The sequence below is a fragment of the Mastigoproctus giganteus genome, chromosome 12 (genome assembly GCF_048544385.1).
Source record: "Mastigoproctus giganteus isolate SK-2022 chromosome 12, ASM4854438v1, whole genome shotgun sequence".
In the NCBI taxonomy this organism is placed as follows: domain Eukaryota; kingdom Metazoa; phylum Arthropoda; class Arachnida; order Uropygi; family Thelyphonidae; genus Mastigoproctus; species Mastigoproctus giganteus.
The window spans coordinates 147,649,481-147,937,838 of record NC_143586.1 but is presented as its reverse complement, the minus strand read 5'-3'; the positions used below and the strand labels follow the sequence as shown (position 1 = coordinate 147,937,838).

Below are 288,358 nucleotides of genomic sequence, written 5' to 3'. Positions count from 1 at the left end.
AAAGTCAGAGGACTCACTTTCTACGGCTTCCTATTCTAATATGAAACACAGTACAATATATCGTGAAAATAGTAACATGACAAGATCCTTCAAAATGTTCATATTTTGAGGGGGACAAAAAAAGAAATGCAATTCATCCAGCGGTTCTGCAAATCTTCGATTTCGCTTTGAAAAAAAATCTTTAAAGAGCTTTTATGTCAAAACAAACATCAAACATCAAGTCACTGTCACCTGAAAATTTCTTTCCCTTAAGGGATTCCTCTAGTTGTGGCTGGTTGAAGTATTTTTGGCCAACTACTGCATTAGTGGTAATGCGTCACGACAGGTGGTTTTATAATGTATTATGTCTGACTATAATAGATAACAAAACAAGTGGGTTTCTTTTATTCCCGAACCGATTTAAATGTTGTGCATGCTGAAAAGCCTTATATAGTCCAATGGAGAAATCCTGCTCTCTTAGATAACTACAGACCCCGTGGGACCAGAGAATTTCTGAAATCTCTATTGGAATTTGAACTCAGTCAGTGCAATGTCACTGAACTGCCTCTGTTGATATCCTCCAGAAGTATATCAGCTTATTTAAAAGAAAGGTACTAACGAAACCCATAAAATCTAAATTATAAACTGCACATTTACGACCTTAGTACGAGTCCCTAGTACAACTCTAGTAAAATTTACGACACTCCTAGTTCTTGATGCAAAATGATGTGCAATTGTTCACTGGCCATATACTTCCTTCCTTCCATCCAGTGTCGTGTGTGTGCGCGCGCGCCAAAATAACAATGATTATAAGACATAAGTATACTGGGTCGGTAAACTGCATAAATTACGGAAGTAGGGGAATGTGAAAACTTTCAATAAAAATCCTCCCGTCTTGAGGGGATTCCAACCTAGGCTTTTTCCACCCGATGTGAAAGTACAGCGATCGTGATTAACGTGCTACTCGCACATTAGGCTTCTAGAGTAACGTAAGGCTGTCGCTGAAAGACAGGATAAAATAACGTATAATATACCATACATACTTTTTTTTTTTTTTTTTTTAGCCTTTGGCCTTTTGCTAGCTGAAACATTGTTGGTGCCCAGGTTTATCTCATGGATGGCTGGCATCCTCCGGTCTTGCACTTTTATCAGTGAATGCGGTTTTTTTTTTTTTTTTTAAGAATGGTTCCGAACTCGCTTTGGGCTTTCAGAACGGGACAGTCGGGTTTACCACGGTTCATGCGTAGTTGTGGTCTACCTCCTCCTGGTGTAGAAGGAAACTGGGCAGGCTTTCCAGGTGATCGCCTTGCCGGTGGCAAAATGGCCAGGAACAACACAATACACATCACAAACATACGAATAGCGTGCGCGCACACACACACACGCACACACACTGCATAGGATAAGGGTCGGCAACATTTTTTTAGTAGAGCTGTTGTTGTTATGTTGTTTTTAGGAGCATTAGCAACTAAGGCCATATTGCTCCGGGAATATGCGGTGGTTATTCCCTGACCTTTCCGCATCCTCCATATTTGGTGGTGACGGGCTCGAACCCCGGTCTAATCAAGAAGCGTGTGCTACGCACTGCTGCTCCTTCCCACCTGGCTACGGAGGCACCCTTGAGTGGAGCCATTTTTGATCTAATTTTAAAAAAAACAGAGACTCCGAAGAGCCGCGCTTCAGCTGGGGTAGTTGGGGGGAGTTCTTTAAGAAATGGAATAGAGTGGGAAGGTGTTTTATTAAAAATATATATATTTTGAAATATTATTTATTAATACTGAAAAAACGTAACATTCAATTAGGTACGAATTAATGTGCCTTTTGCTGCTGAACTTCTTGAGCGAGTCTCTCAACATCAGGCGAGTATGCCGTAATTTTGATCTTTAAACATGCTGAGAGACTTGCATTATTCAGACGGTTTCTTGATTTATTTTTAATATAGTTCATGTTCGAAAATATTTGCCTGCATAAATACGTCGAACCAAACACTGAGAGAAGTCTGAACGCAAATATTTTCAAATTTCTATACGTGTCCTGTAAGCTACTCCACATCTCGAACACAATTTAGTCTTGCTTTTTCAACTCACTATCGCCGTCCATTTGTGTAGAATTGCAAGGGCAGCCTTTTGCCTCTCCAAATCCTCAATTTCAGTTTTAAGACATTTTAGTCTTGCACTCCACGTATCCTTGATTTTTAAATCCTCTAACTCCATTTCATATTGTGCTTCATGTGGGCTAAACGTTAAAGTGCCGCAGTAACATGCTCAAAGAGCCGCATGCGGCTCGCAGGCTGCCGACCACCCCTAGCATAGGATATTATAACATGTCTACATACCGTACATACATGTCTACATACCGTACATTTTTTAATCGTTTATTATACTTCTCTCCTATTTCTCTTAATATTATTTTTCTTTTTCACTATTTTATTTTTATTCTTATTTTCCTCTTTTTTTTTTTTTTCCTTCTGATACTGCAATCGCTGATGATTGGTTTCTGCCTTCCTGTAGATGTGGAGTCTTTAGATTAATCCTTATGAACTGATCAGTAAGTGCACAGTAGTGGCTTGTCTTCTCAAAGCATTGACGCATACTAGGAAACAGCCTTCATCGTGAATGCTGCTTTCTGATATCAAAGTGGCCAGAAACAACTCAACAAAATAACACACATACTACACAAACATAACATTACGCTCATTTCTGTTTATTTATAGAGTTCTGATTCATCACAGAGTACTATGACGAAACTGAGCTAGCGTTCAGCAGCAACCCGACCAAAAACACAAGTCCATACCATACTATCGTCCTCCGTGATACTATTTTTATTATTATCTTTATTTTCTCCTAAGAGAAAATAAAGAAATACTATAATAGTTTCACCACGTGTCACTCGGTTGTAGAAGTCCCTGTTCGAAGACTGGAGAAATTTCCAAAGTCATCTTCAATCAAGGTTGTACAAATTTGTATTAAGCAAATCAATGGTGGAGGGAACAGGCTTTTCTCCGTGAGTTATTCCTGGGTTTTAAGCTCGTACTACATGCAAATCGGCGTGAACACAATTCTACAGACACGATAAATATATATGGATTTGGGCAACGCGAGGGGATCGTTAAAATTAATAACATACAGTAGACTTTCGAAATAACGGCATCTTCGTAGATTCACGGTGCCGTTTTTTCGATTTTTCCATCTTTCTGGAAAGAAAAATAAATCTTTCTAGAAAGATTTATTTTTAATGTATTTAATGCAGAAATAATGAGGCCAAACTAGAAATAGATTAAAAATGCCATTTTATTAACTGCACATAAAAAAACATAAGCATGTTGATCCAATGTTATATTCTGCCATTAATACACGTCTGCTTAGGCCGCGTTCTATTTTCTTTATTATATCAAGTTTAGTCTGCGGGTGTAGCACAGTTGTATCGTCACCAACCTTCCCACACCGAGTGGAAAAGGCCCGGGTTCGAATCCCATCGATGACACGAAGATCTTGTATGGACATTTTTCACTCCGTGTTTGAGTTAGTGGATCTCGGGCGTACATAGCAAGGTTTTTTCCCCAGAAACTGGATTTTTTTTTCGTCCAGCAAAATAGGCAAATCGAGCAGAGAACACGCAATTTACAGACAAAATACACATGGGTATATTAATTAACATTCCGGGTGACCCTAATGCAATAGTTTGGATTATACCAAGTTTGTCACTAAGCTTTAATGTCGTTCTTCTTTTCTTCTCTGTATGAGGTTTATTAACTTTTGGAGCCATAGTAAGGGGTTTTTAATTTAAAATAAATATAAAACAGCGGTATAATCCGTGATATCAGTACTGAATCCACTTTGAAAATGGCGAGCGTAAACAAATACAGTAATCACGCGACTTGCCATTTTCATTTTCCGGCACTGCAAGACATCTGCGCTGTATGTATACGCACAATCTAGATGTTCCGCTATTTCGAATGTGACGTCATTTGGGGTGCCGTCATTTCGATAGTCTACTGTATCACCTGAAACAACACACACACATCTGGACGTTTTGGAGTTCTCTATCACCACAGCATGAACTGCAATTCAGGAGCCGACCTGCATAAGATATTACACGTTTCTACATAACACACTGAAAATCCTCTATGGCAGCTTAGTGGGCATGATACATAGCCATCTTCCACTCGTTTGGTGACTGGAAAGTGTAGTTTCCCCATCAGTTATTCAGGTTTTTTTAGCCCCCATAACATTTAAATCAACTCGTGCTCGTGGGCCTTCGAGGAGACAGTAGCCGATTGTGAATACAAGGTGTCGCTATTGACGTAGTTAACAGACTTTCAGCACTTTTTAAAAGTGCAGAAAATATATTTCTCAATAGTACTTTTTATACTTTCTTATTTGACACAATGAAATTTACATTTTAATTTTTGGGGAAATATTTTTGGACTTTGCACCTGACGCAAAAATTCCTTCCTGTGGCAATGATTATAGCATTACAGTTTTCTATTATTCACAAATATTATTTACATGTCTCATGTTCTATAGCAGAGTTTATTATTTTTAAAGGCATGAGATAAATTACACTCAATCCAGAAACCTCGTGTAGCGTTAAGTGACTTTTCGCCCGAAAAAAAAATTTCAACAGAAGCTACGAATATAAAGGTAGTTTCTACTTACAGAAAAAAACAACCAACTTTGTAATATTTTTTTTCTCTCTCTTGTTGTTGTAGGGTTTTAGGAGAATCAACGACTAAGGCTATATTGTTACCTTGTCTGTATATTCTCTTCAAATTTCCGGTGTTCTGAGATCGGTTTGCTGGGAGAAAAACCCGAGTTTCCGGGAGAAAACACCATGCTACCCTCGCCTGAGACTGAATAACTCAGCCACGTTGTGAAAAATACCCATAAAAATTTCTCCCGTCATTGATAGGATTCGAACTCAGGGTTTTCCCACCCAGTGTGAGGAGGACGGCGATCCTAACAACTGTGCTACACACGAGGGCTTTTTCTCTCTTATTCAATTCTACAAATATACTGTTTATTTATTAAAGTGTCTTTTTTGTAGTAAAAAATGCAAATTTATTAAAATACAAAACTGATTGTGACCTTAGGAGTGACAACTAATTTTGTATCAACAGAATCACAGGTCCATATCGCCGGGAAAATGCAAAGCTCCAAAGATACTGATTCCGCTTTAAGCAGCTATTGGAAGGTGCATTTCCTACGAAAACTTTAAAAGTGTATTACTTTATCGGTATAAAATTAATTAATATATTTAGGCTAATGTGCATCGATCTCTAGAAACTACTTTATGACTGGTTGATATGTAAGGGTAGTAGTAGCATATCACTCATCCATACCCTCCAAGAATTTTTCTAGTTATTATCATTATTATCAGTTTATTTATCTAACACCCCTGTACAGACATTATTTAGGAGGGTGGCTAATACAGACATCCTACAACAAATTAGACGGCAACCCTGAAAATCAGAAAATACATAAGAATAAATACATCAACAGTAAATTGACACAAAAATCGTTCATTACAGATGATTAAGAGTACATAGGCACAAATTCCACAGAAATGTATACTTCATTAAATTTGTAGTGTAGTATCATCATCATCATCATCATCATCATCAGCCATTTTCAATCCACTGCAGGATGAAGGCCTCTCCAGCAACTTTCCAGTTGCTTCTGTTTTGAGCACTGGACATCCATTTACTACCCACAAACTCATGAATTTCATCTATCCATCTCCGCCTTTGTCTTCCAGGTTTTCTTCTAGCTCCTCTTGGATACCATTCTGTTATTTTCTTAGTCCATCTGTCATCATGTCTTCGAGCTATGTGTCCTGCCCAAGACCATTTTAGTTCTTTAGTTTTGATAAGAATGTCCTTTACTTGAGTTTGTTGCCTAATCCATGTGTTTCTCTTCTTATCTAACAGTCTTATTCCCAATATGATTCGTTCCATTCTTCGCTGTGTGGTTCTCAGCTTCTCTTCCATTCTTTTGGTGAGTGCCCAAGTTTCACTTCCATAAGTCATGGTGGGGAGTATACATTGGTCCATTATTTTACGTTTCAGCCAAACTGGGATATTGCTCTTCAGTATGTGACTATATTTCCTGAATGCTATCCATCCAAAATTTATTCTTCTCTTGACTTCCAGCCATTTATCATTATTACAGCTAATAACTTGTCCCAGATAAGTATATGACTCCACCTTTTCAATTACTGCTCCTTCAATCATTATTTCCCTTTCTGTGGCATACTTGTTCACCATTACTTTTGTTTTAGCCATATTCACCTTTAGTCCAAAATCCTTACTAGCTGTGCATAACTGATTAAGATTTTCCTCTAATTCTTTGGGATCATGGCTTATGACCACAATGTCATCTGCAAATCGCAAATGGTTTAGGTACTCTCCGTTCACATTGACTCCTTTCTGCGACCAGTCTAATCTTCTGAAAGCTTCCTCAAGGGCAGCAGTAAACAGCTTCGGAGATATTGTGTCTCCTTTTCGAACTCCTTTCTCAATTTTAAATTTCCTACTGTCTTTGTCTAGTCTAATAAAGGAGGTAGCACTCTCGTATATTTTCTTCAAAATCATAATATATGGGGTATCAATGCCTTGTCTTTCCAGTGCCCGAAACATTGCCTTATGCTGTATGGAGTCAAATGCCTTTTCATAATCCACAAATGCCAGGCATAATGGTGTTTTATATTCATTTGCTTTCTCAATTAGCTGTGATATTACATGAAGGTGATCCATAGTTGAGAATCCTGTCCTAAAGCCAGCTTGCTCTTTCGGTTGATTCTCATCCAGTATTCTTTCTAATCTGTTAGTAATGACCCTTGTGAACAACTTGTAGATGTGGGATAACAAGCTAATTGGTCTATAATTTCCAATTTCTGATTTATCTCCTTTCTTATGCAGCAAAACTATGATTGCATTATTCCACTGCTTAGGCGTCACACCTTTTCTAATGCACTTTGTGAAGAGCCTTGCCAGTTTTTGTGTTATGTCTCTTCCTCCCAATTTTAACAACTCTATAGTAACTTCATCTTCCCCCGGCGCTTTCTGATTCTTCATTTTCTTCAATGCATGTTCTACCTCATCAGGAAGAATATTGGGTATGTCGTATGTGTTGCTACTTTGCAATCCATCTTCCCCACTGCTGGCATCATTCCCCTGCTCCTTGTATAATTCTCTATAGTAGTCTTCTGCAATTTCAATTATGCCTTCTCTGCTGTTTATAAGTACACCATCGCTATTCTTCAGTTTCAGTATCATTTGTCTTTCTGTATTACTGCTCATGGCTGCTGATTTAAATCCTTTGTTTTCTCTTAATGCTTGTTCTACTTTTCTTGTGTTAAATCTTCTTATGTCCTCTCTGAGTCTCTTTCTAATGGCTTTGCATAACTCAGTATACGCAATTTTCTCCCTGTCAGTGTTTTTCTTGCTTTTCATTTGTCGTCTTCGGTTCATCATGACAAGTGTTTCTTGACTAATTTTTTCTTCTTTGGATTTCTTTTTCCCTATAGGTTTCTTGGGCTTTATCACTTTCAAAAAGTTGTAATATTCCTCGTCGATATCTTGGTCCTCAGCAGTCTGCAGAAGCTCAAACTTGTTCTTAAGTTCCAGTACATACTGCTTTTTCTCCTCTTCTGTTATCTCAAAGACCTTTGTATTATTTACTCGAGTCAGTTTTTTCCTTTCCTTTCCTACATCTATATCAAGTGTACATCTTACCATTCTGTGATCACTTCCAACATTTACCTTATTCAGGACGGTGACATCATTCACAATATATCTTCTATTAGTGAGGATGAAGTCGATTTCATTAGTAGTTAATCCATTTGGACTCTTCCACGTCCACTTTCTGTTCACCCTTTTCTTGAAAAAAGTGTTCATTATTGACAGTCCTTGAGATTCTGCAAATTCCACAAGTCTTTCACCTCTTTCATTTCTTTCACCAATTCCAAAATTTCCTATAGTTCCCCTTTCTGTGCTGTTTTGTCTTTTTCCAACCTTAGCATTGAAGTCTCCCATAATAATAGTGTAGTGGGTTTTCTGCTCATCTAGAAGACTCTCAATTTCAGTGTACATTTCTTCAACCTCTTCATCATCATGGCTCGATGTTGGTGCATAAATCATTATAATCTTTAGCTTGTACCTCTTAGAAATCTTGAGTATTAGTCTTGACACTCTTGGTGATGTACTTTTGAATTCCAAAATGTTGTTTTTAAAATCTTTATGGACCAGAAACCCAATTCCACCTTCACTCCTTTCACTGTTTCCATTGGTGTACAGCAGATTTCCACTTGATAAACTTATAAGTGATTCATTTCTTCTTCTTGTTTCAGCCAAACCGATGATATTCCAATTCACATTTTCTAATTCCTTTTCCAGCTCTAATATCCTGTCTTCACCGATGAGTGTTCTTACGTTATAACAGGCCAAGTTCAGTTTCCGTGCATGGCAGCCTGCTCGTACCCAGAGATTCTTAGCACCCTCTGCTTCCACTCTAATCCTCTCGCTGCCGTAAGAGGGAGAGTGAAAGCTGCTGGGGACTGAGGGCCATTTGTTTTGTCGTGCTTTCATATTGCTGGAGGGGTTGGTCTTTTCCTCTTCATGCTGACCAGGCATCTTGAAGGGAACCACTCTACACGTTCGTTGCCACCTCAGTGACGTATACAAGTCTGCTACTATCAGCTTCCTGTAGGTTTTGTGATGGCAGTACCTGTTCGGGTCGATTTTGAAGCCCTAAAGAGCTTCAGAGCTTGTGTGACGTAGAGCGCTTCGGAGACTATGAGGATAGTAAAGCCGGGTCCCAGGGCGTGGCCTGACCACAAGATTATCAATTTGTGGGGCATCTAAACTCCCAGTCAGAAGTTGTTCAAGAGTGCTGATGTTACGCATGGTGACCATCTGTATCCATGGAGCTACGTTTAAGTTTGTATACAGTATGGATTTTGAAACTGTAAAGGGTTTCCCGGCAATCCTTATTCAACCACCGGAGCACTCAGTATTCCACGCTGAGAAACTTCCTAATATATGTATTTGGGGCAGAAGACCAAATAATTGAGGCGTAGAGGGAAACAGGAAAAATAAATCTTTGGATGTTCTGGTGTTCTGAAAGTGCCTTTTAAAGGTAAGGCCTTCATCCCACGTCAATCCAAGGTCAGTGTAGGTGCAGACTTTCTTAATCTGGGCTCCATTTATAGATAACTCAATTCTATATGTTTTTTTTCTTATTATTTGTTATTGTCAGTTGTGCTGACTTGTCAGAGTTTAGCCATAAACCTATTTTACCTAAGTATAAATGCAGATCATGAAGCTGAGCGTTGGTGTGGGAATTGACGTTGGACACAAGGGCGAGTTCGTCCTTGTGTCCGAGTTAGTTCTTCCTTCAATTTATTCAAACCATCTGCTTCCACCACAACAACAAATGGAAGCCTGTTCCAACAATCCTCGAGTACTGCGTGCAGGTCTGGAGGCCTCATTTTAGGAAGGATGTAGATTTGCTTGAGCGTGTACAGAGAAGGGCAACAAGATTGGTGAGGGGAATGAAGGGATCCTCTTACCAGGAGAGGCTTAAGTTCTGAAAATTGCAGCAGCTGGAGACTAGGCACCTGCGAGGTGATCTGACTGAGGTGTATAACGCCATGAATGGGGTGAGCACGCTGAATTCTGATGGAATTCTTCCACTTGTTCAGATTACGAACCTAAGGGGGCATAAATTGAAATCGAAGGACAGATGTAGAATAGATGTGCAAAAATTTGCCTTTAGCCAGCAGGTGGTTAATTGTTGGAACAAACTCCATTTGTCGTTGTGGAAGTTGACAGGTTAAATAAATTTAAGGAGGAACTGGACAAACATTTAGAGGGGATTGTTTTGTAATTTTTTTTTTTTTTTTTTGGCTGATGCTGTATAAGCTCATACACTTGCTTTCTTGCATCACATGCCACTACTACTAATCCGCTGGCTGAAGGCAAACTTCAGCTCCGCACATCTTTCTTGCAACCATCTTTCTTCAACTTGGATTTATGACCCCTCGTGTGTGTGGTCTCAAAAAGAGGAAGAATTCCATTAACATTTAGCTTAATCAATCCATTCAAGGCCTAAACGCCTCAATCAGATCTCGCCATAGGTGCCTAGTCTCCAGACGCTGCAATTTGCAGAACTGAAGCCTTTCTAGGTAAGAGTACCCTTTTGTTCCCTTCAGAAATCTGGTTGTCCCTCTCTGCATCTGTTCCAGCACATCAACATCCTTCCTAAAGTGAGGCCTCCATACATGTATATACTACTTAAAATGTGGCCTAACCATGGCCTTGTACAAAGAGACAATCACCTCCCTATTCTGCTAGCAAAGTTCTTCTGCATCATTGACAAAACCCCATTGAGCTGTCCTAGCTGCCTGTCTGCACTGCTCAGAAAACTTAATATCTGATTTCGCAATTACCCACAGGTCTTTTTCCATTACCCTGAGTGTAGTACCACACATATTCAAAATTTTTCGTCTGCTCAGTTTGTATTCTCGTACCCAAGTCCATTACATCACTTAAACAAAATGTTTAAGTGGCGTTCATGATATACCCTATAAGCCAGTTATCCGGTATTTATAAGGGTGCCGGTTGCATGAATTTGCCAGTCAGATGCTAATTAACCAACGTTACTCTTATAAACGCCTATATTGCACGATGAAATGCCGTAATGTGAAGATAAACTTCTTAATCACCCCCCCCTCAATGCATAGGCCATACTTTATTTCCTCTAGCTTAATTTTAAAATACTTCTTTTCACACTACTTATCACTGAAGAACTCCCAAACAAACCCGGGATCAGACATATATTTTGATTACAATACAGTATTGTGATAATGGACGTGGAATTAAAGTTTAAAAGGATTATAGGGACATAGCAGGATAAAAGATGGAACATGGCTGTCGTTGGGGTTAATGACACAAGGGCTGAAGGGCCAAACTGTGTCTAAATAACGGTTAAGAAGAAAGGGGCAAATGGAACATGGAGATAATAATATCAACAAGGAAGGATATGGCATGGAGGCCATATTTAGGGACAGAATACATCACTGGAAAGGGACTGATCAGATGGATAATATAAGTATAAATGGCAAATGGATAAGTTTAAGAGACAATATAAAGAAAACAGCTGAAATGAAAATAGGATACAGGCACCCATAGTTTCCCAGGGAATAAGACCTGGGAAACTATGGGTGCCAGACGATATAATAAAATAAATGGAGAAATACCTCCATTTATGCACCTTCCAAGGTTTTTGCAGTACTTTGATCCAAGCCCGAGGCGGGATTCGAACCCGCGACCTCTGGGTTGCTAGGCAGGTACTTTACCCACCCGGCTAGCCCGGTCGAAACATTAACAATAAGCTTAGAGGAGTAACAGATACATGCGGAAGGATTCTAATGCACTCCAAAACCCCATCCCATCGGTGGTATGGGTTTTGTAATGAATTAGAAAATATGATGTGTGAAAGAGTAAGGAATGTGAGCATGAAGAAGAAGAGAAGAAGGCCAGAAGGAATGAGAAGGTACTAATGAAACCAAAGGTGATAATGGGGATATGGGTGGAATATAATGAATATGTATGGTTCAGACGAGCGGAAGGAAAAATTATTTCGCTAATGCAGAAATAGCGGATCTGGACAGGCTGCGCCAATCATTTGGAGCAAGAGGTAATCGCAGGAAATGAAGGAAAATAAGGTAGGTACAAATTTTGTATTAATGGAATTCCAGTGGAGCTTATATGGTTGCTAAGGGAAGTGAGCTTAAGGAAATCACCAGAATTATGTACGGTAACGTATGAACAACGGGAAATATTTTAGGACTACAGTAATGATACTAGACCGGGGTTCGAGCCCGTGACCATCAAATACCGAGGATGCGGAAAGGTCAGGAAATGACCACCGCATATCCCCGGAGTAATATGGCCTTAGTTGCTAATGCTTCTAAAAACCAAAATAACAACAACAACAACACTAATGATACCAATAAAAAAGAAAGGCCATGCAGTGGTATGTAAAGATTTTAGAACTACAGTTTGGCAAAGAAACGCTAAGAATGTGAAATAGAAGGACAAAAAGAAATAAGACAGAAGAATGATTTGTAGATTATATTGGGGATAAACAGTAATAGGATAAAACAAGGTGACAATGGAAGTATCGAGATGGGATGAGGTGTGAGACTGCGCTGTTGTCTATCCCCGACTTTAATATATATATATAGAAGAAATGATGAGCGCTCGAGAGTAGCGCAGTTGGAAATATCGCCGTCCTCTTCACACAGTGTGGAAAAGACCCGTTTCCAAATCCTGTCATTAACGTGAGGAATTTTTATGGGCCTTTTTCACAAAGTAGCTCAGTTCAGTAGGTTTCAGGCGAGGGTACCATCGTTTGCCTGTTTGCTGAACAAAAACTGTTTACGTCCAGCAAACAAGTAAATCAACCACAGAACACACGCTATTTACAGACAATATAATACGGCCTAAGTCGCTGATGCGCCTAACTCTATAACAAACAAACAGAAATAATTAATAAATCGGTCAACTACTGAGTGCCGGGCACTCAGGATGAAGGGTCCGTAGTATCTAAAATAGACAACTTTATGGTAACTGAAAAAATGTTTCTAGTACACCCCAACTTGGCCTAAAACTGAGGAACTAATGAAAACGTCTATTTGAGTCTTTCTAGTTGTTGTGAAATGACAACGGTGAGAGAAGCGACTCCGACTTCTTCCTGGAGCAGCGATTAAAGTCTTTGGGGAGAAGCGACTGGCAGGTGAGGGCCGTGCAAGACTCCGCGCAGGCGTCTCCCCACCACCGCCGCCTCAACGCTGGCTCTCTGAGTACCTCCTTGCCGGAACAACTCCAGCTTTGAAAATTGTTAAAAAATACTTCTCGTTGCAAATTTCATGAATGACCTTTATAGAATTATTAACTAACTATTTAGCAACCTTTTGTTAATTTTAACACAAAAAGCAAATGATAGATTTCAATCGGAATAGTTTTCCCTTGATAAGTATCGAATAACGCATAGTTAATGTGATTTTTAAATTTTTAGCTCTATTAGCGACGGAAATAGAGGGGTGATTACTCACATTTTACTGTCTGGCGCCGCCATTTTTAATTTTAAAATAATTTAAAATTATATTTTAAACCTACTCGTTGAGCTCTTTCCAATGGCGTATAATAAGCTATAGGTTGTCGACAACATTTTGCCCCCCCCCACATTTTACCCCACCCCCAATTTCTCAGACACATTTTTGTGAACAACGATCAATATGGCGTTACGTTGGCCCACATGATGTACAAATCCATGCAAAATTTCAAGTCAATAGGGTGAGTGGGACGTTAAGGGACGGACAGACAGACAACCGAGTGACATCATAAGGGTCCTGCGCGTTAGACTACGAATCCTAAAAAAGGCAATTGGTAGAGGAAATAGATTAATGTGGGAGAAAATTTATTGAGAATGTTATATTTGCAGGCGATCAGGCACTGATAGCAGATTCTAAGGAGGAACTGAAGAAATTTGTTAACAGAATTATAGAAAGTCGTCGTGACAGATTTATGACGAAAAAATATACAGAGGGGGAAAAAAGTTATGAGAGTGGGAAAAGAAAGGTGCAGGTTAAATATTGAAACAGAAGGAGAGAAAACAGTGTTAATAAGTGAGCAAGCATAGGTATTTGGGAAGCCTAATAGCAGCAGAGAAATAAGAATAGCAATGGGCAAAAGAGATTAGGAACTGGTTTCAGAAAAAGATTAGTACGATGTCAGGTATGGAGTGTAGTACTTTATGGAGCAGAGTCATAAACTGAGAATGAAAGATAGTAAAAGACAAACGTTGTGGCTTTGTGATGTGAGTATGGAGGGAGGATGGAAAAGATAAGATAGGTCGATAAAATGAGAAATTAAGAGGTTTTGAGAAGGTAGGCGAGAAGAGAAGTTTGACTGAAATCAGAAGGAGAAAACTGGATTATACATGTATTGCGAGGTGAGAGAATGGTAAAGGATGTGACGGAAGAAAAAGTTGAGGGAAGAGGACCAGAAGGGAAATTGAGAAAAATTGTAATTGATGAATTCAGAGGGGATGATGCTGGATATGGGGAAATGAAGAGGAGCGTTGAGGGCAGAAAGATACCGAGAAGTTGTTTGAGTGTATGCCTGGACCTGTTCTTGGTAGAGAACTGATGACGATCATTGAAAACTTATTAGTGATTGTGCTTTAATATCATAAAGTGTTGAAAGGCCAAGACCATAAGTACGCTTTTTGGCCTTCTTTTGTCTTCTACAAAAATTCATTTCTGTTTGATGGTTTACGCAACCCGTCTACGTTTTTCACCGTCTTTCTGATCTGTTTTAGATACTATAACAGATGGATGGGCTACGATATAACGATATAAATACACTTGCGCAAAGTGATACTTCAATGGCTTCGACTGGGCGTAAAAGAACAAACCTCAATACCTCAGGTGATCAGTTTTTATTTAAAGTAAATACAGTTTTCCAATTTATTAAAAAAAATTGGAGTTAATTTTTAATATAAATTGGTACATTCTTTTTAATGTTTTTATTTAATACAAATAATCTTCTTATTGTTATTCCTAGTCTTCTTTTTCCATTAAGTATGCTGCTTGTTGGGTCTGGACTCCTCATATATTACCACCTATCGTTGTGATGAGGCTCGTGCACCCAATGACCCTGAGAGCTATGCTAGCAGGAGCTTAAGCTCCTAATAGGGTCACCCAAACCAGACACGTCGAAGGATAGGGGAGAGATGAAGTGTAGTCCACCATCGAAGAGAAGGACTAGCAACCCACATTTTAGATGTAAAATTAAAATGCTCAAAGAAAATTAAAGTATAGAAAGGATGTAAATAATGTTTTTATTTAATGTATTTTTGTAACGTTTAATTATTTAATTCACAGATTCATTTCCTACTCGGTAGGCAGCTCATGCAATTGTATTTTTTTGTTTGTTTTTTTTTTTTTTGTTTTTTTGTTTCATATATGATTTTTAAAATGTGCCCAATTCATGAGCTTTTCGGATAGCTGGATATAAAATTCTATTATACACTAGAATTTGTTTAGCTTCCGCTAGTGGACTGATATCTAGTTGCATGTATACATTTTGTGATGTGCATAATGTGATGTTTATAAAGTGTTTCAGTATCGAATACAAAGAATCCTCGAATTCCATGCTGATATTTAACCAGAACATCACCTTCTTTCCTTAAAAGGTGCCATGCCTGTTTCTCCAAATCTGTGATGATTACTGATGAAGCTACAAACTGACTTAATGGCCTTTGGCTACCGTTGGGCCGTAAAACCTCCAACAACAACTGACTTAACAAATTGCACTCAAGCTATACTACACTAAAATATAAAATATTCCAGCCAAAGTTCTAAACTTGAGAAACGATCTTTCCGCTCAGGAACTGGATTGACTTCGGCTCACGTTCACATCTTTACTCGCCAGCACTGGAAACATGAATTCAAAGATGTCATCTGGATTCGCAATGAGACATGAGCTAATCAGTGGTGTCCACTATCTCAATGTCATGATCAGCTTTAAAGTATCGCTCGAAACAAAATCAAAATCCATCACAGACCCAACCTACCGAGGCATACCAAAATGCACCTTTGCAGCCCCTTAAATACCATGAATGCTGTTTATATAACTGAGACTTGAAGCTTGTTACCTTCCCCATCCCCAGAAGATCCAACTCTAGTCGACCACTCATTATACACCTTCGGCACTCTCCCATACTAGAACAGCAGCGCTATACACTTGCGATACCCAAGAGGGACAAATTTCTGGTAGAAAAACTCATGTTAGCCAGTCGCTTTCCGGTAACTACTTAAAACTCACCATGGTATAAAAAAAGCAAATACGTTTTTTCCTGTTCTAAACAGATATTCTCACTTTCGGGCAGAAATGGGGGGGGGGGTGAATTCAGGCCTTTCCCACACAGTACGGAATAACATTAGTAGAAGTCACTGTGCTAGAAGCGAAGGCGGATGAGGTTGTTGACTGTTTAAAATAAGGCTGAGAAAACTAAAGAGTCACTACGTCGTGTATATAAACTGCATATCATTTATATTCAGATTTTTATTTATTTATTTTGTTTTGGGCTACACAAATAGGTTATGGCTTTGAAAGAAAAGGAAGCCGTGTCAATTGTGCAAACGGCCTGGGTTCGAACCCTGTCGCTAATAGTAACTGGCGAATACTTCCCTCAGGAAGTGGAGAATTTTGTGTTTTTTTTCTAATTATTGTAATTCTCGGAAACTCGAATTTTTCATCCAAAGAGATAGCAAATCTTACGAATTTATAAACGCAAAAACCATTAGAAAAAGAAAAGGTAAAAGGAATAGTTAATATATAAGGTAGAAAATAGTTAATATATAAGGTAAAAAATAGTTAATATTATATAAATTAAAAATAACTAGATAAAAAAGAAATTTTTAACAAAGTTAAGACAAAGTAAAATGTCCAAAAAGAAACGACTTATTTGTGGGGGAGTGGGGATTAAAAAAGAGTCTGAAATAGTTTCTGGTACGTTTCTTACATTAATTTTTAATCATGGAGCTATATAAAATATAATAAGATTATTATATTAATAATAATAAGGCGCGATGGTCAAGTGGTTAGGACATTGGACTACCAGCCTGATGGATCAGAGCTCGACTCCCGCTTTAGTGGAAGCGAACGCGCCTCCATTGCACTAGGAGACCGTCATAATAATAATAAAACCCATCACGGAAGTCGCTTTAGCGAACGTATCCCTCCTCCCCTCCCAAAAGTCGAAGTGACGGCTGGAGTTGGTAACGGCGCCATCTGATGCCACTCAAAAGAACTAACAATACCACAGGAGAATCTTTGTAAATTAATAGGTTAATTTACACAGAGCTTTTTTTTTTCTGGCTCCCTGGTTTGGGCAACCTGGGAGCGGGATTGCTAATGCCTACCGGTATTGCACTGTCTCCGGTGGGTGCGGGATTTTGTACGTTTCAGCACTAAAGGTGATAGTGGACCCAAACCAGCACATTAGGCTGACACACGAGCGCCAACACTTTTTCGGCCCGCTCTGCAGAGGTTCTGCACCAACACAGATGAACAAGGTGGAGATGGGCAAACGCCTAGGAACTACCAGCGATACCACATACACACACCACTGGACGTAAGCCGAAGCTAAACAGTTCCACCATCCATAATAATGTCGACGAGAAATAATAATGGGTGTGGCACAGCATGAAATCAATCACCTTCAGGCCTTAGGCAGAGGGGTCGGTCTCAAAAAGTCGGAGACAGTCTCCGACGAAGACAGTGGAGCAAGGGGCTCTGCTCCCCCCCCCCCCATATGGCTACCACAAGGGAAGGGCAACTGCGCTAATGATCACCCAGCAAGGAAGAAAACGCCAACGCGTGAAGTGGAGCATCGAACGATTCGCGGATATACAGGTCACCAAACAGCGAATAGCTAACCAGAGAAGGACCATCGTCACGAAGAACCTAATAGCTGATGTAAAATCTTCCAAAAAAAATAAAACAGGACGTGAAGGAACTACAAACAACAAAGAATATGGACAACGTGGAACCAGAGAAGGAAGAACAAGAAGAACAAGAAGAAATACAACCTAGAGCAGCTGAAGTGGAAAAAGACGAGGTCATGATATCAAGAATATAAGACGAGTGAAAGAAGGCCCTAACAGAATTCGAAGAAATAGATCCCACAAAGACCCACGTGATACGGAAGGGGCCCAACAGAATCCTGTGAAGAGTAACAGACCACCTCAATCGACAAATAATACATTACTTCGACAACCATGGTGCAACACTGGACGCTATCGACAGCCGTATACTATGCTGTCATAGCTTCCATTAATCCTATGGCTGCGATGGCAGCACAGTATACAGAAAGAAAACACAGCAGAAGAGAGAAGAATTAAGAGTCAAGATGGGCCAACTGACTCAGTACTAACAGGGTAATACGATTAAGAAACTGACTGGAAAAGAGAAGAGCATCCTCAGGAGAGGGAACCTCAGCAAACACGAGACCAAAACTCAGAGAACAGGAGAATACTTCGACAAGCTGAAGTAGAACCTCCTCGCACTCAGCTAGAGACTACGCCGATACAAAGAGAGCACAGAGGAAAATAAACAACCGAATCTACGATAAAAACAAAAGAGCCTTTTACGCTATCGACATAGCCGTATACTGTGCTGCTATAGCAGCCATAGAATTAATGGAAGAGAAGCGAGAGACCAGCTGAAAAGAAACGAAAAAAAAAAAAACAAGGAACCACCAGCTTGGGAAAGTAACTCCCGATTGGAGAAGATGGGACAGACGGAAACGGATCACCCGAGCAGAAGACGATAGAGGAGTTCTGCGGCACATATGGAACACTGAAGTGACATAACAGCCAAGCCTCCTCGATAGAACTAGAATTCAGAAAACCAAGGACGTACAGGAGGTGAGAGAATGAGGGATTCGAGAGGAAGATTACTTCCAGAACAACACAGCAATCTACCAAGCAATAAGGAAGATAAACAAGAGGCAATTGATCAGGCGAACCCCAGGAATAGATAACGTCCACAACTATTATATACTTGCACACACTAAGCACGTAGCAGAGCAGTTCGCCAGATTGATTAGGCACCCAGAGACAGTCTCAGAGTTTCTTACTAAAAGAATCACATATCTGAAGGCTAAAGATCAAGATACAAGAAACCCGGCGAAATACAAGTAGATCACCCGTCTCGAACGATGTGCAAGATCCTAACCAGCTGCATAACCAAGATATCAGACCACTTGGAGAGCCAGAACATCATGGCGGAACAGCAGAAAGGATGCAAGCGGATGAGCAAAGGATGCAAGGAGCAATTAACTATTAATACCGCAATTACAGAGCAGTCCTGCCAAAAGCGCTGCTACCTGTACACGGTTACTACATCTATTACTGCAAGGTCTTGGACTCCGTGCCTACTAACTGGCTAACAGAGACGCCTGAAGACCAACAAAGTCAATCTGACAGTGACAAGTTTCCAAGAAGTAACCATGGCAAAATGGAGTACCACCATCAAGTTCGAGAATATCACAAACCAAACCGATCCCCATCAGGAGAAGAATCTTTAAGGTAGCTGCCCTGAGGCCCATGTGGTTTTGTGTAGCACCAACCCGCAATCCACCATGCTCAACAACAACAAGTATGGATATAACCTCAAAAAAGGAAGGAAAAACCTGTACACCCTATTCCCACCGGATACATGGATGACATCAAGCTCTACGCGGCAACCGAGAAGCAACCCCAGCAACTACTCCGGATCATCGAACAATTCAGCAACGATATCAGGATTGAATTTGGTCTCGATAAATGCAAGACTCGCGGTTTTCATGAGGGGAAATTAGTCAGCCGGAACTACCAGTTGCAGACTGGTAAAGAGATCGATGCCATGACAGGGGAGAGCCCTACAAATACCTGGGGATGATGCAGGCTTAGCAATTAGTGCACAAGGAGATCAAGGCCTGCCTGGTCAGAAAATACCATCAGAGAGTCAGAAGCCTACTCAAAGCAAAGCTGGACGGAAGGAACAGCTTCCGTTCTGCAGTTCCAGTGCTATCATACTCCTTGGGGATCACAGCTTAAACTAACACAGAGTTGGAGGATATCATGAGAAAGACAAGGGCAATTATGACTAAGAGCCGCCAACACCACCCGATGTCAGCCGTAGAGGGACTAAAAATAGCTCGGAAAGAGGGAGGAAAGAGCCTGATAGAGCTCATCGAGCAACAGAAGACAGCGATAGCTAACCTGAATGATTACTTCCAGAACAGCACAGCAATCTACCAAGGCATAAGGAAGATAAACAAGAAACATACTCTATTAAGCGAGGAGTTCCCTCCCGCCCAGACGGAATACGTGAAGCTAGAAAGATGGGCAAAGAAGATACTCCATGGTAGACACTACAATGACCTCATCAAGACCACACAGATAAAATGGGTTTCAATGCACGGCTCACGAACGGGAGGTTGCTCTTCCCTCAAGATTGAAGGATTCATGCTCGTCATCGAAGACCAGGTAATCAACACCAGAAACTATAGAAAATACATTGCCAAGGAGCCTTCAGTGTCAGGTGACAATGCCACCTGGCCTCATCAACGATCGATCACATCGCCGCAGATGCAAGGTGATCACCCACACGGAGTACACTCGCGGACATGACCATATTGACAGGAAAATACATCAGAAGCTAGCGAGGAAATACCAGTTGATCAAAGAAAGTGTACCGTATTACAAGTACGAATCCCAGGCCGTAGTAGAGACCCCAACCCCACAAATTGTACTGGAACCGCGCCATAATAACGACAAGACAATCCCGCACAACAGGCTGGACATAACCCTTGTCGTCAAGAGGGAAATGGACTACTTATCTGATTGACATAGTCCTAGTCCAACACTGGCCAATGTCCTAGTCCAACACTGGCAACCTCCACAAAATCAATAGAAAAAAATTAGGAAGTACACGGACCTAAGACAGGGGATCGAAGAGATGTGGCATATGCAAGAGGTGACGACCATCCTAAACATCGTGTGAACCACCGGTATGGTGCCAAAGACCCTACATAAGAGCCTAGCAGCAATAAGCCTCCCAGAAAACACCTACAAGGAACTCCAGAAAGTTGTAATCCTGAACACCTGTTGGATAGTCAGAGTTCCTTGACCGACAGTAATAATAGTACCTGGATACAACCAACCACTCTATGCACTTGGTACCAGAACCCGTTACGGGTAGAAAAATCCTATAGAAGGGGGAAAAAAAAATATATTTTTTTTTATAAAAATAATTATAAATAATAAACTTAATAAATAGGAATAATATAAATAAATAAAATAATCTAACCCATGCACGCGCTAAGCCAAAGGACAAGCCGCACACAGTATGTAAAGAACAATGTGATTATAACAAAGATACTGGCGCCTCCGTAGCCAGGTGGGAAGGAAAAAATCCTATAGAAGGGGGAAAAATATATTTTTTTTATAAAAATAATTATAAATAATAAACTTAATAAATAGGAATAATATAAATAAATAAAATAATCTAACCCATGCACGCGCTAAGCCAAAGGACAAGCCGCACACAGTATGTAAAGAACAATGTGATTATAACAAAGATATGGAAAGAAACATTAGCTGAATTAAACATTATATTTTTCAAAGAAAGCATACAATAACTGAGAATTTTTCATTTCTTTAATACAAATACAGCCTGCACAGAAATGCGGAGTGATACTATTTCTTAAAATGCTTACTGATAGCATCGATATTAGATCCAGCAATAATTATCTTTTTTTCTCTATTTTACAGAAACATAGCAACCAATAAAATTAGAGAAATTCAAGATTTTGCATTCCAGTACCAAAGTAATCTGATTATTCTGTGAGTATCTCTTTGTACTTATTTGATTTAATACCCTTATTTCTTTATAATCAAGTTTTGAAAAGTAATTGATTCCAAAGCTTTCATTTTACATTGGAAAATTTTTTTTTTAAATTTTTCTCATAATAAAATATATCACCCCTATGTTAATATATTTTCTAGATGCTAAATACAAACTTGACCTTAAAATTTCCTGTCACGTCTAGTTTTTCAGAAAATGGACAATCCTGTTTTATTACTTTATTAACAAATCATTTAACACTCCTTAATAAAACGTGAATTTTTATGAGCTTAAAATTTTTTGAGTCCAGATTTCTGCTTGCATGTTGTCCTCTGGCTTCCCTCATAAATGTACAGCAATAATCGGCAATTAAGATCGGACTCTGCCTTCATACTGTTTTTGTATGCAAGAAATGTCCTAGTGAAATATTTCCCCGTGTTCATCGCTGATTGACATCACTGAAGTTCAATAGGGGAAGATAAAGATGAGAATGTAGAAAATGAAATTCTAAACTCATACTGCAACCAAGTCCTTCATATAATTTCAGGGGGTTGATTTCCTAAAAGTTTTTGCACAGTGAGTTTTTTAGCGTACATTGCGAGGTAGTGTCAAAAGAACTGTCTTTCATTAACGTAGATTGTCAGCCAATGAATATTCAATTTTCATGGTATCATGGATCGTGAAATATTTCATGGATCGTGAAATATTTGTTTCAGCCATTGAAATTTACGTACTTTGCCAGAGCTTTTAGGAACTTCTCATTAAGCTTAATTTGATATGGGGGACAATAAAATCTTTTCCCTATCAACTCGTGGTGGATGATGAACACTCTTCTCTCCTTGGAATATACGTTGTTCAAATGAAAGTTATACAGTGTTTCAAAAGTGATAATCAATAATTTAAAGGTGAACTATACAGACTACAGTATGCAAAAAAAGCCGAGTAAACATGGGTCCTTAAGTGAATCGTTTTCGAGATATTGCACATTGCTAGTTGGGATCCACCACTGACAAGGTGAACTGTACGGAGCTGGGATCCAACACTGACTTGTTTGTTTAGGTTATGTTCATTCTCTCCCTTTCCCCTTTATCAATGCTCTGAGACGTAGCAGTTATACTAGTACTTGTCAAAGGATAGTCAATATGGAAAGAGGTTACAGCAACGAAGAGTATGCGGACATGCACTTCATGTATGGTAAAGCCAACGGCAGTGCACTCAAGGCTGCACGTTTGTACCAAGAAGCATTTCCACGCCAAAGCATTTTCCCAACAGGCGCACATTCATCAGGATACATCAACGCCTTATAGAACATGGGCGCTTCGCACATGGAGTATGAGCAGGTAGACCCAGAAGCATAACATCTGATGTTGAGGAAAGGGTGTTATAAAGAATATTATTATTTTTTTTTATTATTAAAATTAAAGGCGGGACCCAGAACATAAGTTCAAATCCGCCTAACAACTCTCAACTGAGTATCTTACATCTTTCATTAAATAAATAAAATACATGTATTGTAAAAATATAAAATATATAAATTAATTAAAAAAAGGAAAAAAAAAAACAATGCATAAAATTTACACTAGCAACTCATTCATATCTTAAACAATTGTGGCTATCAAGAACTCTAACATCAAAAACAGACTTTTAAACTCTAAGTATTGTGCAGGTCTTCTTGGTGAAACGAATCTTATTGTCCAATTTTATCTTCAGGCGATTGATTTGGGACAGAACCGGGTTCGCCCGCAGAATAAGCCTCTTCCTTCGAGCAAAAACTTCTTTTGCAAAGGCCTGGAGTGCTGCGAGATTACTTGCTGTTTGAATTAGCTGTTCCAGTACAGTTGAGGAGAATCATTGGGCGTTATTCCTCAACTTTTCTCTGGATTCATTATACGTGTATATTGCATAGTCTAAAAGTATATGGGACCCGTTCTCCTTTGCTCCACAGAAACAAAGGTCTGACTCTGAAAGTCTAAACTGAAACAATTTCTCATTGAGGGCCCCATGTCCTGTGACTAGATAGGAGGTTTCCATTGTGAGAGTAAACCATTTCGTAACAGATTTCGCCACTGCAAAGGTAACATCCGGTATGAAGTTTTTCGTGACTAGTCCCTTGCTGGTTGTGTCCCATCCCGTCTGCCATATATAGCAGCGCAGCTTCTCTCTTTTCACGTCCGTGTCTAAGTTAAGGTGGATGCCTAGGATTGCTGCAGGCATCCTCGTCCATATTCTGTAGCATAGTCCCCTATAAACTACAAAGAGGTCCAGTGGAAGAACACCTGCAATGACTTGTGTTGCCGCTGTGGAGACTGTTCTGTAGATCCTATGGGTGGCCAGGAGAAGTCCCCGTTGGACAGAGTTCGGCTTCTCTTTAATTTTACACTTAATTGTCCGGTGAAACCACGCCCCTGCAGCGAACGTGACTATGGGGAGGAACACTGCCCTGTAGTAAAGGAGTATTGTGCGCTTGGAGAGCCCCCAGTCACTCCTGGAGATCCTGACTATTGAGGCTGAGAAGTTTCTTACTTTTATGTTGAGTTCTGAAGGTGTTGGAGGAAAGTAAGTCTATGGTTAGTGATGACCCCTAGGACTCGGGTTTGGGTCACAAGAGGTAACTGCGTGCCTTGGATTTTAACCTGGGGAGGCCTCGGAAGGTCGAGTTTGGCTTCAAGGATCATCATATTGGTTTTTGTTGGGTTGATTCGGAGCTTACTGGTTTGAGTCCAGTCCGCAAGAACGCAGTTTCCAGTGGTCTCAAGGGTTCGCCGAGAGCGGCCCGAGAAGATGATGGTGAGATCATCTGCGAAGGCAATGATCTTGGTACTGTCGAAGCTGCATCATCATATTGGTTTTTGTTGGGTTGATTCGGAGCTTACTGGTTTGAGTCCAGTCCGCAAGAACGCAGTTTCCAGTGGTCTCAAGGGTTCGCCGAGAGCGGCCCGAGAAGATGATGGTGAGATCATCTGCGAAGGCAATGATCTTGGTACTGTCGAAGCTGCGGCGAAGCCAGTCCTGAAAAACCAGGTTCCAGATTAAGGGGCCCAATACAGAGCCCTGTGGACATCCTCTGTAAATTGGTCGTGTTAATTGCCTATGTCTTGCTTGTACTGTAATGGTTCTATCGGTGAAACAATTCCTGATTAACCAGTAGAGTTGTGGTGGGCAATCAGCAGAGCGCAGCCTCTCAAGAGCGCTCTCCCACCATACCCGGTCAAAGAACCCCTCAAAGTCAATAAAGACGGCCAGTTCGTACTTCGCTTTGGAGGTTTCCAGATGGAGTATTATTTCTGGGAGTGCATCCTCACAGGAGCGACCTTGTGTGAATCCATATTGCGAAAGAGAGGCAAGTCCTTTGTCTTGAAATAAAGAATAGAACAAAATCCAGAAATTTCGACTAGGAGGGGTGGTCTGCAAGAGCGTGTACTGAGTCATAGCAACGTGTGGCGAATTGTACATCACGAATTACTGTACCCCTACCATATACAGCGTGTACAAGGTCTCAACAATACAGACTACTCTCCCAGAGTGCTCCCATAGTCAGTAGCGGATTTTAACGGAAAATGTGCATTATCTCCAAAACGGTTCATTTGCGGCCCGATGTTCACTGGGACTATTTTGCTTATTTTAGTTTGTACTTTTTTACCTTTAAATTATTGACCATCATTTTTGAAACACCCTGTAGACAGTATAATGATTATAACTAATGATTATAACTCTCTGCTATCAAGTTCATGAGGAACAGCAAAATTCTGTGAAAACAAATTCGGAAAAAAAAAATAAATAAACGTGTAACCATTTTGAGACCACAACAAATTTTCCATTTATGCCTTTTGTAATAAATTTTTTGAGGAAGAATTCCATATACAGTATTCACAGGTTCCATAAAAAAGAGAGAATGTCCAATTGACATGGAAGAATAGGCATTTCCATTATGAACCAGCATAATCTTTAAGGTGCCAATGGCATCTGTGAACTGGGCGGATTGCCGAGGGATAGCGAATATATTTTAATTATGGAATACTTTTAAAGCAAAAATCACAGAAGCCATGAACGCATACATACCTTTAACATATCTTTCAATACATATATACATTTAACCTCAGTGGCTCTATACAACCCCTCGCGCGCTCTCTCAAAACTACAGGATATATGCCATCAACTCCGGGAGCCTTACTTGCCTTTTTGCAAAAGTTTTTTTTAATAAACAATCATCTGTAATTACGACATCGCTAATTTCATATGGCTCAGCCTCACTCGCGTAGCCTATTCTCAGCATGCAGGGTCTTTCGTCAGTAAAGATAGATACAAAGTACCTGTTCAGTTCATCCGCAACATCAGCTGAGTTGTCTAAGGCTTTCCCACACCAAATGTACAAGGGTCCAATCAGATTCGCTTTTTTCTTCTTTATATTCAGATACATGAAAAATACCATGTCTCCATTTTTTGCTCTCTTAGCCAATGCTTTTTCATACGCAGCCTTGGCCTCACTGACCTTATTTGTGGTACTATTATATGTAGATATGTATGATATCTTATGTAGGACGGCACCTGAACGTCAATTCAACTCCACCTTGGTACACTGTGATGAATACAGAACTCTGTAAAAGGCCAGAGGTGTGTGTAGTGTTATGTTTGTGCAGTATGTGTGATGTGGTACTATTACAGATCAAATTGTACCTGTTGTAGGCTTCACTACTTTTCATCGCTCTGTAACTGTCCCATGCTGTCTTTTTCTGCTCTATTTGACCAGCCAGTTTCGCAGTCACCCATTTCGGCATCCTCCTTCTGCAATATTTTGTTAAACGGGTAGAAGGCCTTATGTCAAAATTTGCTGATGACGTAACAATTGGCAGAGTCGTTAACGATCAGCGCCAAGCAGCGCTCCTTCAGGATGACTTGAACAGACTTCAAACGTTGATCTGAGAAGTGGCAGTATTGTTTTAATGCTGCTAAATGAAAGGTTGGGGAATAGCACAAATAAATTGTACACTTGGGGTTGAATTAAAAAACAATGAATGAGGACAGGGATCTGAGAGTTACAATACGGGCAGATACGAAGTTTTCTGAACAGTGTAAACAGGCAGCCAGGAAACCTATGGTGTCCTATCGATGCTTTATCGAATGCTATCCTGTAGAAATAGGAAGATCATAATCTCACTGTATATAAGGTAATTGTAAGGCCGAATTTAGAATACTGTGTTCAAGTATGGTGACCTTATCTGAAAAAATACATCGAACTTCTTGAAAGGGTCCAAAGACGGGCAACTAGGATGGTGAGATGGGAAGAAGGACGACCGTGCGTGGAAAGACTCCGATTATGTGGGCTACAGGGCTTGACAACCAGGCACCTCAGTGCTAGTACGTCAAAAGCCTGTGGCTTCCTTGCACTATAGGGAGATTACTATTACTAAACCAGTGTTATCTACCATTATTAATAACTTCTAATAATTTAAGGCCAAATGATTTTGCCACTCTTCAAGAAAACAAAATTTTTAAATTAAACTGTAATTTATTTCCCATAAATATAGCTTTTAATATAAAATAATGATTTTTTTAAATCATAACACTGGCATGACAGAAATATTTTGAGGACGTTTTCATAAACAGAGAGAAAAAGTGAATTAAAAGACATACTTTACCAAAAATATTGTGTTTAACATACGTGTTACTTGTTGATACAGTATAATTTATACGGTCTAATACTATTTAATTTCATGTAATTTAATTTTAAAATTACTATAGTAGTTTCATAAAAAATAAATATGGCATCAGTGTTTTTTTTTTTAAACCCTTGTCCTCTGATAGAGAAAAAAATAAATTTCCATGTTACTGGTAATTAAATTTTTTTTATACCTTAGGAAATTTTATGATTTGTGCTATTCCAACGTCATCGTTAAATTTTTTACATTTCGGCACAAATATGATTCTGTAGCTTGTAGAAGCGTCCACTAGATGAATGAAATTGTTTTATGTAAATAATAAGCAGATGCTAACACGTATTACTTTTTCAGGGTGCTACATCAAAATGAGATTAAACACATCGGTCTACGAGCGTTCGAAGGACTTCACTCGCTGAAAGTGTTGTAAGTATAATCTTTACATTTTAGTTGTGTGTGTTCAATAGCTAGTACACCGAGATCATTCAAATCTGGTTTTCCCTAAATAATTATTTCGTTTGTAGTTGTATTTATTTATTTTTTTAATTTACCAAATGACTTTTAAAAGCTAAAATAGTTATAATGTAAAAAGGCTTAGTGATCACTAAATTATGACCACTCCATCAGTAATGGATTATGCGCATAGCAACGCGTTGTACGAGCTCAACGACAGGTCGCTCGCTGTGCGACAGTTGATATCGTAATACAGTATGGGAAATGCAAGAATAATATCCCAAATGACGATGCGCAGAACACTCGAACATAGGGTTCTAGAGCAGATGATCTAAAAGACACCCTCTCCTCACCGCTGATCATCGTCGATGGCGAATATTGTAGTGTCAACAGCACGCTGCTTGGACACGGACTACTGGAAAGGAGTGTACTTGTCGGACGGGTCCAAATACCTGGTGCAACACGCCGATGGACGCCTTGGTGTGTGGGGCAATCAACACGAGTCCATGAACCCACCGTGCATGGTGCCCACTATCCAGGAAAGTGGCGGTGGTTGCTTAATATGGGGCATGTTTTGCTGGCAAGAACTAGGACCCCTAGTGCATATGGACCAACGTAACGATGGGTCCATGAAGTCGTGTTGATTGCGCCACACAACAAGGCACCCGTTGGAGTGTTCCAAGTATTTGGACTCATCCGACCAGCACACTCGTTTCCAGTCCTCCAGTGTCCAAGTCTACCAGCAGCTCAGAATTAAGACCTATTTTTTCGCACACTGCATAATTTTTCTTATATTTTCCTAAAAGTCTACTCCTTTCATTTCCCCCTTTTCTTGATGTAGCACTCCTAGTATAGTATAATTTGAGGCATCACATGTAAAATAAAATGGTTTTCTTAGATTTGGGTCATCCAGCAGCGGTCTCTGAGTAAATACTTCCTTAAGTATACAAATTCTGTTCTGCTATAATTAATAGTACCAGTTACTTTCTTACTTCTCTCATGGTTAGTGTTGGCTTTAATTTCTCAACCGTTTCTTTTTTTGTTGTTGTTAAACTTAATTCCTGGAGCTGAGATAGTGACCCAAGTAATCAATTTCTGGAATCAGAAATTTGAATTTTGATGCCTTTAATAACAAATGGCCTTCTGATAACCTTTGAAAAACACTTTCAAGTAATCTTTAGGCCTCTCCAGAGAGTGGAAGAGTAGATAAGAATGCCATCAATTAAGCAAATAACTTAATTAGATCAAGCAGGTTTGCTCATTTTTTTTTCATGAGACAGTGAAAAGAAGTAGCTGAATTTGTTTAATGGAAACCTGGCTGAACCACAATAGATATACTGACACCCTTTGCCTCCCTTTGAACTATGCTGCACAATCGAATGGACGGGCCATTCGCCGCGGATATGAAGTAGCATTCATCTATAAAAATTCATTTTCTCGATATAGGACCAACTTAAGTAGTTCTGAAAAATTTTAAGCTATTTCTGTAATTCTTGATCTTGATGAAATTATAATAGAGGCCTGCACCATCTACCTACCTCCAGAACACACCCTAGAGGTTAGAACGTAACTAGGAGCCTGGATTACTACTACGTCCCTACAACGTCCCTACTATTCTCGTAAGGGATTTCAAAATACCCCTGCCACGTTACGTTATTCAATGGCTAGGACTTCTTTTGAAAACATGCTATATATGCTCGACCTTCATTTCCCTTTTAACCCCCCAACACGGGGAGATCAACAACTCGACCTTATTTTCCACCACATCCATCAAGCAGAACTCATCATGCCAACCTTCTCCTTCAAATCAGAATGTCAACCACTGCACTGTGAATTTTATGCCCACCCTAACCTCTCTAGTCCCTCGGTTAAAGGATGTGGTCTTCTGAATACGATAAGAGTGTTTTAATCATGTTCATAAACTAGGAAATAATACCCCAACGCCTCACTACGTGTGAATGGAACTGTCTCTTAGAAAAGTAAGGGTCTGAAGCAGCTTCCATCCTGGCTGAAGTAGTTCAAATAGCTTGTATCGGTGCGACTAAGGAGTTTCGGATCACACAGCAGTCTAATTGGTGGTTTAACAAAAACATCAAGGAAGTGTTTGTAAGAAAACAAAAGTCTTACAGAAATGGCAGAAAACCAGAACCCTTGAAGACTACATTGCTTACAAAAAAAAGAACCGGCTTGGTTCTTAAAGCACAAACACCACGAGTACAACTTCCCTATTTCTAAAACACTTAAACAGTCCAAAAGAATCAACAGCAACTAAAATATCAACTTCACCAAGGTCGAAACCTTATTTAAGGAATGGGCAAACAGTACCTTCGGAATCTCTACAGATCCTAAATCAACGTTTAACCTTTCCGCAGCAGACAATACCGGTTGGCTAGTAAACTACATGACTCCGTCCGTATCCAATCTTGACATTAGACCTCTCCTAACAGAAATCATCATAACCAAAGAAAATGTAATTCAGACATTAAATAGTGTCCCAAATAAATCCACTTCTGGCACTGATATGTTCCCTCTCTTCACCATTAAAGTATGTAGTCGATTTATCATTGAGGTCTCGCTTCACATATTTAGAGAATCAATTCCACACTGGAGTTATCCCTAAAATATGGAAACATTATATCGAAAAACCCATGCCTAAAGTCAAACATCCAAAAGACAAGAAAGGCTTTTCGTCCCATCTCTAAAAGCTGCAATTTATTAAAACTGTTCGAGAAGATACTGCTGCCAATTATTGTCATTGCTTCCCGAAAAGACCTCCATATTTACACACTGTGATTCCAAAGAGCATGACTGTGACAAATTTAATGGACACCCTATTCAGACAACTCTGAACACTAAAGGACTGATTGGTGTAATCTTTTTAGACATTAAAGCTGTTTTCGACAATATCTAAATCAATTCCTTGACAACATTTGAAAGGTATTTTGGAATACAGGGGCTTATTAAAAATCCTCGTTTCCGTTCTCAAACAAAGGCACATGAGGGCTGAACACAGGACCTTCCAATCGAACCACATCATCTACAGAGGAATCCCCAAGGTGGCGTCCTTTCTGCCCTATATTTGCTGCAGCTTTCGATCCCCTTTCTCTCTGCGCATCCTTATTTCAGCACTTACGCAGACGATATAAAAAAACTCTTCACCTCATCTACACAGTGACAAATCTGACGCTATCAATGCCCATGCCACTGCCGTAATAGAAAACTTGACCTTTATCTCAGGTCTATCCATAAACCTAACCAAATCAGATCAAATAACTTTCATCAACTTGAAGACGAACAACCCAGACATATAAATCAATGGTCCAGGAGGTCTCGCATCACATTGATCTAGGGCTTAAGTGGGATGAAGGCCTGGCCGTCCAACAGCACTTGGCCAAAAACTCCGTCAGCAATGGGGACGAAAAGCCTGTAAATTACTGGAATAAGCAACCACAAACTTGCCACTTCGTATATAAATAAATAAATAAATAAATATTCATTTATTGCAAATACAGCAAGCCCATTACAGCACATGGCTAGGGGCAGATAAGAATACAAAGGAATGATATAAAGTATATGTACATAGCAAGTTTTATATAGATATTAACAATGGTTAGAAATTTTAGTTATGAATTTAAAAATTGCAGAACAGGGCATTTAGCTTTCAGCTGCCATTACTGGTTGGGTTATTTTTCTTCATTTCATCGGAGATCTGACTCCTGTAGGCTGCAGAGTTGATTAACCTGTTGCAATCAATGTTGTGATGATTTATGAGGTGAAGAAATGCATTGGGGAACATTCTGTCCATTTGTTTGAGCCTGGAGAGGCTGGATTTGAATCGCTGGTTTCTTGTATTTTCCCTGTTGGGGGCAGCTATTATATTGCCTAAATTTGGTGAATCGCATGCAGAGGTGATTATCTTTGCAAGAAGCATGACTCCAGACTCGTTGATCATCTGTTGCAGAGGCTTTGTTTTTAGGTTTTTATAAAGCTGTTGCCTCGATATTGTATGGGGAAAGCGAAGCTTCCTATTGAGCCATCTAAGAACCCAATATTCCAGGGCAAGGAATTTCTTGACGGTTACTTGGGGAGCACCAGACCAGATTTCGGAAGCATAGGACAGAATGGGAAAGATGCATCTTTGAACATGCTTAATGACTGTTTTTCTGTCTTGAATCGCTGCTGTTTCTTGTTTGATTAACCATTTTGCTTTTTGAATTTTTTGAGCAACATATAAATAGTGGGCATTAAAGGAGAGATTTTTATCAAAAACAACTCCAAGGTCTTTGTGAGCGTAAACATTTGGGATTGGGACATCTGCAATTTTTATTTCTATGTGGTTGGGTTGTTTCTGAAGGGAATAAGTAATTTGAGCAGATTTGCTTGCATTTATATTCAGATTGAGATCTTTCAGGTACTTGATGATTTCACAAATCTGTGAGTTCGCATCATTGATAACTTTGCGAATATCATCACTGGCTTTGGAGGTTATAAATAATTTTAAATCATCGGCATATGCCAGTAGATTTGGATTTTCTTGTAGAAGTGGTTGAAGAGATGCTGAAAATATTGTACTGGAGAGAACGGCTCCTTGGGGAATGCCTGTTGAGGTTGTGACGAGAATATCGTCAGTATTAGTGGGGAAGAGGAGAAGTCTGCGATTTAGGCTGTATTGAAGATAGGAAATAATCATTGCGTCAACGAGAAAGTGATTTTTTAGTATTTGAAAAGCTTTTTCGAGATCTATGTTGTCGAAAGCACCTTTGATGTCAAAATAAAATACGTCGCATTGTGCCTTGTCTTGAAATGCAGTTTGGATGCGTACAATGGTGGCGCCTCCGTAGCCAGGTGGGCAGGAGCAGCAGTGCGTAGCACACGCTTCTTGATTAGACCGGGGTTCGAGCCCGTGACCACCAAATACGGAGGATGCGGAAAGGTCAGGGAATGACCACCGCATATCCCCGGAGCAATATGGCCTTAGTTGCTAATGCTCCTAAAATCCAAATAACAAAAAACAACAAAACAGCGTACAATGGTGTCAGCTAGGCTTGTTGTTGTGGAGCGCCCTCTGGGACCAAAATGCATATTGACAGGTGCTTTGGCGAAGATTGCATGTTGAAGATATGGGAGCATGATTTTTTCAATAATTTTAGTGATTATTGACGAAACAGCAATTGGTCGATGGCCGGAATGGTTATTTCTGCAAGCTTTTTTAGGAATCAGCGTAATCCTGAAAGTTTTCCACTGTCTTGGAAGGAATGGCTGGCAGATGCACCTGGAAATGATATGCACTAACGAATCAATGATGTATACGCTGGACAATCTAATAATAAAACCAGGGATGCCGTCAGGGCCTTCACTACTATCAGGGCGTATTTGGTTAACTGCATGCTGAACTGTATTTTTGTTCACAAGTTGGCTAACTAGCAGGGCTTGATCCGGAGACACATGTTGCACTTTGTCTGCTTGTTCATAGGAATTAAATGCTATAAATCTGTTTTGTATACCTTCAGTGAAAATGTCAGATCTGCTTGTTTTCATATTGCATCTTATCCATTCAACAACTAGATCATGCTGTAAGGTAGCTGTTGTTTTTGTAGAAAGTGCTCTTTTATTGTGCTTTAGCGTGGACATAACATAATTTTTGTATGACTGAATTTTTTTGAGTTGAAACAAAGCTCTGCTCTTTTTATATTTTATGTGTGCTGATGAAGTGCCGTATTTCTTCCACTGCCTGTGGTATTTTTGCTTACTTTTAAAGTATGGTTTCAGGTGGGATTGGAACCAAGGTTTGGAGTGAGAAGATATTCTAACAAGTTTGGATGCCGACTCTGTTTTCAGTTGATTCAGCCATTTTATAAGAAGAAAGGTGGCGTCCTGTATAGGAATATTTTTGAGAGAATCCCATGGGTAGTATTTTAAGAGCTGCAAAAACTTTTCTTTCTGAAGGAATTTAATTGATGATATTCTTTTAGTGATTTCCAGAAGGGGGCGAGGATTCCTGCAGCAAATTGTTGCTTGCAGTTCTATACTTTTGTGGTCAGATTGAAATGTAATGTTCGTACTAAGTTTTTCATGCAGTGGAAAGTTAGAGTATACAAGATCAAGCGCTTGATTACCTCTTGTAACAGGGACATTGATTTTGTTTGCTCCTAGAACTAAAAATGAGTCAGACAGCAGCTTCATTTGTAGATTATATTTGGGCAGGGGAAGGTTAAAGTCGCCCATTATAATGATGTTAGTTTGAGGCTTAAGAACAGTGGTGATCCAGGTTATTACTTCATTAATGATGTCATCAGTAGGTCCAGGCGGAATATAAATATTATAAATTTGAAGCAGAGATTCCTTAACTTGAATTAGTAGGGAAATTCCTTCAAAGTTAAAAGTATTAGAGTTGTATGTGTTCAAAACTTTAAATTTGGATTTTAAAATTATTGCTGCCCCACCACCTCTACGATTAATTCTTGATGTCATGAATGGCGTGTAGCTGAGATTCTTCGGCAGTAGGAAGACATCTTGTAAAGATTCCTGCATCCACGTTTCAACTAAACATATGATGTCATGCGATTCTTCAACCATTAATGAAATAAGCGTAGATAGTTTATTTTTTATGCTTCTTACATTTTGAAGAAAAATGCTGAGATGGATATTTGTGTTAGAAGGATGTTTGCAAACAGATGTATTGGATGGCAAGTTAAATGATGGATTAAGATGAGAATTAGGAATATTATTCTCTAGCTATGCAGAGAATTCAGCAGATTGAGAATTAGTTGGTAACTTTTCACTAGGGTTGTTGACCGATCCTCCAATAGCTCCATAAAATGGCATGATGAGTAGACCATTTGGCCAGATATCAGGATTTAGATATTGTTGTATGTCACAATCCTTTAGCTCAATTCTAAATGATGAATATGTGGGATGTTTCGTTCTTATTTTGAACGCTCTACCTGGAATTTCTAACTCTAATAGTAGTTGGTCCATCTGCTGGGAAGTAGTATTCGGGTCTAGCCTGCTAATAAAAATGTTATTATTTCTAAGCGTCGAACTATTTCTGTTTCTAATTTTAATACAAGACTGCACATTTCTTGTTCCTATTATGCTTGCATTTCTGTTGTTTTTGCGAGGAAACTTAAAACCTGGGGAGTTTGTAAGCAAGCCATTATGGGAAGGCACTTCAGGATATTGCTCAGTGCGATAATTTTGATAGTGCACGTACAAATTGCTTGGTTTTTGTTGATTACTAATAGAGGTGGATATAGGTTGTCTTCCTGTGTCAACACGTTGCGAGGAAACACGATTGTGTTCTCGGACAGAAAGAGAGCTAGAGCTTGATTTTTGGTATCGCGGAGCTGTTTTTTCTGGAACGAATTCTTCAGCATCTGGGCTGAGGGCTGGAACTGCAGAGGTCTGATGAAAAGAAGGGTGAGGCACCGGATGGCTTTCGACCATAGCCTTTAGTTCGAGAAGCAAGTGGTAGAATTTACATTGCTGATCTTCAATACGAAAAAGATGTTGTTTAATATCTTCATTTTCTCTAAATTGTTTCCTCAGCATATGTTCCAGAGAGGCAGATGAGCGATCATTGTTTGGGGCTGTTGAAGGCAGGGGGGACAGAGAGGAAGCGTCATCCGTTTGGGCGGAGGCATCTTTAGTTGACTTCCTTGTATGGTCTGAGGGCTTAGGAGATTGTACTATTTTGACGGGGGAAGACGAGGGATGGTCAACGTTGCTAAGGAGATCAGCATCTGTTGGGGTATCTTGGGAATTCAGCTTATGCTGATTAGGAGACTGTAAGTTTGCATTCCCCTTGTTAGTACTTTTGCATGAAGGGCATCTGAAATTGTTTTTTAAATTACTGGATTTAGAAAAGTTCTTTATTAATGAACATGCATCACAAAAAACCATACTGCAAATTCCCTTGCAGATAACCCAATTCCGTACTGTTTTTTGACAGACATTGCATGAAACCGCTTCTTTGGGTGGCATGTTGAAGAGTTGAGAATGGCTTTAAATATTAGCAAAAAGAATGTAACAAATAAGCAGGTGAGCTGTTATTGACACAGCAGGGGATCGAAGAGAAGAGTATTAAGCCTGAAGAAATAACAAAACAGTTCGGACGTGGGAGTGGCGGACTGCAAAATTGCTAGAGGGCTGCAGGACTTTAAGCAGGAACACTGTCAAGGTCACGAACAGCTTTGTGTCAAGGTAGGAATTTCAGGTCAAAAGTCAATAACGTTGCTGTTTGTAGCTATGCTAAACAAAGGCTCAGATACTAACGTTGCAGACTAAAAGTTTAAGCTTAAATATATAGTACTTATCTTGATGAAGACTTCATAAAAACCATCTGAGTTGCTTGATAGTCATCTATGGAACATGCCAATACATAGATTTTATAAAGATGCCATTTAAAAACTACTTAAAATCACTATAAAGCAGGAGCTGAATCACACACGTCTAACACCTAGGCCACCTGGCGGCACATCTTCCCTCACTAACATCAAAAATATTCATGGATATCGAGTACTGTATTTTAAGGCGATTGAACCATGTAAATTGCCCCTTTCATCATCCCGAGATCTATAATGTATGCATATCTTGTCTGCACCCCTTGGAATCAGCTACTCATCGCAGGAAATATATGCATCCTCTGTCAGATCCTCACCGATCGTCTTGACTCCCCAAATGTCCACAATCATGTTGCGGGCCCCACACAGTCTCGCGTCCTTTGCAATGACGCATAGAATCCCCTAAGAAGCTCATTACAGGATTTAACCATGCTTAGATTTTTTCTAGCTAACACCCTCTGCTGAGGAGAATTAATTTGCTTTAAATTATATATATATATATATCCAATATTTTAAATTAAATAAAATAAAACATAAGCCAGTAGTATGGCAAAAACTGTAGAGCGAAAATTAACATAAAAATAACCCAAATAAACAAACGAACGAAAAGAAAGAATAGACATAAATAGTAGCCCGAAAACCCTTATATAATTTCGAGTTTTAAATCCAATTAACAAAAACTGTACAAATTTTAGGATAATGCCAATTACATATAAATTTAGCGGTACCCCCCGAGAGGTACCAGTTCCGAAAGACGTGAAATATCACCAAAAGAGGGTTAAAGGAACTACCAAACGATATCAAAATAAATTAAATCAAAATAAAATAGACTTCACCATGGCGACGATTTGTGTAGCGATTGAAATGCAGCGATTCCATGACCATTATTGGCCTCGTGGTCCTCTGTCGATATGGAGCATAATGGTCAGTCCATTTTAAAATGGAATGGAAGTCCATTTTATTTTGATTTAATTTATTTTGCTTTTGTTATCGTTTGGTAGTTCCTTTAACCCTCTTTTGGTAATATTTCACGTCTTTCGGAACCGGTACCTCTTGGGGGGGGGGGGTTACCGCTAAATTTATATGTAATTGGCATTATCCTAAAATTTGTACAGTTTTTGTTAATTGGATTTAAAACTCGAAATTATATAAGGGTTTCCGGGCTACTATTTATGTCTATTCTTTCTTTTCGTTCGTTTGTTTATTTGGGTTATTTTTATGTTAATTTTCGCTCTACAGTTTTTGCCATACTACTGGCTTATGTTTTATTTTATTTAATTTAAAATATTGGATGTATTTCAGCTTCATATGGAGGAATTGCATGTCGCTGCCTCTAATGAATGCTTAATTATTTATTTATTCACTTTATTATAATTTAACTTATGTTAATATTTAATATGATTCAATGATAGTATATATATATATATATATATATATAACGATACGTATGTATTTATATGTCTCTACCTTGAGCTTATGTCACTGTATACTGCATATACACTGTGCTGCCACTATATTAGGTACACCTACCTAGTAGCGTGTTGAGCCTCCTTTAGCCTTCAACACATCCTGAATTCGTCCAGGCACAGATTCAACAAAATGCTGAAAACGTTGTGCAGGAATGGAGTACCATGCAGACATGAGTGTGTCACGCAGTTCGTTGAGATTCGACAGAGTTGTAACCCTGCAGCGAACAGCCCTTTCCAGTTCATCCCAAAGATGTTCAATAGGATTGAGATCCGCTGACTGAGTGGGCCACCGCAGCAAAGAAAAGTCATTGTCATGTTCCTGGCACCATTCCATAGTGATTCGGGCTTTGTGCACCAGCGCATATTCCTGCTGGAAGTAACCATCCGACTGAGGATAAACTGTCAACATGAACGGATGCACTCGGTCACAGCAACGACATTTAGGTACGATGTGGCATTCAGACGTGAATCTATGGGTATGAATGGACCCAACGTGTGCCAAGAAAACATTCCCCACACCATAACACTTCCCCCACCACTTGCGCAGTAGTCGTCAGATATGACGGGTCCATGGATTCATGTTGTTTTCGACAAATTCTGAGCCTTCCATCAAAATGATGCACCAGGAACTTCGACTCGTCAGACCAAGCAACTGTTTTCCAAACCTCGATAGTCCAGTGTTGGTGTTGCTGTGCCCAGAGGAGGCGTGCTCTCTCGTTCTTCATTGATAACAAAGGTACACGATGTGGTCGTCGGCTGTTGTAGCCAATTCGCGACAAAGCGCGATTAGGGGTCCTTTGCGATATTTTGTTCTGCGCACCAAGGTTATATTCTGACGTGATGTGTGACATTGTGGCCCGTCTGTTTGCTTGCACAATTCTAGCCATCTCCTCTGACCTCTCTCAACAAGCGATTTTCTTCCAACGGAGTGCCGTTGTTAGGATGTTTTCTGTTCGTTGCATCATTCTCGATACACCCTTGAAACTGTGGTGGGTGAAAAGTTCAGGAGAACTGCCGTTTCAGAGATGGTTTGTGCAGCACGTCTTGCACCTATTACCATGCCACATTCGAAGTCCGTTAGATCACTCCTTTTCCCCATTCTTGCTACGGTGTGTACGCTTAACTGATACTAGAAAGGTTGTTCTGCTGCATTTATATCCATAACTGTGGTCATGTGACTTGTAATGTTGTGGGAGAAACTATTTGTGTGCATAGCAGGGATGTACCTAATAAAGTGGCAGCACAGTGTATATTCTTTATATGCTCGTATTGGCTGTTATTTGTTGTATTATTTAATGTAAAAACTAATGTTTATGTATGCGTATTTTATGTACGATTTGTATGTTTATTGTCTTGTCTATAATGTGCAAATGTATGCAGGCACCTCCCTTAGCTGAAGGCTGTTCAGTAGTGAAGCATACTGCAATAAATTGAGTTAATAATAATAACAAATTCAGCCACGGAGTACAAAAAAAAAAAAAAAAACCATAAACGTTTGCTACTTTATTGACGGGATTCGAACAACCGAGGCCTTTTAAGACCAGGTGTGGGAGGCCGGTGATTATAGCCAGTGCTACCCTGCACAGACAGAATCACGCAGTGACACCCGAATTACAAGAGTGCAGAAGTTCAGGAATCGAAATCAATATCGATTTAATCTATCCACAAGAAACCCGCCTTAACAATAAATTCATAGGTTATGCGTTATCGTTCAGAGTTATTAAAAAAACACATAAGGCTCTTGCTATGAAGCCATTGATGGTTCCCAATAATGATATAGTCACAAGAATCCACACCCTCTGTTTCTCACACGGCGTTTGCGCCTCCATTCAAAGTGACACAGAATCTTTCTATATTGTATCCTTATATTACCTATACAGTGACAGTTATTTGCATTCCAAGTACTTGAGGTACAGCCATTTCATTCAAAGTGCCTCTGCCTCGAGTAATTGAAATGCTAAAGGTGAAAAGGTTGAAGAGTTCATCTTAGTAAGAAATTAATGGTGCTAAACACACATAACCATCATATAACTTTTAGTACCAGAAATAGTGACTCATATACTGATGTCACACTTTGTACGGCCTCCATTACAAACAGGATTACAGAGCAGACCGTCACTGGTCTAAGAGCGATCACAAATGTATATACTTTAACATAAATGAGTAAATGTCCTTAACCGTATATAACATCAATATTTAAAATAAAATGTGCCAAATGGAACATATTTTAAAAACACTTCCACCTAGAGTCACTTTCAATTTATACAAGAAAACATTATCCATGTTTATCTGGTTGCTATGAGACGGAAGCATACCACTAATAAATCATTCCCCGTGTGGTCCCCTGTGTTAACTATCCTAACAGCTCTAAGTTCACTCCGCCAGGTGTGAATTTCAGTTATAGTAGTAGGATTTTTAGGAGCATATGCGGCTAAGGCCGTACTGCTCTGTGTATACTGTTTTTAAATAGCGTGTGTTCTGTGGTCGTTTTTCTGTTTGCTGGACAAAAACCCAAGTTTCCGGGAGGAAAAACCATCTTATTTCTTAAAGGACATCTGCATCCTCGCTCATATCGCGATGTGAAACTGCAAGGTCAAGCCCTTATCTATACCAATTCACATAAATTGCTAGGAGTTTTTCAAACACATTCAGTACATTAGGGAATTTTTTTTTAAATAATGCTAAATTATCAAGAATCAGCAGTCGGGACTGATGCTTGAAATTTCAGCCACTCAGTCTCCTATATTGCAACATATGGGGCCTGCATCTGGTTTAGGAGGGCGAATAAAGTGGATATAAACAAAACACCTTGACGCGATGCAAAGTTGTATCCTATTCTCTATTACCCGAGCACGTCGAACGGTTTCAACTGCTACACTCCAAATTAATAATGGAAAATTTTCCCTATATCTAGAGATCGTTTTTCGTAGGCTAAGCTTTCATATCAGAAAATAAATAAGTAAACCTGCTGGATTTTTTAGAATTGGCCTCAACTGTAATACTGGTGTCAAAAGGAAAGGGGCTATACAAAGCTTACAAGAACTACTGCGGATTTGGCAACTTGGATACCTATATAACACCGAAGGCAAACAATGAGTTTCCGTCCAGAAGTAACCTTTCATCACTAAAAAATTGAAATGGTTCTTCCCAGGATTACATGGCACATATTTCCTAAGTTCTGATTCCCTTCACTATTTGTGTTGAGAATGGCTGGAGGCATGTTCTCCATATCTGTCCCATATTTCAGATCCACAGAATTGAACTCTCTCATCACTTCTGACCTTGTTCGTGACAGTAACCTCATCTGTAACCAAAACAAGTGACATTCTTCAACACCGTCGGATCCTCTGCTGGCGGTTTAGAACATTCTTCCATACCGTGGGATCTACTCTGCTGATTACACTCGTTATATATCTACTGATCATGAAAGATGTCTTTATTTTTTTATTTATTCATTTTTTTTTCAATGCCGAGTACTCTCCAATATGGAATCTTGTCACAGCTCTGTGGCAGATACGATTCCATTATTGATATAGCAGGCGAATTATGGCCCACCTCCTCTAGTCATACAACACCAAACTAAACACAAACCCTAAACAACACTCACGAATGGCTTAGCAGTATTCATGCTTCTTCAGAACGGCACTCGACGATTTTGTGGGAAACCCCTGGTTTCCCACAAACTCGTTCTCTCCCTTCCTCCTTAATAGGATGTAGGGAGGGAACGAGTTTCTCTATTGAGATTAATACGGGGACGAAGCCGCACATCAACATGAAGCGCCCTCTGAGGGATGACGAGAATCATGTGCGCGGTCAAAAATTTCGGCATTAGAATGTGGGTTACAATTAATATGCTGCTCACACCAATAATATTCAGCAACAGCGGAACATGGAAAGTTGGGTAAGCGAAGAGCCCTCCTCTCATGCTCCGAGATACGACTGCAGCATGAGGGGAGGGGGCTGTTTTCCAGGCCCAGCAGAAATGAATCGAGATACAATTCATTCTTCACGGGTTAGAGGTGCTGTTCTTCCAATATCTCAATTCCTTGTCGTAATATATCTCTTTTACCATGAAGTTGCGGACAGATCGTGCTCTCCTGTTCCTGGATATCTTCGTTCGACGTTTGATTTCAGATTGGCGATCTCAATTTATAGAAAAAAAATGTGCACCGAACTAAAATTCGATAATTAACGTTCGGCGCAGGCCCCAATACATCTGCTCAGCACTGCACAAGCCGAAACAACAAACCATAAATATCTATTTATTTATTATTATTATTATTATCATCAGTTTATTTCTCTTAGGAGAACACCCGGTTACAGCCACTGGCTAGGGGGTGGTCATACATACACAACTATGTTACAAAATATAATACAATTATAAAATACATGAAATACATGATATCTGATTTATAAGTACATTTCATCTGGAATATAAAATATTTGAGTTATTAATTTTACTCGCAAAGGCTTTTACTACTTAACTACTGTAATCTGGTAAGAACATAATACCGTGACAATTGAAGCATACCTTCTGCTTAAACACACACAAGTGGGAGTTTCACCATATTTACATAAACACAAATATTTACAGCCAAACAACGTACAGCATATGAAAGAACATGACAACAGGAATGACCGCGATACAATAAAATAAAAATTTGAAAGTTCGATTTTCCAGCAGTCGTCTTCTTCTGTGGGGATTAGAGTGAGGTAGGTAGGACAATCCTGACACCTATTTCTTGATGAGGTCAGGTTTCCTAAAGCCCGGTGTCTCGTGCCTGGCCGAGCAAGATGCTGAAACTGTATCCTTACATCTGTATTTGCAAGTAAGAGTTTCTGAGAACTTACTTTCTGTAAGATTTGCAATTGCAGAGCTTTTCAGGATTGATATTGAGGTTGTTGAATAGCTGGATGGTGTTTACTGGAAAGAATCTTCCGAGGCTATCCAACTGCGTAAATGCCGCTTTGAGTTGCGGTTCCTTATCTGCAACTCGTCATGGTTTTTCACCGGGTATTATTATCCACTCTTGGGCTTTCGGTGCATCCAGTCGTCCCGTTAAAAGCTGAGCGAGGGTCATTATGTTTCTTGTCGTGATTATTTGTCTCCAGGGTGTGACCTCTAAATTGGAGTATAGTATAGCTCTTGAGATGGTAAAAGGCTTAGCTGAAATTCTGTTCAGCCATCTCAAGAACCAGTATTCGAGTCCTAAAAAGGCTTTGATACTGCTTTCGGGAGTTGAAGACCAGATTTGTGCCGCGTATAGGGGAATAGGAGTAACACATCTGTTGATGTATTGCTTCATCAGACCGGGGTCTCTAATACCGGTGAGCTCCTGCCTGGTTGCTCAAAGCGCCACGTATGTTTTGTTACGGATGTATGCGAAGTGCGGGCGGAAGGTCAGGCCTTCGTCCCACTTGAGTCCAAGATCGACGTGTGACTGCGCCTTTTGGACGAGGATGCTGTTCACAAATATTTCCATTTTGTTTGGCTTTATTTTATTTGTGAAAGTCATTTGTGCCGTCTTTTTTTCATTCAGCTGCAGTCCGATACAATCTAGATACTCTTGAAGTTCTTTTATTTTAGTATTAGCCACTTGGTTGTGGTAGTCAGCTGATTTCTGATCTTCTGAGGCAAAAAAAAATTTTATATCATCGGTGTATGTGATGAAGTGCTTCTTGTTCTGGGCTAAGAAGGGTTCGAGGGCTATGGCAAAAATTGTGGCAGACAATACTCCGCCTTGCGGGACACCTTTATCAACCTCATACGTTGCGCACATGTTTTCGTTTGTCACCGTAATTTGTCTGCGCCGAAGAGTGCTCTTTAATAAATGCAGGGCATTTCCTGTAATGAGAAAGTAGTCCCGCAGAATGACTATGAGAGCTGGGATGGATATGTTATCACACGCGGCTGCCACATCTAAAAAGACTACGTCCAACTGCTACTTGCTGTTTAGTGCTTGCTGGATCCTTAGCAGTGTCCCCATGAGGTTGGTGATGGTCGATCTTTGTAGAAGTATTGAGTATTCTGGCCTGTATTCTGAGTATTCTGCTTAAAACAATGCTCGATAATGGTGCGCAGGATTGTTTTTTTCAGATTTTTTTTGCAAAGAGCATCCGACAGCGATTGGTCTGAAGTCTTTTACAGATTTTGGGTTTTTTATTTTGGGGATAGGTTTTACAAAATAGCTTTTCCACAGCTTCGGGAAGTTCTCCTCCATCAAAATTCTCTGGAATATGTGTAGTAGTACATCCAATTGTTGCTTTATTTAGGAGGCTGTTGATTGCACTTTTTAAGTTGTCTCTGCTAATACCGATTTCCTTTAGATGTTCATTGTTAGTTACAATCCGATTACTATTGATAGATTCCTTAAACCTCTTGATTACATCTTGTATCATGTTACTGTTTGCTTCGTTGTCAATTTGTATTTCCTTGAGGGGTGTTCCGAAAGTGGCTTCGATACATTCCTTAAAGGATGTCTCAGTCATTTTATGCACGAAGCTTTTTTTTTGCTGACAATTCTTTTGCCTTTTTTTTAGTTTTGCTTTAGCCATGTCTATGTGTGCCCGTTTCTTCCCCTTCATGAAACGTGCTCTTTCATGTTTGTACTGGGTGTGGTCCTCTGGATGCCCAGTTCTTTTCCATTTCCTGAACAATTTTTGCTTATTTTTGAAGATTACTTTCAACTGTGAGTTGAACCAGGGCTTTGCCCTGTCTGATAATTTTATTTCCTTAGATGCTCCTTCAGCCATATGCATGAGTGATTGTGAGAGCGCTGATAAGGCATCATCAGTGCCCAAAAGGTATAGGGTTTGCCAATTATATGCCATCAGATGTTTCAGAATGACGTCACTTTTAATATATTTTGATGAAAAAATATCTTTGTCCAGACCCTAAACACACTTTACACTTTACTGCGTCGACCGGGCTAGCCGGGTGGGTAAAGTGCCTGCCTGACAACCCAAAGGTCGCGGGTCGATTCCCGCCTCGGGCTTGGATCAAAGTACTGCAAAAAAAACCTTGGGAGGTGCATTATGGCCACAGAAGCCTATGCACCAACAACTACCAAAAAAAAAAAAAAAAAAAAAAAAACACTTTACTGCACAAGCCTTATTTAGTCGAACATGGTCCTGCTGTGATTCCGTTGTCGAGATGAATGCCAAGATCTCCAAGATCAGAAAAGATTTGTCCAGGTGCGGATAAGTGGATAAGCCCCCATTTACCAGATAGAATCAGGTTTTATAAGAATACTGTATCCAATCCAATCCCAATCGCAAGAGTGAATTAACTGCCACTGCTTCTATTCTCCACCATTCGGAAGTTTCTACGCGTCTCCCTAGGGCGTTACAATGCCACCTTATGTCGAGAAATAAATGTCATGCCCCCGCTGCAATGAGCAAATTCCGTTTATCGGCTCACGCATCCGGATTGTGGGGTGTTATACTGCTGAGACAAACTGTAGGCTTTATGATCGTATCTCGGGGCATGAGGCGGATTATTCACAGGCCAGGTTCTCACGTCGCGCTGTAGCTTTCAATTTATAGAAGCCCACGCAAATTTTTTACTGCAGACATATAAATTCCCTATATTTTTTTTTCCTCTTTTTTCTTTTCACTGTGCAGTTTATGTTCTGAGTGAGTGAAGGAGAGACTAAAAACTTGGATGATGTGATTATGAAGACTTGCTAACTTTTATTTATAGAAGCAATATGAAGAACAGTGTGATGCACAAGTGAAGAATTCGTAATTAGTTTTAGTAATGTTATGAGTATATTTACATTTAACACTAGGGATTCTAATATTTCGCTTATCTCTTTCAGAGAAATCCATAATAATAAGCTTCTAAAGCTTCCAGAAGCCATTGCAAGTCTTCCTAGCTTAAGCGAACTGTAAGTATGATCTGCTTCGTCATTCACACAGCAAATTTTTACTGTAGACATATAAATTCCTTTTTTCCACTTGAGGATCTATATTAATCACCAAACCACAGTCCAAAAATTTTAAATCAGGCCTAAAATTTCCTCCCAGTTTCATCGATGCGAAGATATCTTCAGTTAGTACAGCTGAAAATAATTTTGTCCTTTGCGTTTTATATAACCGATGTCCATGCTTTATTTTTTTAAGCCGAGAGCTAAAACTTTTTTTCAATTACAACTAGGGGCTCTGCCCCCTGCTAGCTTTGCTTGCCAACCCCTGCGCACGCTTTCTTACGTAATATGTAGAGGTATGACAGAGTAAGTCAAATCTTTTCTACGTAAAAGACACACCTCTCGAAACGCACTGATCGATATCTAATCTAATACATAAAAGAACATAGAAAGTGTAAGAAAAAACTATAAAAAGTAAAATTGTGTGAATGTTAAGTGAATGAAAGTTATTAATTGCATATTCTATCTTAGCCTCTTCACCGGACAGACTGATGGCTATGCAGGCCCTCAGGGGCCTCATGGTTATCCAAGCTGACAGCATGCCGTAGCTTTTCCTACCTGGCATGATGTGGGATGCTGACACTGGCCATTAGGGTAACCCCCAGGCCAGTATGGGACAGAACTGCAAAAAACACGCTCCACTATAGGAATCTCTTTCCCTATGTTCTTTTATTCCTAACACTTGGGGTGGTTGAGTCTCTTTCCCCAATCCCCTTCCCCCACTCTGTGTGGTCCCTAACCCCTTTTGCCTGGTGGCTCACCACACCACCCAATTTCAACTCCCACCCTCTGGACCAAGATGGGCGTCCTGTACCAGGGTTTCTCTTACTGTCGCCCCTTTTAAATCAGGCGAGTGCCTCCTATAGAACAAGAACTCTTTATTGTATACAAAAGGCACACGCCGTACACAACTCCCTTCACGGCTACAAGCCAGGGGTTCACAGTAATAGCTAATATAATCAAGGATAAGATAGGAGAAAAAAACAATATTATTACTAATTATAAAAATGTAGGATTAAACATTGGAAAAACGAAATTGTAAATTTACATATGAAAATATATACACAACAGCATGTTATCAAGTCAAATTATTCAACAGAGAGCAGTCCTTTTACAGTGCTGGAGTCATCCGAGCCGGCGCAGAAAGTTGGAACAGGTCCTCGGGAGCGATGGACAGGTCCTCGGGAGCAGGTTCTAATGTCCTGTGACCTGATCCTGAGAAGGAAGTCGATGGAGTAAGTTCTGCCTATATTTTTTATCCAATACGAACTTGTAGGGGTCGCCATCCAGGGAGTGTATGTACTGCAGCATTTGCATGGGTAAGAACCGATCGGATAACTTTAACCGGTTTGGGGTGGCCTGAAGGACTGGATTGGCCCGAAGACTTGGTACTGGGATTCTCCATCCACAGTTAGCCCAGAAGTCTGGTTCCGAAATAATACCAACCATTATTTTCACAGAAAAGACGAGTCTTCTCACTCATGGATAATGGCAGGAAGACGTCTGATGTTTTTAGATTTTAGTGTAACTAGAACTGCGTCGAAAGAATCAGACTGGCACGAAACTGAGTGGAGGATAGGAAATACCTGCTCAATGAAAAAAATTACGACTCCTCCTCCCCTCCGGTTTTCTTTAGATGTGCATACCATCTGATATCTTGCAGGCCAAGTAGAAGAAAGTGTTTCTTCACTGGGATCAAGCCATGTTTCTGTGGAGCAAACCATGGTTATCCAAGGAGTTCTTGCTGTCCATTGGACTAGACAGCAAGACCTCCTCAACTTCATTCAATTTGTTCCTTATGGATCGCACATTTTGAAATAGGAGTTGGAATGAAGCTGTTCTCTTGACCTTGATGGGGGGTGTACACTGTCTGATCCGTCTGTGATGTGTCGCTGGTTTTCGATATGTTGAAACCATGACAGGGATCGTAAAATTCGGAGATAGAGATGACGGAAATTTTGAGTACTGTAGTTTTCAATCTTATTATTTTCAATCACCGTTGAGAGCCCCCTTTCTGTATGTATGTTAAGGGCGAAATATGGAATTACCTTTTCGCTAGGGCCATTCCCATGTAGAGCAGTCCGGTTGTCAGTTGGAAATAGAGATACATCGTCTAGTCAGTCTGGACTGTTGTGGACACCTCTCGGGGGTATTTGAGGTTATCGCTTCTTTTCTGCTTCGTGTTTCATAAAATGGCCTGATGATGGTGCCGAGGGGCCATTTGGTAGTACACGTTCCAATCCTTTCAAACTGGCTTCTGTCACAATAGATGCAAAAAGAAGCATAAGATCTGCTACGAGTCGCTGAATCTTTAAATCCAATTGGAGTTCCTCACAGTACATTGGTGACGAGTTTTGTTGACGTGTCCTGAGCCAAACTCGATACAATTAAACTGCTGGGGGGAAGTCGGGGTGATGAACCAACCAGTTTGAAAGGCTGAAGCTTCGAAACTAGTGCGGTGCCCGTCCAAGTATTTTTCTTCCTATTCGAACTGTTTTGACTGGCTGTCTTGCACTTGGTAGCCTGGACATTTTCCGGTTTGGCACACAGCGCCAAGTTGATGCCACCTGATAGCGGTCCGGGTTTGTTTAGGGCTAACTGACGAGTGAATTCCTGGGTACAGTTCAAGAGCATATGATTTGGCATTTTGGTTTCTGGACTGATCACGGCTTACTTGGTTGGGTGGCACATGAACACCGTTTGTTTCCTTGGGCAGGTTTAGCTTGAGCACATTTAAATATAATTTAGCTCTCGCAGAGGGGTGTTCAATGCAATCTCTTGTTTCTCTATTACGCTCATAGACAGTAATGGGCGGCGTGTTCACGACTGCGCCTTTTGGTCGGTTTCCCGCTTCAACGGCAGAGCTAGTCGTCGAGAAGGATACACGTTCAACACAATATTTCCCAACTGAGGAGATAGTGTTAACATCTCTGCTAGCTAGTTTTGAGATCTGAGGAACCCGCAAAAATGATCGTAATGCGGATCTCTCCTTAGCATAACATTGCTCTTCAGATCTATCATCTCGTTTTTCAACAAGCTCATTTCCTTTCTAATTTCCTCGTTCTGTGCATGAAGCTCTTGGTTTATACTGAGTAGAGTAGATAAACATTCATAAATATTTGGAAATTTCTCCTCTAAAATGTGCATATACTCTTCAGCCTGCATAGCAACAGGTAAACAAATTGCGTAACTGCTTCCGCTATTACGCTGTTAAGGCTATTCAGGTTGCTGAGATGTGAGGTATGTGTCTGTTCACTCACTACATCACGGGGATCTGCGTGTACGGAGCAGCTACGACCAGCATTTTAGCAGTAGTCAGGGCAGATACAACAAAAACAACACGATTTGTTTATAATAGCGGTGTCAAGCTGCATTTGTGAACTCACAGCTTTTCCCTTACCATCGTTGGGTTGGCCATTTGTCCGGTCTAGTTCATATTCCAAATGAAGAGTAACTTCCTGATCCAAATTACTTTCTTTATTCTCCAAGTCATTGTTTTGCATATCAGTGAAACGGTGAGGGGTTACGGAATTGCCCTCTTCCAAAGTACAGTATTAAATATATCTACCGATGCATTATCTTCTCTTCGCGGAGTGGTATCATCCTTCCTATTGGCCGTTGATGTGGTTCCTATTTGTTCACTCTTTACACAACATTTTCCCAGAAACCCTTTCCTTTTGCAAAGTGACAATCGAGAGAGGCTTGAATACCCCGAGCATAACAGGCATATTCTGTGCATTGATTTTCTGCAGAAGTATGACAGAGGTCACATGTCCCAGAAGTTACTGCGAGTGTTGTGTTCTTAGTCATTATTGCCGTTAGCAAGCAGTTCCCTGTTTTTGCTGAATTAAAAGATTAAAAGAATTAGAGTCCCTGAGGAAAGGTAGCAGCCGTTTTCGACTCCTAAGGCTAACTAGTCAAATAGCTCTATTCATGCAAGATCAACGCTAACCTTGAAAAAAGGTCAAGCGGTTTTATGGCCAACATCCATAGTTCAATTACTATTAATATAAAAATATTAATAAATAATTACCTGATTAAGGCACAGGTCAAAGAAGAGTATCACTATGTAACTGGTATCCTTAGGAGCATATAGATACTACACATGGAACTGTCTATTATGTCTATCTCCCCATTATCTCCTTTCAATTTTTTTTTTTTTTTTTGGGGGGGGCTCTCCTTGGATGCCTAGGCTACCGCGTGATTCACCCCGCCAGAGCTTTCTTCTTTCCTAATGTGTCCTGGCCCGCTTCCCCGTGCCGGTGACGGAAACTGGGGTTGTTAGTGGCTCTCCACAGCCCCCCCTAGGCTAAGTGGCCAGAGGAACAACACAACCCACACTTCACAAATATAATACTTCAGAAAACACACACCCTGGCCTTACGCAGAGTACTGTATTCTACACAGAGTAAAAACGCGGAGTTAGGGAAGACCCAGTGCCGCCAGACAAAAAACACTATGTCACTGTGATCGACATCTAATCAGGAAATGACCTATGTAATCATTTACCTGTGCATTTGTAGTTCGCGGCATTTTCAAGGTCGAATAAATATCACTATGTAATTATTTACCTGCGTTCACACAGTTCACTTAGGAAAGGGCCTTTTGCTTCGGATTCCCATAATGCATTAGGAATATTGTTGCATCCGAAAGAGCAGGACTAAAACATTTAACTAACCTACAAACTATGGGATTCATTTAACTAAACTACAAACTATACAAATATTTAAAATATTTACAAATTACTAAACTATTTGTACAAATATAGAATATTCATTAATAAACAAAAAACGTTACATTGAAATATCAAATGTTAGACAGCGAAGCACATGCACGAGGTTGGTGAATGTTATGTTCACAGTTGTCAATAATTAATTGCATTTGTAGTTACATAATTGCCTCGCTCTCTTCTCCCATTAACTCGAATAAATATCACTAGGAGGAAAACTTTTTAATGTATAGAGAGAGAGATATGTAATTGTCAGAACATTTAGTTAAAGAAATCTTGTACGCATCAAAAATTGTTGCACGAAGCCTGCACATGTGGTAATACCACTTGCACTGTTAGAGATCATAAAGATTACTGAAACGGAATTTGTTCGTTGTAGGAATTTAATAAATTTGTGTGCCCAAAAGCTGGGATAAAGATATAATTATCATATCTTTATCCCACCTTAATGCAGATTATCTTGTTTTGTTTCATGACTACTTAATTTTATTTATATCATGGTAAAACCGTTTCACTGTTGTGCAGAATGGTCCGGATGTCCAGTGATCCCTATAATGTTTATTTTTATTAGTATTATTATTTTAACCACGTGCATTGCTAATTTTTAGCTTCCGATTTGTGGTTTTGTTCTATTAGGTACAGTCAGTATGCGCTAGCAAAGCATTCGTTTGTAATTCAACATCATACTGTTTGTATAATCATTTAGCAATATTGCGTTATCTTATGTATTTGTATAATTCCTCGAGGCACATCTGTACTAGGAATTTTTCTCTTCAAATAATAATAGAAATTATTATTATTAAATTACTTGTATAACAACTGACGGGCGTTGTACATTTTATGAATATCATTATTAAATCGTTATTTTATTAATATCTTTATTTGTGTAGAATTATTTTTCTTGCAAACCATGCTGTCTCATCACGAGTTTGGGCTCTGGGGAAAGGTTTGTTATGGATGCCTAAGGACTTTTAGAAAAGTATTTTTAAAAATGTGCATAATAAACAAATTTTGATAAAATTAAAGTATGTGAACTATTATATTTGTTATTTCGGATACTTAATATATATTAAATACGTATATAGTAAATACGATATCCGAAACAGCAGGGATTTGATATTTTTATCCTTTCGAAAATGTCAACTTTTTTTTTTTTTTTGTGTAAAAGCATATATTGAAAACTTAAATTTATTCTAACGTTAAGTATCAAAAATAAAGTACAAGACCGAAATTTATTTTTCTTTCAGAGTATAGGTTTATGCGTTAAAGTTCACAATGGCGAGGCGAACAACAAAGAAACACACTGATTCAAACACACTGATTCAAACGATTTCGTGGACGCTATCGATTGTGGTCCACAGAAAACCCATGAACAGTACACCATACAAGAACGTGTTACTATGGGATATGAAAGTATACCGAGCAAACTGAAAGAGTTGAGTTTCCACAACATGAATTCACATGTCATACATTAAGAGCTACAATAAAAAAGTTGTGGGATGTGCCGCCAAAAATATTCCTTTCGCAAAATGGAGATATGATTTGGTCTCTAGAGTTAACAAGATCAGAATTCTTTCTGATAGATTAACTGAAGTAGAGAACATACATTTTCAAGCCAAGAAAATTATGCGATTTCAAAAAATAACGTAATGTCAAAACAGGAAAAACTGATTTCTATGATGGATAATATTATTATCCATCATAGAAATAAAATAAAATAAAATAAAATAACACAGCTACACTTGAGGGGGGAAAAAAATCGGTCGACTAGAGTGCCGGACACTCAGGATGAAGGGTCCTTGGTCACGAATGGTCGTTAGTGTAGTATCTAAAATAGAGCTTTACGGTAACTGAAAAAAGTTTCTAGTACCCCGGCTTGGCCTAAAACTGAGAAACTAATGAAAACGTCTATTTGAGTCTTTCCAGTTGTTGTGAATGACAAGGGTGGGAGAAACTCCGACTTCTTCCTGGAGAAGCGATTAAAGTCTTGGGGGAGAAGCGACTGCCAGATGAAGGCCGTGCAAGACTTCGCGCAGGCGTCTCCCCACCACCGCTGCCTCAACGCTGGCTATGAGTACCTCCATGCCGGAACAACTCCAGCTTTGAAAATTGTTAAAAATATTTCTCGTCGCAAAATTTATGAATGACCTTTATAGAATTATTAACTAACTATTTAGCAACCTTTCTGTTAAGAAAAGGAGTTACTTATTACAAAGAAGCGCGCTATCGAAGTGCAATAAAAAATTGTTTTTTTAATTTTAACACAAAAAGTAAATGATAGATTTCAATCGGAATAGTTTCCCTTGATCAGCATCGAATAACGCATAGCTAATGTGATTTTTAAATTTTAGCTCCATTAGAGACGGAAATAGAGGGGGGGAAGACACGAAATTACTCACAGTTTCCTGTCTGGCGTCGCCATTTTTAATTTTAAAAATATTTTAAATCTACTCATTGAGCTCTTTCCAACGGTGTATAATACGCTATAGGTTGTTGAAAACTTTTGTCCCCCCCACATTTTATCCCCCATTTCTCAGACAAATTTTTGTCAACAACGATCAATATGGCGTTATATTGGCCTACATGATGTACAAACCCATGCAAAATTTCAAGTCAACAGGTTGAATGGTTCCATAGATACAATGCGGTGGCAGACGGACGGACACACAGTCAACCGAGTGACATTACAAGGGTCCTTTGTTAGACAACTGACCCTAAAAAAAGATAAAATAAAGGAAGAAGAGAAAAAAAAAAACATTATCTAATCCACTTCAGACCCAAATCCAGGGGCATTGACCACTCTATATGATCTCCTCCTTCGAGCAAACACTTCTGTAGCAAAGTTGTGAAGAGCAGATAAATGTTCAGGGGTTAGGAGTAATAGGCCTAATTGATTTTCAGATATTGGGATGGTGTTCACTAAACCTTGCCTCAGATCTTTGTACAGAATACAGTCAAAAAGGAGGTGCCTCCAGTTTTCCTTGGCTCCGCAGTAACACAGGTCAGTCGTGCAGAGGCCTAGTTGGTGCAGTTTTTCATTAATAGAGCCATGTCCTGTAACCAGGAAGGAAGTCTCCATGGTGAGGGAAAACCAGAATTAGACAGAATTAGAAGATGTAAACGTGACATCAGGAAGGAATCCTCTGGTAACCATCCCAACCTGGGATGTATTCCAACGGGTCTGTCAGATATTCGCTAACTCATTGTAGCATCTGGCTTTCTCAGCTTTTGGGTCGGCGTCAAGATCAAGCTCGATGTCGAGGAACTTAGTGGGAATGTTGTTTTTAATTGTAAATACTCGTCCTCTGTAGGCGGTATGCAGATTCAGAGGAAGAGTTACAGCTATGACCTGGACGGCTGCTGTAAATACTGTTCTGCAGACTAAGGGTTGCCAGTAGCATTGTACGTTGGAGGGAACTCAATTTGTCTCTCATCTTGACCAAGCCAACTCGGTGAAACCAGGCACCGGCCGCATATGTGACGATCGGCAGGAAGACTGCTTTATAGTAGAGATGAAGGGTCCTCTTGGAAAGGCCCCACCCATTCCTGGAGATACGAATAATGGAGCCAGAGAGCTTCTTGACTTTTGATCTGAGGTGGATGAGGTGTGGCAGGAAGCTCAGTTTGTGGTCAATAACCACTCCGAGAATGGTAGCTTCAGTAACTATGGGTAGCCAGATTCCATAGATTTTAACCTGTTGGGACGCCTAAGGTCTAGCTTGTGCTTGAAGAGCATCATTTTGGTTTTACTTGGGATAATGCGGAGTTTGTTCAAGGCTGCCCTGGAGAACATATAGGACAGGACCAGATTGGCGTTATGTCCAATGGCACTCCTAGATTTTCCAGACACAACGATCGTAAGGTCATCGGCAAAGGCTACAACTTTGGTGTTCTCAAAGGAGTGGGAGAGCCAATTCTGTAGAACGATATTCCACACTACAGGACCCAAAACCGACCCCTGGGGGAATTCCCGAGAGACAGGACTGAAGACATGTTGATACTTGGATTTTAGGATAACATTTCTTTCAGAGAAGTAGCTAAAGAAAAGTTTATATAGTTGATGGGAATAGGAGGCAGACCAGAGGCGCTCCAAGGCGCTGTCCCACCAGGCAGTGTCGAATGCTCCCTCAAAATCAACAAAAATTGCCAATTCAAACTTGCCCTCCGAGTTTTCTATAGGTAACACCAGGTCCAAAAGGGCCTCGTCACAGGAACGTCCTGGTGTGAAACCATATTGATATGGAAAGATTAGATTTTTCGCTTGGAAAAGCGCCGAGACTCTTAGGACCATGAGGCTTTCGAGAATTTTCCCTAGATTTGCCAAGAGTGTAATGGGATGGAAGGAGCGAGGATCTGAAGGTGGCTTATGTGGTTTATCAGACGCAGAAGAGTAGTCTTCCAGGCCTTGGGAGAGGTTTCTACCTTTCTGGAGGCATTTATTGTACAACAGGAGGAGATATATCTCCTCCAGTAGACGGAATATGAAGGTGTACTCTATCAGGTTTAGGCCAGGGCATTTATTGGAGTTTATTTTCTGTAGTACTACGATCATCTCCTCCAGGGTGAATGGATCCGTTGTGCTTTCCGTGGCGTAGCGGCGATTTGCTCTTCTGATTTTTGTATACTCTGGGAGATGCTCAGCAACATCATCTGAAGGAAACAACCTATGAAGAATTAGGTTGGCTGAATCATGCCAGTTGGAGGTTTCCTGGGAATTAGCCTGTACAGTGTTGAAAATTTCAAGGGTGAAGGTTTTATATAGATGACGGTCACGTGCTTCACCATAAGCCTCACCTCCCTTTCTAAAACATCCCACAGTTGCTAAATTGCATTGAGGTCAAGAGAATTTGTAGGCCAATCAAGATGGGTGATATCTTCATTGTGTTCCTCGAACCACTCGCGTACAATGCAGGCACCATAACACGGTGCATATTGTCTTGGAAGATCCCGTTTCTGTCCAGAAAAAAAAGGGTGGGGGAGGCAACATGGCAGGGTGTACATGGTCTCGTAAGAGCTGCCGGTAGATCTCACCAGTGAAATGTCGGTGTCGGTACATACGCACCAGAGGTCCTAGTTCTTGCCAACAAAACATGCCCCATATTAAGCAACCACCGTCACCTGCCTAAATAATGGGCACCATACACGATGGGTCTATGGATTCGTGTTGCTTACGGCACACAAGGAGCATGACATGAAGGGTTGTCATGCTAATTCGACATTAGAGAGAATGCAAATCTCGTGGGATAGAATTTTTCACAGCGTGGTCTATGCTTGTTAGCAGGATAGACTGGTTTTACAAGGATGGGATACACTTGAATAGAAGGGGTGCAAGAATGTTTGCTGATGTTATCGGGGCTATAGGCGGATCGAAAAACTTGGGAGGGGGGAGATACACAAACTAATAAATTAACTAGAGCAGCAGGCAGAGACGAAGTAGAGTCTTGCTCTGATTGTACTGGAACACGCAGAAGCCTGGAAAGTAAGGTGTTTGGGATTTCAGACCCTGCTGTAGGTCATCATGGAACAATATATGGGCTGTGTTAGGGTAACTAAGAGTATAAACAGGTGCATGTATACTTGCATGTACACTAATGCTAGGAGTATTGTAAATAAATTTGATGAATTTAAAGTACTGATTAAGTCATCAAATGTACACATTGGTAGGAATAGCGAAGACATGGTCACTCAGACATAAGCGATGCTGAATTTGAATATGAGGAGTAAAACGTATACAGGAAGGACAGGGAAGGAGGGGTTAGGCTTTTAATTAGGAAGCATATTAAATCTAAGGCAGTGCATCCAGTCGACATGGGTGACCAGCGCATTGTCAGTCTTCAGTATCAGATCGATTTCGCTCGATTATACTGCAGTTGAGGGAGAAGGGCTCATGTGCATTTGTGATATTTGGCTGTTATTTCATAACAGCATTACTATTCTTACTTTGAAAAAATCGCTTATAAAATTTGTTCAGCCCTATAGCGCAACGTGCCGTTGGAGGTTTGACCTTTACCTTTTTCCCCCAGTCACACCTCCTCTGACACAGTTCATCCTTCCCCTGTTCCTCCGCGATTTGAGATTTTTTAGGTTTTAAGGCATTCCATCTATTTATTTAATTTCAGAGATGTTAAGGATTAAGTAAGAATTATCAAAAGTATATACGTTAGTCCAAGGATCCAATTATTCTCTGCTTAGTGGGCGAGTTCTAATCACAACTGTTGCATAGAACTGCAGCCGCAAAGTCCTTACCTACGACGGGGTTAATGAAATGGTATATCCGAAACCTTATGGTTCCAGAGTAGAGGAATTAAATATAATTTCCATCATATTTAATCAATATACTTTTGTATCTTATTTTACAAATTTACATCTTTCAAAACAACTAGAAGGAAAAGTGACAAGAATATCTCAACACTGTTGCGTTTTCATAGTGCCATCTGAATTCTTTCTTACTTGTATTCTTCCTGATTTCAATGCAGTGTAGCAGACAACTATATAGATAGTCCCTACACTTCTTTTGATGGGACCTGTACATGGCATCCTCTCTACATTAGTTATTATATTTCTAATAGAAATCAAGAATTTTATGATATTAATTGCATACACAAATACCTTGGCCATATTCCCTAAAAATTATTATTATTTTTTTATATTTATTTTGAAATAAAATAAATAAATCCTAGAAATAGGTATTGAGTTCCGCGTAAGTACGAACTCATTTAAAAAAATAACATATAACTACGCCCATATTTTATGTAAATTTTTACTTCATTTTCTTTTGTTCTTAAAGCACATGGCCGTGATTACATGCTCACCTTGCACCCCTCCCCACTTTGATGACAGGCTACTGTTTATTTGTATAGTATCAAACTGTCTTAACTGTCTATGAAAATTAAACGTTTGTTTCTTTTCCAGGACTTTTGCTGACAACTCTATTAGTTTTCTACCTGATTCTGCTTTCAAGAATAATAAAGAGTTGGTGGTAATCGAAATGTCGGGAAATCCAATAAATACGGTTGGAAAATATGCTTTCTCAAACCTTGCATACCTCACAAGACTGTAAGTTTAATTACTTAGACTTTCTCTCACCTTAGTCAACGTATTGTCTGTTCATTCCACTTTGTGACAAATTTATATATTAATCTTTGATTCAAGTAAACAACAAAATAAAAAATATGCAAATTAAGAGTAGATATCCCTCTCGAGCCTATCAAAAAAAGAACCACATACAGTCGTCCATTATACCCGTAGCTTCATCCAAAAATCCAAGTGAGAATGCAATAGCAGAGTTTGATTGGCATTCTCATCCCATTTTTCCATAATTTTTAATAAACTTATCAACTAGTCCTGTAAGTTTTGTACTTACAGGACTAGTTGATAAGTTTATTAATCAGTCGTTTCACTACAAGGTGAAACGACTGATTAACTCGTTTTGTCTTCCAGTTCTTGTGAACCCAATATCTGCTTAACTTGTGGCCTAATAAACATGCCACTTTTTACTTCTCATCAAAATTTTGGAAACACAGACAGAACATGCTTAAAGGTGTTAACCATGGAGTTCCAATGCTCTAACAAACTGTTTGAACAGTCCCAGTTTCATGTGGAAGAAATATTTCTTAGATTCGTTTACTGAATTGTGTGCAGGTCTGCAACTCAATTCTGGAAGATTGTTCCCTTCTCCTTTAGTACTCATCTAAAGAAATAAACTATCTCTCCCAGAAGTAGAGAACAGGAACTTATTGAAACCATCTTGAAAACCAAGAAGAATCCCAGCACCTTGAAATCCCCACAAACATCCCACTTTATCTTCTCTAATGCATACTTTGTACTTCGGTAGTCTTTAATACACAGCTTTAAAACTTTTATTTGAACTGTCTAAGAAAAGCCACAACTCTTTCGGTTTGTTACTAATACAAATTTAATTTCTTCACAAAGAAATAAAATCAAAACAGCAGACGGATTCTATAGCAGTACAAAAAAGACTTATCTTTTTCTGTACGTGGAAGTCTTGCAGCTGGGATCTACTAGACTGAACTCTTTTTAAACGAGATATCCGGAGCTCTGCAATGGATTTGGTAAGACCCAAGTTCCTCCCTAAGTCATCCAATTCTTGATGATTAGGGAAATGTGGCACTTTATATGAACAGATTTCTGAGGTGTAATCCCAATTATCCCGTTCACTAGATTCATCACGCAATTCTGAAGACCTCTGGAAAGAGAAGTGGGTGTGAGAAGCTAGTCTTCCTTGTGTGGAACCGGGACAATAGAGGATAATATGATGGAATACTGTATATCTTTTCGATCCACCCACTTTTTAAGCCTTTATATATCCACCATGCAAAAGTATCAGTCCTCTTGATGGTTTGCAGGCTATTTCCATTCAAGGTATAGCAAAAAGCATATACTTTTTACTACCATGGAATTATCCGTATAATGTCGACCTGCAACAACCATAGCAGAAATTAGGTGCTGACAACTTGTCTTGAGCACTCATAGACATTCCAAAATAAGCTCCATATACACTGCAAAACTTGTGTCACAACAGCGTGTGCTTCATCTGAGATGGCCCTGTATGATTTGTGCTGTTGCTTGTTAAGCGCCAAAACAACTATGCCTAGGAGGCGTTAATATATTTTGTCTGTAATTGCGAGTATTCTTCGGTCGGTTATGCTGTGTAGACTAAGACCATAATGCCTCAGTATATGTCTAAATTTTATATTCTATGTTCGAATTGCGTGTACTGCTGGTTTAAAAATCCAAGCTTTCTGAAAAATGCGCCATGAAACTGTTGGCAAAGACCGACTAACTGGGCCACAATGTGAGAACCCTCTAAGAGAGTTCAACACTAAGTTCATAAGTAGGCCATTGTGAAACCTCCGAAATATTTCAAAATTCAATGACTCGTTTGCGGGATGAAAATTCAGGATTTCAGGAAGAAAAAAATCACTTGGAAGGCATTTTCCTGATTTCCGTTCCTCACATGTAGGGCTGGGCTCTGAGAGAACTACTATAAAGACGATGTCTATGCTACCTGCAGTCCCTAATGGCATGAAAAGGCCAACCCAGGTTGAAGAGAAAAAAAGAAAAGAGAAACAGTAGAAGCCATGGAGGTTATACCAGATAGCAAAAGGGAAGAAAGTGGGAGACTTTCCCTGAAATACGTGAAGAGGAAAAGGGGAATGATAAGAGAGAGAGGAAGAGTAAGTTATGGATATAAAGTAGGGGAGGTGAGCAGAAGGCTTCTTCTAAGAAGAGAAATGCTGGTACCATTCATCTATAACGGGCAGCCAGAGGTACAGCAAGGAGTGGGGGGAGACGAAATCCCCTGCCGTAGAGTACTGGGTTCTAAGATGGCCCAAACTTAGTTTCTCTCATACAACATCCAAGCAACAGTTTTATAACAACTTAAACACGAAGCCTCTGCAACAGATCACCGAGTCTGGAGCCACGCTTCTTGCAAAGTTGATTACTTCTGCAATCAATGCACCAACATAATAACAGCAGCTCCCAACAGAGAAAATTCAAGAAACCAGAAACAATTCAACACTAACCTCTTGAAACTCAAGCAAATGTACAGAATGTTTCCGAATGCACCCTTTCATATCATAAATCTTCAAAACATTTGCCTGCCAAAGATTATTATTAGTGCAAGGAAGTCTGAGTTTTATGCTGCACCGTCCGAAAAAATTTTCAAATTTACCCTGAGAGAGAGAGAGAGAGAGAGAGAGAGAGAGAGAGAGAAATTTACCCTGAGAGAGAGAGAGAGAGAGAGAGAGAGAGAGAGAGAGAGAGAACAAAGGAATCACCAAGAAAGAAAGAGAAGAATAATGATATCAGCTCAAGGACCCTGGGTGTGTCAACCCATACTCACCATATGTGAGCCCCTGGAACAACCAAGCTTCTTGGAAAGTAGGCATTGTAATTCCTTCTTCTACATCTTCATCTTCTATTTCACCCTTATTCTGCTTGTGTGTGTGTGTTTTTTTTATCCAGTTATAATTGGCAAAGGAATTTGCCAACTCTCAAGCATACAACAACCAGATTTCCAATTAGGTGAAAAGTATAAACAGCAGCCTGCCTGCAATCAAGAAATTAGCAATTCAATGTATAATGTACGGTAATACAACTATCTCATTTTGCTGAAACATGAACACAAATTATATTCATTTTTATGTATATACTGTATGTATACCGTTTTTTCACTATTTTGAACAAATGCTTTGAAGGGCTTACTGTAATATGCAATAAACGAATAGTTACTTATTTATTGAATGCAGCTCCGATCCAAATAGACAGGAGGCGGTGTTAAGAAAAAATTAAACCGTATTTTAAAATAACAAGAGCTTAAAATGTCGAGAATTATGACAGAAAATATATGCTTTAGTCAAGGCTTATTAACACTCAAGTCGATGTTAAAGCTGAACGACAAAGAATTTGGCAAGAGTTAATCAACTTGTGGCAGAGTAGGTGGGATGGCACAACACTGGGCAGTGTAACGCGTAAGTTTTTTCCTGAAGTTGACTCTCTTACGGATAAAAAATCTGCAGTCTGGTTTAGCCTTGACTTGTTTACCTCTTATTTGATATCAGGACACGGATCATTAAATAAGAAATTGTTTAAATTTCGCTTGTCTCCTACGGAACTCTGCCATTGTGGTGGTGTGGAAGATTGGCAGCACGTGTTGTACTCTTGTCCCTCATACAATGAATTTCAAGTAATTCTGCAGAATGCAATTCCCAACTTTTCATCAGGATTGGAACCTAATTTTATATCAAATGCCACGAGTTATCGCGCTCTTCAGGATTTTGCTAAGGCAACCTTCAATAAAAGGCTCGCAATCCTTTCTGCAATGACTACACATGCGAATGTTTCAAATTCAGCTCAAGACTCTTCACCTTCACTGCAATGACGTACATTTTCTCAACAAGATCTACAATTCTGGACTTGTGCTCTGTGTGTTGTGTTTTTTTTTTTTTGAAACTCTACAAGTGTCCTACAACTCAAATTGACGATGAAAATTCCTGTGCTCCTTTGCTCGGATGGCTGTTAACTGACAGTGACTCCAACGTGACTGTGACTTTGCTACTAACGACTGCAGGACTTACTGGATTTAACCTCAACTGTTTATAAGGTTTGCGCCTGCTTCTGGGCTTGTGTAAAGTTTTGTCGGTTGAATGGTACTGTTATCCTTAATTATTTTCTTTGAACTTTTTTTTTTATGTTAATATGCATAAGATTACTTTCATTGTTTACTTTGACATTTCAAAGTATCATCTGTGTTTACCTCAATCTGCTGAGGTTATCTTTTGTACAATATTTAATCTTTGTATAGTTGTATAAGTTCCTTTTTTTTTTTTTTTTTTTTTTTTACTATTTTTGGCTCGTACTTTGTTGGGCTCTTGGCGTCCCTCTCTTCTGCTGCCGCCGGTTGGTAGCCCCTTGGTCTACCTTCCCGTGGTGGTGGTGGTGTTGGCGCATCTCCGACCTGCTCACTCCGGGTAGCCAAACAGCCAGTTCACTTCTGGCCATTTCTGCAGAATCCTCTAATTTAAAAGTGAAACGAGGCGGAGATGAACTAACGTTCCAGGTGCCGCCCAAGACAAATAAATACATACAAATACCTACAAGACTTAATAAAAACGGCAGTCACCTCAATGATCCGTTATAGTTACATGAATTGTCAAAATGGGAGGGACGACTAATTAAAAAGCTAAAAACAGAAGTTAAGAATCGTCGACTAGAAACTGTAAATTAAAGAATTAAGCCCAGAAGAGGGAAAGGTGCACCGCGTCATCCTCTAGAAAACAATTATAGTACTGTAAGGGTTATGTATATTAAAATGGGGGATAAGGCCAATATTATTATTATTGTCATCAGTTTATTTAACATTCACCCCTGAACAGAAATTATCTAGGAGGGTGGCTCATACATACATCCAACTAAACTTATTAGAATGTAACACAGAATAAAATATCAGAAAATACATAAAATAAATAAATATTGGGGAAAAATTACAGAGATACAGAAATCATACATTCATAGAAAAATTTAAAAATATTATACATAAGTAGAAAAATTAAAATTACAAAATATTATACATACACAGAAAAACGACATACACTGTGCTGCCACTTCATTAGATACACCTACATAGTAGGTAGATGTACCTAATAAAGTGTTGAGCCTCCTTTAGCCTTAAAAACAGCCTAAATTCGTCTAGGCATGGATTGAACAAAATGCTGAAAACGTTGTGCAGGAATGGAGTACCATGCAGACATGATTGTGTCACGCAGTTCCTTGAGATTCGAAGGAGGTGCAGGCCTGCAGCGAACAGCCCTTTCCAACTCATCCCAAAGATGTTCAATAGGATTGATATCCGCGGACAGAGCGGGCGACTGCAGCAAAGAAAAGTCATTGTCATGTTCCTGGAACCATTCCATAGTGATTCGGGCTTTGTGCACCAGCGCATTATCCTGCTGGAAGTAACCATCTGACTAAGGATAAACTGTCAACAAGAACGGATGCACTTGGTCAGCAACGATGTGGCATTCAGACGTGAATCTATGGGTATCAATGGACCCAACGTGTGCCAAGAAAACATTCCCCACACCATAACACTTCTCCCACCACCATCCTGCACAGTAGTCGTCAAAGATGACGGGTCCATGGATTCATGTCGTTTTCGACAAATTCTGAGCCTTCCATCAACATAATGCACCAGGAACTTCGACTCGTCAGAACAAGCAACTGTTTTCCAATTTTGCTGATGTTGCTGTGCCCACAGGAGGCGTGTTTTTCGTGTTCTTCATTGATAACAAAGGTACGCGATGTGGTCATCGGCTTTTGTAGCCCATTCGCGACAAAGTGCGACTAGTGGTCCGTTGCGATATTTTGCTCTGCGCACCAAGGTTGTATTCTGACGTGATGTGTGACATTGTGGCCCGTCTGTTTGCTTGGACAATTCAAGCCATCTCCTCTGACCTCTCTCAACAAGCGATTTTTTTCCACAGGCGTGCCGTTGAGAGGATGTTTTCTGTTCGTTGCACCATTCTCGATACACCCTTGAAACTGTGGTGCGTGAAAAGTTCAGGAGAACTTCCGTTTCAGAGATGTTTTGTGCAGCACGTCTTGCACCTACTACCATGCCACGTTCGAAGTCCGTTATATCACTCCTTTTCCCCATTCTTACTACGATTTGTATGCATAACTGATACTAGAAAGGTTGTTCTGCTGCATTTATATTCACAACTGTGATCATGTGACTTGCAACGTTGTGAGACAAACCATTTGTGTGCACAGCAGAAGTGTACCTAATAAAGTGGCAGCACTGTGTAGTTATTTACACTATGAACTGATTCTGATAGTCAATTCTGTTGAATAAAAAGGAATATCCTCAGTCCTATATACAGTATATATATATATATATATATATATGAGTCTTTTGAAGACACAATAAATCGTTCGTTTCAGATTTTTATTGGTTCAAGAGCGCTTGAAGTCTTTCTCGAATTACATTCTTCATTATATTTGTATTTTCGTATACAGATCCGCTGCAATGAGCTCCCTGCAGTTTCTACAGGCAGTACTTGTCCGGGTCTATTTTGAAGTCTCTAAAGAGCTCCAGCCCACATGGCACCAAGGCAGGAAACAGCCGCCTTAATCCGTCCGTGTTATGGAGAGTGCTACGCAGACAATGAGGGTAGTGGAGGCGGGCTCCAGGACGGGGCCTGGCCACAAGATTTTCAATTTGAGGGGCATCTAAAACTCCCAGTCAGTTGTGCTGGAGTGCAGATGTTACGTAATGTGACCATCTGGATCCACGTAGCTGTGTTCAAGTTTGTATACAGTATGGATTTTGAAATTGTAAAGGGCTTCCCAGCAATCCTATTCAACCACCGGAGCAACCAGTATTTCAGGATGAGAAATTTCCTAATATAAGTATTTGGAACAGAGGACCAAATTGTCGAAACATATAAGGATGCAGGAACGATACATCTTTGGATATATTGGGTCACTACTGCTGGTTTCCAATCCCAGTTATTTCCTGTCTTACAGCCCATATGGCACCAAGAGTTTTTGATCTGGTGTTCTGAAAGTGCCTTTGGAAGGTGAAGCCCTCGTCCCACGTCACTCCTAGGCCGGTGTATGAGCTGACTTTCTTAACCTGTGCTCCATTAATAAATAATCTGATTTGATTTTTTATGTTCTTATTAGTTATTGTCAGTTGTGCTGACTTGTCTGAATTGCCTTAAACCGAATTTACGTAGGTATGTCTCTAGTTCATACAGCTTAGCGTTGGCGTGAAAATTAACGTCGGACACCAGAGATCCTTCGTTAACGACAACAAAATATTTTATATCGTCGGCATAAGAAATAAAATTTTGATTCTGCGCTAGAAAAGGCTCCAGGGCGGCAAGGAACAGCAAAGCTGATAAAACACCTCCCTGTGGGATGCCCCAAATGGGTGTATTCTGCACGAAATTCTTGGTGTTGTACCAATTAGGTGCCTTGGCTTCAAAATGGTCTTGATGATCTAAAATAGTTTGCCCTCAATGAAGAAATAAACTTTCAATATATTTTCAAGTGCAAGTAACGACACATTATCGAAAGCTGCCTTTATGTCAAGGAATAAGATCTCAATTTGGGCTTTTTCATTTAATGCGTACTGCATTCTGAGGAGAGTCTCCAACAAATTAGTAGTATTGGATCGTCTCGGCATTACGGTATGGAGGTGGGGTGGCCTGTGCGCAAAACACTGTTGGGTTAAAGCAGGAAGGATGCCTTTTTCAAAAAGTTTTAAAAGATAACAACTGATAGATATAGGTCGAAAGTCTGAAGAGGCTTTAGGTTTCTTCTTTTTTGGCACCGGCCACACAAAGTAGTGATTCCATCTTTGGGGGAAATCAATCTTTCAGGATGTTTTGGAAAATATGCAACAACATAACAATATAGGCGGCGCTGCATATTTTTAAAATAAAGATAGGGAACCCGTCGGGACCGATCGTAGAATTGTTAGGCAAGGAATTAATAGCATTGATGAGACCTTCTCTAGAAATAGTGACTGTGGATAAAGCATTCCCACAAACGCCTCCTCTCGCCCCTCCTAACCTCTTTGTAGCGTGCATGTCGCTTCTTTTGCAAGAAAATGGCTCTTTTTTTTTCTTATAGTTCGTGAGATCTTCATTAAATCCTGAATTTCTCCATTTCCTGTAAGCCTTTTGCTTGGCCACAAACGCCTGTTTTAAATACTTGTTGAACCACGGTTTAGTTTTATCAGTAACCCTTACCTCTTTTGAGGCACCCAGGTCAGCAATAAATAAAATCTTTCTCAATAGTCGTGAACGACGGACTTTCGTTGTGATCATCTGCAGTTGGCACTACAATAAGATATGGAACAGAGAGTCGCTGTAAATTTTAAGTACCCGAAATGTTTTGCTGAACACGCGGTATTTTAACTCGCGCGAAATTCCAAATAGGGGAAAAGGAAACCAGAAGTTGATGTTTAAGACGGCACCATTCTATCATAAGGGTTTCATATTGAAGGGGCTTATAGCTTGAATTTAATTTAATAATAGCAATTGTCGCGTCAACTGAGGGATTATGGTTATAAATGTGTGCGTGTTGAGAGAGCTCTGTATTTCCTTGTTGTGTTCGAAAGCTGTTAACGTGATAGTATGCGCGTGTATTTGCGATGGTGGATAATCCAAATTTGTTGGTGGTGCTCCCGATGTAACACGCGTTGCAATCAGACTGGCATTTGATTAAATAAACCATATTATTAATATCTTTCGTGTCATATAAGTGGGCTTCTTTGTCAAACTCTTCAACCATTCCCAGCAGGTAATAAATTTTATATCCGTTATGCTGACGATGTTCTAATAATTGGAGACAAAATTACCATTAACAATCTCTTTACCTTTCAATTCATCCCAGATTAAAATACACCTTGGAGGTAGAAACAAATAACACAATTAATTTTCTAAACCTATCCATATATAAGCTAAATAATAGGCTAGGTACGAAAATCTACAGGAAAAAAAAAAAAAACAAACACAGGTAATTTCTACACTTTCATTCGCATCATCCCCCAGTGTAAAAAAAAATCCGTTCTCTATAATCAAGTTTTTAATGCTTTAAAATAATACCATTCACGGGATGATTTGGCCATTGAGCTAAAATATCTTACAGAAAAATTTACACCCAGAAAATAACTCCATAAAGCTAATTCAACAAACTATTTCAGCAGTCAAGGATAAGATTAATAATTCTAACAATTCTGTTATAAGAAAATCTAATCTCGCTAGACGTCTACGTCAAACCTTCATTAATATAGATATTTCCTTAATTTTTTTCCACTTATAATAAATTAGGAACCCCCTTTAGCAAATACAAAGACACCCACGTATATGACACGTAAGATATTGATAATATAGTTTATTTAATCAAATTCCAGTCTGATTGCAACGCGTGTTACATCGGGAGCACCACCAACAAATTTGGATTATCCACCATCGCAAATACACGCGCATACTGTCACGTTAACAGCTTTCGAACACAAGGAAATACGGAGTTCTCTCAACAGGCACGCATTTACAACCATAATCCCACAGTTGACGCGGCAATTACTACTATTAAATTAAATTCAAGCTATAAGCTCCTTCAATATGAAACCCTTATAATAGAATGGTACCGTCTTAACACCAACTTTGAGGTTCTAAACGCCAACTTCCGGTTTCTTTTTCCCCTATTTGGAATCTCGCGCGAGTTAAAATACCCGTGTTCAGCAAAACATTTCGGGTACTTAAGATTTACAGCGACTCTCTGTTCCATATCTTGCTGTAGTGCCAACTGAAGATGATCACAACGACAGTCCGTCGTTCATGACTGTTGGCCTTAACCCCCATTTTAATATACCATAACTCTTACAGTACTACGTATAATTGACAACTAGAGGATGACGTGATGCACCCCTCTCCCTCCTCTGGGCTTACTTCTTTAATTTACAATTTCTAGTCTACGATTCTTCACTAATGTTTTTAGTTTTTTTAATTAGACTTCCCTCCCCTTTACACAATTCATTCCGTTTTTATTAAGTCTTGACTAAAGCATATACTGTATTTTCTGAAATAAATTAAAGTAATTCTATATTATCTCTACGAAAAAGATATGACATCTTTATCCTCGAGCTGCTCTGCAGTGTGTAAAATACACCATGCGCCTAATCGTGAAACTTTCTGATTTTTTACGGCTCTAATTCTCAATTTATAACAAAATACAATAAAAAAAAATACTAGAGGTCACATGATCGTCACTAATAGATATTTTAAATGAGCTAAAATATCTTTTTTTTTTTTTTTTTTTTTGTGTGTATAAAATTAACGCGCGCACCTGATTTACTAAAATTATATTTGCATTACTGCATTTCAAATATTTAAAAAATATATTATGAACACACTCCTTAAATTCACCAAAACACATTCATTCTTTCCAGAACTTTGTCAGAAGCTCGCCAGCTGCACGACTTTCCGGACTTTACTGGGACTACATCTCTTGAACATCTGCGACTAGATCGAGCAAAGTTATCCTCTGTGCCATTTGACCTCTGCCAGACAATACCACACGTCAAGAGTTTGTAAGTAACTAAACTGTAGTTAAAATACGCTCACGTATTCAAATCTATGCATGATTATATATTAAAGAGAAAAATCTGTAATAAGTACGACTTACTGAAACTAAATAATCATGTGCATAATTTCAGCTAGTGTGATTTACTGTTTAATGCTACTAATTAAATAAGTTACTACCCTAAACGTAATTATTTTGTTAAATGTCTTGCTACTTAATTATCTGATAACAGTTTTTTTTTTTTTTTTCAGGAACTTAAAATCAAACCACATTTCTTCGTTACCTTACTTGGAGGGATGCACGGAGCTGAAATTCTTGTAAGTATTTTATATATCAAGTTGTGATAATCAAGTGAAGCGATAACAGGGCTTCGAAACGCACATTCATACATGATATTCTTCCAAAACTTCGTGTTCAGATTGTTCTGGAGTTTTTCAATGACGAATGCGAATCAGAATTTCACTGATAATTATTATTCTGACATAATCATCGAATAAGTTTTGAAGGTTCTTAAAATACAGTGCACGCCGCTTATTGTGATAATGTCATCATTCATGTAATGCCATCACTTTTATGTAGTCCCAATCGGACGTGTACGAATACGTAGAAATACCAGGTTTACTGTAATCAGTGCTTCGGTTTATGTTATCCCTAGTTTGCCTTATCGCGGTTTAAGCATGTGCAGTGAAAGTGATAAGTAACATCCCGGTTTGTTCTTAAACTCCAATGCGTTGCGTGTCCAGTTGCTGCTGCTTCGTACAATTAGTTATGACTGTCGGTTTACAGAAGAGCATTAACACATTCCTAATTCTTGATTTTAATATTTTCTTTTTTTTAATGGCTTGTAAGGATTTCCAGAAACATTATGACAGTTTCATTATTGTCGATAATTTTCTCGAAGAAATAGTGACTGGTGAAATTAAAGTATTTTATACTGCTTTATTTTAATGCTTTCTTTCTGTGCATTCCAACTTTTTATGTACAAATTTCTGCTCTGCATCAGTTAAATTACGCTGAACAACTGCATTCTTGTTTCATCGGTTACTGTTATCATATACGCTGTGTCCCGAAGTGATCCCAAAAAGCGGCGTCCACTATAATCACATTCTGGGAGCTAAAAAAAATTGTTAGTACATCTTAAAATAGATTAATCTACTTCTGAAGAGAATATCTTAAGAATTTCATTAGCTGAAACTGAACTACAATTCTTTAAAGCAGTCGTTAGGCACACAACATATCCTGGGAAGAGTAAGCGAAATCGTAAAAACATACAAAATTGAATACGACGGTGTGCCGTTAAGTTCTTAGCCTATAACAAATAGAAACAAGGTAATCCAAATATATACGTAGTTTATTCACCAGTTTGTGGAGGTGAAAGGCCTTTGTAAACCTCTCAAATAAAAATCGAAAGACTGCTCCTCGAACCAGGCTTCTTTTGCTCGTATGACATCATTTGATGAAAATCTGCTACCTTTTAAATGTTTTTTTGAGATTTAGAAAGAGACAGTCCATGAATTTTCTTTTCCATGAGGGGGCCCAAGCAGGTCTTGAAATCCCCGAAACACCTTGCTTTCCAGGCTGCAGCATGTTCCAATAGAAGCAGAACAAAAATCACTTTTTCCTTAGCCTGCGGCTGTAGTTAATCTATTAGTCTTTGTGTCCCACATACTAAATAAATAAATTTTCTGTTTATACTTCGGGACGACCACACGGTCAGAGGAGTTCACAAGGTAGACAGACTACAAGAAACAGCACCGTATTCAGCAGTCACGGGCTTGAACCCGGGTAACTTCAGGCATGTGTACTTATGCACTGCCCACTCGGCTACGGTGGCCTCTGAATAACACTGCCTCGACAGCATCAGCAAATATTCTTGCGCCTCTACTGTTTAAGTGTATCCTATTCCTGTATAAGCAGTCTCTCTTGCCAAAGAGCAGAGATAACCCTGAAAAAAATTTTACTCCATGAGTCTTGCACAGTCTTTCCAGCGCCGGACTGCTTGAGAAGACTCTCAACATGTATTCCCTCGTATTGTGTCTGGGCAGAATTGTTGACACTCAAATTTAACCCTAACTCGCGACTTTTTTCTCAACGTTGTCCTATAATTGTTAAGTTAGTCCTCAGATCACCTACACTTAATACCATTAGTGCTAACGTGCATAACAGTATCACCTTTCTTGCTCTTAAAAGATGATATCTGCTCTACAACGTTATCGACTTTTGCTCCTGGACAACATACCCTGGTCTTATTCCACCTATCCGTTTTGCACATATTTCAACAAAATCACCGACAATAACTACCTCCTCGGGACCAGCGTATTCTGCCTCGGTGATTGCCGCAATGTTGCCTGATGTACGAGTGTAAGCTTGATGGGTACACATTTCAGTTCCTTCAAGAACATCAGGCGCCTCCATAGCCAGGTGGGAAGGAGCAGCAGTGCGTAGCACACGCTTCTTGATTAGACCAGGGTTCGAGCCCGTCACCACCAAATATGGAGGATGCGGAAAGGCCAGGGAATGACCACCGCATATCCCGGAGCAATATGGCCTTAGTTGCTAATGCTCCTAAAAACCAAATAACAAACAAACAACAAACATTCAAGGACATCCAACCTGTTCTTTAAGCTCTCACAAACGACCATCAGACTGCTGAGTTCGCACCTAATTTCCTCATACTCTTTGCATCAGAGTCGCAAGCACACACACACAAAGACATCTCCCTTTAACTGTATCATGTCCCGTTTTAGTTAATTCCATAAACATTGAACAAGCAGCACGTTTTGTAAGGCGGATATTCATAGGAAAGCTACCCCTTCTTTCCTCCCCAGAGGCACACCACTCCCACTACTTTGAGCCCTTTGCTTTGCTGCTCTAGTCTCAGGCATGATTTCCACTTAAATTCAATTTACTATCAGAATACTACACTAACTAATAAATAATAACACTGAACAGCAAATTTTGGGCCATATCTTGTTACGAGCATGAAAGTCAGTTTATTTTATAGATTTTGGGGTGCAACACAAAAATAGTGATTAAAATGGCAGATTGGCTCTTGTTTTCCAAAAAAAAAAGTATTTTTTTTATATTTATACAAAGTATTTTTTTTATATGGCACTACGAACATACCTGTATTAAACACGGGACCTTTTAACCTTTAGCTTATATTCAGCTTCGGGAGCATCCCTTTTTACCATCCAATAATGCAATTAATAACTTTACTCTATTTACAGGTTATGCAGCAATAATACGTATCAGGCTAGCAAGTTTACGTTATCATATACATAATACGCTATCAGGTTTATGTCGCATGTATTACGCTGTATCGTTAACGTTCATAAAGTTATAAATTAGTTATAGCCTTACTAGATAACAAAGTAAATAAAACTTCAGAAATTCTTTCAGTCTTCGATGGAAATCGAACCCAGACCTCTCCAAACGAGTGGGCGGCAGACGGTGATGTATCGTGCTGACTAGGCCGCCACCGAGAGCAATCTATAGGCTTATTCTGTTGTAAAGCAATAAACAGTGTTTAAAGTTTTATACCGTATTGTTCATTTTTGACTTTTCAGACGGCAATAATAACTAAGAAGCCATTAATGATTACGAAATGCAAAAAAGGAGAGGAAAAGGATACACAAAACTTTTATCATGCATTACGGAACAATCACAAGAATATTATACAACAAACTTTCATAATAAATAATGTGACTTGAATTAGAATATTTCATAAGTAATAATGAACAAGGGGGTGGTCAAAGCTATTGTCATGAAGTGTTACTCGGTGGGAAAGGATGTTCAGAAAATTAAAAATCGCATTATGCGATTACATAATAATCCCTAAATTTACTGTGTCGTCGTCCGCGTTTCTGTATTATGTTACAGAATATAATTCCAACTATAGTTTTGCATTGTGTATGTACTCTGTGACAGTATGTATAATGGTTCGTCACTGCCATTCGTTTGGGGAGGTTTTGGTTGAGTTCGTCATGGAGTGGAGGAATTCTCTGCGCGGTAGCACAGTGGCATCATCATCGTCCTTCACACACCCGATTGGAAAAGGCCGGGGTACGAATCCCATCAATGACGCGAGGAACTTTTTTGGACCTTTTTCACTCCGTGGCTGAGTTAGTCGATCTCAGGCATAGACGGCAAGGTTTTCTTCCCCCCCCCCCGGAGACTCAGGTTTTTCGTACAGCAAAACAGGCAAATTGACCAGAGAACATGTGCAGTTCACGAATATAATAGATTTGGGCAGATGAATGAATATTCCGGGTGGTCCTAGTGTGACATTTATTTTATACATACTGGAGAAATTAAAGGCTTAAAGACTTCTTCCATCGAGGCTACAGTTAGCCGATCTGAAAGAGGGAACACAGTTATTCCTCCCCCACTGAGTTGTTCAGGTTTTTCAGCTTGAAAAGTATTAAAATCAGCAACGAACACGCACTTCTATAGACATAATACACAATGGCGAAAATGCCTAAGTTGCTGATGCACTTAATAACCAACTGACTTAATTGTATTACACATACCAGTGTACTGTACATAACTTACTGAACAGTGTTTTAAAACTCTTACACAGACTTATAAAACAGAATTTTCGTTGGAGAAATTTTTTTATATTTTCAGTTTTGCATAAAATCTTTTAAGTTAAAACATTGGTTTCCCTAGTGCAGTGCACCAAGATACGTGAAGATATTTTGTACAACACGATGAAATACTGTCAGCTCATCAGATATTGGTTATTAAGCAAAAATAATACTACTTCCAAAAAATTACTTAATATTTACAAGAAAATTTAAATATATATATATATATATGCTGTATAATATTATATAATCAAAGCAACTTTTATGTATTTTCCCTAGGGATCTCAGTTATAATTTTATTGAGTCGCTAAGTGGAGCACCATTCCGCCAGCAGAATAAACTGATTGATTTGTTTTTAAGTAACAACTTGATAGAAGTAATCACAGAGGATTCCTTTATTGGTTTACAGAATCTTCAAGTTCTGTAAGTAGGTAGATCACTGAACTTCCTTATTCAGTTTTCTATAATTAACATATAAGGTGAACCATAGTATTTTTCTATTCCGTAAGATCCGAATTTCTCTAGATGAAGTTTACAAACAGACAAATTTTCCATACCATTTACTTGTTGTTCGAACGAATTTACACTTTGCTATTTCTTTATAAACAATGTCGAAGGAAACAAGAACTGCAAATTCTCAATATCATTTATACGACATAAAATAAGTACACTTTTTAGAGGCCTACACATGTTGCCAAGTCCTCTGGTACAGTACACTGGTTTCGCCACTTGTTACTCATTTGGAAATACGTGGGTTCAAATACCGTCGATGGAGAAATTTCTAAAGGTCTCCTCAATCGAAGCTGTAGTTAGCCGTTCTCAGATGGAGGGTTAGAGTTTTCATAATCTGAGTTTTTCCTAGGTTTTCAACCTACATAATATGCAAAATCCACCCATGAAAACAAAACTGCACAATCGTAATACATAGCACAATATGGTCTACAGTAGAGAGAATTTCTTTAGAGGGGTCACAGTCATTATTAGCTATAAGGTGCAAGGAAGCCCGAGGCTTATACTGCACCAGCCAAAAAAAAATTTCTGAATTACCCTGAGAGAGAACAAGAGTCAGAAGTAGAAGGGAATCACCAAGAAAGAGAAGAATGATGATATCCAGCTCAGGCCAATGGGTGTGCCAAGCCCATACTCACCAGATGCGAGCCCCATTCACTAGCTATTCTGCGAAGCATTCACCCCTTTTCATTAACCCACCTTTTCATCGTTCAAGCTATAATTCTACCCCAATTCTATCCCTTTCATCCACCTAAAGTGTGAGTCTAAGAAGCGTACTGCTTATGTAAGCAGTCGGTACCGCGAATTATGTGGGTAAAAGGTATACAGAATAAGGGAGAGAGCGACAGCTAACGAATGACCTCCACAACCGCCCGTAGAATTTCTCTGCTTTTAGTTTTGTTGCTGATGCACCTAAAACACAGGATGCTGCCAAAAGTCTTTTTTATGTACTCATAATTCTCCCATACTTGAGAACTTTCCAAATTTAATATATTTCCAATAAATAGAAGGTATTTAAATTTAAGAAAAAGGATGAAAAAGTCTTCCTGTGTTAGAATAAATCTGTATTTATATCCTAAGGCACGGGTGGCGAACCTTTTTAAGGGTGCGTGCCAAAATTGGCTAAATCTAAAAAAAAAAAAAAAAAAAAAAAAAAAAAAGACTACCCTCGCGTGCCCAGAGAACAAAATTGGCTAAATCTTAAAAAAAAAAAAAAAGACTACCCTCGCGTGCCCAGAGAACAAAATTGGCTAAATCGCGTGCCAAAATCGGCTAAATATTTTAAAAAACTACCCTAGCTTTAACAGAAAATGCATAATGCTTTATTATCCTTCTTAATCAAAGCAAATCTTTCACTCCAAGATTTTTGAAATTCCCTGCTACTCCTCTCTTCTTCATTTGAACTTTTGTTTCTTTGCTGGTGGAACTGACATTCTGAAAAATCTGCAAAGGGCAAATAGCAATTAAAATATTTATGACAATTTACAGAAATTAACGAAGAATAATCTCCAATCTCCGTGCTACATACAAACCGTAATTGACAATGAAGAGTGCTACACTAAATACTGAATGTGGATAATGCTTTGAGTGACCGGGGTTCAAGCCCGTGACTACTGAATACGGTACTGTTTCTTGTAATCTGTCTATCTTGTGAACTCCTCTGACCGTTTGGTAGTCCCGGAGTATAAACAGAAAATTTATTTATTTTATTTATATCTCACATAACTTTACCAATAACTTATGTTCTTAATAAATGTGTGAAAATATGATTTTCTTTCTTAATTTAATTTCACAATTTAGTCAGTACGTCTCACCACTCAGACTTCAAACGAATCACTCCATGAAGTTTGAAAAAAATTTTTGGATCCTCTGAATTCCGCGTGCCCAAAAAATTTGTACGCGTGCCATGGGTTCTTCACCCCTGTCCTAAGGAATATATACAAAAACATTTTTCGTGATATGGTCATCTATCATATCTTCTGTGTCTCGTTGCTGTATTTGTGTTCACTTCCATCCATACTCATTTAAAACTGGCCCAAAAGTTTTATTGTTGCCTTTTATCATAATGAAGTGGTTGGGGATAATTCCATGCTTTTGTATACATTTCTTTGGAAATAAATACAGATTTGTTTTAATGTACAATGCAGTGCCCACCTCTTTTCTTAAATTTAAGATCACTGATTATACAGTACTTGCACAACCTACCACTCAAAGATCATATTAGTAGAAACTTCAGATATACTGTTTACTACCGAAGCAAATCAAAGAAAAAATGCTCTGGTACGAGAGAACCAGATTTGTGAGTAATGAGGAGCCATTTCAATTCCTCAGTTTGAATCGAGCAAGGAATGTTAAACTGGACTTCGAGAGACAGGATCGTTTTAGCCTATTTCCGTTGACTGGAGAAAAACTGAACTGTCTAAACACTTTTAGAGGAACAGGTAGAAGACACGATCAAGGAGGATCTTGGAACTAGCACGAGAAATGTAGCATCAGTACAGGGCCGACGCTAAGCAGTATCCATCACCAAAGGGCGTACGAGAAGAGGGCACACCTATTCTCGTGAATCTTGTGATAGATGAAGGGAAGGGGACTAATTTAGATTTTACCTATAGGCGCCAGATTAGGTAGCGCTGGTACTGCAGCAGTACACCACGGAAATCTCTCTCTCTCTCTCTCTCTCTTTCTCCCCCTCTGGAGTGGGGCCCCCAGAGGAATCTGGCCCACCTTTTGGCACATCAGGTGGGTCAGAATCTCGAACTGAGACAGTGTGAGCACTATTGGGACTGGCCCACCTTCCCGTGGTGTGGACGAGTACCCAGAATTATCTCTCCTGATAATGGATGCTTCTGGGTAGCCAAGTGGTCTGACACAACAACAAAATACACACAAACCTACATTACTCACGACTGGCCTTTTGCAGTAGTATTGTTCTTCACAGACATACGAGGCGGAGAAGAACTGACGTTCTAGGAGCCGCCCTTTACAAAAACACGTCCATGGTACTGCAGCAGTATTAGGTGTTTCATACTCAACTGCCGAAAATTCTTTGTGAACAGAACTGTGCCCATTTTATGTGCAGCGAGTGGAAGGCCCTCTCACAATATGATTTTCATCCAGGAGTCGTGTTTTTTACATGGCTTCTGCAGTAGTAATGAGCCTTCTTTTCTCATTGTCTATTTTTCACAGATGAATCACTAGAGATACTTTATGTATTTTCATTATGAGTATTTTTATTATTTATTTATCCCTACTAATTATAGACATAATGTATGTATTTTTCACAGTCACTGATAGGCACTGTAAAATCCACACGTTATCAGCCAATCTCGGCATTAGCAGCATTAGAACATTTGGGCTAGTATCATTGATGAATACCAAATGATCCACTTTTCCTGACACCTACTATGCTCAATGGCCAAAACTACAGGCTTCCTTGGAAGAAATTCCACTGGAAGCACGCCGTCAAATGTGATTCATCTAAGATGGTGTTCCAGCATATTTTAGCCTCACTGCTCGATAATTTTTCAATAGATCATTGGATTAGTAGGGGTGGATCGCATGTTATTCCTACGGGGATACCTCAAGGCTCGTCTTTGCGATAAACCCAGTTCGTAATAAACAAGTTCTCAGAGAGCAGATTGTGGATAGTTGTTGTTGTTTTAGGGCTTTATTAGGCGCATCTGCAACTATGGCCATAGTGCGCCAGTGGATAGTTGTTAAACAATTCAGAACACTCCAGTAATTTTCGAAAGTGTTCGACAATTTATGAGAAGACGCTCTGAGGTATATATACTGATGATCAAAGAGGCCATTTCGAACACTTGCAGTAAAAGTAACAAGTGTCCTTATCCTCACTCTATAAAAAAGGGGCTATACTCGGAATGGAAGAGTTTCTGAACTAATGTCCATATGAACTTTTTCATCTCTATTCTCGATAGAATACACTCTCAAAGATTGGCGAGACCTTTTAAAAACACCGTGTATATATTGTATTATATACGCTTGTGATATGCATAATCAAATTTAAAGATTATGATAACCATAGTGATGTTTTGCTAGAGTTCGTTAAATCACGCTGTAACTACAGAAATGATGTAATGCGTATAAGGTAAAACAGCATAAATTATGTAAAGTGACTCCTATTCGATAGTCTTAACGTGGCACCACTAAAGTAAGAACCCCTGATTGAAAATATGATAAGTATGCCCACACCCCATCTAACATAAACCGTCTTTCACCTTGAAACAAAACGAAATGGGGGCATTTTGAAACTAACACCAAGAGGCCGGTCTATTACGCGCCGCATAGCTCTTTAACCAACGAACTGTAAACAATGATTAAACAAATTAAAATTGTAATTAAAACTGAAATTACAAATAAGACAAACCAGGATATTAAAAAATTAGTTTACTGTTTCTAAAAGGTAAAAATTAACTAATAAACTACACAAATACACTGTTCGACAAAATTAACAGAACCTCCGTATTTGGTGGTCACGGGCTCGAACCCCGGTCTAATCAAGAAGCGTGTGCTACGCACTGTTGCTTCTGCCCACCTGGCTACAGAGACGCCTCGTACATTATGCAAATTATCCATGCCTATAAAAATATCATTTCATTCCGTTTTTTGTCGGTCATTCAGTCGTTTAGATGATTCTTAGATGATTGCAAGTCGTCATTTAGATGATTCTTTGAGATATCGGGGCCATTTGACGACTTGAAGCCGGGCAGTCGCAGGCGGCACGTTGGCTTATTGCAGCGATTCCCAACTTTTTTTGACTCGCGAGCCCCTTTCGATGTAATATTTTTTATCGCGAGCCCCTTTCGATGTAATATTTTTTATCGCGAACCCTTTTCAACATAATATTTTTAATGCGAGAACTACTAAGACTATATTCTCTGACATCGTATATTTCTGAATTTTTATTATAAAATATTTCCAGTATTACGTTTTTATAAGCGACATTGCATAATAATAAAAATTATTATTAAGTATTATTTATACATTGTAAAGCAGTTATTAATCAGTCCAAACTAGATTTCGAACAGGATAAGAGTAGAAAGCTTGCTTTTAGTCCAAATAGTAGCTGAGCATTCTGTTCTCTTGCCAAAGCTATTGGCCGCAATTTTTGCCCATCCCTGTTCCCACCTCCGACAAAAACAGATGGTTCTGTTTCTTCCAACTCATGTATTGATGATCTTTGTAAATCACCTCAAACTATTCCCAGTACACTCCATTCAATGCCCTCTGTGGGCTTCCGTCAAAAGGATATCAGAAAGATGAATCTGATGCTAAGAAAACTCCAGGTCCTGATGGTCTTTCTTCACTTGTTCTCTAAACCTGCGCTCCTGAGCTTGCTCCTGTTTTGTGTCGTCTTTTTTCACTTTCTTATTACAAAGGTCATTTTATTTCTGCTTGGAAATTTGCTCATATCCAGCTAGTTCCTAAAAAGGGTGACAAATCAATTCCATCCAATTATCGTACCATTGCGATTACTTCTACTCTTTCCAGAGTAATGGAGAAATCAATTAACCGCCACCTCTTAAATTATCTGGAAATCTTTCGTCTGATCAACGATCGCCAGTATGGATTCCGTCAGTGTCGTTCCACTGGTGATATTCTGACTTATGTTACCCATCTATAGACACATTCAATGGAAACGTTCAGTGAAACTCAAGCCATTTCTCTTGACATTTCAAAGGCTTTTGGTGGTGTTTGGCATAAAGGTCTTCTAAATAAGCTTCCATCCTATGATTTGCCAGCTGTTCTTTGTAATGGGTATCCAGTTTTCTCTCTAACCGCTCACTGCAGGTGATAGTAAACGGCTCTCTGTCTTTTAACTTGTCCACTAATGCTGGTGTTCCCAAGGTTCAGTTCTTCCCCCACTCTTTTCCTCTTGTATATTAATGACCTTCTTCCATTGACGGGAAATCCTACCCATAGTTTTGCTGATGATAGCACATTGCATTCCACTTTCAGAAACCTAGCCCTGCTCAATCAGCTTTAACTTCTCGAGTATCCACTGCCAAATCCTTAAATGCTGATCTCGAGGTAATTCTCTAGTGGGGGCAAAGATAACTTAATTTCAATCCTTCTAAAACTCAGTCCTGCGTTATATCTCGCAAAAAGGATTCTTCTGCTCCTATGCTTATCTTCGATGATGCTCCGATTTCCAGGTAAGATCTTGGTGATTACCCTGACTTCTAATCTCTCTTGGCATAAAGCACATTACAAAATTTGTAATATGCTTTATGCCGACAGCAAAACAGAAAACCCAGTTTATTTGATGCAGAGGAAGCAATATTTAATATTGCTTCCTCTGCATCAAATAAACTGGGTTTTCTATTTTGCTGTCGTCGTTACTTTTCTTCCAAACAGTTGTTGACTCTGTAGAAATCGCAAATCCGCTTTACCATCGAATATTGTTCCCACATCTGGGGCGGTGCCCCCAAAATCTCTCTCAGGCTTCTAGATTTCATTCAAAAGAGGGCAGTTAGGCTAATTGATATCTCATCCCTAACAGAGTCTCTCCACTCTCTGTCTCATAGACTTCTTTCTGTTGCATGCCTTTACTATAGACACTTGCATGGCACTGTTCTTCTGAATTAGCTTCTATAATTCCTGTTCTCTCTTTCAAAGCAGTCTGAACACATGCCGCAACCAGTCAACGTCATTTTGCTGTCCAAGTTCAAACTCACAGAACCAACTTTTCTTCTTCCTCATTTATTCATTCAACTTCTGTTTTCTGGAACCACCTTCCTTCATACGTATTTCCTGAAAATTACAATCTACAGACGTTCAAGTTTAATCTCAACAAGTATTTTCTTTCAACTTTTCAACCCATTCACGATACTAAGTACTATAGGTTCCAATAAAAAAAAGAAATAAAAAGTACCTATACATAACAATGATCCTTGAGAATGAAAAAAAATTTAGTATGGAAAACATATTTATTTAACATGATGTACTTTAAGATAGTAAACTAATTCTCAGGAATAATGGGAGATGTGGTTTCTTTCTTTGGAAATTTTAACTTTTTATTTAATTTTATTTTGCTTGTTTATTATTAGTTATATTTAAGCTTTTTTTTTTTTTTTTGTAGTTGTTAGCGCATCGGCTTCTGTGGCCATAATGCACCTCCCAAGGATTTTGCAGTACTTTGATCCAAGCCGAGGCGGGATTCGAACCCGCGACCTTTGGGTTGCAAGGCAGGAACTTTACCCACCCGGCTATATTTAAACAGACGCCATTACAGAATTTTTATTGCGAACCCCCTGGAACACTTTCACGAACCACCGGTTAGGAACCGCTGGCTTAATGGGTCAGGCAGTGACATCGCGGCACTATGGAAACAGTTTCAGGAGACAGGAAGCATTACAAGAATAGCTGGTCAAGTTCGCCGAGGGCTACATCAACCAGAACAGTTCGATATCTGTTTCTAACAGCAACACGGAACCCCATAATGCCCTGTCATCAACTGTCTCTTGAGGTTGCTGCGGCCACAGAGGAAAACATTTCCAACTGGACTGTGTTAAGATTCAATCTGGTTTCCTTGTTAAAGAGATGCAAAACCAGTGCTTTGTATCTCATTAACCCCAAACCACCGCAGAATTCGTCGAAACTAGTGCCATGAACATGTGACTTGGAGTCCTGACAAATGGAGTACAGTTCTCCAATGAGTCCCGTTTTAGCCTCCAAACAGATTTAGACGTGTTTTTATCTGGAGACAACGAGATATACGCCGTAACAGCACATAGGTACCGAGAACAGATCCGAGAACTCTATGTGAGACTTTTTAGTGGTGCGGTTTGCCAGATTTTCTTTTCGTGCAAAACAACTCCACTGCACATAGAGCTCAAGTGGTGCAGGAATATCTTGAAACTGATGATATCCAACGACTATCGTGGCCAGCACGAGCAAGACTTAAATCTGATCGATCGAACATGTGTAGGACGCACTTGGGTGTCGTACTGGCACTCCGACAGCCAACTCCTCGGTCACTTAATGAGCTAATATTTGTGCTGATTACACCCCATACTGATGTCATGTGACCATATTTTCGAGCAGCTTGTATTGACTTCTATAATGTGACCTTTTTTGGTAATTCTTATACAACTCCTATAAATGTCCCTTATATCTGTCCAAAGTTTCTCTCTGTCTCCTCATTTCATCGTTCTTCTATGGCACACCATACCAAATTTTGTCCTGCTTCATCGCAAGCTGTGCGAATTACACCACGCTTTCTACGTGTTCTGTTCATTTTGTCGAGCAGTGTATGAGTGGCAGCCTTTCTACTGCATGGCCATCTTAAGCTGCCCAGAATGAAATAACCTATATCCATAAAAGAATCAACTAACACTTAAGTGAACGTCTTAAGATAATGCTTTAGGAGATTACATATTATACTATATTCCAAATTAACCAGCAATACTCTGCAGGACCAAACCTTTGAATATTCTATATAATATAACAAATTAAAGTATCTATTTTAGGTCCTGGTATTATTATAGGTTCAGTAAATCAAATGCTTCTGTGAAACTTCGAAAAGGAATTTCGAAGAATATCCTGAAGAGGCGCAACCTACTATAACAAATTTAAAATATAAGAAGTTATCTTGTTATGACCAGTAAGGCGGTCCAAAAACGGTTACCGATTTTGTTCTTGCAAAAAAAAAAATGCAAGAAACCGGCTGGAAAAATAAATAAATTTCTATTTATACTCCGGGACGACCACACGGTCAGAGGAATTCACAAGATATAGAGAATGCGAGAAAGAGTACTGCATTTAACAGTCACGGACTTTAACCCCAGTCACTCAAAGCACGTGTACTTTTTCACACTTGTGCGTAACGACTCGGCGACCTGTCCCAAATGGTTATGACTCAAATCCCATCAATGCCGTGAGGAATTTTTATAGGCCTTTTTCACAAAGTGGCTGAGTTATTCAGTCTCAGGGGCGACTGTAGCATGGTTTTTCTCCCGGAAACACGGGTTTTTCTCCAGCAAACAGAAAATCGACCACAGAACACATGCAATTTGCAGACAGTATATATGGAACAATATGTCCTTAGTTGCTCATGCTCCTAAAATCCTACCACTACGACTACTGCTACTTAAAAAAGGGTTGTCAAAAGCAGAAAGCAAAGAAACACTGCAACTGACAAATAATTTGCTCTGAAATGTGTTAAGACATTTAGTCATATACTTGTAAATGAAGACAAGACAAATGAAAAAGAAACTTTGACTGTCTTAAATTTAAATTACGAACCGCAGTGGATGTAAATTTAAGGAATGGTACTAATGTTTCTACTGGGCAAGGGCACTTAGTCATTTACTATAATATGCGCAGGCTGAAGAGAGAAACGCAGCAGCAGGAGCAAGATGGAATACACAGTGAAGAGTGCGTCCAAGCCAGCGTAATGTGTTGTTTCTTCTCTTCGGCCGGAATTCCTCAGCGTATGGAAAAGGTGTACATCAATAACTGTTTGTCAAGCCTTAATTTTTTTTTAATGATTGTTAATTAAGAATGTATAAGAAGTTATAAAATGCATTGCAGAAAAGTGTGCTTGACTAATGCTCGGATAACACTCTCTTTTCAAGAGGTTGAATGAATGAATACATGGTATGCCAAAAAGTATACGAATGAGCAAATAGTTATCATGAAGAAAAATATTTCGAAGGCCGACTCAACACCGGTTTCACAAAAGAAAATACTTTCTTGACAGTGTCACCTGGGCGAATCAGTATACGAGAATCGATGTGGCCAGGGAGCTGGATAGCAATCATGAGTTTGCCCGAATGCACGTACTCCATGACATACTGCAGTAAAGGAAGATCTACAAAAAATAGGTTCCCACGTGTCCAAGCGCGATCATAAACGGCTCAATGCACTATGGTACATATCCAGAAACTGCATTGGGAAATAATTGTGCATTCTCCATTCACCTGGAGATTTTCATATCTCTGGTACAATTAAATTAAAAATGATCTGGCAACCTTCGCTTGACTCAAAAAATGTGGATTCGACCCGGATAAATAAGTGAAGGAAGCTGTTAAGTAATGGTGCCAACAGCAACCAAAGGACTTTTATGAGCAAAGTATAAAGAATCTGATATACATGTGTGATAAGAGCCTAAACTTGGTTAGGAAAAAAAAAAAACTCATTTCCATAATTATCGTAATTCTTAAATAAATTTCCGTTTATACTCTGCAGAGCCGCCGCCAGCCATATATGTTAACAATTTTATCATCATTCTTTTGATTCTAGCCAATAAATCAGCGCAAATTGACAGTGGCCCCTGCAATTTTTTGAAGCAGCTCCATTCATTTCCTTCCTTCCTTCCAGTTTTGTGCCTTTCAGTTGACAAGCACGGTCATTTTGTCCCCTGTTTCTGTACATTTATATACCACTGCCTCTTTTAAAAAGTTTTTTGGTTGATGAAGATCACTAGTACTTGAAAGACTCTGGTAGAAGTTTCTTTTGTTAACTTTATAATATTAGTGTATTTGAAGCGTATCTGTGTGTTTTATTCTTCTATTATATATATATTTGTATAGAGCTTTATTTGTTTAACGGTATTTAAAGAATTTATTTATTTTTAACAAAAATAAGATTAGCATAACTTAGGATTCTCCCCCACTCTCTCTCAATAAATAAAAATGACAGTGTATTGTAGGAATTGTGTAGAAATTCAATGCTAAATGTTTTTTTTTTCTATTTAATACGTCCTTTTATTAATCTTCAGCGACCTGCTGAATAATAAAATTATTGACATCCATCCAGAAGCCTTCACTCCTATTAAAGAGCTCAGAGATCTGTAAGTATCACATAGCATTTAGTTTTATAATTATTCTTCAGTATGAAAAAATACTATAGTCTGGATATCTCGAAAATGCTGTAGCATCTTACAACTCATAGCTGACATTACCAACTCATTAAGCGTGCAATGAGTTCATTATTATGTAAAGACTTAATTTTAAAAATATTTTTATCATGCTTAAAATTATACTCATGTTTTATTCATTTTTTTTTTATATTGTAAAAGAAGTGGCGGTTCTTCTGTGTTAAGACAACCTAAATGCTTGAATACCAAATCATATATTATACCCCACAGCTTAGATTTTTGTTAATTAAAATTGCCTACGAATTTGAGTACTGATTATGAATTTAAATCATTTTAGTAGGTAATGCTTTAAAACCGTAATGTTCAAATTCCTTTTACAACGTTAAACAAAATCTGAAGAAATTCTGCTAGAAGTACACATGAAATAAATATTGATATTTACTAAGATTATATTGATATTTACTAAGATATTTACTGCAATGATGATCTCGTTCTGCGAAGGCAGGGACGATGTATACACGTACGCAGATGACATAAGATCTTAACGACCATCCAACTGTCCTTGTCTAATAGTGCATTGTGTGACCAGATCAACCATACGCTTATCGAGCTATTCGTATACTTGGATAAATTTGGTCTAGCCCTAAATCCGCAGAAGACTGTACTGATGGTGTACTCTCTCCAAAAATCACCAACGCTCGTACATCCAAAAATAAATGGAATGCCTATTCCAATTTTCACAACTCATACAGATCTGGGGATAATATCTGACACCGAACTTACATTCAAGTCGCACATTGATTTACTTGTAAAGAGGATGTACAATGAACATCCAAACAACGCCTTTTGCACGTGAGACAAGCTGCGACAACCGAACGATACATAAGAAAGACACTTCAGAGAACAAGAACAGGCGTTGGATTAAGAAAGGTTTAAGAATAAGAGTGAGAGAGGTATTTTTCTTAAATTGAATTTAACAAAACAATGCAATGGTGCTAAAACGACTAGAATCGTAAGGTATTCAAGAATTTAATGTCCTGGCTCATGAAAACAAAAAGGTTGCGGTAGGGGGTTAATATTTCTTCTCAGTATGAGGAAAAATTCTAATCGGTATGATAAAGAACCACCAATATATATTCACTAAATGCCATTTTATTTAAATTTCAAAGAAAATCCTCAAATAACTGTAAGGAAAGTGACAAATATTCTCCCAAAGGACTGACAAAAACTCAAAGTTTTAGAATGCAAAATTGTCCACAACTTAATTAGCATTTCCCTGTGACCGAGTGGTAGGCTCTTTCCGTTTCCTGAGTGTACCTGTGTTGTTCTTATCGTTTGCATGTGCCTGTTTAAAGTCCTCTTCCTCTGATTCTTATTTTTTTTTTTTTTAAGTAGGAATAAAAATACCAAGGTAATAAAAAATTTGTTAGCGCTTGTTCACTTTTATGATACCAAATTCTGCCAGAGCTTCCGATGAAATAAAACGACAAAAGAAAGCAATAAACCATATATTCAGCTCTTTCACTTCCTCTCTCTGCTATTACTACTTAAGCTTCGCACAAAATGCATTCCACAGCTCTGAAACAAGCATCGATCGTAAGCAACGCCTAGTTTGCAAAATACACATTTTGGACTTCGGGTTTCCCAACTTTCATTTTACATATTTTTCCACTTAGAAATTTTAAACCTCGTCGTTGCATTGTACGTGGTTATTGTCTAAATTGCTTTTAAGGCGAGTTCACAAATACGCTGATACTAATCGTCCTTATGTTCGTCCAACCGCATGTAAAAACTCGACTCCTAGGAATGGAATTTTCACCAAATTTTAAATATGGCTCTTTTAGAAAGATTTGTCGAACCATCCAAAACTACACTGAAATCGGGTAAATAGAGATCCAACGGTATTTTTATACATATCTGGAGAAACCTATATAGAGAGACATCAGTCAAAAGACAAAATTATCTGTTTTAATACAGTTCTTAAGCTCATTTTAACTTATTGTGTTGAAATATAGCTAAAAAACAAAGAATGATCAAAAATCTTCAGAATTAAAGTTAAGAAACTAAACGGGAGTAAGAGATGAAATGGCAACAACATTTCAAAATTATGATCAGAGAAAAAAAAATTCCGAGTTAAGAAATATCTAGCATTCCGAAAACATTACTGTGCATCCGTCATATACTGCCCCTTTCTTTCTCTAATCGGCGCACGGCCACAAGCATAATTCAACTACAATATATGGTAGTTGAATTATATAAACAACATATAGGTATATGAACAACCTAAATGATATGTGTTTAAAAATAATAATAATAAATAATAATAATTGCAGGACTTCTATTCTGATTTTAATGAAATTTGGGAAAGTTGGGCAATTCGTTCCAAAAGAGCCAAATATAAAATTTCATGAAAATCCATACAGTGGAAATCAAATTATTACATTGCGACGAACAAAGAAACAATAATATCCAGATTTTTATTGGTCCCCATTTTAATGCAATTTGGGACATCTTGATAAATCTTTCTAAAAGGCCAAATATGAAATTTTATGAAAATTCATCCACTAAGAATGGAATTATTATGAGCGGGCGGATGGACGGATAATTATGGCGAAGACAAGGAATGCTTAACGATATATGTTAATGCGCCTAAAAAGCTACTTTAAAATAAAACATTTTTTATTATTCAACAATTTCTGTAACATGTTATTTTCATTATAAAATAACCTCAAATAATGGGCACGAAAGAACAATCTGAAATCTTTTCAGACGCGTTAGCATGAATGCCAAAAGCGCCTATTGTCTTCCCAATGTCCTGTCTGTCTGTCGGCATGTAATAATTGGACTCCCAGTGGATGTATTTTCATAGCATATTATATTTCGCTCTTTTAGAAATTCAAAAATCGTTTAGTAATTCCAGATTTCATTAAAATCGGATCATTAGAAACCAGCCATTTATTATTTCTTTGTTCGCCCGCATATAATAATAACTCGAACCCCAGTTTATTGATTTTGATAAAGTTTTATATTGGGATAGCGTGGAACAATTTGAGGAGTATCCCAATTTCATTAAAATTCGGCCAACAGAAGTCCGGAAATTATTATTTCACTGTTTTCATACATTATCATATAGGCTATCCATATACCGTATATTGTATCTGAAGCACTCGAAATTATGATTTTTTCCGTGGGCTGATTGCAGGAATAAATGAGCAACATGGCGGATGCTAAGAAATGTTCTCAATTCGCGCATAAATGTCTTCGTTTTCTGCTAGTTGTTTTTTTTAAATCAGTTTACTAAATACATAAGTGAATTACACTATTTATTTATTTATTAATCACTGCAGAAAAGTTAATAACTCTTATATTTCAATTGTTATTAAAATCCAAGAATAAATAAGTAAACTACATTATGAAAGCTTTGGTAGCGTACTACAATTGTTCAATTAATTAATCACACAGCCTGGAGTACGTGTTACACTTCTTTGACTGTCGATTAGAAAGTATTACAAAACGTGAAATGCATATTAGCATTAGTTGAGGCATATGATGCAAGAAAGCAAGCTTATTGAGCATCAGTCAAAAAAAAAAAAAAAAAAAACCTTCCCATTTCACCAATCAGGTCACTCCAAATGTTTGTCTAGTTTAGACTTAAATTTATTTAAGCTATCAACTTCCACAACAACAGATGGAAGTCTGTTCCAGCAACGAACTACCCGCTGGCTAAAGGCAAACTTCCGCATATATATTCTACAACTGTCATTCCTCAATTTGAATCTATGCCCCCTCAGGTTCTTAATCTCAACAAGTGGAAGTTTCCCATCAGCATTGCGCCTACTCAAACCATTCAAGGCCTTGTACACCTCAATCAGATCACCTCGCAGGTGCCTAGTCTCTAGATGCTGCAACTGAAAGAATTTAAGCCTCTCCTGGTAAAAGAACCCCTTTGTTCCTCTCACCAATCTTGTTGCCCTTCTCTTGTTGCCTCATTTTAGGAAGGACATCCTTCCTAAAATGAGGCCTCCAGACCTGCACGCAATACTCAAGGTGTAGCCTGACCATTGCCTTATACAAAGATATAATCACCTCCTTGTCTCTAGCAGAGATGAAGAGAACTTCATCTCTGCTAGAGACAATTGTGCATTTGGATATGAAGTTCTCAGAGAACTTCATATCCCAAAGCACAATTACCCCAGGTCTTTTTCATTCTCCACCTCCCTGAGTGTAGTACCAAACAGTTGGTACGTTTTTCTTGGGCTACTGCTACCCATATGCAGTACTTTGCATTTGTCAATATTAAACTTCTGTTGCCACTTCTCAGCCCATCTACCTAACTTTTCTAGATCCTGTTGCAGTAACATACTGTCTTTACTATCATTAACAACCCTGCCAACCTTTGCTTCATCTGCAAACTTGGACATTAAGCCTGACATACCTTCATCGATATCATTAATAAATACAGAAAACAATAATAGGCCCAGCACCGAACTCTGGTGACTCCACCAATAACATTAATCCACGTAGAGCAGCGTCCACTTATTACCACTCTCTGCTGTCTCCCACTCAACCATCCCTTTATTCATTGCAGCGACTTTCCCTTAATGCCATACCGCTCCAATTTGTACCAGTGCAACAGTACCAAAAGCTTTCCTGAAATCCAAGTACTGTATATGATAACAAAATTATTTTTTGTATCCAGATCCTTTGTGACCACATCGTAGTATCCAATCAGATTGGTCAGACAAGACTTCTCCTTAGCCGAGTGGTCAAGCGCGCGGGTACATAAGTACACATGTCTTGAGTGACTCTGGTTCAAGCCCATGACTGCTGAATACGGTGCTCTTTCTGGTATTCTCTCTACCTGGTGAACTCCTTTGACCATGTGGTCGTCCCGGAGTATAAACAGAAAATGTATTTATTTATTTGTCTAGGTGATCCTGCATCACTTCTTTAACCAGTGACTCCATTATTTTCCTCGGAACAGAAGTTAAACTAACAGGTCTATATTTATTTTGGTCGCCCTTTGAATTCCCCTTTGTGAATTGGGGATACTTCTGCACATCTCCAGTCCATGGGGACCTCCCCTGAATCTAAGGATGTTCTCATAATTATGGCTAAGGGTTTGCTTACCTCCCTAGCTGCCTCCTTCAATATAACTGGATAGATTCTATCTGCCCCAGGTGCCTTTTTTTTATGTTTAAATTCAACAATTTATCCTCCACTTTGCTCTCTGTTATTACAAAATCATTTAGCTCCCTGTTAGATTTCAGTAAACGTCTGTCCTCCACTTCCTTACAGAATTCCTCATGTGTGAATGTAGATACAAAATACTCATTCAGTTTGTCAGCTATCTGAGCAGAATCATCAACAGTCGAACCACCAACATCACGTGCCGACCGGGCTAGTCGGGTGGGTTAAGTGCCTGCCTGGCAACCCAAAGGTCGCGGGTTCGAATCCCGCTTCGGGCTTGAATCACAGTACTGCAAAAACCTTGGGAGGTGCATTATGGCCACAGAAGCCGATGCGCCAACAAATAACTAAAAACAAAAAAACAACCAACATCAAGTCGATCAATCTGATTCATCCCCTTCCTTCTAGAGTTTACATAAGTAAAGAAGTCTTCATTATTTTTCTTTACCAAGGATTTCTCATAATCAGCCTTCGCTTGCCTAACCTCCTTTGTGACTTGATTACAGACTAGCTTACATCTGCCGTAGGCTTCTGTGTCACCTGCTAATTTATATGTATCCCACGCATTTTTCTTCTCTGCCACGAGCCTCATTAGTTCATCTGACATCCATCTAGGCCTAAATCTTGAACAGTATTTCTTAGTTGGTATGAAAAGCCTAGTAGCTTCCAAGATTAATTCCCTGAAGGCCTGCCATTTAGAATTCACTGTTTTTATCATCATCAGCTGAACCCATTGTATACACTGTATAGAATTCAAAAACTGCCTGCGACCACTGTATTCACCTTTACGAAAACAATAACTTACTTTGCACTTTTCTTAATCACAGAAAAAGTAAAAATTCAATTAATTTAAGAAATAAAAATCGAATGTACACGGTACGTACATTAACGTAGTACGTACATCAACCGATGTTTCTTTTTTGGTCAAATATAAATTTATGCAGTTGTGTCAATGCTATTTACAAAGAGGAAGATCTAAAAGATGTTTAAATAGTATTACACACTACCGTACAGTGACGGATCCAGAAAAAAATGACAGGAGGGGCATTTGTGACAGGAGGACACTATTTTGTGTCTTGTTTATGCACAAACAAGGCACAAAATAATGCACAGAGCAAAAAAAAATATGACACTCAAACATAATGTGACCAGCGGACACAGCTAAAGTCTGAATTAATTGGATGTAAACATTGCGCCGACCAAACTGCGTGACACCTCGAACTAGAATGGCGATCACATCAGCATCAGTGTTGCCACTGTAATCAGTTGAAAATAGATGAGCCATAATGCAAAAATAGATAAAATCCTATGTTAACAATGAAAAAAAAAAATTTTGTAGCTAAAGAGAATTTAAATGATTGACGTATATTCTCCGAAAAGCGACAAGGGGGGGACACGTGCCACGATGTCCCTACCCTGAACCCGCCACTGCTACCCTACAAAACAACTGTACGGTACTTTTGTGTTTCCTTAGGTGAACTCTCTATACCTGCACAGCCAGTTCAGACGTTCGGCTTTGGGCCAATGGCCAACCGAAAATTAAATTTGGCAGTTGTCGAGTGGTTAGTGAAATTCGTCTCTTACCCCCACCTTCTCCTTTCTAAAAATAGCCGGAAAATGAATTGCTGTATTTCGGGGCTTCCTTTGTATAATCGTTTTCAATCCCCTGAAGTAAGTTACTCAAGGGAATTAATAATCGAACGAGCCTGAAATGTAACAAAGCTTATATAACTTAACTTGTTATTAGGCTTTTCCTAATAATGCTTTTTCTTCTTCATTTGCTGTTCTCGATAAACACGACTGTGTGGGTTAACATGTCCATTCATCTTGAAAACTGCCTCATCACACCACAAGATTTTATTATTTATTCATTATTTTATTTCAAGATTTCATCATATCTGGAAAAACTATTTTTTTGCATATCAACTTTTCTATCTGGATCGTTCTCATTCAGTGCGTGATGTAGTTTTCATTAAATAAATGTGCTCTATTTGCAATCACACCATACAAGCACATAAACAAGGTTGTTTATGTGCTTGTATACTCAGTGTAAAGTGTATTTGGGGTCAAATGGCACCAGGGGTTCCCCCCATCTCCACGTAGTTTACCTTGATTTAAAAGTGTATGGATCTTGAGGTATGTGTTGTCCTCTGGCCATTTAGCCGCCAGACCACTGCTGAGGTCCGACGTTGTTCCACTTTCGCCCTGTGGAGGCAGACAAGGTACCCAGTAGTTTGCTTTTACTCTGGCAGGCCCTGTCACCTAATTTCCTGAGATATATCGCGCCCGTTTGTATGTTTAACACATACATATTGTATTTTCCTTATTTGGCGGGGGTGCCTTGAAGATTTAGAGGCCGAGGAGTGGGCGAAATAATTTAGACAAGTTAAAAATTTGGTTTAGGCGCTGGTGTGCAGACAGAAAGAGAGGGTGGAGACTGAAGGCTGAGGGGATAGTTAGGAAGGACTGGGGTCAATAGAGTAGATGACCCCAGCACGTGTCAGTGGGGAATGCCCCACCAGAGGGAAAGAGTGGGATGGCGAGGAGGGGAGAAGATAGGGGACGTCACCCCCCCAGGGAAGGGAGTAAAGTATGCCAGGCAAGAGAGCCGGCATAGATCGCCAAAAGGCTCAGCAGCAGTATGTCTGCTGTTTGGTCAAATTCTTGGGTCGAATTTTAAATCCGTGGTTGTCACTTCCAGGTGTTTGGTCCAGTACGTGGTGTCACACAGCAGCAGTGTGGCTGCTTCTTGGTCAAATCCGTGGGTCAAGTCTGTGGGACAGATCTGTGGTTGTCAGCTTGCATACTAAGACTGCTAATAGTGTCTCTTCAGTTTATGCGTAATTCCTTTCCCGAACCTCGGACAGAATTCCATAGGTGAATTCAGAAGCGTTGCCATTTATTTGGATAATGTAAATGTTAACCAAGTTCTAAAAAAAAAAAAAAAAAGGGGGTGACTTTACTCCTTCCAATGAATCATAATCCTGACACGTGGAAAAGTGCCATTCAATAATATTATATTTACAGTTAATTCTCCACGTAATGTCCTTTACAAACTGCATGAATTAATGTTTGAAGGGTGAAGTTTAAAAAATGAATATAAGACTGATTCAAGACAGACGCAGCTGAGATCGAGATGGAAAATTATTAAAAGACAAAGAAGCTATACTGAATAGACAGATACAATATATGTACACGATTTATATATATAAGAGGTGGAAGTAAGTATGTGTGAGAGTGAGAAAGAATATGGGGTTAATGAGGATAAATTAGGTCTAATGGTAATCAAAAGAGATTAGAGACGCATTTAGGGAAATGAAGACTGGAACCGACGTGCTACGAATGAAAATACTTGAAGCAACATAAATGCAAGGATAATAGAAATAGCAATATGTACACAGATATATGAGAAGTAAAAATGGTCAGAGAATTTTAGGGATTATTTCTATGACATTTTGTTCTTACGGGATTTTATCTCCTTCCCTCCCCCCATGACGGGTACTGGTACCAACTGCTGGTGGTTGGTTGTGTCCGGTTACTAATATTATTATTACTGTTGGTCAACGAACCTACTGACCAGGACCGTGCCGAGCCATTTTAGCACCTGAGGCAAGAATGAAAAATTGGGTCCTCCCCTAAAATATATATTTTTTTAATTTAATTAAAAAATATATGATTTATTTAAAATACATTTCCGGTACACATTTTAATAAAAATAATAGGATGACAAAAAATAAAATAAAAACTGCTTAAAGTGATTTTTATTTTCATAAGCAGTATTTATTATAAATATATAACTGATTTATTTATGCGTTATTAATTTCAAAAATTATTTAATCTTTTTTGGCGCCGCTTTTCAACTTTTAAACTGAGGCAAGAGCCTCGTTCGCCTCACCCTCGGCACGGCTCAGCTACTAACTATCCTACAGGATCGCGATTTACAAATACAGTATTGTATTTTTGTAAATATTTTAAATAATTGTACAGTTTCTAAATATTTTAAATAATTGTACAGTTTCTAAATATTTTAAATAGCTGTATAGTTCGTAAATATTTCAGTCCTACTCTTTCGGATGCAACAATATTCCTCATGCATTATGGAACCTGAAGAAGCTAAAATCTACGCACGACTGTCTTCTTCTACGCACTTCCAAAGACTCTCTCAAAAAAAACTTTTCTTTCTCCTCACTCTGAATTTCAAAATTTCCTACGCTTTTCACTCTGGCCAATCGCTGACCTGTACATCCCTTCCCCTGTAATTCCCATTCTTGTCCTATACTCTTCCGTGGGCGTGTCTTCCATCCTTTATATGAGGACGTCCGGTTTTCCAGCAATTTCTGGAACTTTCTAGAAAGGTAAACGGAAGTTCCGGTCAGCCAAGAAGTCTCCAGATCTTCTTTGTGACCTCACATCCACACCGATCTACGCCCTGTATTTGCCTGGATACACCTGTCGTTAATTGCCCCATGAAAATTTAAAGCGTGTACTTAAATTTCTTGAGTATCTCCATTACTGAGCTCCATCTCTATCTTAATTGTTTTTGTTTCGGCTCATTGTTCTTTAGGGGTGAAATGTTTACTCTGATCTGTGCTCATTAGCTACGGTCTGCTCCATCAGTGTTTCCTATTGAATCGCGTGTTCGAAACGCTTCCCCCCGTTGCTATGTTAATTTTCCTCTTGCTTAAAGGTAATAGGCGAAACGAACACAATTAAACCTGGACTTATCTGAACTATTGTATACAAATTCTGTTATTAGTTTTGACCATATATATTTGAATTGGTTGTCTGTATTAATATTCCTTAATAATTTTTCAATATCAATAACTCTCATTATCAAATAACAGTTGTAAGGACAGGTCCTTACAGAACAAAATGGTAAGCGTAACAACTGACGGAGCACCAAGTTTGACAGGTAAAAATGTTGGAGCGTTAAAGAAAATTCAGGATAAAAATTTGTGAAAATTATCCTGATTATAATTTAATTACAATTCGTTGTATTATACATCTACAAGTATTATGTAAAAATGCGTTAAAAGTTGAACATGTCACATCTTGTATTATTAAACTAGTAAATTTAATACGATCGAGGGGGCCTGAAACACAGAAAATTCGTTAATTTTCTTCAAGATATTGAATCCGAGTACACAGATATTCCTTATCATAGCCAAATTCGATGGCTTAGCTTAGGAAAAGTTCTTCGGCGAGTATGGGATCTTAAAGATGACATCGTTCTATTTTTAAAACTGAAAAATATTATGGACTTTCCCAAATTAACTGATAATAACTGTATTTGTGATTTTGCGTTTACCCTGGACACCGTGTTACAAGGGAAAAATTTATACGCCCATGATATGGTAAAAAGTTTGAATGTATTTTAATTAAAACTCCAGTTAGTCCTTCGACATTTATTGATTAACAAGGTAGGCCACTTTCCAACCATGAAGTTGCTGAAGATTCCAGAAAATAAATTTGAAAAATATTGTGAAATTATTAAGGCTTTGAACGACGACTTTTCACGAAGATTTGGCGACTTCCGAAAAATCGAGACAAGTTTGGCAATAGTGCGCGACCCATTTTCAATAGAAATTGATAGTGCACCGAGTGAATTACAGCTTCAGATTATAGATCTGCAGTGTGATACCAATTTAATGAAATTGCACCATCGTGAGGAAATCTGTAAATTTTACAATACTCTTTAATTCGGACAAATTCGACGAACTTAAAGATTTTGCCCGAAAAATGTTGGTTATATTACGATCAACCTACATATGTGAACAAACATTTTCCATCATGAATCTAAATAAAAATTCTTTACGATCAAGCATCACCGATGAACATTTACAAGCAGTTTTAAGAATCTCAACTACAAAATTAACACCCGAAATTAAAAAATATTAAAAGATGCAAAACAGTTCCATTCATCTCATTAAATTCTTGGTTGTTAGAGAATAATTTTGTTATGTTATATTTCTTCTTCATGATAACAAATAACATATATCTAAAAATAGTATTTTACGTGCGGCCCGCCTTCTTTTTGAATTCCTATTGTGGCCCTTCAGCCCAAAAGTTTGCCCAGGCTTGTATTAGACAATACTCATGCACGAATTGTAATGAAAAACCGTCATGCGAAAAACGTTACGAAAATTTATTCCAGTTTAATTTATCTTCTACTGGACCAAATTTAATGAAATTTTGCACGGAGCTTCATCTTAGCTCTATACTAGAGAAAAACTTTCAAACCTCTGAAAATTGCAGTAGTTTTTCCAAGATAGTGGAAAATATGAACATGTGATCAAGGAAATTTTCTCACATAATAAACGGGATAATGTGGACGCATGTGGGATAGGTGGCTGCATATGTTTAACGTCCCACTTACATTGTGCAACGGTAATCTATTTTACCCTTAATTTGAGCTTTATAATTGCCTAACGCCCAGAGGCGGAAACAAAGTACAGTACACAAAGTTGTCTCTCGTAATCCGCTTGTTATATGGAAATTTTCTTCATTCTACAGAAACTATTAAATGTAATTACCAAAAGAAATTCAAAAAATTCGCTATAAAGAAGTTCGTTAAACACAGGTTCGACTGTAATTAAATCAAAAATGAAGCTATTTTAAAATATATAACTGATCGAATGCGCTCTTAAAATGCTGAACCTTGGGCTGGCGCCCCACTCTCCACACCCTAGTTCCAGCTCTGGTTATCATTTTTATTATAAAGAAAAAAAATCTGATTGAAATGGTTATTCACTGGAACCATCCAACTATTCACAACTTTCTCTGTTAACGTTTAAAAGCAATTTCCTGCTAGAAAATCGGTCTGATTTATCTCTGTCGGTATTCGATATAGAAAATATGTTCTCTATATCGATATCTTCTCACCTCCAAGTATAGAGAATATGTTCTCTATATCGATATCTTCTCACCTCCAAGTGTAGAGAATATGTTCTTTATATCGATATCTTCTCACCTCCAAGTATAGAAAATATGTTAATCAAGCTTTCTCATAAGTCACATCTTTTTGATCTTTTGAGTGAAATTCCAAATATCAAAGCAATAATGGAGAGGTATGTGTAATTAGAACAATCAATGGAAGAGGTTAGTAAGCCAATCTCTTTCATATCCTCTTTTGATTCAATTCAACAGAACATTAGTAAGTTACAAGACAATAGTTTGTTGTCTAAACATTATACTTCTCTTGATGCTTCTTATACAAATCAGAAATACAGACTTGTTGAAATTAATGAACGAACTGAAGTTTTAGAAAAGTTATCAATTTTACTAGAAGTAAAATTGATAACTTTTGAAACAATTGTACAGAATCTGGCTGTCTTATTATAAATTCCTTTGGTTCAAAATGACATTGCTCAAGTATACTCTTATAAAGTTAGAAAAATGCCAAATCAGTCTTAAGTGGTTATAAAATTTCAGAATGCTGTTACAAAATTAAATTCGTTCATGAAGTCTAAGCAAGTTAAATTACTGCACAAGATTTATTTCATAACGGATCTAATAGTGTGATTTTCGTTGAGAGTCCATATTACAAAAATATTTTATGTAATACAAAACAATTTGCTAAACAAAATTATTACAAATATGTATGGTGTAAAGTTGATAGAGTGTATATTAGAAAAGATGAAGAAAATTAAATTTTAGAATTAAAAATTTAAATGATTGTAACAAAATCATCAGGAACTGAATTTTACAAAAATATGATATACTTTCAAATGCGTTTGTTTCTTGTTTTTTCCTTTTTTCTTAAAATTTATCATGGATAAATGTTTTATTTCCTTTTCACAACTGCTAGACAATGATTTAATCAAGTCTAAATTAACTTGCAAAAGTTCATTCTCTATTTTAGTATTAGTAGTGGCAAATAATGCAAGAAAGGAAGCTAAACAGTTTTTTGTCTAGTTCTTTATTATTAGCCATACGGTGCAACCAGCGTCACCTTTTGCTGGTGCATAAGGCTAACTGAGATCTCATTTAAGTTCCTTGAACTTATATGAGATCTCAGTTAGTCTTCTTGAGCTGTCCTGGCAGCCTGTCTGAATTGCTCAGACAACTCTATCTATCATTGCACAATTACATCCAGATCTGTTTCATTTTCCATTACCCTCAGTGTATTATCACACATTTGGTGGATTAATCTCCGATTAATGCTACCATATGCAATACTGTACTTTGCATTTGTCGATGTTAAACCTCAATTGCCATTTCTCCCAACTGCCTAATTTTTCTAGATCTTGTTGCCATAGCATACCGCCATTACAACCCTGTGAACCTTCGTGTCGTCTACAAACTTAGATATTAAGCCTGGTATACATCAATATGATCATTAAATACAGAAAACAGCAATCGGCCCAGAATTAGTATCATGATTTCATTCAGCCCAATGAGGAATCATAACTTTCCATATTATAATGGGGGTTTGTTATTGTTTATTTGTTTGTTTGTTATTTGGAGCATTAGCAACTAAGGCCATATTGCTCCGGGATATGCGGTAGTCATTCCCTGACCTTTCCGCATCCTCCGTATTTGGTGGTAACGGGCTCGAACCCAGGTCTAATCAAGAAGCGTGTGCTACGCACTGTTACTCCTTCCCACCTGGCTACGGAGGCGCCTATAATGGGGGATTTTAACTTTCCAGATAACTGGTATTTGCTATTGGTCACACACACACTAGCAAGACTCGTAGATATCTTGGATGACTATTTAATACAGCAGCATGTTAGATATGCAATGAGAGGACGCAATACTCTTGTAAATATCTTGGATGACTATTTAACACAGCAGCATGTTAGAGACGCAACGAGAGGAAGCAATACTCTTGTAAATATCTTGAATGACTATTTAACACAGCAGCATATTAGAGATGCAACGAGGGAAGCAATGCTCTTGATCTAGTTATGCCTTCTTGGTGATTCTCTTTTCTCTCTCAGGGAAACATGGGAAATTTTATTATTATTTTTTTTTTTTTTTTGGCTGGTGCAGCATAAGCCTCGGGCTTCTTTGAACCATTTAATTATTAATAATAATCATTATTAATTATTATTAGCAGTGATTCTTCGTGCATTAAGAACCAGCATCAGCAAATATTAAATATTTGCTGATGCTATCGAGGCAGTGTTAGGTGGGTCGGAAAACTGCTAGCTTGGGGGAATACAAGGACTAATAGATTAACAATAGCCACTGGCAGAGGTGAAAGTGATTCTTGCACTGCTTCTATTGGAATGAGCAGCAGCCTGGAAAACAAGATGAAGGGTATTTCAGACACCGTTGAATTTGAGGTACTGCTCAAAATCAAAGGCAGATATTGTTGGGATATCAGAGACGTGGTGTCACACAGATATAAGGAATGCAAAACTGGAATTTGGGGAGTACAATGTGTACAAGAAGGATAGACAGGATAGGAAGGGAGGAGGGGTTGTGCTATTAATTAAGAAACACAAAATCCAAGGAAGTGAAGCCAGTCGACATTGCTGGACAATGCAGTGTCGAGTCAGTTTGGTGTGACATAAGCATTTTGGGATATCAAAATTGAGAGTAGGGTGTGCTATAGGCCTAATGACTCTGATGAGTATAATAAGAAACTGTACAGGGAAATAGAGTGGACCAGTAAATCAGAAAGTCTTATAATGGGGGATTTTAATTTCCCAGATTAACTAACTGGAATTAACTTTAATTATGTGGGTTGGTCACTCTCACACTAGAAGGGCTTTTGTAGATTTATTGGATGATTGTTTTCTACATCAGCATGTTCGGGTGGCAACTAGAGGGAGTAATACTCTTGATCTGATTATCAGTAGTGATTCTTCATGCATTAAGAATCTGCAGAGAAAGGAACCACTAGGTGGTAGTGATCACAATGTGCTGAAGTGGGATTTACTCAAAGAGGTAACTACCATCAGGGATAAAGGGAAGGGTTTTTGCTTTCGTAAAGGCGACTACAGTGGTCTGAGACAGTATTTAAATTCTGTACGGGTGGACCAACTCATGATGCCAACAGCAAATTCAAAATGGGAAGCATTCAAATAATTTATCTTGGAAGCTACTAGGCTTTACATACCAACTAAGAAATATTGTTCAAGGTTTAGGCCTAAATGGATGTCAGATGAACTAATGAGACATATCGCAGAGAATAAAAATGCATGGGATACATATAAATTAATGGGTGACATGGAGGCCTATGATAGATATAAGCTGGTCTGTAACCAAGTCACAAAGGAGATTAGGCAGGCAAAGGAAGATTATGAGAAATCTTTGGAAAAGGATGCAAAGAAAAACAACAAAGAGTTCTTTACCTATGTAAACTCTAGAAGGAAAGGGATGAATCAGATTGGTCCACTGGATATTGATGGTTCAACTGTTGATGATCCTGCTCAGGTGGCTAACAAACTAAATGAGTATTTTGCATCTACATTCACCCATGAGGAGTTATTCAGGGAGGGGAATGCCAGAGGTGAGTTAAACTCTGGCAGTGAGCTAGATGATTTCGTAATAACTGAGAGGAAAGTGGAGGAGAAATTGGTCAAGATAAACACAAAAAAGGCATCCGGAGTGGATGGATCTATCTAGTTATATTAAAGGAAACAGCAAAGGAAATAAGCAAACCCTTAGCTATAATTGTGATAGCTTCTTTGGACTCAGGGGATGTACCCATTGACTGGAGTTGTGCAAATGTGACCCCGATTCAGAAAGGAGGATCAAAGGGTGACACAAGTAATTATAGACCTGTTAGTTTAAGTTCTGTTCCAGGAAAATTAATGGAGGCACTGGTTAAAGAAGCACTGCAGGATCATCTAGCCAACACTTCAGTTATAGCTCGGACACAGCATGTTTTGTTAAGGGAAAGTCTTGCCTGACCAATTTGATTGGATATGATGCAGTCACAAAAGAACTGAATGCAGGGAATAACTTTGATATTATATATTTGGATCTTAGAAAGGCTTTTGATACTGTTGCACATGGAAGACTGCTGAACAAATTGGAGCAGAGTGGCATTGGAGGCCAACTGCTGCTATGAATAAAGGGATGGTTGAGTGGGAGAAGACGGAGAGTGGTAATCAATGGACACTGCTCATCGTGGACTAATGTTATTAGTGGAGTCCCTCAGGGTTCAGTGTTGGGTCCATTGTTGTTTTCTGTACTTATAAATGATACTGATGATGGTATATCAAGCTTAATGTCCAAGTTTGCAGACGATACGAAGGTTGGCAGGGTTGTTAAGGACACTAATGACAGTACGCTGCTGCAACAGGATCTAGAAAAGTTGAGCAGATGGGCTGAGAAGTGGCCAATGAAGTTTAACATTGACAAATGGAAAGTACTACATATGGGAAGTAGTAATCCCAGAGTGACGTATCAACTCTGTGGTACTACACTGACAATGGTAGGGAACGAAAAGGACCTGGGGGTAATTGCGCAGGCAGATATGAAGTTTTTTTGAGCGGTGCAGACGGTCTGCAAGAGTTGCTCATAGTGTCTTGTCAATGATATACAGGAATATTTCTAGCAGGGATAAGGAGATGATCATCCCCTTGTATAAGGCAATGGTCAGGCCACACATTGAGTGCTGTATACAGGTCTGGAGGCCTCATTATAAGAAGGATGTAGTGCTGTTGGAACGAGTACAGAGAAGGGCAACAAAGGGTTGCTCTTACGAAGAAAGACTTAAAATTTTCAAATTACAGTGTCTGGAGACTAGGCACCTGTGAGGTGATCTGATTGAAGTGTATTCGAAGTCTTTTGCCGATCTTACCAGGCGAGTTGCCCGTTTTTTGGGCCCTTTCGGGGGGCGGTTGGTCGGGTGGGGTTCGCCGGCCTTAACGGAGAAGGAAAGACATGGCAACTTGGGTGTGCGCTCTGCTGTCAAAAAGTATTGAGGTTTTTAAGGCTCTGAGAGGCTTAAAGTGAAATGAATGAGGACGAAATTTTCACCGTTATAAATAATTCAAGAACTAGAGGCCATAAATTCAATTTACCGGGTTGTTTAGACTGGACTGGAGAAAGTTTTATTTTAGCTAGCGAGTTATAAATTACTAGAATAAGTTACCTACATGGGTGGTAGAGGCTGACAGTTTGGGGAAATTCAAAGGTCAACTGGATTATTACCTAAGGGAGGAGAGTAACACATAGGTTGTCTATTTTCTTTTGTCTTATTAATTAATTATTTTTTATTTCCTTTTCTTCTTCTTATTATTATTATTTTTTTTTTTTTGTCTGGTGCAGCATAAGCCATAGACTTCCTTGCACCATGTGGCCATTGCTAATACTAATACAGCCTTTAATGGTTTGAGCATGCTCAATGCTGATGGGATTCTTCCTCTTGCTCGGAATAATCACCTGAGAGGTGATTATTCCGAGCAAGAGGATTCATAAATTCAAATTGAGGAAACCATGTAGGATTGAGGAAAGGATTCAGATGTAGGATAGATGTGCGGAAGTTTGCCTTTAGCCAACGGGTAGTTGGTTGGTGGAACAGACTTCCATCCTTTGTTGTGGAAATTGATAGCCTAAATAAATTTAAGGCTGAGCTGGACAGGTATTTGGAACGAACGGAGGGGTGAAATGGGAGAGGTTTTTTTTTTTTTTTTTTGGCTGATGCTGCATAAGCTTGCTTTCTTGCATCATATGTGTCTACCAATGCTAATGCTAACCAGGACGTAAATGACTCACTGGGTGACAGCGATCACAGTGTACTAATGTAGAATTTACTTAAAGACATAACTACTGTCAATGGTAACGGGAAAGGTTTTTGTTTCGTAACTACAGTGGTCTCAGACAGTTTTTAAATTCTGTGCAGTGGGACCAAATGATGATGTTACCAACAGCAAATTCTAAATGGGGGGTATTCAGGGTTGTTGTTGTGTTTTAGGAGCATCGGCGACTAAGGCCATGTTGCTGCGTCTATATTGTCTGTAAATTGCGTGTGTTCTGTGGTCAGTTTTGCTGGACGAAAAACCAGCGTTTCCGAGAGGAAAAAACATGCTGCCCTCGCCTGAGACCGACTAACTCAGTCACTTGTGAAACAGGCTCATAAAAATTCCTCCCATCATCGACGGGATTCGAACTCAAGCCTTCTCCGCCCGGTGTGGGGAGGGCAGCGATCCTACCAACTGTGCTACCCACGAGGGCGAGTATTCAGGAAAGTAATCAAAGAAGCTACTAGGCTTTTCATACCAACTAAGAAATGCTGTTCAAGGCTTAGAACTAAATGGTTGTCAGATGAATTACTAACACAAGTGGCAAAGAAAAAATGAGATACATATAAATTATGCATGAGATACATATAAATTATCATGTGATACGGAAGCCGATGGTAAATGTACATTAGTCTGTAATCAAGTTTTTATTATTATTATTATTAGCAATATGGTACAAGGAAGCCTGAGGCTTATGCTGCACCAGCCAAAAAAAAAAAAAAAATTCCCGAGTTACCCCCTGTGTGTGTGTGTGTGTGTGTGTGTGTGTGTGTGTGTGTGTGTGTGTGTGTGTGTGTGAGAGAGAGAGAGAGAGAGGCATCACCAAAAAAGAGAAGAATGATGATATCCAGCTCAGGACCCTGGGTTTGCCAAGCCCATATTCACCAGATGTGAGCCCCTGAGGTTAGAATTACAAAGAGCACAGCTCTTCGTGGAACAATGTCATTATTGTTGTTTTATGAGACGTCTCTGGCAAAGAATGCAAAGAAAAACAGCAAAGACATCTATGCTTATATTAACAGTAGAAGGAAGGGGTTGAATCACATTGGGCCACTTGTCCATGGGTTAACTGCTGATGGCCCTCGTGGGTAGCACAGTTGATACCATCGCCATCCTCCCCACACCGGGTGGAAAAGACCTGGGTTCGAGTCCCGTAAATGACGTGAGGAATTTTCATTGGGTGACAACGTGGCTGAGTTAGTCGGTCTCAGGCGAGGACAGCATGGTTTTTTTTTTCTCTCGGAAATTCAGGTTCGTCCAGCAAACAGAAAATCGACCTCAGAACACACGCAGTTTACAGACAGTATATATGGAGCAATATGGCCTTAGTCGCCGATGCTCCTAAAACACTACTAGGGTTGCCGATAAATTGAATATGTGGTTTACATCGACATTCACACATGAGAAATTCTTTAGGGAAGAGGACATCAGACATTTATCAAACTCTAACGAGGAGCTAAATGATTTTTGATAACTGAAAGGAAATTGAAGGAGAAATTATTATTATTATTATTAGCCATATGGTGCAAGGAAGCCTGAAGCTTATGCTGCAGCAGAAAAAAAAAATTCCCGAGTTACACTGAGAGAGAGAGAGAGTCAAAAGTAGAAAGGAATCATCAAGAAAGAGAAGAATGATGATATCCAGCTCAGGACCCTGGGTGTGCCAAGCCCATACTCACCAGATGTGAGCCCGAAGATGGATGTAAAGAAGGCACCTGAGGTGGATGAAATCTGTCCAATTATATTAATGGAGGAGGCAAAGAAGGCAAGCAAACCCTAGCCATAATTATGAGGGCATCCTTAGATTCATGGGGAGGTCCTTGTGGACTGGAAATGTGCGAATGTATCTCCAATTCATAAAGGGAGATTAAAAGGCAACATGAGCAATTACAGACCTGTTAGCTTGTCTGTTCCAGCAAAATAATGGAATCACCGGTTATAGAAGTATTGCAGGACCATCTGGACAGACATCGGATGATACTACAATCATGGATTTCTTAAGGGGCTGTCTTGTGTAACCAATCTGACAGATTTGTATTATGCAGTGACCAAGGATGCAAAAAATAATTTTCACATCATATACTTGGACTTCAGGAAGACTTTTGATACTGTTGCACATAAAATACTTCTGTATAAACTGGAGAAATGTGGTATTAAGGGCAAGTTACTGCTATGGATAAAGGGATGGTTAAGTGGAAGACAGAGAATGGTTATCAATGAGCACAGCTCTTCGTGGAACAATGTCATTATTGTTGTTTTCAATATTTATCAATGATATTGATGAAGGTGTATCAGGCTTAATGTCTAAGTTTGTGGATGATACAAAGGTTTACAAGGTGACTAACAACAGTCAGAGTGAGCTACTGCAACAAGATCTGGAAAATTGGGTCGATGGGCTGAGTAATGGCAGTTGAAGTTGAACATTGATAAGTGCACATGGGTAGCAGTAACAGCAGAGTAACTTATCAATTGTGTGATACTACACTTAGGACAGTAGAGAATGAAACAGAACCAGGTGTAATTGTACAGTCAGACATGAAATTCTCTGAGCAGTGCAGACATGCTGCCAGGACAGCTTATGCAGTGTCGTCAGTGATATACAGAAACTTTGCTATCAGGGATAAGGAAATAATTATCTCCTTGTATAAAGCCATGCTTAGACACATCTTGAGTGTCTGGAGGCCTCACTTTAGAAAGGGTGTAAATCTGCTGGATCAAATGCAAAGAAGGGCAGCCAGATTAGTGAAGGGAACAAAAGGGTGCACTTACCTAGAATGACTGCAGTTTGGCAAATTGCAGCATCTCGAGACTTGCCACCTGCAAAGAGATCTAACTGAGGTGTTTAAAGCTTTTAATGGACGGAGTAAGCTGAATGTTAATAGCATTCTTCCACTTGCTGAGAATACGCACATGAGGAGGTTATAAATTCAAGGGTAGATGTGCAGAAGTTTGCCTTTATCTGGCAGGTTGATTGTTGGAACAGGCTTCCACTTTTGTTGTGGAAAATGTTCAATAAAATTCAATTCTTGGAGGGTACAGATGGGTGAACTGTGTTTTTTTTTTTTTTTTTTTTTTTTTTGCTATTTAGGCTTGCTTTCTTGCATTTGCCATTTCTACTACCACTGATACTATTGGGATCACTGCCACCTAGTCATTGTTTTATCAGAAAATTCTTAATGCATGTATAATCACTGCTGATAACAGATCAACAGTATTACTAGTTCTTGTTGTTTCTCAAATATGCTGCTGTAGAATACAGTTATCCAATAAATCCACAAAAGTCTTGCTAGTATGTGAGTGACTAACCCACAAGTACCAGTCAACTTCTGGAAACTTAAAATTCCCATTATAAGACATTCTGATTTACTGACCCACTATTTCTCTGTACAATTGTTCATCGTACTCAGAGTTATTAGTCCTGTAACACACTGCTACTCTCATTTTTGCTTTCCCAGGGCTTATGCCACACCAAACTGACCCAACATTGCACTGGCCACCCATGTCAACTGAATGCACTGCGTTCAATTTTGTGCTTTAACCCCGGGGGCTCACATCTAGTGAGTATGGGCTTGGCAAACCCAGGGTCCTGAGCTGGATATCATCATTCTTCTCTTTTTTGGTGATTCCTTTCTACTTCTCTCTCTCTCTCTCTCTCTCAGGGGGTAACTTGGGAATTTTTTTTTTTTTGGCTGGTGCAGCATAAGCCTCAGGCTTCCTTGTACCATATGGCCATTAATAATAATAATAATAATAATAAACTATGAGCATAACCTGCTCTTATTCTGCCTGCCCATTCTGTACACACTTTACCCCTCATATTCTAATTCTGCATTCCTTATATCTGCCCATCACCTTGCTTTCTGGGGTACTGGTGTACATGCAAGTATACATGCATCTGTTTTTACTTTTTTGTTTTCCCTAACACAACCCATGACATTACCTGGTTCATTATTACTTACAGCAGGCCTTGAAATCCCCATCACCTTGCTTTCTGGGGTGCTGCACATTCCAATATAAACAGTGCAAGAATCACTTCCACCTCTGCCTGCAGCTATTGTTAATCTATTAGTCCCTGTATCCCCCAAGCTAGCAATTTTCCAACCCACCTAATGATGCCTCAATAATATCAGCAAATATTCTTGTACTCTTTCTACTGAAGTGTATCCTATCCCTAGACGATCCTAACCCTGTTAGCTAGCACAGACCATCCTAACCCTAAAATATTAGACACTAAATATAAGATCTGTCAAAAAAAAAAAAAAAAACAGGCTTGACTTTTTAAGGTATATTGGTAGTGTTATACACTTCATTTATTGCATTAACTGAAGTTAACAAGAGGATGAGATTGATTTTTTTTAATATATCTGGCTTTAATAAGGAAAAGAAAAGTGGTGCAATAATTATAGTATGTTTTTTTTTTTTTTTACCTATTTCCTATTAGAATTGATATAGATTTTGTGAAAATCTTTCTTAGGCTCTGTGGTTGTGATAGCAGTTTGACATTTATAATATGTGTTACCATACTTCCTAATTTATCTACTATTGGCTTTTTCCATGAACTAGAGAATAAAATTCTTTTTCACATTGAAATTCAGAACATTAACACAAAATACCTTGGTATTAATTGATTTAGGTTATCTTTACCTATCATTGCTTAATTTTATAAATAGAATCTATTTTGTAGGAGATTTTAATTTGAGTTAGTTAAATTTCTCAACTGAGAAATTTAACAATTTAAAATTAGTTTTATACTGAACAAAAAAGGTTAGAACACGTTACTTATGGCATAACAGGCATAACATTCCTTGGACTCAGGGGACGTCCCCATGGACTGAGGGTGTGCAAATGTATCACACAATTCACAAAGGGGGGTTCAAAAGGTGACACAGGTAACTATAGACCTGTTAGTTTACCTTGTGTTCCGGGGAAAATAATGGAATCACTGGTTAAAGAAGCATTGCAGTATCATCTAGACAAGACTGCAGGCAGTAATAGTTAAACATGGGTTTGTTAAAGGGAGGTCTTGTCTGACCAATTTGATTGGATACTATGATGTGGTCACATAGGAACTGAATGCCAAAAATAATTTTAATATCATATATACTTGGATTTCAGGAAAGCTTTTGATACTGTGCTGCACATGGAAGATCTTCTGCTGTACAAATTGGAAAGGTACGGCATTAAGGGTAAATTGCTACAATGGATCAAGGGATGGAGGAGTGAGAGACATCAGAGAATGGTAATCTCTGCTCTTTGTGGATAAATGTTACTAGTGGAGCTCCCCAGGGTTTGGTGTTGGCCCATTGTTCTTTTGTATATTTATGAATGATATTGATGACATTTTCAGATGATACAAAGGTTGGCAGGGTTGTTAACGACACTAAAGACAATATGCTACTCCAACTGGATCTAGATAAGTTGGGCAAATGGGCTGAAAAGTGGCAACTGAAGTTTAACATTGACAAATGCAAAGTACCGCATATGGGTAGCAATAACTGAAGAGAAACGTACCAACTGGGTGTTACTACACTCAGGGAAGTGGAAAGTGAAAATGACCTGGGGGTAATTGTGTAGTCCGATATGAAGTTCACTGAGCAGTGCAGAGGGGCTGCCAGGGCAGACCATGGAGTCTTGTCAATGATATATAGGAATTTTTCTAGCAGGGACAGGAAGGTGATTATCCTATTATACAAGGCAATGGTCAGGCCACACCTAGAGTACTGTGTACAGGTCTGGAGGCCTCATTTTAGGAAGAATGTAGAGTTCCTAGAACAAGTACAAAGAGCAACAAGATTGGTGAGGGGAACAAAGGGGTGCTCTTACCAAGAAAGGCTTAAGTTCTGCAAATTGTATCACCTGGAGAGTAGGCACCTGCGAGGTGATCTGACTGAGGTGTATAAGGCCTTGAATGGGTTGAGCAAGCAAGCTGAATGCTGATAGGACTCTTCCTCTTGCTCAGATTAAGAACCTGAGGGAGCACAGATTCAAATTGAGAAAAGACAGTTGTAGAATAGATGTGTGGAAATGTGCCTTTAGCCAGCAGGCAGTTGACTGGTGGAACAGACTTCCATCTTTTGTTGTGGAAGTTGATAGCCTAAATAAATTTAAGGCTGAGCTGGGCAGGCATTTGGAACAAATGGAGGGGTGAAATGGGAGGGGTTTTTTTTTGGCTGATGCTGCATAAGCTTGCTTTCTTGCATCGTATGCCTCTACTAATGCTAATGCTATCAGGAATCCATAGTTAGGTGTACTGTGCCATGCTTAGATCATAATATCACTAATGTTAAACTAAACTTTATCAACATGTATTAACAAACTCGTTTTAAGATTACAATATCATAATGGCTACTGCAATAAAGAAAACACCTGAAACACCCTTAAATAATAATAAAGTTCATCAGAAAAGAAATGCTGGATTCATTAACCCTATATTATTAACATCCTTGGTTTAAAATACCTTGCAAATTGATTACTTCTATATTGTATTATTTTTTGAATAGAATCTATCAAGCTATTACCACTTTAAAACAATCTCACCCACTCATTACTTCTAAAGCCAAATCATGGATAACTTTGGAAATAAAACAATTAATGAATCAAAGACATATTTTTCAAGCCCTCTAAACTGACTCACTGTGCTAATTATTAGATATTAAGAAATAAGATAAACTCATTAATTGTTAAACCTAAGAACTTATATTATATAAAACTATTTGGTAACAAATCAACACCTCAGAAACAGAAATATAATGAGATTAATAAAATAATTCATAAAAGAGACATTTTTGTTCTTCCTCTTATAAAATTGCTACCTTCCTTGCAGCAAAAAGATATCCTTGCATTAGCAAATAAGTTTCCTCTAAACTTTAATGCCTCGCATTTAAATGAGAAGTTTTGTTTTCAAAAACTAATTAGCAATCTGAATAACTTTAGTACTATAAACTCCTATTCTTTAATATTACCTAACTTGGATGATGATCTTGAAATGTATAAGAAACTTTAAGGATATCATATCAAAATGAACATACAGATTTTTGCAAAATTAATTGTTCCTTTGATTGCCAAGATGCCATTAATTGGGCAATATCATTACACAGAGCTCATGAACTACAGACCTATCCATATTGAATAATATTGAAAATTTATTACTGTCTCAAATATCAGATTATTTCAATAAATAAGTTAATTAATTCTAACATATACTCAAACCAGAAAAACAGGAGTACTCAAACTCTGCTTGTTGAGTCAAACTCTTCTGTGTAATAATAGCATGTAATAATAATTACATGCTATTCTTATTCACTGACAAAGGCTTTTGATCTTGGGAACTACTGTATTATTCAAAAACTTACATTTATATAGAATTAGGGGTAACATATATAATCTTCTAAATTACTATCTTATCAATAGAAAGATCACTGTCAATAAACTTGATAAATTAATTAAAATTTTCAAAATAAAAAAAAAGGTATCCCTCAATGGGACTCATTCAGTCCTATTCTCTAACATTTTTTTGAATGTTCTGATTGTAATGGTCAGACGACTGGATCAGCGCATATCCGAATCAGCACAGCTGGTGGGTGGCTCACGGTCAGCCATGGTTAGTACCTACCGAAAGTGGTCCGAGCAGGGGGAACCAACGAACCACCGGCGAGATGTTGAACGACCACGGCTCATCGATGCTCGAAGGCTCTTCCAGATGGTACCGTGGCAACAGAAGGGCGACTGTGGCGCAATGCGCCAGTAATTGGAATGTTGGTGATGGGAGTAATGTGTCACAACACACAATAAATGAAACCCTGCTGAAAATGGAGCTGCGTAGCAGCAGGCCGTTCCGAGTGCCCATGCTAACCACGGTTCACCAGCAACAGCATTTACAATGGCCATGTGAGAATCGAAACTGGACCTTGAGTGATTGGAAGAAGATTGTCTGGTTCAATGAATCACATTTCCTGTTGCACCATGTGAATGGCCGGATTCGTCTGTGTCGTTTATCTGGGGAAGTGATGACGCCTGGATGCACCGTTGGACGAAAACAAGCTGGTGGCAACAGTGTCATGCTTTGGGTGATTTTTCTGCAGGAATACCCTGGGTCCAGTCATCCATGTGCCGGGCACTCTGATATCTACCACCTACTTAAACATCTATATTTTCATTCCTGTGATCACGACATACGGTCGAAAAGCGTTGTCAGCTTCAGGAAGGAAAATCGTTTTGAATATTTTCGTTAGATTCTTTTAATTGCGTTAATTTGATTTTTAATTGTTTTAAATTGATTTGAATTGTGTTAAATTGATTATTTAATTATTTATATTTTACTCTAATGTACCGGTAAGTTGTTGATTTTTTTGTTTTTTCCGTTTTAATATCTGGAGGGTATGATACGGAAGTGTTCTACGTACTATATTGAGGTAAACTCCTCTTATTATTTTACTAATATTATTATCAACGTAGAACATATTCAGTAGTACAGCTCTGATTCATACTATCTACTTAAACATCATACGTTGATCTTTTCAGTGCTGTTGAACTTGGTGCTGCAGTGGCCAAGTTGAATCCTAAAAGGTGTTTAGGCCTTGACCTTGTAGAAAATGCAGTCATCACCAGATTTCATGAGCTCTACCCTAATATTTTGTTAAATCTTTGTAAGTGCCTCTTGGAAGGCATATGCCCCAATTTCTGCAAGCAGGCACTGCTTAAAATTATTCAAAAACCAGGAAAACCTAATACCGACCGATGAGTGCACCACCCAATCTCTCTGTTAGCCAACCTGGGAAAGGTGTTTGAAAGAATGATTGGTCTCAGAATCCAAACTATCCTAAACTTACAAAACTTTTCATTCAAATCGCAGTATGGCTTCAAGAAAGGATTCTGCGAAAGATGTCATTGCAGCCCTTGTAGAACACTTTACACATTCCACAGCAGTCTATGAGATGGCCATCTTTGTGGATTTTGAGGATGCCTTTGATACCCTTTGGTGGGAGAGTTCCCTCAGGTCCCTTAAACTGGCAAACTGCAATCAATATCTTTACAAACTCACTTATCTTTATATATCTTTAAACTCACTGCCCAACACCTGTCATATTCAAAATTTATAAACAGAGGTTGCCCACAGGGTTCAGTGCTAGGACCACTCCGTACTTGACCAGTAGCTCGCCAGAATCTTTGACAACTTCGTCAATTTCGCCTATGCAGACGACTTGGTTATTTGCATTGCAGGAAGATCCAGGAAAACCCTTGAGGAATGAGCAAAGGTTGTCCTGGATGACCTGGTAAGCTGGACCCTCACAAATAAATTAAAAATATCAAACACAAAAACAAAGCTAATGATCTTCAAAATCAGGTTGGATTACAGCAAACCCCCTAAAGTGCTTATTCACAGGAAGAAAATTCCATATGTGGCACAAACTAAACACCACGGCATAATATTGGACGACAGGCTCAGTTTCAAGCCACACGTGAACAGTTTAGCAAACAAAACCAAAGATCTCCAGTTCGGACCGGGGACTCACCAAAAGAACCCTATCTCTCTACCATAAAGCTGTGTTCTTGTCAATTGCCTCCTATGCGGCTGGGGTCTGGTTCCATAGGGTCACTAACAGTAAAATCCGGGCCAAACTCCTTTCCATGCAAAGAACCATGCTGCTTGCGACACACCGAGTACCAAGAACAACCTCAACTAATGCACTTCAGGTTCTATCAGGGAACCCTTTCCCTGGACCTATATATAGCTTATAGTGGCTTCATCTACAAACACAAAAAAGCCTACCAACCTCACTCCTTGGAATAGACTGCAATCCTGCTACAAATATAAAACAGGAAAAAAATAAACCTATGGAATAAACTCCTCTCCCTTTGGCAGGTTAGATGAGATGAAAGTCCCACTGGAGAGGTCACCAGACTTTTTATCCCGGATATCACCTTTTCCATGAATAAGCCGCATTGTAATTGGTTCTAACCATCCATGAGCACATTCTACATCCTAACAGGGCATAGTGCTCTTAAAGCGAAACTGTTCCAATTCGGACTGGCGACAAATCCTCATTGCTCCTGTGGGGAAGAGGAATCCTGGAACTACATCCTATTGTCCTGCCCCACCTACGAAGAACAACGGGCAACACTTAAAAACAAGGTTCAGAACATCTCAGAAGTCAATCTTAAAGCCTTAATTTAAAATGAGACTAACTTTCAAGTCCTTCAAATCTTCACCAACGACGTCTTCAGCAGAAGAATGCAGATGCTTCACCACACTGGATAATTCAACAAGCTCTTGCTGAGCTGTTCCCTGTGTCACCAACCAGTCATCCTGGACTTGAATTCTTTTGATCTCTTTATGTTCGGCTCCACGTGCCTTGGGACGGGCATCAGGCAGCAGTTGCTCAGGCGTTGGCTGCTCACATTTCAGGCCCCAATTACACAGATTCTGTAGTCAAAGCAGAGATAATTTGGGGTGCGGAGATGGACCCAGGTCCTGGAGCCACTAAAAACTGGCCACATACATAAATGTCATTGAGTGTGCATACATGCATTTCTTTTACTTTTGAGTCTTGAGCGTTTTGTTGTGTTTTTCAATTTTGTAAGAGAAGCTCCATTTTCTGCTGGAGTTTCTTACACAGTTTCGAATGATTGTAAATAGAGAGTGTTTATGTATTTTTGTATTTATGTAAATAAATAAAAAAAAATACCTAAACATCACTGCTGACCAAGTACACCCTTTCATGGCAACGGTCTTCCCCGCTGGCGGTGCAGACTTTCAGCAGAATAATGCGCCATGCTACACCGCCCGAATTGTTCGAGACTGGTTCGTGGAACATGAGGAAGGCTTCCAGGTATTGCCCTGGCCTCCAAATTCCCCAGACGTCAATCCCAACGAGCATCTGTGGTTTGTGTTGGAACAATAACTCCATCCTGCGGCGTCTCACCCACGGACCTTACAGAAGTTAAAGGATCTGCTGGTTACGTGTTGGTACCAGATACCACAAGACACAATTAGAAATCTTGTAGCATCCATGCCTCGCCGGATACGAGCTGTTTTGGCTGCACGTGGAGGACCAACATTATATTAGGTAGGTGGTCATAATGTTTTGGCTCATCGGTGTATATCTCGTGTCTCTAAATAGGCTTTAGAGACATAGTTTTCTTATTTTTAGCTGTAGCAAACGGTCCTACATTTGTTCCGTGCAATTTTGAAATACCCTTTCAGAATCCACGCGAGGAGAGTATTATGGATCTACAGAACCCGGGCGTCGAGACTTTAATATTACATTTTACATTTTTAAGTAATTAAATTCATTTTAATGATCAGCAAAAAATTCCACAAATATAAAACAGTAAAAATGTTTTATTTATTTTTTATTGTATTGTTTTACTATATATTAATAACTGCCTTTTTAACCTTCAAATCTACATGTGGGGACGCATACACACAAGGCGCCTCCGTAGCCAGGTGGGAAGGAGCAGCAGTGCGTAGCACACGCTTCTTGATTAGACCAGGGTTCGAGCCCGTCACCACCAAATACGGAAGATGCGGAAAGGTCAGGGAATGACCACCGCATGTCCCGGAGCAATATGGCCTTAGTTGTTAATGCTCCTTAAAAAAAAAAAATAAATAACAACAACAAGCATACACCCAAAGTAACGGGTTCTCGCCACCTATTTAGCACCGGGACCACCTTTGCTCTTGACTTCCCGGTACGGTGTATATATTCTGTATTATACAAAAAATATTTACACTTCAGAACAACCGAATCAAGAGGGATTTACAAGGATAAAAATACAGATAGAAAATTGTTACACGTTGTAATTTTTTTAAATTTACACTCTTAAAACTTAAATAAAAAAAAAAAAAAAAAAAGTAGGTTGGGATATTAATGATCCTCTCTATATCAATAAAGAAGCTGTTACTAATAACAAACTAGAAATGTGGAAAAAAGCGATCTAATTTTTTAAATCTTATTCCCTCAAGAGTTCTTCTTAGTGCGGGTTTTTTTAATTATTATTATTTTATTTATATATACAGTATATATACAGGGTGTTTCAGTTAAACGTTTCAGAACTTCTAAGAGGGGTAGGGTACATCCTGACAACTCGAAATCATATAGCAATGTGGGGTCGGAAATGCTTTCCTGAAGCGGTGTTGTACACAGAAGCACCATAAAGAAAAGAGACCGTAAGTGAGAAATCGTTTTAATAATACATGAAAAGAAGCAAAAGGTACATGGATTAAAGTAAGTGTTCGAAGTTTCTTCCACGGGCTACAATGCACGCCTCACATCTCCGACGCATGGACATCCGAACATTCTGGAATACTCCAGGCGAATTTCGAATTTCTTCGGCAGCTACTGCGATTCTTGCAACCAGCTCCTCAGCATTGTCAACAGGGGTGTCATAAACTAGCGATTTCATATGACCCCAGAAATAAAAATCAAGACATGATAGGTCGGGTGACCGAGCAGGCCAACGCACGGGACCACCACGTCCGATCCACTGTTGACCAAATGTGACATCCAGGTAGTTACGAACATCTCCGCTATAATGGGCAGGGGCTCCATCGTGTTGGAACCACATTGTCTGTTGCGTCGATGCAGAAATCTGATCATCTCTCAAAGGTTGTGGCAATACTTGCTGCAGAAAGATCAAGTAGATAGGTCCGGTTAGACGACACGGTAACAGGTAAGGTCCGATGAGGTGATCTCCCATAATACCGGCCCATACATTGACCGAAAATCGAATCTGTGCTGCACGACGTCGCACGAAGACTTCTGTGTACAATACCGCTTCAGGAAAGCATTTCCGACCCCACATTGCTATATGATTTCGAGTTGTCAGGATGTACCCTACCCCTCTTAGAAGTTCTGAAACGTTTAACTGAAACACCCTGTATATATATATATATATATATATATATATATATATATATTTTTTTTTTTTTTTTTTTTTTTGGAATTTTACCAGAAACAAATGGCCCAATACAGAAGAAATCACGCTCTCCGAAAAGAAGTTTGACAAGCTTTAATTCTTATAACTTATTTTTAAACAAATCAGTGCACTCCATTTCGGGAAGTAATAATTTATGATCAATAACAAAAAAAAAAAAAAAAAAGTGCAAAATGCAAGACTTATGCGCGAAACATTTCATTTTTGTACCTCCGCCATATTGCCCATTCACTCCTTCAATCAGCGCACATGTCCAATGCTTGTAGTATGGAAAAAAAAAAATAATAAATAATAATAATAATTGCCGTGTTTATTAATTGGTCTGATTTTAATGACATTTGGAATGGCTCGACAAATATTTCTAATAAAAAAAAAAAAAAACTGAATATAAAATCTAATCACTAGACGTAGATTTATTATACAGTACACGCAGACAGATGCTTTACACACATATGCTAACGCACCTGAAAGTGAAATTCCGTGAATTTCACTTTCAGGATGGAAGTTGCAGATAACTAAAAATTGTTCATCTTGAGAATGACAGGGTTTTTCACGGCTTTGCTGCTTATCCATCTGAATACTGGTAATATATATTTATTACCATATAATTTCCGATACCCTTAAATTAATTTATGGGTTTCGGAAATTATAGGTAGGCGACGGAAAAAATTACAGAAAAAAATCATAATAATAAAAATACCGTATTATGCGTAGAAAATGTAATTCCTTTCGTCATTTTTCACATTCTAATCCTGGATGAATGAAAATATGGATCACAAGAATCAAAAGAAAGAACTTAATAACACTGCAGAATACCGTATTTCCCCATGTATAAGACGCACCTTTTTTCGAAAAATTTGGGGTTTAAAAACTGGGTGCGTCTTATACAGTGGTAGTAGATTTTTTTTACTTGCATTTCCCGCTTTTTTCGCGCTTGTTGTCTTTGCGCTCATTGTTTTGCACTTGTTACCGGTATATTGGGTTACCTTTTACCACATTCTGCCCAGAAATGGCTCAGAAAAGATTTTCGTACAGTGCTGAATTCAAGTTAAAAGTGATCCAGTTTGCAAAAGAGAATGGAAATCGTGCTGCTGAACGTAAGTTTGGTCCTCCTCCAACTGAGAAAACAATCCGAGACTGGCTGCGGGAAGAAGAAGCCCTACCGAAAACGCCATGGCAGAAGGCCATGAGAGGCAAGTCAGCAAAATGGCCTGATTTAGAGAGGGAATTGAAGATATAGATTGAGGAGCAAAGGGCAATTGGAATTCCCGTGTCCACAAAGATGGTTCAGCATGAGGCAAGAAGAACTGCTGATGAAAAAGAAGTTACTAATTTCAAAGGAGGACACAATTGGTGCTTCAGGTTCATGAAACGGAATGGACTAAGCATGCGTAGACGCACCAGACTTTCCCAAAAGATGCCTGAAAGCTATGAGCAGAAGGCCCTTGAATTTCATCGTTTTGTCATTCAATGTCGGAAGACATCAGTTTGAGTTGGGACAGATTGCAAATATGGACGAAATCCCCATTCAATTTGATGTCCCAAGTAACAGAACTGTTGATAAGAAGGGGGTGAAAACTGTAACTATGAAGACAAGTGGACATGAAAAGAGCCATTATACAGTTGTTCTAGCTTGTTGTGCGGACGGAACCAAGCTACCTCCTATGCTGATTTTCAAACGCAAAACAATGCCAAAAGAAGACATTTCTCGAGGAGTGATTGTCCACGTTCATGACAAGGGTTGGATGGATCAGGATGGGATGGATCTGGTTTGGAAAGCTTGGAGCAGGAGACCAGGTGGGCTCTTACGCAAACCTGCCCTATTGATGCTTGATCAGTTCAGGGCACACATAACAAAAAATACAAAGAAGATTGCTGCAGAGCAAAAAACAAAACTTACCATCATACCTTGACATCCCAGCACCAACCACTTGATGTCAGCATTAACAAACCCTTCAAAGCTGACATGAGAGACGAATGGAACCAATCGATGAAGTCTTCTGGGGACAATTTGACACCAGCAGGAAGAGAGAAGAAAACCAACGAAAACCAACTATAGGAGAAGTTTGTACCTGGGTGAAAAGATCCTGGGATATCAAGATTGAGATCGTTGTCAAGCCATTTAAGAAGTGTGGCATTTCAAATGCCATAGATGGAACTGAGGACGAGGTAATATATGAAGACAGTGATTCGTCATCAGACAGATGAGGACAAGCTAATGGATGAGAGTTTTGACAGTTATGAATTTTATGATGAATAAAACTTGAGTTCAATAACGTTATGTAATACATTTTTTTTTTTTTTTTTTTCAAATTTCGGGCCCCAAAATTAAGGTGCGTCTTATACATGGGAGCGTCTTATACATAGGGAAATACGGTACATGACCGCCTCAGCACATAGTATTAGAAGTCACAAAATGGCAACATTAATATTGTTTGTCACCGGAGCTGTTTATGACTATTAACTTTATTCTATTATCTTTTCGCAGTGATAAGGAAATTATATTCCTAACGTACACCACTTCATTATCATATCTGTAATACTCCCCGTCATATCAAAAACTATTACCTATATTACAGAATATAATATACGACAGACCTATGTATTTTTTGCTTTGGAAGATATTATTTTGTATTTGTGGGAGAATCCTTCATGAGTTTGAATTTCCATGATATCGGAAAACAAAAAATATTGAACTCAGAGAAAATTAAATTTCTATTATACTACAATTACATAATTTCAGTATTAATCCGAAGAGTATAATTTTTTAAACTGTAGTCTGCACTGAACGGCATTACAGTTGGTTTTTTTTTACAGACTGTTAATTCACATCAACAATTTATGTTGTTGTTGTTGTGGGGTTTTAATGGCGTATAAGCTACTATGGCTATAATGCGCCCCAACAGTTTATAAAACGCTGTGCTTAAAATAAATAAGGAGCATTGCTATTTTTATTTTTTTTATAATAGTGGTGGGAAATATGATTTTTAAAAAATCATATTTCGTGTGAAAAATGTGCGATACGCCGTACTTGTGGATCGACGGATGGCCAGTGGAAATGGTGGAGGGGGGATAGAAACACCACCAATTTGGCTAATCCAATTAGGAGCATCTGTAAATAAATAACTGAGCAATGTATTGACAACAGTTTTAAGGTTTTAAAAAATAAATATTAATAATATAAATATCATACCTCTTCACACCATTTACTGAAGAAATATTGGCATATTATTGTAACCATATTGTAACATTATACATAATTCAAAATCACATTCACGACAGTTGATAATTATCATTTAGGCACATCACTTTATATATAACAATCACTTTCTTATTTATTTCAAAAAGTTTTGTATAATCACCTAAATTTTTACATCAGTTCTGACATTATTGCAAAGTTTTGGTAGTACGCCCAAATCAATCAAATATAGAGCAGAATTCATACTTTACATAGCAGCCAACATATTTAGCTTCACTTCCTTCACCTTATTGTCTAAAATCACCCGATTTTGGTAATACCTATCCCCCCCCCCCTCTTCCTGAACCGTTGCATGTACCCTTGGGCGAATCCAACCTATATTATAGGTAAGGCGTCATAACGATGATAAACACGTATATGACTAAGGTAAATCAAAAAAAAGTTCAAATTTGGCTTCAATTTTTGCTCGAAGTTTTACCCACTTATTATCCAGTATAAGTATAACACGAATAATTACTATACAACACTATCATAAAATGCTTCCATTTACCCTGTTTACTCACATTCCGAAAGGGTATTGAATCTGCCCCAGATTCGCCACTGCACAAATATCGCCAAAGCCTATTGCTGCTGACTGGAATATTCTGCTTAATTCATACACAGTACCAGATTACAACATCAACATTAAAATATCTAAAAGAAAAAGTACTCACTGTATTATTCACACCATACTGCTACACTGTCTCTTCATAACTATCTAGTTTATCTCTTTTTATATTTATTTACCGAATCCACCATAACAAATGTTCTTCACTAGATAATTTCCATTATTTTATGTATACAATTCTGCTTTGATTGGCAACTTTTAAAATTAAATTAGTCTACTAAATTTCTAGACCTCGCTTTATCACACATACAAACTAGAATGCGCAATTTGTAAAACTTCGTCTGCTACTCACGTCATATCTTCTTTTGGCGGTTAGCTCTTGCAAACATAAACATTAAAAAAAAATACAATATAAGTTAATCTTGAATATTTGTCCAAGTAAATTTTCTTGCAAAAAAATAATAAAACTTTTCCATATTAAAAAAATAGCAAATTATTAATCTATTGAAAAAAAATTATCATTCTTTCATACAGCGCCACTATGCCCAATATAAATACAGTACTTGCATGAACAAATATATATATTTGGGTATACGTAGTGTCATACAGTACAGTATTTGGAATAATATAATTTACGAGATGAACATATTTTTAAAAAACTTCAGCCAATAAAAATCAGTATATTCATTCTTATAAAAGTTTTAAAGGAAAAACGTATAAACAACAATAATAAAATATATAGTAATTATAATTATTATAAAATCCTAAACGTTACGAAGTATACACATTACTATCTAATTTAATATCCTTATGGTTTCGTGAGAAAAAAAGATGAATAAAACTGTTTGGATTTCAATTTCAGTACTTTCAACAATACTTTGGCGTGTCTATAGCTTACAGTGACCACATACATCTTCGAAGGCAGATTACGAGAAATCTTTGGCAAGGGATGCTAAGAAAAACAGCAAGTATTTCTTTACTTATATAAACTCTAAAAGGAAGAGGATGAATCGGATTGGTCCACTTGATATCGATGGTTCGCCTATTGATGACCCTGCTCAGATAGCTGACAAACTGAATGAGTATTTTGCATCTACATTCACACATGAGGAGTTATTAAGGATTGAAAATGCCAGAAGGTTATCAAATTGTAGCAGGGTGCTTAATGATTTTGTAATAACTGAGAGCAAAGTGGAGGAGAAATTGTTGAAGTTAAACATAAGAAAGGTACCTGGAGTGAATGGGATCTATCCAGTTATATTAAAGGAGGCAGCAAAGGAAGTAAGCAAACCCTTACCATAATTATGAGAGCATCCTTGAACTCAAGGGAGGTTCCCACGGACTAGAAATGTGTAAATATATCCCCAATTCACAAAGGGGGATCGAAGGGTGACACGAGTAATTACAGACCAGTTAGTTTAACTTCTGTTCCAGGCCTCCGTAGCCGAGTGGTTAAGAGCGGGAATGCAGTAACACACGCTCTTTGAGTAGACCGGGGTTCAAGCCCCTGACTGCTAAATACGGTCGATCTGCCAACCCGCACTGGACCAGCGTGGCAGATTATGGTCCATTTCCCTCAGCAATGAATTGTTGAGGAGGCTTCCATCCTGCAGTGGGTTGATAATGGCTGCACTTTACTTTTTTTTTTTTTTTTCCAGGTAAAATAATAGAGTCACTGGTTAAAGATTCATTCCAGGATCATCTAGACAAGACTGCAGCAATAATTCAGATACAACGTGGGCTTGTTAAATGAAAGTCTTGTCTGACAAATTTGATTGGATATAATGATGTGGTTACAAAGGAACTGGATGCAAAAAATAATTTTGATATCATACACTTGGAGTTCAGGAAAGCTTTTAAAACTGTTGTGCATGGAAGACTATTGTATAGATTGGAGCAGAATGGTATTAAGGGTAAGTTGCTACAATAGATAAAAGGATGGTTAAGTGGGAGAAGACAGAGAATGGTAATCAATGGGCGCTGCTCTTCGTGGACTAATGTTATTAGTGGAGTACCACAGGGTTCGGTGTTGGGTCCACTGTTGTTTGTATATTCATCAATGATATTGATGAAGGTATATCAGGCTTAGTGGCGAAGTTTGGAGATGATACAAAGGTTGGCAGGGTTGTTAATGACAGTAATGGCAGTGTGCTACTCAGTATATAAGGTATAAGGTATAAGGTATGTTAGTGTCTAACGGCTCCTGGGATTTCTCCCATCTCCGCGGGTGTACATTGTATCGGGGCCAGAGATTTGAAGTGTGTGGGGGTCATGTGCTGTGTATTGTGTTGTGCCCTTTGTTCCTCCGGTCTATTAGCCGCCGAGCCCCTAGTGGGACCCGACGTTACCACACCATGCCACGGGGAGGCTGACCGGGTGTACCACTGTAGCTAGAGTACTCTGGCGGGTCCTGCCACCTACTTTCCTGGGATTTCAGTGGCTAGGACCAGATTTAAGAATGAGATGATCGCTGTTTCTTGAGCAACGGTTGTAATTTTAACAGAGCGTAGGGTTGTTCGCTGATAACTTGTTCTAGGGCCAAATAGGTCGGGCAGTAATTTTGATGTTTTTAGATTTAGACCTGTGGGGGCATGAGTGTGTGTGTATATAAAAATATATATACACACACACCCACACACAAATATATATATATATATATATAAACTAAAAAAAAAAAAAAAAAAAAACGTTGTGCAAGAGAAAAGTAAGGGAGGAAGGCAAAAAGACTGGAGGGTAGGAAACAGAAGAAAGGGGCCAATAGAGAAGATGGCCCCTGATGACAGTGTGGCATGCCCAACGCCTCACCAGAGAGAAGAGTGGGGTGGCGGGTGGACGAAAACCACCTCCCCACAAAAAAAAAAAAATAAATAAAAATAAAAAATAATAATAATAAATAAATAAAAAAAAAAAAAATCATTCTGTAAGAGAAAAATAGGGGGGGGGGGAGTAAAGAACGGATGGCAGGAAACAGAAGAAAGCCGGAAAAAAAAAAAAAAAAAAAAAAAAATGAGAGAGAGATATACCCCGCAAGTTCAGGGTAGGTACAGCTAGCACGGCCAGTCAGTTGCAGCCGACAACTTGCTGGAAATCCAGCAGTGTGAGTGCTGCTATGGTGGATGGGTCATGTTCAGTAAGGTCTAGTTCAGGTGCCGTCATTGGGACTCCATTTGGTGAGTCTTTGTCGCATCCAGACTGAAGGCTGGTCCAGTAGTCCATCAGAACGAACAGTGGGGGTGGTCAAAACCGGGAGTCCAAGATTAATGGTCAAGTCCAGGTATCGATGCTAGGCCTCTTCTTGATGAGATGTGTCACGTCTGGTCGAGAAAAGTTTGTCCAGGAATCAATGATGAGGAATTTGTCAAAGTATGTGTGGACCCTGTCTTTGATTGCACTGCTGGTCAAGTCTTGTGCAAGTTGGTCCAAGGCATTAGCATTCATGGCTCAATGATGAATAGCAACAATTGGCAGTCATGGTTGTTATGACCTATTGATTCGGATACTAAGGTGGTGGTAGTGCTTTCTGCCTGGTAAATAAGTCCATTGCAAATTGAGTCAGAGCTCGGTAAGTTTCTTCATTCTGTAGGGTGAGGTGTTCTTGATTTTGGTAGTTGAAGCGTAGTTTTGTTATTAGGATCCTCCTGAAGTCCTCGTAGATTTCACAGCTGTGGGCAAGGTGCTCCCACGTCTGATCCTCTCCACAGTGGCAGCGGGGTGAGTCTGAAATTCTGAAGTCATGTAGTTTTTTCTGGAAGGAGCCATGTCCAGTGAGGAGGTAGGTAGCATAGAGTCCTGGTGAAAACCAGACAGGTGTGAGGGGGTAGAAGGCCCTGACATCAGGGAGGAATCTTTTGGTGACAGCGCCTTTAGTTGATGTCTGCCATCTTTCTTGCCAGGTGTCTGTTAGATGTTCATTAAGTCTCATCTTTTCAGCGTTTCTATTATTTGCTGGGTCAGTGGTGAAACCTGCACAAGTAACTGCTCTTCCTTTGGCTATTTGGTAGAGCAACCCATGACGAACAATCTCCAGGTCCAGAGGAAGAGATCCAGTGAGGACCTGTAGCGCATGGGTGCTGACAGTGCGACAAGCACGCGAGGACAGAAGGAGAAGAGAGCGCTGGATAGTTCCTAGGCGCGATCTGTTTACTACGGTATTGGCCTTCTTGTACCAGACTCCAGAAGCATAGGTGATAACCGGGATGAAAACTGCCTTATAGAAGAGTGACAGCGTTCTCTTCTTTAAGCCCCAGTCCTTCCGGGCAACTCTTGAGACTTGGGCAGCATACTTCCTGATCTTAATCCTGAGTTGGTCTAGATGAGGAGTGAAGGAAAGGTTTTTGTCTAAGATCAAACCTAGATATTTAAGCTCTGTTTTTAGTTTTACTGTAACACCATTGACCTTGATTTGGGGTGGTCTTCTCAAATCAAGGGTGCCTTTTAGTAGGATCGAATTGGTTTTCTCTGGGGAGATCTTTAGGTTGTTATGCTCTGCCCAAGCTTGAAGGGTGGAGATGGCCTGGTTGGCAGTTGCTTCTAGTTGGGTTCTGTTATTGGCAGAAAAGAGCATGACCAGGTCATCTGCATAGGCCTGGGTTTGTACATTGTTGAGTTTGGTGTTCAGGAAATCATCCAGCACCAGATTCCAGAGGAGAGGCCCCAGGACAGATCCCTGAGGGCATCCCCTGAAGACTGGTCTGGAGACACTGCAGTGGGGAGCAGACACGACAACTCGCCGGTCCTGGAGATAGGTCTTGATGCATCTATATAAGTTTTCTGGGACATGCGCTCTTCGGAGTCTGCCCAGGACGCTGGGCCACCAGAGGGAATCGAAGGCACCAGCAAAGTCAAAGGAGATTAGTAGAAAGTATTTGGAGTTGCAGTTGGTAGCAGCTTCAATGATTGTTTCCAGTGCATCAATCGTGGAGCGTCCTTTCCGGAAACCGTACTGCTTAGGTGAGGAGAGACCAGCGTCATTGTAGTGGGCTTCTATTCTATGGGAGATCATCTTTTCGAGAAGTTTGCTGAAGACTGGCAGCAGTGCAATGGGCCGGTAAGATTGTGGCAGATCATGTGGTTTGGTTGCATTCTTCAATATAAGTCTAAGGATTGCAGTCCTCCATTGTGTGGGGAAGAATCCTTGGTGGAGACAGTGGTTTAACAGGTTGAGTATTGTAGTGGGAATAAGTTCAATGGCCTTCTGGACGATTTCTGGATCGAGCATGTCTCTGCCCGGAGCCTTCTTGTTTCTGATTCTAGATGCAGCTAAGTTGAGCTCGGTTGTGGTGAAGGGTTCTTCAATTGCAGTTGTGTGATATGTTTCATTTTCCATGCAGAGCTGTAGCTGTTCCGGTGTGTGTGGGTCAGCAGGCTGCTGAAATGTAGCGTCTAAAATATTATTGATAGTATCTTGCCACGATCTGGTATACAGTCCGTTCGGTAATTTTGTGGTTGATACGACCTCGCCTCTGGGAAGCTTGTTAGTGGTCACTTTGTACACAATCCCCCAGGGATCGGCGTTCCCTTCAGTGCTTACCAGGGCTTCCCATGAGCGCCTTTTGCGCTGTTTTATTGTTGTGGTATACTGGTTCCTGGTCACTCGATATTGCTGCAGTAAAGCCTCTGTTTCTTCTGGAGGCCATGTTCTTCTTGCACGTTGATAGCGTTTTCGTCGGTAAATGACTTCGCGTCTAAGAGCCTGGAGTTCAGGTGACCACCAGGGGACAGCACCAGGTGTGAATCTCTTCTTTTTGATAGCCTTGTTTGCAGCATTACTGACGAGCTGTGTAATTGCACATTGATGCTGGTCTGGGCTGAGGCCGCTAGGATTGAAGCGGCTGGCTGCACTGGTCAATTCCTCCTTAAAAAGGTTCCAGTCAGCCTTATTCAGGGCATATCTTCTTTGTTGAGTTCGGTTGGTTGGTTGTGTGACTAGTGAACGGTGTAGTTGGAAGGTTAGTACCCTGTGGTCAGAGGTGGTCCAGTCCTCACGGACTGTCCAGGAAGCAAGGTGCTGAGCAATGGAGCTTGAGGCTAAGGTGATATCTATTGTAGCTTCCCACAGGGTACTGGAGAAAGTTGGCAGGCAGTTAGGTTTGTTTAGAATGACCAGGTTGCTGTTAGACAAGTAGTCCTCAAGACGTTGGCCATTTCTATTTCCTCTGTGATTTTGAGTTCGGCTGTGCCAGGCTGGGGACCTGCATGCTACTCAGTAGCGTAGCTACCCTTTTTCGGGCTGGGAGGCAAAGAACATGTTCGGGCCCCTACTTAATTAATGAAAATTGCAAAAACAGGAGACCGCCAAACACGCCGTGCCCCTAAAGGGCCCGGAGGCAATTGGTGCCTTCCTAGATGGTAGCTACGCCACTGGTGCTACTGCAACAGGATCTAGAAAATTTGAGAAGATGGGCTGAGAAGTGTCAATTGAAGTTTAGCCAGCGGTTGGTTAATTGATGGAACAAACTTCCATCTGTCGTTGTGGAAGTTGATAGGTTAAACAAATTTAAGGAGGAACTGGACAAACATTTAGAGGGAATGGTTGTGTGAATTTTTTTTTTTTTTTTTTTTTTGGCTGATACTACATAAGCTCTTACGCTTGCTTTCTTGTATCACATGCCACGATTACTATTACTATTTCCCGTTGTCTCGACAAAGATGAAATGGGAGCCCAAATTTTCTTTTTTTTTCTTTCCAGTGTCACCTTATTTAGAAGTTATGTGATGAGGAGGGTGAAATTTTAACAATCGAGCGATTACGTGATAAATTAGATGCATAATACAAAACATGCATAAAGACAATAACAGAAGACAATATATCAAAAAGAAGAGAATGTTACTGAAGTGTTGTGATGTTTTGAACGATCACCAAAACAGTCCATACGATGATGGGCTAATCTAATCCCATCTGTTGGTGAAGGTACGTGCGAATCTGCAACAGACAAATCTTCAGTCACACTGTAACGCTAATTCTCAAACTCTTGTAACTCGACGCGCCCTTGAGTGAAAACTGTAATCATAGCAAACCTAACAAGCAACTTTTATTAATCACATTACTAATCAACCTTCAATAATATCTCATCATTTTCTTATGATATTATATTTATGATTACGAAATATAATATCAGTGTGAAATAATTTTATTAATTAGTATTAATGAAAAAATAAAATCCATCATATTTTGGAGTGGAACAGTTGTTTACAAATAAGAAATAGATGTTTGGAAAGAAATTATTATAAGGCATCGCACATTTAAGCACTCGCTAGTAGCGCAGTACATATAACACTGTTCCCTGACACCTCGTGTAACAGGCCCGGGTCCGAATCCCATCACGACGCGAGGAAATTTTGTGGGCTTTTGTACAAGGTGACTACAACATCTCTCATATAAAAAGAACTTGAACTTTTGCATTATTACAGTGCAAGGTTGACCAAGTTGACAAATAAAATATAATGTTGGCGACAACTAAAATACTGTATAATGTTGTTGACAAATAAAATAAAATACTTTATAATGTTGTTGACAAATAAAATATAATGCTTATTATTTGTTTTGAAAATCTCTACCTAATCATTGACGTAAAGTGGCTAAATTTTATTCGTATCTTACAGAAATCTAGGAAATAACCAGTTCTCAACGCTTCCCAGTAAAGGAATGCAAAACCTTCGTCAACTAAAAACCTTCAATAATCCTAATCTTAAAGAATTTCCTCCACCTCAGACATTCCCTCGAGTTCACACACTGGCTCTTTCTTATGCTTATCACTGCTGTGCTTTTCTACCTCTTGGTCAACATGCATCGCCGCGACCAGCAACCCTTCAAGAGACCATCGTATGGTTAACGAAAGATGACGTCGACATGAGTATTTGGAACACCAATATCACAGACGTGTGGCCAGGATATGGTAAAAATTCTTTTTTTGTCATTGTGGTTCATATAAAAAGAAAACACAGTTTTATAGCTTGACTGTAAAAACTGATGCATGCACCCTCAAAATATTTTTAAATTTCAACTTTTCTTTGAAAAGGAATTTAAAACCTTAATTGCAGTTTCGTATTATTAAAACAGTAAATCCCGATTATTTTATGTTCCATTCATTACAAAGCGTTTATTTGTCCAAATATCCTGGAATTATCTGACTTATGAACTTTGAAGCCAACGTTGGATGTCTTTAAATAAATACTGATAACTTATCATTAACATATTACTGAATTATCCCGACGAGATGACAGAATTCCATAATATAATTCATAAACGTCGCCATATTAATTTATTTGGGTATTGTACAAGATTATGAAATTTCTAGTCAAGCAAGAAAGCGAAAGACTGTTGATTCTTTTGTAAAAAAAAAAAAAAAAAAAAAAACTTAGACGGACTCTTTTCCTCACTGAGTTTTATGGAGTCGTTTTTTGCCATGTTTCTTCAGAAAAAAGAACCCGTACCATTAATTTTTTAATGACACGTTGACCAAAGTTAAGTAGCTACATTCTTCACAGTAGTTAAAATTGCGTATTGCTTGATAATTTGAGGGTTCAATTGCCGACTAGTTATCCTAGTTATCATTAGATTGAATATGTATTTGAGCCGAATGCAGTTAATTTCAAATAATTTTTTTTTAATATCTATATAAATGTTGGAATTTATTACCAAAAAAATTAGTGATGAGGGTTTATAATCGAAAATTTGGTAAGGAAAATACTTCTCTTTTAGACATATATTAAAAACAGAAGTACGCGTTCCGTGATATAAATGTTAAAGAATTTAAAGTAGCCAAGAATAAGGTCAGGACGAGCTGCATTTGATAAAGTAAGATCATTTACTATTTTTATTTCATAAAAACCAAATGAAACAAACGAAATAGGAAGTTGAAAAGCGTGATTCAAAGACCATTAAGTTTAACACCGGGGGCTCACATCTAGTGAGTATGGGCTTGGCACACCCAGGGTTCTGAGCTGGATATCATCATTCTTCTCTTTCTTGGTGATTCCTTTCTACTTCTGATTCTCTCTCTCTCTCTCTCTCTCTCTCTCTCTCACTCAGGGTAACTCGGGAAATTTTTTTTGGCTGGTGCAGCATAAGCCTCTGGCTTCCTTGCACCATATGGCTAATAATAATAATAATAAATAAATAAATGGGTAAATCAGTTTGTTTCTTGTCTATAATCTAACTCGGAGCTGAGATTCTCCTGCGAATTAAGAGGAGAAAATGTATTTTTTTCCAATCGAGGTCCTCTCAGACATAAAGAATTCAATGTTGACTTTTAAAATGATAGAAAAGGCTTTTGCCCAGTTATAGCAAAACATATTCTGCAGCGAAGATCTCTCTTATTTAGCATTATCCTGGTATATCATTATATCCTGTTGGCATGAAAACGACATACATGAACTGTACTATATTGATTAGACCATGAATGGAACTTGTATCATGATGATTAGTGACCATTGAACCTAATTTACATATGAAGAAAATCTAAAGTAATGTTAGCATCGTGATATGCTCCGCCTAAAACGTTCCATGTATCCAACATACGCACTTTCTACGCACACTTACATTTCTGCAGTTAAGTGAGGATCATAACATATACTGCCATTCCAACTATTAACGACGTTTAATGAGTATTATGTACATTTATTCACTTTTTTTTTATGAACCATACCATAATGAGTGTACTTATTTTTAAAAAAATAAGTGGCGTTGGTGGCGTTGAATTAAAAACAGTAGAGGAAGAAAGGGATCTGGGAGTTACGATTCGGGCAGATATGAAGTTCTCTGAGGCGGCAAGGAAAGCACATGGTGTCCTATCGATGATTTATCGAACAATATCCTGCAGAGATAGTGATATCATAATCCCATTGTATAAGGCAATTGTAAAGTAGCATTTGGAATACTGAGTCAAAGTGGGAGGCCCTAATCTGAAAAAACACACTGAGCTTCTTTAAAGGGTTCAAAGATGGGCAACTCGCATGATGAAATCGGCAAAAGAGCGACCGTATGAGTTAAGACTTCAGTTATGTGGGCAAACAGGCACCTTAGAGGGGACCCGATTGAGGTTTATAAGGCTCTGGGAGAGCTTAATAAAATGAATGAAGCCGGAATTTTCACTGTTATATACAATTCGAGAAGGTCATAAATTCAAATTACAGGCGAAGAGATTTAAACTAGATTGTAGGAAGCTTTCTTTCAGCCAGCGAGTTGTTGATTACTAGAATAAGTTGCCTCCGCAGGTATCGAGGCTGACAGTTTGAAGAAAGCCCAAGGTCCATTTGACCTTGGGCTTTGAAGGAAGTGCATAATTTTAATTTTCTTATCTACTTTTTTTCTTTTTTTTTTTTTTTTTTTGTTCGGTGCAGCAAAAGCTTATGGCTCCCTTGCATCCCAACCATATGGCAAATACTTAATAGTTCATCATAGATTTTAATTCGGAAAGAAAAAAATTTCTATCACAAAATATTTTTTTTCTGGTAAGCATAGTGTTTTCATTTAAAAAATTGGCACCTCATTAGCACATAATTAGGATTTCCCATTACGTGAAATAATAAATAAATTTCGTTTATACTGTGAATAATCACACAGCGTCAGAGGAGTTTACGCTAGAGAGCGCAAGATGATAGAGAGTTCAAGCTCGCTGACTGCATTTAGCAGTCAGCGAGCTTGAACTACGGTTAATTCATTATGTCAATAAGGATCTTTACAACACCCTGAAGCAATTAAATTACCTTGTCGATCAGCCAAGAATGTAGGTCTTGTCGATCGGTCAAGAGGTAGGTCGCACCCTCCATGCCTATTTGTGATCAAATTCTCATCATATCAGCTGCAGTATTCACATATGTATATACAGAGTGTCTCAAAAATATTGGTTGTTGCTGTTGTTGTTGTTATTTGGTTTTTAGGAGCATTAGCAACTAAGGCCATATTGCTCCAGGATATGCGGTGGTCATTCCCTGACCTTTCTGCATCTTCCGTGTTTGGTGGTGACGGGCTCGAACCCCGGTCTAATCAAGAAGCGTGGCTACGGTTCCACCACCTGGCTACGGAGGCGTCAAAAATATTGATACAAATGTTTAGGGGAGGTAGGTAACATCTAAAGGAATGTGATTCGCATAGGAACCCATAACCGGAAACGTCACCGTAAGCTGGTACACGGCGCTGTTCATCAGTTCGCGGGAGGGAAATTTTCTGGTTTACTCATTCAAGCAGTAGTCGCCACACGAAGAGCATGCATCGATATACGACCTGTGAGCTGGCAGACATGCACCTAGTGTATGGATTAGCAGAGGGCAATGGACGAGCCGCTCAACGAATTTATGGAGAACGCTTCCCAGACAGACATGTACCGGACCACCGTTTGTTTGCGCGTGTGCATCAAAATTTGTGCGATTATGGGTCATTTAGAGGTAACAGGAGTAGTGCGGGCAGACCACGTTCGACGCGAACTCCCGCCATGGAAGAAAGTGTGTTGAATGCCGTCCAGAATTATCCTACTACCAGCACACGTGCCGTTTCCTCTGCCTTAGGAGTGTCTCGTTGCAGTGTACAGCGTGTCTGGCACGACGATTCCTTACACCCCTTTCATCTCCAAAGGGTTCAGTTACTGCTCCCCCAAGGTTATCCTGCACGTGTGGCTTTTGCGCAGTGGTTTCTCCAAGAAAGTGTTCAAGACTTGAATTTTCCAGCCTATGTTTTGGTCACGGATGAGGCTTATTTCACTCGGGAAGGCTTATTCTATCAGCACAATGCTCATGTGTGGGCTCACGACAACCCACACAGTGTGCGCCCCCATGCGGCACAACATCGCTTCGCAATAAATGTGTGGGCAGGTATGGTCGGTGACTGCTTAGTCGGCCCATACCTGTTACCATCCGGCAGGAACTCCGCTAAATATCGGATCTTTCTTGAACAAGTTCTACCAGAGTTACTTGACGATGTTCCAGCAAATGTGAGACGCAACATTTGGTTTCAACATGACGGGACGCCTGCCCATTATGAAAGGTGTGTTCGTGACCATTTGAACAGGCGTTTTGGGCGTCGATGGATTGGCCGTGGTTGCCTAACCCCCACGCTCACCTGATTTATCGAGCCTTGATTTCTTTCTGTGGGGGCCCTCAAATCTATCGTGTATGAATCGCCTGTGGAAACGGAAATGGATCTCGTGGCGAGACTCGTCTGCGCTGCTGCTACTGTCAAAGAAACTCCAGGTGTGTTCGACCGTGTCCGCCAATCCATGCTGCATCGGTGTCACGCATGGATGGCGTCTCATGGTGGAACCTTCGAGCATCTGTTGTAACATCATGAAATGCACCCATCTCGTACTCCATTGTTAATATTATGTCAAATAAATGTTTGCCACTAATTACTGTCTTGTGTCATTTCTGCTTCTTGTGCCTCTGCTACTACTTTCCCGTGACGTTTCCGGTTATGGGTTCCTATGCGATTCACATTCCTTTAGATGTTACCTACCTCCCCTAAACGTTTGTACCAATATTTTTGATAATACAGATAATATATCTGTATATGATAATATATCGATTATTAATACACCGGCTGGGAACCACCACTGACCACACTTTCCGCCACATTTTATTCCTTGTCTTTTGAGACCTAGTAATAAAATCTGTCCGCAGTCGAGGCGTGAAAACTTCGACGTTGGATGACATTTCATTCAACGAAAGTACCAACACAAACACGTGTCTCTGGGTGCTTGCCGCTAATATGTTTCTGAGTGAATGTCATTCTGCAACTAACGAGTTCATTATCGAATTTTGGCATAACTCTTTTTGAGCGTCAGTAACCCGGTTAGGTTTCCTTTATTATTGTACTTTTACATTTTTGCTTACCTTTCTCTAGGGAAAACTTTCTTCTTTTTTTGCAGAAAATTTCTCTTCAAAATTCGAAGAATTTGCTAGTCAGCTGTGGAAAACTTTTGGACGAGATTACGCTATTCCAGACAACCTAGCACAATATGCAGAAGAATATTTCGAAGACTACAAATCTGTGTACAACAACGAAGAAAATCTACTTTCCCGTTTCCCTCTTCAATGTTTGCCTGCACCAGGTAAGTTTTCATAGCAATAGCAGTAAGCAATGCATCTGAGATGATTCGCAACCCTAATATATCTATTAATTAAATAATTCACAGTTATTTAATTAATAGTTAATCTTGGAGTTACTTGGAGTAACTGCAAGATTCAGTTTATTATGCAGATACAATAAACAATAACATTAAGCACTACGTTTTAGGATGACCACATGATTGATGATCCATCTCCTGCATTCAGAGAATACAGGTGGATCATCAGTTTGGTTATTCCAATCACTTTCGTGAAATATTTTAAACAAAATTTTCACTGAAAACAGCACGAAATTTTTAGGACAGACTAAAGAAATAACCACCGAAACAAAGGTAACTATTTCATTTCATCAATGTGGCACTCAAATTATTCAATCTATGACATCACAACTCTGTCTTCACTGTAGATGATGGATAAGTTTTCGGCAGCATCTAATCAGATATGGGGAAGGGAGCATGAAAGCTTATACAAAGTTGAAATATGATTTGAATAGACACATACGCTACCTTACCAAAAGTATTTGGATACCACTTCCAGTGTAGTGAACAACGCAAGTTAGACCTATACAAAACAGAAATAGGTTGAAAAATTAGCATGCAATAGCTGTAAAGGACAAATCGAAACCGGTCAAAGCGCATTAATTCTCTGGGTATTTTCTCCACATAACAATTGCACTTATGTGGAGGAAAATATCAGATGGGATGGTCCTTCTTCAAAGAGCTCCATTAAAGCAAAGCCCCTTCAAAGAGCACCATCATCTTTGGTAACTGTTTAAGTGATCGTACTGCGCTTAATTGAGTATATCAACTTCTCTCGAAGTATTGCATTTAGTGAGTGCCACGTCATATCGCGAATTTCTGAACACTTTGGGACGTTTTTTAGCAACAAATGAGAGCCACAACAAGACATTCTATTTCAAAGATCCAGATATTATCATTCTTCTCTTTCTTGGTGATTCTCTCTCTCTCTCTCAGGGTAACGCGGGAATCTTTTTTTTTTTTTTTTTTTTTTTTTTTGGTTGGTGCAGCATAAACCTCAGGCTTCCTTGCACCATGTGGCTAATAATAATACTGCCAAAAATAATAATAATACACGCGAGAAGAATAAAATTTCATTCAGTGTCCAAATATATATTAGAGGATTGTGTATAACCTTTATTAAAATGTAATAAAATGATTTCGTGGGCAGCGTTCCTTTTGCTCATTAAAGTAGTTCTCTTTGTCCACCGAATACTGCAAGAAGAAAAATTCATTCTTAAATTTAGCATTGAATAATTCTGAAATTTAAAGTAAATATTAATTCTGAAATTCTTTACAGCTAGATAATGGTACTACCATCACACTGATTATATTAGTTTTGTTTTTGTTTTTTTTTTGTAAAACATTTCCAGTAATAATTTTTTTCTCTTAAACGGTTCTTCTTGCCATATTCTTAGTAAAGATTAATGCAAAAAGAACCATTTCTCTGCAAGATTTCTTCACAAAACAAGCAATCAAATGCATTAACATTAATAGTGTGGAGAAATGAGTTAATAATAATCGCCAACCGTTTTATTAACTGAATTTCTACTAGAGTAACATGTATTAACTTTTAATTACTATTACTAGCAGTTCTCCAACAGTCACTGAAACTTTTGTTTCCTCTTTTTCTTCTTCTGCTTTTATTATTATTGCTATTTTTAATTTTAGTAGACTAATATAAAGATGGTGTAATTGAATTATTTTTAAATAGTTTTCACTGGTTTTAGTCTAATTAATGGACTGAAACTATACTCAAGCGTTTAGGGCATAAGCCTCAAGCTATGAAGGAGTCTAGACTATGTATAAATATAGTGCAAACGCATCAGAAATACATAGCTATATCTGAATAAATCAGAATATTAATAAAACGGCATCGTTTTAAGTTATATCTCATATTGTGAATACCTTCACAACGAGTTGCCATGATATTGCACTACTTCGAATAAGTAACGCTTCACCTAAGGAGAAGACTAATGTTACTTATTCTCAGATGGATACCACCACCCAGACGGCACCGTTTCAGGGCTATTTGGCCCTTCTTCAAGTCTAGACTCCTTCATAGCTTGAGGCTTATGCCCTAAACGCTTGAGTCTAAATACATGATACACCATCAGGCATCTCTCATATTCTGGAGTTATACTTCATAACTGTTTTGCCATCATTACATCACTCGGGTACCTACCCACCCACCCACCGAAGAAGGGCCAAATAGCCCTGAAACGGCACCAGGGGGCGCCTGATGATGTCCGGAGTTTCCAAGAATAGGTAACAACAGCCTTCTCCACTGGGGAAGCGTTGCCTATTCGAGGAGTTTATGAGTTTTTGAGTGGTGTGAGTTGAAGGAGTTATTGTCCCTTTCATTCTTCTACACCGTTTCTTTTCCTCTTCCACTCCTACTATAACTTTCCCTCTACTTTTTGCTTTTCTAAGTCTAATAGGGACAAGTGGATATTCGAGTAGATATTCACATACATACATAAATAGCCCTGAAACGGTGCCGTCTGGGTGGTGGTATCCATCTGAGAATAAGTAACATTAGTCTTCTCCTTAGGTGAAGCGTTACTTATTCGAAGTAGTGCAATATCATGGCAACTCGTTGTGAAGGTATTCACAATATGAGATATAACTTAAAACGATGCCGTTTTATTAATATTCTGATTTATTCAGATATAGCTATGTATTTCTGATGCGTTTGCACTATATTTATACATAGTCTGAAACTATACTTAATTTTTAACTTATATAAAACAATCATCTATTAGACTGAAAATCCAAATTAATGTGACTTGTTCATGTTAATAATTAATGCAAAATTGATTTTACTATTAAAAGTTATTTTTTATTTATTTCTGTTTTTATATAATTAATAAATAGAAATGGTACTCGAAGTTTTTATCTTGTACAAAATTATTTATTAGAAAACAAATTTTAGTACCAATATTGATTCGCTTCGACAAAAACATTGTACAGAAGTTACCAGAATGTTTTGTTTTGTTTTTCCACAAAAGAAAAAAAAAAAATCAAATCCCGATGAACCTGCCTTTGGTGCGAGAGTAAGAGGTTTAATTGTATAAGACAATACGGTACAGTTAGTTGAGGTGAATGGGCGCACTTCTAAAGAGTTTACATATTCTGGAATTTATAATTGTATTCTGACGTCACGTTCGCATTTCTGAATTGTACCAGGACGCCAAATTACATATAAATACAATATCTACACACGTTAAAAACATCGAGCAGTCTCAATGCTGATGGAATTCTTCCTCTTGCTCAGAATACAATCCTGATGGGGAATAAACTCAAATTGTAGAATAGATGTGTGGAAATTTGCTTTAGCCAGCGGGTAGTTGATTGCTGGAACAAACTTCCGTCTCTCGTTGTGGAAGTTGATAGCTTAAATAAATTCAAGGAAGAAGAGGACAAATTTTTGGAGTGAATAGATGGATGAAATGGGAATATATATATATATATATATATATTTTTTTTTTACTAATGCTGTATAAGCTTGCTTTCTTGCATCATTATGCCTCTGCTAATGCTAATATGTGATATTGTTAGACGAAGTTCGTATTTTACTAACAACTTTTGCTGCTGATTGTCCTGTTTTTTTTTTTAATAAGAATATACATGCACACGTATATATACTTTTTTTTTCTGTCTCACAAATTTAAAATAATACTAGTAATAATAATATCAGATCTTTCAATATGTTATAATTTATTTAGGTCCTTTCATGCCATGTGAAGATCTCTTTGGCTGGTGGAGTCTTCGTTGCGGTGTTTGGGTTGTGTTTCTATTAGCAATGCTCGGCAATGGAGTAGTGGTGGTAGTGCTATTATTTGGACGAAGCAAAATGGATGTTCCTCGTTTTCTAGTTTGTAATTTAGCCATTGCAGATTTCTTCATGGGTATCTACCTCGGAATTTTAGCTGTTGTAGATGCTTCTACCCTTGGAGAGTTTAAGGTAAGGAAATTACTAGAAATGCATCTTTTTTTCTTATTATATAAAGTTTTAGTGTTTGGTACAAGATGCTATAAGACAGTGGTTCCCAAAGTGGGCGATACGCTCACAAGTTTCACATAATTGTACCTTGGAACTAGTTAAATCGTTGATTAATTAACCAATTTTCTAATTCATTACAAACATTTTTCTTTTTAAGTAATGGTCTCAGGCATGAAAAAAACAAGTATATTATTTGCTTAATAATATTACAAATAATGAAATTCTGACAATCAACAAAATTTCAATTATAAAAAGATTTAATTATTTGAAGATATTAACCCTAACTACAGAAATTAATGTTTCATCATTATTTCTAAATAGCATTTTAAAAACTTTAAAGTTTAGTTACTGTTTTGTGTTCCTATTTCTTGGCAAAGGTCTTCGCGGATACGAATATAACAACCCCAGCGGCTCAGATCTGGTGAGTATGGGCTTGGCACACCCAGGGTCCTGAGCTGGATATCATCATTCTTATCTTTCTTGGTGATTCCCTTCTACTTCTCTCTCTCTCTCAGGGCAATTCAGAATTTTTTTTTTTCGCTGGTGCAGCATAAGCCTCAGGCTTCCTTGCACCATATAGCTAATAATAATGACTATGGCAGATCAAATTTTGTTATTCACACCGATAATGGGTAAAACTGAGCATGCAATTATTACTATGATAAAAATGAGCATATAGTTTTGTATACTCAAATATTTTAAGTATATTTGCAGAATTTTTCGTCTTCCTTTCTGAAATAATACGAAAGCTCATTAGCCTTACATTTAGAAAGAATTCTTTTGAAGTAAGTTGCAAAAGAAAGTTCAACCGTAAAATGTTAAGATATATCACTCTGCTCGTAAAAGAATAGTTCTATCCAATGTTGGGAGTGATTCCTTTGGTTCATGCTAACTCATATTATATTTATAGCTCAACAACCATCGCTAATAAAGTAAAGTGATGGACTGGACAAACCCTCCGTGAAATATTCTGTCCGCAGAAATTTTTTGAAATTTTACAAAGTGATATTTGCAGCAAACTAACTAGGGTAGCTGCTTAATCCATAAGCGGAATTAAAAATTTACTTCCAGACAGTCACTTATCTTCAATCATATTAACTATAATTCCTTTTTTTTTTTTTTTTTTTTGTAACCCTCCTTCACTCTCATGGGTAGCATAAAATAATTGATATAATCACTATTCTCTCCACACCGGGTGGAAAAGACCTGAGTTTGAATCCCGTCAATAACGCGAGGAATTTTTGTAGGCATTTTTTAACGTGGCTGAGGTAGTCGGTCTCAGGCTAGGGTAGCATGGTTTTACTCCCGGAAACTCGTCCAGAAAATAGAAAATCGACCACTGAACGCACGCAAGTTACAGACATATTATATATAGCGCAATATGGTCTAAGTCGCTGATGCGCTCAAAACCCTACAGCAACAACTCTTTTTCAGTTATTTTTCTGCAAAGGAATATTAAATAATTTTAAAAAAGCTTTTTTTTTTGTTTCAAATACAGTATATTATTATTATTATTAGTAGTAGTAGTAGTATATGGTGCAAGGAAGCCTGAGGCTTATGCTGCACCAACCAAAAAAAAAAATTCCCGAGTTACTCTAAGAGAGACAAAAGTAGAAGAGAATCACCAAGAAAGAAAAGTATTCCATCTTAATTCTAAAATAAAGCATACTTATATTAATTATTCACGATTAATTGAATTTCTCTCCTTAGTAAAGGCGAAGTTTCCGTAAGTTTATAAATTTTTGTTTTTCAACTTAAAAAATATAAAAGTAATGGCCTTGGATATAATGCGAAATCCGACTTTTGTTATCCGCCAGGATCTTTAACTATAACCTATTAAATTTTTAAAAACATTTTTTAATTTGCACAGGCATCTGTAATATAAATCATTAAGTCCTATTTTAATTCTTTTGTTTCCTGTAGGTTTATGCAATTCAATGGCAAACATCTTCTGGTTGTCAGATAGCGGGCTTTCTCGGAGTCCTAAGCAGCGAGCTCTCCGTTTATACCCTGTCTGTCATTACGTTGGAGAGGAATTATGCCATAACCCATGCCATGCACCTAAACAAACGTTTGTCACTGAAACATGCAGGATACATTATGACTTGCGGATGGATTTTTGCTTTAGTAATGGCAACTCTTCCACTTTTCGGAATTAGCGACTATCGGAAATTTGCGATATGCCTTCCATTTGAGACTAAGGGTGTTCTGTCGCTGGGATACGTTGTGTTTTTGATTCTCATCAATGGCGTGGCATTTCTCATCTTGATGGGATGTTACCTGAAGATGTATTGTGCCATTCGGGGATCTCAAGCATGGAATTCTAATGATTCTCGAATTGCTAAAAGAATGGCGCTGCTTGTATTCACAGATTTCATATGCTGGGCTCCTATAGCTTTCTTTTCTCTCACAGCAGTCTTTGGTTTACATCTCATATCTTTGGAGGAAGCTAAAGTTTTTACTATCTTTGTCCTCCCCCTAAACAGTTGTGCAAATCCGTTCCTTTACGCTATCTTCACCAAGCAATTTAAAAAAGATTGTGTTCTCATCTGTAAACGCATTGAAGAATCCAGAGTTACTAGAGGAATTGGTCGTTGTCGTCATAGTTCGAACTTTTCCAATCGTCACACTCCAGCAACTACGAATTCTGCTGCCGAAAAAAAGAGTGGAAGTGAGCATCCCCAGTGTCAGTGTGGTGCCCGAAAAGTAGTATCAGGAACTCGAATAGCACTTCATGAGAGAGGATGGAAAGCATGGGCAATGCGCTACTTGCTCTGTCAAGAAGATGAAGACGAAGAACCTGAGAGTAATGATTACACTTTTGCTATAGCTCAAATCCAGCGTAACATCGAGCGACGTCATAAGCATGCTTCTAGCATTTCCAGTGAGAATTTCTCCTCCCGTTCTGACAGTTGGAGGCAATCTAACATCCCTTTACGTATCTTAGAACATGGTGGAAGACGAAATTCGTGGACAGTTAACCGCAAACCTTCTCAAGACTCTAATATGTCCAGTAGTCGCCAAGATTCTTCAACATCAACATTCCGGATGTCCCGATCAAGTGTTAGTAGCGACAGCTCGAACCCTGCGCGAGTAGCTCTTAATAGACCTCCGGTAGTAGCAACAGGACCCTCGGCAACATTGATTGTTGGAACAAATAGCAATGATCCTTCTTATATTGCCTCGCGATCTACTACAGAGAAGCCAGTAGCCACTGGGGAACTGACTCCTAGGTTGGTGCGATGTATGATGGGTGTGTCAAGAGAGAAACCAAAGTTGTGTCGCCAAGTAGCAATTGATGACACTAATCTTCCTCGTACCACTGTACGGGTTGACAACCGTGCTCTTCCGCGATCGCCGCCCTTCAATGTTTCCCGTAATGAACGAGTGTGTTCTAATTGTGCAAGGAAAGAAGCCAGTCCACCTCTAGTGTTCAAAAACAAGGAGCTGGAAGAAAAGTTCACTTGTTTTTACAACAGACTTGCCGAAACCAGTCACGAAGATAGCAGTGACGTGTCCACATCCAAAGAAGAACAAGTCCTCCTATCAAGTGACCAATCTACTGGTGATCAGAGGCACAGTTTATCAAAGGACAATTTCATCCCCTTCACCGATCACAAAAATGACCAAAGTAAGCCGCATATAGAGATTGAAGCCATCCTTCCGGTAGCTGAATTTTCCCCTTCTGATAACCGCATTAGGGAATATGGCGAAAACGATTTTTCAACTGATAGAGAAAAAGATAAGCTGCAAATGAGTTCCAACAGCATGCCAGGTCATCATCACTTGGCCGTGAGTAATGAGAACATTGATGAACAAAAATCAGTGAGCATGACTAATATCGAAACCGAAATGCAGATTTCTACCAAAAATAAAGCATCTTCGGACAATTCTCTAAAGAGGTTGTCACTAAAGAGCTTGCCAACCATTTTGAAATCGTTTTCTAGTCAAAGTACTCGATGTAGAGGTCACAAGTTAAAAGTCAGAAGTCATAGTCAGCTTAGGCCAAGTCCTGTTCGTCAGCTTCCACTGTCAAAAAGTGAGACAATTATCCATCACCATCATGGATCTCAGGAGTCAGCACTCGACTGGAGGAACGCCCAAGTAATCTTTCGTTACATTAGCGAGGACTCGGATAATGACGATGTCTTCCCTACCAGGGAGGATCAAGTACTCGCGTATCAACCGCAAATACATCGGTTGGTGATATCACCAGAAGTTCATGCGTCGAATACAAATGAAGAGGACCCTCTAATTAATTAAATGCCAATCAGCCTCATTGTACATCTTTGGAGGGACCCATTATTGACGACTGTGATACAGTGTACTATTTACAATTCAATTTCACCTTTCCCTTAGTGCCGAGACCTCGAATCGTGCTTATATATTTGTTTTATAGCTCTGTCTCTGTACAAAGTTAAGACTGTATTGAAGTATGCATACAAAGCAAATTCTGTTAAAATATTATGCATCGATATTTCCATTCCTGCTAGACGGGAACTTTCATTAAAATTAAGTCATTGTGTTTTTTAATTTTTTTTTTTTTATCGCTCACTTCGTAAAATAACATCATCCAGCAACACACTCAATAAAACAGAAGGAACGACAATCTAGCAAATATTTTGATATTTCATTTATGTGATACAGTTATATCCACGATGAGAAAACAAATAACGTAATGTAGATTCAAACTTTGTCTTAAAGAAAAAAAAGACCCCTTCTCCTTGCTAGTTGAAAGGGAGGATGTTGCGTGGTTCATCATCGCAAAGACTATACTGACAAAATAAATACTGTACGTTACGTATTGTACATAACATTGGTGTAAACACACTATAGACAACTCTGAAACAAAAAAACGTTAGTAGTTTGAAGGGCATCATTTTATCTGTATCCCATATTGTGCTCTTCCTTCACGAGTTGCCATGTATTGCACTACCTCGAATAAGTAACGCTTCACTAAAAGAGAAAACTATTGTTACTTATACTCAGTGGGCACCACCACCCAAACGGTACCGTTTCAAGGCTTGTCTGTATATGTGTGGGATAATAACTCTACTATCCGCTTGTCCCTATTACTCAGAAAAGCAAAAAGTAGAGGGAAAGTTATGAGTGGAAGAAGAAAAGAAACGGACTAACTCCTTCAAATCACACCACTCAAAAAGGCAACAGTCTTATAGAAGACTGTTGTTACTTATTCTCGCAAACTCCGTGAATATCAGGCCCCCTGGTGACCGTTTCAAGGCTTGTTTGTAATGTGTGGGATAATAACTACTATCCACATGTCCCTATTAGACTTAGAAAAGCAAGCAGTAGAGGAAATTATAGGAGTGGAAGAAATTGGTGTAAACACACCATAGACAACTCTTAAACAAAAAAAACTATGTTAATAGTTTGAAGGGCATCATTTTATCTGTATCTCATATTGTGCTCTTCTTAAGAGTTGTCTTTGGTGTATGTACACCAATATTATATAGATTATTATACTCTTAAAGTATGCCTTATTGCATTTAATTTTACTTAAATATTATCACGTACACCTTCTGGCATCTCTCATATTGTGAGATTATCTTCACAACTGGATTGTCATGTCTGTAATACCAGGGTAGCTGTCCACCCACCGATGAAAGGCCAACAAGACTTGAAACGGTCACCAGGGGAAGCCTGATATTCACGGAGTTTCCGAGAATAGGCAACAACAGTCTTTTCTACTGGCGATGCGTTGCCTATTCGAGGAATTTATAAGTTTTTTGAGTGATGAGTTGCAGTTACTGTCCCTTTCATTCTTCTAGTTTCTTTCTTCTTCCACTCCTACTATAACTTTCCCTCTACTTTTGCTTTTCTAAGTCTAATAGGGGCAAGTGGATAGTAGTTATTATCCCACACATATATAAACAAGCCTTGAAATGGTGCCCACTGAGAATAAGTAACAATAGTCTTCTCTTTTAGTGAAGCATTACTCATTCGAGGTAGTTTAACACATGGCAACTATTGTGAAGGAAGAGCACAATATGAGATACAGATAAAATGGTGCCCTTCAAACTACCAACGTAGTTTTTTGTTTAAGAGTTGTCTATGGTGTGTTTACATCAAGTTTATATAGATTATTATACTCTTAAAGATATGCCTTTTTGGATTTAATTTTACTTAAATATTGTTCCGTATTGTGAATTCTTAATTCACAATACGGAACAATATTGAAATCCTGCAATATTGTTGCAGGATTTCAATATTGTTTAATTTCAATATCTTTAATTGTTATATTTCAATATCTTTAATTGCAGGATTTTATTGAAATCCTGCAATTAAAGATTTGACCACAATATCTAAACTTACTGCAATTTTGGCTACGTTTTGAGATTCACCTGAAGCTTGTTATCAGACCTGACAGAGTGGGACAGGAAAACAGATGGCACTGAAAATTAGAAACACCATTACCTAATAAATGTGTAGTACATCTCTCAGTGCACCAGCCATGAAAGATGAAGATTGCATTAGGGAATAGGATATCTTAAAAAATAAAATATGCTGGGTGCTATAACCGAACGTTGACATATTAGATAGTATTATTGTGAATATTACGGCATAATAAAATATATATATATATTTTTTTATTGTTAGGAACCTGAATGAAATTTCAGTATTAAATTAAATCTAAAGTTAAATTGCATTAATCATTTAAAACTTTTAAGCAATATTCTGAATTTCTATTCAAGAACGATTTCTGTCTGTGGAGCTTTAATAAAGGGCTGTCAGTTGTCAGCGGTGTTTTATCAGGTACACTCCAGCCTTTTTAATGTTTTAGTAAAGGAAAGGCTTTTATTAGCCTTCTAACTTGAATCTATGACTCCTCCTCCTCCCAATAACAACCTAAAATTTCCTGACTCTGAAAAGAGGGGGAGAGGGAAAAAAAAAATGATACAAGTGAAGAGTCCGACAAACGTACAATCAAATTTATGCCATGTTAAATGCTACCCCGCACACATGCACGAAAAGTCATTCTGCAAAATTTACTGTCCAAGCATCTATTTGCTTCTCTTCTTTAGTTTAACTTTTACATCAATAAATTATTTATATAAATTTAACGTATTTTTGCATTGAATTTCATTTTCTCAAGTACTCTGATGCTACTGTGAATAATTAAAAGAACATTGCACAATATAAAAACAAAATGGTACTTACACTTGAAAAGCTATAACATTACACTAAGAGAAATAAAAGTAACGATAGTTTTAACTTTGAAGCTTTCTCTGTCAGCAGAAGAACCAAACACTAAACTGGAGCTTTCCAAATTTTTTTTTTTTTTTTTAAACGCCAACATACTATGTACGAACTAAAACAATTCAACAACCCCTCCCATTCCTTTTTTTTTTTGTTTTTTTTTTTTTTTTTTGTTATCTTTAAGTAAGCAGCTTCCTTTGTTTAAGACCAAAGACATATCAACAGAAGTAACGGAGGGAGAATGAATGTATGCCGTACATCTTGTACGGTACTAAACTCAAGCTTAACCAAAACCATATGAAATGGTTTCAAAGAGAAGTAAGTGTCCAGAGTATGAAGCATGCAAAGAAATAAATGTAAATTTTTAGTGGAACCAAACTCTGAATCTGTCAATTTAATTATGACATTGAGGTTGATGCAAGATTGAAATAACTTTATATGTTCATATAACTCTGCCTGTACTATCTGTGTATAACAAAATAAGGCTCTAACCTCTTCCAATAGGTATTTTTCAAGCTTTAATGGAACTATTATCATGCCACTGGATTTAATAATAGAATATTTCTCATTCATCCATGGTTCACTTAAATATAAATTTTTCGTATATTCACGTTGGACAATGAAATAGAAACTTCATATGGAGTTTCTTGTTTCTCTTTCATTATCCAACAAAGCGACCTATCATTTTTTCAGAACTTTTTTTTCTCATTGTCCATAAAATTTCTGCACAGCTAGATATTTTTCTCTAAAAATCTTTTTGATAGAGTTGTTTGAAGAAAAGGGAGATCAAATTCAAACTATAGTTAAAATAGCTTTCGTCACATTCTATGTTCAGATAGAAGGCAGATATTTCTATATGAGTACCTGAAGGTACTCATATAGAAATATCTACAAGAACTATGCAGATTGTTGTCAGCATTTCCTTGTAGGATGACAAAAAGGAACTGTAGCACACCATCCCCAATAGAGAAGTAATTCACAAGCAGTAAGCACAGGGATATTCATTGCATTGAAACACTGCTTTTACATCAATGTATAGGCACCACACAAAAAATTGGCCACCTGTATACTTTTCAGTTATTGTGTAACCTGTCTTTCAGCATGAATCACTTCATAAATTTTTGCTGATAGGGATTCATCAATACCCCCTTTCAATAGTTTATGCCAATATTCAGTCATTCTGAAAAGTTGACTCCACAAGGTGCTGTTGTTGTGCTTTCCCTTTTCATTAAGAGTTTCCAAACATCTTCTATAGGATTTAAATCTGATAACTTTGCTGTCCAATTTAGATGCTCATTCCCTTGTGTTAAAACAGCAGAGGCTCACAGTGAACCATGAGAATATAAAAATGAATCACAAAAATATGCCATTTATATTAATTTACATCAACACATCAAGGGCACATATGAATTGATACAAACTAGTATAAATAGCTTTAATTGATTTCTATTAACTATGTATCACACAGGAATGCTAACTGGAATGAATTAATTACTTGTGATATCAGACTGCAGAAATCCTAATGCAGTCTGATATCACACTGGGTTATAATTTCCACCCTACTCAATTTTCATAGGAAGTTTAGTTGCGAGACAAATGGCTCTACCATGTTGAAAACGAAATATTCTGATTGCTGAAATGATGTAATTTAGGAGCTAGACAGGTTTAATAGTACAATAATTCTGCTGTAAGTTACATTTTTGTTTTGACCATTTTCTGACATGTTTTAGAGTTTAAAAACCAATACACAAACATTTTAATAGAACTGAAAATGTTCAATAAGATTCACTTTCACCCTTTGGGGTTCATAAATAAACAAAAATGTCATAATTGGGTACAAGAAAATCTACACGATATCTGTCAAGCTCCTCTCCATTCAGCTAAGTTAACTGTATGGTGTGGTATTTCAATTTTTGATGTGATCAGTGCCTTACCTTTCTGAAAATTAACAAAATAATGTAAGTTACAGCATGACATTATGAATAAAACCAATCCAGCTCCTTGACTGCATCATCTCATTTCAACAATTAGAATATTCAGTTTTAACAAGATGCAGCCACTTCCCATTCAACTAGCTTCTACAAATCTCAGAATCTGGCACAAGCAAGGCATAACTGCACAGGCCAGTAATCCATCAAATGCTGGCCTGTGCAGTGATGGCATGAAACAATTGGAAACAAAAACTCCAAGATCCCACGTTTTGATATCTGACCTTCCACATGACTACATTACTAGTGCATGCAATTTAAAAACTAAATGTGACCATACTTTCTGATGTACTCCCTGTAGTGTTCACTGACAAAGCAAAACTAAGTTACCTATTTTTTTTATACGAATACACAGTGACTACAAAATTAAACTTTAAAGGTGCATATCACATTTTATTGATTGTGCTGACACACACACACATCACATTCCTGTAATATAGTTGCATTTGACATTAAAATCAGTTCATTTAGTTACAAATAAATCAGATAATTTCTTTTATTTTATCACATAACTGATGAGCATTTTTTTCAGCACACAACTCTTAAAAAATAATACTATACTTACATGAAAATATTAAACATCAATACTGCACATGTTTAAAAGTAAACTCTGGAAATTGTCAATTTATTATAGTAATCCCAAACCTTCAAAAGCTACTATTTACAGTGCAGCATGCAGAGAGGAACAAAGAATGCTACATTTACATCTAGACACATGTATTGGCACTTGAATACAAGGTGTGATTTGTGCTGATACATATATGAAGTAGATACCTATTTTATTTTTTTGTTTTTTTGATATTCTTTTAGCAGGATGGCACATGGGTACATCAACCTGAAAGGTAGATCACACTCATCAACATGCGTAATCTACCTTTATTTTCTTAAAGAAAAGATTACACTCCACACAGGTTGAAGTACTCATAATTTGACGAATTTCCAGAAACCTGCTTACATTTGCAAATATAATCAGAAGAGAAAAGTTTCATGTTTTTTTTTATTTTAAGTGCATGTACGTTAATGGTGAAGATGCATGAAGAAAATTGAAACTTAATTACATACAGTATATTATTATACTGTATGTAATTAAGTATTTCCAGGTTGCATTTCATAAAAACAAACAAATTGAGATGCAATCTAGCAAACGTATGTTCATTTTGATGGTTAATGCCATCAATATGAACACAAAGCCACAAATATGATAAAAAGAGTTAAAATCAAATAGAATTGTATTGTTATTTTTTGAAGAAATCAAATTTTCTGCCGAGTAAAGGTCCTTTATTGTATTATCACAGGGTGTTTCAAAAATGGTCAATAATTTAAAGGTGAAAAGTACATTTTTAATTTTTGGTTTCAACACAATAGGATTTTACAGATGTTACAAGATGTTCTTTCCAACACCTTTTCCCCAACATCAGGTGTTACGCTTCTGAACCTACCTACTCTTACTCCATGTGTGAAGTGCCCACGTTCTCTAAGGCGTTGATGTACCCTGATGACTGCCTGTTGGGCTGCCTTCAGTGGGAAAATGCTTTTTAGTACAAACGTGCAGCCTCGAGTGCACTGCTATTGGCTTTACCATACATGAAGAGCATGTCTGCATACTCTTCATTGCTGTAACCTCTTTCCATGTTGACTATCCTTTTACAAGTACTAGTATGCCTGCTACATCTCAGAGCATTGAGAGAGGGTGAAACAGAGAGAATGAGCATAACTTAACCTAAACAAACAAGTCCGTGGTGCATCCCAACTAGAAATGTGTAATATTTCGGAAACGATTCATGTAAGGACCTATGTTTACTAGGCTTTTTTTGCATATTGTAGTCTGTACAGTTCATCTTTAAATTATTGACCATCACTTTTCAAACACCCTGTATATCCACCCCTACTGTAAACAGTGTGAGACAAACATGGACAAATTCTGTTCTGTTTTGGAAATGGCTGATTTAATATAGAAATTGTACATATGCCAGCTCAGACTTTCACATATATAATAAAATCACCATATACAAAAATGTATCAAGAAATGTCAACACGGCAAGAAAGCATCTCATACATGTTTGAGCCAATCTATTTAGACTTGCATCATATACCAGCTCTGATCACGTATCCAGATGTAAGCATAACTTAAGAATGATGTCCCTCAGTTGTGATGTCATAAGTTTTGGTTATTGAAAATATCTTCATAAACAAATACTTTAACTTTGTTAAACTTAATGTAATGCTCGGCTTGCAGTTTATGGTGCAGTATTATTTAAATTATTACAGAATGTTATGCACTTCTTTCAAAAAAACAAACTGTAAGGTATAATTTATGTAATGAATCATATACAAGTATTATAATACAATTTGCACTAAGCAGTCAAACACTGGTGCTTTCTGAAATCATTTTCAGAATTTCAGTATAAAATGACCAACAGTTGCAATATAAAGTTTTTAACAGAACTGATTTTTGAATGGACCTTGCATGCTATTAGAATTTATTACTTGCTGTATGTAAAGATCTACAGCCTGTAGATGTTCAGTTAGCATCTATCTACTGTACCTCAATAAGTCCTTCTGTTTATAAAATGTATGGTTTACTTTAATTTTATTTACCAGAATAAATTTACTCTAACTACATATGCCTGATTAAATTTATTCTAAACTAAATATAGCAGAGAAAAGAATACAGTACGATTCCCTCTCAGAGGTAGAGTAGACGATTACTTTTGTCGGTTGTCATTGTGCAAGTAATGGTTCTTTGACATACATAGAATTTTTTTTAATATCCATTTTGGGAATATGATCATACCAGTGATATATAAATGTTTCACTGTGTGTACACGCACACATGCACACACATACTCGCTTCAAAAGTATAAGCAATTTTCAAAAATTCTAAGGTCCAAAAAGGGGGGGGGATTAAATTTTTCCTGTTTTGGATAGTTGAATTTTAAGATATAGTTATGGAGTTTTGAATGCTAAAAAAAAAAAAAAAAAAAGTTAAAAAAGAATAAACATACATGTACCCAGTATTAATAAACATGTACATGTCTGCACTTTTTGAATTTTGTATAAAAGTACAAAAATAACACTTTAATTTAAAGATGTATTGTGTGCTAGTCAAATGGTAACAGCAATTGAGAAAAGTATCACTAGAAGGAATCAGTTATACCCAGGATAGTCTTAAACAAAACTGTTTAAGAAGTTTAAATGATTACTATAAAAGAGGAGTGTTGCATCCAATGAAGTGTGACTTAAAATTGTACATAATAATTTGAAATTACTGTAAGGTTTTTTGAGGACTATTAAGTTTCAGAATTTAAGTTACACAAAAAGTTATTTCCTCATAATAAATGTTGCAATATACACTTATGGAGAAATCATAAATCCCAATTTAATTTGTAAATAAAAACAAACATTGAAGATAATGGCAGCTGTTATGTACTGTAACATTATTTAGCAATGACAATATATGTTAGTTAAATCTCATTAAAACAGATGTGGTGAAAGAATCTGGCTTAGTGATGAGTACTTTTATACTTTTACATTTCACCTTTACACTTTTCATTTATGGAAAAATACTCTTTTAGAATGAAAATGCATTTTTACACACCATTTAATGCAATTGCTCTGAATAAGACACGGTTAAAGATATCCCCATCACATACAAAAAAGATTTTCCATGTCTGATGTAGGTCTATTATCATTGATTTGACAATACTGCCCGTTAGCTAAAAATTATTGCACTACTAATCTGCTAGTCAGCTAAATATTTCTCTACAATTTAATTTCTTGTCCTACCAGGAAATGTCTAGTATAAATTTGCTAAAATAAATTGATTTCTTCATCCAAACTATGTACTGAATTTTATTCATATAATCTCATTAAAAATGAGTGTCCACATCTTAATAATAAGATATGAACAAGGTACAGTAATTATTTGTTAACAAAATGCATTTTAAATGAAATAACTCTTTCAGATATTTTGTACAGAACATTTTCAATTACAATGCTGTAACATACAGTATCACTAAACCCCTGAGCACTAAATGAATATCACACTGTTCCTTCTTCAAAAAAATAAAGGGAAGAAACATTCATGTCACAGAGATAAACTTTTAAAAAGTGAGTAAAAAAAAAAAAAATACTTCAGCTATAACTAGGAGGACGAGTTAAGTTATAAGAATCATGAACAAGAATACAAGCACTGATAACAATACATATCACTGAAATAATGCCTTGTACAATCTACTTTGGTTTTTATTTACTGTTCATAAAAAACAGCTATTCTAGTGAACTGCATTTGAGAAGGGCTAATTCAGAACGAAGAATTTAAACTGCTTCAGCAAAACCAACACGACTCTGACCATAATCAAATTCTGTATAGAATCGTCCAATAAAAACATCTCCCAAAATCCACAGAGGTCCTGCTGGCTTTGGAACATCTAATCCAAGAAATCCACTTAAACAAACAGTCTGGCCAAGTTGTGTAACCTGAAATTGAAAATCAAAGCTAGATATGTCCTTTATTTAATCAGGTATATACACACCGATGAGCCAAAACATTATGACCACCTACCTAATATGATGTTCCTCCATGTGCAGCCGAAATAGCTCTTACCCGGCAAGGCATGGATGCTATAAGATTTCGAAATGTGTCTTGTGGTATCTGGTACCAACACATAACCAGCAGATGCTTTAACTTCTGTAAGGTCCATGGTTAAGACAACAGATTTGAGTTGCTGTTCCAATGCAAAACCATAGATGCTCGATGGGAATGACATCTGGTGAATTTGGCGAGTAGAGCAATACCTGGAAGTCTTCCTCATGTTTCGCAAACCATTCTCGAACAATCCAGGCGGTGTGGTATGGTGCATTATCCTGCTGAAAGATGGCACAGCTAGAGGGGAAGACCGTTGCCATGAGAGAGTGTACCTGATCAGCAATAATGTTTAGGTAGGTGGTAGACATCAGAGTGCCCAGCACATGGATGACTGGATCCAGGGTATCCCAGCAGAATGCTGCCCAAAAGCCTGACACTGCCACCACCGGCTTGTTTTCGTCCCACAGTGCATCCAGGTGCCATCACTTCCCCAGGTAAATGATGCACACATACCTGGCCATCCACATGGTGCAACAGGAAATTTGATTCGTTGGACCAGACTACCTTTTTTCAATCACTCAAGGTCCAGCTTTGATGCTCGCATGCCCACTGTAGGCACTGTTGCCGGTGAACCATGGTTAGGATGGGCACTCTGAGTGGCTACACAACCCCGTTTTCAGCAGGGTTCGATGTACTGTGTGTTGTGACACATTACTCCCATCACCAGCAATCCAATTACCGGCGAGTTGCGCCACAGTCACCCTTCTGTTGCCATGTACCATCCAGGAGAGCCTTCACTCACCTCGAGCATCAACGAGCCATGGTCATCCAACACCTCACTGGCAGTTCGTGGGTTTTCACTCCTCAGACCACTTTCAGTAGGTACTAACTGCGGCTGACCGTGAGCAACCCACCATTTGTGCCGTTTTGGACATGCTCTAACCCAATTGTCTGGCCATTACAATTTGGCCTTTGTCAAACTTGCTTAAGTCCGCTGCCTTTCCCATCTGAAGAACAAGAGTAACATTGATTAACGGAGTTCACTATCAGGTGGTTTTTTTTTATACAGCGTCCTGACCCACGCACGTGCCGTAGTTCACGTGCAGTTGCTTCGATTTGCATAACGACTTGCTGGTCATAATGTTTTGGCTCATCGGTGTATATTTCTAATACAATTATTGTAATATGTTTTTTGAGGGTAATGAAGGTTTGGTTTTTTTTGGCGCATAGCCACTAAGGCTATAATGCACCTAGTCCGAGAGTAATGAAGTGAAAAAAATTAATCCATTATATATTTATAAATACTTGGCTTGAATGATACTGACTTTTATGTAAAAACAACATCTTTATACTGGAACCTAAGTCATAAGGAGTTGATTACTGATGCAATAAGTACTTAACGTAGTTAAAGTGATTTAACTTAAACCTTAACTCAACCCAACAGTTCCCAAATTGAAGTCACTCAAGGTACCCTTTGAGTTGTTACAAATATGGCTGTTTTGTGATGCCATAACCCTAACAAGTGAGTGTCACTAATTGATATTTTTTAATAATCTTATAGCATCTCTTTAAGAAGTATAAATCCCCTAGTTGAGAATCACTTAATCAAACAACGGCAACTGATTTCTCTGCTGTTTTATCAACTGATGAAAAGTCAAATGTTTCTAGCCTCATTTTAAACGTTTCCGTTTAAATCATATCAATAAGAACATTTAATAATCCCATAATTCCATCTGGCATAAGGAACTATGATAAAAATACCATGATTCTGAAGTTTGTGCAGCAAAGTCATTTTGGACTCTTCTAGACTATCTAATAATTCTTATACATGTACTTTTTAAGGCAAAAACATTTCATTTATCTTTTGTCTTTGAAGTCTTTTTCCCCCCCTTCTTTCTCCAGCTTTCTGTAGAGAATACAAATAACATTTACACTCTTCATTTCCTGATCATACTAGTTACAAGAACCAATTCAAGTATTCCGCTATTTTTATTAATGTTTTCGTCTATCCATTTAATACATATCAATCAGCCAAAAAATCTTGTATTTTTTGCTGTGTGTTGTCTGTTCAAAGCTTTTTTATAAAAGTTCACGGAAACAAAGATTTTATATTGATTTTTTTTCCCTTTCTAGTCAGAAATACTATATGCAGCATTTGGAAATTCAGAAGCAGTATAGTTTGCTACTTGTCTCGATTCATTTATCACCTGAGACTGGAGGAATTCTTAAGGACTTTTTCAACTGAAGTTCTAGTTAGCTGATTTCAGGCAGGAGTAAGGATTAACCTCTCATCCAAAATGTGCTCAAGGGTTTTCCACCTGTGAACACGTGATTCTACAAACATAATATTTAATAAAAATAAAAATGAAATAAAAAATTAAAGTCTATATTGATAAGAAATTTACTTAAAGATATAACTATACTGTCAGGGGTAAAGAGAAGGGATTTTGCTTTTGTGAATGTTACTACAATGGTATTAGTTTTTAAATTCTTTTCACTGGGACAAACTCATGATGCTGCCAATTGCAAATTCTAAATGGGAAGCATTCAGGGAAGTAATCACAGAAGCTACTAGACATTTCATACCAATAAACATTCAAGGATTAGTAGACCTAAACGGATGATAGATGAACTGATGAGAATAGTGGCATAGAAAAAAAAAGTGTGGTATGATTGTAACTTATCAGGGGGACAGAAACCTACAGTAAGTACAAACTAGTCTGCAATAAATTTATTAAATGGGTTAGGCAAGGAAGGCAGATTATGAACGTCTTTGGCTGAGAATACAAAGAAAAGCAGCAAATAATTCTTTGCTTATGTCACTAGAAGTGAAAAGGGTGAACTACACTGGCTGTGGTGACCTATGAGGTAGGTGAATGGTATCATACAGCAAACAAAATCACGATCAGAAGGAAATTAGAGCCCTTGGCAGAGGATGATATTGTTGGCCATAATTAGGGCATGCAGGACCACATCCACCTGTGCCATGTAGTAATATAACAGGAAATCTTCCACCCGAACTGGAAATAATACACAGAGGGTTACTGTATAATCTAATGAAGCAGATGCAGGCTACAATATTGAATTTAGCAATAAATCTGGCAAATAACATAAAAGAAAAGAAACAAATCTGCAAAAACTCCACAGAGTGACATTAGCATTAGTAGAGGCATATGATGCAAGAAAGCAAGCTTATTCAGCATCAGCCAAAAAAAAAAAAAAAAAACACACCACTCCCATTTCACCCCTCCATTCGCTCGAAATACCTGTCCAGTTGAGCCTTAAATTTGTTTAGGCTATCAACTTCAACAACAAGTGATGGAAGTCGGTTCCACCAACCAACCACCCGCTGGCCAAAGGCAAATTTCCGCACATCTATCCGACATCCGTCCTTCCTCAATTTGAATTTATGCCTTCTGAGCTGATTATTCTGAGCAAGATGAAGAATCCCATCGGCATTGAGCATGCTCAAACCATTCAAACCATTATACACCTCTATCAGATCACCTCGCCGGTGCCTAGTCTCCAGACTCTGTAATTTGCAAAACTTAAGCCTTTCTTCGTAAGAGCAACCCTTTGTTCCATTCACTAATCTTGTTGCCCTTCTCTGTACCTGTTCCAGCAGCTCTACATTCTTCTTGAAATGAGGCCTCCAGACCTGTATACAGTACTCAAGATGTGGCCTAACCATTGCCTTATACAAGGGAATAATCACCTCCTTATCCCTGCTAGAAAAATTCCTGTATATCATTGACAAGACACCATGAGCTACTCTTGCAGCTCGTCTGCACTGCTCAGAGAACTTCATATCTGCCTGCACAATTACCCCCAGGTCCTTTTCATTCTCCACCACTGTCAGTGTAGTACCGCAGAGTTGATACGTTGCTCTGGGGTTACTGTTTCCCATATGTAGTACTTTACATTTGTCAATGTTAAACTTCATTTGCCACCTCTCAGCCCATCTGTTCAACCTTTCCAGATCCTGTTGCAGCAGCATAGCGTCAGTGGTGTCCTTAACAACCCTGCCAACCTTTGTATCATCTGCAAACTTGGACATTAAACTTGATATCCCATCATCAATATCATTCATAAACACCGAAAACAACAACGGACCCAACACTGAACCCTGAGGAACTCCACGTTGAGCAGTGTCCATTGATTACCACTCTCTGTCTTCTGCCACTCAACCATCCCCTTATCCATAGCAATTTGCCTCCAATGCCACACTGCTCCAATTTGTGCAGCAGTCTTCCATGTGCAACAGTATCAAAAGCCTTTCTAAGATCCAAATATATAATATCAAAGTTATTCCCTGCATCCAGTTCTTTTGTGACTACATCATAGTATCCAATCAAATTGGTCAGGCAAGACCTGCCCTTAACAAAACCATGCTGCGTCTGAGCTATAACTGAATTCTTGTCTAGATGATCCTGCAGTGCTTCTTTAACCAGTGCCTCCATTAATTTACCTGGAACAGAAGTTAAACTAACAGGTCTATAATTACTTGTGTCAGCCTTTGATCCTACTTTGTGAATTGGGGTTACATTTGCACATCTCCAGTCTATGGGTACCTCCCCTGAGTCCAAAGAAGCTCTCATAATTATGGCTAGGGGTTTGCTTACTTCCTTTGCTGCCTCCTTTAATATAACTGGATAGATCCCATCCACCCCAGGTGCCTTTTTTATGTTTATCCTCAACAATCTCTCCTCCACTTTCCTCTCAGTTATTACAAAATCATCCAGCTCACTGCCAATGTTTACTTTACCTACATCATTCTCCTTCCTGAATTCCTGAGATTAATAACTTAAACTTTAGAAAATTTCCTTAGTTTGCATCTGGGTTGAAATGTTACCTACCTTATCACTGGTCATGGACCATTCAATCAGAAACTCCATTCACAGGGTTTGGCAGATTCCTCACACTGCTCATGTGGAGAAGTGTCTTGGGAACATGTCCTGCACGCTTGCCCTGACTGACTTCCTGAGGAATTTGTTGATATCAAAGGTAGGGCCATTACCAAGAGGAGAAGAATCCTAGCTACTGAGAAATTGGATCATTCCAGGAAATTGTAAGAATCAGGCAAGATTTTAAGACATGTGTAAGGATAGCTGAAGTTATGGGGGGGAATGAAAGTAGAAGAGAAAGTTAAAGAAGCTAGGCATCCTGATTGGCAAGGTAAGGAAGTGGCATGGGTATCCTCCCTATAGTGGGCCCTTCCATTATCAGGAGGGAAGGAGAGGAAAAACAGTACTAGGGCAACGGAGCCTCAGTTGGGGGGGAAGCAATGAGCATCACTATAGACCATGGGAGTGCATTTGAAGCATCCCACAGCAAGAAGCCTGCTGCCTGCAAATATTCCACTCCAGGACACTCTCCTAGTGTCAGCATTTCCTACCCAGGTATAGGATTGGCTCCTTATTTCTTTGAGGGGTTCTCCTGGAGGAATGATGCTATGGTTTTCTTTGCTGCCGATTCTTCTATACTGTATTCATACTGAATTTCCTTGTGGCAATCTTCACTACAAGAAATAACAGCTTAAAACAGGAGCGATGTATGTATACTCAGCATATTCCAGCCATCCAGCAACTACTAATCACCCAGTAGACTGTCTATTCTACAATAGACAATAGATTCTACTGTTGTAGAATCTATTGTCTACAACAGTAGAATTTACTGTTGTAGACAACAGATCTTTGCTGAATGAATGTTCATCACCAAACATGGTGATGAACACTCATTCAGCAAAGTGGATTCCATTAATAGGCCAGACAAACAATATAATCCTACATTACACTACATACCACTCACACTATCTGACTTTTACAGGGTACTGTAAACAAAACAAGAGAACTGATTGCAAAGTTGTGGGAAACCACCAGTGCCACTTGACCCTGAACACTATGTACTATCCTCTTCAAGGGGATGTGATTTTTCCCTTTCTTGCCAGATGCCATTTCATTTTCCCAAATGTTCTGCTTCTTGAGAATAGCAACACACTGTGAAACTATGCTACACAATCACTTTTGTTACTCAGTCTGCAACAAAAAAATTATCACTGCATTTTACGAAGTATATTAAATATACTCTGTATTCAATACCCAATATTTTAGGAAATATTGGGTATCAAGAGTGTCAAAAGATCTCAGAGACCACTTGACATTCTTGATACTGGAGCACTGTCAGTTGTAAGTGTTGCATGCTTATTCTGCCCACAATTTGTAATCAAGTGGGTTCAAACAAGTTTCCAGAGCCCCAACTCAGAACTTCATGAACTGAGAAGTTTGCAAATCGCTGCTGGGCTGTCTTTCAACTGAAGTATTGAAATATTGCAGCTAGAAATACTCAGTTTGCTTAAAGAGTATCATCCAGACACTTCCTTCTCTAGGTCTCTTACACCTTTTCAGAGAAATGCAGCACTGTAGGCATAGGTGATTCCCACCCACCACACACAAAACTGAAGCTGGTTAGTTGGTTGTTCAAGAGTTTTTTGATGCATCAACCTCACAATCATAATATGTTAGTACTTTCGTCAAAAAATCACATCATTGACAAAACAGAGACAAGATGAGCATGACTTTTATATATTCTGAGGAAAGAAGAAATCTGGTTTCAGTTCTACGTTCATATAGGTAGCACAGTGGTTATGGTTATCATCTTCTCACATCATGTGGAAAAGGCTTGGATCTGAATTCTATCAATGACAGGAAGAGTTTTTTTTGCATGCATGTTAGTCTGTATTGGGAGAGGCTGCGAGATTACCACCTTTTTGTCCAGCAAAGTAGACAAACTGACCAGAGAACGTGTGGAATTTACAAACAAAATACACTTAGGTGTATTTTGCTTGTAAATGCCACATGTTCCACAATTCCTTTAACTTGAGAGTATTGCTTCAGTTCTGCAATTGTTTTCCCCACAGCTTACAAACAGCTATGGGCAAACCATTATGAAAATTATGCAAAAAATTTGTTTCTCAAACCATTCTTCAATAATTAAAATTTTTTATTAAAAAAAAAAAAAAGAAAAAAGTGCAGTTATTTGCATGCCAGTGAAGTAGCTGTTTTGCTTAATAGTTTCAAATTTTCCCACAAGAGATGGTCAACACATAGCCCATATTTCTGCAGTAATCCTTCATTCTTAGATCTAATTTAATTAACTGCAATATGTCCCTAATTGAGGTACTCAAACACATTTTAGGACATAACTCATTTATAAATACATTTTACATCCTATTTGGTTGCTATGTGAAGTGCAAAAAGTATCCATAATGTCTCTAGGTAGTTACACAAATCAAATGCACAATCACAGTGACATTCCATATTATGCTATCAAACAGTGAATGAATGAATGTATGTATTTGCTTTTATATTAGTTAATAAAAACATTAAGGGAACACTTCATGTATCAGAAAAATAAGTTCTATTACTTCCAATACTTGAAACGATGCTGAATCCAGAATCACTGTCCCATTATACATGCAAAAACTGACTATAAGATCTCTGGAATGAACAAAAAAAAAAAAAAAAAAAAAAAAAAGGCAAATAACTGTTTTCCCATAAAATACAAAACTTTAATTGAACTTACTTTTAATACATAATCAGATCCTTTGAGAGTATAGTCTCGTCCTCCAAGAGTTAAAGTGATATCAGGCAGTTTAGGGATCAAATTGCAGTCAATCATGTACTATAAATAATATTACAAAAGAATACATTTTTAATAAATCTAGACTCATATCCATTAAATCATTTACTTTTGATAATCTAAAGTCTTTCTAGCATACAATTTGAAACAATACAATAACTGCACAATACAATACAATACTATACAATATTTAGTGCTAAAAGCTATTGTTTAATCTGAGGATTGGGAGGACATTCAGTACAGTACTATGTAAATATATTATCTACACTGCAGACTGGTACATTGTATTTCTGAAAACTATGTAATAATGAAAACTCATGTGGCTAGTAATTGTAAATCTTGCCTGTTTTTGGAGAGAAGGAGGGTGGGGGGAACTATAACTATGGCCAGAGATAAAGTAGAAAGTTTGATTAATTTAATAAATGTAATTTGTTTTCCAACCTATGAAAGTAGTTACCCTGTTTTATAGGAACTGAATTTCAAATAAATTTTCTTTCCAATGACAAAACAGGAGGATACAAGCCTGTTTTTCTTATGTACCAAATCTACAGATTAGTACTTTTTATTATTATTTTTTTTTATTTAGTACAGTTAAACTTGTTTGAAGTGACTATGGATATTATAAGAACCTAGCTATAATGTGACAGTTAAGTCAGTTAAAAAATCTCCATATAAATTCTGTCATTTTACCTTGGTTACAATGTCATTTCAAAATTTCACACTTTCTGCAATGATGTCAAATTCTCCAGTGAACAGATCAGAAATAGTCCACTGGTGTTGCATTTTTGAGTGGTAACTTACTGTATAGAGTCTCAGATATTGTGTATTTAAAGATGGAAGAACCTCTAGGCTCTTCCATCTTTAAATTAAGAACAAATAAAAAGGGTTAAACACAAAGATGAAATTAACAAGGCTTTTCAAACTTCTTTCAGGAAGTAATGTAATAAATTAAAATTCATAATTGTGTCATATTGTCATATGTTTTGATACTGATATTCATTATGTCAGGGCATTTGACTTTCTTAAGACAGGAACCAAAACATAAATACTGAAGGTTGCAGGCCATATGGATTCTCATGGGAAGCAGGCCACAAGAACAGTGGCCTTACCTTTAATTATACATCTTTCGAATTAAATTTAATTTTTGTTAGCAACGTTTCTATTTAAAGTTTAATTTTTTCCATTTAATAATTAAATAGAAAAATCCAACAATTCAATTATTATATAACACCTAACATTCTTATTATTTGGTTATACAATAAGACCTTGGGGATACGTTCCAAGACCTACCATGGATGGCTGAAACCGCAGATATAAGCAAACACCTGCTGATCCCATATATAACGTGATTTTCTTGAACATACATACGTATAATAAAGTTTAATTGATAAATTAAACACACAGTAAGACATTACCATTTACCAGGACACTTCAAGACTCCAACTTTCAAAAAAAAAAAAAAAAAAAAAAAAAAAAAGATCAAAAATCATAAAGTTCAAGTAATAACTAGAATAGGTATAAACAGATGTTTTGCAAGTCGTAAATAAGTTACAAGAACTGGCGTTATAAGTCATCATTGGGAGATTAGTGTACCTATTATCTTGCAACCCCCGCTGTCAAAAAAACACAAAAAAAAAAGACCAACAAATGTTTAGTTTGATTTAGTGCGTTGCATTGACTGTTGCGTTCCGTTACACCGCAAAAGGACAAATTTTGTTTCGTTATTTATGTCAGGGACGTCGGTTTTTTTTTTTTCCCCGTTTAGAAATTGCTAAAATGATGGGCAAATGCAAGAGTTGTGCTTTCAAATTAAACAAAACCTTGAAATTATTCAAAAGTTTGAAAACGGCGCATCCATTAAATTCTTAAAGAACTATTATAGTGTTAATGACCAAACCATACGCACATGTAAAAAATAAAGGGAAGCATCGTGTTGGACACGCGAGTAGTAACGTGGTTAACTGCGAGTAACTGAAAAAGTGGATACGGGGGCACAACTGTAATAATATTATTAAATAGTGAGGAAAATACAAATATCAAAAGAAAGCAAATACAGAAAAATCAAATACTATTAAAAATAAATACTTTCAAAAGTTAGTGGTAAAATTAATTTGTGACACTCCAATTTTAAACTTAACAGGCAGGCAATTCCTGTTATTATGCAGGATTCTGAAAAAAATGGTGTGTAGTAGAAATAATAATAATAAAATTTTTTATTCACAAAATTTTTACACGGATATAATTCCTGTTACAGGCATCCAGAGGAATCTAACAATCTAATTGGAGACATTAATTATATTTATATACAAACTGCTTAGAATATCCATTGAATACATAAATCATAGCGAATATGCACACTATTATATTATATGAATGCACACTGTTATATGAATATAACAGTCATGGACAGGTTCCCCAAAATCTATAAATTACACTACTCTGCATTTTCAAAAATATTCACTGACATTTTCTCAGAAAGGGTGTTTTTCAATCATTTTCTAATTGCTGATTTCAAAAATTACTTCCATTTGTATCCATCACATCAAGTTTCTTTAAAAATCATAAAAGAAAATTTGATTATTTGCAAATTTTTATTAATTTTGGCAGAAAACTTTTGTGCACTGAAATAACAAAATGCTACTTTTACCAGACTTTTATATTTAAATACATGTTTAAAATACTATTAAAAAGGGCAATGTGGTAAAAAGTCCACTAAACCCACACCTCTCATTTTAAAAAATGATCAATGATCAATCAAATTTTCGTTTCTTTGATTTTTCTTACAGATCTTTCTACTACACAGTACCTCTTCGGCATCCAGCAATAGTCAGCCATCATGTTGACATTCTACCTCCCCTGTTACCTCATCTCCATGTCTTTAATGTCCTGGTGAAACCTCTCATGTTGCAGCCCAACTTCTTGAAGTTTTCCAACATATTTTCAAATGTATGTCCAGATCCTTACTGTTCTCTAAGAAGTTCTCAACAACAAACCTGAAGTTAATCCATGCCTGTTTTTCTATTTTATTCATAGTTCCCTCAAAATCTCAGTCCTTCATCAGTTTAGGAATTTCAGGTCCACCAAAAATACCTTGTTTTAGCTTCTCTGGGGTAATCGATGGAATTCAGTATAAAGGTAGTTGAAGTAGGGACCTTCCTGAGGTAAAAAACTTTCACAAACTGTTTCATCAAACCCAGTCTGATATACAAGGTGGAAAAAAAGGACAGTTTTTGGGTCTACCAGTGGTTTATGAACTATGTTCTTTGACCCACACAATAAACTCCCCTCTTTGGCCAGACCTCGGACGTCCCAGTGCTTACACCTTTCTCGACTGTCCCACTCACACAAAAAGCAAGGCATTTTGGTGTAGCCAGATTCCACAATCTCGAAGCTTCAATATAGGTTGGGCAAACTTTACATGGAGACCACTTTTGTCACCAAGTTTCATTCCAAAATAAGCACAATATGCATTTTTCACAAATTCTGTAATATCTTACCTCTGCTTGAGGATTACATAACTTCCACAAATACAACAAAGTAAGTTCAGATTAAACACTTGAAGACATTTTACTCACTTTTCAGTACAAGTTTGACAAGATAACCTCAAAAATAAACTGAGCTTACACTGAAACACTGCTGCATGGAGCTCTCAGGATCACTAAACAAATGAGTGAAGGCAGTGTTGCCAACATGTGAAGATTTAATTTCTGTACAAATTCCCACCATTTACTCCTAACTTTATACATTCAATAATATAACCCATGATATCAACTTAGGTGATTTGTATGTGATAGAAAAAAAAACAAATAACATTCCTGAAATCTGTGTGAAAAACTGAGCTAAAAACAGCTATTAGTTTATAAACATTTAAAACCATGCAGAGTAGTATTATCATTACTTACCCCATTCTCAAACTTATTTTGAACAATACAGTACATAGTACACTGATTGGTAAATAACACATTAACAAGTTATTTCTCAAATAACTTTGTATCGTCCAAGTTTGCAGATGATACGAAGGTTGGCAGGGTTGTCAAGGACACTACTGACACTATGCTGCTGCAACAGGATCTGGAAAGGTTGAGCAGATGGGCTGAGAGGTGGCAAATGAAGTTTAACATTGACAAATGTAAAGTACTACATATGGGAAACAGCAACCCCAGAGCAACGTATCAACTCTGTGGTACTACACTGACAGTGGTAGAGAATGAAAGGGACCTGGGGGTGGTTGTGCAGGCAGATATGAAGTTATCTGAGCAGTGCAGACGGGCTGCAAGAGTAGCTCATGGTGTCAATGATATATAGGAATTTTTCTAGCAGGGATAAGGAGGTGATTATTCCCTTGTATAAGGCAATGGTCAGGCCACACCTAGAGTACTGTATACAGGCCTAGAGACCTCATTTCAAGAAGGATGTAGAGCTGCTGGAACGAGTACAGAGAAGGGCAACAAGATTAGTGAATGGAACAAAGGGGTGCTCTTACGAAGAAAGGCTTAAGTTTTGCGAATTACAGTGTCTGGAGACTAGGCAGCAGCGAGGTGATCTGATAGAGGTGTACAAAGCCTTGAATGGTTTGAGCATGCTCAATGCTGATGGGATTCTTCCTCTTGCTCAGAATAATCACCTGAGAGGGCATAAATTCAAATTGAGGAAAGACAGATGTAGGATAGATGTGCGGAAATTTGCCTTTAGCCAGCGGGTGGTTGGTAGGTGGAACAGACTTCCATCCCTTGTCGTGGAAGTTGATAGCCTAAATAAGTTTAAGGCTCGGCTGGACAGGTATTTCGAATGAACAGAGGGGTGAAGTGGTTATTTTTTATTTATTTATTTTACTTTAATTTTTTTGGCTGATGCTGCATAAGCTTGCTTTCTTGCATCAAATGCCTCTACTAATGCTAATGCTAAATAACTCAAAAGTTATTTCTGATGGCTAATTTTTCTTGAAGGAAAGGGAAGGGGGTTCTTCTTGCACTGGGGCCAGCGTTTTTAAGGAATTTTTTTTATCTTCTAAAATAAATCTGTAACTACATATCAGATCATCTAATTTTCTTTTAAACTGCTTCAATATCGAGATCCTTGTCAGAAACCATATATGCCAAAACTTTAAAACTTCCATTTTTATTTCAATGTTTTAACACTTTCCGTTTTTCTTAACACTATCACCTTTTTTTATTATTTTTTTTTGCATTCATCTTTTACAGCAAGAGTAGTAACATCTTTTACAGTAAGATGTAGTATACATAGGAACTATGTATAAATATTTACACACAAAATATATAACATATCAAAATATGCAATGTGTACTCATGGACAACCATACTCTGTAATGATGCTGGTGACAGTATTAACATGACAATATGTGGGTTTCTACCTATAACTTTGAATTTTTGTGGTAATGGTAGAAAATGTCAAATAAATATGTATAACTTGAAATGTGCATTGTAAAATGATACATTATAGCAAGATGAACAATGTAACACTTAGGGGATGCCTACACGGATACAGTCTGCATGTAGCTTATAGGTTGAAGACTCTTGAGTTAATGTCATCAAGTGTCCACAAATCAGAAATAGTATACAAATGATATACAAGTGGTAATTGTGTCTTCACACTTATTGCTTCTGAAATACAAAGCTTAGTGACTGTTCTGTTATGCTGTAATTCAGATGGCAGTACAAAATTGGTAAGTTTTCCAAGCCAAGATGTTTTAAAGAAGTTAACCAACTTCCCTGTAATTATAAGGCCAATAGAAGTGCTTGGCTTATGGTCACAATTTTTCAGATTTGGTTATCAAAAGTGGACAGAAGAATGGCTTCAGAAAAAAAAGGAACATTTTGATGATTCTAGATCATTGTACATGACATTCTGCCGAGACACTTAAGTTGACATATATATGGCTGTTGTTTTTATCTCCCAATACCACCAGTTTTATGCAGCCACTGAATCAAGGCATTATTTATAACCTCAAGAGAGCATACAGAGCTGCCTAATAAGGTACTTGCTGTGCAACAAAGGAGGAGGGAACAATTTGCAGCCAAATTGGAATGCCTTGGATATAATACATAATCTTGTTATTGCTTGGGACAGTATTGCATCAAGTTTAACAATCAACTGCTTCAGAGAGAATATCACTGAAAAACATGGTCCAGCAGACGAATGTTATAGCAACATTGAGGAATGGGGGAATTGAAGGAGCATATGGATTTTGTCGGCGAATCCGAAGAGTTTGTGAAGGTGGATGATGAAGTTGCTACCAACAACAACACCAACACCAGAAGAGCTGCTGAGCACTAAACAAAAGGATGTTTTTATTACCAGCGACAGTGAAGAAGTGCACGCACATCTAAAACAAATGCCCAAAATGCATTGAGCATAATAGAGAATGTGTTGGCCTGCAGTAACGATAAAGAAAAAACTATTGCATATAGGAGAAAAACTGTGCAAACAACACTGAATTCTTTCTTTAAATTATATTAATTTATTAAAAAGTTAAAGGTTTGTATGTCTTATTTATATTAAGATTGCAATTCTTTTTACTGTGATGCTAAAATATTGTATATATCAAAATATATACTGTACAATATTTTCATTTCCATTAATTGCTTTTCTCTTAGTTTATCTTACAAATAAAATAAAATCTTTAAAAAATGTGTTATTCCTATTACTGTATTGTTAGACAAGGCTTTTGTTTTTATTAAATTTAAATTAATTTATTTTTGATATTATTATTCTTAGATATACAGGGTGATTCAGGAGGAATAGTAAATATTTTGAGAGGTTATAGTATTGATTATTCTGAGTAAAAAAGTTCATATAAACATGTCCAATTCTCAATGGATATGGAGATACAGCTGTTTGAAACTGGTGCACACAGCTTCCTGAATCAGATGTGACCAAGAAACAGTCATAACCTGACCCTGTTTGGTGTTAGAAGTGCTGTTAAGAATGCCGCACATCTTCACACATGTAATTTATTAGTTTTATTATTAGTTTATCAAAATATTCTAAAAGATTTGTAATCACAAATTAGAGTTTCATAAATAAAATAAATTTTTACAAATAACATGGGTAAAGCAACTTCTTTTCCAGTAACTGGTATAAATAATTTTTTCTGTGTCACAGGAATAAGCATATGAAAATATACTAATCTAACACACACAAAATACCTTGCATTCTTAAAATAGCAACAGCTTAAAAACTGGAATAAGCTGTATGAAGTAGTTTAATGTCAAGATAAATCATACAGGGTGAGCACAGTTTATATGCTAAACAAAAGCATGTTCGCAATATTTTTAATTTCTCTGCACTTTGAGTGAGTGTTGCAAATATAGTTTGATCTACACTGCTTGAGAGGAATCCCAAATTGAAATACATCAGCAAGATGGTGTCTGTTAAGTCTGTGGGACCATGAACAAGAAAGTTACCAAGATGCAGATAAGAAGCACTGAAGACTTCAAAATAGCCATTAGGGAGTGTTCACTGGTATTAGCTTTCAACTTGGGGGGGAAAAAAAAAAAAAAAAAAAACAGAAAGAACTTGGACATTGATCAAATAATAATCAAATAATTTGACATTGATCAAATAATAAGCATTTATATTATAAATAATATAAATTTGATTAATATAACATTTAGCTTTGAAAAATGATAATTACTTCACCCATGGCCATTGGAGTTGCCCCAATTTCTTGATTCAGTTTATTCACTTCAGCAGTAGGACCAGCAATTAGTGAAGTGCCTGTATCAGCAATTGCTTCACATCCACCAGCACAATAGACACCTTTTTTACCATTCACAGACATTCTATAAAAAAATAAACATTAAAGTATTTTATATGTGGATTTTAAAGATTTACAGATACCATTTTTTTGTTATTTGTTATTTGGTTTTTAGAAGCATTTAACTTTAGTTGCTTTACGTTGCTTTATTGCATACATAAGGCACACGTTACAAGTCAGGGGTTATGTAATGTTTTGTTGATTAAAGGAAATCTTGAGAAATATATTAAAAAAAAAAAAAAAACCCTAGTGAAGAGCAGCTAGGAGTTTTTGAAAACTGTTTGGCCTCTAAATGCTTAAGCTGAAAGTTAAAACTTTTAGAAAGACTAGTGACAAAAAAAAAATTACTGATAGAAAGGGATAAACAAGAGGATGCTCAATTATGATGTGTGTACAATAACTATTTATCCTCGCCTAGAAATATTTGAGTTGAGAGATCTGATATTATGTATGTATATTCTAATAAGTCTCATAAGTTAATGTATATTTATTTGTTTTTCTAGATCCACTGGTTATTAAACTAGTCAGGAATAGAGTGAGAGGTGATATGATGGCAAAGGTTGAGATCCAATCTGTTACAAAAGTTTTTCATTTGCAAAGCAAATGAAATAAAATAAATCTATAAGGAAATGAAAACATATGTGGAGATGGCTACCCATCACATGAGACTGAAAAATTGGAAAAGCCAGTTCAAGTGTTTGCAAAACACCTGAACACACCCTTTTGGGTGTGCACTTTGTGCACACCCAAAAGAAAGGAAACCTATCTTAGCCACAGATCCTGCCAGTGTGGCTAAAGTGAAACAGCTAGTCCTTGAAGACAGACTTGTAACTATAAATTTTATAGAAATTGAACTGAAAGTTAGACGTGGGTGTTTCTGCCATAATGCACAAGTTCTTGCACATGTCTACGATGGCAACCTGATGGGACATTGACACCTCCTCAAAAAAGAATTCTTCACAATTGGACAATAGTTGGAGTGTTGTAAAGAGAGAGTATTATTGGTATTTTGAGAAATTGTAATGATGGATGAATTCTTGGTTCATCACACTATAACTAGAAACAAAACAGATGAGCAAACAACGGAAACATTCATCTTCACTAACCTCGAGACACGGCAAGGCTCAACTGTCTGCCAACAAGGTCATGTTATTCTTTTGAGTGATCTCTAAAGTTATCATCATTACAGCTTACCTCCCAAAAAGCAACAGCATCACTGGTGAATGCTACAGAAACCTCATGGGAAAGTTAAGAGAAGCTACTGAGTTGAAAGAATGTAGGAAGCTATCCAACAGTGTTCACAGAAACAGTCCATGCATTATGTTATTTTTGAATATTAACAGTGAACATTAATTTGAAAGCTTATGCAAATGGCTTACTGGTGATTGTACATGCTGCATCTTGAGCAAAATTAGAAATGGGCCTAAATCAGTTTTGGTTCAGATTAGTGCTTGGTTTGAGCTTCGTAAGCAAGACATCCCCACCATGTCATCCTTCTGTATGTAAAGTATGCCTACACTCTGTGCCTCTGAGGTAAAATAACAAGTAGAGTATGCCTCCCAATACAAGTCGTCCTTTGCGTACCAAGCGAAGTATCTGAGAGATAAAGTAAAGGTGATTCACTTGATATAAAGTAAAAATACTTTATTTGCATATGTGTCCCAATCATTATTTATGTTTGTGGTGTGTAGTTCAGGAAAACACTAATATTCTGGTCAGACAATATCTTACTTTGTCATAGAGTACATGCAGGACCATCTCAAATGATGCTTGCCATATTCTGATTCATAAGACCCCGACTGATTTAGTGGTACTAAAGAAGAGTCTTGAGTATGCTACTAAAAACAACAGATCTTTTGAGACTCCTGCCCAAGGACAAATACTGATTAGTCAGAAGGCAATATCAAGGATGAAAGCAAATTTATGACAAAGACAGAGAATTTCACAGAGCAGGTGAGACAGTTCAGTAAAGGGCTGGATGACCTATAATAATTCTGGAATAATAATAACTGGGAGAACAGGACAATAGTTAAATAATTTTGGTTTTTATAAGACAGCAACGACAACAGGACCAGGGGCTTGCGAGTTTGATTTGATTTATGCTCTACCCCAGAGGTTTCCTAACTTTCGTGGATCAAGTTGTGCTTGGTTAACACGCTACATTCGTGACTGCCACTGAACATGGCAATCACTCTGTACCGGGTTTTTCCGTTAAGAAGCCCATGGGCTTGTATTTGGTTTTTGCATTTTTAAGGTTCTCATGTCCCTAAATAGAAGCCTATGGGCTTCTTAACGGAAACAGGTTTATTTTGAAATAATATTTATTGATTAATGAAAGGCTATTTTTATTTTAAATAATATTTGATTAATGAAAGGTTATTTTTATTTTAAATATTGCAACAATAGAACAGTATGAAATTAAAAATTATTCTTATTATCTTAAAAAATATATAAATATATAAGACAAATAATAATTGCAAGATGAGAATTATTTATATTAGTAATTTTCATTCAGAACCTGTTGTATCAGAGCAATCTGAGTTAGTAGTGGAAGAATTGTTGTTTTCGTCTTCATCCAATTCCATTAATTCTTCATCACTTCCATCACTAGCAGCCAGATCATCAGATTCAATTTCAAGTCCATGATTGTTTAAGGATAATTTGCAATTTTTGATTTATATTGGTCGCTGGTACTTCTTGTCCATGATGAGTTATTTTACGTGCTCTAATCCGATGTCTCCTAGTCCATCCAAATAAGAACTTGTTGCTTACTTTAAAAGCAGGTGGTATTTTAAGGCCAAATTCTGGTGAGAGAATATAGTTTCGCAATGTGTTATAGGTAACTGATCGGTGGTTATTTCGTTCCTTTTTGAAAAATTCAAATAGTTTTTTCTCAATTTCGGGATAAAACGCCTTCCTTCCTGTGCCCTCAAGACGTTTGTGTTTACATTTTTTAACCAGCTTCAATAATTCTGCTTCTTGTTGCAACCAATGGCGAAGATTTTTCCTGTCAATGCCTGTTTGTTGCGATATCGAATTTTGACTTTCCCCCGCTTTTAAACGTGTCACAAACTATAGTTTTTCCTGGATAGTGTACGATTTTCGTTTACTAGACTTTTTATTTTCCATTTTTAAGGGTTAAATATTCTGACAACGAGTAAAGACGTGCAGTTCACATCTATTGCAATGACATCTCGGGCATGCGCAGAGCGCCGATATACGGTATGTTACGAGAAAGCGCATTATTTATCCCCAATAAAAGCCCATGGGCTTCTATTTGGAAAACAAAATCCTAATATAGGCCTAGATGGGCCTCTTAATGGAAAAACTCGGTAGGTGTATGCTAGAATGGCTTTTACTGAGTGGATTTTTGAGGGTCACAGCAGACCAAGGTGATGGGTTACACAAATTTGAGAACTTGCAGCCTACCTTTACAATGTAGGCTGCAGCAGTCATTCATCCAGTAATCTGGTACCATATGTAAATATTGTGTATGGACATATTTCCTCTGTTTAGATTTCATGTTTTTGACTAAATAGCTACAATTTTCCTGGGCATATTTTGGACTTTTTCTTTTTAATGTTTTTGAAGATAGAGAAGTGTGAGAAGAGCATTATTCACTGCAACAAATTAAAGTGCAACCTAGGGGGATAGTCAGCTTTTTATGAGTATCTGTATGTCTTGTTCTATCACTTTGTTACCTTTATTATTTATTGTCAATCTTATCATTTTCACATTGTATAACTGGAAAATGAAATTTACTGTTTTTTTTGCATTACTGTATTTTATTGGCATATTTATTGTTTGCACATTTTCTATGCAATCTTAGTTTTGCCAACTGTTGATTTTGCCAAACAGCAGTTTTCAGGAATGGACCCCCCCACCCATGGTCGGCAGCAGAATCATAATCTGCCGCCAACCATAATAGATACCATACATTTCTAAAATAACTATGATGGCAATCTGCCTATACGTTATGCAGGAATGTGTCATACTGCCAGTTCAGCAAGTGCATTCCATATTTTATTTATTTAAAATTTGGCTTCCTAGTCTATAATGTTCTGAGAGAAAATAATAAAACGAGTGAAGCTGAAATTGCAGGGTAAGAGTTTTAGACTGAACTGTATGAAGTTTTCCTTTAGCCAGCAAGATATTAATTACTGGACTGAGTTACCTTCATGGATAGTTATGGGTGACAGTTTGGGTCAGCTGGCTCAATACCTAAATGGCAAGTGAAACATGTAAGGAAGCCTTTCATGGCTGTTACAACAAAAGCATACTGCTTTTGTTGTAAAAGCCATGAAACAGTACTAAATCATCACCCAATACATGCCTTTGGTCAATAAACTGACCATGATAACCACTTACATCCAGTGTGGCATCAACTCCATGAAATCGTGGAAAGTATCCTCAGGTATCCTGGACCAGCTGGACAGAAGGATATCCCCGAGTTTAGCAAGAGACCAAGGCAATGGCAAATACTGTGTTCCACTGCATTCCAGAAATATTTGATGGGATTAATGTTGGGGCAATCTGGCAGATGGGATCACATGGAATGCTTGGACATGATCCTCAAACCATTCCTGCACAACACAGGCCTTGTGACATTGTCTTGTTGAAAGTATCCAGGGATCAAACTATCTGCTGTTCTGGACAGTACATGCCAATGCAGTTCACCTCAACTGTAAACCAGTGGTGGTCTCCCCATCCTGCCATGTTGGGTGGTTGTGTGTCTATCTTTGGACCATTCCCACCACACCTTCCCTAAGAACGACTTCACTATGAACCTTCACCTTGAGCAGCTGACAACGCCTGCAGTTGCAAGATGCTGGCTCTGCCTTCCTAGTGACACAAATCATTCCCCATTCAAACTCTGTCAGATCCATCCCTTTCCCCATTCCAGAGGCTTTGCACTGACTTGTACTACCTGTGCCGCACCGGTTGTTACACTAGATGCCTTGGGATTGTTGTTGTTATTTGGTTTTTAGGAGCATTAGCAACTAAGGCCATATTGCTCCGGTGCGGTGATCATTCCTTGACCTTTCCACATACTCCGTATTTGGTGGTGACGGGCTCGAACCCCGGTCTAATCAAGAAGCGTGTGCTACGCACTGCTGCTCCTTCCCACCTGGCTACGGAGGCGCCTATGCCTTGGGATGTTTCCATTCATGGAGACAGGACTGGTCATAATGCTTTGACTCACCGGTATATATTTGAAGTTGAATCTGAAGACTGCATTTACTTGAAGAATGTAATGATAAATATATTTGTGTCAACTCAGGTATGGTATGCAAAAATTAAAATAGTTTTCTTCAGTACAGTTGGTCGTCGACTTACGACCGACTTCCGTTCTGACTGACAGGTCGTAAGTCGATCTGGTCGTATGTCGGCCATATATTTATTAACAGTATTTTTTAACCTTTCTAATCTTTTTATCATCTTTATGATTTATTTTTATAATCTTTTATTTTTCATTTTAAATACAGTAATGTTTTTATCTTTTACTTAGCGATACTGAATATACCTTCGTTTCTACGCCTAGGCTATCTCTCTCTCTCTATGAGGTTAAATTCAAACGTTCTCTACATTTTAATTGGTTTATTATTCATACTGTTTATAAAAAAACAAAACTACAATCTATAATTATATTGTACATAATGTACTGTAAACACAAAAATACAATCTAAAATTAATGTAAAAATTAATACAAATGAAATTTACAAAATCAATTTTCAATCTTTGCTTGTGCTGGGTTGTGCATCATCAGGGCCATGTTCTTGGTTTGAGGTAGGAAATGTTTATTTATAGAGACATTATGCAAAGAAAATCTTTTTTTAAAAACGCTTAAACCACCCAGTACTAGCCTGAAAATCTTCTGTGTAATCGTCTCCGGCGCGTGATTTTAAACTGAAACAAACTTCTAGCCTTTGCTTGCACTGTGTGAAGGCTCATGGGTGTATTTTTTTGTATTAAATCTTCCATCCACATAAACAACAATTTCTCCATTTCATGGATGGGTTCCTGTCGTTGTTTGGTTAAAATTGTAGACTTAATAAGTGCAGAACCTTTCACAGCTTCCCGAATTCTTTCTTTGTCCTTAAGTATCGTCAATACCGTGGAATGTGATAACTTCAAGTCACATGCTATCGTATTCACTTTCTTTCCGCCTTCATACTGCTGGATAATTTTCATTTTACACTCTAAATCAATAGTTTTTCCTTGACTTTTTAGCTGGCATATATGTAGATGAAGTCATTTTCCTTTTACTAAACATTTTATGCGTATTTCAGTAGAATTTTAATTAATACACCACACGCAACAGATACTTGAAAGCGACTGGGTGTATGTGAGAGAGAGTGACCGGGTGTATGTGCCTGGTGCTGTCTTCAGGCCTCCCGTCATCGATTAATTAATTTATTATTATTTTTTTTTTTTGTGGTCGTAAGTGCGGCCGGTCGTAAGTCGCATAGGTCATAAGTCGACGACCAGGTGCATTTTGAAAATAATGGTTTAATTCAGGATGAAACACAATGTATAAGATGTAATCAGAATAGCAAAACAAATCCTTTCTTGCTTACCCATCCATTTTAAATTGCCAATATGCCTTTCTGTCCACTGGAAGGTAAGTGAAATTACCTTTATAATGTGCAGGATCACTACCACCAAATATGATTTCTCCGCCAGGAGTGCTATTTGGATCTCTACAATAACAGAAAACAGCACATATACATTAAATTACAATCTATCAGTTCATTTACAAGAATACCTTAAGTACAACATAATTCATAATTAAAATCACTAATATTTCCATTGTTCGGCAATTTGAAAGACCCATCAAAATAATTAATAATAAAAATGTAAATAAAAAAATAAGAGAATTCTGTACAAAAAGGAATTCAGAGGATAAATGTGGTACATAAAATATGAACAATTGAGCATATTTTCCAATTTTTGCTCTTTTTATTCCCCTCATTTTTTATCCACTGATTAATTGAAACATACAAGGTTTAATCAAAAAAGTATGGTGAATGTTGCAAAAACAAAAAATTAATTTTATTCAATTATAAACATTTACATTGTGACTATTCTTCTATGATATCCTGCAACAAAACACTTGTTCCGTCATGCCTACTACAAAATACTTTTAGACAGTGCATAATGTTTGATTGTATTTCTTGAATCAAGAAATCATTTTTCTTTCATGCCTTGTTTTAATTTCACGAATAACCAAAAGTCACATTATGCCAAATCAAGCAAACATGATGAGTGTGTCACAATGGAAATGTTTTCGTTGGTCAAAAATTTCCAGAGGTAAGTCACATGACAGTGAGCTGTTTAGCTATTTTTTGGGTTAAGGAAGACTGCATCTGTCACTGATTTTAAAAATGTTTGGTAGTAGACAGCATTAACAGTGACAAAATGAATACTGATATCTCAGAGAAAAAATTCTGGTAGCATCATCCCCTTGTCAAAAAATTCAATCAGCATAACTTTCACATGTGATTTTGACTGCAATGCCTTTTTTTTTTTTTTTTTTTTTTAATCTTAGTGATAACATTGTTTTCCATCAGGAGCCTTGAACCTTGGTCTCTGAGTTATATCTATATGGCCAAGATTTGTCACCTGTCATAATTTTTGTAAAAAAAATAAATAATCCACTGCAGCTTGCTTGAACAACCTAGTGGTTTCAATGAGGCCTCAATAATGTCTTTAATCTTTGAGAATGCATGGAACAAACTTTGTGCTCACTAGTATCATGCCCAAACTGAACCAAAGAGACATCTCTTGAGGAATTTCTCAGCCATTAATCTGAATGAATGAATATATGGACTTCACTGATGTTTTGAGGGTTTTGGGAATTTGACAGGTGACCGCTTTTTTTCATCTACAAGCAAAACATTTCCTCATGAAACTTTAAAAATTACCTGAAAACTGTTTTTTTTCATCAGAGCATTCTCTGTAAACTGTTTCCAAGTTTACAAAAAAATTTAATGTTTGTAAGGGGTTCAAAATCTCATCATTTTCAGTGCGTGAGTTGCGAGAAAAAAGGTTCACAAAAAAGGATGCAAACAAAAAACAGCAAAGCCTTTTTTACTTATGTAAACTCTAGAAGGAATGAGATGAATTAGATTGGTCCACTTGATATCAATGGTTCGACTATTGACGATCTACTCAAGTAGCTGACAAACAATGAGTATTTTTCATCTACATTCATACATAAGGAATTCTGTGGGGAAGTGGAGGCCAGAAGTTTATCAAACTCTAACAGGGAGCTAAATGATTTTGTAATGCCCACACTTGTAGGTAGAAGGAATTTGTTTTGTAGAGACGGGACACACTTAAACAAAGGTGGTGCAAATGTTTTTGCCAGTATTATTGAGGATACCTTTAAGGTATCCTCAATAATACTGGCATATATTATCTTTGACCAATATTATCTGATAATATTGGTCAAAGTAACTCTTGCACATACCTTAAGAGTTATTATCTGTTACCCCAACTGGATGTATTATCTAGATGTTCTGTGGGTAGAAACGTTTCACGTGAGCGGGTAGCTAATATCAGGGAAGAGATCATAAAAAACTTCAAGGGTTGTGTTAGGGTTGTTAAATATACAAGAACTGTAAATCTTAATTGTTTATACAGTAACATTAGAAGTGTCGTCAATAAAATGAGTGAATTCGAACTGCTGGTTAAAACAAGTAACGCAGACATAATAGGGCTTACAGAGACATGGTGCCACCCAGAAATTGGGGATGATGAGTTTAAGTACGGCTTGTATAATGTATTTAGGAAGGATAGGGTAGATAGAAGGGGTGGTGGGGTAATGCTTCTTATCAGAAGCAGCCTGAGTGCGACGATAGCTTTCCCAGATTCAGACATTTCACATGCTAGTATAGAGTCTGTATGGTGTGAGATAGTTGGAAACAAAGGTATAATGCGAGTAGGAGTAATCTACAGACCAGGTGATTGTGAAGATTATGACAAAAGCCTCTACATGCAAAAGAAATGGGCAAGTAAGCGTCAATGCCTTATTATGGGTGATTTCAATTTGCCTCTAATTGGAGTAAATGGAAACTCGACATGGGGAACAAAATTTTTAAATCAACTAGATGACTGTTATTTGTATCAACATGTCAAGGGAAAGTACTAGAGAAAAGAATATCCTAGACCTCCTCATCACACATGAATCAGATGACATAACAGGGCTGACAGTAGAGGAACCAGTAGCAGGAAGTGATCACGGAGTTCTACGGTGGATGATGACGAGAGAGGTAGCAGAAGTAAAAGGCAAAGGAATGGGTTTTAATTTCAGAAAAGGAAATTACGATGCCTTAAGGTACTACATGGCCTCTATTAACTGGGTAGATATCGGGCAGAGAATGAATACAATTGAACTGTGGTACGCTTTTAAAACATTAATCACAGATGCCTTGTATGCGTATATACCATTAAAAAAATACTCCACGAGGAGGGCTCCAAGTTGGATGAATAGTGAAGTTGCCACATTACTTGAGCAGAAAAAGGTGGCATGGAAAGGTTACAGAGCAATAAGAAGTACTGAAGCCTATAACAGGTGATGTGTAATAGAGCCACAGAAAAGGTTCGACAGGCAAAGACAGTTTATGAGAAATCACTAGCAAACAGAGCAAAGAGGGAGGATAAAGAATTCTTCACATATATAAATGCCAAGAAGAGCAGGACAAACCAGATCGGACCTTTACGTAAGGGAAAGGGGATAGTATTAAATACACCAGCTGCCGTTGCAGATGAACTCAACAGTTATTTTGCATCGATATTTACAAATGAAAAACCTTTTGTGGCAATGGGAAATTCTGGGAGCGAAGTTAAAAAAATATGTAATTAATGATATTGAAATTTCGCAAGATTATTTAATGAAAAATCTTTCGAGCCTACAGACCAGTAAGGCTCCTGGAGTTGATGGAATATACCCTATAATCTTAGGGGAGGCGGCAAGCGAGTGCATTGAACCATTGAGGCTAATTATGCGAGCATCACTAGACTCTGGGGAGATTCCCTTGGATTAGAAAAGTGCAAATGTATCTCCCATACATAAGGGTGGCTCTAAAAGTGAAGTTGGAAATTATCGACCTGTCAGTCTGACTTCAGTAGTAGGGAAAATCATGGAGGCAATGATCAAGGGTGGAATTCAGGATCATTTGGATCGAATTGAAATTCTCACGGATACTCAGCATGGTTTTGTAAAGGGAAAATCATGTTTAACAAATCTGGTTCGCTATTTTGAAAGGGTCACTCACGAGCTGGATTTAGGGAATAATTTCGACATTGTTTATTTAGATTTCAGCAAAGCTTCTGACTCAGTCCCACATGAGCGGTTGCTTATAAGCTGGAACAGGTTGGAATCACTGGGAAAATCCTTAGATGGATAGAAGGATGGCTTCAGGGCAGGAGGCGGAGGGTTGTGATAAATGGCTATTCCTCAGATTGGGTTGATGTAAGAAGTGGGGTTCCCCAAGGATCAGTGTATTAGGACCACTGTTGTTTTTAATTTTCATAAACGACATTGATGAAGGGATAGAGGGTGTGATGTCTAAATTTGCAGATGTTAAAATTGGTAGAGTAGTTAATGATCACTGTCAAGCTGAGCTTCTTCAGAGAGACCTAGATAGACTTCAGGAATGGTCAGAAAAATGGCAGCTATGCTTTAATCCAACAAAGTGTAAGATATTACACCTGGGAAACAGTAATCCCAAAATAACTTATTCACTTGGTGGAGTTCAACTAAACCCAGTACTGGAGGAAAGGGACTTGGGTGTTACGATACGGTCAGACATGAAATTCTCTGAGCATTGTAAACAGGTTGCAAGGAAAGCCCATGGTGTCCTATCGATGATCTATCGAACTTTTGCAAGTAGAGATAGGGACGTGATAATCCCATTATATAAGGCTTATGTTAGACCACACTTGGAATACTGTATTCAAGTATGGAGACCTCACCTAAAGAAAGACATTGAGCTTCTTGAAAGGGTGCAAAGAAGGGTAACTCGCCTGTTGAGATCGGCAAAAGGGCGTCCTTATGAAGAAAGACTTCGAATATGTGGGTTGCAGAGTTTGGAAACTAGACACCTTAGAGGAGATTTGATTGAGGTGTTTAAGGCTCTGAGAGGCATCAGTAAAATGAATGAGGATGAAATTTTCAAGATTATAAATGATGCTAGAACTAGGGGACATAAATTCAAGTTACGGGGGGAAATGTTTAGATTGGACTGCAGGAAGTTTTATTTTAGCCAGCGAGTTATAAATTACTGGAATGTTGCCTTCATGAGTGGTAGAGGCCGACAGTTTGGGGAAATTCAAAGGTCATCTGGACAGTACTTTCGGGTAAGGGAAGCGCATAGGATGATAGTTAATTTCCTTTTTTTTTTATTAATTATTATTTATTTTTTGTTTTGATCATTGTTTTGTTCGGATTATTTATTTATTTTTTTTGGCTGGTGCAGCATAAGCCATAGGCTTTCTTGCACCATGCGGCCATTACTAATACTAATAACTGAGAGCAAAGTGGAGGAGAAATTGTTGAAGTTAAACGTAAGAAAGGCACCTGGAATGGATGGGATCTATCCAGTTATATTAAAGGAGGCGGCAAAGGAAGTAAGCAAATCCTTAACTATAATTATGAGAACAGCCTTGGATTCAGAGGAGGTCCCTACAGACTAGAGATGTGCAAATGTATCCCCAGTTCACAAAGGGGATCAAAGGGTGACATGAGTAATTACAGACTTGTTAGTTTAACTTCTGTTCCAGGGAAAATCATGGAATCACTGGTTAAAGAAGCATTGCAGGATCATCTCGACAAGACTGCAGTTATAGTTCAGACACAGTATGGGTCTGTTAAGGGGAAGTCTTATCTGACCAATCTGATTGGATACAATGTGGTCACAAAGGAACTGGATGCAAAAAATAATTTTGATATCATATACTTGGATTTCAGGAAAGCTTTTGATACTGTTGCACATGGAAGACTGCTGTACAAACTGGAGAAGTATGGCATTAAGGGCAAGTTGCTGCTTGGATAAAGGGATGTCTGAGTGGGAGAAGACAGTGGTAATCAATGGACTCTGCTCTTTGTGAACTAATGTTATTAGTCCACAAAGAGCAGTTATTAGTGTAGTTCCCCCGGGTTTGGTACTAGACCCATTGTTTTCTATATTTATCAATGATACTGATGAAGGTATATCAGGTTTAATGTCCAAGTTTGCAGATGATATGAAGGTTGCTAAGGACAGTACGCTACTGCAAGAGGATCTAGAAAAGTTGGGCAGATGGACTGAGAGGTGGCATGCAAATTTTAACATTTAAAAATGCAAAGAACTACATATGGGTGCCAGTAACAATGTACCAACTATGTGGTATAACACTCAGAGTACTGGAGAATGAAAAAGACTTGGGGTATTTTGTGCATTCAGATTTTCAGACAAGTTCCCAGAGCAGCTCATGGGATCTTGTTGATGATATACTGAAATTTTGCTAGCAGGGATAAGGAGTTGTTATCCTCTTGTATAAGGCAATGACCAGGCCACACCTTGAGTACTGCATAATGGTCTGGAGGTCTCATTTTAGGAAGGATGTAGAGTTGCTTGAACATGTACAGAGAAGGGCAACAAGATTGGTGAGGGGAACAAAGGGGTCCTCTTACCAAGAAAGGCTTAAGTTCTGCAAATTGAAGCATCTGGATACTAGGCACCTGTCAGGTGTGTAAGGCCTTGAATGGTATGAGCAAGCTCAATGCTCATGGGATTCTTCCTCTTGCTTGGATTACACACCTGAGGGGGCATAAATTCAAGCTGAGGAAAGACAGTTGTATAACAGATGTGCAGAAACTTACCTTTAGTCAGCGAGTGGTTTGGTTGCTGGGACAAACTTCCATCAGTCACTGTCGAAGCTGATAGCTTAAATAAATTACAGGAAGAAATGTATAAACTTTTGGTATCAATGGATGGGTGAAATGGGAAGCTTTTTTTTTTTTTTTTTATGTATTTATTTTGGCTGATTGCTTGCTTTCTTGCATCATATGCCTCTACTAATGCTAAAAAAAAAAAAAAAAATGTTTTTAGTAAGTCCTACTCACTATCTTTTAGATAATACCATCATCCAAGAATTTCAATAAACTTTTTGATTAAGCCTTGAATTTTTTAATGTTCAGAAATATGATTCCTTTTGTTATTTAAATTAAAGTCACTGTTATTAGATACATTTTCGCACCGTTCAAACTGACAGTTAATGACATACAGAATAGTAAATGAAAAAATTAAATTTTTTTTTAACCTGATTCTGAGGTAAAACATTAAAGTTGAATGTTTTATCAGAATCAGGTAAAACATTCAACTGTGTTACTTAAACAACTTAAAACATTCAACTGTATTATTTAAACTAATTTTGTCCTTTGGCTTATTTCTTTTTTGTTTCAAATGGATTTTTTTTAACTGTCTTTCTACTTTACTTATTTTACTGATTATTTCCATGTCTAATCTTTAATCTTCATTAATGACCATTCCTGCTGAGCACAGTTCATAGCCAGCCTGATGAACTGCACGTGATGTGTGAACAGGTGTATTTTCCTGGTGAAACAAAAACACCTTTAGTCAGTTCTCCTGGCTTCTCTGACTTGGTTGAGTCTTATAATTTATTGTTAGTCCCTTTGGAAGACAACTACCATTATTATCCATTTTGAATTCCAGAAGATGGATTCAATGACCTTGCTTGCTGATAGGACTGATCTGGCATTCTTCAGAAGTAGCGAATCAGCATGCTTCCATTGTGGCTCTGGCTGGTAATGATAAAACCATATTTCACAATGGTTACATATCTTGCCAGGAAATATTTAGGATCTCCTTGATAATGAGCAAATAGTTGCTTTAAAGTTTTTAATCAATTGATATTTCTGATTGAGTGTCAAAAGGCAGGGGACACATGCAAAAACCTCTTTTATACCTAATTCATTTGACAATGTTTTTCATCTGTTTATTATTATTATTAGCTATATGGTGCAAGGAAGCCTGAAGCTTATGCTGCACCAGCCAAAAAAAAAAAAAAAAAATCCTGAGTTACCCTGAGAGAGAGAGAGGGAGAGAGAGAGAGAGAGAGAGAGAGAGAGAGAGAGAGAGAGAGAGAGAGAGAGAGAGAGAGAGAGAGATAGAAAGGAATCACCAAGAAAGAGAAGAATGATGATATTTCATTGAGATGCCTGTGGCCTCCACTTTTTTCCTAATCATCCATCACCATATCGTGAACTTTATAGATGTTTTCTGGAGTGGTTGCTGTTCAAGGATATTCACTATGCTGTTCATTTTCAATGCTAGTTCTACCATGCCTAACTTCAACAGAAAATTTTTGATGCTTCATGTGATAAATTCTCTTAATGTATTTACAGTCTTCATTAATCTCAATAAGCACTTTTGTAAAGATATATATCTCTGTCTTTCCAGATTTCTCTTTTGCAATTCTACTAAAGTTTTCTTAAAAGTTTGCCACTTGGCTTAGCTAGTATGAGTCAATTGGTTTCACCTGTTGTAGTTAAAAGGTTTTAGCCTATAATTCATCCAATTTTGTCATCTGAGTAAGATATATATATCTCTGTCTTCCCAGATTTCTCTTTTGCAATTCTACTAAAGTTTTCTTAAAAGTTTGCCACTTGGCTTAGCTAGTATGAGTCAATTGGTTTCACCTGTTGCAGTTAAAAGGTTTTAGCCTATAATTCATCCAATTTTGTTATCTGAGTATATAATTAGTATACAATTACTATCTTCTATATCATTATAAATCGATTTGCATTACTCAAAGATGTACAAATTGAATTCACATAATAATAGCAATTCCAATTCAAGATAACATTCTGTATGCTGATGAATAAAAAAAACAAGAAAAAAAAAAAACAAAGATAGAGAAAAAAATTTCAGCAATGCATTTTTAACAAGATATTACTATTTTTATGCTGGTATACTGAAAGAGGAAATTTCAGTGCATAAGGTAAATAGAATTAGTTTTTCTGCAAGATAAAATAAGTTAATAAAATGAATAAAAACATGCTTAATATTTTCCCCAAAATTTTTACTCAATAAAAGGTTGACTAATACACGGTACATAATGTCCTTGTAAAACAGCTGTTGTTTCTGGCTTCCTCAACTTTAATAAATTCAAATATTTAACTTCTTTTTCCATCAAAAAGGAAATGATCTGATTTTCAAAATGAGAAGGAGCTTTATGGGGAGTTTTTCCCCCCATTTCATTTCATTTCACAAATGGAGAAATAAGTAATCACTGCACATTTTGTAAAAGGTATTGTCTAACCACAGATGTACTTGTGCCATAAGAAACTAAATCAAACAAATAAAATATCAAGAAATAATATTACTTTTTATATCAACATGCTTTAATTCTGCATGCAACACTGTTCATGTACACATGATATACCTGTTTCAGATCATTTTCAGGCCTCACTTCAAAACATTTCAGTACTGATTTTGACACTAGGCACAGCACAATCTTAAATTACTCAAGTATAACCTATCATTTGAACTTCTTACTGAAGAGATTGACCTTTTTGTCTGTTCTTGTGTGAAAAACATAATGCATGCTACAAGCAGGTAGTACTTACTCATAGTATGCATTAATTACCAATAGGTAGTTTCAAATTATATCTTCCTCTAATTTGCTGTTTCATTTTGAGAACACAAAAATCTTAACTGATTGTGGTTAAAATTTTTTGTTCAAGTCTGAGATAAGGACTAAGGAATCATGAATCTGTGACATACACATTGAGCTACCTCACATCTGAGATGAATAATCTCATGTGGAATAACTGTATTCCATTCTAGATGAGGTTTACCACCCATATCCACAATCAGCCATTTAACTAAAATTTTTGGTGCTTAAAGGCTAATATCAGAACTGTGTAACTGCTTTTCATCAATATGACAAAACATAACATAGGTTATGCTTGAACTGACATTTCTACATTACCATCAACAATTATGCATTTGTTAACTACTGTACAAGCAATCCTTGACTTATGTAAGGGTTCCGATCAGGAAATCTGTATCAGAGGCGAGTACCAAGATGATTTTTTACTAAAAATTTAACAGAAATCTGTACATGAATCGAAATTTTAAGTAACTCTGAAACCACCCAAAATCTGTATATAAACATAAATCTGCAATTAAAAAAAAAAAAAAAAAAAACCACTTTATTTATATCTTATAGCATTTGTATATTACAATTACATACTCATAGCATGTGCATTAGAATATTATTTAAAAAACAAAACCTTTAAAGTATGTATACATACAAAACTTATTTCCAGTGTGTGTGTGGGGGGGGGGGATATAGCACTGATATTAGTTGGAGGATGAGGTTGAAGAGAGCTATCATGTTGTTAATATCAGACTGTTTCTGACTTGTCTTCCAGCTCTAAAATAGCTGAATATCAGTAGAAGTACAGTGCTGAACTTGGAATCAAAGAATCTGAAAGTTGAGAAGATTGCTCAATCTTTTTCATGAATTTACCTAGGGAGGTTTGAATGAATGTTTTCTTTTTCTCCTCGTAGATAATTTAAGCATAGTACTAATTTTCTTCAACTATTATGCTTGTCTTCGATGATACTGAGATTAGCATTAGTAGAGGCATTTGATGCAAGAAAGCAAGCTTATGCAGCTTCAGCCAAAAAAACCACTTCCACTTCACCCCTCTGTTCGTTCAAAATACCTGTCCAGCTCAGCCTTAAACTTATTTAGGCTATCAACTTCCACGACAAGGGATGGAAGTCTGTTCCACCAACCAACCACCCTCTGGCTAAAGGCAAATTTCGGCACATCTATCCTACACCTGTCTTTCCTCAATTTGAATTTATGCCCTCTCAGGTGATTAATCTGAGCGAGAGGTAGCATCCCATCAGCATTGAGCATGCTCAAACCATTCAAGGCTTTATACACCTCTATCAGATCACCTCGCTGGTGCCTAGTCTCCAGACACTGTAATTTGCAAAACTTAAGCCTTTCTTCATAAGAGCACCCCTTTGTTCCATTCACTAATCTTGTTGCCCTTCTCTGTACTCATTCCAGCAGCTCTACATCCTTCTTGAAATGAGGCCTCCAGACCTGTATACAGTACTCTAGGTGTGGCCTGACCATTGCCTTATACAAGGGAATAATCACCTCCTTATCCCTGCTAGAAAAATTCCTATATATCATTGACAATACACCATGAGCTACTCTTGCAGCCCATCTGCACTGCTCAGAGAATTTCATATCTGCCTGCACAACCACCCCCAGGTCCCTTTCATTCTCTACCACTGTCAGTGTAGTACCACAGAGTTGATACGTTGCTCTGGGGTTGCTGTTTCCCATGTGTAGTACTTTACATTTGTCAATGTTAAACTTCATTTGCCACCTCTCAGCCCATCTGCTCAACCTTTCCAGATCCTGTTGCAGCAGCATAGTGTCAGTAGTGTCCTTGACAACCCTGCCTACCTTTGTATTGTCTGCAAACTTCAACATTAAGCTTGATATACCATCATCAATATCATTTATAAATACAGAAAACAATAATGGACCCAACACTGAGCTCTGAGGGACTCCACTAATAACATTAGTCCACGACGAGCAGTGTCCATTGATTACCACTCTCTGTCTTCTCCCCCTCAGCCACCCCTTTATCCACAGCAGCAATTTGCCTCCAATGCCACACTGCTCCAATTTATGCAGCAGTCTTCCATTTGCAACAGTATCAAAAGTCTTTCCAAGATCCAAGTATATAATATCAAAGTTATTCCCTGCATCCAGTTCCTTTGTGACTGCATCATAGTATCCAATCAAATTGGTCAGGCAAGACTTCCCCTTAACAAAACCATGCCGTGTCCGAGCTATAACACAGCATGGTCTTGTCTAAATGATCCTGCAGTGCTTCTTTAAACTAGTGCCTCCATTAATTTTCCTGGAACAGAAGTTAAACTCACAGGTCTATAATTACTTGTGTCAGCCTTTGATCCTCCTTTGTGAATTGGGGGTCACATTTGCACATCTCCAGTCTGTGGGTACCTCCCGAGTCCAAGGAAGCTCTCATAATTATGGCTAAGGGTTTGCTTACTTCCTCTGCTGCCTCCTTTAATATAACTGGATAGATCCCATCCACCTCGGGTGCCTTTCTTGTGTTTATCTTCAACAATTTCTCCTCCACTTTACTCTCAGTTATTACAAGATTCTCTAGCTTACTGCTAGAGTTGAATACACCTCTGGCTTTCCCCTCGCTAAATAACTCCTCATGTGTGAATGTCGATGCAAAATATTCATTTAGTTTGCTAGCTACCTGAGCAGGATCATCAACAATTGACCCATTGATATCAAGTGGACCAATCTGATTCATCCCCTTCCTTCTAGAGTTTACATAAGTAAAGAACTCTTTGCTGTTTTTCTTTGCATCCCTTGCCAAAGATTTCTCGTAATCTGCCTTCGCCTGCCTAACCTCCTTGGTAACTTGGTTACAGATCAACTTGTATCTATCATAGGCTTCTGTGTCATGTGTTAATTTGTATGTATCCCATGCATGTTTCTTCTCTGCCATATGCCTCATTAGGTCATCTGACATCCATTTAGGCCTAAACCTTGAACAATATTTCTTAGTTGGTATGTAAAGCCTAGTAGCTTCCAAGATAAGTTCTTTGAATGCTTCCCATTTTGCATTTGCTGTTGGTAACATCATCAGTTGGTCCCACTGTATAGAATTTAAATACTGTCTCAGTCCATCGTAGTCGCCTTTACGAAAGCAATAACCCTTCCCTTCCCTTTACCCCTAATGGTAGTTACCTCTTTGAGTAAATCCCACTTCAGCACACTGTGATCACTGCCACCTAGTGGTTCATTTATCTGCAGATTCTTAATGCATGAAGAATCACTGCTGATAATCAAATCAAGAGTATTCCTCCCTCTAGTTGCCTCCCGAACATGCTGATGTAGAAAACAATCATCCAATAAATCCACAAAAGCCTTGCTAGTGTGTGAGTGACCAGCCCCCAAATTCCAGTCAATATCTGGGAAATTAAAATCTCCCATTATAAGACTCTCTGATTTACTGGCCCACTCTATTTCCCTGTACAGTTTCTTATTATACTCATCAGAGTCATTAGGCCTATAGCACACTCCTACTCTCAATTTTGATCTCCCAATGCTTATGTCACACCAAACTGACTCGACACTGCACTGTCCAGCGATGTCCACTGGCTTCACTTCCTTGGATTTTATGTATTTCTTAACTAATAGCATAACCCCTCCTCCCTTCCTATCCAGTCTATCCTTTCTGTAGACGTTGTACTCCCGAAATTCCAGTTCTGCATTCCTTATATATCTGTGTGACACCACGTCTCTGATATCCCAACAATATCTGCCTTTGATGTTTTGAGCAATACCTCAAATTCATTTACTAAACTCCTAGCATTGGTGTACACGCAACTATACATGCACCTATTTCTATTCTTAGCTACCCTAACACAACCCATGTGTTTACTTGTACCGCAATGACTCCCAGCAGTTTCTGAAATATCCTGCATCTTGTTTTTCAGGCTTCTGCTCATTCCAATAGAAGCAGTGCAAGAATATCTTTCACCTCTGCCAGTGGCTATTGTTAATCTATTCGTCTTTGTCTCCCCCCAAGCTAGCAGTTTTCCTAAACAAGATCACATATCTCTATTGGGGATTACCCTAACTTTTAATCTCTCTCTCTCTCTCTCTCTCTCTCTCTCTCTCTCTCTCTCGGCACAAGCACATCACAAATATTGCTTCCTCTGCATCTAAAAAACTAGGTTGTTTCTTTCGCTCTTGGCATTACATTTCTTCTAAACAGCTACTCAACTCTGTACAAATCGTAAATCCACCCTACCATGGAATATTGTTCCCACATGTGAGGTGGTGCCCCCTTAACCTCTCTCAGGATTCTAGACTCCATTCAAAAGAGGGCAGTTAGGTCGTTAATGACCCATCTCTTACAAAGTCTCTCCACTCTGTCTTATATACAGTTCTGTTTCTATTGCATTCCTTTTTTACAGATACTTCTGTTGGCCTTGTTATTCTGAATTTGCTTCTATAATTCCCCTCTCTCTTCCAAACCAGTTTGAATGCTTGTCACAACCAGTCAGCATCCTTTTATGGTCCAACTTTTTTCATTTATTCCTTCAACTTCTGTTTTCTGGAACAGCCTCCCTTCATATGCATTTCTTGAAAATTACTATATATAGAAATTCAAGTCTAATGTAAACAAGTATCTTCTTTCATCATCTCAACCTTCAATCTACACAAGGTACAAATTACTATAGGTTCTAAATACCTTAAATGCTTGGGGGTTTCATAAAATAATAATCCTTAACTGTAGATTCCACAATTTTTCTATCACAGACTATAGGTCCGTAGCACTGGATCACTATCAGAACCATCCCCTTCCCACAAGGGAGAGATATCAGCACATTTGTGTTCCAATCTTCTAAAGATTGTAACACAAAGAAATTAAATCTGCACCCAGGGATCCCTCCATTATCATGGGTTTGATACTAAATATTATCATGTATCAAAGAATTAAACATGCCTTTTGAAAACTAAAAGTTCTCCAATAAACAGTAATACAGGGTGGGCCAAAAGTAGGTATATAGTACTGATCAGCTCATGGTATTTTTATTTTATTTGACACTTATGGACTTCTGTTTTTTGGGACGAAGCAAAGGAAAGGTTTTTGAGAGGAAGCCCCACACAGTGGACAAATTGAAGGAGCTCATCTCTCAAGCATTTATCGACATTGGTGCTAACCAGAATTTGTGTGTTACTGTGTGTCACAGTGTCGGGGACAGGTTCCAGGAATGTTGCAATGTTGATGGAGGACATTTTGAGCACTTAAGAGACTAAACATGACCCGATCAGTACTGTATACCTACTTTTGGCCCATGTGTACAAACAAATTTTAAAAGAAATCTATAAAAAAATTATGGCATATCTGAGACTTCTTTGCAGAATTCTGGGATTCTGCAGAATACAGCTTGGAAACTGCCACTAGCATGTATCACTGAATCATAATTTTATTACACTGTGGTATTAATTTGAAATCTTTTATTACCAATCACAATACCAAATATATTTCTATTATTACCTGTTCAGATAGAAAGAAAACACTGGTCGATCTACCAACTTTTGATTAATCATGTTTTGAAATACGGGTGTCACATTATCAACTGAAATTGAGCCAAAAGCTAGACCCAAAATACCATCAAATTTTGCTGCCACAAATGTCAACCCAGGTTCTGATACAGCTTCAGCAAATGTCTGGTCTTTCACCTGAGATGAAAAATATAATAAAAATAAAAAAATTATATTTTTATAGTCACTATCTTTGTGTGTAAACAGAAAATTTATTCATTTATTATTATTATTATTCTATCCAGCCATTGCATAACAAGGTAACTATTAAATAAATGATAACACCATATTAAAAACAAACACACATATATATGGAATGTTATTCTATCTCTCAACAAGCTCCAAAAACACACTGGTAAAAACAAATTGAGGATTCCTGCTTTACTGAACAATTTACCATATTGATACTCATTGTGGCTGAAATGACAATATCCATTCATGGATTGACGTGATAATGTAAATTATACTAAGTTCTACAACAAATATAGGTGGGGAATATGAAAATTCAAGCTTGCAACCATTTCATTAAATACTTCGCCATATTATAGACATCTTATTCATGAACATCAGATGCAAAAGACAACACTCCAGTTCAGTATAATTAAATATTTGAAAATGTCATCTCAGACAGATTTGTCTGGGTCTAAGGTTGGTCAGAAGACTGGAAGGACACTAACAATACCACATTACAGCATGGCTTGGTGTGTCACAAAGTTTTATCAGCAGGTAGTGGAACTGTTCCGAGAAAACACAGACTGTTCATGGATATTTATGTTGAGGTCACGGGCCATCAACAATGGCAAGGCAGAATCACTTTCCCTCCACCCACCAACCAAAACTTCCACAACTGATGTTCAAATGTTAACCAGTTACTCGTGTATTTGCAGCAGCTACAAGGGTGCCAACCGAACAACCAAAATCATCTGTATGGATGTAGTCTTTATGTGATAAAAGCTATGTTCTATTGAAGGTCCAATATCATGGGGCCAGAAGAATGTGCACAACCAAATGTCATAATTGAACCAATGAGAAATGGTGCCATGTGCTTTTCAGAGACTAGCCTGGATACATGCAGTAGTAGAATTCTCTGGATCTTATGTGGTATGAAAGAGGAACTCTGAAACATATCTGGCAATTGTTGCCATACAGCACACTAAAGTCACTGTCTGTGCATAAGCCAACAAACACTGTTTCTACAAGTTAACCCATTCCATGCAATTCTGAAACACTGCACAGTACTCTGCTTCTGATGAGTCATGTCTCAGTAAAGCCGTGGTGTTATTGTTCATTCTGAAGCTGCTTTGAAAATGTGACATGCACCTATCTCAAATTTCCCAACATTGTTTGCACATGCTATGATCTCCTAATTGTTTTGACATATGTATATACTCTCGACTTCAATATCAGAATGGGTACTAAAGGAATCGTGTAAAAAAAGGGGAGGTGGAACCATAAATTACAATGTCACTGTCATCAAAATAAATGACATATAAACTCCACAAAATCATTACTGCCCTTTACAGTATACCGAATCAACAGAGGAGAGAACTTTAGCAAGAAATCTGAAAAGTGCTTACAAAAATAAAGACTTACCACTGTATTTCCAACGCCAAGATAATCAGTACTCAAATATCCTGTCATGCTTCCACTTCCATATTTTATTTCAAAAGCAGTGCCATTCTTCTTGTATGTGCTAGATTTTGAGCTGTCGTATTTATTATGTAACACTAGTAAAATAAACAGAAATCTAATTTAGTTATATATAACCTTCTATTAAATAAACTACAATATATCTCAAAAAATAGATAAAAAGAATGAGATACTTTAGAGAAAGAAATTATGAAATAAGATACTTTCACAAACCAGAAAAGACAAATATTACCAGAATATAAACATACAGTAAGAAAGGAACAAAATTATTAATAAGTGAAATTACAGAAATAATATAAAATGCAACTGTGTAATAATCATTAACAATAAAATTTTAAAATACAGGGTGTTTATAAATGATGGGAACACTTTCAGTGATTCATTGCACAAAGACTAGGACAGATATCTGTGTCATATACATACCTTGTGAAAGAGAAAATGTCAAAGTTTTTTTTACATCACATCACAACGATTCAGTGTGGGAACCACATTTGACATGGCAAATGTCCACACAGTAATCTAACTCTTGACATACCCCGTCCAACATATCCTGTGTGACCGTGGTGGTAGCTTCTTCAATTCTCTGCTTTAGTTCCTGGACATCACGTGGCAAAGGTGGTATATAAACACAATCCTTTATGTAGCCCCACAAGAATAAATCACAAGTCAGGTGATCTCAGCGGCCATTTCAAGAAACAATCTTCCCTTTCTTCAGCAAGTCTGATCCAGCGCTTGTGTAGCTTGGTGTTAAGGTAGGCTCGAACATCATTATGGAAGTGGCGAGGGACCCTGTCTTGCTGGTAAATAAAGTCATCACTATCTTGCTGAACTTGAAACATCAACCATTGCTGAAACATATCGGAGTAGGATATGCCCAGTTACAGTACCACCAGTAAAGAAGAAAGGTCCGTACAGTTTTCGGAATGACAAGGCGCAGAAAACATTCACCTTCAGCGAATCATGCTCATATTCAATCATCTCTTCAGATTTCTGGGTGCCCCAGATTCGACAATTGTGTCGGTTGACCTTCCCATTGGTGTGAAATGTGGTCACCGCTAAACACTACGCGATTAAAGAAGTCATGTTCTTCTGTCAGTCCTTGCAGTTCACAACAAAATTGGAAACACTTCTCTTTGTCATCTTCCTTTAACATATGCACTAGCTGCAATTTATACGGCGACATAGAAAGTTTTTTACGAAGAACCTTCCATACTGTCGGGGATACTATTTGCAGCTCAGAAGATGCTCTCTGCACCAATTTATTGGGGCTCCTTGTGAATGTCTCTCTCTCTCTCACTGGTTCCGCATTATCAACAGTAACACTAGGCTGGCCACTGCTCTTTCCCCGAACACAAGCAACCCGTGTTTACAAACTGCTTATGCCACTTGTAAATAGCCTTCCTGGCTGGTGGCTCTTTATCGTACCCACTTTGAAATTTCCTTTGAATGTCTGTTGCACACTTGTTCTTATCAAAACAGTGGCATACAAAATGCCTTCTCGGGACCAGAAGCTGCCACCTTTCAACAACACTATTCCTGTGGTACAGGTACGGTAGGTAACGCCAACTGGTAGTGAATGATGGAACTACATGCCTCGGCAGTAACAACTGGGAAACTTTCATGTTTTCTCTTTCACATGGTATAAATAAGTAATTGCTCTTACTCCATGTGCAATAAATTATTGAAAGTGTTCCCACCATTTATAGACACCCTGTATAAAAAAGGTGTAAAATTATTTTGCCTTTTTACATTTAAAAAAAAAAAAAAAAAAAAATTGGGAGAACAGTGGATATAATTTTTTTTTTTTAATTTAAATAAAATAAAATGAAAAAGAAGGCACAACACATTAACAGATAAATGTAACAAAAATATATCAAATTTAGTTGGCTACTGACGAGCCAGCCAAGGTCTAAACTGTGAAATAGCGCAATTAAAATCAAATCAAATGAACTATTCAGCAAACCATTACGAAAAAAGGGATGACTCAAAAATTAAAAAAGACATCAGTTAATTAATTAGTTGCTGTAGTAGGAGCATTAGCAACTAAGGCCATACTGCTCCATATACAATGTCTGTAAATTATCTTCTGTGGTCGATTTTCTGTTTGCTGGAAGAAAAACCCATGCTACCCTTGCTTGAGACCAACTAACTCAGCCACATTGTGAAAAAAGCCCATAAATATTCTACCAGTGATAAAATGGATGCCAACCAGGTATTTTTTCAAATTAGAAAATAGGCCAAAGTCCAATTAGGCTAGATCTGATGAATGGGGTATGGTCCAAGATTTCAAAGCCACAATCATGCAGCACAGCCATGACAATGACAGACTTGTTTGTTTGTTTGTTTGTTTGTTATTTGGTTTTTAGGAGCATTAGGAACTAAGGCCATATTGCTCCGGGATATGCAGTGGTCATTCCCTGACCTTTCCACATCCTCCGTATTTGGTGGTGACAGGCTCGAACCAGATTTGTGAATAGGCACATTACCCCGGTCAAACAAGACTCTTGAGTTTTGCTCAGCATTTGTCTATCATTTTCATGAAAATACCTCACAAGATCTGTGTAATATGCCCCTGTGATTGGTCTGTCTGAAAGTAATCCACTAAAAACACTATTTCAGCATCCTAAAAAGCCATTTCCATCATCTTGCCAGCAGAAGGAATCAACCTGTGTTTATTTTGAGAAGGAAATATAGCTGTTTTCCACTGTTTGGATTGCTCCTTTGTTTGTGGCTGAAAATGGATCCCCATCTCATCCATGGTCGCAAAACTTCCAAGAAAATTTGCTGGATCTGCTTGAAAACAATGAAAATGTTCACTTGACAACTTGTGTGTTTTTCATCTGCTGTCAACAACTTTGGGACCCATTGTGCTGGTACCTTTTTCATAGCAAGAACCTCTACTATTAATGCATGTTCAGATGAGATACCAAAGATGCTGGAAATGTACCGAACTGTCACTTGCTGATCACTCATGCATACTGTCAACAACCTCTGGAGTGACGGACATTGCAAATCTTCCACAGCATGAATCATCTTTCAAGCCCACCTTCCCTCATTTAAATTCTGCTACCCACTTCTTAACCATGGAATAGGAAGTGCATCCTCACCCAAATTAACCATATCCTCATGGATTTCCTTTGTCAGTTCCTTTTTTTTCCAAACAAACTTTCTTCAATCACACAACTTTGTTGACTTAATTAAAAAAAGACATTATTGAAACTGAATGAAACTTGATCAGTTACTATTTGAAGTGTTATACATTTAGTACAGAAATTTTTAACACTGTACTGCTAACCTTTCATAATCAGGCCACAAACTTTTCAAAAAAAATAAATAAAAACAAAGCAAACCTCATACTTGTTCATCACTCTTACTATGCATCTGCAACATGTAAAATCATTAATTTTATGAGACATTCAATACTAGTTCACAGTGTCGTACTCAGTAGTACAGTCATATGTATTTAGTTTTAAGGCAATTTAAATGCTGAAATCAGTTTCCCATTTATAGCACATATTAAAAAATTTTGGATAATTGCAACATCCTTATCAGAGGCAGAAATTGACATTTTGGCTTAATGCTAGTGGCTATCACTTTGTGGAGATAAGGGATCAGAGCTGCTGTATTATTTAATAAATATATATATATTTATATATATAGTCATAATATTAAACTGTTAAGAAGCAAAATAAGCAGAAAAAGGAAAATAAAATTTATATGTCTAATGCTGCAAAATGTGCAGTGCAGCAGTAAAGAAAGCAAAAGGATATAATGTGTGGTTTGTAACAGTGTCTGTGAAAACGGAAATGAAAAATATACAAAGTGTCTGAACTAAAAGAAGTTTAAGGGATAGTAGAAACTGAAAGTGAAGTAGTGGTGAAAAAAAATAAAATGAAAAATAAATAAATATATATGTATATATACACACTGAGGGGGGGGAGAAAAAAAAATATATAATTATATTTAAATAATGTTGAAAAAGAAGTATTACTTAATAAAAAAAATAATAAAAAGGAGGGTACAGCATACATCAGAGGTAGCAAAAAGCATATTCCTCTACATGATGCTTGAAATATAGTCATATAAATTAGAATAAGGTTTAAAATAATGCCAGCAGTAAATAATACTGCTGGCATTATTTTAAACCTTATTCTAATTTATATATATATATATATATATATATATATAACCAATAATTAATATAAAAAATAAAAATCAAATTATTACATTTGCCAGTAGCATGGCAAACCGTACAGCAAAAAATTAACATAAAAATTAAATCAACAAGACAAACTGTAGCCGAAAGTCTCCAAATAATTTAAAAGTTCAATTAAACCCAATTAATATTAAATACATTTTAAATTTAAAATATAAAGCCAATTATATAATAATTTAGCAGCACCCCCCTTGTAAGGTACCAGTTCCGAGAGACGTGAAATATCACTAAAACGGACTACTAAAATAAAACATAGTAACAAAATAGACTGACCATTATGCCCCATATCGACAGAGGACCACGAAGCCAATAATGGTCATGGAATCGCTGCATTTCAATCGCTAGACAAATCGTCGCAAAGGCAAACCGATCGAAGGACTGAACCACCCCTCCATCCCCTGATTGATCTACAAATGCAGAGGATTTGCATAGTGGTGGTCCTTATGCAGCAAGAAATAAACAATAGAACAGACCAGCACTCCAGAGCAGAGCCATACCATCGACATAATGTAAGCTTAACCAGCTTATATAGATAGAACAAAGAAAATAAAATTATTGGCCTCGTGGTCCTCTGTCGATATGGGGCATAATGGTCAGTCTATTATTTTGTTACTCTGTTTAATTTTAGTAGTCCGTTTTAGTGATATTTCACATCTCTCGAAACTGGTACCTTACAAGGGGGGGCACTAAATTATTATATAATTGGCTTTATATTTTAAATTTAAAATGGATTTAATATTAATTGAACTTCTAAATTATTTGGAGACTTTCGGCTACAGTTTCAGTCTTGTTACCTTTTTTCCCCCTCCCTGTTGATTAAATTTTTATGTTAATTTTTTGCTCTACGGTTTTGCCATGCTACTGGCATATTTAATTTTTAATATTAATTATCGGTTATGTACTGGGCATGATGTGGAGGATGTGCATTTTGCTGCCTCTAATGATAGCTTTATATTTATTTATTTTATTTTTCATTTCATTCTAATTTTTAAAGCCATTATTCATATATAAATATATATATATTGAAGAAAAAAAAAAAAAAAAAAAAAAAAAAAAGATATGTATATATATTTAAATGTGATTTCTTATAATATTTTTGTATTATTTAGTTAGCAAAAGGCATACTTATTTCAATTACGCAGCCATTCACATGCTACTCCCTGAATTACTTTGATGAATTCAGGGAATAGCATATGAACTGCTCAGCGTTCATCCACTAACTGCAGGCATGAGCAGCACAATATACAAATTTAGCCAGAGGATTTAAGTATTTCATTCTGACTTGCATATCAATATATACTTTTGTACTATGTTGCCTACAGGGTTGTAGGACTGCCCAACATAATTCCAAATACCTAATCCTGAAGGCATTTCAACCATTATCGTTGTCAAATGCTTAGAAAAATCCTGTGCATTGGTAGAAACTAAAAAAAAACCTTTACGATTTTCCTGACAAATCTAATTATTAATGAAAACTGATCAGCAATGAAAAGGAAGGTGCATAACTAATTATAATAACAAAATATTTAGCTGTATTTACTTGCACAATGATTTCATTGAAGCCTTTCTTCCCCATAAGATCAATAACTATTCAAACAATGAATGAAGATAAATAATTATTATGACCACTTCCAGGATTTGCATATCTTGGAGATAAAGATGGGTCAAATAAACTTATTTGTCATACCTAAAAAAATTATTGCTAAACTGATTTTACAGTTTTGTCACTGCTGAAAAATAAACTGTGAAGAGCCACAACTCTTTTTAAAAAATCCCTCTAATTTACATTCATGATTATACAGGGTAACTAATGCAATAGCAATACAATTATAGTCTAAGCTCTTTATAATGATTCTCTTTTTAATGTCCCAACACATTGTAATGTGGTTTATTCTGGCCAATTCCTCATTAACCTAATGCTATTTTACATATTCACTATAACAACACTGAAAATAAAAGGATTTCTCTATAACAACCGTAAATTTCTACTTCTTAATCTGGATTTTTACTTTTTTATTACAATATTTGCATTTAAAATGACAGAATGCTTCAAATATATTGAAGTAATTGATGAGCTTGCAGCCTAATGGTGAGAAATTATTTGTTACAATTTCCCATGCTCTTTTCGCAATGCAGTAATGAAATGAACATTGGCTAGAAGTTAATTTCATTAGTTAGAGGTGTATGTTTATTGGTATAGCTCAAAGAAAGTGGATAGCTTTGCCAATTGCAAATAAAATTTGGATTTTGCAAGCTGTAGATAATGGTGTGCATTCTAAGGCTGACATCGCCAAACAGTTCGGCATTGCTAAGAGTACTCTATTCACCAACTAGAAAAAAAAAGATTGTAAGTTTAGAAAAATCTGCTGCATCAGGTAGGATTCGAGCACGAAAGACGAAGTATTCGTATCTGGAAAGGGTACTCTTGGAATGGCTAATGATGCGTGCAACAAACGTTCCTGTAGATGATAATGTTTTAAAAGCTAAGGCTGACTCATTTGCGCATCGAATGTATATTGAAAAATTTAAAAGTTCAGACGGATGGTTACAGAAATTTAAGACTCGTCGCGGCTTGTGTTTCAAAAAAGTGTGTGGCAACAGTGCAACCATGAATATTGACGCTACAAAGGAATGGAAGGAAAATCGTTTAAAAAATGTTTTGCTGACATACAACCATAATGGCATCTTCAATGCTGATGAAACTGGACTCTTTTTTTTTTTAAATTGCTACCGGATAAAACACTCATATTTAAAGGCAAGGAATTTAGTGGCGGAAAAAAGGCCAAACAACAGATTACCATTCTCCTAGTAGCAAACTTGTCTAGCACAGAGAAGCTTCCTCTTTTAATCATTGGGAAAGCCCAGAAGCCTCTATGCTTTAAAGGTGTGAAGACATTACCGACCATGTAGCGAGCAAACCAAAAGGCATGGAGGCATAATGGTCAGTCTATTTTTGTTATTTTGGTTTTATTTCATTTTATTGTAGTTAGTTTAGTCTCTATTTGTGATATGTCACGTAATTTGGAACTGGCACCTTACGAGAGGGGTGCTGCTAAATTCTTATGTAATTGGCTCTAAAAATTTTTAAAATTGATTTATTTTAATTGGGTTTTCTAAATTTATTTGGAGATTTTCTGCTATAATTTTTAGTCTTACCTTTTATTCTCCTTCCCTGTTCATTGATTGTTATGTTTAATTTATTATTTTTCGCTCAACAGTTTTGCCATGCTACTGGCATTAATTTTGATTTATATTTAATATGTTATATAACTAATTTGCAGTAGACAAATAAACAGAACCTTGGGTTCTGTTTATTTGTCTACTGCAAATCATGAGACCACTGGAAATTTTGCTAGTTTTCAAAAGTAGAGAATTTTCAATGAGAAATGAACTATTTATGTGTCTGCTCTGACTGGTTTGCTCCTAACTGACTGACAGTTACAGTTATTCAAATTATACATCATATAAACTTGACAAACAAACAGTTTTAGATTGATATTCTTGAAATTACATTGCTGTCTTCATTATGAATTCATCTCTCAATTGCAAGTATGATCATTTTTGAGCAGTCAGTTACTTACCTGTGGCTTTCAAAGTAGCGCCCAAAGGAAAGTTTTCACAAAGCTTACATTCTAAGCCTTCTTTAGTTAAAAGAAAAAATAAACATGAATTGCTCCCTTTAAAAATTTATATGGTCATGTATGAGTTTAATTAACAGTGAAATATCCAATCACACCATAGCTAGCCATGACTGGATAGTTCATTGATAGTTGACTGACACTGGAAAATATACCGCTTCAGGAAATTAAAATCTTTTATTGTGATAGTACTCAAAAACTATAACAGTGTTCTGCCATGACAGTGGTTATTTAGAATTTTTCTCCCTCTTTCAATTTAAGTTTTTAGTAGTAGTAATGGAGGAATGTGAATGCAAGAAAGCAAGAGTATCAGCTTATGTAACATCAGCCCAAAAAAAAAAAAAAAAAAAACCATTTTTCACACATCCATCCCTTCTAAAAGTTTGTCCAGCTCCTCCTTGAATTCATTTAAGCTATCAACTTCCACAACAACAGATGGAAGTTTGTTCCAACAATTAATCACCTGCTGACTAAAGGCAAATTTCTACAAGTCTATTCTACAACTGTCTTTTCTCAATTTTAATTTATGCCCCCTCAGGTTTATAATCTGAGTAAGCAGAAGAATCCCATCAGAATTCAGCATGCTCAACCCATTCAAGGCCTTATACACCTCAAACAGATCACCTCACAGGTGCCTAGTCTCCAGCCACTGCAATTTGCAGAACTTAAGCCTTTCTTGGTAAGAGGACCCCTTCGTTCCCCTCACCAATCTTGTCGTCCTACTCTGTACACACTCAAGAAACTCTACATCCTTCCAAAATGATGCCTCCAGACCTGTATGCAGTACTCCAGGTGTCGCCTGACCACTGCCTTATACAAAGGGATAATCACCACCTTTTTCCTAATAGCAAAATTCCTGTATATTATTGACAATACCCCAAGACCTGCTCTGGCAGCCTGTCTGCATTTATCAGAAATCTTCATATCTGATTGCACAATTACTTCCAGATGTTTCTCTTGGGTTACTGCTACCCATATGCAGTACTTTGCATTTGTCAATGTTAAACTTCAGTTGCCACTTCTCAGCCCATCTGTCTAACTTTTCTAGATCCTGTTGCAGTAGCATACTGTCTTTACTGTCATTAACAACCCTGCCAACCTTTGTATCATCTGCAAACTTGGACATTAAGCCTGATATACCTTCATCAATATCATTGATAAATATACAAAACAACAGTGGGCACAACATAGAAACATGGGGGAATCCACTAATAACATTAGTCCACAAAGAGCAGCATCCATTAATTACCACTCCGTCTTCTCCCACTCAACCACCCTTTTATCCATTGTAGTAACTTACCCGTAATACCATACTGCTCCAATTTGTACAGTAGTCTTCCATGTGCAACAGTGTCAAAATATGACACTGTTGCACATGGAACAGTGTCAAAATATGATTTCAAGAAAATTTCCCTATGTGTGAGACATACTATAATTGCCATAGTGGCAACACTGCTGAATTGCTCCACTGGAACATTGTATAATCTTTCTACAGTAGTCGATCTGTGTACTGTACTCCCAGTATACAAGTTGTACTTATATAGTAATTTCATAAACCAGAAAGGGTTAAGTCCCAGTGTTGCTGGATTCGTGAGTTCCTACTGTATACGAAAGTGTGAGGGAAAATGATTAGTTCTACAGGAACTCCGACTTACGTAAGGGTTGCTTTCTGCTGAACGCTACGTAAGTCGGAATTTCCCTAAATAAGCATTTAGAGAAATTCCGCACTTAGAACTATGTGCACTGAATTTGATAGAAGCAAAAAAGAAATGTTTAATGAACATGTAAATAGAATTATAAATTTTTTTTTTTTTTTTATCTCATGCACAGGAAAAATTACAAAAGCGTACAAAATTACAAAAATTTCAAAATTATAAAATAACAAAAAGAGAGGGGAAACAGGCATAACTTCAGCAAGTTTTACCTTTCGAACATCACTGCTACAATTAACTCTCCAGCTGATAAGCACACCGCTGTGAAAGTTGAGGGCTGTGAAGATTTAGGAGTTTTTTCCAACACATCACAAAATTTCTCTGCAGCTGCAAAATCGGCATTAGTGACTTCACTGCATATTTTAATGTTTTGGAAACCAGTGCGATGTTAACCACCCGCTGCTTGCCACGAACTTGGCTTGGGGTTCGCCGTACTTATCCTTAATATCTTCATAAATACTTCTTGCTTTTGCTTGAATGGCCATTGGACTCAGGGGCACTCGCTTCTGAATCTGATTTTCCACTCATATTATTAACAGCTTTTCCATCTTTGATATAGCACTTGAACGCTGTTTTGTGATCACTGCTGGGGCGGACTGGCCCCAGTGAGAAATACGTTGATCCTTGAACATCTTTTATACGCATACTGTCCCTTAAAATAGTATTCACTGTTGAAGCAGTGAGACCTAATTCAGTGCAATAGATGACAAACTGTCCTGCTTCATACTTCTTAATTAATCATCTTCATTTCTAAAACAATTGTTTTGTTTAGTTTCTTAGAACTGCCAGCACTTGCACTTTCTGTTGGTCGCTTTCCCTTCATCATTGTAATAAGTAAATAGGCCGCCATAGCCTAGTGGTCAGGCACGCGGGTGCATAAGTACATGTGCCTTCAGTGACAGGGATTCAAGCCCGTGACTTCTGAATACAGTGCTGTTTCTTGTATTCTATCTATCTTGTGAACTCCTCTGACTGGTGGTCCCAGAGTATAAACAGAAAATTTATTTTATAATTTATTTAAATAGGAATGAAGAGAAAATTTATTTATTTTTTTTTATGATTAAAGATTTCAGTGAAGGTGGAACAAAAAAAAAAAAAAAAAAAAAAAAAAGGCGTTATTGGGTTCACATTACAATATTTTCACAATATCTCCATTTATTCCTACAGGATGCAAAATAAGTTTCCAAGATTTTTTTAAGTTTGCACTGGCCAGCAAAAACTTACATAAATTTGAATTTGCGTAAGTCGAGTATTACTTAAGTCCGAGAGTTCCTGTATTTGTAACTAAATTGCACTTTTATCTGTAAACTATACTTCTTGTGAATGAGCAATTTATTAAAACTTACAGCATGCAATATTTGTCCACTTGCAGTTTTTGGAAGGAACCCACAAATTTGATGATCCTGTATCAAATACAACTTTGAAGCTTTGTGGAGGAGTTCCAAGAGTGATTGGTCCATAGTATTGAGCCTACAAAAACATCCAACAAATAACTAAACAATGTTTAAAATGATTAAAGGACAAAATAATTAGTAATATTTATAGACATATTTAACCTGGATAGAGGGTATTCACTTTAATCTTTTGGAAAATAAGAATAAATTTGTAGCAAAAGAGTATGATGCTATTAAAGTAAATTAATATTTGGAGCTATTAAAATAAATCCAAAATGCTCAAATATCAGTTATGACTAGAGTTACAGCCAGATATATGGTTTCCCTTTTTCCATCATCTGTCCAGACTGCATTTTAAAATTGGAGATATGCCTAGCTTTTCCTTCTGGAAAATGCACTGATGGTTTCTTTTGACATATGCAACTGATATTTTATACCATGTCTACTTAAATGAAAAAAAAATAATAATAATAAATAAAAAAAATACACACACACACACACACACACACACACGATATATCAACTATTGAGAGCCTATTCCTAATTGGATGGTGGGCATGGGTATTCAGAGCTACCTTCATGGTGGCACCTGTCCATTTAACTGTGTTTCTTTTATTTTAAATTCAATGATTATGAAGTGAGCTACGAAGTCAAGGTGTTTACCCTAATAAGCAGATTATACAGTGTTTCAATTAAAAGCCACCAAAGTCTATCTTGCTTATTTTTAGGTTATTTGTTGTCCGTAACTTTATTTTATCGTATTTTGGCTGAAATTTTTGAATTTGATGTTAAAATTGGACTAACTATTACTGTTTATATTTTATGATCTTTCTAAGCATTTGCAATTCATTTTTTAGTCTTATTTTATGATCTTTAAATTTAAATTTTATAAAATTAACTTTTTCATTTTTTCAATGACAAAGTTGTTTATCATTGAAAAAACGAAATATATCAATTGAAAAAACTCAATTGAGATGTATTATCAATTGAGATATATAAAGCCCTGAACGGTTTGAGCATTAGCATTAGTAGAGGCATTTGATGCAAGAAAGCAAGCTTATGCAGCATCAGCCAAAAAAAAAAAAAAAAAAAAACACCACTTCCACTTCACCCCTCTGTTCGTTCAAAATATCTGTCCAGCTGAGCCTTAAACTTATTTAGGCTATCAACTTCCACGACAAGGAGCATGCTCAATGCTGATGGGATTCTTCCTCTTGCTCAGAATAATCACCTGAGAGGGCATAAATTCAAATTGAGGAAAGACAGTTGTTGGATATATGTGCGGAAGTTTGCCTTTAGCAAGTGGGTGGTTGATTGTTGGAACAAACTTCCATCTGTCGTAGAAGTTGATAGCTTAAATAGATTCAAGGCAGAACTAGACAAACATTTGGAGCTAGTGGTTGGATGAAATGAGGAGGATGTGTGTTTTTTTTTTTTTTTTTTTGGCTGATAAGCTTGCTTTCTTGCATCATGTGCCTTTGGCTAATGTCTTTTTATGGGTGATTTCAATCTACATGTCATTGACTGAAACAAGTAGGAAAGAACTTTACCATGAGGCACAAAATTTTTAAATCAACTAGATAACTCAAGAGAGTTCATATGCATCAGTATGTTAGAGAAAGAATATTCTAGATCTGATTATCATCCACAAGCCAGATGAAGTAGTAGTAGTAGAGGCATGTGATGCAAGAAAGAAAGCTTATGTAGCATCAGCCAAAAAAAAAAAAAAAAAAACCCATTTCACACATCCATTCACTCTAAACGTTTGTCCAGTTCCTCCTTGAATTTATTTCGGGTATCGACTTCCACAACGACAGATGGAACTTTGTTCCACCTACCCACTGGCTAAAGGCAAACATCCACACATCTATTCTACAACAGTCTTTCCTCAATTTGAATTTATGCCCTCTCAGGTTCATAATCTTAGCAAGAGGAAGAATCCCATCAGAATTGAGCCTGCTCAACCCATTCTAGGCATTATACATCTCAATCCGTTCACTTTGCAGGTGCTGCAATTTACAGAACTTAAGCCTTTCTTGGTATGAGGACCCTTCGTTTCCCTCACCAACCTCCTCTCTGCCCACTCAAGCAACTCTACATTCTTCCTAAAATGAGGCATCCAGACCTGTACTCAAGGTGTGGTCTCACCATTGCTTTATACAAGGGATAATCACTTTTTCGCTACTACAAAATACCTGTATATCATTGACAACACCCCATGACCTGCTCTGGTAGACTGTCTGCACTGCTCAGAAAACTTCATATCTGACTGCACAATTTTTTCCAGGTCTTTTTCATTTTCTACCACTCAAAGTGTAGTACCACACAACTGGTACGTTTCTTTGGGGTTATTTCCACCCATATGCAGTACTTTGCATTTGTCAATGCTAAACTTCAGTTGCCACTTCTCAGCCCATCTGCCCAACTTTTCTAGATCCTGTTGCAGTACCACACTGGCATTACTGTCATTAACAACCCTGCAAACCTTATTATCATCTGCAAACTTGGATAATAAGCCTGATATACCTTCATCAAAATCATTGTGCAGGCAGATATGAAGTGGTTGTGCAGGCAGATATGAAGTTCTCTGAGCAGTGCAGATGGGCTGCAAGAGTAGCTCATGGAGTATTGTCAATGATATACAGGAATTTTTCCAGCAGGGATAAGGAGGTGATTATTCCATTGTATAAGGCAATGGTCAGGCCACACCTAGAGTACTGTATACAGGTCTGGAGGCCTCATTTCAAGAAGGATGTAGAGCTGCTGGAACGAGTACAGAGAAGGGCAACAAGATTAGTGAATGGAACAAAGGGGTGCTCTTACGAAGAAAGGCTTAAGTTTTGCAAGTTACAGTGTCTGGAGACTAGGCACCAGCGAGGTGATCTGATAGAGGTGTATAAAGTCTTGAATGGTTTTAAGCATGCTCAATGCTGATGGGATTCTTCCTCTAGCTCAGAAAAATCACCTGAGAGGGCATAAATTCAAATTGAGGAAAGACAGATGTAGGATAGACGTGAGGAAATTTGCCTTTAGCCAGCGGGTGGTTGGTTGGTGGAACAGACTTCCATCCCTTGTGGTGGAGGTTGATAGCCTAAATAAGTTTAAGGCTCAGCTGGACAGGTATTTGGAACGAACAGAGGGGTGAAGTGGAAGTGGGGTTTTTTTTTTTTTTTTGGCTGATGCTGCATAAGCTTGCTTTCTTGCATCAAATGCCTCTACTAATGCTAATGCTAATGCTAATTGATAAATATACAAAATATCAGTGAGCCTAACAATGAACTGTGGGGGACTCCACTGATAACATTAGTTAATGAAGAGCAGCATACATTGATTACCACTGTCTTCTCCCACTCATACACCCTTTTATCCATTGTAGCAACTTGCCCTTAATACCATACTACTCCAATTTGTACAGTAGTCTTCCATGTCCAACAGTATCAAAAGCATTCCTGAAATCCAAGTATACGATATCAAAATTATTTTTTGCATCCAGTTTCTCTGTAACCACATCATAGTATTCAATCAAATTTGTCAGACAAGACTTTCCCTTAACAAACCCATGCTGTGACTGTATTATTACTGCAGTCTTGTGTAGATGATCCTGCAATCAGAGCCGGCCCGAGGGGGGTGCGAACGCACAAGGCCCCGCGCCGCTGACTGATTTTGCAAAATAAAAATGGTTTCATTTTTTTTTGTTTTAATACTGTCGCAAAATCTAGCAACATCGCCATAAAATGGCCATATTTTTAATATACATAAGAAATAAAATGTCAATAATCATGTTATTAACATTATCTGAAAGCCCACCAAGAATTCTCCAAAGAACACGGAAAAATATATTTTCTTTCAAATATATTTAAAATATCTCTCCTCACAAGTCGCTCAGACGTACAATTATATGTTGCCAGCATTGGCATAGTTATCGTACTCTAAAGGCTATATATACTACCGACTAGGTTTTCTCGGCCCTTTTTAGCTTTCTACCTTCGAGAGATCGAGTGAATTCGAAATTATTCGAAAAGTTCACTTAAATTTTCTTCAGAGAAAATTAAGTTAATAATGCTGGTTTGATCAAAGCACTTATCCTGCAAAAGAATTCCAAAGCACAGTATATGCCCTGCAGAAGCCATAATTTGAATTTAGTTCTTGGAGACATTTCAAAATTGTCTTCTCTTGCAAATTCATTTTTTGGGACTTTACAAAGCATATATAATATTTTTGCAAGTTCTGTGATACGCTAGGATATATTAAAAGAGCATGTCAAACATCTTACTCCAAAACCACTGTCAGCAACGAGGTGGGAATGTCGCCTCGAAAGTGAGAAATCTGTGAGATACGAAGTACCACAATTTTCTCTAGCTTTGAAATACCTTTATGAACATACAAGTGACATGTAAACGAAATCCGAAATCTAATCAATCGAAAATAAACTTACTTCATTTGAATTTTTATTAAGTTTGATCATTTAGTATGACATACTGAATGAAGTAAATATTGTGAGCAAGATATTTCAAAATTCAAATATAGATATCGGTACTGCAAATTCCCATTTAAAAGGGCTTTTAAATTTTTTTGAACAGTATCGTGAATCGGGATTCAAATTTTCTTTAATAACTGCAAAGGAAATAGAATAGAATAGAAATAGAAGGAAATGAAAAAAAGAATTAGAAGTGACATCTGAATTTAAGAATCAAAGAACTGGACGAAAAACAAAGCAATTTTGTTATGAAGGAACCGATCAGCCTATTTCATCGGGCGAAGAATATTTCAGAATTCAATATTTTCTAGTCATAATCGATAGTGCGATTATATCTTTTAAGAAAAGATTTGAAATTTATCACGAACATGAGACATCATATGGTTTTTTATATAATTCGGATAATATTCAAAAACTGACTGAAAACGATCTTCTTAAATGTTGCAGACTTAAATGCAACCTTGCAAGACGATATTGATTGCATTGATTTATTTAATGAAATCAAAATTTGTCATCGAGTTTTGCCTTCCAGGATCACAATATTACAATATTTACTAAAAAAAAAAAAAATTTTTTTTGAATTGTATCCAAATTTTGTTACTGTTCTGAAAATTATATTAACCTTACCAATTACCGTCGCATCTGCAGAAAGATCTTTCTTAAGATTGAAAATAATAAAAAATTACTTGAGATCTAACATTAGTCAAGAACGATTTACCTCCTTAGCCACTTTATCTATCGAATCCGAAATAGCCAAAAAACTAAATTATGATATTATCAACGAATTTGCCATAAAACATGTAAGAAAATGAAACAAAAATCACATATTGTGCCCTTCTTCGATTAAATCGCATAACAAATTGTATTTTATAAGTATATGAAGCAATTTTTCTTATTTGATTTATTAAAGATTTTTTTTGTGATTGAAATGTTAAGTTTATTAAAATAATTTAATTATTTATCATTTTCATGTAATCCTTACTAAACCAATTTGTGCAATGTAATAAATATCAAAATGCAATTAATTATTGCAATTAACTTTGCACCAGGCCCCACTTTTGTTCGGGCCGGCCCTGCCTGCAATGCTTCTTTAACCAGTGATGCCATTATTTTCCGTGGAACAGAAGTTAAACTAACAGGTTTGTAATTTCCAGTGTCTTCCTTTGATCCCCCTTTGTGAATTGGGGATGCATTTGAACATTTCCAGTTCATGGGGGACATCCCCTGAATCTAAGCATGCTCTCATAATTATGGCTAAGGGTTTACTTACTTCCCTCGATGTCTCCTTCAGTATAACTGGATAGATCCCGTCCACCACAGGTGCCTTTCTTATGTTTAACTTCAACAATTTCTCTTCCACTTTGCTCTCAGTTATTACAAAATCATTAAGCTCCCTGTTACAGTTCAATAAGCTTCTGTCCACATCCCTACTACTGAATTGGTCATGTTTGCATCATACAGATCCAAAATATTCATTCAGGTTGTAAGCTATCTGAGCAGAATTATCAACAGTGAACCATCGATATCAAGTGGACAAATCTGATTCATCACCTTCCTTCTAGAGCTTATATAAGAAAAGAAGTTCTTGCTGTTTTTCTTATCATCTTTTGCCAAAGTCATTAGACTAACAGTACAGGAAACATCAGCAAGAAGTGATAACACAGTTACATTGAATGATGAGAGGGGTTGCAATCATTAAATACAAGGACATTGTCATCAAATAAAATTAAATTTTTGAAACATACACACTTTTTGATTAAATTTGATACATTTTGATTAAACCTTGTATATAAGACATATATAAAAAAGGAATAAAAACAGAAGCAAGAAAGAAAAAAAAAAAAAAAACTGGCAGTGGTAAAGAGCCAACAGAAATATACAATATAACATAAGAGCTTTTTTGTCCATTTTACATGTCATCACAATACTAGGAACTCAACTTGCAACGTCAGGATATACAACAATACACAACTTCAAAACTAAAACTTCTGTTTACTCTACTCTCTAGAGTCAGAGATAACCTTGCTATCATGCAAGTTATTTGATTTTATCATATAAATTTTTGCCGACCGGGCTAGCCAGGTAGGTAAAGTGCCTGCCTGGCAACCCAAAGGTCGCGGGTTCGATTCCCGCCTCGGGCTGGATATCACGATGGTGCCGTGCCGAACCAACCGGTTGGTTGGATATCCCGGCCACGATACACGAAGGAAGCAAGAAAAAACTGGTTCCTTCGTGTATTGATCACATCATACGAAATAAAAGTATAAATTTTTCATTGTTATATTATGAAAAACAAGAATAATATTTCATTATAAAGAAGGATCAGAAAATATTTCATTATGAAGCACAAGAAATATTGCCTTTTACATTTAGCAACCTGTTAAAATTATCATTATAACTGTAAACTAAATCCTAAATTAAGTTGTTTCAATGCAAAATAGCGTTTTTTTTTTTAATAATTTGATACAAAAGAAATCCAACAAAAACTGAAAAATGTAGGTTGATATCATAAATGCCAAATGATTTAATCAAAACAGAGAAGATAACTTACAAAGAAACAGAGAATTATTTTAATCAAATAAAATGGCTGCTAAGATTCCTTCAGAATTATATCACAACACACACAAGGAAAGGCTGGTTAATTAATGTATGCAGCGTCTTAAGCATTAACAAACGGTAATAATGCATGACTTATAGCAAAAAAAAAAAAAAAAAAGCAACAACTTTTATGTGTGAACTGAAAACATCTAGTTTCTATATATCTGCATACATACTATTCATTCCTGCAATCAGTGCATGGCAAAATACATACTATCCAATGCTCCAACTACAATATATAGTACATGGATTGCCTATGTGACAACTATGAAAAAATTCTCTTGGTCTAATTTTAATGAAATTTGGGAAAGACTTGTCAAATCATTCTAAAAGAATGAAATTTATTATCTATATAATATCAGTGTAGATACACCATAGACAACTCTTAAGAAACTACGAAGTAGTTGTTGTAGTAGGCATCATATTATGCCTTGTGCATTTAGTTATTTTTAAATATTGTTATATACACCTTTTGGCATCTCTCATATTGTGTGATTATCTTAACAACTGGGTCATCATATTTGCAATACCAAGGTACCGCCCCATCCACTGATGATAGGCCAATAGCCTTGAAATGGTGCTGTCTGGGTGGTGGTACTCACTGAGAATAAGTAACAATAGTCTTCTCTATTAGTGAAGTGTTTCTTATTCAAGGTAGTGCAATATCATGGCAACTCGTCGTGAAGGAAGAGCACAATATGAGAAACACAGCAAATGATGCCTACAACAACAACTACTTCGTAGTTTCTTAAGAGTTGTCTATGGTGTATCTACACTGATATTATATAAATAATAAACTCTTAACTCAATGTATTATGCCTTGTGCATTTTTTAAAAGAACAAAATATCACAAAATTCATCCATTTGAGGTCAAGTTATTATGAGGATGGCCAGACCAAAAAATAACAACTGCTGGATAGTAAGGTGGTAGATGACTTTCATCAACCGGTGAAATACCACCACTTTGCTTATTGGAGGCTTGAAGTGGTGAAACCCATGTTTAGTCTCTAGAGCAAAGTTTCCGGCATCCTCCTCCCCCCATACTTCTCCTTCAACCCATGCATGGTACTAGGTGCTATAGGTTTTGATACCTTTCGTGTTTGGGGTTTTCATTAAAAAAAAAAAAGTGGACGAATGTTATATTGTCCTATTTTAATGAAATTTAGGATAGTGCTACAAATCCTTTTAAAAGAGCCATATATAAAATTTTATGAAATGCATCATTCACTACTAGTCAAATTATTAGTGTGGTCTGACAGACATGAAGACAATAGGTGTTTTACACATACATGTTAGATGCATAAAAAAAAGAAAAGAATAAAACTCATTACAGATAAAACCACGTACAGTAATACACTAAATCAAAGCAAAACACAAACTACTTAGTACAGAACTTAATGACCGATTACCATACATTTAATTTGCTATTAAGGCATTAGCAAAGGATGAAACATTTAATCAAACAATGACAAAACTTCCACTAAATCTGGCAATATAAAAATAAAAGCGAAATTACCAGGCCAAATTCACAGCAAGTGTCAAAAACTAGTAAAATTGCTAGTGAAAGTTTTTTTAGCAATAATTTGTTACTTGCATGATGGTAAACTATGAACAACTACATGAAAACAATGAAAGGTTTTAGCAGGGATAGTACAAAACTTCAAGGGTGAAATTTTGGACACCAAGCTAAGATTATTCCAAACACACTGATTTTCTCTACAGATCACATTATTGAAGGAAAACATTAATGGGGGAAGGGGAGGAAATTGTTTCATCAGCTGTGAAGTTAATCAGGTTATTCTTGCTCTCCTACCACAGTGAGAAATAGTCTGGGACTAGCTTTCAAGTCCCTAGACTATTGATGAGACTAACGAATTCTATTAAACATTGAACAATGCATTAGTCTCATTAATTCAAATAGAATTGCAATTTTGCTGTTTGATATGATAGACTAGTTGGTTTTCATCCTAAAAATGGTATGCTGAGACTTGCCTATCTCCTGAAAAAAATAAACAAAAACTGTTCCTTCACAAAGACTACTGCAGTACTGTCTAGACGAACTTTTCATATAAACAAAGAAAACGAAACATCACATGAAGTTTAACCTACTGCAAACAGCTTTGAGTTCAAAGTTTGTAAGATAACAAAATGGATGGTCAGAATATAGAAGTATGTCAAATGATTGAAGGTCACACATCACATCATAGCAGTAATATTAAATAACATCAATAATATTAAAAAGAAAACAAATTAAAGTGGGCTAATTTTTATCCTGAAATTAATAACCAATTTAAAAAGTTCCAAATTAAATATTTCAGAACAATTACTAATTGCTTATTCATGAATGTAGTCTGCTTTGTCAATAACTGGATGAAGGAAGTAGTTTTTGCAACTCTTACTACATAATTTAAACACAGAACTATTATACTGATGTGGTTACAAAAAAAAAAAAAAAAAAATTAATAATAAATATATATATATATATATATATATAATAAATTTCATACAGTTCACCCACGTATCATCTATTAATCTATGCTGTTGTAACACTGAAAATTTACATGCATTACAACTTTCTTTGAAAGAAGAAAATATTTGATTTTCAGTTATTAAATCAACAACAAAAACAGTTGAAAAACAGTTTCCTGCTTAATGCCAAATACATTGGTACATGTATTTGTTTACCAAAACAAAACCAAGTCACCATCAATAAACAAGAAAATAGAAATATTTACTGCATTTATACTTGTTATTTATCTAGTTCTCTAAGAATTTAGATTTCTCTACAAAAATGAAGGTAGGATTTTTAACTATTTTAATATATATATATATATATTTTTTTATGAAAACCCCAAACACGAAGGTATCAAAACCTATAGTACTTAGTAGCGTGCATGGGTTGAAGAGAAGTATGGGGGGAGGGGGATGCCGGAAACTTTGCTCTAGAGACTAAACATGGGTTTCACCACTTCGAGCCTCCAAAGTGGTGGTATTTCACCGGTTGATGAAAGTCATCTACCACGTGTTTGCCATCACTATCAAGGAACCGTTAATTACTCATGTTAAAAACATTACTTTGGAAATAAGTGGTATGCAACTAACCTTCTGTAGTGAGAGAAGTGGACAGAGAAAGGAATAAATATCTGTGCTATTACTACTACACTAATTGATAACACAAAATTGATGCCCTCAGTCTCAACTGAATATTACATATAATTTATGTCATGATGTTTTACAGCTGAAGTTCAATTCCACTGAAATGAATACTAATAAATAATTAAAAAAAAAAAAAAGGGACAGTTCCACAATTTTCATATAATTTAACCAAACATTTACTACACCACACTTAAATAATATGCTAAATCAATGATAGTCAATATATATTGTTTACATTCTCCTTAGAACATATTCAAAGGCTGTTAGTACTGCTTAAAAAAATTTAAGGCCCTCTCCTGCAACTGCTATATTTGAAAATAAAACATCCTATATGTGTATTTATTATATGAATTCGGATCCTATGTAGCACCAGCTATATAAGATCCGAAAACAATTAAAACATTTATATAAATAAATATTTATTTAATGTTTTAAAAATATAAATAAAATGCATAAGATTAATTTTTTTTAAAAAATAACAAATTAACTAAAAAATATAAAAAATTAAAAATAAAATGAAGTAACCAGTGTCACTTTTCTCACTTTTTTTAATATTTCTTTCAAGGATTTATACAATCCCTCCTTAAATTTAGATAATCTTCCCAAATTCCAAAGAGTAGGCAGGAGTTTATTCTAACAATCAATCACAATGACTATAGGAAAATTTTTGGACACCTAGTCTAAAATTACCTCCTCTCAGATTAGCAATAGTAGTGGCATATAATGCAAAAAAAAAAAAAAAAAAATTCCGATTTCACCTATCCACTCACTCCAACAGTTTGTCCAGTTCTTGAATTTATTTAAGCTATCAACTTCTATACTAATAGATGGAACTTTGTTCCAGCAATCAACCACTTGCTAGCTAAAGGCAAATTTCTGCACATTATTCTGCAACCATCTTTCCTCAATTAGAATTTATGTTCCACGATGTTCATAATCTGAGCAAGAATCACAGCAGCATTCAGCTTGCTCAAACCATTCAGAGCCTTAAACACCTCAATCAGATCACCTCACAGGTGTCTAGTCTCCAGCCACTGCAATTTGCAGAACATAAAACCCTTTCTTAGTAAGAGAACCCCATTGTTCACCTCACCAATCTCTTACCCTTCTCTGTACTTGTCCCAGAAGCTCTACATCCTTCCTAAAATGAGGCCTCCAGACCTGTATGTGGTACTCAAGGTGCAGCCTGACCATTGCCTTATACAAAGGGATAAACACCTTATCCCTGCCAGTAAAGTTCCTGTATATCACTGAAAAGACCCCATAAGCTGCTCTGGCAGCTTGTCTGCACTGATCTGAAAACTTCATATAATACACAATTACCCCAGGTCTTTTTCATTCTTCACTACCCTGAGTAGTACTGCACAACTGGTACATTACTGTGGGGTTACTGCTACCCATATTCAGTGCTTTGCATTTGGCAATGTTAAACTTCAGTTGCCACTTCTCAGCCCATCTGCCCAACTTTTCTAGATCCTGTTGCAGCAGTGTACTGTCATTACCAACCTTTGTATCATTTGCAAAGGTCTACATTTTGCCTGATATACCTTCACCAATATCATTGATAAATAAACAAAACAACAATGAGCCCAACACCCATTATTATTTTTTGCATCCAGTTCCTTTGTGACCACATCCTACTATCCAATCAAACTGGTCAGATAAGATTTCCCCTTAACAAACCTATGCTGTGTCTGAACTATAACTGCAGTCTTATCTAGATGATCCTGCATTGCTTCTTTAACCAGTGACTCCATTATTTTCCTTGAAACAGAAGTTAAACTACACTAACAGTTTAAATTTATGTCCCCTTGTTCAAGTCATGTAAAACTTCCCTCAGCATTTAGGTTAGTCAAACCTTGAGACGTTTGAGTAACCCAAGATTGAAAAAAAAAAAAAAAAAAAAACACATACACAAGGTGCTACCCAATATTCCTGAAATTTGAATGCTACGTGGGTACTATGTCTAGTACAGACTTGTGGCTCAAAGTAACACTGCATACATCCTTTGTGAATCAGTGTGCCATGTGGCATCAGGCTGGATAGTATAATTGAATATTTATGTGCAGTTCTTTGGCGGTGTGTTTTGCGTAGTTTGCGATTTTTGTGGTGGCTGATATGAGATAGCAACATGCTTGCATCAAGTTTTGTTTCCTTCTTAACAATACAGAAGCAGAAACTCATAAGAAGTTGAAACAAGCTTTTGGTGACAATGCTTTAGGCCAGACACAGACCTACTACTGGTTTACCTACTTTAAAAGTGGCTGAATGTTGGTTGATGATGACGATTGCTCTGGGCATCCATCATTGAGCACAACCCTGGAAAATGTCACAAAAGTTTGGGCAGCAATCCATGAAGACTGCAGGCAGACCATCCATGACATTTGTGGCATTGTAGGACTATTGTATGGCATGTGTCAGACATTTGAACATGAGAAGGATTGCAAACAAGTTTGTGCCATGGTTACTGAGTGAAGACCAAAAGCAGTATTGCATAGAAGTTAGCAGAGGTCTTCAAGAATGGGCCAGGAGTGATCAACACTTCCTTTCTACGGTCATCACTGGTGACGAATGTTGGGTATATGGGTATGACCCAAAAACCAAGCAACAATTATCCAAGTGGAAGAGCACATCTTCGCCCTGACCGAAGAAAGCCCAACAAGTGAGGAGCAATGTGAAGCCCATGCTAATCTGTTTTTTTGGGCATTGACGGGATTATCCATAAGGAATTCGTCCCCCCCCCGGCAAGACTGCCAATGCTAAGTTCCACTGCAACGTTCTGAGGCGGTTAAGGGAAGCTGGAGGAAACGTCCAGAGAAGTGGTGCACAAAGAACTGGATCCTTCACCATGACAACGTGGTGGCCCACACACCTCTCGCTGTGGCGCAGTTTTTGGCATCCGAAAACATAACCGTCCATCACTCCCCCTATTCATCACACCTCAGCCCCCTGCAACGTCTTCCTAAGAATGAAAATCAAGCTGAAGGGTCGAAGATTTGAGAGTGTGTAGAGGAATATCCAAACCAAATCGCAGGTGGTGCTGAACACTATGACGAAGAAGGACTTTCAAGACGCATTCAAATCACTGGAGAAGCGCTGGGATCAGTGTTTAAGCTCTCAGGGGGGACTACTTCAAAGGTAACGGTGGTGAATAAGACCTAGGATATGTACGTGTGCACACACACACACACACACACACACACACACACACACACACACACACACACACACACACACACACACACACACACTAAGTAAATTGTAAGCAAAAGGCCTTGTCGCTATAAAACAATATGTAAAAATATTTTAAACAAAAAATATTTACTCACAGTTTTATTTGTAGATGAACTCCATTCTTCTCTCTTTGCTAGTACTAAAAATATCGGTCACTTTTTCATAGAAATTGTAATTTGCTCTATTTTAATTAATCTTTTCTTTTCAATGGAAATTAAAACAAGTGACGAAAGCCTTTCATTTTTCATTCTATTTCTGGTGAAGATTTTGATTCTTTTCAAAGCTGAAAATAACCTCTCAACAGAAAACTGTTGGCTGGAATTGTGAAAATCAATTGCAGCAGCTTCATGGCACATTTGTTCAAGTCCATTTTGAAACACAAAAGTAAGCAAATTTTGAAATAATTTATCCTGGAACACTTGTGCATTATAAATTCCAACTAGATCAGTTTTGAATCTTATGACATTGAAGATGTCACCATAATTCTTTTCTAAACTTTCTAATGCATCCTTATCAATTTGACTAGCTAGTTTTTGAAACTTTTTACTATTGACTAACGAAATGAATTGTAAATTTTTAAACTCACTGTATCTTGCTTCCATATGCTTCAAGATATCATTCAATATTAGATAGAATATTCTTTCTCTTTCTTCTTTAATTGGATGTTTGTATGACATTTTGATTCAATCAAGTTATTTTCTTGGCAACATTCTTCAAACTTCTCACATATATCATCAAAATGTCTGCGCAGATCTTCGAGCAAATTTATTGTTTCATTGATTCTTTCAATGCAATATGGAATATCTATAATTTTAATGAAAATTATAGATAATTATAGTTTTAATGAAAATTTTATCATAAACCATAAGAAGAAAGTATGTTGAATCTTGCACCCCACGAGGGTCCTTGAGGTTGTCTCAGATTTGCCAGACAAGCTTTACTTGCTACCTGGGAGTCTAAAATGCTGATGGAACTGATATTCGGGTGACACTCAAGTCAAGTGGACCCAATTTTGGCGAAGTCCAGACAGTCTATGACAGCCAAATCCTCTGCTTGCACCTTCACGATGGTGGGATTTTTGGTAATCCTGGGTATAACCTCCATGCACAAGTAAATGGTGGGTGACCACCCAGGTGTGAACTAGGGCTTGCATAAAACCAAGAAATTTCAAAACCGAGTTTAACCGAAGTTTACTCTTAAAACCGGTTTTAAAACCGATTTTCTCAGACTTAGGGAAAATAATTAAAAGCTTATAACACAGGTATTTATTTTATCTTGGGTAGATTGTACAAATCGTAATCAAATCTTTTAAACAAAATCTATCACCTCTTATAGTAAAAAAAATAAAAAAATTAGAATGCTCCAAAAAAGTAACCAGCTTGAGATTATACAAAATTACAAATTGTATTCAAATCCTTTGAATAAAAACTATCTTCTCGTATAGTAAACAAAAAAATAATAAGCCCTATAATAATAATAATAATAATAATAAATAAATAAAAATAATGTGAAAAAAAAAACAGATGGGGAAAGTACTTTACTATTAATCGCTCAGCTTTTTTCTGAAAATGATCCTGTAAAAAACACAGTATATTAAGCATTTTTTCTGATAGACTTGACCTTATTTTTAAAGAGACCAGTGATCGAAAACACTCTCTCAGATTGGACACTTGTTGGTTTAATGGTCAGCAGTGCTCTATAAACTTTTCACTTCTACTGCTAGTTGCCTCCAAAATTTTAAATTTTTTTCTGATTTCCAATTCACTGGGATATTTTGAAGGCTCTTCAGTTAATCTCTTTATTGCACTATCATACTCTCGCATGAGTGTATCTCCAACATCGGAACTAGATGGGTCTGTTTTCTTCTAAAAGAAAAGTTCGTTTATTTTCAGTTTCTTCATTCAACGCTAAGACTCCTTCGGAATGTTTTGCAAATAATATCTGATAAATCTCTTCAGCATGCTTTTTCAAAACTTGCTTACTTGGAAAATCAAAAGTTCTTGAACCTGAATCTTCTTTCCTAAACTTTTTGGGGTTGTGTAGATAGCTTAGCAAAGCCACAGTTTGGCAATTTCATCTTGCATTGTAACGCTGCAAAAGGCTTTGGTGAAACTTTAAAGCAAATGGGTTTTCTGCTGTATTAAGCTTAGCAAGCAGAAATTCTATTGAAGACTGCTTTAAGTAAATCTGTATCTTCCCTTCATTTCAATTCGTCGCAAAGTTTCACATAGCAATTCAAGTGTTTTCCAGTCATTGTCAGACACAGCTTCAGTTGACAGTACTGCACATAGAGCATTTGGAATGCAATTTTTCAATTTCAAAAATTTTTTAATCATATAGAAAGTGCTATCCCATCTAGTCTTGCAATCTAATATAAGTTTACATTCTTTCCCATTAAATTTTGCTTTAACAAAATTTTGTAATGTCATTTTTGGTAGGCGATTTTCGAAAAAGCTTGCAAATTTTTCTGACTTTGTTAATAGTTTGTGCAATATTGGCCATTGGATTGAAGAAATAAATGAGCTCATCGGTAAAGTCGGTTTGATAAAGCATGCTTTGCTGTCTTTCTTCAACTTCTTCATCATCACTACTTTCTTCATTATTTTCATTTTCTTCATTGTCTTTGGGAGACTCAGAGCCTGTGGCACCATAACTGATTGCTTTTTCATAAAGTACATCTATAACTGACAGATGTATCAATGGGCTATATACTGTTCATGATCAGGCGTTATTTGCTTGCCAAACTTAATCATCATTGCTGCTCCATCGGTGGTGCAGGCAACAATATCCTCATCCAAGTTCAAACCAAATTCCTTCAAGTGTCCATTCACAATTTGCTCAGTTCTCCTGCTATCAAGTGAACCATTAATCTCAATAAGACCTAACGACCAATGATTGTCTTTTGAATGCACATTTATATTCATATACCTTTTATTTTGTATAGATGTCTAGAGTCAATGAATACTGTGCACCCAAAACCAATGAATTTTTGAAATGCTGAATGAGTTCTTCTTTCTTAGTTTTATAATAATTCAGAACCATATTTTTAATTCCATTTACTGAGGCTGATGGTAATTTATCGTATTTATTTCTTTGAAGGTGAAGGCTTGATTGTATAAACTCACTCCTGGCAATTGAATTAAAAGAAAATCCATCTAAAGCAGCTAATTTTGAAATCTCTTCTTCCATAGATTTTTTAACGATAAAGTTTTCTAACGTTACTACCATTTTTATGGGAGGTTCACTGTTATCTTTTTTAATGTCAATCTGATGCATTTTCTTTAAATGCAACATCAAAGATGATGTAGATCCTCCAGACAACTTCATTAACTTCTGACATTTCGAACATTGTGCTTCATCTTTGCTTTTTCGAGCAAAATAATTCCATACATTTGATTTCATCTTAGACATATTAAGAGTAATAAATATTAATTAGTAGGAATTTATATCACCGACAATTTTAAATAAAAATATTCAAGATAACAAAGGCACAATACTATGCGTCACTCCCGCAAGCACTGAATGAAGAGTCTAAACAAGGCAAGTTTCAAAATTTTCACGAAAGAAATTTTTTATTTATTTACTTGCAATTTTTTTCCCCCCAATTAAATCTATTGTATTTTCAAAATTACATAAAAGCTAAATTTGGCGAAGCTGCTTTTTGGAGAACATTTGATCACAAATTTAATGGGAATAAAGAAGCAAAAAACTTTCTATGATTGAAATTTGATACAATATTCAGCAAATCTGTTTCTAGTGGGTAACCATCAATAAGGCGTGTTCTATAACTTGCCTGGCGAACAAGATAGATGGAACGGAGAAATGTTGAGCATTTTCTTTTACGCTATCGCTCCGACTCACTCAGTTGTAAATGAGTACACCTGCATCGAGCCATGACACAGGTGGGAAGATAAAAGGTACCCCTCCTAGATTTGGGCCACTTGCCCATGAGATTCGTACCTACCTAAACATAAAATAAATAAAATGTTTAAAACATAAAGCAGTGGAACGATCCAGACAAACGAACAACTCAATACGAAAACCGGATTTAACCGGTTTATAAAACCGGTTTGCAAGCCCTAGTGTGAACCAATGTAAGCAGGGGTCAAGGTGTGGCACCCACACCACATGGAGGAATGCCACCCCTCTATGTTACCAAGCAGTACTAGGTGGTAGATGACTCTCATCAACCGGTGCAATACCACCACTTTACTTATTGGAAGCTTGAAGTGGTGGAACCCACGTTTAGTCTCTAGAGCTAAGTTCCGGTTAACCCTTCCCTATCTCTTCCATCATACAGTATGACTAATGACTTTTGAGGTTATGATGAACATCGTGGCGAGATCCAATATTCCTTTCATTTCGAAGGTACAGCTCTAAAACGTGTTCACAGGCCGGCTGCTAGTTAGTATACCGGACTGAACCTATTGGTAACTCTCTAGGAGGCTTCTGGATCAGCTAGTGTATAATCTTGTTACCTCTACTCTGCCAGATAGTGACTGGAGGGAGTCCGAGTAGTGTGTATGCAGGGAGCATTGTTGAGGCCACGTTATGTCAAGGATCTGGGTATATTCTTATCATGTGTATGCCATATCCAAAAATTTAATTACTTCATACAGCATGTCCCACCCACTTTTTTTACTATCGAATACACCGTGAATTGTCAAACTAATAGAGCAAGCTTATCTGCGAAAAGATCTAAACCTCCCAAGCACTTCCTAATTAATTTCACAAATATACGTGGTCTCAATTCTAATCTCAACGATGTCCAATTCCACTTGCAGTCTGCCAAACCCCATGTACTTTTTCTGACAGAATCTCAGTTATCAGTTGATTCAACTACTGCTCATCTCAGATGCCCAAATTATTTGCTGTATGATTCCTTTCGCCTCAAAGGTGGTACTTGTGCATATGTCCGTTCTGATATTCCCCGTCAGAGACTTGGCGATTTGGAATCTCCTCTCTTTGATCTTCTCTGGCTTAAAATCTCTCTACCTCATTGTGTCAAATTCATCTGTTGTCTCTACCATTCTCCCAACTCTAGTAATCACTTGGAGCTCTTTGACTTCCTCTCTTTGCAACCGGACTTTCTCCAATCCAACTTTCCTAACAGTGAGATAATTTTCCTTAGTGATTTTAAATGTTCACAACTTCAGCTGGTCGAGATGCTGAGGCTTTTGCAATTACTAATGACCTTGCACAGATTGTTTACCTACAAGAATACCGAATAATCCTAATCATACGGCCAACACGCTTGATCTTTTTCTAACAAACAACCCTTCTAAAATAATAATAAGTACACGGTCGAAGTGAGAGGTCCTTTAGGCACTTCAGATCACAACTTGGTGATTATCTCTTCTCCAATGGAGCCTTTATCTCATGGCTATTCCCAAACTTGTGGTGTTTGGCATTACAAGAATGCAAAATGGGATGACCTGCGAGATTTCTTTTCTTCTTTTCCTTGGTTGGATTACTGTTTCAAAACTTCTGATGTCAACATTTGCTCAGATTGTGTCAGTGAAATTATTCTTGCAGGAATGGAATCCTTTATCCCACACTCCACTTTAAAATCTCATCCTTTATCTAAACCTTGCATTTCCAATAAATGTGCTAAGGCTGTTCAAGAGAAGAATGTTGCATATCGTAATTGGCTGGTTTCTAATTCTTCAGTTTCATTTTCTGCCTACACCAAAGCTCGCAACAATTGTAAACCAGTTATTAATCAGTCCAAACTAGAGTTTGAACAGGCTAAGAGTAGAAAACTTGCTTCTTGCCCTAATGGTAGCCAAGCATCTGGTCTTTTGTCAAAGCTATTGGCTGCAAGTTTTGCCCATCTCTGCTCCCACCTCTGTCCAAACTAGATGGTTCTGTTGTCACTTCAGCCAAGGATAAAGCTGAACTGCTAGCATCCCATTTTTATTCCAACTCATGTATTAATGATCTTGGTAAAACACCTCCCACCATTTCCAACACGCTACATTCAATGTCTCCAGTGGTGTTCCGTCAAAAGGATGTCAGAAGGATTTTGACGAATCTTGATGATAAGAAAGTTCCAGGTCCCAACGGTATTTCTCCACTTGTTCTCAAAACCTGTACTCATGAACTTACTCCTATTCTTTGCCACCTTTTTTCACTTTCTTATTCCAAAGGTGTTTTTCCTTCTGCTTGGAAATTTGCTCATATCCAGCCAGTTCCTAAAAAGGGTGACAAATCCCTCCCATCCAATTATTGTCCCATTGAAATTACTTCTACTCTTTCTAAAGTAATGGAGAAATCAATTAACCACCAACTCGTAAACTACCTAGAAACCTTCCGTCTGATCAACTATCGCCAGTATGGATTCCGTCAGTGTTGATCCACTGGTGATATTCTGGCTTATGTTACCCATTTATGGAACAATTCAATGGAAAGGTTCGGTGAAACACAAGTAGTTGCTCTTGACATCTCAAAGGCTTTTGATCGTGTTTGGCATAAAGGTCTTCTAAACAAGCTTCCATCTTATGGTTTGCCAACTGTTTTCAGTAATTGGTTATCCAGTTTTCTCTCTGATCGCTCACTGAGCGTGATGGTAGATAGCTCTCTGTCTTCTCACTTCTCTACTAATGCTGGTGTCCCCCCAAGGTTCAGTTCTTTCCCCCACTCTTTTCCTCTTATATATTAATGACCTTCTTCCACTGACTGGAAATCCTATCGATAGTTTTGCCGATGATAGCACATTGCATTCTACTTTCCATTTTGAGAAACCTTGCCCTGCTCAATCAGCTTCTATTTCTCGAAAATCTGCTACCAAATACTTAAATGCCGATCTTCAGGTAATTCTCCAGTGGGGAATCCTTCTAAAACTCAGTCTTGTCTTATATCTCGCAAAAAAGGATTCTTCTGCTCCTATGCTTATCTTTAGTGACACTTCGAATTCTAGGCAAAATGACATATCTCTTTTGGGGATTACCCTGACTTCTAATCTCTCTTGGCACAAGCACATTACAAATATTGCTTCCTCTGCATCTAAAAAAAACCCCTTTGTTTTCTCTTTCACTCTTGGCGTTACTTTTCTTCCAAACAGCTGCTCACTCTGTATAAATCGCAAATCCGCCCTGCCATGGAATATTGTTCCCACATCTGGGGTAGTGCCCCCCAAACCTCTCTCAGGCTTCTCGATTCCATTCAGAAGAGGGCAGTTAGGTTAATTAATGAATCATCTCTAACAGAGTCTCTCCACTCACTGTCTCATAAATGTACTGTTTCTGCTGCATGCCCCTTCTACAGATACTTCCATGGGCACTGTTCTTCTGAGTTGTCTTCTATAATTCCCGCTCTCTCTTTAAAAACAGTCCGAACACGTGCCGCCACCAGCCAACATCCATTTACTGTCCAACTTCAAACTCTCAGAACCAACTTTTCATCTTACTCGTTTATTCATTCAACTGCCGTTTTCTGGAACAACCTTCCTTCATACGTATTTCCTGAAAATTACAGTCTACAGAAGTTCAAGTTCAATGTCAACAAATGTCTTCTTTCGTTTTCTCAACCTCCAACCGAAGCACGGTACTAAGTACTATAGGTTCTAATACCTCTCATGTTTGGGGTTTACATTAAAAAAAAAAAAAAAAAATTATAAAATCCATTGCTCCTCACTAAGGTATCTGATCCAACAATAAAGGATTGCTGTTAAAAAGTTTACAAAGGTCACTATGGTAGTGTAAAATAGTTTGTATTAGTTTTGAGTGGGAACTCCATCTTGTCGGTGCAGCCTTTGGAATGCGTTTCTGCACTACATCATCAAGAAATTGCATTCGTTTTGTAGAGTGACTGAAAAATGAGGCAAGACCCTCAATGGTCTTGAAAAATATTGTGCATTCAGATATGAATTTCAGTGACTGAGACAGAACAAGATTCAACTTGTGAGCATAGTAATGGGCAAATAATGCTGATGGTGCTTTTTCTCTTACTTTAGCTTGAACACCATTTAAATGTGATACTATTACCAATGCTCCATCATATGTCTGTGCTATAAGTTTATCAGCACAGATGCTGTATTTTTCTAAATTTTTAAATATGCATTCTGTTATGCCAGTAGCTGTTCTGTCTTTAAGTTCGTCAAAGCCTATGAAGGCTTCTTTAATTTCAGAATCCAATACATATCTTAAAACTGTGGAACACAGCTTATTTGAAATATCACTCGTTTCATCCACTTCTATAGCAATGAATGGGGATCTTGCGATCTCTTCTTTAATATTATTTTCTATAGCTGTTCCTACTGTTTCAATCAAGTCATTTTGGATCTTGTTAGAAACACCAGAAAAAAACGAATGATATCTGTAAATGTTGTTCCAATTTTTCATCAAATTTTGCAGTGTAGTTAAGTAACTCAATATAGTTTCCACAATTTTAAGGGATTTGCCTTCATTATTACCGCAAAAAGCAAGTAGCAGATATTAATTTTTACAGTATGTCTCTGTTCTCCATTACCTTTTTATTGTGAATTTCAACGCTGTTTTCTCAGCTTATCTATGCTCAAGTCAATTTGTGTAGATGCAAATTTTTAGTGATATTTGGCTTTCATAATGTACAGATCTTTTGTGTTTACTTAAAGCATTAGGCAAATTATTTAAATCACAATATTCGGTTCTTACCACACACTTTCACTGGATACAGAAAATAACAAGCATTGGAAACAAAAGAGTCTATTTGTTGTAATACAGCCGCACAACCAATCTTTCTTGCTGTACCACACTGTTTGAAATGTTCTTATTATTTTTGTCCCTTTACGCTGTTGAAGTTGTTTCAGTTCCAGTGTTGGTCTTCCATTCTGTCCATATTTGAAAAGGGATAAATTTAGAAATAAAGTATTTGTAAAGTAAAGTATCAGCTCTATCACTAGAGGCAAACGATGCAACAACACACATGCGTACACTCCTCACTCTGCAAAGACCAATGGCACAATTACAATAGTATGTAAGATAAGGATTTAAGATAAAGGACTTGAACAATGTTTAATGTACAATATTGGACAATAAAGGCTATACCATAGAGCCATAAGGCCAAAAAGGAAGTTAAGATTTTAGAATATTCAATATAAAAGTACACCCAGTGAGCCAAGAGGCCAAAAGACTTAGATAGCCTGAGTTAGTTTATTTAGTTATATCCTATAAATATAACTAATAATTAATAATAAAATAAAATAAATACAAGTAAAATAAAATATGAATAATTTGTTTCATTATCATCATTTTATTTTACTTATAATTTTATTTTAATATTAATTATTTGTTTATTTATAGGGTATAACTAAATAAACTAGCTCAGACTATCTAAGCTTGAGCTAGTTTATTTTATACTAGGTATACTTTTATATTGAATATTCTAAAATACAGTTGGACCTCTCTTTAACGAACTTCCATATAGCAAATTTTTCTATGTAGTGAACTTTTTTCATTTCCCCTTGGTCATTGCATTGAAAATAGTTTCTGAATAACAAAGAAAATTTCCGTATAATGAAATGATTTCGAGAGACCTGGGTACGTATTTTTCACACCTCTGGCCTTTAGGAAACAGAGCTGATGTTGTAGAAAGCACAAATTAAGAGCTAAAATGTTTAAGAATTAATTCCTTTAGCTTTTAATAGCTAAAGGCATTAATTCCATGAATTAAGATCTAAATCATTTTACAATTTAATGGTGCCTGTAAAACCCTGCAGGAGGAAACTGGCCTACCACAGTGCGGGATAAAAAAAAATGAAGGTTCTGGGAAGGCCTTTGCCCAGCAGAGGGTCAGCAATGGCTAAAAAATAAAATCTATACAACTTATACACTACTATACTGAGAAGTCCTACTGGTCAGCTATCCACAGTCATTGGCAAAGATTAAGGCATATTCCCGATGTGGGCACTGGCTCTGTCAATTTATTTTCTACCATAAGCATTCTATTAGAGAATTAGGAGAGAGTGATTTTCCTTTATCTCGAAAATTCATCTGTTGTTTCGAAGAAATGAATCATCCACACTTTCGCTAAATTTCACCTGTCTCTGTTTACATGGTAGCTACAAGGTCCCTAATTTCAGCTTTGTTTTTACTGCTGTGCAAGTAACCTTACAGTGTCTAAGAGGAAATCCTTGAATGTAGTGTGAAAAGTAGAAATGCTTAATAGTGTAGATTGGAGCGTTAAAAAAAAAGAAAGTGTATCAACCATTCTGAAAAACCATGTTTTGATTTTCAAACTATTTGAGGAAACGGGATCCAGTTGGAAGCGTGCGAAATTATGCCTTTGAGAAGATGTAGATGAAGCAGTTTTTAAGTGGATGAGGTTGATTCGGGACCAAAACATGCCGATATCAGGGCTATTAATAAAAGAAGACTCTAGAGTATGCATCTTTTCTGGGGCACAAAACATTTCAAGCCAGTTCTGGTTAGCTGGATAAATTTAAAGAGCGTCATAGCTTACACGAAAAAGTTAGTTCTGATGAAAGTGGAGTTGCAATCGAAGAAGACTATACCCATTAGAAAGAAAGTTTTGAAAAAAAAAAAAAAAAAAAATATAGAGGATTACGAATCCAAGGACATTCAATGTTGATAAAAAAACAGGTCTATTTTTTAAATGTTTGCCGAACAAGACACTGATTTTTAAAGGTGATAAATGTGTAGGTGGTAAAAATAGTAAGGAGAGAATTACTCTTGGTTGGAAATATGGCTGGTAATGAAAAACTGAAGCTTTTGGTAATACGCAAAAGTAAACAACCCCTATGTTTCAAAGGAGTAAAGTTGTTAGAGTTGGACTACAACAAAAATTCTTGAATGACAAGTGAAATTTTTGGGCAGTGGATTTGAAATTGATAGAAGGATGACCAAATAAAACAGAAAAATTGCGTGACTGTCGACAATTGCCCCTGCCCACCTTCACTCGGTAATTTTGAATCTTACAAGTGTGAAGCTTGTTTTCTTCCTTCTGAATAATTCATCTTAAGTGCAGGCTGCTTGATTGATTTGATTGATTTGGTAGTTATTGGCGCATCGGCTTCTGTGGCCATATTGCACCTCCCAAGGTTTTTGCAGTACTTTGATCCAAGCCCGAGGCGGGAATCGAACCCGCGACCTTTGGGTTGCCGGGCAGGTACTTTACCCACTCGGCTAGCCCGGTCGGCAGTGCAGGCTGCAGCCAATGGACCAAGGCATAGAGGTCCTAAAGGCTAACTCTGTATGCAATAATACACACTTATTCTATTAATTTGGCCTTAGGGCTCTATGGTATAGCTTTTATTGTACAAATCATTTATCTTACATACTACTGTAACTGTACTATTACAGACTGATGTAATGTTTAATAAATAATTTGATGGCATGAATCTGATTCTTTTCATACATACTGGTATCACAGAGATCAAACTCCAAGTCTGTAGCTGATTATTTCACCATTTTTGCCATCTTTGTGAATAGGAAATACATTTGTACATCTCCAATCAACACTCTTCAATTTTAATAGACAGATTCCATCAATCACTGGTTTTGTTAACTTTTAATATCTGTTTCTAGTCCCTTTTCAGTTACAAAACTATTCCACTCACAATTAGTATTAGCTAAACCCGTGATAGGCTCAACTTTACAAATATCCTCACATACGAATGTGGATGCAAAAATATTTATTCAGCATATCAGCAATTCATTCTGTGCGTTATCAGACACTCAGTCTAAAACACTGATGGATCCAATATCTTTCTATTTCAGAAGATTTAGGAGAAGTCCAGTTGGCCTGTCTCCCTAAAATCCACACATGCACACCTTCGATGGTAAGCCTTGTTACGTCACTTAGGTGGCAATGAACATGTAGAGTGGTTCTCTTCAAGACGCCTGGTCAGTGTGAAGAGGAAGAGACCAAACCCTCCAGCACATGACAGCACAAATGGCCCTCAGTCCCCATTGGCTTAGGCGCCTCCGTAGCCAGGTGGAAAGGAGCAGCAGTGCACAGCACACGCTTCTTGATTAGACCGGGGTTCGAGCCCATCACCACCAAATACGGAGGATGCGAAAAGGTCAGGGAATGACCACCACATATCCCAGAGCAATATGGCCTTACTTGCTAAAGCTCCTAAAAACCAAATAACAAACAAACAACAAACCCCATTGGCTTTCACTACCCCTTTTACAGCAGCGAGAGGATCAGAGTGGAAGCAGAGGGTGCTAAGAATCGCTGGGTATGACCAGGCTGACATGCACGGAAACTGGACTTGGCTTGTTACAATGTAAGATTGCTCATCAGTGAAGACAGGATATTAGAGCTGGAAAAGGAATTAGAAAATGCAAATTGGAATATCATCGGTTTGGCTGAAACAAGAAGAAATGAATCAATTATAAGTTTATCAAGTGGAAATCTGCTGTACACCAATGGAAACAGTGAAAGGAGCAAAGGTGGAGTTGGTTTTCTGGTCCACAAAGATATAAAAACAACATATTGGAATTCAAAAGTACATCACCAAGAGTGTCAAGACTACTACTACTCAGGATTTCTAAGAGATACAAGCTAAAGATTATAATGATTTATGCGCCAACATCAAGCCATGATGATGAAGAGGTTGAAGAAATGTACACCAAAACTGAGTCTTCTAGATGAGCAAAAAACCCACTACACTATCATTAGGGGGGGGGACTTCAATGCTAAGGTTGGAAAGAGACAAAACAGTGCAGAAATGGGAACTATAGGAAATTTTGGAATTGGTGAATGAAATGAAAGACTTATGGAATTAGCAGAATCTCGAGGAATGTCAGTAATGAACACTTTTTTCAAGAAAAGGGTGAACAGAAGGTGGATATGGAAGAGAACAAATGGATTAACAACTAATGAAATTGACTTCATCCTCACTAACAGAAGATATATCATGAATGATGTTACTGTCCTGAACAAGGTAAATGTTAGAAGTGATCACAGAACGGTAAGATGCACACTTGATATAGATGTAAGAAAAGAAAGGAAAAAACTGACTTGAGTAAATAATACGGAGGTCTTCGAGATAACAGAAGAGGAGAAAAAGCAGTATGTACTGGAACTTAAGAACAAGTTTGAGCTTCTGCAGACTGTTCAGGACCAAGATATCGATTAGGAATATTACAACTTTCTGAAAGTGATAAAGCTAAAAAAACCTATAGGTCAAAAGAAATTCAAAGAAGAAAAAATTAGTCAAGAAACACTTATGATGAACTGAAGATGACAAATGAAGAGCAAGGTAAACACTGACAAGGATAAAATTGAGTATACCAAGTTATGCAAAGCCATTAGAAAGATGCTCAGAGAGGATATAAGAAGATTTAACACAAGAAAAATAGAACAAGTATTAAGGGAAAACAAAGGATTTAAATCAGCAACCATGAGCATTAACACAGAAAGACAAATGATACTGAAACTGAAGAATAGCAATGGTGTACTTATAAATAGCAGAGAAGGCATAATTCAAATAGCAGACTACTACTATAGAGAATTATACAAGGAGTGAGGGAATGATGGCAGCAGTGTGAAAGATGGATCACAAATTACACATCACAAGTAACACATACGACATACTCGATATCCTTCCTGATGAGGTAGAACGAATGTTGAAGAAAATGAGGAATCAGAAAGCCCTGGGGAAAGATGAAGTTACTGTAGAGTTGTTAAAATTGGGAGGAAGAGACATGACACAGAAACCGGCAAGACTTCACAAAATGCATTAGAAAAGGCGTGACGCTTAAGGAGTGGAATAATGCAATCATAATTTTGCTGCATAAGAAAGGAGATAAATCAGAAATTGGAAATTATAGAACAATTAGCTTGTTATCTCACATCTACAAGTTCTTCACAAGGGTCATTACTAACAGATTAGAAAGAATACTTGATGAGAATCAACCAAAAGAGCAAGCTGGCTTTAGGACAGGATTCTCAACTATGGATCACCTTCACGTAATATCACAGCTAATGGAGAAAGCAAATGAATATAAAACACCATTATGTCTGAAATTTGTGGATTATGAAAAGGCATTTAACTCCATACACCATAAGGCAATGTTTCAGGCACTGGAAAGACAATGCACAGATACCCATATATTATGATTTTGAATAAAATATATGAGAACGCTACCTCCTCTATTAGACTAGACAAAGACAGTAGAAAATTTAAAATTGAGAAAGAAGTTCAACAAGGAGACACAATATCTCCAAAGTTGTTTACTGCTGCCCTTGAAGAAGCTTTCAGAAGATTGGACTGGTGGCAGAAAGAAGCCAATGTGAATGGAGAGTACCAAAACCATTTACAGCTGACATTGTGACCATAAGCCATTATCCCAAAGAATTGGAGGAAACTCTCAATCAGTTATGCAGAGTTGATTTTGGACTAAAGATGGATATGGCTAAAACAAAAGTAATGATGAACAAGAAGTAGTAGTAGTAGTAGTAGTGGCATGTGATGCAAGAAAGCAAGCGTATGAGCTTATGCAGCATCAGCCCAAAAAAAAAAAAAAAAAAATTACAAAACAATCCCCTCAAAATATTTGTCCAGTTCCTCTTTAAATTTATTTAATCTATCAACTTCCACAATGACAGATCGAAGTTTGTTCCAGCAATTAACCACACACTGGCTAAAGGCAAATTTCCGCATATCTGTTCTACATCTGTCCTTCCTCAATTTCAATTTATGCCCCCTTAGGTTCGTAATCTGAACAAGTTGAAGAATCCCATTAGAATTGAGCGTGCTCAACCCATTCAAGGCATTATACATCTCAATCAGATCACCTCGCAGGTGCCTAGTCTCCAGCTGCTGCAATTTGCAGAACTTAAGCCTCTCCTGGTAAGAGGATCCCTTCATTCCCCTCACCAATCTTGTTGCCCTTCTCTGTACACGCTCAAGCAAATCTATATCCTTTCTAAAATGAGGCCTCCAGACCTGCATGCAGTACTCAAGGTGTGGCCTGACTATTGCCTTATACAGTGGGACAATCACCTCCTTTTCCCTGCTAAAATTCCCGTATATATCATTGAAAACACCCCATGACCTGCCCTGGCGGCCTGTCTGCATTGTTCAGAAAACTTCATATCTGACTGTACAATTACTCCCAGGTCTTCTTCATTTTCTATCACCTTAAGTGTAGTACCACACAGTTGGTACGTTTCTCTGGAGTTACTTCTACCCATATGCAGTACTTTGCATTTTTCAATGTTAAACTTCAGTTGCCACTTCTCAGCCCACCTGGCCAAATTTTCTAGATCCTGTTGCAGTAACACACTGCCATTACTGTCATTAACAACCCTGCCAGCCTTTGTATCATCTGCAAACTTTGATACTATGCCTGATATACCTTCATCAATATCATTGATATATATACAAAACAGTGGACCCAACACCGAACCCTGTGGGACTCCACTAATAACATTAGTCCACGAAGAGCAGCACCTATTGATTACGACCCTCTGTCTTCTCCCACTCAACCATCCTTTCATCCATTGTAGCAACTTACCCTTAATACCATTCTGTACAGTAGTCTTCCATGTGCAACAGTGTCAAAAGCTTTCCTGAAATCCAAGTATATGATATCAAAATTATTTTTTGCATCCAGTTCCTTTGTAACCACATCATAATAACCAATCAAATTTGTCAGAGAACACTTTCCCCTTTAACAAACCCATGCTGTGTCTGAATTATTTCTGCAGTCTTTGTCTAGATCATAGGTTCCCAAAGGGGCACTGAAGCCTTCTGGGGGGGGGGGGGGGAAGTGTCCACAACTGTACAAGGCAGTCACTCAAAGGAAAGTAACTGTAGTCATTTGTATTCAAGGACAAGCTATACGGCGATGTTTGAAATGTATAATGCAGTTCACTGGTTAATATTTCCAGGTGGATTATTGAAAAATATTGTTCCGAAAAACAATTACAATAAAGCAAAGAGGGTTTTTTTATCGAATGCACACCGGACAAAAATCTGACTAATCTGAACTTAGGCATCCTATGATGAAGCTGACTTATTAGAACTTTAGCATCTGTTGTGAAACTGACTTACTAGAACTTCAGCATCTGTGATGAAAGTTACAGTTGTGGACCTCTGACAATCTCCTGGCCTTCCTCCCACCAAAAGAGTATTTTTATTTCTTTCTCTCTGTGTCTTTCCCTTTTAACCAGGACAGGAGTCGTCTCTGCTTCAAAGCTCGGAGTCATATCAGATTCTTCAGGCTTTCGCTCAAGGTGTATTTCTTCGAAGGCGTTCAGTGTCGACAGATCTCAACAGAATGCAGCACAATGGTCCTGCTGATGGACTCAAATCCTCAAGAAGTGAAATTTTTCCTTGGCATGCAGACAAAATTAAGTGCTTTCTTTCTCTTTTTTTTAAATTTAATATATTAAAAAAAAAGCACCGCTTTTTTATTTATTTGGCTTTTTTTTTCTTTTTTTTTTTTAGCAGCACCACTACCTTCTTACCTTCTTCCATTTTACTTATTATTTGATTTATTTTATTTCATTTATTTTTATTATTTTATTTATTATTATTTTTTTTTATAAATGTTTTATTTTATTTTCTTCTGCTTCATTTTTATTAATTTCGGTTCCATATCCAGCAACCATGGGTGATAGTTTTTATTTATTTTTTTTCTTTTCCTTTGGAATGGGCCCCAGAGGATCCTGGCCTACCTTCTGACAACATCAGGTGGGTCAGAGTCTCTCTTGAGACTGTACGTGCTTTACATGGACTGGACCACCTTCCCGTGGTGTGGACGAGTACCCAGAATCATCTGTCCAGGTGACTGATGCTTCTGGGTAGCCAAGCGGCCAGAACAGAACAGAACACACGCATAATACATACAAACTGACTTCACACATATCTGGCCCATTTGTAGTGATACTGTTCTTCACAGAGATACAAGGCTGAGTTGAACAAATGTTCTAGGAGCTGCCCTTTAGATATAAACATGTCCACATCTTTCTTTCTCATGTCTCTTTCCCTTAGGATCGGACTAGAAAGGGTGAACTCCCTCCCCTAAGGAGTTTTCTCCCCCAAGTGAATGAAAGGAAGTGGAAATTTCAGGAAAATTAACCCCGTTTTCCTTCATTCAGCAAACAGCAGCTCTGTCAGCGCAAGAGAAGCGAAATTACATTCGCAGCTCAGAATGGAATTCAAGCAAGCAAACAAATGACACTTTATGGTGAATTTTTCGGGCGTGTGTGTAATGATGAAAATTCAATTTTCCCTCAAATTTTTTGATGGTATCAAATGCATATAAAACAATCCGTTACTCGTAGCATATATATATATATATATATATATATATATATATATATATATATATATATATATATATATGTATATATATATATATATATTTTTTTTTTTGTTTGCACACCAGGTAAGATGCATGCGAAGTTCCTTCGACATCAGTTTTCGAAGTTTATAATGCAGCTATGAATAGAAATATTTTCTTGAAAGTTCGTAAGAAGATCAAATATACATCCATGAAACTGCTGTTCCGATTTAATCCTCTAGAAACAATTACAATAAAGCGAACTTTTTTTATAAAATGCACATTGTAGTGATCAGTTTTATGACAGTTTTTTTTTTTCCTTCCGTTTCCAGTATGGCTTCCAATAGATGAATTTTCTATATTTTTTGTTAGTAGATACAATACATACTGAAGAAAGGAAATGCGATATTTTTGTTTTTCAAAACCAATTCATTGCAATTCTTTCATACAACAATTACAAAAAGCAGTAAAAGCAAAATGTTGTGACAGAGCGACAATGCAAAATATTGTTCGCAAGTAATGATGCTCAACTGTTTGTTTTCCACGAAAAGTGTTTACAGTTTTACTTTCTCCTTGGATCACCTTGGTAACGCTAATGACATAAGCTTGACCAGTCAATTATATCTCCGCATCTGTTGATTCGTTTGAGACAGATTAGGTGAATTTTAAACTAATGTCATAGTGCATTTCATCTTCAAAGCTTCCAAGGCCGTTTTGCCGATGTAATAATTCATAAATTGATATGTGATCGTACATTTTTGCTGTTTAGGAATAAGTTTCATTATTTTTTGTGTGCTTTGCCAACAATCATCAGTCGAAAGTATGATAGATAAGTGGAGTCATACAAAGTGTAAATTAAATCTTTTATTTTGTGAATATTGTTGCAAATTTTATTACTTCATTATGTCTGAATCTAAGAAGAAATGTCGACAGTACAGTATTGAGTATTTGAAATACTCAATTTATTCAGTCTCCTATAAACCAATTATTACCTATGTGCTTGATTTGCCAATAGTATTTTCAAATGAAGCAATGAAGCCTTCTAGGCTACAAGAGCATTTGACTAAAATGCATGCTGATGAAAAGGATAAAGATTTGTCCTATTTTCAAGTACTAGAAGAAAAATACTTTAAACATCCAACTATATCAAAACTTTTTGCGTCGTCCACTAAACAAGATAATGACGGATTACAAGCTTCTTATAATATTTCGTTATTAATCGCAAAAGTGGGAAAACTACACACAATTGGTGAGGAATTAATCTTGCCGGCAGTAAAAGAAGTAATAAACACTGTGCTTTATAAGCCAGCGTCAGATATCATCAGGAAAATTCCTTTGGGCAATAATTCAGTGCAAAGAAGAATCGATGAAATGGCTGAAGACGTTGAAAAATCATTGTGCGATTATTTGAAGACATGCCAATTTTCCATTCAACTCAATGAATCAACTCTCCCAAATAATGAAGCACTACTCTTTTCATATGTACGATTCATAAAAGAAGAAAAAGTTTGTCAAGAATTATTATTTGCTAAAAATTTGGAAGCAGATACAAAGGGAGAATCTATATTTAATACCATGAATAAGTTTTTTCAAGAGAAAGACATTCATATTCGTCATATTTTGTCTGCTGCTACTGATGGTGCTCCAGCAATGACAGGGTGCCACAAGGGTTTCATTGTGCATTTGAAACAAGCAGTACCAAATGTACTCGCTATACATTGTGTTCTTCGTCGTCAACATTTGGTTGTAAAGAATTTAAGTGAACGCTTGCATACGTCGTTCCATTACATTATTAGAGCAGTCAACAAGATTAGAAGCAATTCATTGAGTGACAGATTGTTTAGCCAACTTTGTAGTGAAAACAATGAAGATTTCAATCGTTTGCTGCTTCACACAGAAGTTCGTTGGTTTTAAAAAGGTATTTGTCTGAATCGATTTTGCAATTTGTTTGATTCGGTACTAGAGTTCCTAGAAAACAGAGACGACGGATTGCGGGCCAACCTGATTACATCCAAAAATGACATCGCTTATTTGACAGACCTCTATAAAATATTTAATGAAGTCAATCTACAATTACAAGGTGATGAATGGAATTTAATTAAAACAAAAAATGTTATTGCCACTTTTGTGGGGAAACTTCTTCTGTTCAAGCGGAATCTAGGCCGAGGGGAATATAGCCACTTTTCAAATTTATCAGCAGTGTCTCTCAAAAAGGAAGATTTACTTGCATGCTGCCAACACATGGAGGTTCTCCATGCTGATTTCAATGAGCGATTCAAGGATATTCTAAACATGAATATATCAAATTGGGTTCTAGATCCTTTCTCACATGTAAACACAGCAGGATCATCAAATTTAGAAGAGGAACTCATAGAACTCACAACAAATGAAGAACTAAAAATAAAATTCAAAAGTAGATACCAAGAGTTCCGGCTTCAGAAATCAATACCGACACTGTACCCTGGATTATGGGAAATAGTGCAGAAATTTTTAATTGCATTTCCATCTTCTTATTTGGCTGAGCGTGGGTTTAGTGCTGTAGCGAATTTACTATCTAAGAAAAGGAACCGATTGCATATAACTGAGCGTGGCGATTTACAACTGTTTTTAACGAAATATTAACAAACTTTTAAAAATGCATCAGGCTCATCCTTCACATTAATTTGTTATTTTTTCTTTGTAAGTTCAAAATAAACAATTTTCTCATACATTTGATGGTGTTTTAATTATTACAATAAGATTCTTACTAAGGTAATACAATCTCCTAATATGTATTCCGAATTTTCATATTTAAACCATTGCATGAAACTTCATTCATTTGTTATTTTTGCTTTGTATTTTCAAGATTCGAAATAAACAATTTTGTAATATATTTGATGGTGTTTTAATTATTACAATAAGATTCTTACTAATGCATTTGCAATCTCTTAATATGTATTCCGAATTTTCATATTTAAACCATTGTATGAAACTGCGCATAATGTTATTCGAGCATACACTTTACAATCTTTACATATGGGCTATGTTTCATCAAAATCAGTATAGCAATAACTGTGTTCAAGATGAAGCACATATTGGCCACTACTTTTTCAATAATTTAACGGCATAAGCAGTAATGTATCATTAGTTGCTATTTACGTCGAAAATATCAAACGGCTTGAACGCGGAAAACTGTTATAATGGGGGGCATTACAAATTTTGTCTTGCAAAGTGGGCGGTGGCCCGAAAAAGTTTGGGAACCTATGGTCTAGATCAAGGGCGGGCCACATCTGGCCCGCAACGATGTTGAATCCGGACCCCTCGGTAAATGCATAAATATAGAAAATCCATACCTGACTACACTCGCCGTAAATGTTCGGCTTAATTCGGTTCAATCGGGAATCGCGGCCAGTACAACAGTAACCAAGTGATTCTACGCAGCGTCAAAGAGTTATTTCCTAATTATTATTGTAGCATCGATCGAACGAAGTTCCTTTGGGTTTGACTTCTTATTGAAAAAAATAATACTGGTGCAAGATATTTTATGTTTTATGCCTTTTCTAATTATTACAATTTTTAATTTAATATAATTTATAACCCATAAAATGAGCCAATTAAAAAAAAAAGAAAAATTGATGCCGAATGCCGCATTTTCAATGATAATTGGACATTCAGATATTTTTTTTAAAAATACATTAATAATTTGGTAATTCAAGTAATATAACATTTTTTAGGTTCTGATTTTTTTTATTAAATCGTTCAAATCTATTCCGGCCCGCATTATGATACGAAAATTTCATTCGGCCCACTGACGAAAAAAGTTGCCCACCCCTGGTCTAGATGATCCTGCAATGCATCTTTAACCAGTGACTCCATTATTTTACCCAGAACAGAAGTTAAACTAACTAGTCTGTAATTACTCGTGTCACCCTTCGATACCCCCTTTGTGAATTGGGGACTCTTTTGCACATATCCAGTCCGTGGGGATCTCCCCTGAGTAAAAGGATACTATCATAATTATGGCTAAGGGTTTGCTTACTTCCTTTGCCGCCTCCTTTAATATAACTGGATAGATCCCATCCACCCCAGTATGCCACAGAAAGGGATATAATCATTGAAGGAGCAGTAATTGAAAAGGTGGATTCATATACTTATCTGGGACAAGTCATTAGCTGTAATAATAATAAATGGCTGGAAGTCAAGAGAAGAATAAATGTTTGATGGATAGCATTCAGGAAATATAGTCACATACTTAGGAGCAATATCCCAATTTATCTGAAATGTAAAATAATGAACCAATGCATACTCCCCACCATGACTTATGGAAGTGAAACTTGGGCACTAACCAAAAGAATGGAACAAATTATATTAGGAATCAGACTGTTAGATAAGAGAAACATGGATTAGGCAGCAAACTCAAGTAAAGGACATTCTTATCAAAACTAAAGAACTAAGAGGAGCTAGAATAAAACCTGGATGACAATGACAGTAATGTACAGATGAAATTCACAAGTTCATGGGTAGTAAATGGATGGTCATTGCAGTTAGAAAGTTGCTGGAGAGGCCTTCATCCTGCAATGGATTGAAAATGGCTAATGATCATCAGCAATAAGTTCAAGATCATCAATAATGTTGCCACAGGCATCAAGTGGACCAACATGGTGGATTCCTTTCCTCTTACTGCTAACAAAGCAAAGAATTCCTTTCTACTGTTCTATGATAATGGATCGATGGGCAACTGTTTCTCCTCTGCCACTAAGGCCATAAGTTCTTTTGTCATTTGTTTTGAACTTTACTTTTCAAGAATACTTTGTCATTGGCACAAAAGCTTAGTAGCTTCCAGAATAACTTCCTTAATAATTTCCATTTAACATTTTCATTTGTTAAGGTTACCATTTGGTTCCACTGAAAATAACTTAAATAATGTCTAAGATCACTGAAATCTCCCTTGGGGATGCATAAAACATTTCATTTAATAGTAATTATTTCTTTAAACAGATCTTACATTAATACAATATGATCACTGCTAACCAGTAGTTCCTTTATTGAAGCTTCTTAATAGCTGAGGGATTCTTGCTGATAACCAGGCAGATAATATTTCTTTCCTTTGTGGAATCTCTAACATCATGATATAAGAATCAGTCAACTGATGAGAGTCCCTCATGGGAGGTTACTGTATAAGCTTGAAGAGGTTAGGATTATTGGTAAAATCCAATAAAATGGATTGGGGGTGGCTGCAGGGCAGAGGGTTGTGATTAATGGATATTCTTCAGATTAGTGTAACGTCAAGAGTGGTGTACCTCAAGGATTGATTATTGAACCACTGTTGTTTTTCATTTACATAAATGATATTGATGAAGGGTTAGAAGGCGTGATGTCAAAATTTGCAAATGATGTAAAGATTGGCAGAGTTGTTAATGATCAGTGCCAAGCAGTGCTCCTTGAACAGACTTCAAAGATGGTCAGAAAAGTGGCAGCCATGTTTTAATTCTGCTGAATGCAAATAAATTATACACTTGGTGGTGTTGAATTAAAAACAGTGGAGGAGGAAAGGGATGTGGGAATTACAATATGAGCAGATATGAAGGTTTGTGAACAGTGTAAGCAAGCAGCCAGGAGAGTCCATGGTGTCCTCTCAACGATTTATTGAACACTATCCAGTAGAGATAGGGAGGTCATAATCCCACTGTATAAGGCATTGTAAGAAAACATTTGGAATACTGTGTTCAAGTATGGAGTCCTCAAATAAAAAAAGACTGAGCTTCTTGAAAGAGTCCAAAGACTGGCAACTGGAATGGCGAGGTTGGCAGAAGGACGACAGAATGAGGAAAGACCAATTATGTGGGTTAAGAGTTTGGCAACCAGGCACCTCAGAGGTGGCCTGATTTTGGTTTATAAGTATTTGGGAAGGATTATCATAATGAATGAAGGTGGAATTCTCACTGTTCTAAGCAGTGAACTATTCCAGAACTAGGGGTCATAAATTAAAATTACAGGACTTAAGGTTTAGATTAGATTGCAGGAAGTTTTCTTTTAGCCAGTGAGCCACTGATAGCTGAAACTATCTTCCCTTGCAGATAATTGAGGTCGACAGTTTGTATAAATTCAAAGGTCAACTGGATACTTACCTGTTTGAGGAGGGAAGCATATACTGTTGTTTTTATATTTATCAAGGATATTGATGAAGGTATAACATGCTTAATATCCAAGTTTGCAGATGATACTAATGTTGGCAGGGTTGCTAATGACAGTGTGCTACTGCAACAGGATCTATAAAAGTTGAGTAGATGGGCTGAGAAGCGGCAACTGACGTTTAACATTGACAAATGCAAAGTACTGCATATTAGCATTAGCAGAGGCATATAATGCAAGAAAGCAAGCTTATGCAGCATCAGCCAAAAAAAAAAAAAAAACTCCCATTTCACCCCTCCGTTCGTTCCAAGTACCTGTCCAGCTCAGCCTTAAATTTATTTAGGCTATCAACTTCCACAACAAGGGATGGAAGTCTGTTCCACCAACCAACCACCTGCTGGCTAAAGGCAAACTTCCGCACATCATTCCTACATCTGTCTTTCCTCGATTTGCATTTATGCCCTCTCAAATGATTATTCTGAACAAGAGTAAGATTTCCATCAGCATTGAGCATGTTCAAACCATTCAAGGCTTTATACACCTCAATCAGATCACCTCGCAGGTGCCTAGTCTCCAGACACTGTAATTTAAAAAATTTAAGCCTTTCTTCATAACAGCAACCCTTTGTTCCATTCACTAATCTTGTTGCCCTTCTCTGTACTCGTTCTAGCAGCTCTACATCCTTCTTGAAATTAGGCCTCCCGACCTGTATACAGTACTCAAGGTGTGGCCTGACCATTGCCTTATACAATGGGATAATCACCTCCTTATCTCTGCTAGAAAAATTCCTGTATATCATTGACAAGACACTATGAGCTACTCATGCAGCCCATCTGCATTGTTCAGAGAACTTGCTATCTGCCTGCACAATTACCCCCAGGTCCTTTTCATTCTCTACCACTGTCAGTGTAGTACCACAGAGTTAATATGTTGCTCTGGGGTTATTGTTTTCCATATGTAGTACTTTACATTTGTCAATGTTAAACTTCATTTGTCACATCTCAGCCCATCTGCTCAAGCTTTCCAGATCCTGTTACAGCAGCATAGCATCAGTAGTGTCCTTAACAACCCTGCCAACCTTTGTATCGTCTGCAAACTTCAACATTAAGCTTGATATACCATCATTAATATCATTTATAAATACAGAAAACAACAATGGACCCAACACTGAACCCTGAGGAACTCCACTAATAACATTAGTCCACGATGAGCAGTGTCCATTGATTACCACTCTGTCTTCTCCCCCTCAACCATCCCTTTATCCATAGCAGCAATTTGCCTCCAATGCCATACTGCTCCAGTTTGTGCAGCAGTCTTCCATGTGCAACAGTATCAAAAGCCTTTCTAAAATCCAAATATATATTATCAAAGTTATTCCTTGCATCCAGTTCTTTTGTGACTGCATCATAGTATCCAATCAAATTGGTCAGGCAAGACTTTACCTTAACAAAACCATGCTGTGTCTGAGCTTTAAATGAAGTCTTGTCTAGATGATCCTGCAGTGCTTCTTTAACCAGTGCCTCCATTAATTTTCCTGGAACAGAAGTTAAACTCACAGGTCTATAATTACTTGTGTCAGCCTTTGATCCTCCTTTGTGAATTGGGGTCACATTTGCACATCTCCAGTCTATGGGTACCTCCTCTGAGTCCAAAAAAGCTCTCATAATTATGGCTAAGGGTTTGCTTACTTCCTTTGCTGCCTCCTTTAATATAACTGGATAGATCCCATCCTCCTCAGGGGCCTTTTTTATGTTTATCCTCAACAATTTCTCCTCCACTTTCCTCTCAGTTATTACAAAATCATCTAGCTCACTGCCAGAGTTTACTTCACTTCTGACATTCCCCTTCTTGAATAACTCCTCATGTGTGAATGTAGATGCAAAATACTCATTTAGTTTGTTAGCCACCTGAGCAGGATCCTCAACTGTTGAACCATCAATATCTAGTGGACCAATCTGATTCATCCCTTTCCTTCTAGAGTTTACACAGGTAAAGAACTCTTTGCTGTTTTTCTTTGCATCCTTTGCCAAAGATTTCTCATAATCTGCCTTTGCCTGCCTAATCTCCTTTGTGATTTGGTTACAGACCAGCTTATATCTATCATAGGCTTCCATGTCACCCATTAATTTATATGTATCCATGCATTTTTCTTCTCTGCCATATGTCTCATTAGTTCATCTGACATCCATTTAGGCCTACACGTTGAACAATTATTTCTTAGTTGGTATGTAAAGCCTAGTAACTTCCAAGATAAATTCTTTGAATGCTTCACATTTTGAATTTGCTGTTATTAACACCATCAGTTGGTCCCACCGTAGTCGCCTTTACGAAAGCAAAAAACCTTCCTTTTATCCCTGATGGTAGTTACCTCTTTGAGTAAATCCCACTTCAGCACACTGTGATCACTGCCACCTAGTGGTTCCTTTATCTGCAAATTCTTAATGCATGAAGAATCACAACTGATAATCAGATCAAGAGTATTACTCCCTCTAGTTGCCTCCCGAACATGCTGATGTAGAAAACAATCATCCAATAAATCCACAAAAGCCTTGCTAGTGTGTGACTGTCCCAGATATTGACAAATTCCAGTCAATATCTGGGAAATTAAAATCCCCCATTATAAGAGACACTGATTTACTGGCCCACTCTATTTCTCTGTACAGTTTCTTATCATACTCATCAGTCATTAGCCCTATAGCACACTCCTACTCTCAAATTTGATCTCCCAATGCTTATGTCACACCAAACTGACTCGACACTGCACTGTCCAGCGATGTCAACTGGCTTCACTTCCTTGGATTTTATGTGTTTCTTAACTAATAGCATAACCCCTCCTCCCTTCTTGTCCTGCATTCCTTATATCTGTGTGACACCACATCTCTAATATCCCAACAATATCTGCCTTTGATGTTTTGAGCAATATCTCAAATTCATCAAATTTATTTATCAAACTCCTACCATTGCTGTACATGCAAGTATACATGCACCTGTTCCTATTCTTAGCTACCCTAACACAACCCATGTGTTTACTTGTACCGCAATGAATCCCAGCAGTCTCTGAAATATCCTACATCTTGTTTTCCAGGCTGCTGCTCATTCCAATAACTTCCTCTAGGTTCCTTTACTTTTTAGCTTACAATGCATTTAAAATATCATTGCAATTAGTACAATTCCAATATCATAAAGCTCTTTCTTCTGAAGCCTCATACAAGAACTCAAGGGGTGTGTGTGTGTGTGTGTGTGTGTACGCACGCACGCACACGCCAGCATTACTATCCCATTTTAATGCTTTTGCGCATGCACAAGCCTTAAAATCCCATCCCCCCAAAGCGCAAGAGAATCCCTCAAGCCTTGAATTAATCCACAAGGCTTTCAGCATATAGCCTCTTCTATTGTGCCTGGGCAAAATTTCAGACAAATTGTTATGACCTAACTTGACATTTTCCCAGCATCCCCTATATTTATCTAACAAATTGTCAGTAAGTGTGCAATTAATGTCATTAGTCCTAAATAAATAACAGTGCTCTTTATCCTCTGACACCATATTATTAATATCATCAATTTTATCTCCTCACAGACATACCCTAGTTCTAATTGATTTATCTTTGTCACAAAAATGCTGCCCATTTCCCTTCCAGTAAAATCCACTAATAGAACTATTCCTTTCAAGACAGTAGTCCACACTTGATCATTCTCTCCAAAACTGAATTAGGAGTGCATCACCTAGCAAGTCACTAAATACCCAAATCCCCGATGGGTTCCCAAGTCTCAATGAGTTCTAGAACATCTGTTTCTTCAGTGGTTCAACTTCCTCAAGCAATGCACCAAGTTTTAGATCAGTACACTCCTAGCAACTAGCACACAGAACATAAGCATTAGTTGAATTAAGATTATCTACTAGACTGAACTTGGAATACATGCCATGGATTATATAAGCAATGCACTCATGATGCACAGGAGAATCACCAATGGCCATTCCCATCTGAGCCATGACATCCTTCGATGAAGTATTCAAAGTGGATCTTATAGCAACCATTACTGAAATAAGAATTCAACTTGCAAAATAGTCGATTCTGGTTAATTGGGACACAATGGGACTAATGCATCTTGGCCCGATTAAGCGGCTGCCCCACATAAAAAAAAGTTAAAAATACAATGGACCCCCGCTTTACAATTGATTCACTTTACAATCAAATTACATTATGATGGAGTCACCTAAGTAAAGTGTCATTCACTATACGGTGTGTAGTAAGCGCCGGTCATTGTGATCACATTTGTGAATTGAATTTTAGTTCTATTAAACAGCGATTCTAAATAGCGAAAATAGGAGGAATATTATCCACAGGCTATAAAAGTAAAGATATATTAAGCACAAATTTACCCTTTATTACCTTACCAATTAAAAAATTAAATGATATGTGAAAATCGGAAGAATATGCGTTTGTTTTATGGTTTTATGGCGCATTAGCATCTAAGGCTATAATGTGCCAAGTCAAAAAGTTGTAGAATATAAAACTATAATATTACAATTGTTTGTATATTATTGTAAAAGAGTATACGATATAAAACGTTCATAAAGCATAATACGATAAAAATATTCTAGATAGAATTATTTAGATTAATAAGTTGTAAAAACTCAAAAATAGCTGACACATTGTCATTGTCCGATAAAACCTGTCTGAGTGTATAAGGTTCAGACAGATGGCTAAAACATAAACGGTGGTCAATATAAAAGGACGGACATTCAATTAAAATATGATGGACTGTCAAAATGGTGTCACAATTTCTACACATAGGACGATTGTCTGCCCTCAGCAGATAGCAATGTGTCAAGTGACAATGTCCTATGCGGAGCCAAGATAGAACAAATTCCTCTTTTCGGTTCCTGCGCAGACTAGACTGCCAATGTTCAATTACAGGCTTAATCTCATATAACTTGTTTGCAGCCTGTCCATGCCATGAGTGTTGCCATTGGGATACCAGTTTCTTTTCAATTTCTTGCCTGTAGTCTGTATAGGGGACTAACAGGCACGAGTTAAAGAGGGTTGTTTCGCTGATTTGGCTGCCATATCATTTCCTGAGATCCCAATGTGGCCTGGGATCCAGCAGAATCGAACATCAAATTCAGATTGTGCAAGGATCTGCAGCTTCTGCTGTATCCGGATCAGGACAGGATGAGGGTTGAACCTCATTGATGATAAAGCCTGCAATGAACTCAGGAAATCGGTGTATATAATATATTTTTTGTGGTTGGTGGTTTGTATACAATCTAAGGCTAGCTCAACCGCGTGCAGCTCTGCAGTGAATACACTGCATTCGTTGGAGATCTGCTCAGATACCGTGGTGTCTGGGAAAACAGCTGCAGATCTGACAGACATTTCTGACCACAAGCCATCTGTGTAGACAGGCAAGAAGTCAGCATGTTCCGAGTGCTGTGCTAAAAAGAGCTGCAGGTAGACGGTGGATGGAGTACTGTCCTTTCTCCAAATGTTAAGGGAGAAGTTGCAGTTTGGGACACGAGCATGCCAGGGTGGAGAAGGTTCTCTCGGTGATGGGGCAACTTTGTCTAATGTGATATTCAAATCATTGAGTAGCCTTTGGATACGAATACCAAATGGTTGATTGGCAGTCAGGCGAATGTTGTACAGATTTTCCCAACGTGGCTCAAAAACGGGCGTCCACGTCGGATGGTCTGGCAGGGATTTCAGTTTCAAAGCATACTGTAGAGACAACTGTTTCCAGCGAAGCGATAACGAGGGCTCATTCGCTTCGACATATAGGCTATGGACAGGAGAAGTTCGAAATGCTCTAGTGGCAATACAGATCGGCTGATGGTAGATGGGATCCAACCATCGGAGTATGCCGAGTCTAGAGGATGCATATACCTGGCACTCGTAATCTAACTTAGATCGTACAAGTGCACGATAGAGGCGCAAAAGGATACATCGGTCAGCGCCCCAAGAATGTGAGGAGATTGCACGTGGGATATTCAAGCCTCTCGTGCACTTTGCACGTAGTTGATGGATGTGTTGTAGAAAGGTCAACTTTCTATCAAATATAAGCCCCAAAAATCTAGTCTCAGGTACTACTGGAATAGCATTTTGTCCAAACCTCAGTTCAGGTTCAGGGTAAAGACTGCGCTTTCTGCAAAAATGCATGCAAACAGTCTTTTGTGGAGAGAACCTGAACCTGTTATTCACTGCCCATGAGTTCAGATGGTCAATGGCATGTTGCAGTTGCCTCTCAATTACCCTCATGTTGCAGGAATGACAGAATACGCTAAAATCGTCAACATAGAGGGCACAGTTTACAGTTGGAGGAAGTTGTCCTGTGATGGAATTCACTTTGATGGCAAAAAGCGTAACACTTAAAACGGATCCTTGAGGTACTCCCTCCTCTTGGCTAAAAGAGCGAGAGAGAGTAGATCCTACACGGACTTGGAAAGAACAATGAAAAAGTTTTTAATAAAATTGTGGAGATTACCTCTAAGGCTGATGCTGTAGAGGTCTTTTAAAATTCCAAATCTCCAGGTTGTGTCATACGGTTTTTCCATATCGAAGAACACAGACACCAGGTGTTCTCGTTTTAAAAAGGCATCTCGAATGGAAGTTCCGAGCCTGATTAAATGGTCCAAAGTTGACCTATTCCTACGGAAGCCGCACTGCAATCTGCAGAGGAACCCATTTGCCTCCAAATACCAGATAAGGCAGGCATTGACCATTCTCTCCAGAATTTTGCACAGACAGCTAGTCAGAGCAATAGGACGGTAATTCGTTGGGATTTTAGGATCCTTTCCTGGCTTAGGAAAGGCAAGCACGATTGCCTTTTTCCAGGAATTCGGAAACTGCTCTTCTTGAAATATTCGGTTATATAGAAAGAGCAGTTGGTCCATGGATTTTGCAGACAGATGTTTGATCATATCATAATGGATTAGATCTGGTCTAGCAGCACTTGCCTTGGTAAGAGTTAGAGCTGTTTCGAACTCTTCCATGGTAAAAGGCCCGTTATAGGGATGAGATGTTTTAGATTTAAAGTTAATTGGCTGCTTTTCAAGTTTCTTTCCAAACCAGAAATTCTGGGGAGTAAGCAGATGTTGACGAGATGGCAGAAAAGGTCTCCCCAAGTATATTGGCTATTGCAGTTGGGTCTGAAATAACGCATCCATTACACTCCAGGACCGATGAAGGGTGCGATGTATATTTACCCTTCATTTTCCGGATTTTGTCCCAGATAGCTTTACTGCTGGTTGATGGGTAATAGCAGATGTAAAGAGGATCCAGATTCCTTTTGGCTCTGACAATGAACATATCGTGCTTTTGCGCGTGCACGTTTAAAAGCTAAGAGATTGGCTGTAGTAGGATATCATCGGAATATCCCCAAGCTTTATTTTGTGCCTTTTTTGCTGCTGTGCATTCGATATTCTTCCAAGGTTTTGGAAATGGCAGAAACCGGGTAGATGTTTCGGAATTGTAGCTGCAGCTGCATGGACAATGCTTTCTGTAATGTACGTCACTGCATCATTGATAGGCTCCTGACTGACTGTACTAATGTTAAAGCCTACCAGGTGTTGAAAAGTATTCCAGTCAGCCTGATCAATCTTCCATTGCGGTAACCTAAAAGGTGGGCATGGCATCCCTTTAAGTAGGCTGGTTATCACAGGGAAGTGATCACTTCCATAAAGGTTCTCCTCTACCTCCCAAGTGATTGAAGGAAGGAGAGAGAGGGAGCATATAGAGAGGTCAATAGCAGTGAATGTATGGGTAGGCATGTGAAAAAAGGTGTTAGTTCCCACATTTAGAAGGGATAGGTCATTGTCATTGAGCATATGCTCTATGACAAGTCCCCCTTCCATTAATGTTTGCACTACCCCACAGGGTGTTATGTCCATTGAAATCGCCCAGGAGTAAGACATGCACAATGAGATCATCAAGGTGTTTCTGGGAGATATCAGCCCCAGGTGGCAAATAAACTGAACAGACTGTTAATAAGAACCCTGCCGTAAGGCGAACCGCTACCGTTTCTATGTTGGTGGTGAGCGCAATAGTTTGATATGGGGTATGGTTGCCCAGAATTATAGCAACACCCCCATGAGCAGGTCCATCCCCAGTTCTGTCCTTTCGAACAACAGTAGTGTTACGAAGGGAAGGGTTTTCATTTGTCTTCAGGTATGTCTCTTGTAAGCAAAAGCAGACTGGCTAATGCTTTTGCAGAAGGGCCTTGATGTCATCATTGCTTCGCCGGAATCCACAACAGTTCCATTGTAGGAATTTAGCCATTATTTTGGCTTGGTGGGTCCACATCAGGCAGCTTCCGAGGTGCTGAGGGCTTACCTTTTTTCAGTTTTGGCTTTATCCTTCCTGGGGAAGTATGGACACTGTCTAGTGTCTATTTCCTCCTCAGCAAAGAGCTCCAAAACTGAATCTTTGTGTACCTCCTTCTGCTCAACATCCATGTTTTCTTGGGTACTAGGGGGTACTTCACCTTTCTTATTCTTTTCTTTCGCAATTGCTTTTGTTACTTGTGGAGCATTAGGAGGTACTGATACTGGAGTGGCAGCTGATTGGTCTTTCTGTGCAGGTTTTTGAGGACTTAAGAGATAACGTGCGATGGGAGTGAATGATTCTTTTGGAGGAATGGTCATGTCCGTCTGAGTTCCAATGGAACATCTCCCTGCTACCTTCTGGGTGTAGGTAGGTTTGTTGATATTCAGAGGTTTCACCGCCTTCCTTGCCTCCTGGTATGATATATTTAGCTCTGCCTTCAGCCGTTGAATTTCTTTTTCTTCTTTCCACCTCTTGCATGCTCGTGAATAGGCTGGGTGTTCTCCCTCACAGTTAATGCAGGTGGATTTTGTGGCTGAACATGCTGTTGTTTTGTGGTCCTTTGCACCACATCGAGCACATGCAAGGACTCCATGGCAGGCCATTTGAGACTGTCCATACTTCTGGCATTTAAAACACCGTAAAGGGTTTGGAACATATGGACGCACTGGACAGTTGATGTAGCCAGCTTTAATCTTATCAGGAGACTTCGGTGAGTAAAAAGTCAGGATAATGTTTCTGGTTTTAACAAGTTTCCCATCGCTACGCGCATTAATTCTCTTAATGGCAATAACTCCCTGTGGTTTCAATTCCAAGCAGATTTCCTCCTCGGTTACGTCGAGAAGGTCCCACTCTGAAATGACACCGCTTGATGAATTGAGTGTTCTATGTGGTGTCACTGTTATGGGTACCCCTCCGATTGATGTTGCTCGGAGTAGCTGCTCAGACTGCCTGTCAGTTTTGGTTTCAATTAAAAGGTCTCCAGAACGGAGCCTCTTAACTGATTTGGGTGACCCTGCTAACCCATCTAACCCTTTCTGAATAAAGAAGGGTGCCAATCGGTTTTTCGGTGGTCGAGTGTATAATTAAAAACCTTGGAACAGGCCCTGATGATGTTTCAGTTCACTGCCTCTTTGTAGCAATAATACTATCTGTGTCTTAGTCTGTATTTTCAGATAGGGACCGGGTTGGGGTCCCTGAAGAAGTAGGTTTATCAGGATTCATGGAATTTGTGAAGTGGTTCAGTGCCCGGGCTCCCCACCCACCACGGAGCACAAAGGGACGCCCGCTACTTGGCATGTAATAAATGCGCTCGGGAGTGGAACACCAGAGCTACCCAGACTGCATCCTGACCCTCGGACCATGAGGGTACGGGGGAGGCATTGACACGGTTGACCCTTGCAGGCGAGCCTACTAGCTGATTGATCATAGCTGGGCCTTTCAGGACCACCCGTCTTATCTAAGCAGGGGCCAAAGTGGCATATTGAAGCTGGGCCCCTCAACCACCAGGACCCCCCTTTCTGAATTTCCATGGGTCGCAGCGCACGGCAAACACGCCAGATTCCATTGATGTTAGCCTGGAACCTAAGCTGTGGGCATTGGATCCCAGTGATGCTAGTATGGAAGTCCAGCAGCGTCACTGGGAGGTCCCCTCACCACGTACAGGTGCCCAATGCATGATAATCGGAATAATTAATACGAACTGTAATATGTACATACTAACTAGTTGACATTTCTGTTCACTGAAATTTTGGTGGGGGTTAAAATTCAAAACAGTAAAAAGATAAGCAATCAATAACAAAGAACACAGCACACACAAATTGCAAGTAACACGATACGCACAAGTGAGAACAGAGTAACAAGTTAAGAATCTTTAAAAATAGGAATGAAGAGAAGATTATGGAAATTAATTTTTTTTATATGATTGAAGATTCCATGGAAGTGTAAACACATTTCACCATAATAACCCACAGAATTCCAGCTGTCGGTATTATCGCAAATTCAATAAGATCGAGTTTGCTATCCGTTTATGATACATTGCACTAACAGAAAACCCAATAAACAGGTGACTGCTAATTGTTTTTATTGTTTTATGGTTGTGACCTCCAGAAATCCGACTGTACCACGTGGTTCAGTCGGAGACAATCATAGGGTGATCTGCAGTGCTGTGGTCTCCTGCCCTTATTAAAACGGCATGTTGTCCCAATTAAGAGAAGTAAACCCTGGCTCGATTGGGTTCTGTTTTTTAAGATTTGCCCCAAATAAATGGCTGCCCCGATTGACCGGTGGCCCAAATAACTGGAATCCACTGTATTACAGAAATAATTTGGCAAAATATTTCAGTAATTACATTTTTTTAAAAAAAATTACAGAAACTGTGCAGATAACAAAAATTTGGCTACTACTGAAACTTAGGAATTTAAACTTATAAAAGGTAAGAATTTAGTTTATAAAATATTACAAAGAATAATTTTACAAAATTGCGGAAATTATATTTACAATATTAGAGAAATTAAACTGTTGCTTAAGCATTAATCCAAACCTAGCGCAACTCACAAGTGTCAAAAAGAGAATCTGCTCTCACAGATATCATAGGTGTCTGCACACAGTGTATTTTAAAATAAATACACTAAGTGTTTATTTTTAATTACTATATGAAATACTATTAATATGAATATAAAAGAACCAAAAGATTTTAGTGAGAACCTTAATATTACTGCGCACCCCTCAAAACCACTGTTACTCCCAAAGGGATGCCTACCGCTACTGCATCATGTTTAAAGTATTATACAAACAGGTTTCTGTATCTACAAAATTCATATTTATATAATTATGTGAACCATGAATTTATAAACTACAATAGAACATTTAAAAAAATGTAGTTCAAAACAGAAATAGAAAGTAGCTCATTTCTTGTAGTTCCTCATTGGAGGAGGAGGAGGTCTCACTTTAGGGAAAGATGTATCATAATTGACATCACAGTGTTCTCCCCAGAAAATTTTTCCAGAGGGGTGGAAAAGTGCAATACTTTGCAATATTATAAAATTTTCTGTTGTTTATAAATGTGACTTAAGCGATCCAGAGCAAAAATTAACTGCATAATTTAACATTATATGCTCCTGTTGCATTGACCTCGATTACGTAGTACGTTCAAATTAATACTGATTGAGATCAGTATCATATGGTACCGCGAGAATCGCTTAAATTTTTAGCCAGGCGATCAGTTAAATTCACCGGGCAGTGCACCCATTCGAAAAGTCCTGGGGAGAACACCATCGTATGTCTAAATTTCAGTAAAGCTTTTAATGCTGTTCCACATGAAAGGCTGCTGAATAAATGAAACAGTATGGCATTAAGCACAAGCTAGAGTTGTGGATAAAGAGATGGTTGGGTAGCAGAAGACAGAGGGTGGTTATCAATGTGTGCTGCTTTTCTTGGACTAATATTAATAGTACATTATCACCAAGTTATGTTGTTATTTTGGTTTTTAGGAGCATTAGCAACTAAGGCCATATTGCTCCGGGATATGCAGTGGTCATTCCCTGACCTTTCCGCATCCTCCGTATTTGGTGGTGATGGGCTCGAACCCCGGTCTAATCAAGAAGTGTGTGCTACGCACTGCTGCTCCTTCCCACCTGGCTACGGAGGCGCCTAATATTAATAGTAGAGTCCCTTGGATTTCAAGTGCTGGGATCAAGTTTAATGTCTAAATTTGCTAATGAAAAAGCTTGGCAAGTGGTTAATAATAGGTATCACGGTATACTATTGCAACAAGACACAGAGAAATTAGGTGAATGGGATGAGAAGTGGAAATTGAGGTTTAACACTGATAAATGAAAAGTACTGCAATTGGGTGGAATCAATCTCAGAATAACATACCAGTTTGGTGGCACCACACTGGAAGTAATAGAGTATGAAAAAGACCTAGGGAAAACTGCACAGTATAACACAGAGTTCTCTAAGTAGTGCAGACAGGATACTAAGGCAGTTCGTGGCATTCTCTCAATGATATACAGGAATTTTTCCCAAAGGGACAAGGAAGTTAATCGCAGCGTCCAAGACAATGGTTGGGTCACATCTTGAGTACTGCATACAGGTCTGGAAGCTTCATTTTAGGAAGGATGTGGAACAAGTGCAAAGAAAAACAAGATTAGTCAGGAGCAAAATGGGATCTTACAATGAACTGAGTTCTGTAAACTTCAGCATCTGGAAACTAGGCACTGCAAGGAAACCTGAATGGTCTCCTTGCATATGCTTTAAACAGATTTCAGTCAGGTAGTAATCTCCAGTATCTCTAAAGGAATGTTGTAACAGTTCCTACTATCTGTAACTGTTGTAAGGATAGGTAGTTTGAATAAATTTATGGAAAGATTAGACAAATTATTAGAGGAGGTGGGCAAATGAGGGTATTTTATTTTCTTTTATTTTTTTGGCTGATGCTGTATAAGCTTGATTCTTTGCATCATTTGCCACTACTGATGATAATAATAATATCCTGATTATATCCAGTGAGTCAGTTTCTATGTAATAGCAGTTAATAGAAAGATACTAATCACAACTAAGGATGCTTAAAATTTCAAAATTTACACATTTGATGATTTAAATAAATCCATCATTCTTCTTTAGTAGATATACCATCCAACTTTTAGAAACTGAAAACCAAAAGACTTCAAGGGATCCAAGGTTTGGCTAGAATGCTCCAGAATTGCTCTTGGACTATCCACATGATGTTCCCAGACTTTTCTTCGAAATTAATGATAGTTATACTCTGTTCACTAACTATATTCCTGGCATAAACAAATAATGAATCAAATAAATTGATGCATTATTTGTTTACTAGTCAGTTGCTAAACAATAGTGATACTTGAATATTGGTCAGTTGCTGAACAATAGTAGTACTTGGGAAAATGGCCACAGAGCTTTAATCAATGGCACATATCTGTTTATGTGAAGATTAAAGTTAGAATGACAGTATAATTAATGCATATAATATGCTGCAGTGGGTATATTACACATGTTGTCACACAAAATGCAATAACTGCATTTTAAAGATCTTTGCTTTACACCGCCCAAAATTTAACAGGAATAAAAAATATTTTATTCACAAATACATAAAGAAAAGTACAGTAAACCCCTGCTATTCGCGGGGGGGGGGGGGTTACGTACCTGAGAAATGCCGCGAATACCGAGTTATGGCCCCCATGGTAATAAAGGGCTTCCGTTCTAAAGTATGAAATATATAAGAAAAACTAGTCTAAAATTTTGTCTATGTATGTACTATACGTACCTTCATAATATGACTATGTACATAGACAGTACATGGTGAAATGCAAGCATATGGCATCGAAATGAAAATAAGAAACAATTTAATATTAAATGTAATATTTATTAGAAATTTCAAACAAATCTTTCAAACCAGCGTTTTTGCTAGCTAAAAAAACTTATCCCGCCAGTTTCGCTAAAGTGTTGATAAAGGAGTTTTGCCTTTTCACGAATGATGAGTGAACTTAACGGAATTTTATTTTGAGTTCGGTCTTCTATCCACAGATTTAAAGCCTTTTCCATTTTTTCTAATTTAATGTCACAAGTTACAGAGCAAATTTTTGAAGCAATTAGCGCTTTTTCACGGACACTACGGCGGATTTTTTCTTCCGATTTTTTGATTGATCATACCGTTGACTCATTGATTTTATAATGTTTTGCCACTGAGGAGACACTTTCACCATTAGAAATTTTGTCTAATAACTCAATTTTATTCGCTAATGTCATCACCTTCTTTGATCTTTTCACATTTCCCTTGTTATTCGTAGCCATATTTTTGTACGGGTTAGAAAGAACTTGTCCACAATAAAGTCACTTTCTTCCGTTAACACACTCGAAAAAAGTCTATTTTACACTGCAAAAACGGTAGATTTATCACTTTTGTAAGCATATCAATTTATAAATTGATAAATTCATTCAATTCATAAGCATATAAATTAAAAGCAAACGACAAAACCTTCCATGACAAGCGCATAACACATACTGAACAAGGATTTGCAAGAAACATCCACGCTCGCTATTTTTTCACCCCTCTCTCCCCACCCACTGAGCGCTGTTTTGACCGGGAAAGATAATTTTAGCCACGCCCATGTTTTTTTATGGCGTAAAATGTTCACGGCGCTTTAAAATTCACATTTTTTTTTAGGTTTCATTTTATATTAAATCAGCAACCACGAATACGCGAATAGTAGGGGTTTACTGTACTGCCAAAACTCACTTTAGCCACTGGTTAAATTTTTGAGTTTTATCTCAGCCCCTTATTTAAAAAAAAAAAATAGTTTGATAAAATTTAAGACTATTTTAACTGGAGGTAACTCTTAGCTGAAATTCTTCAAGCAAACCCCTTGTCAACAAATTGGCATCATACCCCCATCAGTAATGCTGATGCCGTAAGCTATGGATAAGGTTATCTGATGACAACAGAGTTCTCCACACTGATCCATAGCAGGTTACTATATTTCTAGAGATGTGAGGTTTGTCACTAGCCCAGTAAACATGTTTCCCACACATGCTAAACTTCTTTAATGGATTTCACACTTCCAGTACCATTTTATAATACACACCTTCTTTCTTGATTATTCTCCAATATAGCGAAAACTTATTAACATTATAATGAAAACTTATTAATACGAGTTAACTCTTATTTGGTGATCTGACCCAGGATGCCGCATATCAGTTAACTCGGACTGGTATGACTTGCCTTTCAGACACAGCTACGAGTATATTTATAGCAAATACGTGCAACTGATGGATAATAGACTTCTGGGATAAGAATGAAAAATCAACCACGGAGTTTTCAGTTGGTGGTATAGCCTCTAAATAATGAATTTCACATTCAGACCTAATCTTCATTGGAACATTTAGAATTTTTTCTCCAATCAAAGATTCAATGAATGTTTCTCTGAATTTCAGACATTTTATGGTGGAACCTGTAACTTGTTGGAAAAGGATGTATGCATCCTTTTCCAACAAGTTACATATACATTATATATATATACCTTTTCCATATACATTATATATATATATATATATATATATATATATATATAAAAAACACACACACACACACACACACACACACACACACACACACAATATATATATATATATATATATATATATATATATATATATATATATAATTATTCTTTTGTATTATGATGGTTCAATTCGCATTTTATTTTTAATATTCTATTATAGTAGTTTTATTTAATTTCTTTCTAGCTTTTTCTGTTGTCCCAGTAGCTGTTTTAGCAATGCATGGGTACGAACAGAGTACCTATTATTATTCTTTTGTATTATCATTCTATTGTGGTTTAATTCGTCTTTGTTCATCATTAATGTCATTGCTTTACGCCATGATGGCTAATTAAACATTATCCGTGCCGGTGTTTTTTACCTATAGATATTATAGTTAATACATTACTGGTCTTTAAGCTAGCCTATTCTCGGTTATCTTAATTTCCCGTGGCCTATACATTTAGGATTTTGCAACTTGTTGCATATTGCTAAAGAAATTGTCATAACACTTATTGATGAAAAATTGTAGCAATAGGCAAATTATCAATACTATTTTATAACTATATAATAAAATTTATACATTTTTGTACATTATATTTTTATACATTATATTTATATATATATATATTTATTTATTTATTTCTATAATATGTAATGCAATTTTTTTTGGCCATTGATGTTTTTTTCTTAGTGCTGAATAATACGAGAGAATTTGATCAGATTGATCTATGCCGGACATTTTGCTATTGTAATCTCGAATTGTTTGGTTTTATCAAAATTTTTCCATTCCGGTTGCGTACCTTGACCATTTCAACAACATGTTTATTAGAAATAGTGAGAAGTCTACCAATATTTGTAAACTAAATTCTGTTGTGTCCATTTTCAAACAAACATCCTCTTCAAAAATAAATTGTGGAGGATCTTGCGCTATTTCATTCCACAAATTGTCATTATTTGACATACTTGCCTGCGGAGAATTAAGATTATCTTCAGGCTGGGAGCTCGCTTCATCTTCACTATCCTTACTTGAATTGTCAGAAGGTTCATAATCGTCACTGTTGGCACCAGCACAGTACGGGCTCGTCAAAAAGCTCTTCAAATTCCGAATCACTCATATTAGCATAGAGCTCAAACTCTTCTTCAGTCAGTGGTCTCTTCTTATTCATATTTTAGGTTTTTTTTTTTTTTTTTTGTATATATATAAAAAAAAAAAAAAAAAAAATTTAACAAAGTACTAAACAAAACGTACACGACAACGTGTGTAACTACTGCGGATTTACACACAGCGACGACTTATATACAGCGAATTCTACAAGTTACAACACATCTCAGTTAATTGAGTTAACTCTTAGTTGGTTGGAGCAAAGAATTTCCTATTACATATGCTAAAGACAGAGGGTGGTAATCAATGGGTGTTGCGCTTCATGGACTAATGTTATTAATCCATGAAGGTCCACTGTTTTGTATATTTATCAATGATATTGATGAAGGTATATCGGGCTTAGGGTTGAAGTTTGCAGATGATACAAAGGTTGGCAGGGTTGTTAATGACAGTAATGGTAGTGTGCTACTGCAACAGGATCTAGAAAATTTGGGAAGATGGGCTGAGAAGTTGCAACTGAAGTTAACATTGACAAATGCAAAGTACTGCATATGGGTAGAAGTAACCCCAGAGGAACGTACCAACTGTGTGGTACTACACTTAAGGTGGACGAAAATGAAAGACCTGGGAGTAATTGTGCAGTCAGATATGAAGTTTTCTGAGCAATGCAGACAGGCTGCCAGAGCAGATCATGGGGTTTTGTCAATGATATATAGGAATTTTGCTAGAAGGGAAAAGGAGGTGATTGTCCCTCTGTATAAGGCAATAGTCAGGTCACGCCTCGAGTACTGTGTACAGGTCTGGAGGCCTCATTTTAGGAAGGATGTAGATTTGCTTGAGCATGTACAGAGAAGGGCAGCAAGATTGGCGAGGGGAACTAAGGGGTACTCTTACCAAGAAAGACTTAAGTTCTGCAAATTGCAGCAGCTGGAGACTAGCCGCCTGCAAGGTGATCTGATTGAAGTGTAAGACCTTAAATGGTTTGAGCACGCTTAATCCTGATGGGATTCTTCCACTTGTTCAGATTACAAACCTAAGGGGGCATAAATTCAAATTGAGGAAAGACAGCTGTAGAATAGATGTGCGGAAATTTGCCTTTAGCCAGTGGGTGGTTAATTGTTGGAACAAACTTCCATCTTTTGTTGTGGAAGTTAATAGGTTAAATAAATTTAAGGAGGAACTGGACAAAAACATTTAGAGGGAATGGTTGTGTGAATTTTTTTTTTTTTACAACAATAATTTCTTTTACAAGTTTTGGTGATGAATATATATTATAATTTGGGTTTTGAATAATTTAACATGCCTAACTCAAATTGGCCTCGGAGACCCGAGGCCAATTTCAGTTAGGCATGTTAAATTTGTTCAAAATTTGTTAAAAGTTGTTCATTAAAATTAACAACTCTTTTATTCAAACTGGTCATTCTGTCTAATAAAATATGACTACAGGTAGTTCTCGACTTTACAAGTTAATTCGCTCCTAGCGTGTGCTCGTAAAGCGAAACTCTTAAAGCTGGAATTAAATCCCATAGACAATGTTAAAAATAGGGGTTTGTTTTCAACAATGATTGATTTATCCAAAGAAATTAAAACGTAGCCTGTAAAATCAAGCAAATTATAATAATAAAGAAATTATTTATGACTTACAAAATTTTAAAGAATGTTTATTCTTCATCATCTAGTAAATGCACACTCGTTGATCACTTATTATTGGCTTGGCACTCATTGGTTTGTTGCACAAGGAGTCGTCTTCTTCAGAAATGCTTCAAGAGGCTTTGTTTTCAAGATAATCTTCTATTTTCTTTTTAAATTTCAATGGATGCATAAGCATATTTTTTATGGAATGCACAAATTGTAACTAACACAATTTGCAGAGGAATAAGTTTATGAAGCTTAAAAAAAAAAAAAAAAAAGGGAATGAAGAGAAGATTCTGAAAATTTGTTTTTTATATGATTGAAGATTTCAGTAAAGGGGAAACACATTTCACCATAATAACGCAAAAAACCACACAATTCCAGCTATCAGTATTTTTGCAAATGCAATAACATTGAGTTTACTAACGGTTTATAATTGCTTACAGTAACAGAAAAGCCCAAATTGTTTTTGTTTTATGGTCGTGACCTCCAGAAATGTGCTTTAGAAAAATGTCACAAAGGCATTCAAAATTGGTTCTTATAACAGAACATATGATAACGATAAAAAAGTGTAGTGCATTTTAGTGATTTGAATTGGTAAATAATAAAATTTGCACTATAAAAATGACCTTTTAGAGAGTTATATAACGAAAATTAACTTCCGAGGTCGTGGAACGAATTACCAATAAACAGTGTTATTGGGTTCACATCACGATATTTTTCATGATATGATGGTGTCTCTGGAATGGATTAATATCATAAAGCTGGGTACACTGTATTGTATATCTAAGCGCGTGGTTTGAAATGTGGTATTTATGAATGTTTAGCATTCATTTTTTGCAATTAATGTTCATATTTTTGATTTTGTTGATACTTGGAAAAAAAATTTAAAAAAAAATACTTGTAAACCCGTAAAGCAAGTACTGCCTGTATTTGAAGTATTTACACATAATCCCGACTCACTCTGCATAAAATATTTCACATTTTACTTAAATCAGAACTGACAATTTAAAATCTAGAAACACTTTACAGGAAGCCATGATAATTATTCTCCACGTTCAAGCATTTCAACATTCTTAGTCTAATTTAATATTCTTATTTATTGCTTTTAAACTAAGTTTACCACTGCTTACTCTTTTCCTAGTAAAAAATCTAAAAGTTATACTATACGTTATACTTTTCCTAGTACAACATATAGTATAAAATCTCAGAGGTATCTTAGCCAGTGACTAGTAGAAGTTGTTGTTGTTGTTGTTATTTGGTTTTTAGGAGCATTAGCAACTAAGGCCATATTGCTCCGGGATATGCGGTGGTCATTCCCTGAATGACCTTTCCGCATCCTCCGTATTTGGTGGTGAAGGGCTCGAACCCCGGTCTAATCAAGAAGCGTGTGCTACGCACTGTTGCTCCTTCCCACCTGGCTACGGAGGCGCCCTAGTAGAAGTAATAGTGTACATATAACAATATTTGTAAAGTCATGTACACACATCTACTTATCATGAATTGTAAGGCAGGGTAGTGATTTTAAAATATTTTATAACAATATTCCATATTTATTACAAAAACTACAATTAACTGGACTGAATCCAATTAACGAATTCATTATTTATTTTATCCTAATTATTATTATTTTTTTAGTCTAATAAATTCGAATATTATTTAAATACTTCTACAAAATTATTAAACTGAAAACTTGAACTGACTTGATTTGGCTAGTATGTGCTTTGACCAAGGAATAGCACTAATTATACGACTAGATAAACAGATTAACAAAAACATATGCATCCACATAGAAGTGAATGGCAATATAAAAAAATTAATAAAGTTATACAAAAAAAATCATTAAAAGCAAATGTCACTTACATCTAAATAATTAGAGAGTGGCTCAGGGAATGGGCCTGCACCAACAAGATGATTTTTTGGAGCTGCAACAATTAAATCAGTTCCAACATTGTGTAATGTTTTTCTCACAGAGTTAAAACGATGTAGAGGAATCCTGAAACAAGAAAATAAAAATTTTAAATAAATAAATAAATATGGCACTAATACCAAAGAAACTTTTCACTTAAACAAAATTAAAGTAATACACATTGTTTCTCATCAATATTTTAATTATAATACTAAATTAGAAGGTAAACAATATTATATGTAATAATGAGATGCAAATTCCAAATATCCAGTGAAAAACTGAGCTATGTGGATTTCAACAACACACAAATTAACGAAGCCCATAAAAAGAGAACAGCAGCTACCAACCCACATCACTTCGATGACAGCAATCATTCAATTTTACATATAAATAAAAGCCATCATTCATTTAGAACAGGGGTGACCAACTGAATTTGTGATGCGATCAACTTTTTTCTTCAAAATGTGCTGCGATCTACCATCTGAAGAATTTCATTGCACATGGTGAAAAAAGTTAATCAACACATATTGAAAAAAGGTTGTTTATAAATTTTAAAATTAAATACAATTCAGAATTCTTATTTTAAATTTCATATGTATTTAAATTTATGTGAAGTTTGTGTCTTCATGTCATCTGCCAAGCTTTCAAAATTGGGGATATACTGTGATGAGGTCAACCGTAAAGAATCTTCTGTATGCAAGTTCGTAAGAGTAGAGCAAGTCTTCGTCTTTGTTTGTTTCAAATACGAAAAGGCCGATTCACATAGATATGTGGAACCAAAACAGATTTTTTAAAAATTTACTGCATTTTTTACATTTGAATACTTTTCTTGGCAAACATATTTCCAAAGGTCTTTTTCTGATTATCTGGCTTTTAGGAAGATATCGTTTCGCAATGTAATAATTTCATTTTCAAGTAATATTTTCTCCATGTAAAAAATCTCAACGATTTTTTCTACAATTTGTTTCGACATTAAATGGATAAGAAATATATTGAACAATGTAGCTGCTGATAATGACATTGCATATTTGCAAAATTATCGAATTTTTTTATTTTTTTTATTTGTGATCCTTAGCCATTGCCAAAAATTTATATTTATATGCAGAAATACTACTAATCATGTCGCTAATTCCAAATTCAGATCACTTAATTTACTGGTAAAATCTGCTAAAAAACCCAGATCACACAACCACTCCATATCTTGTAGCTGCTGATAATCATCTCCTCCTCTTTGATCAACAATTTTTTTTTTTAATTTCATTCAGCAAATTACATAATCTCTGTAGAAACTTACTCCCACTCATCCACCTCGCATCTGTAGGTAATATCAGATCTGGTTCATTTTCATCGAGGTGCATTCTGAAGTCTCCTTTGATGAGATTGTCTTTTTTTTTTTTTTTTTGTAGTTGTTGGCACATCGGCTTCTGTGGCCATAATGCACCTCCCAAGGTTTTTGTAGTACTTTGATCCAAGCCCGAGGTGGGATTCGAACCTGCGACCTTTGGGTTGCCAGGCAGGCACGTGGTAGATGACTTTCATCAACCGGTGAAATACCACCACTTTGCTTATTGGAGGCTTGAAGTGGTGAAACCCATGTTTAGTCTCTAGAGCAAAGTTTCCGGCATCTCCTTGCCCCATACTTCTCCTTCAACCCATGCATGGTACTAAGTACTATAGGTTTTGATACCTTTCGTGTTTGGGGTTTTTATAAAAAAAAAAAAAAACCCACCCAGCTAGCCCAGTTGGCGAGATTGTCCTCTCGTGGAATTCACGATTTTGAAATCTATGTCCATAACACTAAGTATTTAATCTTTTGCTGGCTAACACTTGTTGGTGGATGATACAGTGGTAACTCAAAAAATCTGGGAATTCATCATCTTGGCACAATGTGATGAATCCGTTACGATGACCCGCCATTGTTTTATCTCCATTTGTTGTTATTGATACGAGCTTAAATGGGGGTAATTTATTATTATTATTTTTTTTTTTTCAATAAAATTTTTGAATGCGTTAAATATATCAAGACCTCTAGTTCTTTCTTTTAATGAAACCATACCCAGCACTTCTTCTCTAGTGGCAGAATCATCGAAAACCATACAAAGAAAAACAAACAATTGAGCTGTATCACTGACATCTGTAGATTCAGCCAGTTGTAAAGAAAAGGAGACAATTAGCAATATGAGCATGCAATTATTCGCTCACATTTTTACTAATTTTTTTGATGCATTGCATCACAGTATTTCGAGATAATTGCAGATCTTGAAGAGCACTTTTAATTTCATTTTATTAACATTTTCGAAAAGAGAATCTGTTATTCTTAAAAATGCATCTTTGATGAACTGACCATCAGAAAATGGTTTGCATTTTTTTGCAAGATGATGCTGCAGTTACTGCTGTAGGTTGTAAATTAGGTGTCATGAAGGAACTCTTGTGCAAATCTGAATTTAAGTTCTTTTAATTTATTTTTTTCTAAGGTCACTATTAGGGGGAAAATTCGATTAGTATTTACCACGGAGTGTTGAAGTGCCTTTCTAAATTTCCTATTTTGGGTATAGCCATGGAAGCATTGCAAATGAAACAATAACATTTTTCTTTTATCATTACAAAAAAGTATTCTAGTTCCCACTCTTCATGAAAATGATACGTTTTACTCTTTTTCATAGTATTCATTTTAAATCAAAGGTTATTAATTTAAAGTATTAGTACTGCCCAGTTATTAATATTAAGTAAGCTAAATAAGAATTCAACGTTATGCTCTCCACAACGTAACTGCATGAATTTTCACAAGAGGCCCTAGCTGACTGCACGGCAACAAGAGTAGTCAGGTGGTTCAACGGATTTGTAATAAGTGTATGTAGTGGGGCACATAATAATAATGACATTTATATTTTGACTAATATATTTTTTATATATATTTAAAATTCGTCGAGATCAACCGAAATTAAAGCCGCAATAGGCTGGTAGATCGTGATTGACTTGTTGGCCACCCCTGATTTAGATTTCCCAATGATGAGGTGCAGGATATTCACATCCCACCTCTGTTTATGTTGGTTGACACTTGAATCATTACCTAAAGTGTACTAGAAGCCTAAATACTAAGCATAGTATTTCCAAGGGCACATAGGAGATAACTAGGGTTACTAAGTCCCACTAGTGTGAAACCATCCTACTAGTTAGTAACAGAAATACTGTGCAAACAGAGGATCTGGCAGTTACGGAACAAGCAGACTTCCCACAAAATTCAACCCAATTGACTTGTAAGCAAAATTTGAACATCAGCTCCATTACCATTTTCAACTTCTAAGTGGTTGCCTTAGCTGCTATAAATGGAAGAATATTTTTGAAACAAACATTAGGGATATCAAATGTACATTATCATTAAAGAAAATTACAAACAAGGGCTCTATAACATATAACCCGAAAGCCTTCATAACACTGGTTCATCCTTAGCGATGTCCAGTAATAATCACTTCTGTCTTCTACATGTCAAATAATTTCTTCAACACGGTAGCATCCTACATGAAATGCCACACTTCTATAACTAATGTAGAAAACAAACAGTGTGGAATTATGTCAAAAACCTTCCTAAAATACAATTATATCAAAATTATTCCCTATATCCATTTTTTTTGCAATTACATTTTAATACTTTACCAGGTTGATTGAGCAAAATTTTCACTTAAAAAATTAGGTTGCTATTTATTACAATTACTACTGATCTGACCCTCCATTGCACTACATGCGAAAGAAATCACAGTTACAGATCTACAGTTGCTGGGATTACTCTTTGTATAAAAGAGAGATTTGCACTCCTCCTTTGTGTAGAAGAATGTGTTGATTCTGCATTATATTTTATTTTGCATTATGAAGGGATATAGATTTTCATATAAAAAGAATATTTTTAAGAGCTGTGCATACCTTTTTGTCAGCTGATTAAAAGTTAAATTTTATATAAGATAAACTAATTAATTTGATAGTATGAATCAGAGCTGAAATACTCAATATGTTCTACGTTGATAATAATATAAGTAAATTAATAAGAGGAGTTTACCTCAATATAGTACGTGGAACACTTCCGTATGATACCCTCCAGAAATTAAAACGGAAAAAACGAAAAAATCGACAACTTACCGGTACATTAAAGTAAAATATAAATAATTAAAGTAAAATATAAATAATTAAATAATCAATTTAACACAATTCAAAATCAATTCAAAACAATTAAAATTCAAATTAACGCAATTAAAAGAATCTAACGAAAATATTCAAAACGATTTTCCTTCCTGAAGCTGACAATGCTTTTCGACCGACTGTCGTGATCACAGGAATGAAAATTACCGAATCCGGCTAAACCTGCAACTTAAATACTGTAGTGATTGTGTCTTCGCGCATGCGCGTAAAGGTCCACGCATCGGAGATCAAATATGGCCGCCGAACATTAACAGAATTCTCGTGTAATTTAATTTCAACGGTTTCTGCAATTAATAGTCGCGTATAATTACGTTGAACGTTAAGTATTTTGGCCTCGTTAAATAAAAAAGTATGTTTTTCGTTAATGGCATGAAAGGCTAATTCTGACGCTGCTGAACGAGAAGCACGAACTGAGGCTTCGTGTTGATTTACACGGATATTAAGAGAAAACCGCGTCGAACCCTGATAAGACGAGTCGCAATCACCGCAAGAAATGTTGTATACTAGATCATTAATTTGTGTTGCGAACGCCGAAAGAACCGAGCGATTGTTCAGTATAGTGTGTAACTTCCGTATAGGCCTAGCTATAATTTTAAATTCGGTATCTTTAAAGAATCTGTTAAGCTGTTTGTGCCACTGTTCAACATATGGGACAGAAATAAAGTATTTTTTGATATTACTATTGTTGATTGGTGCAGTATTTTGTATCTTATCCTTAGCTTGTACCCTAATTCGATTTATTGTGTTAATGGGATAACCCCTGTTCAAGAATCTGCTAGTTAATATTTGTATTTCTGAGTCTAAAGCAGAATCCGTCGTTGAATATTTATAGGCATTTAGAAATTGATTAAAGATAATCGATCTTTTGTAGGTGAACGGGTGGTAGCTATTATAATGTAGAAGCATGCCGGTGTTTGTGGGTTTTCGATAGATGCTAAATTGTATTTTGTTCGAGTCCCGGGTAAGCGTGAAATTTAGAAAGTTTAATGACTTAGTATCCGTATCTTCCCTTTCCAATGTAAATTTGAGTCTAGAATGAATATTATTGAACGAATGTAAAATGTCTTGGATAGTACTACTATCGGTAATAACTAGAACATCGTCTAAATACCTCCCATAGTATGTGATACGGGGACGAAAAGGTGTCAAATGTATCTGCTCAATCGTTGAGAGATAGATCTCTGACATTAAGCCACTCAGGCTCAAACCCATTGGTAATCCAAAAATTTGTTTTGAATCAGGTGCTTTGTCTAATAGATTGTGCTGGTTGGTTGGTTGTTATTTGGAGCATTAGCAACTAAGGCCATATTGCTCCGGGGATATGCGGTGGTCATTTTGCTGACCTTTCTGCATCCTCCGTATTTAGTGGTGACAGGCTCGAACCCCGGTCTAATCAAGAAGCGTGTGCTACGCACTGCTGCTCCTTCCCACCTGGCTATGGAGGCGCCTATATATGTATATGAATTGGTTTGTGATAGCATTGTTTTTATATATATATGTGTGTGTGTGTGTGTGTGTGTATACAGGGTGATTCACTACCAGTGCGACAAACTTGCAGGAGGTGTAGGGGGCACAAAGACGAATCGGAATCACATAGTATTGCAGGGTCCGAAATGCCTTCATCATGCGGTAGAGGACGTTGAACAGGAGGTCACGTGAACAGCGATCCCGCTGGAAGTCAGCATTTGCAAACCGGTTCCCGAGGCAATAGGATGGACGAGTATTCAAACGTTGAACTGGCCGACATGCACCTCGCATATGGAGCTGCGGACGGTAATGGGTGCGCCGCTCTGCGCTTGTACCAGGAACGTTTCCCACACAGGCGTGCTCCTCATCATACAATTTTAATCGTATGATGAGAGGGTTACAAAAGACTTGTTGTTTCACGAGAGGTACCATGAATTGAGAGTGAACGACGAGGACACCAGACAATGAGAATGTCCTACGTCTTGCAGAAGGCAATCCGAGTACGAGTACTCAAGTTATAGGCCAACGATTGGGTATTTCCCAATCCACTTTATGGAGGATATTGTCAACAAACCAAATGATTTCATACCATCTGCAATGCATCCAATCATTGGATGCCTGCCGACCGGGCTAGCTGGGTAGGTAAAGTGCCTGCCTGGCAACCCAAAGGTCGCGGGTTCGATTCCCGCCTCGGGCTGGATATCACGATGGTGCCGAACCAACCGGTTGGTTGGATATCCCGGCCACGATACACGAAGGAAGCAAGAAAAAACTGGTTCCTTCGTGTATTGATCACATCATACGAAATAAAAAATAAATTGGATGCCTGCGGATTATCCACTCTGGAGGACTTTTGCTACTTAGTTTCTTCAACAGAAACGGTTCGCAAATGCCGACTTCCAGGGGGATCGCTGTTCACGCAACCTCCAGTTCAACATCCTCTACCTCATGATGAAGGCATTTTGGACCCTGCAATGCTATGTGATTCCGATTCATCATTGTGCCCCCTACACCTCCTGCAAGTTTGTCGCACTGGTAGTGAATCACCCTGTATATATATAAAATATTACTAGTATAAAATACATTAAGTAGATGTTTATGCATGGAAATGAACTAATGAAAATACGGTGTACCCTGGGAGCGATATATGTTGTGAACGAAGGTGGGAAGAAAGGAATCGGAAAAATAATTGTAATGATAGAAAAGTAAACCAAATATTTTTGAAGAGACGACCTAGGTGGAGATAGCATTGCAGAGTAGCACTATATCGCTCCCAGGGTACACCGTATTTTCATTAGTTCATTTCCATGCATAAACATCTACTTAATGTATTTTATACTAGTAATATTTTATATATACATTATGGCTATAGGGTACTTTTGCGATAGCAGTGTCCCTGATCCATAATTCACGTTATTATAATTCTGTCTTATCTAATCTTATTTAATTCTTAATTTTCTTCCCCCTATAGCATATAACTTCTATTGTATTATTCTTGATGATTATATATATATATATATATATATATATATATATATATATATATATATATATATATACACACACACACACATACTATCATTGAATTATATTAAATAAAGTTAAATAATTTATATGATAATTTATTTAATTTAACATATTGGATATATATATATATATAGGATGTCTCAAAAATCTTGGTACAAACGTTTAGGGGGAGATACGTAACATTTAAAGGAATGTGAATCGCATAGGAACCCATAACCGGAAACGTCACCGTAAGTCGGTACACGGCGCTGTTCATCAGTTCGCGACAGGGAAAATTTCTGGTTTACTTATTAATGCAGTAGTCGCCACACGAAGAGCATGCACTAATATACGAACTGTGAGCTGGCAGACATGCACCTAGTGTATGGATTAGCAGAGGACAATGGACGAGCCACTCAACGAATTTATGGAGAACTCTTCCCAGACAGACAAGTACCGGACCACCGTTTGTTTGCGTGCGTGCATCAAAATTTGTGCAATTATGGGTCATTTAGAGGTAACGCGAGCAGTGCGGGTAGACCACGTTCAACGCAAACTCCCACCATGGAAGAAAGTTTTGAATGCCATCCAGAATTATCCTACTACCAGCACATGTGCCTTTGCCTCTGCCTTAGGAGTGTCTCGTTGCAGTGTACAGCGTGTCTGGCACAACGATTCCTTACACCCCTTTCTCCAAAGGGTTCAGTTACTGCTCCCCCAAGATCATCCTGCACATGTGGCTTTTGCGCAGTGGTTTCTCCAAGAAAGGTCTCAATCAGCACAATGCTCATGTATGGGCTCAAGAAAACCCACATGGTGTGCGCCCCCATGCGGCACAACATCGCTTCGCAATAAATGTGTGGGCAGGTATGGTCGGTGACCGCTTAGTCGGCCCATACCTGTTACCATCCCGCATGAACTCCGCTAAATATCGGATCTTTCTTGAACAAGTTCTACCAGAGTAACTTGACAATGTTCCAGCCAATGTGAGAGACAATATTTGGTTTCAACATGATGGGGCACCTGCCCATTATGGAAGGTGTGTTTGTGACCATTTGAACAGGCGTTTTGGGCAACGATGGATTGGCCATGGTGAACCCGTTGCCTGGCCCCCACGGTCACCTGATTTATCGAGCCTTGATTTCTTTTTGTGGGGGCCCTCAAATCTATCGTGTATGAATCACCTGTGGAGACGGAAATGGATCTTGTGGCGAAACTCATCTGCACTGCTGCTACTGTCAAAGAAACTCCAGGTGTGTTTGACCGTGTCTGCTAATCCATGCTGCATTGGTGTCACACATGCATCGCGTCTCATGGTGGAACCTTCGAGCATGTGTTGTAACATCATGAAATGCATCCATCTCGTACTCCATTGTTAATATTATGTCACATAAATGTTTGCCACTAATTACTGTCTTGTGTCATTTCTGCTTCTTGTGCCTCTGCTACTACTTTCCTGTGACGTTTCCAGTTATGGGTTCCTATGCGATTCACATTCCTTTAGATGCTACCTACCTCCCCTAGACGTTTGTACCAATATTTTTGAGACACCCTGTATAGGTAGTAGATTCTCGATTTTCCGGGATAGATGGTAAAAAACAAATCCCGGTTAATCGATTTCCCAGTTAATCCAAAAATACAGAAGTCACCGACATACGTTCCAGGACTTCATACTTCGCCGAGTTTTACGTAACTTGGGAATGACTAATAACATATTGCTACTATATTATTATTGACAAATCTGAATTCAGTGCGATACTTGTTAATGGTTGACCATTTTCATACATTATTATTAGTTTAATTTTCTGATCCAAATCTATCGCTTTCCTTTTCTTGGTAGATTTACTAGTACCGCTGTCACTTATTCTTTTAGTCGGCACCATGATAATGGTCAAAATGAAATTTTCTGTAAAGAATTTCACAGGGTTAAGGCGAAAACTCACTATTATCACCCCGCGCAAGCTCACATTTTGCTAAAGCACATTTCTGGAAGTCACTACCATAAAGAAAATAAAAACAATTTGCACTTTCCGTGTTATTGGGCTTTTCTGTTCGTGCATCTAATTATAAACGGGTGGTAAACCCGATCTTATTGCATTTACAAAAATATCGATAGCTGGAATTCTGTGGATTTCTACATTATGGTGAAATGTGTGTCCCCTTCACTGAAATCTTGTCATATAAAAAAAAAAAAAAAAAAAACAAGTAAATTGTAAGAATCTTTTCTTCTTTCCTATTTTTTTGCTTGTTACTCCTTATCTCACTTGTGCAATTTGTGTGTGCCGTGATCGTCGTTATTGATTGCTTATTTTATTTATTTTGTTTGTTTGTTTTAAATTTTACAATGCTAAAAAAAAAAATAAATAAAATAAATAAAAAATTGAGTGAAAAAAAATTTATGTAAATCCGTAGTTGCGTAAGTCGGAGACTTATAGTATCGAAAAATGTTCAGCAAAAAATATGGCGATTTATAAAAAAAAAAAAAATAAAAAAAAAACTTACCACGCACTATCGCGTGTCCAATATGATGCTTCCCTTTATTTTTTGCGATGTTGATTTTAAGTCTATAGCTTTCCTATATTTTTTACAATGTTGCGTATGGTTTGGTCACCAACATTATGGTTCATTACAGATTTAACCGATGCAATTTGAAAACTTGAAATTATTCAAAAGTTTGAATAATTTCAAGTTTTTGTTTAACTGAAAGCAGACTCTTCTGCATTTACCCATCATTTTCGTGATTTCTAAACAAAAAAAAAATTTTTTTTACTATAAAAAAAAAAATTGACGTCCTTGACATAAATAACGAAACAAAATGTCTTTTTGCGGTGCAACGGAACACAACAATCGCCGCAACGCACTAAAACAAACTAAACATTTATCTTTTTTTTTTTTTTTTTTTTGAGCGGCGAGTGTGAAGACAGCAGGGGTTGCAAGATAATAGGCACACTAATCTCCCAATGACGACTTATAATGCCTTTATCATCAAAGTTCCTTGCGACGACCGATTAACTGGTTAAAATAAATTTATTAAAATAAAAATGATATATACATATTTGCATGTTTTGCAAGTCAATCTGCTATAAAACCATCCAAAATAAAAAAAATTTAATTTTAGATGCAATTATCAAATGGTTTTTGAGTCGCCATAACTTATGATATTGATCTTTATGTAGTGTTTATTTAGGCATAAAGAGATGTGTAAAATGCACACATTTTACTTTCCATTTTGCATATCCCCCCCCTTCCTTGATGTGCCCCTTGTGCTGAAGAGTTGTTTTTGGTTATTCCAGTGAAAACATATCTAGTAACTCACAGGACAAACTTGACTACCAATCCGCAATAGCGATAAGAGTCCAAAAGTCGGTAGGGTTGAAATTTCGCATGTTTGGATATCACCCTTGTATAGTACCAATTCCCCTGGTCACTATGGCGATGACTCTAGATAAGCAGCTGCTACAGACACGTTGAGCTCACTAGTCCAGAAAAATATGAGCTTCGCTCTCCCTGACAAATACTGGTCAGTGTGTCTGATGTTGACCGCGTGAGAAAAGTGCCCCACCCTAGACCAAGCTCCGGGGAGGAGACGAAAGTTCACGCGATAAGGGGGATATACTTGAGTACGTGGAGAGGAAGGGCAGTGGTAGTAGAAAGAACAGTAGTGTGGTACAGAAGAGTTTGGTGGTCAGAGAGCAAGTTTGGCAAAAAGTGTAAAAAAGGAGAAGAACGAAGAGAGACGCAGAATTATGGAAGCGCAAACTGCAAGCCCCGCACTCGGCCGAAGGAGTCAACTTTACTTCGGTAAGTTATAACATTCTCTTGCAGCTATACATAAACCTTACTCCTCAATAATATAATTAATTATGTTAGCATTGATAAATTGTAAAATGTCCTAATACTGCTATCTTAAATAGCGCATCACTTAGATTGTCGGTTTCACAAAATTAACGATAGGTAAAATGATGTATCTTAAGAGTGCTATCCTAAATAGTGCGGTATATTAGTATTGACACCCATCATGTTTGTATAACTATTATGTCACATGCCAGTTCTTGCCTGAGATGAAGTATCCACACGAAGAACACCTATGTGAAGAACCCATTAATTTCCAAAGTATCAATAATGCTAAGAACTCTTAAATACTTCCATAAAATCAATTTATATTATTGTAACCAAATGATTTAGGATTTGCTTGTCACTGCCACTAGGGCGGTAGTTATTAAATATGTACCATTTCTATAATAGATTGTATTAAACTATGTTTTGTTTAAACATATGCCTCAGACCTATCCTCTATTCACACGACGATCAGTAGATAAAGGATTAGAATAGAACTGATATCGCGGGTACTCAAATTTCTACCTAAAATTGGAAAGAGTTTGAGTATTGTCACAACGCCTTGGTCAAAGCTGCAGTTCCTATTCCCTTCCGCTGGGTAGGATTACCGGGGGCCGAGACCATTGTCCTAATATAAAAAAAACCACTAGACAGTCACATGAGTATACTGGGGTTATGACAGAACAAATGATCAAGGAAGGAAAACGTCCCGCTATACAGATGTGTTGTCCAGAGAAGTCCGAACGATAATAGTAAGCAAGTAAAACACCCAGTATAACAGATGTTTTAATAGGCTGTACAGTTTGTTTGTGCTGCAAGTCAGTTTCCTGGATAATGACTTCAGCTGTTTAGAATTCTTTATTCTGCGAGCACTTTTTCAACATTCAGTTATGTTCTTCGGCTTAATTTCCTTCAGGTATAAAAGTATTTTTCTTCAACCGAATTGTGATTACTCACAATTGTAATTAATCAACCGAATTGTGATTACTCAGATACACGTACGCATGCATGCACGCTAAAAGTTTTATATCACTATGTTTTTTTAAATATTTGGTTGCAAAAAAGTTCAAATTCAAAAGGGAAAAAAAAAGGAAAAATTCCTGATATTAAAAAAAATGGGGGGGGGGGGGGAATTAGCTGTGAAAAATACAGACAAAAAAATAGTATAAAAGGATAATTCAAATCTAATATAGTTTATCATCTGTTAATTAATAGTAGCTGCAGAAAAAAAAACTACAATATGTTTGCACAGAAGTTTTAATTGAAATATATTTTTCATTAGCATTAGTAGAGGCATTTGATGCAAGAAAGCAAGCTTATGCAGCATCAGCCAAAAAAAAAAAAAATAAAATAAAAAAATAAATAAAAAATAACCACTTCCACTTCACCCCTCTGTTTGTTTGAAATACCTGTCCAGCTGAGCCTTAACATGGTACCATGATGTATAAAGCTTATTTCGCTGATCGATTTGTTCAAGAAAATTAGGGAATATAAGTATGCTGCCAAATAATTTGTCATGTTTCCACAAAACAATCATTTGTGTCAAAAAAATCAATAATTATTTCAGGGAAATTTTAAAAACTGCAAAAAAAAAAAAAAAAAGTTAGTTTAATGCACACATTGTGTACATTCCAAGCACATTTTTATTTCATAAACTGAATTTTTTTTTCTGTGATTAACAGAAGTAAAAAGTAAATAACTAATTATAACTACTATTTGATTAATAACATATAAGGGTAACCGTTTTCCCTTTACTGCATATACCTCGCAAACATAATATTCAAACATATTAAGAGTAGGAGACCGGCAGAATTACTTAACAAGTACAGGTCAATGTTGAAAAAAAGCCGTGAGTTAGGGTTGAATTTGAAAGTGTCTGCAATTCTGCAGACACGATAGGAGGGAGTATATGATGAGAGCCTTGTCGATCAATTCAGCCCTGGAGAGATTGTGCAAGGCTCAAGGGGTAGAATTTTTCTCAACCCATTCTGTGCTTTTTTTTTTTTTTTTTTTTTTTTTTTATGTGAACCCCAAACACGGGAGGTATTAGAACCTATAGTACTTAGTACCGTGCTTGGGTTGACTGGAGAGACTGCTTCTACAAGGATGGAATACGCTTAAATAGAAAGGGTGCAAGAATATTTGATGATGCTATCGAGGCAGAGTTAGGTGGGTAAGAAAACTGCTAGATTGTGGGGGGGGATACACGGGCTAAAAGATTAACAGTAGCTGCTGGCACAGGTGAAAGTGATTCTTGCACTGCTTCTATTGTAATGCAATTGAGCAACAGCCTGGAAAGCAAAGCAATGGGGATTTCCAGGACTGCTAGGAGTCACAGTGGAACAAGTAAATACATGGGCTGTGTTAGGGTAACTAAGAGTAGAAACAGGTGCATGTATACTTGCATGTACACCAATGCTAGGAGTATAGTTAATAAATTCAATGAGCTTGAAGTGCTAGTCAAGACATCAAAGGCAGATATTGTTGGGATATCAGAGACATGGTGTCACAGACATAAGCAGTGCAGAATTGGAATGTGGGGAGTACAATGTGTACAGAAAGGATAGACAGGTCAGGGAGGATGGGTTATGCTGTTAGTTAAGAAACAAAATCTAAGGAAGTGCATCCAATTAATGTTGGTGGACAATGCAATGTTGAGTCTGTTTGGTGTAAAATAAGCACTGGGAAAGGAAAAATGAGAATAGGTGTGTGTTATAGGCCTAATGAATCTAATGAGTATAATGAGCAATTGTGCAGAGAAAAAGTGGGCCAGTAAATCAGTGTCTTATAATGGAGGATTTTAATTTCCCAGAGATTGACTGGAATTTGAGGGTTGGTCACTCGCACACTAGCAAGGCTTTTGTGGATTTATTGGATGATTGTTTTCTACAGCAGCATGTTTGGGAGGCAACTAGAGGGAGTAATACTCTTGATCTGATTATCAGTAGTGATTTTTCATGCATTAAGAATCTGCAGATAAAGGAACCACTATGTGGCAGTGATCTCAGTGTGCTGAAGTGGGATTTACTCAAAGAGGTAACTACCATCACGGTTAAAGGGAAGAGTTTTTGATTTTGTAAAGGTGACCACGGTGGTCTGAGACAGTATTTAAATTCTATACAGTTGGACAAACTGATGATGTTAGCAACAGCAAATTCAAAATGGGAAGCATTCAAAGAATTAATCTTGGAAGCTACTAGGCTTTTCATACCAACAAAGAAATATTGTTCAAGATTTAGGATTAAATGGATGTCAGATGAACTAATTAGACTTGTGGCAGAAAAAAAAAATGCATGGAATACATATAAATTAACAGGTGACACAGAAGCCTATGATAGATATAAACTGGTCTGTAACCAAGTCATAAAGGTTAGGCAGGCAAAGGCAGATTATGAGAAATCTTTGGCAAAGGATGCAAAGAAAAATAGCAAAGAGTTCTTTACTTATGTAAACTCTAGAAAGAAGGGGATGAATCAGATTGGTCCACTTGATATTGATGGGTCAACTGTTGATGATCCTGCTCAGGTAGCTAACTAACTAAATGAATATTTGGCATCTACATTCACACATTAGGAGTTATTCCGGGATGGCAATGCCAGTGGTGTATTAAACTCTGGCAGTAAGCTAGATAATCTTGCAATAACTGAGAGTAAACTGGAGGAGAAATTGTTGAAGACAAACATAAGAAAGGCACCTGGGGTGGATGGAATCTATCCAGTTATATCAAAGCAGGCAGCAAAGGATGTAAGCAAACCCTTAGCCATAATTATGAGAGCTTCCTTGGACTCAGGGGAGGTACCCATGGACTGGAGATGTGCAAATGCGACCCCAATCCACAAAGGAGGATCAAGGGGAGACACGGATAATTACAGACCTGTTAGTTTAACTTCTGTTCCAGGGAAATTAATGGAGGCACTGGTTAAAGAAGCATTGCAGGATTATCTAGACAAAACTATTTATAGCTCTGACACAGCATGGATTTGTAGGGGAAGTCTTGTTTGACCAATTTGATTGGATACTATGTAGTCACAAAGTAACTGGATGCATAGAATAATTTTGATATTATATATTTGGATCTTAGATAGGCTTTTGATCCTGTTGCACATGAAAGACTGCTGCACAAATTGGAGCAGCATGGTACTAGAGGCAAATTGCTGCTATTGATAAAGGGATGGTTGAGTGGGAGAAGACAGAGTGGTAATCAATGGACACTGCTCATCGTGGACTAATATTATAAGTGGAGTTCCTCAGGGCTCAGTGTTGGGTCCATTGTTGTTTTCTGTATTCGTCAATGATATTGATGATGGTATATCAGGTTTAATGTCCAAGTTTGCAGACAATACAAAGGTCGGAAGGGTTGTTAATGACACTAATGACAGTACGCTGCTGCAACAGGATCTAGAAAAGTTGAGCAGATGGGCTGAGAGGTGGCAAATGAAGTTTAACACTGACAAATGTAAAATACTGCATATGGGAAGCAGTAACCCCAGAGTAAAGTATCAACTGTGTGGTACTACATTGACAGTGGTAGAGAGTGAAAAGGACCTGGGGGTAATTGTGCAGGCAGATATGAAGTTTTCTGAGCAGTGCAGACGGTCTGCAAGAGTAGCTCATGGTGTCTTGTCAATGATATACAGGAATTTTTCTAGCAGGGATAAGGAGGTGATTATCCCCTTGTATAAGGCAATGGTCAGGCCACACCTTGGGTACTGTATACAGGTCTGGAGGCCTCATTTTAAGGATGTAGAGCTGTTGGAACGAGTACAGAGAAATGCAACAAGATTAGTGAATGGAACAAAGGGTTGCTCTTACGAAGAAAGGCTTAAGTTTTGCAAATTACAGTGTCTCTCGACTAGGCACCTGTGAGGTGTATAAAGCTTTGAGCATGCTCAATGCTGATTGGATTCTTCCTGTTGCTCAGAATAATCACCCGAGAAGGTATAAATTCAAATTGAGGAAAGACAGTTCAGTTGTAGGATAGATATGCGGAAGTTTGCCTTCAGCCAGCAGGCGGTGGATTGCTGGAACAAACTTGCATCTGTCGTTGTAGAAGTCGATAGCTTAAACAGATTTTAGGCAGAACTAGACAAACATTTGGAGAGAGTGGATGGGTGAAATGAGAAGGGTCTGTGTGTTTTTTTTTGGCTGATGCTATATAATCTTGCTTTCTTCCATCATGTGCCCTTGCTAATGCTAATATTTCGTAATATCCTTATAATCTATAGTGCATAAATGACAACAACCATTGCATCCAGTGCTTCAACTACAACATCAATATATGGTATATGGATAGCTCGTGATATGTACTAAAGAAAGGAATAATAATTACAAGATTTCTATTAGTCTGATTTTAATTAATTTTTTTTAATTTGGGAAGGCTGTACAAATCTTTGTAAAAGAAATAAGTTTAAAATTTCATGAAAATAGATCCACTTCAAGTCTAATTATTACATGTGGATAGCTAGACAAAGAAATAATAATTCCTGGTTTTCAGTTGGTAAAATTCTAATGAAATTTGAAATCACTTGACAAATCTTTCTACAAGAGAGATAGATAAACAATTTCATGAAAATCCATCTGCTGGGAGTCAAGTTATTACCTGAAGGCAGACAGATGGACTGACATGTTGAAGACAATAGGCACATCACACACATACAGGGTATTCACTACCAGTGCGACAAACTTGCAGGAGGTGTAGGGGGCACAAAGACGAATCGGAATCACATAGCATTGCAGGGTCCGAAATGCCTTCATCATGCGGTAGAGGACGTTGAACGGGAGGTCGCGTGAACAGCAATCCCGCTGGAAGTCAGCATTTGCGAACCGGTTCCCGAGGCAGTAGGATGGATGAGTATTCAAACGTTGAACTGGCCGACATGCAACTCACATATGGAGCTGCGGACGGTAATGGGTGCGTCGCTCTGCGCTTGTACCAGGAACATTTTCCGCACAGCCGTGCACCTCATCATATGATTTTAATCGTATGATGAGAAGGTTACGTGAGACTGGTTGTTTCACGAGAGGTACCATGAATCGAGAGCGAACGACGAAGACGCCAGACAATGAGGAGAATGTCCTACGTCTTGCAGAAGGCAATCCGAGTACGAGGAGCGATAGGCCAACGATTGGGTATTTTCCAATCCACTGTATGGAGGATACTGTCAACAAACCAAATGAGTTCATACCATCTGCAATGCGTCCAATCATTGGAGCCTGCGGATTATCCACTCCGGAGGACTTTTGCTACCTGGTTTCTTCAACAGAAATGGTTCGCAAATGCTGACTTCCAGCGGGATTGCGGTTCACGCGACCTCCTGTTCAACGTCCTCTACCGCATGAAAAAGGCATTTTGGACCCTGCAATGCTATGTGATTCCGATTCGTCTTTGTGCCCCCTACACCTCCTGCAAGTTTGTCGCACTGGTAGTGAATCACCCTGTATATGCTAACACACCTAGAAAGCAATCTGTAATCTTCATTAACATTAACTATTTGTATTTTTTTAGCTCATTTAAAGGGAATTTCAAATAAGGATTTTGAATGAATAAAACAAACTTTATGATACTTAAAAATCATTATAAGTTAATGCAATTATAGACTAACTCTGTCATGGGTTTTTCAGTCTCAAGCAAGAGATGAATGACTTTTTTTCATCCAGAAACTCAAGAGGTTTCCCCCCTTCCACAAAACAAGGAATCCAATTAACAGACATTAAATAGTGACACCTCATGGCCTTAGCTACAAATTCTAAATAACCAATCAACGAGCTCATAAAAAGGATTCCACGTTGGACTCTGATAGTGCTGAATTGATCTTTTGGTAAGTGCCTAAGCAACTAAAGGCACAAGACATCAGCACAATCTAAAGGGAATTAGTAGTAGGGTAATGTATTCAAAAGCCATCAGAAAGACTAGGTGCTAACCTGGGAAGAGTGAGAGGAGCTTTGGCCCTCTCCAAAAAGACTCAATCAAAACAAAACAAAAACTGAGTAGTTTTCTCTAGCTTAAATCAGCAGCAGCTCTAATCCTCAGCTCCGTCCAAAGAAAAATCCTGCTTTAGCATTCCTCAAAGAGATTTGATCAAAATTAAATGATCCTCAACATCCTCCAAAGAAAAATCCTGGGTCTACTACTGACAAGGATCACATTATTTTGTAATGTAATGTTAATGGTCCTTGAGGCTGTCACAGACATTCACTCGGATATGCCAGAAAAGCTGTACTTGCTACCTGGGAGTCTAAAACGCTGATGGAACTGATATTCGGGTGACATTCAAGTCAAGTGGACCCAATTTCGGCAAAGTCCAGACGGTCTGTGACAGCCAAATCCTCTGCTTGCACCTCCACGATGGTGGAACTATTAGTAACCACCCAGGTGTGAACCAACGTAAGCAGGGGTCGAGGTGTGGCACTCACACCATATGGAGTAATGCCATCCCTCTGTGTTATTAGGCAATACTAGGTGGTAGATGACTCTCATCAACCAGTGCAATACCACCACCTTGCTTATCAAAGACTTGAAGTGGTGGAACCCATGTTTAGTCTCCAGAGCTAATTTCCAGTCAACCCTTCCCCCATCTCTTCCATCATGCAGTATGATGACTGATGACATTTGAGGTTATGAACATCATGGCGAGATCAAATCATCCTTGCATTTCGAGGGTACAGCTCTAAAACGGTGTCCACAGGTCAGCCGCTAGATAGTACACCACACCGAACCTATTGGTAACTCTCTAGTAGGCTTCCGGATCAGCTAGTGTATAATCTTGCTACCTCTACTCTGCCATATAGTGACTGTAGAGAGTCCGAGTAATGTGTATGCGGGGGACATTGTCGAGGCCACATTATGTCAAGGATCTAGGTATATTCTTACGTGTACGCCATATCCAAAAATTTCATTACTACATACATCATGTCCCCCTCCCCACTTCTTCTTACTATTGAATACACCACGAATCATCAAACTAATAGAGTAAGCTTACCTGCGAAAAGATCTAAACCTCCATAACACTTCCTAGTTCATTTCAAAAATATAATTGGGCTCAGTTCTAATTTCAACGATGTCCATTTCTACTTGCAGTCTGCAAACCCCATGTACTTTTTCTGACAGAATCTCAGTTATCGGTTGATTCAACTACTGCTAATCTCAGTTGCCCAAATTATTTGCTGTATGATTCCTTTCGCCTCAAAAGTGGTACTTGTGCATATGTCCATTCCAATATTCCCTGTCAGAGACTGGGTAATTTGGAATCTCCTCTTTTCGATCTTCTCTAGCTTAAAATCTCTCTACCTCATTGTGTCAAATTCATTTGTTGTCTCTACCGTTCTCCCAACTCCACTAATCACTTGGAGCTCTTTGACTTCCTCTCTTTGCAACTTGACTTTCTCCAATCGAACTTTCCTTGGTGATTTTAATGTTCACAACTCCAGCTGTTTGCTGTTTTCTAGTCACACCGACCCAGCTGGTCGAGATGCTGAGGCTTTTGCAATTACTAATGATTTTGCACAGATTGTTCATTTACCTACAATACCAGACAATCCTGGCCATACAGCCAACACGCTTGATATTTTTCTCACAAACAACCCTTCTAAGTACATGGTCGAAGTGACTGGTCCTTTAGGCACCACAGATCACAACTTGGTGATCGTCTCTTCTCCAATGGAGCCTTTATCTCATGGCTATTCTCAGCCTCGTGCCCTTTGGCATTACAAGAATTCAAAATGGAATGACCTGTGAGATTTCTTTTCCTTGGTCGGATTACTGTTTCAAAACTTCTGATGTCAACTTTTGCTCAGATCGTGTCAGCGAAATTATTCTTGTAGGAATGGAATCCTTTATTCCATACTCCACTTTAAATTCTCGTCCTTTATCTAAACCTTGGTTTTCCAATAAATGTGCTAAGGCTGTTCAAGGGAAGAACGTTGCATATCGTAATTCACTTGTTTCCAATTCTTCAGTTTAATTTTCTGCCTACACCAATGCTCGCAATAATTGTAAAGCAGTTATTAATCAGTCCAAACTAGATTTTGAACAAGCGAAGAGTAGAAAACTTGTTTCTTGCCCTAATGTTAGCTGAACACTCTGGTCTCTTGCCAAAGCCATAGCTTTTGCCCATCTCTGCTCCCACTTGTGTCAAAACCAGATGGTTCTGTTGTCACCTCAGCCAACAATAAAGCTGACCTGCTAGAATCCCATTTTTCTTCCAACTCATATATTAATGATCTTGGTAAAACACCCCCACCATTCCCAACATGCTCCATTCAATGCCTCCTGTTATCTTCCGTCAAAAAGATGTCTGAAGGATTTTGAAGAATCTTGATGCTAAGAAATCTCCAGGCCCTGATAGTATTTCTCCACTTGTTCTCAAAACTTGTGCTCCTAAACTTACTCCTGTTCTTTGACGTCTTTTTTCACTTTCTTATTCCAAAGGTGTTTTTCCTTCTGCTTGGAAATTTACTCATATCCAGCCAGTTCCTAAAAAGGGTGACAAATCCCTCCCATCCAATTATCGTCCCATTGCAATTACTTCTACTCTTTCTAAAGTAATGGAGAAATCAATTAACCGCCAACTCTTAAACTACCTAGAAACCTTCCATCTGATCAACAATCGCAAGTATGGATCCAGTCAGTGTCGATCCACTGCTGATATTCTGGTTTTTTGTTACTTAATATTGACAAATTCAGTGGAAAAGTTAAGTGAAACACAAGCAGTTGCTCTTGACATCTCAAAGGCTTTCGATCGTGTTTGGCATAAAGGTCTTCTAAACAAGCTTCCATCTTATGGTATGCCAACTGTTTTTTGTAATTGGTTATCCAGTTTTCTCTCTGTCTTCTAACTTCCCCACTAATGCTCGTGTCACCCAAAGTTCAGTTCTTTCACCCACTCTTTTCCTCTTATATATTAATGACCTTCTTCCATTGACCGGAAATCCTAACCATAGTTTTGCCAATGATAGCACATTGCATCCCACTTTCATTTTGAGAAACCTTACCCTGCTCAATCAGCTTCAACTTCTCGAATATCCACTACCAATTCCTTAAATGCCGATCTGCAGTGGAGCAAAGACAACTTAGTTGATTTCAATCCTCCTAAAACTCAGTCTTGTCTTATATCTTGCAAAAAGGATTCTTCTGCTCCTATAATTATCTTTGGTGACACTCAGATTTCTAGGCAAAATGATATCTCTTTTGGGGGTTATCCTGACTTCTAATCTCTCTTGGCACAAGCACATTACAAATATTGCTTCCTCTGCATCTAAAAAAACTTGGTTTTCTCTTTTGCTCTCGGCGTTATTTTTCTTCCAAACATCTGTTCTCTCAGTGCAAATCGCAAATCCGCCCTACCATGGAATATTGTTCCCACATCTGGGGCGGTGCCCCCAAAACCTCTCTGAGGCTTCTAGATTCCATTCAGAAGAGGGCAGTTAGGTTAATTAATGACTCCTCTCTAACAGAATTTGTCCACCTGTTGTCTCATAGACGTACTTTGAGATACTACAGATACCTCCATGGGCACTGTTCTTCTGAATTGGCTTCTATAATTCTCACTCTCTCTTTCAAAACAGTCCGGGCTGCCACCAGCCAACATCTATTTACTGTCCAACTTCAAACTCACAGAACCAACTTTTTATCTTCCTCGTTTATTCATTCGACTGCTGTTTTCTGGAACAACCTTCCTCCATACGTATTTCCTGAAGTCTACAGTCTATAGAAGTTCAAGTCTAATGTCAACAAATATCTTCTTTTGTCTTCTCAACCTCCAACCCAAGTATGGTACTAAGTACTACAGGTTCTAATACCTCTCTGGGGTTTTAATAAAAAGTAAATAAATAAAAGAATTTATTGCAAACCAACTAAGAATTTTAAAATCTGAAGTGAAAATGAAATGCATCATCATCAGCCATTTTCAATCCACTGCAGGATGAAGGCCTCTCCAGCAACTTTCCAGTTGCTTCTGTTTTGAGCACTGGACATCCATTTACTACCCACAAACTCATGAATTTCATCTATCCATCTCCGCCTTTGTCTTCCAGGTTTTCTTCTAGCTCCTCTTGGATACCATTCTGTTATTTTCTTAGTCCATCTGTCATCATGTCTTCGAGCTATGTGTCCTGCCCAAGACCATTTTAGTTCTTTAGTTTTGATAAGAATGTCCTTTACTTGAGTTTGTTGCCTAATCCATGTGTTTCTCTTCTTATCTAACCGTCTTATTCCCAATATGATTCGTTCCATTCTTCGCTGTGTGGTTCTCAGCTTCTCTTCCATTCTTTTGGTGAGTGCCCAAGTTTCACTTCCATAAGTCATGGTGGGGAGTATACATTGGTCCATTATTTTACGTTTCAGACAAACTGGGATATTGCTCTTCAGTATGTGACTATATTTCCTGAATGCTATCCATCCAAAATTTATTCTTCTCTTGACTTCCAGCCATTTATCATTATTACAGCTAATAACTTGTCCCAGATAAGTATATGACTCCACCTTTTCAATTACTGCTCCTTCAATCATTATGTCTCTTTCTGTGGCATACTTGTTCATCATTACTTTTGTTTTAGCCATATTCATCTTTAGTCCAAAATCCTTACTAGCTGTGCATAACTGATTAAGATTTTCCTCTAATTCTTTGGGATCATGGCTTATGACCACAATGTCATCTGCAAATCGCAAATGGTTTAGGTACTCTCCGTTCACATTGACTCCTTTCTGCGACCAGTCTAATCTTCTGAAAGCTTCCTCAAGGGCAGCAGTAAACAGCTTAGGAGATATGTCTCCTTGTCGAACTCCTTTCTCAATTTTAAATTTCCTACTGTCTTTGTCTAGTCTAATAAAGGAGGTAGCACTCTCGTATATTTTCTTCAAAATCATAATATATGGGGTATCAATGCCTTGTCTTTCCAGTGCCCGAAACATTGCCTTATGCTGTATGGAGTCAAATGCCTTTTCATAATCCACAAATGCCAGGCATAATGGTGTTTTATATTCATTTGCTTTCTCCATTAGCTGTGATATTACGTGAAGGTGATCCATAGTTGAGAATCCTGTCCTAAAGCCAGCTTGCTCTTTCGGTTGATTCTAATCCAGTATTCTTTCTAATCTGTTAGTAATGACCCTTGTGAACAACTTGTAGATGTGGGATAACAAGCTAATTGGTCTATAATTTCCAATTTCTGATTTATCTCCTTTCTTATGCAGCAAAACTATGATTGCATTATTCCACTGCTTAGGCGTCACACCTTTTCTAATGCACTTTGTGAAGAGCCTTGCCAGTTTTTGTGTTATGTCTCTTCCTCCCAATTTTAACAACTCTACAGTAACTTCATCTTCCCCCGGGGCTTTCTGATTCTTCATTTTCTTCAATGCATGTTCTACCTCATCAGGAAGAATATTGGGTATGTCGTATGTGTTGCTACTTTGCAATCCATCTTCCCCACTGCTGGCATCATTCCCCTGCTCCTTGTATAATTCTCTATAGTAGTCTTCTGCTATTTGAATTATGCCTTCTCTGCTGTTTATAAGTACACCATCGCTATTCTTCAGTTTCAGTATCATTTGTCTTTCTGTATTACTGCTCATGGCTGCTGATTTAAATCCTTTGTTTTCCCTTAATGCTTGTTCTACTTTTCTTGTGTTAAATCTTCTTATGTCCTCTCTGAGTCTCTTTCTAATGGCTTTGCATAACTCAGTATACTCAATTTTCTCCCTGTCAGTGTTTTTCTTGCTTTTCATTTGTCGTCTTCGGTTCATCATGACAAGTGTTTCTTGACTAATTTTTTCTTCTTTGGATTTCTTTTTCCCTATAGGTTTCTTGGGCTTTATCACTTTCAAAAAGTTGTAATATTCCTCGTCGATATCTTGGTCCTCAGCAGTCTGCAGAAGCTCATACTTGTTCTTAAGTTCCAGTATATACTGCTTTTTCTCCTCTTCTGTTATCTCATCATGCAGTATGATATAATAATATCATACTCAAGTGTACATCTTACCATTCTGTGATCACTTCCAACATTTACCTTATTCAGGACGGTAACATCATTCACAATATATCTTCTATTAGTGAGGATAAAGTCGATTTCATTAGTAGTTAATCCATTTGGACTCTTCCATGTCCACTTTCTGTTCACCCTTTTCTTGAAAAAAGTGTTCATTACTGACAGTCCTTGAGATTCTGCAAATTCCACAAGTCTTTCACCTCTTTCATTTCTTTCACCAATTCCAAAATTTCCTATAGTTCCCCTTTCTGTGCTGTTTTGTCTTTTTCCAACCTTAGCATTGAAGTCTCCCATAATAATAGTGTAGTGGGTTTTCTGCTCATCTAGAAGACTCTCAATTTCAGTGTACATTTCTTCAACCTCTTCATCATCATGGCTCGATGTTGGTGCATAAATCATTATAATCTTTAGCTTGTATCTCTTAGAAATCTTTAGTATTAGTCTTGACACTCTTGGTGATGTACTTTTGAATTCCAAAATGTTGTTTTTAAAATCTTTATGGACCAGAAACCCAATTCCACCTTCACTCCTTTCACTGTTTCCATTGGTGTACAGCAGATTTCCACTTGATAAACTTATAAGTGATTCATTTCTTCTTCTTGTTTCAGCCAAACCGATGATATTCCAATTCACATTTTCTAATTCCTTTTCCAGCTCTAATATCCTGTCTTCACCGATGAGTGTTCTTACGTTATAACAGGCCAAGTTCAGTTTCCGTGCATGGCAGCCTGGTTGTTTGTTTGTTTGTTATTTGGTTTTTAGGAGCATTAGCAACTAAGGCCATATTGCTCCTGGATATGCGGTGGTCATTCCCTGACCTTTCCGCATCCTCCGTATTTGGTGGTGACGGGCTCGAACCCCGGTCTAATCAAGAAGCGTGTGCTACGCACTGCTGCTCCTTCCCACCTGGCTACGGAGACGCCTAGCCTGGTTGTACCCAGAGATTCTTATCACTTACTTATGCTCTTTATGTAATGTCATGTTTAACAGTTTTAATTTTTGTATCATAGCATTTTTTATAAATATATCTTTTTTTTTTTTTTTTGGTAGTTGCGCATCGGCTTCTGTGGCCATAATGCACCTCCCAAGGTTTTTGCAGTACTTTGATCCAAGCCCGAGGCGGGATTCGAACCCCACGACCTTTGGGTTGCTAGGCAGGTACTTTACTCACCCAGCTCGCATAAATATATCAATTAAATATATTAAATTAAATTATGATAACTTAAGGACATTATTATTTAAAGTGACTCCCGGTACAATATGATCAGTGCCATGATATTATTTGTGCATCAGTAGCAAAATGTTTAATTAATTTTATTTATAATGTAATTATAAAATTATATCATGGTATATTAATGTTTTATTAATTTAATTAATTTGCATATTGATTTTCTTGATTAGTAAATTGTCCTTGTATATTTAATTAAATTTTACCTCCTTTTTGAGTATGGTAGTATTATTTACTTCAGGAGTAATTAGGTAATACTTTTTCTTAATAGTATTACCTAATAACTATGAAGAACTCCTCCAACTGTTCATCTTTGATATCATTAGTACTAGTAAGAACAATACACGGGTGCAACAATTCTCAGTACTGGGAGATTGAAGGAATCTCTCTCAAGAGAGAAAATTTAATCTATTTTAAATATCATATTCATTAATACATATTTAAATTCTTTGTAATGTTCATTATAAAGAATATTTAAGATTAAATATTCTTTATAATGAACATTACAAAGAATTTAAATGTATTAATGAATATGGTATTTAAAATACTCAATTTTCCATAAAATCGGTCTCACATTTTCTAAACTATTTTTAAAATAATCACTTGCTTTAGCAGCAAAGCAACTGAACAAAGTGTGTGTGGGGGGGGGGGACTAATCCAAACCTCATCCATTAGTTATGCAACTGCAACAATATCATGTGTGGTGTCCTTTAAGTTACTGGTCCCCAATATCATTCACTTTCACCACTGACAGATATATCCTCAATCAAATAGTGTAATCAAAGAACGACAGCCCAATGCAATCATAGGAAAGATAGTTGTAGGATAGATGTGCGGAAGTTTGCCTTTAGCCAGCGGGTGGTTGATTGCTGGAACAAACTTCCATCTGTCGGTGTAGAAGTTGATAGCTTAAACAGATTCAAGACAGAACTAGACAAACATTTGGAGCAGGTGGATGAGTGAAATGAGAAGGGGGTGTGTGTGTGTGTTTTTTTTTTTTTTTTTTTTTTTTGGCTGATGCTATATAAGCTTGCTTTCTTGCATCATTTGCCCTTGATAATGCTAATAGATCAGAGCCCTCCCTTGTGATAATGATGCATAGACTCTCTCGCAGATTTCGCAAAATAATTATTACATTGATATTTCTTGGCTGCCATTGTTGTTTTGACAATATTAACACCACTATAAGTGGCCTTATATATTATCCACATAACTTTCCCTTCTTTGAAGCAGATATTGCAATCAATGTCATAACATCTCACTAAGCAATCCTTACAAAAGGAAGGAAGTAATAATAGTGATATTAAGTGAAAGCAAAAAACAAAGTAAAGTAAAGGGTAAAGCGTGTTAATTGTCTGATGGCACTGGGGGAGTTTCCCCCCATCTCTGCATTGTGCACTCTGTAAGACAGAACTCAGTGGAAGCCAAAGATTTAAAAAATGTGTGGGGAGTGGTTTGTTGTGTAGTGTAGTGGTCCCAATAGGAGCCATTGGGCCCCTATTAGGACCCACCATTGCCCAAAGAGCAAAAACAAAGTGAGGAACTTCTGAACAGGTTTTGGTGGCAGACTAACACATTCAAAACTTAACTACCTGCTAGTGTATTCATTGAGCTGACCTAGTCAATTTTTTTATTAAATGATAGGAAACTCCCTTTCATGACAAGCCCTGATGCCCTCCATCAGTTACATCAGCATGGTTACTGGACATATTAGCATTCGCATTAGTAGAGGCAATGCAAGAAAGCTTATGCAGCATCAGCCAAAAAAAAAAAAAAAAAACTGATTTCACCTCTGTTCATTCCAAATACCTGTCCACCTCAGCCTTAAATTTATTTAGGCTATCAACTTCCACAATAAAAGATGTAAGTCTGTTCCACCAATCGTTCCACCACCCGCTGGCTAAAGGAAATTTCTGCACACATGTCCTACAACTGTCTTTCCTCAATTTGAATTTATGCTCTCTTAAGTGATTATTCTGAGCAAGAGGGAGAATCCCATCAACATTGAGCATGTTCAAGCCATTCAAGGCTTTATACACCTCAATCAGATCATCTCGCAGGTACCTGGTCTCCAAACACTGTAATCTGCAAAACTTTTGTAAGGATTGCTTAGTGAGATGTTATGACATTGATTGCAATATCTGCTTCAAAGAAGGGAAAGTTATGTGGATAATATATAAGGCCACTTATAGTGGTGGTCACAAAGGAGGTTCGGCAGGCGAAGGCGGATTACGAGAAATCTTTGGCAAAAGATGCTAAGAAAAACAGCAAGGATTTCTTTACTTATATAAACTCTAAAAGGAAGGGGATGAATATGATTGGTCCACTTGACATCGATGGTTCGACTGTTGATGATCCTGCTCAGATAGCAAACAAACTGAATGAGTATTTTGCATCTACATTCACACGTGAGGAATTATTACAATTTGAAAATGGAAGAAGGTTATCAAATTGTAGCAGTGTGCTTAATGATTTTGTAATAACTGAGAGCAAAGTGGAGGAGAAATTGTTGAAGTTAAACATAAGAAAGGCACCTGGGGTGGATGGGATCTATCCAGTTATTTTAAAGGAGGCGGCAAAGCAACTAAGCAAACCCTTAGCCATAATTATGAGAGCATCCTTGGACTCAGGGGAGGTTCCCACGGACTGGAGATGTGCAAATGTGTCCCCAATTCACAAAGGTGGATCGAAGGGTGACACGAGTAATTACAGACCAGTTAGTTTAACTTCTGTTCCGGGTAAAATAATGGAGTCGCTGGTTAAAGATGCATTGCAGGATCATCTAGACAAGACTGCAGCAATAATTCAAACACAGCATGGGTTTGTTAAGGGAAAGTCTTGTCTGACAAATTTGATTGGTTATTATGATGTGGTCACAAAGGAACTGGATGCAAAAAATAATTTTGATATCATATACTTGGATTTCAGGAAAGCTTTTGACACTGTTGCGCATGGAAGACTACTGTACAAATTGGAGCAGAATGGTATTAAGGGTAAGTTGCTACAATGGATAAAAGGATGGTTAAGTGGGAGAAGACAGAGGGTGGTAATCAATGGGTGCTGCTCTTCGTGGACTAATGTTATTAGTGGAGTCCCACAGGGTTCGGTGTTGGGTCCACTGTTGTTTTGTGTATTTATCAATGATATTGATGAAGGTATATCAGGCTTAATGTCGAAGTTTGCAGATGACACAAAGGTTGGCAGGGTTGTTAATGACAGTAATGGCAGTGTGCTACTGCAACAGGATCTAGATAATTTGGGCAGATGGGCTAAGAAGTGGCAACTGAAGTTCAACCTTGACAAATGCAAAGTACTGCATATGGGTAGAAGTAACCCCAGAGAAACGTACCAACTGTGTGGTACTACACTTAAGGTGGTAGAAAATGAAAAAGACCTGGGAGTAATTGTGCAGTCAGATGTGAAGTTTTCTGAGCAGTGCAGACAGGCTGCTAGGGTGGGTCATGGGGTTTTGTCAATGATATATAGGAATTTTGCTAGCAGGGAAAAGGAGGTGATTGTCCCTCTGTATAAGGCAATGGTCAGGCCACGCCTTGAGTACTGCGTACAGGTCTGGAGGCCTCATTTTAGGAAGGATGTAGATTTGCTTGAGCGTGTACAGAGAAGAGCAACACGATTGGTGAGGGGAATGAAGGGATTCTCTTACCAAGAGAGGCTTAAGTTCTGCAAATTGCAGTGGCTGGAGACTAGGCACCTGCGCGGTGATCTGATTGAGGTCTATAAGGCCTTGAATGGGTTGAGCACGCTGAATTCTGATGGGAACCTTCCACTTGTTCAGATTACCAACCTACGGGGACATAAGTTCAAATTAAGAAAGGACAGATGTAGAATAGATGTGCGGAAATTTGCCTTTAGCCAGCGGGTGGTTAATTGCTGGAACAAACTTCCATCTGTCGTTGTGGAAGTTGATAGGTTAAATAAATTTAAGGAGGAACTGGACAGGTATTTGGAGGGAATGGTGTGATTTTTTTTTTTTTTTTTTTTTTGCTGATGCTGCATAAGCTCCTACACTTGCTTTCTTGCATCATGTGCCACTACTACTACTAAAGCCTTTCTTCGTAAGAGCAACCCTTTGTTCCATTCACTAATCTTGTTGCCCTTCTCTGTACTCATTCCAACAGCTCTACATCCTTCTTAAAATGAGGCCTCCAGACCTCACTTATATATTCCCAGACAGATGATTTAATAGTCGTTTCTCTAACTATTAAATCATCTATAGTTAAGTCCTGTGAAATCTGTCCCCACAACTAGATATACGAGAGTAGGCATCAGTACTACGTTCAACCCATTAGCACCTATGAGTCCCCCCCCCCCCCAATTGAATTCTCTCCAGAGCTTCAAGTTTTTCTTTCAGGCACTCAATAGAAGCAAATCAGATAAAAGAAATAAGGGTAAAATTGGCATTTTTGCCTGAGATTTGACAGAGGCATTTTCCATCATAATAGCCAATTTTCCCCCAAATTTCTTCTCTGTTTTGCTTCTATTACACAAACATGATTCATCTATCGAAAAGTTTACAACCCACTCAAGACTAAGTCCGTACGTTGCCACAACAAATGGGCATCCTGTTGCTAACTGAGATGCTAGCAAAATCGAAGCCTCAAAAAAAGAAAAAAACAAACGACTAGCCTGCAGTAATTCTAGTTACGTCATCATGAGTCATGCTAAGTTTACTTCATCTTATTCTAGCAATACTTATACGAAAAACGTTTAAGCTAAATTCATAGAATATTACAGTACTACTACACATTACACTATGAAGCAATACATTCGACAAAATATTATTTTTATGATGAATATATATTTTTAAATATTCTACACTGCAGTTTTAAATACTGAACTGAACCAAATTGAACTATATCAAACTATCGAAACCCGATTTTGTAACTCTTCCACTATCTAATCGGTATACATGTTAAAAACAGGCCATAGTGCGCCGCTAGTTTGTACGTTATTTATCGTATGACTGTACAAGAGTGAGTTCATGACTCAATTTACATTTAGCGGGCTGGGAAAAAAAAAAAAAAAAAACAGGAATAACTCAAGAGTTAGAAACCCTACTCCCTCAACCAGAGACCGGATAACGACACACGTGCTGAAGAGTGCTTCACAAGATTGAAGTCACGACTTCCCAAGTCAGTGCCAAGCTGAGAAACCACTATACTAAATTGCTGAAGCGGACAATTTCTGGAAAAACCTATACCATCAGTGACCTACCATCCTTTGGTGCAGTAGTGCAGCTGCACTAGGAGCCTCAACTGTGGTGAGGGGAGGGGGGGAAAGTTACATAAAAAAAACGTGATTAAATTGTACCAGGAGGACCCAAGCTAAGGATGATATGCCATGTATATCACAAGGGTGTGTGTATATGTATACATATATAAGATAATAAAAGTGCGAAGAAATACATAAAAAAAGGGTAAATACGTCAATAGGCCCTTGCCCATAAATATCTTTTTTCTTTTTCTTCTCTTTATACAATATTTTGTTTATATATATATATAACTTCAGGATTTTTTTATTCTACTTTTGCAGCGATTTGTTCAAATTTCAAAATCCCCTATAATAAAAGAACTGAAATTTTAAATATTAATTTCCCCTTTTGTAAATTATTGCTATTGTTAACACTCAACAAAACCACAAATATTAACCACTTACCTCAGCGTTTTCTGGCTGCTGGCAAATGCCAGGAAACTTAAAACCAACACAGCAAAATTAAACTTCATTTGTGTACTTCTTCACTCACAAGAATGACAAACACTACCATAAAATTTGTGTTTTAACCAGCAAGATGCAATAACGCAATCAACATCACATGGGCATAACGCAACCGACGCACTTGATCACATGACGAACGATCGCCTCGCCACCAACAAAATGAAATCATTAAAAACAAAACAAGTAAATGCAACCAGTGCAATGGCTACGTGACTAAGGTTTTATTCTCAAATCAGTAAATAGTCCATAAACAAACAAATTAAATAAAAGAAACCTACAACAGAAAAACTTAATATTAAAAATCTGTTTGCTGGACAAAAAACCCGAGTTTTCAGGAGAAAAAAAAAAGGTTACTCTCCCTGAGACCGACTAACTCCGCCACGTTGTGAAAATATAAATAAATATTCCCGGCGTCATTAGCGGATTCGAAATCAGGTCTTTTTGACCGGATGTGGGGAGAACGATGATTATACCAACTGTGTTACCCACGAGGGTATGACATAATGGTTCCTACCATAACGATGGATCAAATATGATCACATTTTGGATCACACACATACGGGGGATGAGGGGAGCTAAAAGCGTTATTGCAGTCAGATTTTTCAGTCAGAATGTCCATTTTTGCATCATCTGAGTGCGGTAATTCCACTGACTATCAAACCCCTGCGATACGGCAATTCACACTTCTTTAGCAACAGTTAATCTTCCAGCCATAACAGATTATCCTGAAAGGGAATAAAGGAAAGGAAACAGAACAAAATAAAATTAAATAAATTATCTTTATTGCTACTAAGTACGGTACAAGTATTAGAAACAATAATACTCATCACGGCGACATGGCCAGGAGTTTTATATTAAGTCAGAAAAATGATACACGTGTTTAAAATTGGGACAATTAGAAGTTACATAGGAAATTATGTTACATAAAAATAAAAGCATATTAAAAAAATGAAATTATAATATGTAGAAAAATATAAAGAGAAAAAAAATGAACGTCATTACATAGTTTGGAAGAATTTATTCCAGTTGAACAGATGCGATCCACTCAAGGAGAATGCGACAGTATTTGCAATCGGTAGCCATTTTTTGCAGGTTAATTCCAAGACGGAGCAGTAGCTGAATTTTGGTGAGTGTCTGGGCAAGTAGGAAACGATCACAAAGTTTCAGACGGTTGTATTTGAGGATTAGTGTGGGGTCAGAACTCAAGAATGACAGACGGTTGTGCCACTGACATAAATCTCAGATGTTCGGGATGTTTATCACTCCTGTGAACATTTTTGCTGTAGTCATTAAACGTCACAACAATTAAACGCCTGATGTCATTTAATCTTGGTAGCCTGGGTACATTTAGCTGCGCAGCCATGTCAGTTGTTCTCAATTGAGGGGGTCAGCGATGCTTATTTGTGGATTTTCGCATGTTAATATTGGGCCCATGTAGGGCCCAATATTAACATGCGAAAACAGGTTTTCGAAGTGAGGCCGAAGCAGATGCCCATTTTTCAGCAGCATATAAAATAACTGGATAAACTGTGATTTGAAGATATCTAGTGGTAGTTGTGGCATCGTTGGAATGAAGTAAGTGTTGTTACACTCTCCAGCGTAAGGTGATAAATCGCTACCGGAGGTATTTTGTGTACGCATCAAATCTCAGCTTTGGATCAAAATAGATACCGAGGTCCTAATGGCTGGTGACCACTGGGATGAGTGTGTCACAAACTGGTGGTTGGTCGCTGTTTCAATGAATAAATCATTATTGCAGATTTTGGAGGGTTAAGGTTAACCCAAAAATATGCAATCAAGTTGAAAGAGCAGTCAGACTCTCTGTGATTGAAGATGCAATTGCTTTGGGTTTGCAGAAGGTAGGTTTCAGGTAAGCAGCTTTATATCATCAGCCTATATTAGACAATCATCACGGGGACACATAAAAGGAATTAGAATGGTCGAGAAAAAAGGAGGCCAGACAGGATGCCACCTTGTGAGACTCCTGCAGTGATTTTTCGGGTAAAGTGGGTCTTCTTCATTGTGAGGTGGACACTTCTATTCCTCAATAAAGCGGCGAAGAAAGCTAGTAGATCGTCATTAATCCCGAAGAAGGATTGCAGAAGACTGAGAAGGGCTGTGATGTCTAGGCTGTCAAAGGCAGCTTCAATATCTGCATATACAATAGCTAATTCGGATTTTGTTTCTAAGGCCTGAAGAATTGATATCTGTGCCGCCATGAGGTTTGTTAT

At 37.6% G+C, this 288,358-nt stretch overlaps 2 protein-coding genes across 2 annotated transcripts in view; one reads left to right on the top strand and one right to left on the bottom strand.

Annotated features, from left to right (window-relative positions):
• LOC150077501 (uncharacterized) overlaps positions 1-139,692 on the top strand; it is a 450,301-nt gene extending 310,609 nt beyond the window's left edge. The window contains exons 6-18 of the mRNA XM_090386887.1: positions 21,373-21,444; positions 27,454-27,525; positions 45,184-45,252; positions 56,933-57,076; positions 67,509-67,649; positions 67,894-67,959; positions 72,511-72,654; positions 83,489-83,560; positions 125,825-126,101; positions 131,058-131,265; positions 135,027-135,265; positions 137,228-138,421; positions 138,509-139,692. Of these exons, the coding sequence (XP_090243013.1) occupies positions 21,373-21,444; positions 27,454-27,525; positions 45,184-45,252; positions 56,933-57,076; positions 67,509-67,649; positions 67,894-67,959; positions 72,511-72,654; positions 83,489-83,560; positions 125,825-126,101; positions 131,058-131,265; positions 135,027-135,265; positions 137,228-138,421; positions 138,509-139,567 (3,757 nt within the window). The 3' untranslated portion in view covers positions 139,568-139,692. The remainder of the gene's footprint in view (positions 1-21,372; positions 21,445-27,453; positions 27,526-45,183; positions 45,253-56,932; positions 57,077-67,508; positions 67,650-67,893; positions 67,960-72,510; positions 72,655-83,488; positions 83,561-125,824; positions 126,102-131,057; positions 131,266-135,026; positions 135,266-137,227; positions 138,422-138,508) is intronic.
• An 8,760-nt stretch (positions 139,693-148,452) lies between these two features.
• On the bottom strand, positions 148,453-286,235 carry LOC150077500 (lysosomal aspartic protease-like). The gene is made up of 9 exons (XM_090386387.1): positions 286,068-286,235; positions 255,133-255,265; positions 198,286-198,409; positions 187,317-187,450; positions 185,677-185,861; positions 171,092-171,214; positions 164,391-164,538; positions 156,680-156,778; positions 148,453-148,989 (listed from the first exon to the last, which is right to left on the bottom strand). Exons 1-9 carry the CDS (start codon positions 286,133-286,135, stop codon positions 148,828-148,830), a joined length of 1,176 nt encoding a protein of 391 aa, XP_090242513.1. The 5' UTR covers positions 286,136-286,235; the 3' UTR covers positions 148,453-148,827.
• Between the last annotated feature and the right edge of the window lie 2,123 nt (positions 286,236-288,358).

Bases quoted from the DNA above. Each gene is read 5' to 3' on its own strand.
- LOC150077500 (XM_090386387.1), bottom strand. From the start codon at position 286,135: ATGAAGTTTAATTTTGCTGTGTTGGTTTTAAGTTTCCTGGCATTTGCC. The intron at 198,410-255,132 runs GTAAGTGACATT...ATGTTTTTGTAG, and splicing joins CACTCTCTAATTATTTAGAT to GCTCAATACTATGGACCAAT. The intron at 171,215-185,676 runs GTAATAATAGAA...CTGTTATTGTAG, and splicing joins TTTTCTTTCTATCTGAACAG to AGATCCAAATAGCACTCCTG.